This window comes from Hyperolius riggenbachi, chromosome 2, assembly GCF_040937935.1.
Source record: "Hyperolius riggenbachi isolate aHypRig1 chromosome 2, aHypRig1.pri, whole genome shotgun sequence".
NCBI lineage: Eukaryota > Metazoa > Chordata > Amphibia > Anura > Hyperoliidae > Hyperolius > Hyperolius riggenbachi.
The window spans coordinates 297,090,176-297,378,533 of NC_090647.1; the positions used below are offsets into that span (position 1 = coordinate 297,090,176).

General features: G+C 44.6%; 4 protein-coding genes and 1 pseudogene across 11 annotated transcripts; all 5 read left to right on the forward strand.

Annotated features, from left to right (window-relative positions):
• Positions 1-6,537: 6,537 nt before the first annotated feature.
• Positions 6,538-141,331, forward strand: CNR2 (cannabinoid receptor 2). Of its 2 annotated transcripts, XM_068265425.1 has the most exons (3): positions 6,538-6,586; positions 123,402-123,448; positions 138,628-141,331. In XM_068265425.1, the coding sequence occupies exon 3, from the start codon at positions 138,696-138,698 to the stop codon at positions 139,761-139,763; it is 1,068 nt and encodes a 355-aa protein (XP_068121526.1). In that variant the 5' UTR covers positions 6,538-6,586; positions 123,402-123,448; positions 138,628-138,695; the 3' UTR covers positions 139,764-141,331. The 2 variants fall into 2 exon arrangements, with proteins under 2 accessions (XP_068121526.1, XP_068121525.1); XM_068265424.1 differs by lacking the exons at positions 6,538-6,586; positions 123,402-123,448 and adding an exon at positions 132,021-132,134.
• A 16,865-nt stretch (positions 141,332-158,196) lies between these two features.
• Positions 158,197-175,443, forward strand: AKIRIN1 (akirin 1). Of its 2 annotated transcripts, XM_068269009.1 has the most exons (5): positions 158,200-158,547; positions 167,170-167,307; positions 170,705-170,836; positions 172,548-172,619; positions 173,697-175,443. In XM_068269009.1, the coding sequence occupies exons 1-5, from the start codon at positions 158,346-158,348 to the stop codon at positions 173,705-173,707; spliced, it is 555 nt and encodes a 184-aa protein (XP_068125110.1). In that variant the 5' UTR covers positions 158,200-158,345; the 3' UTR covers positions 173,708-175,443. The 2 variants fall into 2 exon arrangements, with proteins under 2 accessions (XP_068125109.1, XP_068125110.1); XM_068269008.1 differs by lacking the exon at positions 172,548-172,619 and having other exon boundaries at positions 158,197-158,547.
• An 11,206-nt stretch (positions 175,444-186,649) lies between these two features.
• RHBDL2 (rhomboid like 2) lies at positions 186,650-232,253 on the forward strand. 5 transcript variants are annotated; one of them, XM_068269012.1, is made up of 9 exons: positions 186,650-190,022; positions 203,550-203,651; positions 214,754-214,981; positions 217,060-217,208; positions 218,394-218,506; positions 223,104-223,204; positions 224,228-224,288; positions 225,085-225,146; positions 231,480-232,253. In XM_068269012.1, exons 3-9 carry the CDS (start codon positions 214,775-214,777, stop codon positions 231,657-231,659), a joined length of 873 nt encoding a protein of 290 aa, XP_068125113.1. In that variant the 5' UTR covers positions 186,650-190,022; positions 203,550-203,651; positions 214,754-214,774; the 3' UTR covers positions 231,660-232,253. The 5 variants fall into 5 exon arrangements, with proteins under 5 accessions (XP_068125113.1, XP_068125114.1, XP_068125115.1 ...); XM_068269013.1 differs by lacking the exon at positions 186,650-190,022 and adding an exon at positions 196,384-196,452; XM_068269011.1 differs by lacking the exons at positions 186,650-190,022; positions 203,550-203,651 and adding exons at positions 209,506-209,610; positions 225,434-225,601 and having other exon boundaries at positions 231,480-231,532.
• LOC137554803 (U2 spliceosomal RNA) lies at positions 213,844-213,924 on the forward strand (annotated as a pseudogene).
• Positions 232,254-263,931: 31,678 nt separating the features above from the next.
• On the forward strand, positions 263,932-271,471 carry GJA9 (gap junction protein alpha 9). Of its 2 annotated transcripts, none has more exons than XM_068265428.1 (3): positions 263,932-264,008; positions 266,054-266,107; positions 269,099-271,471. In XM_068265428.1, the coding sequence occupies exon 3, from the start codon at positions 269,120-269,122 to the stop codon at positions 270,695-270,697; it is 1,578 nt and encodes a 525-aa protein (XP_068121529.1). In that variant the 5' UTR covers positions 263,932-264,008; positions 266,054-266,107; positions 269,099-269,119; the 3' UTR covers positions 270,698-271,471. The 2 variants fall into 2 exon arrangements, with proteins under 2 accessions (XP_068121529.1, XP_068121527.1); XM_068265426.1 differs by having other exon boundaries at positions 266,054-266,096.
• The last annotated feature ends 16,887 nt before the right edge of the window (positions 271,472-288,358 follow it).

Here is a 288,358-nt window from a genome sequence, read left to right on the forward strand (position 1 = left end):
TTTGTTCCGGCTGCGCTGGGCTCGGGCGGCTGGGGGGACCCTCTTTCGCCGGCGGCGATCGGGCAGCACACGCGGCTGGCAAAGTGCCGGCTGCGTGTGCTGCTTTTTTCAAAACGAAAATCGGCCCAGCAGGGCCTGAGCGGCGACCTCCGGCGGCATACCCCGAGCTCAGCTCGGGATTACCGCCAATGAGGTTAACACTTCCTGGTTGACAAACAGATATCATTGTCACAGGAAAGATTACAGGTAAGATATTGCAGTTTTAGAGCAGGTGCAGAGTCGGGCAACAAAACTGATACGAGGGATGGAAGGTCTCATTTACTAAGAAAGGTTAGATAAACTGGGTTTATTTAGTCTAGAGAAAAGACGCCTTATGCTGGGCTTACACGGCGTCGGATCGACCCGTGTATGCCCAGCACTAGAGGGGATCTAATTAACATGTATAAATACATCAGAGGGCAATATAAAAGCTTGGCGGATGAGCTTTTTGTCCCTAGGCCTTCACAAAGGACTAGAGGACATGAGCTGCGCATGGAGGAAAAAAAGTTTTAGCCATTTAGGAAAGGGTTCTTTACAGTAAGAGTGATTAAGATGTGGAATGCATTGCCACAGGAAGTAGTTATGGCAAATTCTATGTACATATGCTGTCTCCTCAGAATAACTCATTCAGGTTTAAACTGCTGGCTAAAAAAGTAAGTCTACCACTTAGTGAAGAATGTAAAAATTCTGCCCATTTGACATTTTTCCACCCCGGTGTCATGTTACTCATTAGTATTACAAGGTCTCAGATGTGAATAGGGAGCAGATATGTTAAACTGGGTGTTATCACACTCACGGTCTCTACTGCTAGGTACACACAATACCATTTTCGGACAGATTTACCTGCCAGATCGATTATTTCCAACATGTCCAATCTGAAATTCGATCGATTTTACGATCGATTTCCATAGGAGTGAACAGAAATCGATCAGAAAATTGATCGCAATTCAGATCGGACATGTTGGAAATAATCGATCTGGCAGGCAAATCTGCCGGAAAATTGTATGGTGTGTACCTAGCATCATACTGGTCATTGGAAGTTCAGCTGAGGGCATCAGAATACCCTATGCAGAGAGGAACTAACAATAAGATAGTCAACTATTTAGAAGTTTCTGTGGCTCTTCCTGATCATCATTAGCAAGAACTGGTAACAACTGGCATTGAAGCGAAATCTAAATGACATTGCAATGTCTGCAATATCATGGCTAGCTAGAGAAAAGGGCAGGGGGTAAAGGAGAAAGTCAGTGTGAGAGCGAGATGCTAGCGCTATTTACTAATGAAATTGTGCATCTCATTTAAAAAGTCACTGTAGAATGGTTTCCTCCCGTGCAGCCAATCAGCTTTTCACTAGCCTGTTACTAGGGCATGTAATGGGGACACTGGTTGCTAGGACACTAGGAAAGACGTAGAAAATGTCAGATATTCAACATTTGTGATGTTTATGAGAGTGCTTCTTCACGCGTTCTCATAGACATGAACATGCATACTATACACATACCCCAGACTATTGGAAAAAAATAATGATTGTGCTATAAAGTTAAGGTATACATGAAACTATTGCTAGTGCTAGTCTAATGCATACCTTATCGGTAGGAATAAAGGTAGGAAGTAGGAATAAAATCACTTATGAGACCTTTTTTTATTGCTCAAGCACTCTTTTCTCTTGATTCAGTTGGTGTTTTTAGATACGGAAACATCAAACTTAGATTCAAATTAAAGGGGTATTGTCACCATAAAAATCTAATTTCAACAGCAACTGGTCTGAGTGTATTAAGTGATAAAGATGCTACTCCTGCATTCAAAACTTGCAAAACTTTTTCTGCTGTTATGATTTGGAGTTATCACATACTTTATGAGCACTGGCCCTAGTGCCAAACAGTGCCAAAGAGTTGAATGCTGGGAGTTCTTTTTATCTATAATATATTCCTCCTCTTCCATTTATTTCCCTGCCTAGCTTCTTATCTGAAACACCTCTGCTCACTTGTGTTTACAAGCAAGGCTGAGGTGACTCTGATTGGAGGATAAGACAGTGTAGTTCCTAGTATACATCTTAGTGGGAGTGTCTGAAGACTCTGGGAGGAGGGAAGCTAATGAATACACATTGAGCAAGAGAAGGGAGGGGGGAAAACAAGACTCAGGGCTGGTGCACACCGATCGGCTGTTTCATCGTTTCTGCAAACCGCTCTGAAAAACGGCAGTTCAGAGTGGTTTTGCAGGCGTTTTTGTTACAGAAACTGTTCAGTAACAGCTTTACTGTAACAATATCTGAAATCTACTACACCAAAAACGCTTCCCAAAACCGCAAAATGCTAGCTGAAACGCTACAGAAAAATAAGAAAAAGCGTTGCAAAATCTGCTAGCATTTTGTGGATCTGCTAGCGGGTTTTGGTGTGCACCAGGCCTCAGGGAGGATATGATGTCAGCATTAGCTTGGCAAGATGGCCACTGCCTAGAATAGGATTTTCTGCTTTTCCTTTATAAAATTCACAGGAATCAGTACATGGATAGCACAATACATCTGTTATGCAAATAGAAGTAGTATTTATCTACTTATATATGTGTTTTTTATTTCTAGGTTAGCATGGGTGTCGCTTGTTCTTTAACCTGATGGTTTTAAAGGGGACCTGAGCACCTGTACATGAAAATATATAAAATGAACCTCTTGCGCCTCCAACCACCGCAATTCATGCTAGGAGATGTAGTCTGTTGATGTGAGTACATCTCCTGTCTGGGAGAACCACTCACATTGACAGACTACATGAGATCGTGTTGCAGGCAGAAACTTCAAAATGCTGTGGTCCCTCCCTGGGAAAATGATGGTGAATCTCATACGGATGGGGGGCTAGAGGAGCAGTCCCCATAGGTAAGTAATCACTGTCACCCCAAACCCCTCCCCCCCTTAATTCCAAAAATGGTAAACTCCATTACAAACCTCCTTTATGGGGAAGTTCATTTAATAGATTTACATGTATAGGTGCTGAGTTGCCTTTTACCCACCCTGCTTAAATGTCAGGACTTTTTGCTCACCTTAGGATGGATACTTTTATTGATTAGGTTTCCATTTTTCTTTTTAAAGGGAACCTGAGGTGAGAATGATATGGAGGCTGCCATATTTATTTACTTGTAAACAATGCCAGTTGCCTGGCAGTCCTGTTGATCTTCTGGCATAGGTAGTGTCTGAGTCAGAGCCCTGTAACAAGCTTATGGCTAATCCAGTAAAACCAGAGTCAGAGTACCTGATCTGCATATGCTTGTTTAGGGTGTATGGCTAAAAGCAGGGGCGTAGCAATAGGGGGTGCAGAGGTAGCGACCGCATCGGGGCCCTTGGGCTAGAGGTGCCCTGAAGGGCCCTCTCTCAACTGCAGTATTAGCTCTCTATTGGTCCTGTGCTCATAAAAATCACTTCTAAAGATACTTTGAATAGTGGTAATCATTAACAAACTGCTCCCCATCCCCTTCTAGCACCTCTGACACTGTAGTTGCCATTGGCAGGTTTTGGTGCGCCGTATTAATTGTTCTGTATAGAGTGCTTGGGGGGCCCCATTGTAAAACTTGCATCAGGGCCCACAGCTCCTTAGCTATGCCACTGGCTAAAAGTATTAGAAACACAGGATCAGGAGGACTGCCAGGCAACTGGCATTGTTTAAAAGGAAAAATATGACAGCTTCCATATTACTCTTACCTTGGGTTCCCTTTAATAATTTTATAAAACGTAAAAAAAACCTCATAAAACAGGATGGCCTCCCTCCCAAACTTTTTTTGACCCTCTATTATCCATGCAGGCTGTTATTGTCCACAAAGGTTAAAGTGAACCATAGACGAAGCACCCTCATGTATTTTACCATATATATCAGTGGGAACATAACAGTAAACACCTACTCTGCTCTCTGCTTCATCCTTCACTGCTCAGCCTACTTGTTATCAGCCTTGATAAAATTCCTGACTGAGCATTCCGTCTGGCTTTGCTCAGGAATCATTATAGCTGAGTCATTATAGGAGAACCAGAAGGGGGCAGGCTTGGGCTTGAAAAGACATCAGAGAAGACAGACTCAGCTATAATGATTCCTGAGCAAAGCCAGACTGAATGCTCAGTCCGGGATTTTATCAGGGCTGATTAGAAGCAGGCAGAGCAGTGAAGAATGAAACAGAGAGCAGGGTAGGTGTTTTCTCTAATGTTCCCACTGATATATATGGTAAAATACATGAAGGTGCTTCGTCTCTGGTTAACTTTAAACAAGTGAGTGTGGGCTCTGTGGCCTGACCAATGTCAGCCCACATGGTGTTTGATAGGAGGGAGGGAGGTACTCTAGAATAATGTGGATAATCTACTACTGTCCCCTACTGTCCAACAATTGTAATCCTCATGGATCCTCATTACATAAGCAGGCTTATATTATGTTTGCCATTATATGCTTGTAATGTATACAGCTGGATCCACCCGCAAGGTATTCTTCTTGGCTTCCGTCTTATGCCACTACTGCCTTATACTCCAATGATTGATCACACATTTGACATGATACAGGCTGTAACTGAGAAGCTGTCTTTTATCCACATCCTACAGTATCTCTTGTGTAGCAACATCTACAAAAAGGCTTACTGACTTGTATCTATTTGCATAGGCACATTTTCAATCACTTGTTGAATCTAGTTATTTCTATGTAAAATGTTTTCAGCTATTCATTTTTATATACATGATTCCCACATACTGTATACAGAGCACTATAAATTCAATTTGTGTATTAAAACCTGAATATAAAAGAGCAAAGTGGTGAATAGGCTCCAGGCATTTACCAACAGCTTATTCATCTGTGGGAGTAAAATCTTCATTTTTAGGCCTGGAGCACTGACAAAGTGAACTGTATGGTGCAAGCCACCTCATGCAGAGAAGTACTTTAGGTCTCCGATCAGAACAGCTGATTGTCACAGGGTAGCTTTGTGAATATTGAAGTGACGTGAAATGCTGGACAAGGACTCCTCCTCAGTGAACAGATACAGCTATTACAGTCTCCTTAAAGTACCCCTGAACTGGTTTTTGATAAACATAATTTTAATACTGTTTTATTTTTGGTGCAGTGACATATGTCACAGCAACATACTCCCCCTCCAGCGCTCTCTGTGGCCCCTGCTCTACTCAGCCGTAGTATTCAACTGAGCAGAATGCCGATTATGGAGATCGTTTCCGACATAAATTACCACAAGCCTACACAAGTCGCTGCTCCCCTGCGCGCTGTGAGCTGTAACACATATCTGGAACTATAAGCAGCGAGTGGAGGTGGCAGAACTAATAATGGGCCGAGAGGAGGAAGAACTGCCACTTCCTTCCCGCCCATAATCAAAGGCTGAGCAAAGTGGGGGACATGGGGGGTGCTGGAGGGGGAGGATAGTGCTGTGAGATATGTCAAAACACCACAAATACAACTGTATTAAAATTATGTCGATCTAAAAAAACAGTTCAGGTATATTTTAAATAACTAGCAATGGACTAGACTACTGGGAGATGTAAAATGATGTATGCATCATTGTCAATCTCACATGCTTGCAATGACAAAGTTTGGGTACAAAGATCACATACTTAGCTAAGAAGAGAGAAGCCTCTGGATCCTAATGAGGCTATCCTCGCTAACATCCGCTCCCCAGTCACCAAAGATAACCTGCCGGGTAGAACTGTAAGTTCAGTCAAGTAATGATTAAGGCAGGGAACACGCTTGTGGTGGCATTTTTCCCAGCGATTCCTGGGTCTCTATTGCAGTGCGTTCCAGTTTGTGTTCACATTTTCCGCATATGATTGTTTGCGTTTGTTACATGATTTTTTTAATGCAGTGAAATACATTGTAATTGCAAATGTACGTGGCGGGCATGGAAAAGCAGGAAGCTGTGCGATTTAAAAAGCGTGAAAATACATGAACACAAAATGCGAATGAGTGCAACAACATGGGTTTCCCAAGTAGAGCCATTGACTTCATGATTTTAGCAAGTGTGTATCCTGCGTGTGTGGAAGGAATAGACCCCTCCCTCTTTTTAGGACTTCAGGCTATGTCCACAATAGGGCGCTGTGCTGCAAATCCTGCAAAAACAGGATCGCAAGGCAATGGAGGGGAAAAGTCACACCACATGTTTTATGTGCGATGTAATGCATACATTGAAGCAGGCAATACATACATTGTATGTTTCACTGCAACTGTAAACGCGTATGTTATGCGGTACTACACCGCATGCACCGCGTTGTGCCAATATATACCACCGCACTGCTAATTGCACCATTGTGAGCATTACAGTATATTTACATAACCTTAGCAATGAGATTAAATTGTCCAACACAATGCACCACCAAGTGTATAGTACAGACATCATGAAATACTGCTGTCCATGAACCATGTTTTCAGATCTAAAATACTTGTATTAACAACTCTCTAGTGTACAAAGATCTCTGCATTCAAAATCCCACCCAAGAGAGGTGTTGTGACAAAAATGGCAAACCTAATCAAGTGGAAGATGAAACCAAGATGGAAATTGATTAAGCTGGCACCCTCTGGTGGTATCAGACAAGGTGAGAGTTCAGCCCAGGTGTTATGAAGATGTCATATGATTACATTAGGATGATGTAGTTGTACTACTAGAGGAACACGTGTCATCAGTTGCAAGGATCTCTCATATCTTAACAGCTTGTAGCAATTTCACATGATGGTAAAGTAGACAGACAGCCTCCTATTGCTGAGTCATGAGCTGTCACCTTTAACCACAATTTCAGTCTATGTAATTGCAGAATGTGTCATAGGTGATATGCTAGAGAAATATTTTAAAGTAGTGTAATTTGGTATAGAACTGTATATATATATATATGTTTTAAATAAATTATATTGTGACCCCGAACCCCCAAACCTATGGAAACATGACCCTATGGATAAGAGCCTTTAGTGAGGTATAAATATATATTGTATGCCAACATCCAAAACAGAGTCTGTCTAGGGATAACATTTCAAGAAACTTATTGACAAAGCTAGAACAGAAAAGTTAACAATCTGCTGCAAGCACTACAAAATGTATCAACCATGTTAATAGATAAAAAAAACGGAATTTATGATCTTCCCACCCCGGCCATCCATGAACCTCCCAAATGCGCATGTCACTGTTAACCACACCACCATTCGCCCTACCTCTCAAGCCCGCTGTCTGGGTGTCACCCTTGACTCCGCACTCTCCATCACTCCCCATCACTCCCCACATCCAAAACCTCACAAAGTCCAGCATCTTCCACCTTCGTAACATCTGTAACATTCGTCCTTTCCTGACCTCTGCCACCACTAAACTCCTCATCCATGCCCTCATAATTTCCTGCCTTGACTACTGCAATGCCCTTCTGTCTGGTCTCCCTATGACCTGAACAGCCCCACTGCAGTCCATCATGAATGCGGCAGCCAGAATTATCCACTGCTCCTATTGCTCCACCACGGTGGATCTCTACCTTGAATCCCTCCACTGGCTTCCTATCCAGTCCAGAATCAGATTCAAGATACTGTGTCTGACCTACAAATCTGTCCACAAAACCTGTCCAACCTACATTTCCGATCTTACTCAGAGGTACACACCTAGCCGCTCACTCCGCTCTTCCAATGAACTTCGCCTAACCGCCCCCCGCATCACCCAGTCCCATGCACGCCTCCAGGACTTATCAAGAGCTGCTCCAACACTATGGAACTCCCTACCTCCACCCATTAGGGCAGCCCTCTCCTTCAACATCTTCAAAAAGGCCCTCAAAACTCACCTTTTCACTCTGGCCTACTACCCCTCACAAGTGCTCTAAACCCACAGCTGAACTCTGGTCCCCTACCTTTCGTGTCCTTACCTCTCCCTCTAGATTGTAAGCCTTTGGGCATGGTCCTCCTCCTTTTGTGTCCTACCTGATCATGCACCTTCATTACTGTGAACCCAATGCTATGCATCTGAGTGAACCTAAAGGCCCATACACACGTCAGATTTTTTAAAATGACCCGTCGTTTGGACGTCCCGTTGTTCGGATGTCAAATCGGGCGTGTGTACAGTCCGTCGTTCAGCTGATAAGACTGGTCTTGAGCGATCTGCCCGGCGGATCGCTCAAGTCCAGTCTTATCAGCTGAATGACGGACTGTACACACGCCCGATTTGACGTCCGGACGACTGAACGACAGGACGTCCAAACGAAGGGTCGTTTAAAAAAATCCGACGTGTGTATGGGCCTTAACTTGCCTAATCTCCATGCTTCCATCCAGTGACTGACTAAGCATTACATTGTACTCATACTGTGCTGCGTCATCTCGTTTTTCTTGTATTCAGGTATTGTCATTTTGCTGTATGTCACCCCTAAATATTGTCTGTAACCTAAACTAATGTCCAGCGCTGCGTAATATGTTGCCGCTTTATAAATACAATAAATAAAAAAAAAAAATCTGTGGTATAGAAGAACTCCAGAAGATTACCCAAGCTCCAGATAAGTGGCCAATTATAATGACACCATTTAGTAATAAATACAGGATGTAAATATCTAAACAAAACTACTACCTTCACAAGACATGTGACATGATGAGATAGACATGTGTATGTACAGTGCCTAGCAAATAACTACGCTGTGTTCCTTTTTTCCTTTCTCTGCCTGAAAGAGTTAGGCCCCGTTCACACTGAACGCATTTCCAGCCACGTTTCGGGAATGCGTGCAGGAGGCCGTCACGCACGACAGACAGTGCATAGAGTGCACTTTCTGATGTTCACACTGCATGGGTTCAGGACCAGTGTGGTCCGGGAACGCATGCTGCACGCATTTTTTACAGAAACGCATGGGTGACCCATTCACCTCAGTGAATGGGATCAGCCACACAACGCATACAAACGTGGATGGCGTGTATTCGTATTCGTTGCGTTCCGAACAGATAACAGTCCGCGTTTGTAATGTGAACAGGGCCTTAAACATCAGGTAGGTAAGTGGCAGTTCCTGAGTCAGGACTGGGTCAGACTACAGTGTGACCCTCACTGATAAGAAATTCCAACTATAAAACACTTTCCTAGCAGAAAATGGCTTCTGAGAGCAGGTAAGAGATAAAAGAGGTCAATAGTTAATAGATTTTAGCTCTGGCACACTTCAATGAATGTGTCATTGAGCAAAAACAATAAATCAGTAAAAACTTAAAAAGTAGATTTAAATATAAAATAAAACAGTGGAATATCTTAAAAAGTCATTTTTAGGAGAAGGAGGATAGATACAATTGTTTATTTCATTTATTTTTCATCTCAGGTGTCCTTTAAGAATCAACAGGATCAATGCTTCGGATTTATCGTTTCAAAAGCTTTCAGCTATTTTGGAAAAAAATATGTCAACAATTATACTCTAGTTAGTACTCTCCATCTATCATGGAGTAAGTGGCAATGAACACCAAGTAAGTAAGTAACTGCATGCAGCCAGGGCCGGGCCGAGGCATAGGCTGGAGAGGCTCCAGCCTCAGGGCGCAGTGTAGAAGGGGGCGCACAATTCATTCAGCTGTCATTCCTAATTGTGTTTGAAGCAGAAATAAATAAGAAAAGGGGGTACATAGCAGTGACTGCAAGCCAGATAACTAGATATTAAGGTGTTGGGGAGGTTGGGGGCCCTGGGGAACCTATTAGTCTAATAGCAATCAGTGTGTGATGGCTGGGGTGGGAGGGATGGAGGGGCGCACTTTGGTGTCTCAGCCTTGGGTGCTGGAGGACCTTGTCCCGGCTCTGCATGCAGCACTTTGTAATCACTCCACAATCGCATTAGTGTAAGTGCGACCACTGTCATAAAGTTCCCCTGATGCAGCCCTTTGCTGATCACCGTAAGTGATGCAGTGGGCCCCAGCCCTGCAGGAGTAATAGAGGGGCTATGGGGAACTGTCTGGATAAATGTACTGTATAAATATATCCATGAATAAAAAAGTTTAAACTTAGCTGACCGATAACAGGTAGTGATGGGTGTTCTTTAATGTTAGGCTTCATGTAAGGGAGACTGATTAGTAACGGGAAGGACAAGACAGTTTACTTAAGAAAGCTTCAATGTTAATGTTATGGATTAGAATTGAAAGGATTGTGTAATGGATAGGGGAAGGTTAAGGTAAGAATTTCATAGTTTTTTTTCACCCAAGATAGACTGTGCCAGCCAGGGACAGATTTCCAAACAGGCCACATAGGGAGTGGCTGCACATAATAGAGGGGTGGCTACATATGGAACATAAGGCTGCAAATGGAACAGGGAGACTGCAAGTGGGGTGTAACACTTGGAAATGGGGAGCTGCTAACCAGGGGAGCTGTACATGGATGTTATACATGGAAGAGGGGGCTGCACATGGAATGGGAAGTGGCTGCTGCACATGGAGGTGGAACCACAAAAATCTGCCAACACATCAGCATTCAAATAATGATTGTCTCATGCTTATTGCAAATCTGTATTTTAGTTCTAGGTTTGTAATCTCTTAACTAGTGTTTGACTACAGCTACACTAATATGCCCATTGCAAATGTGAACATGCCAATTACTTTGAGTTTTCAAGACAGCCGTGCCTTTAGAGCAAAACTTTACCATCTGTTCTTTCCCCTGCCATGCTTTTAATGGACGGATTTGTTTTGCAATTATGTGTGATTCCAGTAAAGACAAAGGAGCAGCTGCAATTCAGGTCAGGGAGAGAAATGTCCTAGTTCATGAACAGTAGAGTGTGTGTTTGGCTGCTGTAACCATCAGTGTAAGAGGACCTGTCACATGTATCCTGGGTGCTGCAGCCAAATCATGGACAGGGCTTCAGGAAAGCAGAAAGAACAGGGATCATGGTACATCAATGTAAAATGGTATTTATTTATTTATTTAAGTATTTATATAGCGCCGACATATTACGCAATGCTGTACAGAGTTTATTGTCTTGTCAATAACTGTCCCTCAGAGGGGCTCACAATCTAGTCCCTACCATAGTCCTATGTCTATGTATGTATCATGTAGTGTATGTATCATAGTCCGTAGGATATTCCCAGTCATTGCAAAATGTAGTGAAAATCAACAATTTATTTTGTCTTATGCTTTAATGGATTGGCTTTTTAAAAGGAGAACTCTGTTACAAAAAAAAAAATATTGGAATAATAGTAGTAATATCAATTGTAATATAATACTTTCCCTCACATTGTCATTTGGGATGGTCACTGGATCATGCTGTGTGCGCCTAGCAGACATCCAATGTCTGTACTTAGCTTTAGGCTCTCAGATCTCAAATATGCAATTCGTTTATACTATTATAGTGCGGAGAGAACAGCTTCAACAGGAATTTGTTGCTGAAACCCCAAAACCATTGGAATAAGGAGGAATCAATAGTGGCATTGCTAAGAAGGCTCTATTGTGAGTTTTACATTGGGCTCACTCAAGCACTAGTATATAAATAATTAATACAGACCACCAAAACTTGCCAAGGACAGCCACAGTGTCTAAAGGGGCCCATACACTCAGATGATTTTTGGCTGATCGAAATCGATCAACCAATCGATCGATCACAAATCGATTGCCCAATTTTGATCGATTTTAATCGATCTGACATGTTGGAAAAAATTTGGCTTATCTCATGAGATGGCTTATCATTTTGCATTGGACCTAATGGAAATCTGATGGCAACAAAATGCCATCAGATCGATTTTCAATAGATTTCATACTGAAACCTATTGGAAATCTGTTCCTAGTAAAAAAAATTTTTAAACACATCAGATAGATCAGAAAATCTACTGATGATCTATCTGCTGCTAATCTAACGAGTTTATGGCCACATTAAGGCTATTTTCACACAGGTGCATTGCATGATACATATGTAATTAATGCATTGAGTATTGCCTTTCAGCGCTGCGTTTTATAAATACAATAAATAAATAAATAAATAAAATGTAAATATTGAGAGGTATACCTGCATGTGGTGCCCCCTGCTGGTGACATAGTTTATGATTATGTGCAACCGAACCTCTCACCTGTTTTTAGCTGAATCTATGCAATTCCAGCTAGATTTGGTACTACAGACACGGGTGTATACCATTACACTTGATTGGCTGTCTGTAAAATATATAAAATGGCAGATTGCTGGCTGGGAGTGAGCATTTGCTTCTGGTGTGTTTTGCATTCAGCATTTAGATAGAGGCAGTGTGGGTGAATCCCCTGGTGGTGGGAGTACCGGGGCTCACCTGTGCTCCCCCTCTAGGTGTCACATGGGAATTTGTGGGTCCTGGTAGGTGGCAGAGCCCGGGGCCCCCTTCTGTCATGTGCACCAGTGTTTGTATTTTTAGATTTACAGTCCTGACCAGACATCTCAGCTGAGAGCAGGCTAGTGTTAAGCCTCGTACAAACCTTATATTGTTCTCATCCGGAACACCAGTTTCTAGTGAGAATCTAGTGTGTGTACAGCATCCATTGTCCCTCCCCAATGTGTTACTCAGCACGAGTTACAGAATGCTTGATCATCTCTTCCAAGTGCAGGCTGACACTATTGTTCTCCCTCCTTAACCCTCCCGCACTGTCATGCATGATGTGTTGTCCCTACGCCCCTCTCCAAAGTAACAGAATGTGTTGCTAGCCTGCAGACTAGCGACATGTCTGTAGAGAACTTGGCACCAAACTGTTTGAGTTCTGAATTGAACTGAAAGTGTGTAGTTAGCTTGAGTACTACTGTAGCTAAAAGTACCTTTTTTTTTTGTTAAACTCTGTGCATGTTCCATAAATGCCCTTTGTATTCTCTTTTATTATTGCAGACAAGCCTGTTGTTTATCTGCTACAGTGTGATATAATAAAAACAAACTCTAGATGTTTAACTCCTTGCAATCAATTACTCAGAGCACATATTGCTATCCTTTTACAAACTGTGGCAATCAGATGACTTTGTGCTGACGAGGTTATATTGCAGAATCATGGTTAGAAGTTTCATCATAACTTGTATTGTTTATCTGTCTGAGGGAGTATAAAAACCCCAGCTTAATAAAATTACAGTCTCCTGTAATTTCTATGGTTATCACTTTGTAATTGTATTGTGGGATATGCTCTGTATCCCAACAATCAAATGTAGATTGCTTCATTCAGTTCTGCAAACTGCATTACTCCTGAGGTTAAACAGACCTTTGTTTACTGAATAGATATAGGAGTGCCAGTGTATCCACTTGAGGATCGCTGTGTTAACCCCCCCTAGTGACCAGGCCATTTTTAGTTAAATAGGCCACTGCAGCTTTAAAGGAGTTGTCAGGGGAAATAAAGTAAAATGAATGGTACTTACCGGGGGCTTCCTCCAGTCCCAAGCTCCCAGGACCTCCATCGCCGCAGCTCTGCCCGCAGCCGTTTGCCGGAGCTCCGACCCGGTCCCCGGCGATGACAACAGAGCGCCTGCGCAGTCCGCTCCGGCCCACGTGGCGGTGATTGACAGCGCCGATCACGCAGGCGCAGTACAGATTCTGATGTCATCGCCAGGGACCGGGTCGGAGCTCCGGCAAACGGCTGCGGGCAGAGCTGCGGCGAGGGAGGTCCTGGGAGCTTGGGGCTGGAGGAAGCCCCCGGTAAGTACCATTCATTTTACTTTATTTCCTCTGACAACTCCTTTAAGGCCAAGTTGCAGGGCCGTACAACTCAGCACACAAGTGATCCCCCCTCCTTTTCTGCCCACCAACAGAGCTCTCTGTTGGTGGGGTCTGATCCCCACCCCAGTGTTTGTTTTTTTATAAATATTTATTGATTTTTTTTTAAATAAAATCTTGTTTTTATTAATTAAAACTTTACTACCCTCCCTCCCTCCCCTGGCCAGCCAATCAGCGCGATCGGCTGTGATAGGCTTCAGCCTATCACAGCGGATCGCTTCCCTGCGTCCCAGGGGGACAGCAGTGTCACACGCTGTCCCCAGTACAGCGCTGCTGCGGATCGCAGCGCTGTACAAAGTAATTAGATGGCGGTTTCGCCGTCTAAGTCTCCCGAGCTGCAATCGCCGATCGGAGACTGAAGGCGGGGCGGAGCTCTGCCCCCCCCCCCCCGAGCAGGAGATGCGCGCGCGATCTCCTGCTAGCCCCATAGACGGCCGTTTTCGCCAATGGGCGTGGAGTGGTCCTGGGGCTGCCGCACTGCTCACGCCAATGGGCGTGGAGTGGTCCTGGGGCTGCCGCACTGCTCACGCCAATGGATGTGGAGTGGTCCTGGGGCTGCCGAACTGCCCACGCCAATGGGTGTGGAGCAGTCGGCAACTGGGTATAATGCAATTTAGCAAATCTCTGTTCAGGGGCCCCCAGCAAAAATGTTGATTTCCCCCCCCCCCCAGTGTTCACACCGTTTCCCTTGCCTACTGCTGGGAACCCTCACAGCCTGGGGGACCACCTAGAAAGGGTCATAAAACAAGTGTGAACATTATAATCTTCACATTGATAACAAAAACACCTTATCTGATGGATGGAACGCCTTTATCGGAGGCGTAAAGTAGTAGCTGGGGCCGTCTTATGCTGGGTATACACGGGCCGATGCGCCCTTTTCAATCGAGCCGCTGATTGCTCGATTAATAATTTCCAACAGTTCCGATGACCCGCCGGTTTGATATCCCGCTCGATCCCCGCGGGCGGACAATACCGGGGAATCGAGTGGAAGATAAGGAGCGCCCGCTGGGACGAGCGGGAATCGATCCAGCTGCCCACGGGGACGAGCGGGGACGCAGCGAGAGTCGATCCGGCGGCTAATTGAGCCGCCGGGTTGAGTCGTGTATGCCTAGCATTACAGCTCTGGGCCCCCATGCAATCGCAGGGGCTGTTGCCCTCTAGTTACACCCCTGCCCCTGTTGACAGCCAGGTGATGGAGTGATTGGAATGTTCCAATTCACTTTATGTCATGTACTTGTACTGGATTTGCATTGGCATGATAATGCCATAGGCAAACCCACCCTCTCCATGGCAATTTTTGAAGAAGGCACTCCAGGGAAATTTTTCAGTAAACAATGAATACTTGAGAAATCTTTCATGAATTATATCAGATTAGCGAATCAGAGGCAGTGTTTGCTGTCATGTCCATGCACAGGACAGCCCGTGCAATGTAAAAAGAAAGAGCTTGTGAAAAATGCTGGACAGGTTTTCTCCTACACGATTTCATGGGTCTCCAAAGTCCTCCAGCCTGAAAATGCTTTAGCATCAGAAAAAAACAGTGGAAGCACCATACAAAGCAGCTGTTCTTTTACAGAACACATGTGTTGTGTAAAGGTTCTTTGGACCTTAAAGTGTACCAGAGCTGGATTAAACAAAATGTTTTATACATACCTGGGGCTTCCTCCAGCCCCATACACATGGATTGCTCCTACGCCTCCACTGCCCGCAGCTCCGATACGGGTCCCAGCACTTCTGTCAGTCTGAGTCAGTCTGACGCAAGTGAAATGCGCTGTTTGCGTATCTCTCCAGCAGCCGCTGGAGAGATACGTAGAGGGCACACTTCTCCAGCGTAGACTGGCCCCGAATGACGGAAGTGTGGGGACCCGGTATCGGAGCTGCAGAAGACTGAGGATGGCAGCGTGGGAGCGATCCATGCGTATGGCTCTGGAGGAAGCCCCAGGTATGTATAAAACATTTTGTTTAATCCAGCTCTAAGTCCCTTTAAGGGTGCATTGCAAATATCGCATGCCAGCATTTCCGCTACTACCGGTAGCAGTGTTCAGCATGTCGCACAATTAGCATGACCTCAGTGCATGGGTGACGCAATAGTTACGCCGATAACATGTATTGGGCAAGTACTGTAATGCACATTACCCATGAATTACAGGTTGCGCTAATTGCGCAAAGTGTGGTACTCTGCTGGGGGTAGTAACAGTAATATTGCCATGCACTGTCTGCACACAGCCATAATACATAGAATGAAATGGTAACTGACCAGTAGAATGGCACATTATGCCCATAAACATTTCTCTGTGATCACAATACAGCATCAAGTCTGGCTACTGTTTTCATGTGCCACCTAGTTACATTATGGCAAACTATGTATATCTGTGGGAGCTATAGCAAGCAGAACTGTAATGCAGGCCACTAAAATATATAAAGAACTATAATGTAAGTAGGAAAACTTGTTTTACAACTTTTACAAAAGTGTTCAACTACAACATATTTTAGGACCACACCTCCTCCTATTTTCTAACATTTATGCAGGGGTATTCAAAAATTATTTGGAAGGTTTTCACGGGTGAAAAGGTTGACAAAAGTATCTCTAATGTAATGCTCTAAGCCTCATCTACACGGTACAATTTTCCGTCAGATCGGATCTATTAGACGGATCTATTAGATAATTTCCAACCGGTCCAATCGGATTGCGTTAGATTTTGCAATAGATTTTGGGTACTTATCAAAGCAAAATCTATCACAAAATTGATCTGAAACAATTTGGACGTCTACACACGGTGCAATTTCTTATTAGATCTATCTAATAGATCCGTCTATCTGATGGAACCGTGTGGATGATGCTTTAGGCCCTATTTACAGTGGTCAGTTGGATTGCAGAATAATTCTGCATGTGTCAACTCACTGCCCATACAATTCTATGGGCCTCTTCACAGTACTGCACAGTAACTGATAGCGTTATTCTAACTCGACGCTGCATGCAGGCTTTGTATTAAAGTCTATGTCCACACTCCATTGCAGTTCACAGTCATTATAATGCATGTGTTATGCAACTGACCACTGTAAACCTAGCCACAAATGGAGCTGCTATGAATATACTGTATATCTCACATGAGAGCAGTTTATAGAATTTAATGTTTGGTTCTGTTCACAGTGCATTAGTCACATTGTAGAATAACTCTGCATATTAGCTCACTGCCCATTCAATTCTATGCGCCTGTTCACGGTACTGCATTGTAACTGATCGCGTTATTCTAACTCGCTGCATTCAGGCTTTTGAATTGACATCTATGACCAGTCTGCACTGCAGTTCACACTCATAACACATGCATTATGCAACACACTGCTATGAATTGAGCCTACGGAGCAAGCTGTTCTTCGCAAAGCCGTTCTTCGCATCTCTGCAGTGCGGCTGCGCTCATTCATGGAATGGAGCATTGCCGCAAGCAATCTTCAACAATCTGCAACAATAAAATCAAAGATTGTTTAGAGGGTCCCAGCAGTGGAACTGTAAAGAGGGTGCCAGATATCACAGCAGCACTTTCCCCCTGCATCTCCAGCCTGGCAGTAACAGAAAGCTCTGGACACAGTCAACCCGGAAGCCGCCCCCCCCCAGAATTTCATAACCCCACCACCACCACCACCAAACAACCAATTTCCTCCCAAACTAGACAGCCACATCCACCATGCAGACTCCACCCCCGTGAATACAGTAGTCCTGCAGAGAAGGGCAGCCGAAGTGGGGGAAAATGACGGCACCAGATGACTCGCATTCACCTACTGCGATCCAAGCAATAGAGGTCCCGTCATCTGGAGCCCATCTATCTCCTCTAGAGTGCCGCTGCTCTGTTACTACTACTATTACTACTTCCTGTCTGATCTGAGAATCAGGAAGTTCAGAGCAATCGGCGGGACCGTAGAGGAGACAGATGGGTTTCGGATGATGGGACCTCTATCGCTTGTATCACGGATAGGTGAGTGGGTGTTTGTCATCTGCTGCTATCATTCCTGCCGGCTGCAGCTGTGGTTCCCTGTGGGAAGGGAGGGAGGAGCGGGCAGCGGCAGAGCGCACAGTAGCAGGACAGGGACCCAGAAGAAGAGCCCGGCTCTCAAGACAGTCAGCAGCGGGTGGCGTCCTTTGACAGGATGGCAAGGGCTTGAATATGTGCTGATAGGGCCCCTTTGACTCTGAATGGGGGGCCCCAAGCGACTGCTTTTGTTACCTGGTCGGTAATCCGGCCCTGACACAAAGTAACGCACAGCAATGGAAAGTCTGTGCAACATTCACAGTGCACACGTTGTGTTAGTGTGTAACGTGTAGCATTAGTAGAATGTGCTGCATGCTGTACGTTTAGCAATGAATATGCTGCGTTACTTGTGTTGCACATGCTCAGTAATATTTTTTTTTCTTTTTAAAAATGTTCCGCATGCGCCGTTTTTGTTCCATAGTAAATACATTTTCTAACGTGCGACTTTAATGTCGCACTGTGAACGTGTATATGCTTAGCGTTACAGCTGCGTTGTGCGACCTTAACGTCGCATCAAACGCAATGTCCTACTGTGAAAGTAGCCTCAAGGAAACTTGAGACAAAAGGGGACAAAAAGTTTTATACATACCTTTGGCTTCCTCCAGCAGAGATGGCCCAAACCTCTGATTTTTGGTTCGCGAACCGCAAACGCGAACTTCCGCAAAAGTTTGGTTCGCGTTAACGTCCGCAAACCGCAATAGACTTCAATAGGGAGGCAAACTTTCACAACTAGAAACATTTATGCTGGCCACAAAAGTGATGGAAAAGATGTTTCAAGGGGTCTAACGTAAGTGTTTGCATGGATGAGTGGGATAGACGCCAAAAGTCCCGTGGAAAAATCTGGATTTGACGCAAAGCAGCGTTTTAAGGGCAGAAATCACATTGCATGCTCAATTGGAGGCCTAAAGTGCTTTAAAACATCTTGCATGTGTATACATCAATCAGGGAGTGTAATTAAAGTACTACTTCACACTGACACACCAAACTCACTGTGTAACGCACCGCAAACAGCTGTTTGTGCTGCGACAGCCGTGCAAGACTGATGCGCACCATGACAAGAGTGCAGGCGATAGCGGTTTTCCAGCCCATATGGTCGCCAGGCTGAGGTAGCTCAATGACAGAACAACAGTGACTGTCCAGCTGATCGAATTTGGTCTGTCCACAATGAAGCAACGACCTTATTATCTTTGGTGTGTCACCCCCCGAGGCACTCATATAGCCGTCGGTCATTGCTTCATTGTGATATGCAAGCCCCTTCACCGTGGCAAGGTAATGATCATAAAGGGGAATTGACACATGTATTTTGTTGTTGCAGCCGCAGTGCAGCCAGAAAAATTAGGCAGGCATGTACACGCACCAGAAAACTTATTATAGTGGCCGCTGCTAGCAGCGGCCTTAAAAAAATCAGGAATCCGCCTGGAGTCCTGGACCCTGTTGGTGGCGGCGGAGAAGGCAGTCAAGCGGCCTGCAGGCAGAGATAATGTGTGGGGAGCGACTTAGTCATGGGGCAGGCAGTCAGAGATGCTGTGTGCGGGGACTGACTTAGTCTTCGGGCGGGCATTAGCCCTCCGGGATCCATGCCTCATTCATTTTGATAAAGGTGAAGTACTGAACACTTTTTTGACTTAGGCGACTTCTCTGCTCAGTGACAATGCCTCCAGCTGCCCTGAAGGTCCTTTCTGACAGGACACTTGAGGCAGGGCAAGACAGAAGTTGTATGGCAAATTGTGACAGCTCTGGCCACAGGCAAGCCTGCGCACCCAGTAGTCCAAGGGTTCATCGCTGCTCACAGTGTCTACATCCACACTTAAGGCCAGGTAGTCGGCTACCTGCCTGTCGAGGCGTTGGTGTAGGGTGGATCCGAAAGCGCTAAGGTGAAGCGTTGGACTAAAGAATGTCCGCATGGCCGACATCACCATGAGATCGCTGGAGCGTCCTGTCCATGTCATGGGAGAAGGATTACTGGCAGTTGTACCTTTATTGCGTTGTGCTGTGACATCACCCTTAAATGCATTGAAAAGCATAGTTGCCAGCTTGTTCTGCAAGTGCTGCATCCTTTCTGCCTTCTGGTGATTTGGAAACATCTCCGCCACTTTGTGCCTATACCGAGGGTCTAGTAGCGTGGCCACCCAGTACAGCTCATTCCCCTTGAGTTTTTTTATACGGGGGTCCTTCAACAGGCTGGACAGCATGAAAGATGCCATCTGCACAAAGTTGGATTCAGACTCAGACATACTATCCATCTCCTCTTGCTCTTCCTCAGTTATGTCAGCTGAGTTCTCCTCCTCCCCCCAGCCACGAACAATACCACGGGAAAGTTGAGCAGCACAAGCCCCCTGCGACACCTGCTGCGGTTGTTCTTCCGCCTCCTCCTCCTCCTCCAAAACAACATATTCCTCATCATCTGACTCCTCTTCCCCAAACGACTCTTCCTCCTCCTCCTCCCCCCTCTGTGCTGCCGCAGGTGTTGAGGAATCATCTGCTTCTGCTGAGAATTGATCCCACAACTCTTCCTCCCGTTCCTGTTCATGCTCCTCCACAGCTTGATCCACCATTCTACGCACGGCACGCTCCAGGAAGAAGGCATATGGGATCAAGTCACTGATGGCGCCTTCACTGTGACTCATCAGGTTTGTCACCTCCTCAAACGGCCGCATGAGCCTGCAGGCATTTCGCATCAGTGTCCAGTACTTCGGCCAGAACATCCCCATCTCCCCAGACTGTGTCCTTTGACTGTAGTTGTAGAGATACCATTTGACGGCTTTCTCCTGTTGTAGGAGGAGGTCAAATCAGAGGGGTCGAATTCCAGTAAGTCGGGCTATCGCAAATTAAGCGTCTCACCGGCAAGTCGTTTCTCCGCTGAATATCGGCAAAGCGTGCCATGGCCGTGTAAGACCGCCTGAAATGCCCACACACCTTCCTGGACTGCTTTAGGATGTCCTGTAAGCCTGGGTACTTAGACACAAATCTCTGAATTATGAAATTGAGCACATGTACCATGCAGGGTACATATGTCAACTTTCCCAAGTTCAAAGCCAAAATGAGATTGCTGCCATTGTCACACACCACGTTGCCGATCTCCAGTTGGTGCGGGGTCAGCCACTGATCCACCTGCTTGTTAAGAGCAGCCAGGAGAGCTGCTCCAGTGTGACTCTCCGCTTTGAGGCAAGACATGTCTAAGATGGCGTGACACCGTCATACCTGGCATGCAGCATAGGCCATGGGGAGCTGGGACTGTGTAGCTGGAGAGGAGATTGCAGCACCAGTAGAGTTGAACTGCCACTCAGCCAAGGAGGACGACAGCGAAGAGGATGTAGCAGGAGGAGAGGAGGTTTCAACAGGCCTGCCTGCAAGCCGTGGAGGTGTCACAAGTTCCACTGCACAGCCATGTACTCCCTGCTTGCCATCGGTCACCAGGTTGACCCAATGGGCTGTGTATGTAATGTACCTGCCCTGACCGTGCTTGGCAGACCAGGCATCCATGGTCAGATGGACCCTTGACCCAATGCTGTGTGCCAGAGATGACACCACTTGCCTCACGGACACCTGGCTGCTGCTGTGGGCAGAGGAGCAGGAACCGCTTAAGGTGAGAAGCAGAGTGGAGGAGGGTGGCTGTGATTAAGAAGGTGCAAGGGAGAAAGCGGCTGAAGATGATGCACCTGAAGGAGGAAGAGGAGAAGGAGGGTGGCTTTTCTTTTGTGTGCTGCTTTTCCTCAGGTGGTCTTCCCATTGCAGTTTGTGCCTTTTCAGCATGTGCCTTCATAAGGCAGTTGTCCCTACGTGGGTGTTGGCCTTTCCACGGCTCAGTTTTTGGAGGCAGAGAGAACAGATGGCATTGCTCTGATCCACCATGTTGGCTGGCTGTCCATAGGTGGCGATACATGGCGTCGGACACTGCCACCAGCTGTTTCTGACGACGAGCTCCCCCTGCTTCTTTCAGCAACTCGTCTCCTCCAACTCCTCTCTGACTCCCACTGTGAACTGTCCTCCTGTTCATCTTGTTCTTGGGAGTTGATGGGACACACAGGTGCAGTGAAAGGTATGCAGTGACTGGTATTAGAATACAATGTGCAGCTGTCACACAGGTGCAGTTAACAGGTATGCACGGAGTGGTATATTACACAGCGTGCGGTCACACAGCTACTGTGAACAATTATGCAATGACTGGTATTACATATGTGCACCTGTCACACACACACACAGGTACCGGACAGGCACAGTGACACTGCGTGCGCTCACATAGGTAGGTGGGTGCACTGAAGTGAACAACAGGTAGGTATATGCAGTGATGGATAACGGAAAATTGTTACTCACCTACCGGTAATTTTCCTTTCCCGATGCTTATATGTCATCACACCTGGGTAGTCGCCCCGCCCCCTCTACCCCATAGGATCATACTACTATAAATCTTAGCTAAGCCGGCCCCCCCCCCCAGTCTATGTAAACCTCGATCATCGAAGCTCACATGAAGGGAGGGACCGGTGTGATGACATATAAGCATCGGGAAAGGAAAATTACCGGTAGGTAAGTAACAATTTTCCGTTTTCCCTATGCTTAATGTCATCACACCTGGGAACTAACTAGGTAGAAAGAAGGGTGGGACCACATTATGCTGAAACAAAGGAAACATTTTAATTAGTCACATCTTGTACATTCTCAAGAATAGCTTTGCCAAACAGTGAGGATTGGGCAGATAGATCCACTCTATAATGGCGCATAAACGTGTTTATGGATGACCAGTTTGCTGCTTGGCACACCTTCTCTGCTGGCACCTTGTTGAAAGCTGCCCATGAGGTAGCCATGCTGCGTGTAGAGTGTGCCACTAGTTGACTAGGGGGTTCTAAACCTAAGGTTCTATATGCAGTCTGTATGGCTTTAACGATCCATGAGGCTATGGTTCTGACTGTAGCGGGTTGCCCCTTCCTATATCCATTAGGTATGACCCATAGTCTTTCCGTCATTCTTATTTCTGCCGTTTTTTCCAGGTAAGTTTTAATTGCTAGGCCAACATCCAATGGATGTGTTGTTCCCGACTCATCCTCTGTGAAGGTTGGTAGTGTCCAGTCTTGGTTTAAGTGATAGGTGGAGGCTACCTTAGGGATGAATTGTTGTATGGGTCTCAGCACTACTCTATCAGGGTATAAGGTCAGGTAAGGTTCTTTACACCCTAACGCTTGTAATTCAGATACCCTGCGAGCAGAGGCGATCGCCACCAGGAATACAGTTCTCAGCGTGACATGCCAGAGTGACGCTTCCTGCATAGGATAGAAGGGTTGTTTTTTTAGTGCGTCTAACACCAAGGGTAAATCCCACTTGGGGAATAATGCCTTCTTTGGAGGTTTTACTCTCAATACTCCTCTTAGGAACTGTTTTAGAAGTGGCTGCGTAGCCCAGGGAATCCCGGTTGTCGCCGAGAGGGCTGACACATGTACTTTTAGGGTATGATACCCCAATCCCTTTGATAGTCCTCTCTGTAGGAATTCTAGATTCGGGCCTTGACGGTTCGAACTGAAGTTCCGTTGCGAAGTCCTTAAATTTATTCCACACTCTTCTATAAGTTGCGTTAGTGGTTGGTTTTCTGGAGCTGAGAATGGTCTTGATCACCTCTACCGAGTGACCTTGTCTTCTTAGCCTTTCCCCCTCAAAATCCAGGCGTTCAGATTCAGTTTCCTGGGGTTCGGATGTAGAGTCTCTCCCTGTGCTAGCATATCTCTCTTGTATGGGAGAGGTAGAGGAGACTGTAACTTCATCTCCCACAACAGTGGGAACCATGGACGGTTCGGCCAGAAGGGAATGACAGCGATAAGAGTCACCCTCTCTCTGACTAATCTCATTAACAGTCTGAAAATTGTCGGTGTTGGAGGAAAAACATAGGCAATCTGAAACTCCCACTTGGCCGATAAGGCATCCACTGCTACTGCTTGGCTGCAGTATGTCCGGGAGTAGAAGCGTGAGCACTTGGAATTCTGTGGTGTGGCCATCAGATCTAGCTGTGGTGTTCCCAGTCTGTGACAGATCCATCTGTATATTTCTGTATCCAGGCTCCACTCGTTGTTGTTTACAAATGTTCTGCTTAGCCGGTCCGCCAGTATGTTCTCCTTGCCCGGAATATAGACTGACTTCAAGTCCCACAGATTCTCCTCCGCAAACTGTAAGATGGGGGATGTTTCCTGGAGTAGAGCTATGCTCCTCGTTCCCCCCTGCTTCCTTAGGTATGCGACTGCTGTCTTGTTGTCTACTTGGACCAGCACTGAGTGTCCCCTGATCATGTCGATGAAGCTGATTAGAGCCTGGTATACTGCTCTCAGTTCTAATATGTTGCAATGAGTGTGAGTCTGTTGATCTGTCCATTGTCCCTGCGCTGTCACTGATCCACAGTGGGCTCCCCATCCTTTCTGGCTGGCATCCGTAGTAATTGTGATCATGCGTTGTGATTGTATTAGATGGTGTCTGGATAAATTGTCCACCTTGGTCCACCATAAAAGGCTGTTCATCATTAGAGGAGTAATGTTTATTGTTTGGTTCCAGGATTCCTTGTCCCACTGATTCATGAACCCCCATTGAAAGGCTCGGGTGTGCCACTGGGCCCAGCGTACCATCTGTATGGTGGAGGTTAATGTGCCCAAGATACTCAGACATTGTCTTGCTGATAATATCGTCACTGTTGACATACTGTGAATTTTCTGAATAATCATATCCCTCTTCTCCTGCGGAAGGCTGATTGAGTTCTGGGTAGTCTGGAATAGCGCACCCAAAAACACCATCGATTGTGTTGGGATAAGATGACTCTTCAGGATGTTCAGCTTCCACCCGTAACGGGTTAGAGTATGAGTCAAGATGTCCCGATGTTGGATAAGTGTGTGTTTGTCTGCTGATAGTAATAGAAGGTCGTCCAGGTAGTGAAATAGACGAAGACCCCTGAGACGAAGAGTCGCTACCAGAGCTAGTAGTACTTTCGAGAAAGTTCTGGGTGCTGTGGATATCCCGAATGGTAGGCACCTGAATTGATAGTGGGAATCTTCTATTGCAAATCTGAGGAATTTTTGGAACTTTGGATGTATGGCTATATGCAAGTATGCATCCTCCAGATCTACTGAAAGCATCCAGTCGTAAGGTCTTATTGATTGTTTGATTGACTGTAGTGTCTCCATCCGGAATCTCTTTAGTTTTATGTGACGGTTTAGAAATCTCAGATCCAATACCGGTCTCAATGATCCGTTCTTCTTTTGCACAAAGAATAATGGGGAATAAACCCCCTTCCCCCTTTCTTCTGGTGGAACCTGTATAATAGCGTTCTTTTGTAATAGGGTTTGCACATACTCCTCCAATATTTCTCTCTTCTGAGTGATCTTTGGAACTCTGGTGGGAACGAAATGCTTTCTGGGTGGTTTCCTTGTGAAGCTCCATCGATGACCGACCGTAATGGTTTTCTGAATCCATGGGTTTTGTATTGTTTCCACCCAGACTTGACCGAACTTCTGGAGTATTCCCCCCACTGGCCAACTCTGGGCGGAGTGCCCGTCAAAAAGTCTTCTGCTGACTCGACGGAGGGGTAGTCATCTTCTGCCTCGTCAACCTCTGCAGATTACTATGGCTGCTTTGCCAGTTCCTGCTAAATTCTTTCCCCGGTCGGTAAGACTTAGCCGCCCTGACTCTTGACTGCGGAAAACGATTAGGCTGCTGGGGATTAGGTCTCCTAGGTTTCCTATCTTGTGGGATAAGCCCGGATTTTCCACCTGTAACTCTCTGGATTGCAGAGTCCATTTCTTTACCAAAAAGGTTTATTCCGTCGTACGGGATCTTACACCACTCTTGTCTGGATGACTGATCCGCCGACCACGACTTAAGCCATAAGGCTCGCTTGGCGACCACTGAGAAGACCATTGCTCTAGCCCCACATCTTATTATGTCCACCGCTGCCTCTCCAACGAAATCGGCTGTCAGATTAAAGGTATCTAGAGCGGAGATTATGGCGTCTTTATCAGCACCTGCTCGGACTGCGTTTTCCACGTTCGTGGACCATGCCCGTATCGCTTTTGCTATGGACGTGAGTGCTACTGCCGGTCTTGTTGCATTGCCTATGATCATATAGATCTTCCTCAATTCCGAATCTATCCTCTTCTCCAATACATCCTTAAAAGTTGCTGCATTATCTCTCGGAAGGGTAACGTGTTTGGCTAGGCGGCTCACTGACGCGTCCACTACAGGCGGGTTGTCTAAAGACTTCGTATCCTTGGAATGCAGAGGGTATAATTTCATTATACGATTATTAAGTGGGGCCTTCTTTTCCAGTTTTTCCCATTCTTCCTTTATGACTTCCGCTATTTCCGTCATCATAGGGAAAGTCGTCACTTTTTTCTTTAGGTGAGTATAATATTCCCTGTGTTTCCTTGTGCTAGACGATGGTTCCTGCTCTTCGTCCGAACTCTCCCACTCGATAGCTTCGCGAACTGCCCGCACATAAGGTTGCACCAGTGCGAAATCAAATCCGGTCGCGGCGTCCTCCATAATCCCTGTAGGTTGTGTCTGATCCGAGACTGTATCCTTTGATGGTAATGTCGATATGTACTCCCTCATTGATTCCTGCACGGCAGTCTTTATCATTTCTGAGACGTCCATCGGTGTCTGCTCATTCTCTCTCGCTATGTCGGAGAAGCATCTTCTACAGACGTTTTTATCCGGCATGGCGTCCCTATGACATGCCCAACATCTCTTTATTTGCTCGAGGTAATGAGAGTGTGCTCTAGGGGATCTGCTTCTATCTCTTTGAGATGAAGATGATCTTGCCGTCTTATCTTTGGATTTTGACTTCTTCTTGTCCTTGTGCTTTCTACATATGGCAGAGAGAGAGAGAGAGAGAGAGAGAGACAGGATGGCGTTAGGTATCCTTAGGTAATTGGGTGTAAGAACCTACCTCTCTAGCCCCTACCTTGCACCCGCAGATTGGTCTGTAGAAGCTGTAGAGGGACCCGGAGTCACAGCTAAGGCAGCTGCAAGAAGGAAGGAAGATAGTAAGAACACTCTTCCTAAGTAGCCACCCCGCTATCCTACAACATTTCCCCTCAGCTAACCTGATGTGGCGTCAATGGGAGGATCAGTCGGCTCGGCGCTCGCCTCCATGCTGGTCAGAGTCTCCACACGCGCTGTGGACATGCGACCAGCGTGAGCCTCCGAGCCGACTGTTTTAAACAGCGCTCCGGCGCCGCCTCCGGAATCACTTCCGGAATCCGTACCGCATCACTTCCGGTCGGCGCTTTCCACCAATCAGAGCGCTCGACCTGGTGGCACGCATGATGCGGACGGACTTCCCGGTGACACGCACGCCAGAAGCCGCTCCGAGAAGAAGAGACAGAGAGAGGTGAGAAACGGATCCCTCCAGGAAAAGCGGCATCTTTAATGCTGCAAGGTAATTCTCTGGCAGGCGTCTCCCAGGTTATTTAAACCTATTAGGTACAGCGCCCCCGGCCCCCTCCAGACCATCAGATACAGGGGGAGTCCCAAACTAATTTATAGTTTTAATGGGACAGAAATCCAAAACACTGTAAAAACAGTGAGGTAGGGGCAAAAAAAAAAGAAAAAATTGCAGGCAAATCTTGCCCGTACGTCCTACCGGATCCCATGGAGCAAGGTGATCGAGGAAAAAAGACTGGGGGGGGGGGCCGGCTTAGCTAAGATTTATAGTAGTATGATCCTATGGGGTAGAGGGGGCGGGGCGACTACCCAGGTGTGATGACATTAAGCATAGGGAAATTACAATGTACACCTGTCACAGACACACACAGGTACTGGACAGGCAGAGTGACACTGCCTCCCCTCACGTAGGTAGGTGGGTGCACTGAAGTGAACAACAGGTAGGTATATGCAGTGATGGGTATTACAATGTGCACCTGTCACACACAGACAGGTTCCTGGACAGGCACAGTGACACTGCGTGCGCTCACGTAGGTAGGTGGGTGCACTGTGAACAACAGGTAGTTATATGCAGTGATGGGTATTACAAATCTGCACCTGGCACAGTAGTAATTATACCACCAAGGGGCCAATGGCCAGCTGCGATTGACTGACAGGGCTGTATATAATGCAAGTGGGCCACACACACACACACAAAAAAAAAAGATCACAAGAACAAGATTAGCTCTCAAAAGAGCTGTTGAGGGGTGCTTTTTTAGCAATAAGAATCAGCAAGGAGCAAGTTAAGAAGCCTACAAGAGCCTAACTAAGCTTTCCCTATAACTCTCTCTGCAGCAGCAGCAGCAGCTCTCCCTTCTCTAATTACTGCAGGCACACAAGTGAGTCCAATGCCTGACGCTGCCTACCTTTTATAAGGGGGGGGGGGGTCTCCAGGAGGAAGTGTAGCCTTATTGGCTACAATGTGCCTGCTGACTGATGTAGAGGGTCAAAGTTGACCCTAATGATGCACTATGGGGGCGAATCGAACTTCCGGAAAAAAGTTTGCGGCTCTCGGCGATCACGAACCCTGGAAGTTCGCCGGTTCCCGTTCGCCGGCGAACAGTTCAGGCCATCTCTATCCTCCAGCCCCTCCGCACAGATCACTCCCACACCAGCATCTAAAGCCTCCTAGATGGTCCGGTAGCAGTCCCGTTCTCTGTGGCCAGTCGGGTGTACTAAGTACGTTTAGCCTGGCCGTGCATGCCTGCCCCACCACGCTCTCGTCGCCGGGAGCATTCTATGCAGGCACAGTCCGCCCCCAGCCACAGGAGCGAGATGAGGGAGCGCGCTTGGCTGCACTGTGCCTGCGCCATCTGGCCGTGACTGGCTGTGGTGAAGCTGGCTGCTATCGGACCATCTAGGAGGATTTAGACGCGTAGGAACAATCTGCGCAGAGGGGCTGGAGGAAGCCCAAGGTATGTATAAAACTTTTTGGCTCCCCTCGTCTCAGGTACACTTTAACAAAACATGCTATAAATACAGTAGTGGAGAGGGAAGACAGAAATAATTGTAATAACTATTGTATTATATAATTGTATAAACTGTAGACGCTGAAAACATAGAGGTACTCCGTGCATCTACTCTGTGCATACATGACTAGTGAAGCAGAATGAAAGGACATGGACAAAGGTTGGTATGACGCCAGCCAGGCTTGGCTGAAAGGATGCATGACTCATGCTGAAAGCGGAGAATCCAGCAAAAGTACCGTTGGTGGAGGAAGGGTGCAGCAGAGGAAGAGTGTTCCTGGATTTCACTAAACTAACATGAAGCAGTGCAGTTGTCACACTGCCATTCAGGGACAGAGAGGTAGCTTTTCCCACCCACTGTACTACATCAAACTTCTCTTGACTTACATATTTCTTAAGTTATTCTTGAACTGACATTTCTTAGGTTTATTATTTAAAGGGACCCTGAGCAGATGCTAAAATAAAAATTTCCACTTACCTGGGGCTTCCTCCAGCCCACCGTAGGCCGTGAGGTCCCCCAGCGTCTTCCTGGCTCCCCTCCCGGGCCAGGCTAGTGGCTCTGTTATTGTGCGACTTCTGTCTGAAGTCGTCAAGGCTGCTTCCTGCTTGACTGATATCTGTCATCATGCCGGCCAGCGTGAGAGTCCTGCGCAATATTAGAAAACCACGCATGCGCAGGACTCTCACACATAGCCAGCATGATGACGCATAGCCGGCCAGCGGGAAGCAGCCTTGACGACTTCAGGCAGAATCATAAAATAACAGAGCCACCAGCTGGGACAGGAAGAGGAGCCAGGAGGACTCCGGGGGACGCGCCAGGTAAGTGGAAATTTTCATTTTAGCACCTGTTCAGGGTCCCTTTAAAGGGATACTGAGCATTATCTAGAATAAAAAAAATTCACTTACCTTGGGCCTCCACAGTAGGCTGCAAGGTCCCCCGGCGTCCTATTGGCTCCTGTCCGTGTTCCTTCCGGTGGCTCCCGTTACCGGCCACACCCGGGCCAGGTGTTGGGCGACCTGGATCTTCACGCTCGTCGTCATCACGGCAGTCGCTACGAGTCATCATGGCGGCCGGAGTGACAGGTCTGCGCATACGCGGTTTAGAGTTAAAAAAACGCACATGTGCAGACTTGTCACGCCGGCTGCCGTGATGACGACGAGCGTGAAGATCCAGGAAGAGTCGTCCGACACTCGGCCCGGGTATCGCCAGTAATAGGAGCCGCCGGAGGGACACGGACAGCAGCCAGGTGGATGCAAGGGGACCTCGCGGCCTACGGTGGGCTGCAGGAGGCCGAAGGTAAGTGGCATTTTTTATTCTAGGTACTGTTCAAAGTCCCTTTAACTGACATTTCTTTGTTTTATTATTGAATGGACATTTATTGAGGTATTTGCCGCACAAATGGAATATTTACCTCACTAGTCTGTAATTTTACTTTTCTATGTGGTAACAGCCCAAGTGAATTGATATTTGACTACATGTTCAGTAAAAACAGCTGTTTTCTGCATTACTGAATGCGGTAAGGTCCCGTTTCCACTGTACGCGGTGCGATGTGGCTGCATAGACGCATCACACTGCGGCTGTACTGTAACCAATGCACGGCAATGGAACAGTTTCCATTACATGTTGGTTGAGCGGAGCGGTGCAGAGCAATCCGAGAATTTGCAGCATGCTGCAGATTCTTGCATGGCCGCATCCTCCCACTGTCTCCTCCTATACACTTCCGCATCGGGGGATGCGGAAATGACGCGAATGGGAGTGGAAGTGATGCGTAGCTGCATTGCTCCAATTCACAAGTGGAAACGGGCCCTAACGCTTAGGCAGGGTACACATTTGTCTTTAAGTTTTCTGTGCACGTTTTTCTGCATACGTTTTCTACACACCAAGTGTGTTTCTATTCAGATAAATGCGCGCGTTTTTTCACAGCAGATAAAAACTGACAAAATGTGCAGAATCATGATGCAGAATGTCAGTTTTTTTTCTGCGCGTGAAGAACACATTAAATGTGAACTAGCCCATTGATTAACATGAGTTCTCTGTGCAGAAAACGCGTACAAAAAAAGTCAAGTGTGTTCCCTGCCTTAGGGCCTGAACCCACTGACACAGTTGTGTCTGCTTTTCAGTTACACATCAATGTTACAGATGCTGAAAAGCAGACAGAAGTGAACGCAACTGCTTTAGTGGGCTCAGGCCCTAAGTGAATTGAAGCCATTTTGTTGCTATTGGAGGGGGAAGGTCAGAGGGACAATGTGCTATACACAACAGAGCATGAGGGGTATCATAAAAAGAGTGGGAGCACAATTATGATCTGACCAATAACTTCGCATAAAAGAGTATAAATTGGTGCAAAAAGATCAATTTTATTATACAAAAAACTAATTATGTGATACCAGCCCGGATGCGATTGCAACAGATCAACCCCCCATATACAAACAATAAAACTCTAAAAACAATCAAGGAGTATAGGCTCACTAAATATATGACGTCATATACACAATTAGGCCATGGCAGCGCTTTTGCGGAGGGTCATGTCTCACAGACTCCTAAACTGTGCAAAGTACATAGAGAGGCGTATGGAAGGGACCTAAGTATCATGGAAAGTTCCAGTGCAGGTCCATGCAGCGAGATCAAATGACAATCAATTGGCTCACATAGAGGTGAAAATTGCTTGCGACTTTTCTCCTATTAATGGCATGTAGTAATATAAAGTCCCATTCGCAGACTTGAACATGTGCTTAATAATGTTCCTCAATCATGCAAAGCATATGGGGATAGTCAGCAAGCAAGCGGAATGCAGAGAATGATGAGCAGTCACCACTGAGCTGTGAGAGCAGGTACAGGCTGCACAAGCATTAAAGCGCTGTTCGTAGGCATGTGTCAATCACATTACCTGCCCCTGGATGTGTCCATGAACGCTTGGATCAACGCGCTGGTTATGTCCAGAGCAGGTTCCCATATAATGTTGCCATGCAATCCTCTGCTATGTAGGAGCCATAGAAATCCCTGCCGGTTTAGCAGCTGATTTCACTGGAAGTTGCGCTGTAGCAAGCTGTGAGCGGCGAGGAATCACAGTGTACGCCGGCCAGCCTATGTGACTCAGAAGCCGGGCCTCGCACGCTGTCCAGTGAGTATGACGTCAGAGCCTCTCAACTCCGCCCACCGACCGGTTTCGCGCATGCGCGCTTCATCAGGGTGTATCTTGGGCAAGATGGAAATGGTCTTTATGCGTCTATCACCCCAGCTCCACCCCCCTGGGGTTGGGCTGAGGAACATGGTTGCCGCCCCTACAACGGAGCACTGTCTCCAGCATATGCTTCTATCGTTGGACAGGTAAGAGAAAGGAGAAACAAAATACGGAAATAAGATACAATGCGGAGTCAAAAGGACAAGAGTCACCGCACTTGATACCGGCAGGGCAGGTTTTCAGGAGGATCGGGAAGGTGGAACCAAAAGCAGGACGGTATCCTGTCTGTTATGGGGCATGATCCCTTCCCATTTATACTACCATATTTGGGATATCATAGGGTTCTACTAAACGCGAGGAAGTACTTTTACTAGAAAGCAGGTCCCACTAGGGGGAGGATAGGAGGGAAGATGGGTCCTACAGAAAGCATTGTAATCCAAAATCCGCGTTATGGCCCAAAGGGGCCAAAGTACGCAGTTTGTAAATCCAACTACACTCCTTTTGTTTTAAAATCTTATCAAAATCCCCCCTTCTTTGTGAAATGTTGAGTTTATAGATTCCCTTGACCCTCGACCCCGCTAGTTCACCCCCATGGTAATCCTTATAATGTTGCGCTAATGGGGTCGTATATTCCGGATCTTTAGCATTACGTATGTGCTCACCTATCCTGGCCCGCAAGGGGCGCGTAGTTTTCCCAATATAATGGGTACCACAAGGACATGAGGGGTACACTAAGGAGCAGCGATGAGCAAAAAATTTGCATAACTGTAATTTCGCATTGTAATGTACAATTACAATGTGGAATCGTAATGCGAAATTTTGGGTAAAATCGTAATTAAATTTTGGTCCGCAACTGTAATCAGGAACCGTAATGTCGCAATTGCATGTAATTTTGTGCTGACTTTGTAGCAATAAACAGCAAAGCCCCCATACATTTTATCACCAAAATTGACACCTGAAGTGAGAGGGTTTTTAGGGTGACCGGGGTGCAGATCAGGAGGGGGGCACAGTGCAGGAGGGTAGAGCAGCGTGCATGCACAGCCATGGGGAGGGTGACTGTCACCTCAAGCCCCCCTTCAGCGCCCCCCCTCCAGAAATCAGTTAGTACAGGGAACACGGACTCATCTCTTACAGGTTCCATGGAATGGAGCTGTGAATGCCGCCGGTCTTCTCTGTCTCCAACGCCGCTCACTCTACCGCTAATCAGGAAGTTGAGTGAGTAGCGCTTGGGACAGAGAAGACCGGCGTCAGGCGGCGCTCCATTGCATGGAACCTGGAAGAGGTGAGTCCATGTTCCCTGCCTGCGCCCACTGTTCCTATTTCTGGGGAGGGGAGCACTGAAGGGGGACCTGAGGTGGGGAGTCGGGGCTCCCTCCCCGCAGCTGTGTGTGCCCGCTGTTTCCTGCTCCTGCGCTATTATCCTGGGGGCATCTATAACTAGCTACCTATACTGGGGGCACCTAAACCTGGCTATCTACAGTATTATGGGAACACCTATACCAGGCTACCTATACTGGGGCACCTATACCTTGGCTACCTATACTGGGCGCACCTATACCTTGGCTACCTATACTGGGCGCACCTATACCTTGGCTACCTATACTGGAGGTACATACTGGTGGCCACATATACTGGGTGTGTATATATTATATATATATATATATATATATATATATATATATATATATATATACATATACACGTACGTACGTACGTACGTACATACGTACATACATATATATATATATATATATATATATATATATATATATATATATATATATATATATATAATATATACTGGGGGGGATCTATACCTGGCTACCTGTACTGGGGGCACCTATACCTGGCTACCTGTACTGGGGGCACCTATACCAGGATACCTATACTGGGTGAACCTATACCAGGCTACCTATACACGGGGGCACGTATGCCAGGCTACCTATACTGGGAAAACCTATACCAGGCTACCTATACTGGGGGCACCTATACCAGGTTACCTATACTGGGGGCACCTATACCAGGTTACCTATACTGGGGGCACCTTTACCTTGCTACCTATACTGTACTTTTTATTTTATTTTATTTTTTTATATCCTACCTGGCCTGCCTTTCCAATTTCCATTTTGAGGGGAGGAGTAGGGGCATCCAAAGTTTCGCATAGGAGCCCAGTGATTTCTAGCTTTTTTTTTTCTTACAGGTTCTCTTTAAGTCAGGCGTCTGTATGAAGCTTAAAAGAATTAGAGGCAGAGGATCAGCAGAACTGCAAATTATATTTTTTAAAGGGAACCCGAAATGTGAGGGCTATGGAGGTTGCCATATTTATTTCCTTTGAAGTAATACCAGTTGCCTGGCAGTCCTCCTGATCCTGTGTCTCTAATACTTTTAGCCATATACCCTGAACAAGCATGCGGCAGATCAGGTACTCTGCTGACTCTGGTTTTACTAGATTAGCCATATGCTTGTTCCAGGCTTTTGATTCAGTACTTATGCCCTAGGATCAGCAGGGCTGCCAGGCAACTGGCATTGTTTACAAAAAAAATGGCAGCCTCCATATCCCTCTCAGGCCCAGTGCACACCAAAAACCTCTAGCAGATCCGCAAAACGCTAGGGGTTTTTGGAGCAGATTTCAGAGAGATTCTAGGCATGTTTAGAGACGTTTTCTAAATATGCCTAGCGTTTTCTGGAGTGTTTTTGTGTAGCAGATTACACATATATTGTTACAGTAAAGCTGTTACTGAACAACTAATGTAACAAAAACGCCTGGAAAACAGCTCTGATCTAGCGTTTTTCAGAGCGGTTTGCGTTTTTTCCTATACTTTACATTGAGGCAGAAACGCTTCTGCAAACCACCAAAGTGCTGCAGGACCCACGTTTGCTAAAAAACGCAAACCACTGGTGTGCACCATCCCATTGAAATACATTAGCCAAGCGTTTTCACAGGCGGAAGCAGTTTGCGGAACGCTTCAAAAACCACTCGGTGTGCACCAGGCCTCCCCTCCGTTTCCCTTTAAAATTAAATAAATTCAGTCTCCATATGCCTCTGGCTTCAGTTCTGTCTTGTTTTCCTGCTGGCACATGATGAATCTTGCATGCTGTTGCCCTCTACTGGTGACCTAATTTCTATTATCACTAATTCTTCATGTCAGGCTACATCATGTGACCAACTGTTTCCATAAGCTTTAGTCAAAGAGAAACTATGTTCAGCAGCTGACTGCATCACAGATGGGAAATTCCGGGAACATGCACAGTCCGGGAACTGCTCTATGTTTCCTGCAAAGCATTCCCAACTTCCTTCTGTGTACAGCCTGTAATAATAACTTTAATAGGACATAGTAGTTGAGCTGTGAACACATTTACCAGTTGAGCTGTGAACGAATTAAATACAGGAATATACAGATCTTTCTACAAAATCGATTAGATTTTCTTTCAGTATATAAATATAAAAGAATGCTCTTCTCTATCACGGTATCACCCATTCCCTTGGTTGCTTCGTGATCTTTGAACGTTATTTGTCCTACAGAAACAGACAGCTGCCTAGCAACAGCTGATGTACTAGGTACTAGACCAGCCTTTCTCAACCTTTCTACCATGGAGGAACCCTGCAAATAACTTTTGGATCTCAAGGAACCCCTGCAAACAATTTTTTGGTCTCGAGGAACTCCTGCATTTATTTTGCAGGAGGCATGGTCTTTAAAAGTATGTGTGACTGTTTTTCCCAATGCCTCCATGTGAGCACAACGGGTATTAGTCCCACCCTAATATCCCACAGGACATGTGTGTATAAAAGACTTTTAGCCCCTCCCACATTCGTCTTTTTTTCTTGTCCCTCACCTTCTCACAGGGACTGCCGCAGGTATTCCTGCAGGTGTGTTTTCTTTTACCCCTTACCGGCTGCATCATGTAGCCCACCCGCACAGATGCCTCCCCTGCTGAGATGCCACTTGTGAGCCTTAAAGAGGCTTCTATGTGGGGACCCTAATTCTGCTGGTTCTTGGGGGTCCGGAGGTTGGAGCGTGTCAGGCATAAAATGCTTATGGCTCTCTATAGGAAAGGATTTACCTCCACTTTATCGTGCACCATAAAGCGGTGTTGGCCGGGCATCCTTCCTCCCTGTATTTTCTCTCCCTTCCTGGACGCGTCTATGCGCTCCATTACGGCGGCTTACTGCGCTCCATGCTCAGGAAGCGGAAGTGACGTCTTCAGCATCTTCGCCTCTCATTGGCTAAGCGGGACTCTGCCGGCGGGGGGGGCGGGCCCTTAGGCGCAGCATTTAAAAAATATCCTCACTGGCGCCGGCGTCCGCTTTTCGCGTGGAGGAGCTGCACGGTCGGGACTCTGGGGTCAATTGGACACGCTTGTCTTCAATGGTGGTAAGTCCCCTCGACAGCCAGTTATCCCGGCGGGGTATGGGATAGAAGCGTATTATGGTACATTATGCGTATAAGCGCCTCCATATCTCTCTCTCCTCTATAGTCTCTTTCCAGCTTCAGCAACGATTCCTGCTGCCGCTATGGATGCTCGTGGGCCAATCATAGACCAGCGCTCATTTTCATGGTAAGGGGCTGTATGGTAAGTGTTATTTGAGATTTTTTTCTCTGTTTTTTTTGGGAGTGCTAATGAGAGTTTACCTCTCTTTTCATTACAGCCCTAGAGGCAGCCGTTACTGGAGGTACTCATACTCTCCCCCCAGAAAGCATTATAGAAGATGCTCACGGAGTAGATCACTTTCCCGCAGAAGGTCCAGATCAAAGTCTCCTCCTCCTCATCAGAAAGAAAAACGTTGCTGGGCCTGTGGCAAGCAAGTGGTGCCAGGGAAGCTCGTGTGCGCCAAGTGCTTTCAGGAACTGGGAAAGGAACCTGCATCGGAACCAGTGGATATCACTGAAGCTATTCAGGAGGCTGTACAAGATTCAATGAACTCTTATATTGCCAGTCTCCCGAATCACCCTGTGGGGCAGGATCAGCCTTCTACCTCAGCTATTAAACCAATGGAGACAGATTTAGACATTGGGTTGGATTTTGCCCTAGTAGAGCCTTTTATTAAGGCTGTATGTGAGGCAATAGACTGGGAGGATTCAGATGAGGAAAGTGAGGAGAAGAAAAAACCTAAAAAGAGTTATTACAAACACCTGGACAAGTCTAGGTTGTCTTTTCCAGTTATGAGTGAGATTCAGGCCATTATAGATGAGGAATGGCGAAAAATGGAGAAAAAGGCCCCATTAGCCAACAGACTGGCAAAACTTTACCCTCTACCACAAAAACAAACGGAACTACTGGACACAGCACCAATAGTCAATGCAGCAGTCGATGCAGCAGTCGCGAGACTAGCGAAGCACGTAACCCTCCCGATTGAAGACTCCATTTCATTTATAGACTCCCTTGACAGTAAACAGGATTTAGACCTAAGGAAGGTGTACACAAATTCAGGTGGAGCCTGCAGACCAGCCATAGCCCTTACCGCTGTGGGTAAAGCGATTCAGGCCTGGACAGCGAGCATTGAGCAGGGAATTCTTGAAGATATGGATAAGGAGATATTAATTAAAAAGCTCGAAGATCTTAAAGTCTCGGGAGAATTCGTCGGAGAAGCGGCTATCGATATAGTCAGGTCCACAGCTAGATCCATGCTGTACTCGGTTACGGCAAAGAGGGCCTTATGGTTCAAGTCCTGGGCGGCAGACCCGACCTCCTTCCAGTCATGGTGTAGAATCCCGTTCGACGGGAAGTCGCTCTTTGGTGACAAGTTAGACTCGGCCATTTCCCGGGTGACTGGCGGGAAGTCGGGTCTCCTTCCTCAGGATAAGAAAACTAAGAGAAGATACAACCCTTCGTTTTCCCAGGGGCAAGGATCTAGATACCGCAATGCCAGATCATACAGACCCGGAGGTGGCTACAGAAATAATTGGCAGGCAACTCCAACTACGAGCGGAAGGTTCACGAAACAGAAATCCTCTCAGCCTAAGCAGCAATCCAAAAAGTCTTTTTGACAATTCGAGTGTCCAGATGGGCGCAGTCGGCGCAAGGTTAAGGCAATACAGTCACATATGGAGAAAGCAGATAAAATTGCCTTGGATAAGACGAACCGTAACGACAGGCCATTTCTGGACATTCAAGAGTCCTCCGCCAGACAGTCATTTCAGGACAACAAGAATACCCTCGTCTCTGGAAAAATTGGATATCTTGGAGAAGTATCTGGAAGATTTAATCCAGAAACGAGCCATCATTCCAGTTCCCATGTTGGAAAGGTTTCAGGGCTTCTATTCAAAACTCTTTTTTGTGCTAAAAAAATCAGGCGATCTCCGTCCAGTCCTGGACCTGAAAAACCTGAACTCTTATATTCAGCTGGGACGTTTCAAAATGGAGTCACTAAACACAATTATAATGGCGGTGAGACCCGAAGACTTTATGTTATCAATCGACCTCGAGGATGCGTACCTCCATGTCCCCATCCAGAAGAATCTACAGAGATACCTGAGGTTTGCAGTGGGCAGTCGTCATTTCCAGTTTACCTGCTTGCCCTTCGGCATATGCACAGCGCCCAGGACATTTTCAAAGATCCTGCTGGAGGTAATAGCAATCGTAAGGCTCCAGAACATTCGGGTATTTGTGGAAGTCACTTACTTACCAATACACCAAAATTTCAAAAATAAGTCAGGAGATGCAAAGAAAAAACAACTTATGGCTTTATTCAAAAATAGCACATGTATACATGAGGGAAACCCAGATAAGCCTAGCAAAAGGGTCAAGGCAGTTTAAGGTTTCTGCTTCAACTTCCGCTGTGCACCAGTTCTTATACCCCAAATTACGTGGTCATGATGTAATTTACTCGTCCAATAATAATATATGTCTCTGAGGGTGTTCTTCTTCTTTCACTCCAAGAGGGCGGAGAATTCTCACAGCCTTGCACCTGGTCTTGACTACAGCACACAATCTCTCTGGCATCCTGCTCCCATAGTTACTTTCAAGGCCTTTACTTGCGTGACTCGAATCATCCCCCGATGGGAGGTTGCAGTATCAGGCACGCCATATCTGTTTAGAAATTCCTGAGAAGACAAAAACTCACACAGTACCAGGTCTTAGCTAAAGCATGTCTACAAAGAAAGAATCTGAGACTAACTTTAAAGGGTAACTCTATTCATCTGAATCATCTGTGTTACATTAGCCTTATTAAACATTGGTGTCACCTTATATCTATTAAGTGCATATAAATGAAACTTGGATTAACATACCCCCCTGTTGCACATATATATGTATAAGGTGGCAAGGGGTTCAACTACATAGACTTGAAACACTTCTTAAATAATGGAAGCTAGCAGTTGCTTTCATCGTAGCCTTGTAGCATTGCAAAAAATATATATGTTTATTTAACGCCTACTGCTTCTAGTGTACTACCTTATCAGATATCAAACAATCTACACAACTGAGAAGTCAATCTTTGGGAATTTGTGCTTCCCCATAAAGCTGTCCTCCTCCTCACTGTCATTGCATTCCTCATGTTGGAATGAAAACATGGCTGCATCAGTTTTCTGCTTTTTTTAACTGCCCAAGTATTTCCTGGCCAGGGGTATAACACAACAAGCCAAAAAACTGAACATGAGTATCACAATAAGTATCATGGTACCAACATTTTTTAGGAAACCCTTCCAGTTTCCAAACCAGTCATTGAACCATTTTGTAAAGGAATCTGATACACCAGAGTTTCTTTTTAACTCGTCTGATAGGTCAGTCAGTTTTCTCAAAGCTTCCGTCACCCGTCCATCAGGGCCAGTTTCACTGGGAATGTAGGTACAGCAGGCCCCGCCCAGTCCCAGAAATTTGCAAACTCCTCCTTTTTCGGCAAGCATCATGTCCAGACTCATTCTGTTTTGAAATGTCATTTTGGAGTTTGGGCCTAACTCATTAACTATGCCCTGCAGAGCATCACGCGTGAAATTCACAAATCTTTGCTGATTGTAATATATGTAGTTTATCCACTCCACGTTTTTGTTAATGGTGATCTGTGGAATCAAAGACTCAAACCCTGCCCACACCGGGTTTCTGGCCTTAAATTCATCTGGAACCCCTCTGGGGACACCTATTGCATCCAAAAAGACATGTGGGTCCAGGTTACCTTTAAGTTCTCTCTTAAAGATCTTGTGGGCTTCTTTTTCAAAATCCTGGTCACTCTCTCTAAACATATGTATGGGCATAATGAGTTTGGCCAGTGCACAGTGACCTTTCCACACTGGTGGCAATCTAGGGCGTAATTTAAGATCACCGCACAACCAGTAGATATCACCAAGGGAGTGTGTCTGATGAAATAGTAGGAAAGGGTCTGCTTGCTTCATTACAGCACAGTAACCAGGGGGAAATTCACCTACATCTACTCCACCTGAATTCGTACTGTTATGACAGGTATAGTTACCCTTGTACACAGTTGCTAAGTGGTCAATTTGATCAGGGGTACCTTCCTTCAATGGGTATCGGTCTATCCACATTTTACAGAGTGGATCTGTTGTGGCTGGGGTTTGACCCTTACTCCTATAGAGTGACAGAAAACATTTCTCACCCCCCTCTGGAAGGGGAAGTGGCACAGTGCCAAGGTGTGGCCTTGCTCCTGCACATACATAACAATCCGACATATTGTGTTGCTTGGCTGTGTACTTCATCCATTCAAGCCACATGTTAGTGTCTGAATATCCTGTCTCCATGGCAATGGTCTCCTCAAATGTAGGGTTAGCTAGGGCCTGTACCCATGGTTCCTGATCCTCATGCTCCATGACTTTAAACTCAGGGTTTTTGTACATGTCCCTGAGCGAAAACTTCCCCAGAGGCCCCCCTGTATACCCTGGGACATGCATGCCTATCACATACGTTCCTGCATCTCCAGGGCTCGGGTTTTCTATATTCAGGGTCAGGCGCTGGGAACTATCTATTAGTTTTCCAGGCATACAGGCTCCCCCAGCTGTTGTTAAGGTCATCCATGAGCGAAGGGGCACCCCATTTCTGTCAATCCGTGTCATGGCAGGATCAGGTCTGTATCCCCAGTCAGTACCTGTGTTCCAGGCAGCTGCTTTCCACGAACTACATTCATACCCCCAATGGTCATCAGTCACACAAATGAAAAATTGTCCTTTTTCATAAAGGCTGCAGTGCCAATTACAACGTTGCACAACCTGGCAGTAGTCAAAGGTGTAAGTGGCCACTTGTATTTGTGAAGAATTATACCAGAACACTAAGCTCTGGTGTTCTCTTGTTACAGCAACCTGTCCTCTTCGCATCAGTCCTATATTTATGGCATCCCGTTTAACCCTTGGTCGGTTGTGAGTTACATTATCAGGCTGAAGGAGGTGTTTGGAAATGCTCTAGGGCTTCTAACACTATCCACAATGTCCCAATGAAAAGCATAGAAATAATGACTCCCTTTCCACTTGGAGTCTTGAAGTATCCTGTATCCAAGATTCCCATTTCTTCATATATATATATATATATATATATATATATATATATATATATATTTTTTTTTTTTTTTTTTTTTTTCTTTTAAAAGAACTCTGGGAATTAAGCGGGCCCCAACTCTCCCTAATCTAGCTCCTCATTCATCCTGTTCAGGGCTTGTGCCCGCTTTGAATGGAGGAAAATCTCTAATATTCCCTCCACCCGCTGTGACGTTGTCTTGACTGGAGCTCAGGCAAATGTTCCTCACACTCCAGGGCCCAGGAGCCAACACCTCCCGTCACAGGATGCTGTCTATTCTGTCCCTGAACAGGGAATGGGTGCCCTTTTGCAGTGAGTTCAATGTAATCCAGTGCAATGGTATGAAAGGGGTAATGTGGTGTAGGTGTTTTACCAATAGGTGGCTTTAATCCCTTTCCTGTGTTGTGCTGGGCACATACAGTGCATTGTGAGACAAACTTTTTAAAAAAGATACTTATGCCCAGACAGTAAAAATGTTTGGTGGCTATGGCCATCATACCACCCGTTGAGACATGGGTGACCCCATGTAACACAAGAGCCAATAATCTGTGCAAAAGTCTGGGAAGGCATAAGGCATCATTGACACAGAGGAGGCCGCTATCATTAACTGTTGCATGTGCCCTTCCCCACTGAGCCTTTTCAGCTGCTGGTGCATTGTTCTGGAATTCCACTAAGAGATCAGTAGTGATCGCTGCAGAGGATGGAATGATGAGAGGGGAGGGGGCTGATGGCAGAGGGGGATCAGTGGCAGGGAGTGAAGGGGAGGCGGCAGCTGTGGTGGGCAGAAGGGATGGGATGGGATGGCTCAGAAGTTGGGAGAGGGCGAAGCGCCGCCAATTTCGCCTCAGCATCTGCAAGATTGTAGGAAACAATAAAACGGGAAACCGAGAGCCCAATATAGTGTAGTATGTCAGAATGGTATGATATAATGATAAAGTGAGAAAAATTATACTTACAAACATGGGTTACCGTCCAGGCAACCACTATAAAGGCAGGTGAGGAGATTAGGCCTGTCCTCACTCAGGGCTAAGAAGTCGCTCTCTGTAGGATAGAGAAATGGAGGTAGCACTCCCATCCACCAGGAGTGGACGCAATGTACAACACACGAATCTGCAAGATTGTTGCCACGGGTGACGTCAGAGTCATCACGCATGTGTGCCATGCATTTTACCACAGCTACCTGCGAGGGCAGCAGTTCACTATCAAGGAGCTGTTGCAATAAGTCTTTATGGCGGACTGGTTTCCCAGCCGCAGTTAACATGCCACGGTTCCGCCACTGTGCAGCGTAGGTATGACAAGCAGAGAACGCATACTGGCTGTCAGTGTAAACAGTGAGAACTTCACCCTCGTGCAACGCACAGGCTCGAGTGAGTGCATGAATCTCTGCAGCTTGTGCGGAGTAGGAGATTGGTAAAGGACCAGACTCCAAAACAGCATCCAGGGTAACAACAGCATATCCCACTCTGTTCACTCCTAAGGCATCTTTGGAGGCAGAGCCATCGACAAAGACGAGCGTACTTCCGGGTATTGGTTCGGACTTCAGGTCTTCTCTGGGCAGAAAGACCTTTTGTGACTCTGTGACACAATCATGCTGGGGCTCAACACCCTCTGCAGCGGGGGTCGGGAGTAAAGTTGCTGGGTTGAGTGTGGTACAGCGTTTCACTGTAAGGTGAGGCTGACCCAGCAAAGTGGCAGTGCAATACAAGTGACGGGCAGGAGTAAGTAACGTCATTTTATCCTGCAACAAAAGAGCATGCACTGCGTGGGGAACAAGAACCTCTAGTGGATGATAGAGGACCAGGGTGGCCGTTATGTCAACAGCCATCGCAGCAGCAATAACAGCTTGTACACAAGACGGCAAGGCACATGCAACCTGATCCAAAGGCTTAGAATAAAAACCTAGCGCCCTCTGTCTCCCCAAGTTTGTGTCATCACAGCTGTCATGCATTTATCTTTGCAATCAACATACAGTTTAAAAACCTTCGTGTAATCAGGGAAGGCTAAAACCAGGGGATCTTGCAGCGCAGACTTACACCTCTCAAATGCCATAGTCAAGTCATCTGTCCAGGTGACTTTGTCAGTCATTGCCATTGGGTCAGTGTGGATGGCATTGAACAAAGGCTTAACCAGTGCTGAGCAATGGATAATCCAGGCCCTGCAGTAGTTAAGGGTCCCAAGGAACGTCATCATGTCTTTCTTTGTCACAGGTTTTGGTATATCTTGGATAGCTCGTATCCGCGTATCCTCAATAGTACGTCCTGCACCTGAAAAGAGTTGTCCTAAACAGTGGGCTGACAGAACTGTTTTTTGTAAGGCCGGTACGCACCTTTAGCAACTACAATGACCTCCTCTGAATTTTGTATCAGGCCCACGTCAGTGTCAGATTGTGCCCACAGCTTGTCTGGGACACCGGACAACTCATGTCAGGACGCATCTGCAAAGTCAACATTGTCAGCTTCTTCAGGTCGTTTAGTCAGGTGTATCAGCATTCCCGTGGTCTGAAGGTGGCGTGGGCAGTAAATGCCCTCACCACTTCCTTCTTTCCACTTGTTCAATAGAATCCCGGCCGTGTCCCAACGTCCCCACTGCGGTTTGTACAGTGAAGCATGAGGGGCGGAGTTCGGGACAGCAAACAGCTCATCCTGCAGGATGCCGTCTGTCTCAACACTGTCCCAGCCTGGGATTGAAACCTCATACAGAACATAACCTTCTGCATTTTCCCATAGTCCGGTAATCTCTACACAGACTTTTCTCCTCATCGGGTACTTTTGCTCATAGTCCAAATCCCTGCATCCATTTGCTATGTAATGTGTGGTGACGTGTGCCACACATACTACCTCCTCAAATGTATCAGCCGGACCGGCATCCTGCTGCATCCAGTTCAGGAGTGAATTTGGCAGAATAATACCGTACCAATGCACGTCAGGTGCTTCTGCCATAGGAGCACGATGGATCTGCAGTGACTCTGGACCGGGAGAAATAGTCAACTTCAAATCACCAATCAAGTCTCTGCCACACAGATTAATTGGGCACCTTGCAGAGATTATGAAACTGCAAAACACAGCTCTGCCTGACTTTTCATCTAAAACCTGCAACGGTTTAGTGGTTGGGGACACTTCAAACCCACCACCGGCATTGCGTGTAACAACTGTACCCAACTTTTCCCATGGGATATTTAAACCAGTCCCAAGGACAGACCTACATGCACCAGTGTCAACCAAAAACTTGATTCTAACACTCGATACAGACAAAAGGATTTCAGGCTTTTTTGTGTCAGCATAATCAATCTCAATCACAATAGTGTCACGGCTCAACTCTTCCCTGCCTAGTCATGCAGACTGGGTTTGTTGCTTGGTTTGATTGGCCGTATTCTCTGGGCAGTCTCGTGCAATGTGATCCCGCTTTCCACAAATGAAACATTCCCCTCTTTCTCGTTTTTCAGCATAGTCACGCACAAATCTACGTGGACGGGGACGTGAGACATCTCCGCTGTATGCACCCTCCTCACCCGCGCCTTGGTCGCAGGTGGACAAGGAATAGGAGGCTGCCGCAGCAGGATGTCTCTTCTGTCCCCGCTTCTTTTTTTTTTTTTATCAGAATTTTCTCCGCATGCCTGGCATACTCCAAAAACTCCGTCACACTGCACGTACGCCATGTAATCAAATGTTTATGGATTGTCCACTGTAATTCTTCCTTTAAAGCCCTATCAATCTGTGCTTTGAGCTGTTGTTCCCATGGTGTAGTGCCATCAAGCACTGCAGGTTTCTGCAACCCACTGTATTTTTCAAAAGCATCCATGACCCGTGCTACCAGATCATCCACGCTTTCGTTTGCTTTCTGGGAAATCGTAGAAAGCTTGGTAAAATCTGGGGTGATCTTATAAAATGTTATCATTTGTTGGATCAATGCATCCCACCTGGTGGTTAAGGTTGTGCTATCCCAATCCAACTCCACTGGCGGGTCAGTCGCAAGTCGTCCAGGCCTCCATGCACTCCAATTACCCTCGACATTCACCCATCCAGTTCCACAGACTCTTCTCACAACTCTCTCACATTCAGTGGCAGTCAGCTTAAAACTCCGTCTCAACTTGTTTAACGCATTCAACCACATCCTGTCTCGGGCTTGGTATAGTCTTAATTGCATTCAACATGTTGTCCTCTGTCCAGGGTCTGTAAACATGTATGGTTTGCCCTGCTCCGTTTGGGAGCTCTATCATAGGCATTTGCATTGCGGGTTCAGGGTTGCACTTTTCAGTAGGCATTGAAATGGCCACCGCCGGCTGTCGCAATGTGGTTGAAGATGGATATGGTAACATGGCGGAACCCGGGAGCTGTGACATGGCTGCCATCGGGTGCATAAAGATGGCGCCTGGATTATAGGAAGGAAGTTGAGGGTGTGGAAGCGGTGGGTAAATGTTGGTATATTTCGGCGGGGTCTGAGATGGCTGTTCTTCACTATTTGCACTTACTCTCAGATCTCCCGTTGTCACAGCTAACTGATCAACCTCCTGTTTGATGCCCGAGGCTGAGGGTGCTCTGCCTCGGGTTCCTGAGGTTCTTCGCCCCCGTAACTGTCTATCAGACGTTGTCACCTCAGTTTGTCTATTAACAGGTTTGGACTTAGTGGGCTCACTGATGTTTCCTGTACTTGAGGAGCGGGCTGGATGTCCTGACTTATGGTCTGGACCCCGCTAAGGGGATTGGGATCTCTGCCTCAGCCTTTGTGCTTCTCCAGCCTCAGCTCCAGGCACATCTCCACTTTCACTTTCACTCTCGCTCTCAACATCCTGCGCAGTCACACTGTGACCATATTCACCCTCAAAATCACTCGCTTTCTTCCCAAAATAAAAGGAGCACAGTTCCCTCTTACGCTTGTCAGTTTCATCTCGCCATTCTCTCGCCAATTGCAAACCATATTTATTCTGCAAAATCAATTTCCCTTTACTTCTCTCCTCTATAGCCTTTATCAATGCCGTGCATTGTTTCGGGTGTAAGTGGCCCGGGAATTTGAACATCTCATGCCAGACCTCGCATTTCTCCGTCAAGCGGGGGTCTTTACGGTGCATGAGAAGTTCATCATCCGTTGCACGGAGAAGTTGAGCTTTAGTTGCATTCTGCCCCATCCTGCCTGACAACTCTACTTCGGGGTACCTGTGACCTGTCTCCTATGATATGACTGCTCAACCGCCGCTGCCCCCCAGTGGACCGATACTGTGCTGGGGCCGACTTGCTGAATAGTACGCTTCACTGAATGCCGCTGTAACTCGGGCACGCTTTGCGAGAATTACTACCCAGCCTAGCAAATCAGTGATGATAACCATGGCTATTATCCGGCTTGCACTTGAGCCCTGAATTCAACCCGGCTGTTGTAGCCCTGGATTCAATCCGGCTTGCACTTGAGCCCTGGATTACTTTTGCCCTGTGGCTATTGCGTGGTATCCGCTGTTTCTCCTCATCCGGGTCAATGAGGATCTATTCCACCTCGCAGATACCACGACTGACAATTTGTAAAATTGCCAGCTTTTTTACAGATCACAGGTATACCCTGGCTAACTCAATTGTCATACAGTACTCGAATAAAATCAAATATCTACTTACTTTTTTTGATGCAACTTGATAGCTCTCAGCATTGACAATCAATTTAATCCGCTCAATCCGTGGCCGGCCACACATTCACACACAAACACACCAAAAAAGGTAAAGCCTGCTGCTCTTCAAAGCATCTCCTGAAATCCTGGTTCTTGGATTCGAGCTCCGTCCCATCTGGGTATACCACTCCGAGAATTTGCCCCTTTTTACAGGGAATTTTCACCCTGGAGGACTTATTTTGTTGGGATGACTGGGATCATCACCCCCATATTTCAGAGATGTACCCCAGGCAAAACAGAATCGATCCCGCTTCGAAAGACCAAAATGTGGAAGTCACTTACTTACCAATACACTAAGATTTCAAAAATAAGTCAGGAGATGCAAAGAAAAAACAACTTATGGCTTTATTCAAAAATAGCACATGTATACATGAGGGAAACCCAGATAAGCCTAGCAAAAGGGTCAAGGCAGTTTAAGGTTTCTGCTTCAACTTCCGCTGTGCACCAGTTCTTATACCCCAAATTACGTGGTCATGATGTAATTTACTTGTCCAATAATAATATATGTCTCTGAGGGTCTTCTTCTTTCACTCCAAGAGGGTGGAGAATTCTCACAGCCTTGCACCTGGTCTTGACTACAGCACACAATCTCTCCGGCATCCTGCTCCCATAGTTACTTTCAAGGCCTTCACTTGCGTGACTCGAATCATCCCCCGATGGGAGGTTGCAGTATCAGGCACGCCATATCTGTTTAGAAATTCCTGAGAAGACAAAAACTCACACAGTACCAGGTCTTAGCTAAAGCATGTCTACAGAGAAAGAATCTGAGACTAACTTTAAAGGGTAACTCTATTCATCTGAATCATCTGTGTTACATTAGCCTTATTAAACATTGGTGTCACCTTATATCTATTACGGTAAGTGCATATATATGAAACTTGGATTAACATACAGCTATGACTTTAACATATTCCATAACCTGGACGATGTTTTTTACTGGCAGGGTCATTTCAGGACTGTATGATACACAGACAGATTCTAATGGACACTCTTTTAGATTTCGGATGGCTGATAAACTACAAAAAGAGCCACCTAACTCCATCTCAAGATCTAATCTATCTTGGGGCGAGATTTCAAACACGGAGGAATTCAGTGGGGTTACCAGAGGAGAAGATACCGGTGATAAAACAAAGAATTCTTCAATTACTACTGGCCTCACAGGTGCAGTCGAGATTTTGTCTAAGGGTGTTGGGGATGATGTCCTCCACAATACCACTAATCCCATGGGCCCATTGGAACTTTAAGAAGCCTCCAGAGAGGGTTTCTAGACCAGTGGGATGGAGTGAGTATGACTCAGACAATACTAGTGACACGTTGCATGAAAGAGGACCTGGGTTGGTGGCTAACGGATCACAACTTAACGAAGACGATGCCACTAAGAACAGAAAGACCAGTGATAGTGAACACAGATGCCAGTACCAGAGGCTGGGGAGCGGTCTGTGGCTCTCAAATAGCACAGGGGAAGTGGCCAGTATACATGGCCCACTGGCCAGCCAACAAATTGGAGCTGAGGGCAGCACTTTGTGCCCTATATCACTTCAGAGACATACTTCGAGGAACAAATGTGTTGCTAGAAATGGACAACAGGACAGCCGAGGCGTACGTGCGCAATCAGGGGGGCTCTCACAGCCAATCCCTTATGGAAGAAGCAGCCCTAATCTTCAAGTTAGCAATGACAGATCTGAAATCGATTTCAGCAACATACATTCCAGGGGAATTCAACGTAATTCCGGATTATCTAAGCAGAACGAGACTCTCAAACAACGAGTGGGAACTGGACAACACGGTCTTCGAAGCAATTTGCGTGCATTGGCAGAGACCAGAATTAGACCTAATGGCATCCAGGTCGAACAGGAAATGCTAGAGGTACTTCAGCCGTTACCCAGAGGGAGAGGCGGAAGCATACGATGCACTAGTGGCCCCATGGACGTTTCAGGTGGCCTATGTGTTCCCGCCAGTCCCTCTTATCATGAGACTGCTAAGGAGGCTAGCATCGGAGCCTGTGATACTCATAGCAGTTTTGCCATGGTGGCCAAGACGACCCTGGTTCCCTATGAGTGCTCAGATGGCGATGACTCAACCATTTCAGATCCCACTCAGCAGAACACTATTATCCCAGGGTCCAGTACTGCATCCGAATCCGGCCCGCCTGAACCTCAGGGCGTGGAAATTGAAAGGCGCAAGTTAGAAGAACTGGGATGTTCAGAGTCAGTTATCACAACCCTTCTAAAATCCAGGAAATCGACAAATAATTCAACTTATCATAGAATATGGAAAGTTTATATAGACTTCGCCTCAGAACAGCAGTTTGATCTGATGCATCCACCTATTTATCAGCTTTTAGCCTTTCTTCAGTCAGGACTAGATAAGGGTCTAGCCTACCATACGATCAAAGTGCAAATATCAGCAATATCAACACTAACAGATCATCGTTGGGCTCTAGAACCTCTGATTAAACGGTTCATGGCCGCCGTAATTAAATTACGCCCTCCATCCAGATCCATCTTTCCTAAGTGGGATCTTCCACTAGTGCTCGATTACTTGACGAGATCACCGTTTAAACATCTACAAGATTGTTCATTATGGCATAAGACTCTAAAATCAGTCTTTCTAGTGGCCATCACCTCGGCCAGATGATCTTCAGAGTTACAGGCCCTCAGCCATCTGGAACCATACTAAACCTTTTATCAGGATAGAGTACAGATCCGTTTGGTCCAAGGTTTTCTACCAGATCCGTTCGGTCCAAGGTGACATCTACTCTTCACATTAATCAGGAATGGTCCTTACCTACCTTCAACCAGGATCATAGCCCAGTCTCAGACTCCCTGGATGTAGCCAGGGCATTGAAATCCTATCTGGACGCTACCAAGGACTTCAGAAAGTCAGATAGACTATTTGTGGTTCCAGCCGGTTACCGTGAGGGTGAGGCAGCTTCAGCCAGAACCATAGCCTCATGGTTGGTACGTACAATACAGGGAGCATATAGGGCGGCAGGCACTTCTCCGCCCACTGACATACGGGCTCATTCAACCAGGGGTTTGGCAGCCTCTTGGGCAGCCAGTGCTAATGTTTCAGTCTCCAAGATATGCCAGGCAGCAAATTGGAGTAGTATTAATACGTTTGTAAGACATTATCAAGTTGATACTGCTAGAAATACCGCAGTGGACTTTGGAAGAGCTGTTTTATCTTCCTGTCCTCCTTCTGTTTCTTCTGTTTTTTGAAATTGCAATCCTAGCAGCTGTTGTGTTAATAAATTTGACTACTTTTACCTGCTCCATTTGCCCTCCTGTATTGGTTTTTTTCTAGTTACGTCCCGTTGTGCTGACATGGAGGCATTGGGAAAACGGAAAATTGAATACTTACCTACCGGTAATTTTCCTTTCCCGATGCATCCATGTCAGCACAAGGGACCCACTCATAATTCGGTGAGGTACTAGTTACAAGACGAATGTGGGAGGGGCTGAAAGTCTTTTATACACACATGTCCTGTGGGATATTAGGGTGTGACTAATACCCGTTGTGCTGACATGGATGCATCGGGAAAGGAAAATTACCGGTAGGTGAGTATTCGATTTTCCGTTATTTCACTACCCCCATTACACTGCCACTCATTATACTATCTCCTGATGCCCCAATTTAGTGCTTCTTGTTACAGTACTACCTATTATAGTGTGCTTAATTATACTTCCCCCACGATGGGGGAAAATGCCAAGGAACCCCTGTAGAGTACTCAAGGAACCCTGGGGTTCCAGGGAACCCTGGTTGAGAAAGCCTGTACTAGACTATGGCTTCCCAAATGCTTTGCTGGAAACCTGATCGTGTGAGTTCCTGCAAGAACCGATCTTTTTTTTTTTCAGTAGGCAGATGGCTTTTCCTATACACAAAGCACATAACACTTCTTTCAGTAAAACCCCCATTATCCGGCACCAACAGGTATTGGCTGATGCTGGATATGTGTAGCTGGTTGCCTGAGAGTTAATGTTAAAAATAGGCCTAGCTAAAAACAGCACTATACCCCATGCAGTATACTTATCATAAACTATGTATTAATGATGAAATACAGTAATTAAAAATAGATTCGGGCAAAGGACAGACAAAGGCTATCATTCATAAAGCATTTCCGCATGCGGAAATGCTTAAAACAGCTGACTTTACCGACCACTTAGCAAAGTCAGCATTCATAAAGGCTCTTTCCGCATGAAAAAATGACACTACCGAGCAGAGTGATAAATCACCGCCTTGTGCGGTGATTATCGGAACAAATGTAGCAAAATGTTAACCACTTGCCGACCGCACACTCATAACGTGCGTCGGCAAAGTGGCAGCTGCAGGACCAGCGACGCAGTACTGCGTCGCCAGCTGCAGCCTAATTAATCAGGAAGCAGCCGCTCGTACGAGCGGCTGCTTCCTGTCAAATCACGGCGGGGGGCTCCGTGAATAGCCTGCGGGCCGCCGATGGCGGCTCGCAGGCTAGATGTAAACACAAGCGGAAATAATCCGCTTTGTTTACATTTGTACGGCGCTGCTGCGCAGCAGCGCCGTAAGGCAGATCGGCGATCCCCGGCCAATCAGCGGCCGGGGATCGCCGCCATGTGACAGACCACATCCTGTCACTGGCTGCACAGGACGGATAGCGTCCTGTGCAGCCCGGAACACCAGGGGGAGGCAGCAGGTAGGAGAGGGAGGGGGAATTTCGCCGCGGAGGGGGGCTTTGAGGTGCCCCCCCCCGCCACCCACAGCAGGCAGGAGAGATCAGACCCCCCCAGCACATCATCCCCATAGGGGGGAAAAAAGGGGGGCAATCTGATCTCCCTGCCTGCACCCTGATCTGTGCTGGGGGCTGCAGAGCCCACCCAGCACAGATCAATCAAACCAGCGCTGGTCCTTAAGGGGGGGTAAAGGGTGGGTAATCAAGTGGTTAATTCATAAAGATCACCGCAAGCGGTGTGAGGTCGGGAAGTACCGCTCCCTCTGATGTGGCGATACCAATGTAAGTGAATGGAGACACACAGACCTCCCAGGCAGCTGCAGCAGAGCGGAACACGGAGAAATGTATCAACTCGGCAGCTTCCGTGTCTCCGCAAGCCTACCGCCAGCCTAGTTCGGGGAATCTCCGCACTGCTACCGCACATGGATACTTTTTTATGAATGCCCACCCAGAAGTCTAAAACACCGCCAGCGGTGTTTTCCCGCACTGATTCTCCATACCGACAGCACTTTCATGAATGATAGCCTTAGAGTTATCAGGCAAAGTGGAAGAAAATAAGCGGTACTTACCGTGGGCTTCCTCCAGCTCCAAGCTCCCAGCACATCCCTCGCCGCAGCTCTCCCTTCAGCCGTTCGCTGCAGGTCCGTCCAGAACTACTGCGCCTGCGCAATCCTGCTCCGGCCCACGTGGCGGTGATTGACAGCGCCGATCGCGCAGGCGCAGTACAGAGCGACCTGGAGGTCGCTCTGACGTCATCGCCGGGGACCGGGACGGACCTGCGGCGAACGGCTGAAGGGAGAGCTGCGGCGAGGGACGTACTGGGAGCTTGGAGCTGGAGGAAGCCCCCGGTAAGTACCGCTTATTTTCTTCCACTTTGCCTGATAACTCCTCTAAAGGGAAGGTCCGAGCACAATAAAAAGAGAAAAATCCACTTACCTGCTTCCTCCAGCCCTTACAGCCGTCCTGTGCCCTCGCCGCAGCTCCGGTTGCTACTGGTCCCCTATGGTACGGATACTGACCTCGCCAGGACAGCACCTGCTTGCGCTTCACCATGCGGCTCACTGACATCATCGGGACGGTACTGCGCAGGCTCAGAACTACTGTGCCTGCACAGTACAGTCTGGATGATGTCAGTGCGACTCTGAGAGTGGACTTCTTGTGCCGGAGTGGACCCCGGGCCACCGGCGGGGAGCGGAGCTGTGGCGAGGACACAGGACGGCTGGCAGAGGCTGGAGGAGGCCGCAAGTAAGTGTATTTTTTTTATTTTTACAGTGCTCGGTTGTGTCTTAATGTAACTGAGGTTTATTACTGTATAAGGAGATGTAAAAGTAGATTTATTCATTCTGCAAGGCCAGAATTTTTTTTTTCTGGTTGCTTGAGACATCTGGTTAACTGAGTTCTGGATAACAGGGGTTTTACTAAATATAGGTAGGAATATGGTGAAGGTGGGGTGCTTGTTATTATTAAAAGGACCACGCCAGCGAAAAATGTAAGTAGTTAACATCTGACAGAACCAACAGGTTTTGGACTACTCCATCTAGTTATGCAGGATTCTCAGGTTTTTCTTTGTTTCTAAAAGCATTTCTTGAATGCAAGTTACAAAGCCCAACTGCCAAAATACTGTGAGTAGGGAAGCTGGCTGGTATCTCACTATTTTGGCAGTTGAACTGCAGTTCAGGAACTGCTTTTAAAAACAAAGAAAGGCTATGCAAATTCCCCATTAGGAGATGGACTAGCCCAAAACCTGTCAAATTTTAACTGCTTACTTTTTTCACTGGAGTATTCCTTTAAAAGGGGAACTTCAGCCTAACCAAACATACTGTCATCAAGTTACATTAGTTATGTTAATTAGAATAGATAGGTAATATAATCTCTTACCCACCCTGTTTTAAAAGAACAGGCAAATGTTTGTGATTCATGGGGGCAGCCATCTTTTTGGTTGAAAGGAGGTGACAAGGAGCAGGAGACACAGTTCCAACTATCTTGTGTCCTGATTACCCCTCCCAGCTGCACATGCTAGGCTTCAAATGTCAAATTCAAAATGTAAAAAAAAAAAGAAAAAAAAAATTGCACCAAAACAGCAGAACGAGAACAAAAAAAAAAAAAAAAAAAAAAAAAAAATCAGAAATCCCATCATGCTTTGCACAGCATCAGGGGAAAAAAGCCCGGGCAGTTTTCTTCCTTGCAGCTAAAAATCAGGCTTGTATAAGAGAAACAAAGTTCTGATGCTGTGAAACTGTTGAAGAAACACAAAGCCTTTTCAGTGCTGCTCGATTTTTTAGTCCGGAGGTTCACTTTAACCCTCCTGGCGGTCTATTAAAAACCGCCAGGGGGCAGCGCAGCCGTTATTTTGTGATTTTTTTTTTAAAATCATGTAGCGAGCCTAGGGCGAGCCTGAGCTAAAGTCCTGTTCCTGGACTTTAGCTCAGCGTTCAACACGATCTGCCCAGACATCTTGCTCGCCAATCTGTTGCAGCTCGGAGTTGACCCCACTCTTCGTGCATGTATAAACAGCTTTCTGACTAACAGAACGCAACAGGTGAAGCTCGGCAACCACCTCTCCAGCGTTTGAACCACCAACGCGGGGGCTCCACAAGGCTGCATTCTGTCACCTCTACTGTTCTCCCTCTATACCAATAACTGCATCTCATTCGCTGACTCTGTGAAAGTCATCAAATTTGCAGACGACACCACCATCATCGGCCTTATTGGTAGCAACGGGGAGCAGGAGTACCGCAGCGAAGTCGAGAGAATATGCAACTGGTGCAAGGACAACAACCTAGTCCTCAACGCAGCAAAGACTGTTGAACTAGTGGTAGATTTCAGGAGGAACCCTACCCCCCTCCCACCTGCCCTCATCGGGGGTACAGAAGTTTCTAAGGTGACATCTGTTCAGTTCCTCAGCACAACTCTCACTAACAAGCTGAAGTGGGAACAAAACACCAACAAAATCCAGAAGAAATCTCAGCAGAGGCTGTTCTTCCTGCGCCAACTGAAGAGATTTGGCATGCCCAGGGAGCTGCTGACCAGCTTCTATACTTCCACCATAGAATCCATCCTCTGCTCCTCTGTCATTGTCTGGTATGCTGGCGCAACGGCCAGCAACAAACACAAACTTCAGAGGGTCATAACGGACGCGGAGAAGATCATCGGATCTCCTCTTCCACCTCTCGACCTCCTCCACTCTGTTAGGGTAAGGAAGAGAGCCACCATGATCTCCCGTGACCCCTCTCACCCAGGCAGCCACTACTTCAAGCTCCTCCCGTTGGGCCGTTGCTACAGGACCATACCATCCAGAACCACTAGGCAGAAGAACACCTTCTTCCCCCAAGCTGTCCGGTTACTGAACTCCAACCTCCCCCTGACGGGCTCGCATATCATCGCGCTCTAGCTGGGTCGATCAACCGGTCCCCACTGCTGCCTGCCTGGCCTATCCAGATAGACTTGGGGCTACTATCTGCATCCTTATTATTATATTTATTATTATTACCCCCACCATTATTATTATTACTATTATTATGGTGACTTTTACTGGGCTGTAGTTGCACAGCAGTGAAATGGACGATATGAACTGATTACTGCATCTTAAATTGTACTTGCTGTGCTTCTGTCTTATACTCTGTCTATGCCATGTGAACCACAACTAATTCCGATTACAGCTCCTGCTGTACTTGGCGAAATAAAGTGATTCTGATTCTGTTCACTTCAGTGCACCCACCTACCTACGTGAACGCACGCAGTGTCACTGTGACTTTCCGGTACCTGTGTGTGTGTGTGACAGGTGCACATTTGTAATACCAGTCATTGCATAATTGTTCACAGTAGCTGTGTGACTGCACGCTGTGTAATATACCACTCTGTGCATACCTGTTAACTGCACCTGTGTGACAGCTGCACATTGTATTGTAATACCAGTCACTGCATACCTTTCACTGCACCTGTGTGACTGCACATTGTATTAGTCAAGTCAGTGCATACCTTTCACTTCATCCTCCTCGATATGGACAAAACAGGTAGATGCAGAGGCAGGAGCAGACCCAGAGGCGAGCCACCCAGCAGGTCTGTTCGAGGTCGTGCTGACGTGATTTCGTGCGGCCCTGGCCCAAACTACAGTGCTCAGAAGAAGGCTTGTCCCATCAACTCCCAAGATTGTCAGGACGTGGTTGACTATTTAACACAGAACACCTCATCTTCCGCAACCACCAGCACTACTACTAGCACCACATCTGCTGCATTTGACACTTCGCAGGAGTTATTTGGTGGGGAAATCACTGATGCACAGCCATTCTTGTTACAACAAGATGAAGGCGCTAAGCAAGTTACACCACCTCATATGTCTGAGTTAGGCGACACTATGGACATAACGTGTGAGGAGGAGTAGGATGATGAAGTACCTGCTGTTGGTGCAGTTTACGAAGTGTCTGAGGCAAGCAAAGCTGGGGAGGATGATTATGATGATACGGATGCCACGTGGGTTCCCAATAGAGGAGATGAACAGGGGGACAGTTCACAGAGTCAGAGAGGAGTAGGAGGAGACGAGTTGATGAAAGAAGCAGGGGTAGCTCGTCGTCAGAAACAGCTGGTGGCAGTGTCCGGCGCCATGTATCGCCACCTATGGACAGCCAGCCAACATGGTGAATCAGAGCAATGCCATCTGTTCTCTCTGCCTCCAAAAACTGAGCCGTGGAAAGGCCAACACCCACGTAGGGACAACTGCCTTATGAAGGCACATGCTGAAAAGGCACAAACTGCAATGGGAAGAGCACCTGAGCAAAAGCAGCGCACAAAAGCAAAGCCACCCTCCTTCTCCTCTTCCTCCTTCAGATGCAACATCTTAAGCCGCTTTATCCCTTGCACCTTCACAGCCACCCTCCTCCACTCCGCCTCTCACCTTAAGCGGTTTCTGCTCCTCTGCCCACAGCAGCCAGGTGTCCGTGAAGGAAATCTTTAAGCGGAAGAAGCCAATTTCTGCCAGTCACCCCTTGCCCGGTGTCTGACAGCTGGCTTGGCGGAACTGTTAGTTCGCCAGCTGTTACCATACCAGCTGGTGGACTCTGAGGCCTTCCGTAAATTTGTGGCCATTGGGACACTGCAGTGGAAAATACCAGGCCACAGTTATTTCTCTAAAAAGGCGATACCCAAACTGTACCATGAAGTTGAGAGGCAAGTGGTGTCATCTCTGGCACACAGCGTTGGATCAAGGGTCCATCGGATGCCTGGTCTGCCAAGCATGGTCAGGGCTGGTACATTACCTCCTCAGCCCATTGGGCCTAGTGACCGCTGACAAGCAGGGAGTACATGGCTGTGCAGCTGACCTACTTGTGACACCTCCACGGCTTGCAGGCAGGCCTGCTGCCACCTCCTCTCCTCCTGCTACATCCTCTTCACTGTCATCCTCCTCCTCGGCTGAATGGCAGTTCAACTCTACTGGTGCTGTGATCTCCTCTCCAGCTACACATCCCCAGCTCCCCAGGGCCTATGCTGCATGCTAGGTACGATGGTGTCACACCATCTTAGACATGTCTTGCCTCAAAGCAGAGAGTCACACTGAAGCAGCTCTCCTGGCTGCTCTGAACAAACAGGTGGATCAGTGGCTGACCCCGCAACAACTGGAGATCGGCAACGTGGTGTGTGACAACGGCAGCAATCTCATTTCGGCTTTGAATTTGCGAAAGTTGACACATGTAATCTGCATGGCACATGTGCGCAATCTCGTATTACAGAGATTTGTGTCTAAGTACCTAGGCTTACAGGACGACCTAGACAAGACAAGAAAAATAAGACAAATAACATTTATATCGCACTTTTCTCCTGGTGGACTCAAAGCGCCAGAGCTGCAGCCACTAGGACGCGCTCTATAGGCAGTAGCAATGTTAGGGAGACTTTCCTAAGGTCTCCTACTGAATAGGTGCTGGCTTACTGAACAGGCAGAGCTGAGATTCCAACCCTGGTCTCCTGTGTCAGAGGCAGGGTCCTTAACCATTACACCATCCAGCCACTACTAAGCCACGATCTAAAGCAGTCCAGGAAGGTGTGTGGGCATTTCAGGCGGTCTTACACGGCCATGGCACGCTTTGCCAATATTCAGCGGAGAAACAACTTGCCGGTGAGACGCTTGATTTGCGATAGCCCGACTCGCTGGAATTCGACCCTGCTGATGTTCGACCACCTGCTACAACAGGAGAAAGCCGTCAAACAGTATCTCTACAACTACAGTCAAATGACACAGTCTGGGGAGAAGGGGATGTTCTGGCCGAAGTACTGGACACTGATGCGAAATGCCTGCAGGCTCATGCGGCCGTTTGAGGAGGTGACAAAGCTGGTGAGTCGCAGTGAAGGCGCCATCAGCGACTTGATCCCATATGCTTTCTTCCTGGAGCGGCACGTAGAGTACGTAGAGTGGTGGATCAAGCTGTGGAGGAGCGTGAAGAGGAACAGGAATGGGAGGAAGAGTTGTGGGATCAATTCTCAGCAGAAGTAGATGAATTCTCAACACCTGCGGCAGCACAGAGGGAGGAGGAGGAGGAAGAGTTGTTTGGGGAAGAGGACTCAGATGATGAGGAAGGTGTTGTTTTGGAGGAAGAGGATGAAGCGGAAGAACAACCGCAGCAGGTGTTGCAGGGGGCTTGTGCTGCTCAACTTTACCTTGGTATTGTTCGTGGCTGGTGGGAGGAGGAGAACTTAGCTGACATCACTGAGGAAGAGCAAGAGGAGATGCATAGTACGTCTGAATCCAACTTTGTGCAGATGGCGTCTTTCATGCTGTCCAGCCTGTTGAGGGACCCCCGTATAAAAAACTCAAGGGGACTGAGCTGTACTGGGTGGCCATGCTTTTAGACCCTCGGTATAGACACAAAGTGGCGGAGATGTTTCCAAATCACCAAAAGGCAGAAAGGATGCAGCACTTGCAGAACAAGCTGGCAACTATGCTTTACAATGCGTTTAAGGGTGACGTCACAGCACAACGCAATAAAGGTACCACTGCCAGTAATCCTTCTCCCATGTCCACGCAGGCATGGACAGGATGCTCCAGTGATCTCATGGTGATGTCGGACATGCGGACATTCTTTAGTCTAACGCCTCGCCTTAGCGCTTCCGGATCCACCCTCCACCAACGCCTCGACTGGCAGGTAGCCAACTACCTGACCTTAAGTGTGGATGTAGACACTGTAAGCAGCGATGAACCTTTGAACTACTGGGTGCGCAGGCTTGACCTGTGGCCAGAGCTGTCACAATTTGCCATACAACTTCTGTCTTGCCCTGCATCAAGCGACCTGTCAGAAAGGACTTTCAGCTGGAGGCATTGTCACTGAGAAGAGAAGTCGCCTAAGTCAAAAAAGTGTTCAGTACTTCACCTTTATCAAAATGAATGAGGCATGGATCCCAGAGGGCTAATGCCCACCTGAACACTAAGTCAGTCCCCGCACACAGCATCTCTGCCTGCACGTCGTGTGACTGCCTGCCCCAAGACTAAGTCGCTCCCGACACAGCATCTCTGCCTGCAGGCCGCTTGACTGCCTTCTCTGCCCCCACCAACAGAGTCCAGGACTCCAGGCGGATTCCTGATTTTTTTAAGGCCGCTGCTAGCAGCGGCCACTATAATAAGTTTTCTGGTGCGTGTACATGCCTGCCTATTTTTTCTGGCTGCACTGCGGCTGCAACAACAAAACAAAAGGCATGTACATGTGCCAATTCCCCTTCATGATCATTACTTTGCCGCGGTGAAGGGGCTTGCCTTATGTGTATCACAATGAAGCAATGACCGACGACTATATGAGTGTCTCGGGGGATAATAAGTTTGTTGCTTCATTGTGGACAGACCAAATTCAAACAGCTGGACAGTCACTGTTGTTCTGTCATTGAGCTACCTAAGCCTGGCGACCATATGGGCTTGAAAACCGCTATCACCTGCACTCTCGTCATGGTGCGCACCAGTCCAGCACGGCCGTCACAACACAAACAGCTGTTTGCGGTGCGTTACTCAGTGAGTTTGGTGTGTCAGTGTGAAGCAGTACTCTAATTACACTCCCTGATTGATGTATACACATGCAAGATGTTTTAAAGCACTTTAGGCCTCCAATTTAGCATGCAATGTGATTTCTGCCCTTAAAACGCTGCTTTGCGTCAAATCCAGATTTTTCCCCGGGACTTTTGGCGTCCATCCCACTCATCCATGCAAAAACTCAGATGTTAGACCCCTTGAAACATCTTTCCCATCACTTTTGTGGCCAGCATAAATGTTTCTAGTTTTCAAAGTTCGCCTCCCCATTGAAGTCTATTGCGGTTCGCAAAAGTTCTCGAACGCGGTTCGCGAACCGAAAATCGGAGGTTCGGGCCATCTCTGTGTATTTGTACTTGTATTGCTGGATGCCATGATTGCTCAGTGTCTTGAACTTATCATGTTCCTTAATATTTGCCTTGTACTATGTACAGCGCTGGAGAAGATAATGGTGTTTTATAAATAGAAAATAATATTTGGATGTATATTTATGGAAGAAATTATTCTAGAAACCTACTGTATCTTTGTGTGGCAACAGTTAGGCCTCTTTTCCACGGACTGTTGATTGGCAGTGAAAGGCCTCTCAAACTCTCACAACTGCTCACTGCTGCCTGGTAACTGCCTGCTGAGCACACAGTTCAACAGTCTGTGGAAAAGAGGCCTTATGCTACATACACACTTGAGATAAAAGTCTTTGGAAAAGGCAGGATCACACACCAATTTTACCCCCTTCCATGTAGTATGAGAGCCATACTCTACACAGTCTATTCTATTGAGTTGAACTCCTCATCAGATAAAAAAACTTTGCAAGATGCTGCACACAAAGATGCTGTACACATTCAAAAGATCAGTATCTTCAAAAGATCTGCTCCTGAAAAATGCATTCATAGTCTATATCTGCAGATCCTCATACACCCCTTGTTTAACAGACATTCATCTGCATATCTGACAATCATCTGCAGATCTGAAGATCCATCCTGGGTGATCTGATCTGCAGATGAATGTCTGTTAAACAAGGTGTGTATGAGGATACTCACTCTCACTACCTAAAGGGGGTGCCTGTCACTCACTACCTAAAGGGGGTCTACATATACTGGGGACACGGGCTGTTTGTCATTATGTGCATTTACTGGTGAAAAGCTGTCTCTTATTATGTGAATTTACCGGTGAAAAGCGGTCTCTTATGTGCATTTACTGGTGAAAAGCGGTCTCTTATTATGTGCATTTACTGGTGAAAAGCGGTCTCTTATTATGTGCATTTACTGGTGAAAAGCGGTCTTTTATTATGTGCATTTACTGGTAAAAAGCGGCCTCTTATTATGTGCATTTACTGGTGAAAAGCTGTCTCTTATCATGTGCATTTACTGGGGAAAAGCTGTCTGTCATTACGTGCATTTACTGGTGAAACGCTGTCTCTTATGTGCATTTAGTGGGGAAATTTTGTCAGTAAAAATAATCTTTTGTTAGTACATTTTTAGGTATTTGTCAGTAAAAAATAACGTGAAAGGTTGGCAACACTGGCAGGCTGCGCGGTGCAACGGTAAAAATACAGACAGCCCACCTCACGCTTGGGCTTGGCGGGTGACAGCCAATGACAACGAGCGAGAGTAGGGTGGCCGCAGGCAGCCATAAATACGCAGTGTGTTACTGCGTCGCACTCGCAGAGCCTCTCAGCCTGAGTCAGTCCAGAGACTAGCAGACTCACAGGCAGCCAAAGCCAGCCAGGAGCAAGCCCATGGAAGAGGGGTAGGAATGGGTTATCACATGCATGCGTAAAGAGGTGGAAGGTGTGGGTGTGATTAGGCAGGACATGGGTGTGGTTATGTGGTTGGGCGTGGTTAATTTAACCACTCCCATAGGCGCCAGAGAAAATCTTGCACCCAGGTGCCAAGCACCCCAGGCTCACCCCTGCTAACACTGCTACTGCCTATAGAGCGCGTCCTAATGGCTGCAGCTCTGGCGCTTTGAGTCCGCCAGGAGAAAAGCGCAATATAAATGTTCTGTGTTTTGTTTGTCTGGGTTTGTACACAGTCTATTCTATTGAGTTTAACTCCCCATCAGATAAAAATCTTTGCAGGATGCTCTACACAAAGATGCTGTACACATTCAACAGATCAGTATCTGCAAAAGAATTGTTTCTGCAAAAGATCCATTCCTGCAAGATGCATTCAGGCCCAGTGCACACCAAAAACCGCAAGCAGATCCGCAAAACGCTAACGGTTTTAGCTGCGTTTTTCTTCTTATTTTGAAGCGTTTTGCGGTTTTTGGTACAGCAGATTACAGATATTGTTACAGTAAAGCTGTTACTGAACAGCTTCTGTAACAAAAACGCCTGGCAAACCGCTCTGATGTAGCATTTTTCAGAGCGGTTTGCGTTTTTCCTATACTTTACAATGAGGCAGAAACGCCTCCGCAATCTAAAATCTGCAGCAGCCCGGGAGTATGAGTTTCTGCAAAACGCCTCCCGCTCTGGTGTGCACCACCCCATTGAAATACATTACCCTAGCGTTTCCACATCTGCAATCGGATCTGAAAACGCTGCCGAACCGCTCTGGTGTGCACTGTGCACTAGGCCTCATAGTCTATGATATCTGCAGATCCTCATACACACCTTGTTTAACAGACATTCATCTGCAGATCAGATCCACCAGGATGGATCCTCAGATCTGCAGATTGTCAGATATGCAGATGAATGTCTGTTAAACAAGGTGTGTATGAGGATCTGCAAATATCATAGACTATGAATGCAATTTGCAGGAACAGATCTTTTGCAGGAACAGATCTTTTGCAGATACTGATCTTTTGTGTCTGTACAGCATGTTTGTGTGCAGCATCTTGCAAAGATTTTTTCTGATGGGGAGTTCAGCTCCATAGAATAGACTGTGTAGAAATGCTCTCATACTACATGAAGGGTGGTAAGATTGGTCTGTGATCTTTCATTTTCCAAAGACTATAGTCTGATGTGTGTATGCACCTGTATTCTAGACTTAAAAAAAATGCCAATTAAATTCTGGCAACATCATAACAGCATTAAAAAAAATCGCTCTGTTCAAACCTCTATATACGGTTTTGAACCAACGATAAGGGGGCTTAGATGTTTTCCTTGCACTGAAATACATCCATGACAATATTTACTAGATAAGGGCTATAATTACTAGATAGTAAGGGCGCATGTGTGACGTCAGACGTCACATACTTGCCCATGTTACTAGACAACTATGTGGCGCAAGTGTATGGAGAATGGAGGAAGCCCGGAGACAGCAGAGGACAAGTGGCAGTTGCGGACAGGTAATGCATAGCTTGCACTGGGCATCGGGGGCCTCACATTAAACATTAGGGGATAGCGTCGGGTCAGCGAGGCGGCCGGAGGCAGTGTCACAAGGCAGATTCCTGATCAATATCAGCATGAAATTAATCGGGAATTGGCCTGCGATAAATGGGCAGCCAACAGATCTCTCTCTTATCAGATTCAATTGGAGACAGATTTGTCTTGTGGTCGAATGTGCCCATCAATGCTAGATGTATGGCTACCTTAAAGTGGATCCGAGATGAAAAGCTAAATATAACAAGTAACTTGTCTATATATCTTATCTAAAGTTTAGATAGTTTACACAGCAAATCTAACTGCAAACCGCTTCAACAGTAGATTCATTTTTTTTTCCTGATATACAATGGGAGCAGACATGTTTTCTGCTGGTCACTATTACACATTTACACATACAGGCAAGCTTATCTGAATCTAGGCGTGCTAATCTGCATATTCAGCCCTCAGCCTGTGAACTCCACTCCAATCTCTTCCATTACACAGGCAACTGATCTGTATCTGCACTGCAGCCCTCAGCTTGTGAAAACTATAGATAACACTTTTTCACCTGCCCAGACTGAAATCCCACAATCCCTTGCCAGCGCCAAGGCACTCTGGAGAAGCTGTGGGCGTGGCTTGTTTAGTTTATCGGAAATTAGGGTATTAAAATAAAACAAAAAAAGTATTTGGCTTAAGGAATGCCATATAAACTATATGTAAGGAACACAATTATGCAATGAGTAAAAATTCATCTCGGATCCACTTTAAGTCTGTACATAGGGCAAGGAGACAAAAGGATAAAGGAAGATTTTGACACCTATACAAAGGGGCCTGGGCCCACCCAATGGCCACAGAGTGATCCTCCAGCCCCCCAGTCCGGCCCTATCTGGGACATTTCTCCGACACTGTTGGCAACAGGACAGGACACTGGCTAGTACATTTGCCTACAGGATGGGATATTTTTGTAATTTACAGGAAACCTGGGACTGGGGACCATAATTCTGAGACTGTCCCAGGTAAACTGGTCACTGCAGTTATAGAGGAAAACAATGCATTTAGCTGAGATGATCTGGCATTCTATTGGCAACGAATAAGGGACACTGTACAGAAGCTAAATTCTTGTCAGAGACGGTCCCGACTGGCTGCCTCTGCCGAGAACCTTCTAGTGTGTGTACAGGACTGGAGGGTGGTTAAGATGTGGAATATCTTACTACAAGGACATAGCTATGGCAAATCCTATACTTGCATTAAAATGGGGCTTGGGTGTTTTCTTTGGATTCCTTTGTTTCCTCTTAGACTATTACGCACCTTGAAGTTGAAGTTATCTTTGATGGTCAACCACTTCTGGGTATGGTAACAACAGTCTTGAATTACCTCCATTTGAACACAACTGGTGAAGACCAAACGCTTTAGAGATGGTCATGTAAACTTTTTCAGCTTTATGGGCATTAGCGACTCTTTTTCTGAGGTCCCCAGACCCCTCCTTTGTTCCAGTCATAATACACATCAACAAAAGTATATTTGCTGGATCCTTGTTTTTCACACCTGATTGTCATCCCATTGATTAAAAACATCAGACTCTGATTTCACATTGCCTATCATTCATGAAAGTGTTGTCGGTAACAAAAGTTCGTGCGGGAAAACACCGCTGTCGGTATTTTACACTTCTGGGTGGTCATTCATAAAAATGTTGCCTGTTGCGGTACAAGTGCGGAGTTTTTCTGGAACAGGCTGTCGGTAGGCATGCGGAAACAGGAGAAACTGGCTGAGTCCCTCCGTGCGGTGTTCTCTCTGCTGCTGCTTGGGAGGTCTGTCCCATTCACTTACATGTATTCCGCATGCTTATCGCTACATCCAGGGGAGGGTAATCCCCGTCCGTATACCGCTTGCGTAACTTTTTATGAATTTACATTTCCACATAGAATCACCTCACAATGCGGTAATTTATCGCTCTGCTCGGGAAAGTCAGCTTATATCGCAAACACAGAACATTTATATCGCGCTTTTCTCCTGGCGGACTCAAAGCGCCAGAGCTGCAGCCACTAGGACGCGCTCTTTAGGCAGTAGCAGTGTTAGCAGGGGTGAGCCTGGGGTGCCTGGCACCTGGGTGCAAGATTTTCTCTGGCGCCTATGAGAGTGGTTAAATTAACCGCGCCCAACCACATAACCACACCCATGTCCTGCCTAATCTCCGTCCGCATACCGCTTGCGTAACTTTTTATGGATTTACATTTCCACATAGAATCACCTCACAATGCGGTAATTTATCGCTCTGCTCGGGAAAGTCAGCTTCTCATGCGGAAACATCCTTTATGAATACACATTGTGCTCAGTGGTCTGTAAAGTCGGCTGTTTTTAGCATTACCGCATGCGGGAACGCTTTATGAATGATAGCCATTGAGGGCTAGTTCACAGTGCTCAGTTGTGTTGCAGAATAATTCTGCATGTCAACTCACTGCCCATACAATTCTATGGGCCTGTTCACAGTAGTCTATTGTAATGAATTGCGTTTATTCTGAGTTCTTTTTTCCTTGGGCAGTTGAACTCTGTGCTCAGCAAGCAGTTACCAGGCAGCATCAAGGTGTTACCAGGCAGCAGCGAGCAGTTTCCAGGCAGCAGTGAACAGTTGTGAGAGTTTGAGAGGCATTTCACTGCCTATCAACAGTGCTTGGAAAAGAGGCCTTAGGACCTCCTTTCCACGGACTTTTGAGCTGTGTGCTCGGCAATCAGTTACCATGCAGCAGTGAGCAGTTACTAGGTAGTAGCAAGCAGTTTCCAGGCAGCAGTGAGCAGTTGTGAGAGTTTGAGAGGCATTTCACTGCCTATCAACAGTTCGTGGAAAGGAGGCCTTACTCTCTGCATGCAGGCTTTGTATTAGGGTAGGAACACACTAGGCAGAATGACATATGCGTTTTCCACTATGTGCTATGGAAAACGCATATGCGATTCTGCCTGGGGTGTTCCTTCTCTCAAAGTGTATGTCTAATCTCCATTGTAGTTCACACTCATTATAACACGCGCATTATGCAACTGACCACTATGATAATCCTAAGGATTCACTCAGGGCCCGTTCACACTTAAAACCGCAGAACGCCGGCGATTACCGCCGGCGTTCTGCGGGAGTGATTTTCCCGCGATCAGCGCGGAAAAATCACTGGACACTGCGATTTTGCGGGTTTGGAGTGATCGCGATTAGCATGCTATGCACGCTAATCACAATCGCAAATCGCGGAACGCTCGTCGCCGTCAAACCGCTGCATGCAGCGTGGTTGCGGTTATTGCTAACCGCAACCGCAGCAGTGAAAACACTGCCACTCGCTACATTGTGTAGCGGTTCTTGCAGAACCGCTAGCGGTTTGCCGTGCGATTCCCGCTGAGGTGTGAATGGGCCCTTAGGCCTCTTTTTCACAGGCAGTTGAACTGTCTGCTCGACAAGCAGTTGCCAGGCAGCAGTGAGCAGTTGTGAGAGTTTGAGAGGCATTTCACTGATTACCAACTGCCTAATGCTACATACACACTTGAAAGATAAATGAAAGATATCAGACCAATTGTACCCCCTTCCATGTAGTATGAGAGCCATACTCTACACAGTCTATTCTATTGAGCTGAACTCCCCATCAGATAAAAATCTTTGCAAGATGCTGCACACAAAGATGCCCGTACACATTCAAAAGATCAGTATCTGCAAAAGATCTGTTCCTGCCAAAGATCCATTCCTGCAAAATGCATACATTGGCTATCATTCATAAAAGCAGTGCGGTAAAAAAAATCTGTGCGGGAAAATACTGCATTCGGTAGTTTAGAATTCTGTGTGCTCATTCATAAAAATGTTTACAGTTGCGATACAAGTTCGGTATTTTCCCCTGACTAGGCTGGCGGTATGTTTGTGTATCATGAGAAGCTGCCTGAGTTGATACATTCGGCTCGATTCAGTAAACGGTGCTAACCCAGTTAGCACGCCTAAAGGCTTTGGGCATGCTAACTAGGGTGCTAAGTAATTAGCACATACAAACTACTTAGCACCATAGTTAGCACATGCAAACTACTTAGCACCATAGTTAGGACATGCAAACTACTACTCAGCACCATGCTAACTAGGGTGCTAAGCTCCATGGTTAGCTACCTCTGGTCTTGCTAATTATGATCTTGTAAAAGATAGAATATTTGGAAATTTAAATTCAATCTGAGCTCTATATATTATGTGACGATCATTATATTATTGTTAACAATACCTCTCATCTTCCACAGTGATAATTGATGCTGAAGCTACTGTTGGAAGAGTTAGATGGCGCACTGCTACACTGCATATTCTGTCATATGTTCCTTTTCTTTGTTGAATAAACACAGATTTTTTTTAAAAAAACTAGGGTGCTAAGTAGTTTACATGTGCTAACTACGGTGCTAAGTAGTTTGCATGTGCTAACTACTTAGCACGTGCAAAGCATGTTAGCACATGCAAAGTGGTTTTTCACTGGCGTGCTAACACTTAGCACCCTTTTCTGAATCAAGCCCATTTTCTCCTTCAGAGACAGCCCCAGCATCCCTTTACGCGTGCATTTTTTAAAAAAACAGCCTCTCCTTGCCCTGAATCTGTCTATTAGTCTTTCTAAACAATCTATTTAATTGCCACAACTTAGAGGAAGTTCAAAAAAATGTTACACGTGCAGGCTTTCTGATGTGAAATATATCTGAAAACAGGTACCCAAGGGGTTAATAAAACACAGCCTTTGTATTCCAATGCCTTTTTTTGCTCTGCTCTCACTGCAGCTGCTGTTAGCTGTTCTCCCCATGGTTATTGCTACTTCAAAGGGAGCAGTAATCTCCATGCTGACACCGCTTGCTCTAATCTTTATGAATTGACATATGGTGACATTTGTTAACATAATCACCGCACATGGCGGTAATTTATCGCTCTGCTCAGGAATGTCAGCTTTTCATGCGGAAACAGCCTTTATGAATAAACACTTTGCTAAGTGCTCGGTAAATTCAGCTGTTTTCAGCATTGCATGCGGGAATGCTTTATGAATGATAGCCATAGGCCACATACACACATCAGACCATAGTCTTTTGAAAATGAAAGATCACAGACCAATTTTACCCCCTTTCATGTAGTATGAGAGCCATACCTTCACAGTCTTTTCTATGGAGCTAAAGTCCCCATCAGAAAAAAATCTTTGCAAGGTGCTGCAAACAAAGATGCTGTACAGACACAAAAGATCAGTATCTGCAAAAGATCTGTTCCTGCCAAAGATCCGTTTCTGCAAATTGCATTCATAGTCTGTGAGATCTGCAGATCATCATACACACCTTGTTTAACAGACATTCATCTGCAGATCAGACAATCATCTGCAGATCTGAAAATCCATCCTGGTGGATCTGATCTGCAGATGAATGTCTGTTAAACAAGGTGTGTATGAAGATCTGCAGATATCATAGACTATGAATGCATTTTGCAGGAACGGATCTTTGGCAGGAACAGATCTTTTGCAGATACTGATCTTTTGAATGTCTACAGCATCTTTGTGTGTAGGTATGGCTCTCATACTACATGGAAGGGGGTAAAATAGTTCTGTGATCTTTCATTTTCAAAAGACTATGGCCTGATGTGTGTATGAGCCTTAAAGGGGAAAACACACATCAGACTATAGTCTTTGGAAAATGAAAGATCACAGACCAATCTTAGCACCCTTCATGTAGTATGAGAGCATTTCTACACAGTGTATTCTATGGAGCTGAACTCCCCATCAGAAAAAAATCTTTGCAAGATGCTGCACACAAACATGCTGTACAGACACAAAAGATCAGTATCTGCAAAAGATCTGTTCCTGCCAAAGATCCGTTCCTGCAAATTGCATTCATAGTCTATGATATTTGCAGATCTCATACACGCCTTGGGTACTTATCCGTTAGCCAGGCGCATCCGGCAGATGGCGACAAAACTTCATCAGAGTTACATCTTTCCCTACTATCCATGTTGGCCTGGAGGGGGAATAGTAATTAGTGCCATCTGCCGGATGCGCCCGGCTAACGGATAAGTACCCACGTCTTGTTTAACCTCGCTGGCGATCTATTAAAACCGCCACCTGGCAGCACAACACATTAATTTTTTTTTTTAAATCATGTAGCTAGCCTAGCGCTAGCTACATGATATTCCACAATTCAATATATGCAAGCAAAGTTCTCTTTTATCCTTCAATATTTTCCTTCAGAAAGCAGGTGATAAGCGTAGATATAACATCAGACCTTCATTTCACATAAAAATGCCTGACACGTGTTACACGGCCATAAGCCGCTTCCTCAGAGGCACACCACAAACAAACAACCAAAGTCTAGGACATAAAAGCACCAGCGCGATCTGAAGTACGTGAAGAGAAATGCCCTCAGCGCCGATCCCAGTGTAAATGGGCTACAAGGCCCCTCTGAAGCCACAGCCGACAATTTGTCAGGCAGTAGCACCTGCAATATTTACCTTTCCTGACTCCAGCACAGGCGCAGTAGTGGCTCTCGGCGCGGGATTAGGTTAAAATAGCTGATCCATGACCCAACTGGGATTGGTTAATTCCGCATGATCCCGAGTCGAGAGCCACTACTGCGCCTGTGCTGGAGTCGGGAAATGTAAATATTTACATGCCCGCCGTTCGGAGGGGCACAGCGAGACCACCGTGGGACAGAGGAGGACGGGGGAAGTCTCGATAGGAGCCAAAGGCTTCCCCCTCCCGAGGTAAGTACCCCCAGGGGCAATTTTTTATGTTACAGATTTTTTTTTAATCCATGCCATGTACTGATGAGGATCAAATAGTTCAAAACAGTCTGTATGCATGTTGGATTAGTGTGGCTCTGTAATATTAACAACAAGCTGACATATCATTGCATTCCAGCGGTTCTGGAGGTGTGTTTAGCTTTCAGGAACAGCAAAGGGGTGATCTGCATATTCAGCAGTGATGCACTATGGGGCACCTCAGATGCACACTCCAACCTAAATAATCGCAAATACCTACTGTTTTAAAGGACAACTGTAGCAAGAGGTATATAGAGGCTGCCATATTTATTCCCCCTTAAAGTGACTCATGAAGAAAACTGAAGTTTTTACTTACCCGGGGCTTCCTCCAGCCCCATAAGTATGGATATGTCCCTTGCCGGCCTTCCGCAGTCCTCCATAAATCCTCTGTTCAGCCACAGTCAACTCCCGGCAAGTGGCTCAATCGGATTCGGTCTGACTGAGTGACTTCAGCCGGGGCCTTCTGCTCTTGCGTAGAAGGTCCGCGCATGCACAGAAGGTCCGCCACTGATGTCACTGAGCCCCTTACTGGGGCTCACCGTGGCTGAATGCAGGGACGGATCTAGACCAAGTTGCCCCAAGTTGCGCCTGGGGCAAGGTCAGGTTTTGGCGCCTAAACTGCCATTCCCCATCCAAATTTTGCCGCCTTTTTAGGAATTCAACAAACTGCGCCTGGGGCAAGAGACCCGCTTGCCCCCCCCCCCCCCCTAGATCCGTCCCTGGCTGAATGGGACATCGTAGGAGGACAGCGAGGGACACAGCCATGCTTATGGGGCTGGAGGAAGCCCCGGGTAAGTAAAAAAAAAAAAACAGCAGCTTTCTTCATCTCCGGGTCACTTTAAGCAATATCAGTTGCCTGGTAGCCCTGCTGGTCTGTTTGGCTGCAGTAGTGTCTGAATAACGCCAAAAACAAGCATGCAGCTAATCTTGTCAGATCTGACAATAATGTCAGAAACACCTGATCTGCTCCATGCTTGTTCAAGGTCTATTGCTAAAAGTATTAGAGACAGAGGATCAGCAGGACAGCCAGGCAACTCGTATTGCACAAAAGGGAAAAAAACGTGGCAGCCTCCCTACAGTTGTCCTTTAAGTAGGCACATTTCTACTTTACATAGCATCTTAGCAAGAGGGCTTTTTGGTCCTTCCTTTTACACATACACTCCTAGGATTTCTTATTTACCATGAGTTTGCTGGGCAATCTGAAACATAAGAGATATGTTTTCAGTGAGTGTCAGTCCAGCTCCCTCTAGTGTTACATGGTGGTAACACTTACCCAAGTGAGTCCTATTCTCATGTGTCATAAGAACAGGCTGTAACTGTGAAGTCTTTATTTCTACCTGCTACATTCAAGACAGATAATTTATCAGACATCTGTTGCCACTTATTGTATTGGTTGTAGTCAGAGGCCATTAACACTACTGATCTGCACTGTATTGTGAGGCCCAGGTATATTCACTATTCTTCGTATATCTGGGGTAAACAAAGGCGCGTACATTTGTTCGTCTTTTGTTTTGGGCACGGGAAATTGCTGAGGTTAGTTTTTTGGCAATATTCAGTCATATGCCTTTTCTCTCTCCTATTCTAAAACTAATCTTCATTCTTCTAATGCCTAATACTAACCTCCCTCTCCGATCCTAACCTTTGACTCCTAATGCTGGGAATACACAATATGTTTTTGAGCCATTAAGATGGCTCGATTGATAATTTCCGACATGTCCGATGTCCTGATGGATCGATTCCGCGCTCGATTTTCATAGGGAACAATGGAAAAAGAGAAGGAAAAGAAAAATGGAAGATAAGAGAATCGGGCGCAAAATCGAGCGCAGAAAACGTACCATGTATTCCCAGCATAAAACTGACATCCGCCCCTCTCCACTCCTAATGTAATGCCTAGTACACACCATACTATTTTCTGTTCGATTTTTCTGTAATTCCCGGAATATATGGGACATTTACGCAGCTCGATTATGCGCCAGATCGATTCCCGCTCGTCCCCGCGGGCGATTCTCTTATCTTCTGCTCATTTTCCTTATCTTTTTCCATTGTCCCGCCCCCGGTGTCGAGCGCGGAATCGATCCGGCGGGTGATCGGACATGACGGAAATTATCAATTGAGCCATCTAATGGCTCGATCGAGCAGTACAAACCGTACCGTGTATTCCCAGCATAAGATTTTCTGTAATTAGATTATTTTCTATAAAGTACTGGTAGAGACTGGTCATTATCTCTGGTGCATTGTCTTCTGGTTATCTCCTGCTGAGTAGAACAATGCCTAATTGCCAGGCAGATAGATGGTTAGATAGATAATTTCCATCATGTTGGAAATTATCTATCTGGCAGGTAAATCTAATGCTGGGTACACACCATGCGTTTTCCCGCTCGATCCGCGGGTTGCATGGTGTGTACCCAGCATTAGATTTACCTTCCCCCTCTCCTGACACTAACCTCCACCCTCTCCACTCCTAACACTTTCCTCCCCCTCTCCTTACACTAACCTTCCCACTCACCGCTGCTGATGTATGAGTTAAGCTACAATGTACAATATCGAACGGAGCGCATCCCCCCGCCCCTTCCCCCTCCATACCGACTCAGGTGTCTTGTAGCTCAGAGCTACTATCATGAGCCAAGATCCAGGTCCCCAGTTCCCCAAACTTATATTCTGGTCAATGGGTATTCAAAACATGATGGGCACACCGTGCACCATGCCTGCTTCACAAAAAAAGCTACCTAATAGAGATATATCAGACAAACGTTAGGAAAGGAGGAAGTACAAGACTGCCTGGTGCATGATATATAGGAGTGCATACAGATTACCTAATACTGTTATCTGGAGGAGAAGGGGCACAAAAGCAACCTAATGCTGGGAATACACGTTTCGTTTTAGCCTTCGTTTTAGCATTCAATTCGTTCGGTAAACGAATCGAGTGTTGAAAACGTATGTGAAAATAGTCATAATCTCATTATAGTTTCGATTAATAGACCCCAAAAACGAACGACTAGTGATCGAACATGTTTGATATTATCTCTCTTTATCCATCTAATCGAGCCATTGGTAGGCTTGATGGCTGTTCAGATCGATTATATATTCGTTTATGCCGTCCGTCCCTGTACTACGTTTCGTTTCTTTGCAGCCTTCGATCATTGGAAAAACGAAACCATCAGAATCGGAAAAAAAAAACGAAACCGTGGGTGGTGATATTAACCGTACGGTCGATTATTTCGGGATCGAAAAGGACAAAAGGCACAATCGAAACGAAGGTTTAAACGAAGGCAAAAACGAAACGTGTATTCCCAGCATTACACTAATATGGAGGTGGGGGGCTGCATTGGATACCTAATACTAATATCTAGGGGGCACAAACGCTACTTAATACTGATATCTAAGGAGAAGGAGGGCCACAAAGACAAAAAAAATATTGATATCCGTGGATGACACAAAGTCCCATATCAGGGGGGAGGGGTGGTGGTGGGAGCTACCTAATTCTAGTAACTTGAGCTGGGGTGAGTTGACTGTGGGGGGATCCAAAGGATTGCTGGGGAGCCTGCTAGTTATTCCCCTGGTTAAATTAATTGAAGCAGAAAGGAAAGGTCCTCAGGCCACCATAATTATACCAATATACAAAAAGATTTATTGCAAAATATTTTATACAAAGCACAATCCCCTAGATGTAGCCCATAATTAAGTAACAATCACTCCCCAAATTTAAAAACCAAAGGACCATGCGGAGCAAAGGTTATGCATGAGTGATGCAGTGCCCGCAACTAAATCAGCATGTCAATCACTGGCCTAGGCCTATAAGACTATACACACCAACACAGTCGCCCGCGCATACATACACCTTTCATTCTGCCATCATATCTCAAAGATTGTCTTCGGGGGCCCCCCTCTTCCTCCCTTTGTCTAAGGATAGGATTATCCATATACAGGTTACAAGTTCCAGTGAAAACAGCCAACGGCTTCCGGATATCTTGTCACATGATTCCATTAAGCATGATATGATATAATATGATATGAGTATGGATGGGTCTCACCCATGGAGAAGTCCCCTCAGCGTGTCATGCAGTGCCGCTCACTCCTTAAAGACGTTTGAGCGATCCGGAGACCATGCGCATGGTGATGCCGGTATCCCCTCAGGCTGCCGGTATAGATGATTTCGCCTTGTGTTATTTTCAACACGCTGGACGCACTCAATGCGCTGGTCCTGTAAGCGGGGTTGATTGCGACCGCCAAGGTGACGTCACGCGTCATGCACGCAAACACTCAGCAGGCCAATGCTCCGCCCACCGACGCGTTTCACGCCCACATTGGGCGTTTCATCAGGGTGTGGCCTATGCGGCCATTACAATCCCTTAAAAGCACTTTCCATAGTCCCTCCTACACCGTAACCACGGCAACCAGCACGCTTCCACCTACGGATTTATACGGAGGCTGGATTGGGTCATAAATATAAATAAAAAAAGAAAACAATGTCTTTTATTCTGCGCATAGCTTTCAGATAGATTCGTGAGTTCTCTCAGATGAATATAATTACTACTATATATATATATATATATTTCTCAATAAATCATAATGTCCAGGTCATATTGTGGGATGGAAACGGGGGAACAATGCAACATTATCCCAAGCTTGTGAATGGCCGCTTCTTATCCAAATGCAAATTATGTCCCTATATTGAACGTACTAATGTTTTTTATAGCAGCAATGGAAGGAATGAATTTACTATCAGGTCTTTCATTAACTGTGATACGACCAGAGTAATATACTCAATTCAATGTCCATGTAAACTTACATATGTGGGGAAAACAAAAAGAAGCTTGAAAGAACGGGTTTTGGAACATTTTGGAAAAATAACAGGAGGCAAAGCTACAGGTACAATATATGAACATTATAGGGAATGTCATAATAGTTCTTTAAGGGGGACTTTGGTAAAAGGTTTGTATAGTCTAAAAATTTCCGGCAGGAGGGGGGACTTTGATGAGGTCCTTTATTGCAAGGAGGCAATGTGGATTTTTAAATTAGGTACAGTTACCCCTCTTGGCCTTAATGCTGAATTGGACCTTTCCCCCTTTTTGAGACACAATAGATATAGATAATCCCTAAGTTCAATATGTACCTTTATGAGCTGTATTTTGCTTGCAGCTATGTGGGTAATGCATGTAGTATGAATGGTACCGCAGCGCATGATTAGTGTCTTGCCATCTATTTTCCGTTATGACTTATGCATCTACATAACTACCTTGATGCTGCTAGATTCTACATGCTTGGATAAGAAGCGGCCATTCACAAGCTTGGGATAATGTTGCATTGTTCCCCCGTTTCCATCCCACAATATGACCTGGACATTATGATTTATTGAGAAATATATATATATATATATAGTAGTAATTATATTCATCTGAGAGAACTCACGAATCTATCTGAAAGCTATGCGCAGAATAAAAGACATTGTTTTCTTTTTTTATTTATATTTATGACCCAATCCAGCCTCCGTATAAATCCGTAGGTGGAAGCGTGCTGGTTGCCGTGGTTACGGTGTAGGAGGGACTATGGAAAGTGCTTTTAAGGGATCGTAATGGCCGCATAGGCCACACCCTGATGAAACGCCCAATGTGGGCGTGAAACGCGTCGGTGGGCGGAGCATTGGCCTGCTGAGTGTTTGCGTGCATGACGCGTGACGTCACCTTGGCGGTCGCAATCAATATATATATACCCAGGTATATATATTTACTTGTATGTTGTTTGTACCTTGTATGTTGTTTGTACCTTGTTTGCACCGATCGTCCTGTCCCCGCCGGCGGCTACTTCCGGTTCGGCGACAGCCGCCGACAGGCTGGGAACGCGGCTGTTTTTCCGCGTTCCCAGCCGCTGCTATCACCCTCTATGCTGCTATAGCGTATATATATACGCTATAGCAGCATAGAGGGTGATAGCAGCGGCTGGGAACGCGGAAAAACAGCCGCGTTCCCAGCCTGTCGGCGGCTGTCGCCGAACCGGAAGTAGCCGCCGGCGGGGACAGGACGATCGGAGCGGGGCTGCGAGGGCACCATCCAGCTTCGGGGTGCTGAGGGATGCCCCAGGTGAGTAAATGTCATTTTTTTTTTTGACTTAAGTTTTCCTTTAAGGCTCGGAGTGGCAGACCAAGAAAAATCTTGGATTAACAGAAGCGACAAATGGTGAGAACAGTCAGAGTCAACCCACAGACCAGCACCAAAACCCTACAACATCATCTTGCTGCAGATAGAGTCACTGTGCATCGTTCAACCATTCGGCACACTTTACACAAGGATATGCTGTATGCAGAGGAAGCCTTTTCTCCGCCCACAGCACAAACAAAGCCACTTGAGGTATGCTAAAGCACATTTGGACAAGCCAGCTACATTTTGGAATAAGGTGCTGTGGACTGGTGATGAAACTAAAATTGAGTTATTTAGACATAACAAGGGGTGTTATGCATAGAGGAAAAACAACACAGCATTTCTAGAAAAACACCTGCTACCTACAGTAAAATATGGTGGTGGTTCCATCATGCTGTGGTGGGACTGTGTGGCCAGTGCAGGGACTGGGTATCTTGTCAAAGTTGAGGGACGCATGGATTCCACTCAGTATCAGCAGATTCTGGAGACCAATGTCCAGGAATCAGTGACAAAGCTGAAGCTGCAGGGCTGGATCTTTGAACAAGACAACGACCCTAAACACTGCTCAAAATCCACTAAGGCATTCATACAGAGGAACAAGTACAATGTTCTGGAATGGACATCTCAGTCCTTAGACCTGAATATAATTTAAAATCTGTGGTGTGAATTAGAGAGAGCTGTCCATGCTCGGAAGCCATCAAATCTGAATGAACTAGAGATGTTTTGTAAAGAGGATGGTCCAAAATACCTTCAACCAGAATCTAGACTCTCATTGGAACCTACAGGAAGCGTTTAGAGCAGGGGTCCCCAACCACCGGGCTGCGCCCCACTGCCGGTCCGTGGGCAGTTGCCAGCTGGGCCGCGGCGGGTCTGGCCTCTCGCCCCCCTCACTCCGCGGCCGCCGCTCCTGTCACCTTTTGAGCTGGCGGCCGCTTCCTGTCACAGATTCCCCGTAGCCGCTCTGAGGAATGCAGCATCTCCTATTACAGCAGCGCTTCCTGCGCAGCTGCTGTAAGGAGGGAAGAAAGTGGGGCAGCGGCTTCCTGTAGCGGCGATCGCCGTTACCATGGAAACCGGCGCTGTCTCGCTTCCTTCCCTCCTTACAGCAGCTGCGCAGGAAGCGCTGCTGTAATAGGAGATGCTGCATTCCTCAGAGCGGCTACGGGGAATCTGTGACAGGAAGCGGCCGCCAGCTCATAACAGGTAACAGAAGCGGTGGCCGCGGGGGGAGGGGGGCTACACTGAGGCACTATACTAGCTATCCTGGGGCACTATACTAGCTGCACATGGGGCACTATGCTAGCTATACTGGGGCACACTGGGCACTATACTAGCTATACTGGGGCACACTGGGCACTATACTGGTGCACACTAGGCACTATACTAACTATCCTGGGGCACACTGGGCACTATACTAGCTATCCTGGGGCACACTGGGCACTATACTAGCTATCCTGGGGCACTATACTAGCTATCCTAGGGCACACTGGGCACTATACTAGCTATACTGGGGCACACTGGGCACTATACTGGTGCACACTAGGCACTATACTAGCTATCCTGGGGCACACTGGGCACTATACTAGCTATCCTGGGGCACTATACTAGCTATCCTGGGGCACACTGGGCACTATACTAGCTATACTGGGGCACTATACTAGCTGCACCGGGGTACCTAGACTCCCTATACTGGGGCAACTGTGCTTGCTGTGTCGCCGCGAAAACCACTCCCCCCCCCCCCCCCCCCCCCCCGGGCCCCAGAGAAAATTTTGGACGGTTACCGGTCCCCGGGCCGAAAAAGGTTGGGGACCCCTGGTTTAGAGGCTATAATTTCTGCTAAAGGAGGCTCTACTAAATATTGATTTCATTTCTTTTTTGTGGTGCCCAAATTTATACACCTGCCTAATTTTGTTTAAACAATGATTGCACACTTTCTGAAAATCCAATAAACTTAATTTCACTTCTCAAATATCACTGCGTGTGTCTCCTATATGATATATTTAACTGACAATGTTTATAATAACAACCAACGATTTATACAAGAAAATCATGACGATTAACAACGGTGCCCAAACTTTTGCATCCCACTGTATATTTTATGCTGTAAATAATCTTTTAGAGCAAAGAAGAAATGCTGGGTTTCAGTTAGAGATGGCCCAAACGGGGGTTCGCGATCGCAGAGAACCGCAAACTTTTCCGGAAGTTCGATTCGCCCCCAAAGTGGGTCAACTTTGACCGTCTACATCACAGTCAGCAGGCACATTGTAGCCAATCAGGTTACACTTCCTCCTGGAGCCCCCCCTTATAAAAGGCAGGCAGCGTCAGGCATTGGACTCACTCGTGTGCTTGCAGTAATTAGAGAAGGGAGAGGTTGCTGCAGAGACATTAGGGAAAGCTTAGTTAGGCTCTTGTAGGCTTGTTAGCTTGCTCCTTGCTGATTCTTATTGCTAAAATAGCACCCCACAACAGCTCTTTTGAGTGCTAATCTTGTTCTTGTGATCTATTTTTGTGTGTGTGTGTGTGGCCCACTTGCATTATATACAGCCCTGTCAGTCAGTGGCCTTTGGCCCCTTGGTGGTAATTCCTACTGTGCCACTGCCAGGCCCAGCACATTCAGTGAGTTACTACCTGTGCATGTGACAGGCAGCTGCACCTGTTCACGGTACCTGTGTGTGACAGCTGAACATTTGTAATTCCAATCACTGCATACCTGTTCACTGCACCTGTGTGTGACCACACGCTGTTTAGTATACCAGTCCGTGCATACCTGTTAACTACACCTGTGTGACAGCTGCACATTGAATTGTAATACCAGTCACTGCATACCTTTTACTGCACCTGTGTGACTGCACATTGTATTAGTCAAGTCAGTGCATACCTTTCACTTCATCACCCCCGATATGGACAAAACAACAGGCAGAGGCAGAGCCAGAGGCAGGCCACCCAGCAGGTCTGTTCAAGGTCATGCTGACGTGAATTTGTGTGGCCCTGGCCCAAAGTACAGTGCTCAGAAGAAGGTACGTCCCATCAACTCCCAAGATTGTCAGGACGTGGTTGACTATTTAACACAAAACACCTCATCTTCCGCAGCCACCAGCGCTACTCCAAGTACCACATCCGCTACATTTGACACTTCGCAGGAGTTATTTGGTGGGGAAATCACTGATTCACAGCCATTATTGTTACAACAAGATGAAGGCGCTAAGCAAATTACACTACCTTATATGTCTGAGTTAGGCGACACTATGGACGTAACGTGTGAGGAGGAGGATGATGAAGTACCTGCTGTTGGTGCAGTTTCGGAGGTGTTTGATACAACAAAGCTAGGGAGGATGATTATGATGATTATGAAGATACGGATGCCATGTGGGTTCCCAATAGAAGAGATGAACAGGGGGACAGTTCAGAGGGGGAGTCAGAGAGGAGAATGAGGAGACGAGTTGATGAAAGAAGCAGGGGGAGCATGTTGTCAGAAACAGCTGGTGGCAGTGTCCGGCGCCATGTATCGCCACCTATGGACAGCCAGCAGCTGACGTTGAAGGGCATCTTCAACGTCAGCTGCTGACGCCTCCATAGTGCCCACACCCCAGGGTGGCTCAGTGGTGTGGACATTTTTTTGTGTGTATGCCAAAGATCAGAGCAATGCCATCTGTACTATCTGCCACCACAAATTGAGCCGTGAATAGGCCAACACCCACGTAGGGACAACTGCCTTACGAAGGCACATGCAGAAAAGGCACAAACTGCAATGGGAAGAGCACCTGAGCAAAAGCAGCACACAAAAGAAAAGCCACCCTCCTTCTCCTCTTCCTCCTTCAGGTGCATCATCTTCTTCAGCCGCTTTCTCCCTTGCTCCTTCACAATCACAGCAAACCTCCTCCACTCCACCGCTCACCTTGAGCGGCTCCTGCTCCTCTGCCCACAGCAGTAGCCAGTTGTCCGTGAGGGAAATCTTTGAGCAGAAGAAGCCAATGTCTGCCAGTCACCCCCTTGCCCGGCCTCTGACAACTGGCTTGGCGGAACTGTTCTCCCGCCAGCTGTTACCATACCAGCTGGTGGACTCTGAGGCCTTCCGAAAATTTGTGGCCATTGGGACACCGCAGTGGAAGATACCATTTATTTCTCTAAAAAGGCGATACCCAAACTGTACCGGGAAGTAGAAAGTGGTGTCATCTTTGGCACACAGCGTTGCGTCAAGGGTCCATCTGACCACGGATGCCTGGTCTGCCAAGCACGGTCAGGGCAGGTACATTACTTACACAGCCCATTGGGTCAACCTGGTGACCAATGGCAAGCAGGGAGTATGTGGCTGTGCAGTGGACCAACTTGTGACACCTCCACGGCTTGCAGGCAGGCCTGCTGCCACCTCCTCTCCTTCTCCTCCTACTCCTCCTGCTACACCCTCTTCACTATCGTCCTCCTCCTCCTTGGCTGAGTGGAAGTGCAACTCTACTGGTGCTGCGATTTTTTTCTCCAGCTACACAGTCCCAGCTCACCAGGGCCTATGCTGCATGCCCGGTACGACGGTGTCACGCCATCTTAGACATGTCTTGCTTTAAAGCGGAGAGTCACACTGAAGCAGCTCTCCTGGCTGCTCTGAACAAACAGGTGGATCAGTGGCTGACCCCACACCAACTGGAGATTGGCAACGTGGTGTGTGGCAACGGCAGCAATCTCATTTCGGCTTTGAATTTGGGAAAGTTGACACATGTACCCTGCATGGCACATGTGCTCAATCTCGTAATCCAGAGATTTGTGTGTAAGTACCCAGGCTTACAGGACGTCCTGAAGCAGGCCAGGAAGTTGTGTGGGCACTTCAGGCGGTCTTACATGGCCGTGGCACGATATTCAGCGGCGAAACAACTTGCCGGTGAGGCGGTTGATTTGCGATAGCCCGACTCGCTGGAATTCGACCCTGCTGATGTTCGACCGCCTGCTACAACAGGAGAAAGCCGTCACCCAGTATCTCCACAACTACAGTAGAAGGACATGCTCTGGGGAGATGGGGATGTTCTGGCCGAAGTACTGGACACTCTTGCGAAATGCCTGCAGGCTCATGCGGCCGTTTGAGGAGGTGACAAACATGGTGAGTCACAGTGAAGGTGCCATCAGCAACTTGAACCCGTATGCCTTCTTCCTGGAGCGTGCCGTGCGTACAGTGGTGGATCAAGCTGTGGATGAGCGTGTTACAGGAGGAAGAGTTGTGGGAGCAATTCTCATCAGAACCAGATGTTTCCTCAACACCTGCGGCAGCACAGAGGGGGGAGGAGGAGGCGGAGGAGGAGGAAGAGTCGTGTAGGGAAGTGAAATCAGATGATGATGAGGAAGGTGTTTTTTTTTTTTTTTTTGAGGAGGAGGAGGCAGCAGAAGAACAACTGCAGCAGGCGTCGAAGGGGGCTTGTGCTGCTCAACACTCCCGTGGTATTGTTCGCGGCTGGGGGGAGGAGGAGAACTTACCTGACATCACTGAGGTAGAGCAAGAGGAGTTGGATAGTACGTCTGGATCCAACTTTGTGCAGATGGCATCTTTCATGCTGTCCAGCCTGTTGAGGGACCTCCGTATAAAAAAACTCAAGGGGAATGAGCTGTACTGGGTGGCCACGCTACTAGACCCTCGGTATAGGCACAAAGTGGCAGACATGTTACCAACTCACCAGAAGGCAGAAAGGATGCTGCACATGCAGACCAAGCTGGCAACTATGCTTTACAGTGCATTTAATGGTGATTTCACAGCACAACGGAATAAAGGTGCCACTGCCAGTAATCCTCCTACTCCCATGTCCACGCAGGCAAGGACAGGACGCTCTAGCGATCTCATGGTGATTTCGGACATGCGGACATTCTTTAGTCCAATGCCTCGCCTTAGCGCTTCCGGATCCACCCTCCACCAATGCCTCGACCAGCAGGTAGCCGACTACCTGGCCATAAGTGTGGACGTAGACACTGTGAGCAGCGATGAACCCTTGGACTACTGGGTGTGCAGGCTTGACCTGTGGCCATAGCTGTCACAATTTGTCATCCAACTTCTGTCTTGCCCTGCCTCAAGCGTCCTGTCAGAAAGGACCTTCAGTACAGCTGGAGGCATTGTCACTGGGAAGAGAAGTCGCCTAGGTCACAAAAGTGTTCAGTACCTCACCTTTATCAAAATGAATGAGGCATGGATCCCGGAGGGTTACTGCCTGCCCGAAGACTAAGTCAGTCCCCGCACACAGCATCTATGCCTGCATGCCGTGTGACTGGCTGCCTGCCTCAAGACTAAGTCGGTCCCCACACAGCATCTCTGCCTGCAGGCCGCTTGACTGCCACCACCAACAGGGTCCACCAGGACTCCAGGCGGATTCCTGCTAGCAGCTATAATAATTTTTCTGGTGCATGTACATGCCTGCCTAATTTTTCTGGCTGCACTGCGGCTGCAACAACAAAACAAAAGGCATGTACATGTGACAATTCCCCTTCGTGATCATTACCATGCCGCGGTGAAGGGGCTTGCATATCACAATGAAGCAATGACCGATGGCTATATGAGTGTGTTGGGGTTGGGGGGCACACCTGACCCAAGAAAATAGATAATAAGGTCGTTGCTTCATTGTGGACAGACCAAATTCGATCAGCTGGACACTCAGTCACCATTGTTCTGTCATTCAGCTACCTCAGCCCGACCATATGGGCTTGAAAACCGCTATCGCCTGCACTCTGGCCATGGTGCGCACCACACAAACAGCTGTTTGAGGTGCGTTACACAGTGAGTTTGGTGTGTTAGTGTGAAGCAGTACACTAATCACACTCCCTGACTGATGTATACACATGCAAGATGTTTTAAAGGACTTTAGGCCTCCAATTTAGCATGCAATGTGATTTCTGCTCTTAAAACGCTGCTGTGCATCAAATCCTGATTTTTCCCGGGGACGTTTGGCGTGTATCCCACTCCACCATGCCTCCCTCCGGGTGTTAGAGCCCTTGAAACATCTTTTCCATCACTTTTGTGGCCAGCATAAATGTTTCTAGTTTTCGAAGTTCGCCTCCCCATTGAAGTCTATTGCGGTTAGCGAAAGTTTCCATGTTCACGAACTTCCACGGAAGTTTGCAAACGCGGTTCGCAAACCGAAAATCGAAAGTGCGGGCCATCTCTAGTTTCAGTTCACTTTAAAAGTTCTCCACGTTTTCATTTAATTTGGAAGTTTTTTTTTCTAAGAACCTTGTCTGGTAATTTAATACAATTCTTTAGACCAGTGGTCCTCAAACTAATGCCTTAGCCTTAGCCCTTACCCCAGCAATGCCGCCGCTACTGCTAGAAAAGTCTGTGTGCGCTGAAGGGCCCATTTGGCCAGCTGATCTTTTCACATCCGGGGCTGGGGGGGGGGGGGGGTAGGGGGGCTGGGCGTCTGAGCTCTGTGTGTGTATACTCCACACAGGAGAGACTGAAATTTTTAGCGCTTTACCCCATATGTCTATATTTTCTGTTGATAATGGCTCCTTATTGTGAAATTCTACAATTGTTAATCTTCGTCTTTATTCAATTTCTCAATTACTGTATCAGTTCATGCATTTGATCCTTTCTCATGCTGGCCATACGCTTGTAGATGTGTTATAGATTACTTCCAGTATCACCAGCAGATACCTCACCTCCAGCATCACCAGCAAGTATTGCTTTCATCATTACCAGCAGCTACCCTGCTTCCAATGTTGGGTGCAGCTTCTCTGCTGCCAGCATCACATACTGTCACTCAATTTCTACCTTCCCTTCCAGTTCTTCCTCCAGCACCACATACAGTCTTGCCTTCAACATCAATCAAGTGTCAGTCACTAACCATAATTACTAGTCTACCTTTGTTCTTTGTCAACAGTCAACTTCCTAGTTTTTCATTTTGTTACAGGCAATACCCAAGAGTTACTGTCTCAATACATTCCTACCCAGTGGTTTCCCAGACTTCCTTCTTGAAAGCCATTTTGTTGCTCAGTTAGATAATGCTAAGTTTCGCCCTGCTGCCCAACCAAACTATGTCTATGCCAAGCTTCAGACTTTCAGCCAAACTCTGTTGAATTTCAGTCTACTGCTCATTCAGACTTATCATTTGGAGTTGGACTCTTTGTTGATACTCCAGTTGCAGTGTTACAGCACTCTGATCCTCTAGTGTCAGGGTTCCAGGCTTATGATCTTCTGGTATCTGGCAGTAGATACAGCTGAGCTTGTGCAGCTTAAAAGAGCCACACAATGGGAGAGAGAATGCATGAACAGTGCACCCATCCATTGGTTTGAATAAAGCCACATACACACGCTAGATGAAACCTACCCAAGCCAGCTCATAATGACTACCTCTGCTGAGAATCTAGTGTGTGTACAGCAGATCCCAATGCCTCAGCCAGCGATCAGCTGAGCGATGGCTGAGAGCATTGTTCTCCTCACTCATCCAGCTCCCACGTGGCATCACACCTGTGCCACTCCGCCCCATGCATAGCAACAGAACACACTGTTAGCATGCAGGCTAGCGACGCATCTATCCAGCTTTGGCCCTGCAATGTCATCTGAGGGATCAGGTCCCATTCTCCGCTGGGCGACATGCTTGTCTGAGTGTACAAGGTTTGATGGACAAGAATTTTGTAAGTAATGACTTTTAAGAAAAGTAAAAAAACAACAACTTTGTACTTGAACAGTTATGAGCTAATATCCTGTGAGTTAATAGCCTATTATGATTATCAGTTTCTTGTAGGGAGGCATGAGCTTTGCTGAGCTGCAAAGTAGGCCATAAGGAAGGTTCTATAAATTGGTGCAGCAGGTAATACAGTAAAATCCCTTTATAGTAAGCTCCAAGGGATCAGGAAAAGTAGTTTACTATATCAGAAGTTTACTTTATTAGAATTGGTCACACATTGCATATTTATACAGACAAATTTGCTGAGGACTGAGTTTACCATATCCAGAGGTTTACTATATCAGAGTTCACAATAACAAGATTCTACTGTATATGTTATTTAGAAAAATATGCATTTTATAAAACACACACGCACGCACACGCACACACACACACACTATCATTTTATTTGAAATATCTAGTAAGCTGTTTTATCTCACTTCATAAAAATGTGCTCCATTGGTTAAGGTATTACTTAGAGGACCACTATCGTGAAAATCGGCAAATTTAAAATACATGTAAATGCATACAAATAAGAAGTACCGTATTTTTCGGAATATAAGACGCTCCGGCATATAAGACGCACCTAGGTTTAGAGGGCAAAAATCAGGAAAAAAACTAAAAACTAAACCTATGTGCGTCTATACTGCAGGGGCGTCTTATGGACATTTATCCCCCCAAAAATTTTTCTAAGCTACTCTATCTACACTACACTGCCCAGTTACACTATACTATGCCCTATTTCCCCACCAGTTACACTACAATACACTATACAGCAATACACTACACTACACTTAAACTAAACTACACTGCACTGCACTGCACTAAACTACGATTAACTACACTAAACTACACTCCAATTAACTGCACTACACTAAAATACAGTCCAATTAACTACACTATAATACACTTTCATACATTACCTGATCCTGCAGCCGCGATCCTCCCACCGGCTGTCGGCGATCCTCTTCAGCATCCTCCTTTCATCCTGGGTCTCGCAGCGTGTTCCTCTTCAGTGGCAGCGGTAGGCAGGGACACCGTCCGCCTACCGCTGTGCAGAGCCGCCGGGGTCCGCTGGGCCATCTCCATAAACACTGCCGGGGTCCGCTGGGCATCTGCATAATCGCCGCTGGAGTCCACTGGGTCATCTGCATAATAGCCGCTGGAGTCCGCTGGGTCATCTGCAATAGCCGCTGAAGTTCGCTGAGTCGCCGCCTCCATAGACGCAGTTCTCTGCACTAGCCGCGCATGTGCGCCAGGGGTCATGCATGACCCCTGGCGCACGTGCGCGGCTAGTGCAGAGAACTGCGTGCATGGAGGCAGCGACCCAGTGAACTTCAGCGGCTATTACAGATGACCCAGCGGACCCCGGCAGTGTTTATGGAGATGGCCCAGCGGACCCCGGCGGCTCTGCACAGCGGTAGGCGGACGGTGTCCCTGCCTACCGTTGCCACTGAAGAGGAACACACTGCGTGACCCAGGATGAAAGGAGGATGCTGAAGAGGATCGCCGACAGCCGGGGGGAGGATCGCGGCTGCAGGATCAGGTAATGTATAGCGGCGGTTCAGCTTCCCTGCGCACTCTGCATTGATTTTTTGGTATCTTTAGAATATAAGACGCACCCACTTTTCTCCCCAAAATTTGGAGGAGAAAAAGTGCGTCTTATATTCCGAAAAATACGGTACGTTTATTGCAGAGTAAAATGAGCCATAAACTACTTTTCTCCTATGTTGCTGTCACTTACAGTAGGTAGTAGAATTGACAGAACCGACAGGTTTTTGACTAGCGCATCTCCTCATAGTGGATTCTCAGGGTTTTGTTTATTTTCAAAAGCACTTAGTGAATGGCATTTACACTGTCCAACTGCCAAAAAAGTTTGCAGCGAGCAGGGAAGCTGGCCACCATCATTCTAAAAATGTTTTTCAGGGAATGTCTATATAAAGAATAAGAGCCATGCTCAGAATCCCCCATAGAAAGATGGACTAGTCCAAAACCTGTTGGTTCTGTCAGATTTCTACTAACTATTGTATGTGACAGCAACATAGGGGAAAAGTAATGTATGGCTCATTTTACTCTGGAAGAAAAATGCTTATTTGTATATGTTTACAGGTATTTTAAATCTTACAATTTTTTCGCGATAGTGGTCCTTTAACTATCACTTACTCACTAACTTACCATTTTACTATTACTATTTATTATACAGTCCATTGGTTAATGTTCTTTTACTATCACTGTTGTCCTTTTTTTTTTTTTTTTTCTTTTTTCTTCAAACTCAGATGCATACCTGGTATGGGAAGTTTGTCAGCCAATGGCGTCTCAGCCTTCCACAGCTGTTGGCCAGCACTGGGTAATGCCATCATCATGGTTTGATAGGTGCATAAGTAATTTTTATTATAGCATCGTGTATTGACAACTACGCTCATATTTCTAACTTCTTCCCATACCCCTTACTCCCTTCTTCATTCTAACCACTCACTAACCACTCAAACAACCACCTGTAGGCTTCCATACTTCTTTTATCCCATTATCTTCCTCATCCAGCACTCATTACTTGCACACACTCAGTCTAGCATGAACCTCAACCCAACATGTGCCTATCATTACACCATCTACACCATGCCTATCTTACCCTCTAATCTACATGTGCCAGAAGCTTATGTTTTGTCCAGATATTTTTTTATAAGTAATTGCCACAAGTTGTTATAAGATCTTAACCCTTTCGAACAGACTAAGTCAGGTATATAGCTAGTTTTATCATTTACCCCATGCACTTCACCACCACATAACTGATTCATTCTGTTGATCCAGACATCAAAACTTGGCGGGGACGGGTCTTTCCATTTATCTGCTATGATTTTTTTTGCAACCTTAGAGCCAACTTCTTTGATTAAAGTACTGCCTTTACTACTTTCTAGGCTTAAGATGCCAAAAATAGCTTCACTGGCTGTCAGCTCGAAATTCTGTTGTGACCAAGGACCTCACACCCAAGCTTAGGAATACTGTGTCATTGCTGTGTTATACTTTAGACCAGTTCCAGGGTGTTGTGACCAAGGACCTCACACCCAAGCTTAGGAATACTGTGTCATTGCTGTGTTATACTTTAGAGCAGTTCCTGGGTGTTGAGACCACAGACCTCACACTCTAGACTAGGCTTCTGCTTTATCTGTTATGACCAATTGCTCTCTCGACCTCTCTCCTGCTTTCTGATTCGGTACCTATGCATATCTGCCTACCTGTTGCCAAACCCTGCCTGTACCTGGTTATCGAATCAGCCTTCTGTCTCTGTACCTTATCTGCTCGTGTGTTGCCGACCTGGCCTGGCCGACCCTTATGGCTGTCACTCATACCTTGAGTGTTCAGTCTGTCTGTACTACCTGTGACACTACCCCGCCAAGTGTCAGGTAGCTGCAGAGACCTCCTGTTCCTCAGAGAGGCCTCTCTGCAGTCCAGTCAGGGGCTCTATCCCTTAGGAGTCCTTTGGCTGCAGTATAGTCTGATTCCCAGTATTGCAGGGAATCACTGGCTCGCAGGTTATCTCTATCCCCTTTCTTAGGAGATAGTTCACACACAGCCAAGGGCCACCTGCTCCTCAGGTGGTCCATGCTCATTGTTATCTGCATCTCCCGCCCCACGGGAGACAGCCTACTGTTGCACCAAAACACTTACACTTTATCAGGTGTCCAGAGGTTAGTCATACTTGTATTATTGGTGATTCTGCCTTTACTGCGTCAACCGCTACCATTACTTCTTCAACTTTTCTTTTCTTACATATGTGGATTAGGTTAGTTGCAGCATAGATGTTATCTTGAGTTTGCTTATTCTTCATAAAACCAGCCTGTTGTTTGCCAAGAATTTTATCAGCCACTGAACCCAGCCTATTTGCTAAAATTTTAGCGTAGATTTTGACATCGCAGTTTAAAAGAGAAATTGGTCTAAAGTTTGCACACTCTAAGGGCTCTTTCACATTAGGGCAGATTTTGTGCGTTAACGCAAACGGCTAACGTTTGCGTTAACCAAGGTACGATGAAAGTCCATAGACTTTCATTTTACCTTTCACATCCAACGCTGCGTTTCGATGCGTTGCGGTTCCGACGCACCCGGGCGCAGTTTTTCGTCCAACGCACCCGCGAGCCGGCGTTTTCCGTCGGGTTTAATTACCAGCTACCGCCGCTGATTGCGTCGCACCGCAGATACCCGATGACACGCCGCAGGCAGACAACACGTGCAGGAGAAAGGCTCCTTCACGCGTTGTCTAATGTGAAAGAGCCCTAACAGAGATTTTCCTTCTTTTGAAATTAAAGTAATTATTGCTTGGTTTGTGATTTTGGAAAAGGTAGTGACTTCTTCCTCATTGTTAATCATTTTACAAAAAAGAGGAGCCAGGGCTAGTGCAAAGTGTTGATAGAATTCTGCGCAATATCCATCAGGTCCGGGGCTCTTTCCTTTTAAGTTTGATACTGTTTTAAGGAAGTCATTTTCAGTTATTAAAGCCCTCGAGCATTTCTTAGTTCGTTATATCTAAGGAGGGTAACTTTATTTTTTCCAAATAGACCTTTGTATTCAGGTCATTGGATTTCTCAGTTATATAGCCCTTCAAAGAATCACTGTTGTCCTTCTATTAAAGAAATGATGTGAGTTAAACATGAATTAAGCAAAGTGTGGGCAGCAATAAGTATACTACCTGTAAAGACATGTCACGTATCAGGAGGCGTTTAATGGCGATATGATGTATATTGGGTGACAGTAACCTGATATATTCCATCAGTGAAAAAAGGCACAAGTAGTTGTGCTGTGGCAGTATCCTATGAGGATGAGGGATGTTTAGGGGCAACTTCAACCTCCATCGCATGGCAAAATATGTCCAAAATGATGGAGAGACTAGATATAGTGTAGCATATTGCTGAGTCTGTAGGCATCTCTGTTAACAGTGTTGGGTCAGTCTAAGCTAATTGTTTAAAAAGTCAATGCTCAATGGGTACCAACATTGTAAGAGAGGGCCAAAAGGACCAATGGGCAAGAATTTGTTCATCAGTCACCAGCTCATTCAGTCACCTATCTCCTATAACAACCCAGACAGCTTCTCTTCTTACATCAATACAGTGGATGAAACATGGGTTTTACCAAGGACCAATAAAAAAGTAGAAACATGCTGATTCTACTCCTCCAGAAAACTTTTATGTGCTGCATCCAGGTTATGGTGACTTTGATGTAAGTGTGTTATCATGGTGGACTTCTCAGTGAAGGAAATTGGGCATGAAAAATAGATAACAAGTATTCTGTCTCCTCAAAATACCCAGTCATGATTTCCATCCGGCTGCCATCCCATTTGTTGGTACTCAAGAATTGATGGCTCTGCCCCATTCAACTAATCTTATCTCCAGGTGCTTCCACTTGTTTCCAAAAATTAAAATATAATAATAAAAAAAAACTGTGTGTCTGCATAGGAAAACATCTGACTCCGCAGTTATGTCAATTATTATTGGTGTAGAGACCAGAAGAAATATTTTTTTTCCTCAGAAAAAAAATATAATGTCCTTGGAGCACTGCTGAGAAGATTATGCAGGGGTCTCAAACTCGCGGCCCGCGGGCCATTTGCAGCCCTCGATACAATATTTTGTGGCCCCCGCTGGCAAAAGCAAAAGAGACACAGAAGCGAACTATTTTTGCTTATTTTACCTTATAGTTTGCTTCAGTGCTCCCAAGTAATCCGCCACGTCCCCGCCGCTAAACGAGGGCTGCAGAGCCCCCAAATCCCCCGGGCAAACATCCACGACTGCACTGAGGGGCAGAGCTTCCAGATGTAGCTCTGCCCCTCCTGACGTCAATCGCCGCACGGATTGCCGCCTCTCCCCGCCCCTCTCTGTGAAGAAAGAGTGAGTGGGGCGCCGTGATTGACATCAGGAGGGGCAGAGCTGAAGCTGAAAGCTCTGCCCCTTCCAGGTACTGTAGAAAAGAGAAATCGAGAGCCCAATATGGTGTAGTATGTCAGAGATACGAAGGGAAATGAATAAGTGAGATGGTTATACTCACAAACATGGGTTACCGCTCAGGCAACCAGGAAATGCCGGCGGATTGCCCCCCGGGCAATCTGGGGGCTCTGCAGCCCTCGTTTTGCGGCTGGGACACGTGAAATCCCTTATGCGGCCCAGCCTCATCCTGACTTTGCCTCCTGCAGCCCCCAGGTAAATTGAGTTTGAGACCCCTTTTAAAGCCTCACATTTTTCTGAATGTCCACTGTATAGGAACAACTCTCACCTTGACACTGAAGCGATTTTTTTTTCTTTTTATGATATAATGAATTGGTTGTGTTGTACAGATAATTACTAGAACATTGGTAGCAAAGAAAATCTAATATTTTTCTTTTCAGTTATACAGCTTTTTTATAACATTGCATCAATCTCTAATATTTGCAGTTTACACACTACTCAGCATTCTAAATGTTTTTACAGAACAGGCAGTGAACTTTTGACCTGTCCTGAACTGTTCCCTGCAAAAGAAAAAACAATACAGTTCAGATAACAACCTTCAGAAAACAGAGCTCTCTGCGACTTTGAAAGTCGTGGAGCTCAATGGAAATTTGTGTAGATAACTGGAGTTTCTTGACCACTTGCCGACCAGGGGATTTTTCTGTGATCGGTGCTGCGTGGGCTCTACAGCCCGCAGCACTGATCAAGAGTGCAGCAGGGCGATCAGACTACCCCCCTTTTTTCCCCACTAGGGGGATGTCCTGCTGGGGGGGTCTGATCGCCGCCGGCTGCATTTGCTTAGCGGGGGGGGGGGGGCTCTTCAAAGCCCCCCTCCGCAGCGTTCTCCGCCATCTTGCCCGCTCTCTCCCTCTCCCTCCCCCTGTGAGCTGCGCAGGACAGATTTCCGTCCTGCACATTGAAGGATAGGCTTCAGCCTATCATATGCCGTCGATCCCCGGCCAATCAGAGGCCGGGGATCGTCGATCTGCCTTACGGCGCTGCTGCGCAGCAGCGCCGTATGATGTAAACAGCGGGGATTTCTTCCCCGCCTGTTTACATTTTGCCAGCGAGCCGCGATCGGCGGCTCTCTGGCTGTTCACGGAGACACCCTCCGTGAACTGACATGGAAAGGCCGCTCGATCGAGCGGCCGTTTCCATGGTAACCCGCAGACGTCCAGTTTACGCCAATCGGGTTAAAGTGAACCTTAAGTAAAAAAAAAAATGAGTTTTACTCACCTGGGACTTCCTTCAAGCCCCCTGCAGCTGTCCGGTGCCCTCGCAGCCTCGCTCCAATACTCCTGTCCCCGCCAGCAGCTACTTCCGGTTTCGGCAACAGGCGCTGACTGGCTGAGAATGCGAGTGATTCTTCGCGTTCCTGGCCACAATAGCACCCTCTATACTGCTATTGTGGCAAGGAAGGCCTGGCCGAAACTGGAAGTAGCCACCGGCGGCATGGGCACCCACAGAACATTTTCCGGGGGGGGGGGGGGGCAAAAAGGGGGGAGAAGTGGCCACGAGCGCCAGGCAGAAAATTGTGGGTAAGGTGTGCGTTAGTTACGTTGTGCGGCGCCAGAAAATGGGTGTGGTCATGGACCAGAATGTGGGTGTGGTCACGGGTGGAGACAAATTTACATGAACTTAGCAATGGTGGAACATTAGATGAGGACAGTGGTGGCGAACCTTTTGGAGGCCGAGTGCCCAAACTGCAACCCAAAAGTCACTTATCTATCGCAAAGTGGCAACAACAATTTAAACTAAATACAAATGTTTTAACTCATACATGAACATGATGGAAAATCCAAGTTGAAAATAAACTGTAAAGATAAACAATTTCATCCATCCTACTCCTGAAAAATGTCTTCAATTTTTTAGAAACTCCCAGTTTTTTATTTTCTGTTTTAAAAAGCTAAAAAAAAGTAGGTTTAATGCTATTGCCTCATATGATGATGATTTAGCTTTTCCCATAGTCTCGCAGTTAGCAATCATGTGACCCCCAACAAGACAAATTCAGCAATCATGTGACCCCCAACATGACAAATGCAGCAATCATGAGGCCTCCAAAAAGACAAATTTAGCAATCATGAGGCCCCCAACAAGACAAATTTAGCAATCTTGAGGCCCCCAACAAGACAAATTCAGCAATCTTGAGGCCCCCAACAAGACAAATTCAGCAATCTTGAGGCCCCCAACAAGACAAATTCAGTAATCAAGAGGCCCCCAACAAGACAAATTCAGCAATCTTGAGGCCCCCAACAAATCATAAGGCCCCCAACAAGACAAATTCAGCAATCATGAGGCCCCCAACGAGACAAATTCAGCAGTCATGAGGCACATAAATAGACAACATTTCACATAAATAGGCAGAATGCCCCCTTAATATGGTAGACACCTCTTACTTGGCTTCTGAATTCTCCTCTACTGGCTGCTGTGCCCGGCTGGCCTGGCAATACTGTTTTTGGCTGGATGGGGGATGATGTGTGGGCTGAAAGGCCTGGCAGTGATGCTGTGGCCTGGCTGGTGGTGATGATGTGGCTGGCCTGACTGGTGGTGATGCTGTGGCCTTTTTGACAGTGATTCTGGGCTGGTTGGCTGGTGGTGATGCAGGGCTGGCTGGCCTGGATAGTTTAGGTAGTGACAGGTGGCCCCTAGTTTAGGTAGCGCCAGGAGCCTTCCAGTTTAGGTAGTGGCAGGGCCCCCCAGTTTAGGTAGTGACAGGAGCCCCTCAGTTCAGGTAGTGACAGGAGCCCCTCAGTTCAGGTAGTGACAGGTACCCCCCCAGTCAGGTCTATAGGTGCCCCAAGGATAGGTAGCCAGGTCTATAGGGTGTCCCTAGAATAGGTAGCCAGGTCTATAGGTGTCCCCAGTATAAGTAGCCAGGTCTAGGTGTCCACAGTTTAGATAGCCAGGTCTATAGGTGTCCCCAGTATAAGTAGCCAGGTCTATAGGTGTCCCCAGTATAAGTAGCCAGGTCTATATAGGTGTCCCCAGTATAAGTAGCCAGGTCTATATAGGTGTCCCCAGTATAAGTAGCCAGGTCTATAGGTGTCTCCAGTTTAGATAGCCTGGTCTATAGGTGTCCCCAGTATAGGTAGCCAGGTCTATGGGTGTCCCCAGGATAGTTAGCCAGATCTATAGGTGTCCCCAGGATAGTTAGCTAGGTCTATAGGTGTCCCCAGGATAGTTACCCAGGTCTATCGATGTGTGGAGTGGGAGTGGAGAGAAGAAGGAGCGATGGGCACAGCGGTGGGGAAGGGGGGACATCTCCCTCCCTTCCTTCACCTTGGGGCTCCCCCTCTCTCTCTCGCTCCCCACTCCAGAATTCAGTTGTGCGGGCGGCAGTGGCAGGACACTTACTCTATTCTTCCGGCACGAGTGACTCTCTCTCTCTCTCTCTCTGTGCCGCTGCCCTGGTCTGGACTAGACCAGTGTAGCGGCGCACAGAGTGAGAGAGCTCACTCGCGCCCGAGAATAGATAAAGTGTCCCGGTCCCGCCGCTACCCACATTACTGAATTCTGGAGGGGGGAGCGAGAGAGTGGGAGCCCCAAGGTGAGGGAAGGGGGGGAGATGTCCCCCCCTTCCCCGCTGCTGTGCCCATTGCTCCCTCTTCTCTCTCCGCTGGGACTTCCGGGTTCGGTTGCCTGAGGGGGCAGCAGCTGGCCAGGGGAGGGCAGATGCCCCATTTTGCCCTATGTAGGGATGCCCATGGCTGGCGGGGACAGGAGGATCAGAGCGAGGCTGCGAGGGCACCGGACAGCTGCAGGGGGCTGAGGGAAGCCCCAGGTGAGTAAAACTCATCTTTTTTTTACTTAAGGTTCACTTTAAAGTGAACTAAGCAGCTCCTGGCTTCAAATAGCTGCAAGGGCTGCCATTGTTCAGAAGCTCAACCCCTGCTGTTTTACAACTAGCATTGTCCAGACTATATGTGAAATTCTTCAACTGTAACTGATGTTTTCTGTTTGAAGTACAATGGGGGTTTGTTTATGGTCAGTTAAGTCTAATGAGGAGATTTCTTATCTGTGTTCCACAATCCCCTGCTCAGCGACTGCAGGTCCTTTGCGACAAAGTGGCTATTTTAACCCTTAGATGTAAAAAAAATGAGGTAGATTGAAAGTTTTTTTTAATAATAAACCACATTTTTAGAATGCATTTTTAATTTGCTATAGAGCTGCCATGGGTGTTAAAAATGATGCTCGGTTCACTTTAACTCTTCCTGTACTGGAAACAATATTAGACTTATGTCTCTGCTTCTAATGCTTTATTTCTTAGCTGTACTACACAACCAACTCATTATATCATAATTTTTTTTCCGCTTCAGTGTTTCTTTAAAGCTGAAGGATTAGCCATACTATGCCAGGGGAAAAAAACACATATATAAGTAGATAAATACTTGATCTACTTACATAACAAATGTATTGTACTGTCCAGTGTCCACGATTTGATTTCAGTGAATTTTATATAGTAAATGAAGAGAATTCTGTTCCTGGTGGGTCTTTTGCCCACAGTTTGAGGCTAAATCCTGATGTCATTTCTTTCCTCAACTTTTTTTATTTTCTCCTCCAATCCCTGAATCACCGCAGCCTTGCTTGTTGTAAACACACATGAGCATCATGGTTTTGCTAGGCAGCTAGGCAGGGAAATGAAGGGAAGAGGAGGAATATATTATCGATAAAAAGAACCCCCAGCATGCAACTGAATGGCAATGGCTATTAAAGGGCCAGTGCTCCTAAGGTATGTGATAACGCCAAACCATAACAGCAGAAAAAGGTTTGAAAGTTTTGAATGCAGAATTAGCATCTTTATCAGTTAATACACTCAGGCCAGTTGCTGTTAAAATTTGATTTTTATGGTGACAATCCCACTTTAATTATAAAGAATTTGCAGTGAGAGAACCCACAGCAAGTTCCTCTTTCTTGAGTAATGGAAGCTGCCCAAAAATAAAAATACAGAACACAAAGAGAAAACAGTGTATTTGTTAATGTTTCCGGATTATAACACAGCATGTTGATTAAAGTGTACCCGATAGGGCTCAAAATAAACAAATATATACATACAGTACCTGGTGCTTCCTCCAGCGACCTTCAGGCTCATCAGTCTCTTGCCATCCTAATCCACCTCCAAGATCTTCCGCAATTAGACCCGGTAATTCGGAAAACATGCCGACATGGGCGAATTGTGGAGGATCCAGGAGGCGGAGGAGGACAGCGAGGGGCTGATCAGCCTGAAGGGGGCTCTTTTGAGCCATTTCAGGTTTCCATTAACTTGGTGGGTTGATTTAGGCATGAGAAGCATATCACTTATAGCAGGTCTTCCCAACCCTGTCCTCAAGCACCACCAACAGTGCATGTTTTGTGGAAATCCAGAGGTCGCAGCTCTACTGAGACACTAATTACCTCACCTCTAAATGTTTGTGGTTTCCTGCAAAACATAGACTGTTGGTGGGTTTGTGGAGGAAAAAAAAGGGACGGGAGCCTGGTCTGGTGTATGATCGTTGGTTTCCAGGTAGGTACATAGGAAGAAAATAAATATACTCACAAGGCTGGGTTGCATAAGAGGCAACCACTCCAATCCGGATGTGGGGAAGTACCGTTATCACTCGGCCTTGTACGGGTTCAGTAAACATTGCAGCTCCTCAGAAAAACCACCTGCATTGGTGGTAACCGCTGGTCAAGTGGGGGGGGGGGGGGGTAAGGCAATGTAAAATAGGGTAGGAGGCGCTCAAAATTAGATTAGATAGCAAGGTTTGTGCCATTAAAGGTGTTCTGTAATAAACTCTATATATACAGATAATAGATTGATCCTAGCTTAGAAAGTAGTCCATCAATTTTTTGTAAAAAAGAACGTTTTACTGGGCGCTTAAAATGACAATGCGTTTCACGATGTGAACTGCTTCATCAGGTCGAATACTGTTGTTCACAACTGAAGCACTTCTCAATAGTTCACACTGCGAAACACGTCATTTTAAGTGCCCAATAAAACATTATTTTTTACGATAAATTTTACGATAAATTGATTGATTGAGGTGGGCGCCTCCTGCCCTATTTTATATTTCGACTCTTGATGGTACTGGAGGAAAGGGTTGGGAAGTCTTGACTTATAGCATGTAAAACATGCATCATCTGCAAGCTTTTAATGGAAAGGAAACTTTTTATCATATAACATAAACTGAGCTCTGATTCTTGAAAACAGCTTGCTTTCTATTTGCAATGTCGAAATTACAAAATTTGCATAATTCTGCATCAACTCGAAATTATTTGCATCCCACTGACAATCCCTAGTGTGCTGTTGCTTTATTTTTAAGAAGAATATTGACATTGACCAACTTTCCAAGCAGGAGAAGAGGGCCACTGTAAGGATTCCTCCTGTGGCATGTTCTGTCCATTGTGGTGGAGCCGCAAACGGACAGTTCTGGTTTGTCAGCCTGCATTCGGTTGTGCATTCGCAATGAATCACATTGTCATTTGCAATTGCAAGCTAGCTCAGGACTGAATGATTACCATTCAGCTGTGTGGAGATTTGCATGCTTGCATCCTTTGGCTGATGCCAGCATAAAAGTCTGCCTCCCCTTTTAGACCTCGCCCGTCATAGTTTCAGCTCTGTCTAAGCTGTTACTGGGTCCTTTGATACTGTGAATAATATTTCCTTGTGTAACGATATGTGTCAGCAAGTAACAGAATTCTGATTATTAGGTGATCTGCAGTATCACCTATAATACAGATATATACCTGATTATATGGTGATCTGCAGAATCACCAATAATACAAGTATACCAGACAGCTAATGTGATAGCAAAGTATAGTGCTTGGTGCAACAGTAGTACTGATAGGTTTAGCTATACCTCACCAGAGGAGCTGGTGGGCACTAACAGTACAGAGCCCCTCACCAGAGACAAGGGCCCTCTGGTGAGAGTAGAGTGGTCAGACTAATCGAGTTGGCAACAGATAGACAGATACAGTACAAAATCAGAAGGCAAAGGCAAGAAGGTTTTAACAGGCAGAGTCGGCAGCAAGATCTGATGGGCAGAAGTACAGAATCACTGAGCGGAAGAGTAGTCAGAAGGAACTAGAGTCATACACAGATAATATACAGTATTTCAATTATAATTATAGCTATCAACAATTCCTATCTCTGTGTAAAATCCCCGGTTTCCTCCCGGATCAAAGCACTATCTAAAGTCTGAGCGCTAACACAAAGTATTCACAACAGCAGACAAGTTGCGGGTGATTCGGCAAGGCTTAAGAAGTAGAGGAGACCCCTCCGGCACGCCCACTCCCATCAACCAACGAGGAGCGGCGAACGTCTCCTCTGACGTCAGCCGACCGGCCGGTCAGCTGACGCGCCTCCTCCCCGTATAAAGGTCCTTTCTGTGCGCGCGCGCACAACAATGCGACCCTATGTGCTGCTGACAAACCCGTCCTCAGCATGCTAGATGCCCGAGGCACGGATAGATCGCTAGGCAGGGAGATGGAGGCAGCTGCGGTGGTATCGCTGTTCACCGCAGCTGTCTCTTCCACGTTTGTTGCACCTTGTCTTGCTACTTTCTAGTTCAGTTATCTTGTGGAGCTACGATTATATATTTCCCACGGGGACATATATACATACTCCTTTCTAGTGCAGAGATTTTGTATTGTTTGTATTGCCTAGCTTAGTTCGCTGTATTGCTCCAGATCTAGCTAGTCTCCCTTGCATATGTTATATATTGGTTCATCGCCAATATATACATATTCTAGTCAGCGTTTGTTATTTTCCTTGTATTCGCGTTACGGTGATATATCATTGCTGCTGATATATACGTACTCGAACTGTTGATATCCTGTGTTTAGCTAGTCAGTGTTTAGCACGTTTCAGTAGGTTGCGCTTATCGTGATCACCCGTGCTTAGCTAGCATAGTTGTGTCGCTATTAGTTATGTTATGTTCTTTCCTGTAGTCTTGCCTGTGTGGATGCTTGCTGGGGACTTTTGTTAGCCTGCTTGCTCTGCTTCTGTGGATGTGACTGTGAGCTGCGGTTGCTACTAGCTACGCTCCAATCTATAGTCCTGACTTTTATCTGTCCGAATGCTTGCTTTCGCAAGAGCAGCGCAACATCGCACTGCGCTGCAATTGCATCTTATTTGTAGCGATATCGGAAGCCCAGAGCTGCAGTTGCTCTGGGCAGCCTGTGTAGCCTGTGTAGCCTCTTCCATTATCCAGCTCTTAGCCTTGTTGTGCTGGGTGGTCAGAAAGTATGACCCCCCCCAGCATTACAGCCACCTTTTATATCAAAAATACAAACAAAACTTCCTCCAGTCGCACACAGCATGGAAAAATTGTTAACAGAGGACACATATTCATATCTTATATTTGACTTGTCCTTTTGCTCTTTCTTATCCCTGTTCTTTTATTTGAGAATAATTAAGGCAATCATAATTTAGTGGTTGGCATAAAGTTTACAACAATTCAGCTTCATTCTGAGGATCGTCAACTAGCTTCAACCAGCCTCGAATCAGCTAAAATTGGCGCATGAGGTGCAGCAGTAAAAAGGGCTCCGCCATAGAGATGAATGTGCATTGCTGCAATTAGCTGCTATGACCGATAAAATGGGTGCCGAATAAAACTGCGGGCACCAGGGCTATGCAAAGTGCGGCTACAATATTTTTGTAGTAGCACCTTATCGGGCGGAACTCTTTTTACCGTTCATAGCCGTGAGTAATCGCTGCATTTTATTCATCTCGCTGCAGCCAGGGACACAAGCAGCTACAGCTGGGGACAGAAGCAAGTGCACCCGGCAGGGACACAAACAGCTGCAGTTTTGCTCTCTGACTCCCTGCGCTGCAGCTGCGGGCTATGCCGTCATCACTCAGGAATGCTTCCCTACCAGACACTGAAATTGCTTGGCGGCCAATCACCAGCAACACATTGCAGCAGCTTGGGTCTCGAGTATATTAAAAAAAGGAGAGCGAAAGCTGGGAGTACATGGCGTCTCGGCTCCGCTCAGTTCGGCACCGCTCAGTTCGGCACAGGGATAGACAGATGACGGCCCTCCCTGCTGCTAAATTCCGGGGATGGTCTGGCAGCCGCCGGGTCCCTGAATTACCGCTATGCGGGGTGCAGATCATAGCATTGCTGCCATGATGGGTCCAGCTTCGGCGCATGGCGCCCAGTGCCACGCACCAAAATAACCTGCTTCGAATGCTGGGAGCGGTGAGAGGGGTTGGGGGGGGGGGGCGGTGGTACTGATATAGTAGAATATCTGTATAATTACCGATATTCTACTATGGGGATAGTAGATTATTGGTAAAATTACCGATATTCTACTATCAACATAATTATGCACTCTTTTTAACAGACGTCTTTTTAAATGTACATGCCCAGCCTCTCTATGGGGCGCCAGTCCGCAATCTGGCCTCTCTCTGAGCCTGCCTCTGTAATGTGCCAGATTCCATAAAAGAGCCATGTAATGTTCAACCCGATGGTAAGCCAGCTCAGGACTGAATGATTACCATTCAGCTGTGTGGAGATTTGCATGCTTGCATCCATTGGCTGATGCCAGTATAAAAGTCTGCCTCCCCTTTTAGACCTCGCCCATCATAGTTTCAGCTCTGTCTAAGCTGTTACTGGGTCCTTGGCGTGTACATTTAAAAATGCCTCTGTAATGTGCCAGATTCCATAAAAGAGCCATTTACTGTTCAACCCGATTTGGTCAAGGTATTTTTTCAGGCGATATTCATACAGTAAATGGTCTACTGTCCATGTCCACCTTTAACAAAAGTCTGTGTAGAAGTACAGATGCTGGTCCTCCCACTGCATTATCCTCTATAATATTCTTCCTGTGTCGCTGCGTCCAGCTGTCCCTGTGTCCCTGTTATTTGCTACTGCGCATGTGCGCAGTACAGACAGCTGGACGGGACCATGGAGCGAGGTGGGAGAGCGAGGTGGGAGAGCGAGGTGGGCGGGCGTGTGCGACAAGTGCACGTCGGGTGCGGGCGCGCGCATGCACACTGGGGGTGGCTGTAGAAAAAAGGACCTAGAGCCTGTTTTTAAATGGGCTTGGGTCTACTAGTTATGCATAAGGACAAATCTTTCCCTTGTTCTTTATTTAATGCTGGGTGTACACCATGCAATTTCCCGTCTAATACAATGGGACTGAACCGATTATTTCCAACATTTGGGATTTTGGGAAGTTATTATTAGAAAATCAATCCCATTATTGATTGGGAGCAGTTTTGCTATGTACACACGATACAACTTCTTGTCAGAAAACGCGTCGATCTGACAAAAATTGCATCATGTGTACCCAGCTTAATGTTCTCTGTTCTTTAATGGGTACAATTGTTTTGAACCATAGGAATAACTCCTTGGAGAGCTGCTACTGATATTCTACACAGTCCAGCTCTGTTTTGCTTTAATACTTCTTTCAAAAAAATGCACCAGTATCTCCTGACCTATCCCTGTTTCATAGTGTACCTATTGTTTGTGTGCTGATTGTCAATGCCCTCACCATGCCCATTCTCAGACTTGGTTCCACCTGTGCCCATAGATTAAGGAAGAGACTGTTCTCCTCCTGTGTTAGTTGACTAGGACTGTTATTCGCTTCAATCTGAGTCACATGCTTTGTCTGGGAACTCTGGAATTTCATTTGACCCATGTGGAGAAAAAGTCAGTTGCTGTTCCTTCTAGTTTCCAGAGAACATCTGGCCCCAGTTGGAATAGCAGCACCCCGGATAAAAAAACATCTGTAAGCTGCTTTGGAAAAAGGGTAACTTATGGCTACAATGCTCTTTGGATTTGATCTTGGGACTTTGTTTCTGTCTTTGACAACAATCTGACAGCAGCCTGCTAGTCTTCCAGTGGTGAGTCCTTGTAATGTTTACAATTACATTGAACGAGAACCATACAGACCCCAATATACATGTCCTGCTTTAGAGAGATCATGGCATATTGGCTTGGCTAGACCTGTCCAGTCAGCTCCAGCAGACCTGTCCAGACCTGTCCAGTCAGCTCCAACAGTAACATATCCACTACTTCAAGGTCAGTGAAATAACAGCCATATGCATATACTTGCAGTGAGAAATGTTTGTAATAAAGGCAGGTTGTACTGTTACATTAGGTACACACCAGCAATAGCTATTGCATGACTGTTGTCAACGACCTACTATGGTCTGCGCAATACATTTTTGCCTGGTATTAGCAGAATATCTTCAGCAAGTCCAGACTATGTTTGCTGGGTCACTTAGGTTTCTCTGGTGTACTCCAAGTTTGGAAATCCTTGGTAAATCAGAACCCCAGTTTTTTTTCCAGTGGCAGAAAATGCTGTTTTAAGAAATCTGCCAAACATGTTTATAAACTATGGAAAATTGCAAAAACTAACTGGATATTTTTATTTAACATGTCTCGGAGTTCTCCTTTAAAATAGCACTCTCAGTCAAGCTGTATGTATAAAACATCTTGCGGCATGCAGAAACTGACAACACTGCTGTGCAGAGGTTGTCTGCATACAGATTCTAGATAGAATTGAAATAGGCCCATTGAAAATGCATTTCTATGTGAAATGCACACAAATTCAAATGTAGTGGAACCAGGCCTTAAAGAGAACCTGTACTGAGTAAAAATATTTAAAATAAACACATGAGGTAACTTCAAATGAACATTACATAGTTACCTCGCCATCAGTTCCTCTCAGAAGCTCACCATGTTCTTCTGACAATAATCCCTTCCAGTTCTGACAATATTTTGTCAGATCTGAAATATATCAGTTGCTGTCAGTAAAATTTTAGTTGCTGTCAGTTATAGCTGAGAGAAAAACTGATGTACCAGGTAATGTCCATGTTTCCCTATGGCTCAAGTGGGCGATGTTACAGTTTAACTGTGTGATGACCAGAAAGCTGTTATGGGTAATGACAAGACAAGACAAGACAAATAACATTTATATTGCGCTTTTCTCCTTGCGGACTCGAAAGCACCAGAGCAGAGCAGCAGCCACTAGGACGCGCTCTATTGGCAGTAGCAGTGTAAGGGAGACTTGCCAAAGGTCTCCTACTGAATTAGTGCTGGCTTACTGAACAGGCAGAGCCGAGATTCGAACCCTGGTCTCCTGTGTCAGAGGCAGAGCCCTTAACCATTACACCATCAGCCAACTGCCATTTTCAAAATGGAGGATGGAAAATTCCCTTGATCACAGTGAACAAACAGGACGCGGGAAAGGAGAAAGACACTGAGGAGTAGACTACATGGAAGGCAAGTATGACTTGTGTATGCTTATTTTGACTTTTAATTTTCAGTTCAGGTTTTCTTTAAGGCTGTATTCACAGTGGGACGTTGTGTTTCAATGCAACGTTAAAGCCGCAACGTGTCTGCGTTAAGAGGTAACGCACTGCAAGCAGTGAGTTACCACAACGCAACATTTTTTTTATGCGACTTTAACGTTGCACTATGACCGGCCCATAGGATTAGCATTGCAGTGCTACCATAACATCCCACTGTGAATGCGACCTAAAGGTGGGTACTACAAATTCCCAACTTGCAGTTTATCTACTGCCACACCGCGCTACAAATCGCAATTCCTATAAATGAATATGAATATAAAACCAGCCAGTAAATTAATAGCCAAGCATAAGCCACATCAGGAATTTATCCCCCTGGTGTCAACAACAGCTACTTCAAAACTGCGTAATACCAGTGGTAATTATGCACTCTTAACCACTTTACCCCCAGCGGTACGAATTTCCTTTTTTCCCTCCTAAAAAAACAGGGACGGAGAAATCCGTACCTTCCGCGCTACCGCCTCTGTCCGCGCACCCGCCGCTCGTGCGCGCGCACCCGCCGCTCGTGCGCGCGCACCCGCCGCTTGTGCACGCCGCCGCCCGCTCGCCCGGAGATCAATGAACGGGAAAATCCATTCCCGTTCGTTGATCTAGCCCCCGCAATGATCTGCTGCTTCTTTCAGAAACAGCGAGATCATTGTGCGTCTCCCAGCCTCCTACTGCTTCCTGTAAGCGTCCTTCCGGACGCTTACAGGTCGCATGTAAACAAACACTCTGTGGCCATCTTGTGGCCAAATAGTAAACTACACCCTAAAAGCATTTTACATATACAAACATTACATTTACACAATAAATTAACTCATTACCTCCCACACTCCCCAATTTTTTTTTTTTTTTTTTGTAATTAAAAAAAAAAAAAATACAATAAAAAAAAAAACATAAATAGTTACCTTAGGGACTGAACTTTTTAAATATTTATGTCAAGAGGGTATAACACTGTTACTTTATAAACTGCGGGCTTGTAATTAGGGATGGATGCAAAACTGAAAAAAATGCACCTTTATTTCCAAATAAAATATTGTCGCCAAACATTGTGATAGGGACATAATTTAAATGGTTTTATAACCGGGACAAATGGGTTAATACATTTCATGGGTTTTAATTACAGTAGCATGCTTTATTTAAAAACTATAATGGCCGAAAACTGAAAAATAATAATTTTTTCCCACATTTTTTCCTATTTTCCCATTAAAACACATTTAGAATAAAATAATTCTTGGCATAATGTCCCACCTAAAGAAAGCCTAATTGGTGGCAAAAAAAACAAGATATAGTTCATTTCATTGGGATAAGTAATAATAAAGTTATAGACGAATGAATGGAAGGAGCGCTGAAAGGTGAAAATTGCTCTGGTGGTCAGGGGGTAAAACCCCTCAGTGGTGAAGTGGTTAAGTGAACCAATTGTATTAGATGCTGAAGTCCTTACTTCACCAGTTCACCAGAAAAGAACACCTCTCATCAATCAGCCTGCGAGACTGAGCGGAGGAGTGCAATTTTGAATAAATGTTTTAAAGTTTTAAGCAATGTTGCGCAATGAGAGGTGTTCTTTTCATTTGAGGCCAACATTGGGAGACATTCTCAAAGGGACACACTGATTTGTGGTGGCTGCAACAAGAGTGGAGGTGAATCGATAGGTGAGGAAAGCCTGTGAATACCCCGCATGCGCAAAAGACCTCTGTCAGTGGTGGTCCATCTGACTCGGTGAGTTGCGCTCCATTAGGTGTTTGTGGTGGGAGTGACATGATTATGCAACTGGTCAAAATGTTGCATGGGTACTACAGTCCATCTGTGTTTGCAGTTGTTTAGCACACAAACAAGGCTGTACATGCCGGTCTTTGAAATGTCATCTTTCTTACTTGCACATTCTATTTTTGGAATTTACTGTTCTTCCACCTTATTCAGTTTGGCTGGACAACAAAAAACGAAATCGCTGCTCTGAACAACAGGCTGTATACAAGTTGAAATGGAAAGTATACTTAAGCATTTTCACAGAATATCTAAAATAGATCTCTGAGTCTGGCGTGACTGCTAAAGACAGCTGAATGTATTAGGCAATTTTTCCACAAAACCACCAGGCATTTGAAAAAGATTAGCACGATATTTAGGTTAAATGTGCTGAATGTATAATCACACATCTGTTCTGCATACGTCTTTGTGTATGTTCATGGTCACCATACATAGGCAGATCTTTTATTTAATATGAAGAAAACTTTAAATGTGTCCTTACTTCATGTGCTTGTAGAACCCTATTATTTCATGTGCTTGTAGAATCCTTTGTGGAATCCCTATTGCTTCATGTGCTTGTAGAACCCTACATGGAATCCCTACTACTTCATGTGCTTGTAGAACCCTATGTGGAATTCCTATTACTTCACGTGCTTGTAGAGCCCAATGTGGAATCATTATTACTTCATGTGCTCGTAGAACCCTATTACTTCATGTGCTTGTAGAACCCAATGCGGAAAACCTATTACTTCATGTGCTTGTAGAACCCAATGCGGAAAACCTATTACTTCATGTGCTTGTAGAACCCTACATGGAATCCCTATTACTTCATGTGCTTGTAGAACCCTACATGGAATCCCTATTACTTCATGTGCTTGTAGAACCCTATGTGGAATCCCTATTACTTCATGTGCTTGTAGAATCCTATGTGGAATCCCTATTACTTAATGTGCTTGTAGAACCCAATGCGGAAAACCTATTACTTCATGTGCTTGTAGAACCCTATGTGGAATCCCTATTACTTAATGTGCTTGTAGAACCCAATGCGGAAAACCTATTACTTCATGTGCTTGTAGAACCCTACATGGAATCCCTATTGCTTCATGTGCTTGTAGAACCCTACAAGGAATCCCTATTACTTCATGTGCTTGTAGAACCCTATGTGGAATCCCTATTACTTCATGTGCTTGTAGAGCCCTATGTGGAAACCCTATTACTTCATGTGCTTGTAGAATCCTATGTGGAATCCCTATTACTTCATGTGCTCGTAGAACCCTATTACTTCATGTGCTTGTAGAAACCTATGCGGAATCCCTATTACTTCATAGGCTTGTAGAACCCAATGTGGAAACCCTATTACTTCATGTCCTTGTACAACCGTATGTGAAAACCCTATTACTTCATGTGCTTGTAGAACCGTATGTGAAAACCCTATTACTTCATGTGCTTGTAGAACCCTACATGGAATCCCTATTACTTCATGTGCTTGTAGAACCCTATGTGGAATCCCTATTACTTCATGTGCTTGTAGAATCCTATGTGGAATCCCTATTACTTAATGTGCTTGTAGAACCCAATGCGGAATCCTTATTACTCCATGGGCTTGTAGAACCCTACGTGGAATCCCTATTACTTCATGAGCTTGTAGAACCCTACATGGAATCCCTATTGCTTCATGTGCTTGTAGAACCCTACATGGAATCCCTATTACTTCATGAGCTTTTAAAACCCTACGTGGAATCCCTATTACTTCATGAGCTTGTAGAACCCTACGTGGAATCCCTATTACTTCATGGGCTGTTGTTTCATAGTGTGAGCAATTGGAGCAAAATGTAAAGCAAGTGTAAATGAAACCTTCCTTCATTTGATCATTTACCTGCCATGTTCTGTATACCTACTGTACATAACATTGTTTACTACAGCACAGCATCATCTCACCTTGCTGGACAGAGCTAAAGGGTGTGCTATTTCTGTTATATAATAGCTGTCCTTTTACTTTTCCTTTATAGCTCATGATTTTATCCACATTTCCACTGCCAGTACAACCACCCCTCTTTACTAGGCCTTTTTCACATTTAATGGTGTGATACTTTCTCTGATCATAGTTCTTATGTAGTTTATCTGACATAAACAATTTTGGTATCATTTTTTAAGGACAGACAAATATTTAACTCTGAAGAAGCAGTAGGACCCAGCTTCAAAAAAGGTGTGATAGCTTGCTGAGGGCCTAGGTGATTGTGGCAGCACTAAGGCAAAGGCTTGGGAGGTGTAGTCCCTCACCTTATGAATTTGCCTCTTGAAGAAATTAAGCTTTATGCCATTTAACCACTTGAGGACTGCAGTGTTAAACCTCCCTAAAGACCAGGCCATTTTTTGCTTAATTGGCCACTGCAGCAGCTTTAAGGCCTAGCTGCAGGGCCACACAACTCATCACACAAGTGATTCCCCCACCCCCTTTTTTCTCCACCAACAGAGCTTCCTGTTGGTAGGGTCTGATCCCCCTTCATGTTTATTTTTTAGTTTAGTAAATACTTATGGTTTGGTTTTTTTTGTATTAAATTTCCCTATTTATTTATTTCTTTTTTTTACCTAACTCCCCCTCTCCCCCCAGCCAGCCAATCACGGCGATCAGCTGTCATAGGCTTCAGCCCATGAGAGCCAATCGCTCTCCTGTGTCCCAGGGGGGCAGCCGTGTGACATGGCTGTCCCCAGTACAGCTCTGCCATAGATCGCAGCGCTGTACTATAATAGATGGCGGTTTTGCCGTCTAACAGTCTCCGAGACTGAATGGCGGAGCAGAGCTTCATCATCCAAGTGGGGATGCCCTGCAAAACACTCCCCCAGGACTTTATTGGCGTTAGGTGGTCCTGTGGGAGCCACCGCATTCACACCCATAGGCGTGACGCGGCCTTAACCACTTGCCGACCGCGCACTCATAACGTAAACGCGCGTCGGCAAAGTGGTAGCTGCAGGACCAGCGACGCACATCTGCGTTGCCGGCTGCAGGCTAATTAATCAGGAAACAGCCGCTCGCGCGAGCGGCTGCTTCCTGTCAATTCACGGCGGGGGGCTCCGTGAATAGCCTGCGGGCTGCCGATTGCAGCTCGCAGGCTAAATGTAAACACAAGCAGAAATAATCTGCTTTGTTTACATTTTTACAACGCTGCTAACAGTAGCAGCGTTGTACTAGATCAGCGATCCCCGGGCAATCAGCGGCCGGGGATCGCTGTACATGGCAGGCAGGAGCCTGTTAGAGGCTGCACAGGACAGATCCGTTCCTGTGCAGCCTCTGATCTCCGGGACAGGGAGGGAGAAGATGGAGAGGGGGAATCCTGCGGTGGAGGGGGCTTTGAGGTGCCCCCCCCGCCACCCACACGCATGCAGGAGCGATCAGACCCCCCCAGCACATCACCTGTAGAGCCCACCCAGCACAGATCTCAGAAATCAGCGCTGCTCCTCAAGGGGGGTAAAGGCTGAGTCCTGAAGTGGTTAAAGTGGTTAAAGTAGGATTAGACTTCCAAAACTAACATTTCAGTAACTATTCTTAGTTACATAAAATAACATTTGAAAGCATTCCCTGAGATTGCAAATGTGTATTTGCACTGCAGAGAGCAGTAGAAGCTTGCTTATCTCTGGTTAATTGGCAAATGTAATCTCTGCAGCAAGAATTTCTATGCCTGTGTCTTCACTCTGATACCCCCTCCTTTTCTGCTGAAGTGACTCATCTGTTGCAAGGGCAATGTGTCTATTCAGCAGAGGGCGGAGGGCAGAGTGAAGACATATGCAGAGAGCTTCAGCTGGAAATAATTACATTGGCTGTTGACCAAAGATAAGCAAGCTTATTCTGCTCTCTGCAGTGAAAATAAACATTTATACACATGGGGGCTGCTTTCAAATGTTCTTTTATGTAATTAAGAGTAGTTAATGAAAATGTAGTGGTTTTGAGAGTAAAATGCCACTTTACATCCAACAGTAATAGCAGATCTGAAACAAAAAAAAAATTGAGCATCAACTCCAGCAACTCTCCCTAAGGCTCCCTGCACACTGCAAATCCGATTTGCGATTCCGATTTCGATTCCCACTTGCAATTCCGATTTTACCTGAATGCTATCAACAGAAAAACGCAAAAAAAACGCAGCATGCAGTAACGATTAAAAATCGGAATCGCATGTAAAAAACGATTAAAAATCAGAATCGCATGCAGTGTGCAGGGAGCCTAACACAGCCCACATCCTCTTATAGTTCGGTCCATCTCTTCTCACAGGTCTCAGGTAGAAAGTTTTAACACCTTCTACAGTAGGTTGGCTTACAGCTAATAGTCTTTGTTTGAGCTTGACAAACAAGGCTGCAGCACTGTCCATCTGAATTTAAAGCAATCCGCTTTAATAAAGAATCCCCCAGATATCTGCCCTCTCCCAGGGGAATGAGTATAGGGGTACACTAGTACACCTTTCCCATTCCCACAAATTGTCAAATATGACAAAAGATAAAGCCTTGACAATATATATATATATATATATATATATATATATATATATATATATATATATATATATATATATATATGTTTTTAAATGACACTTTAAAAAAAGTTTTCTGGATGTCACCTGTCACAATTTAAGTTTTAAGAGCTGTTCCAGTCATTGTAACTATTAAGGGTCTCTTGAGGGAGGAAAAGCCATCACTGCTGCAACTCTAAACTAATTTAGAGACCTGGTAAATGCTTCTGTGAAACTTCAGCTGGAGCTCCACATTACCGGTAATTCATTCATTTGTCCAATGGGAAAAGGCTGACTAAAGGCTTACCTTTAGTGCAGATCCATGTGTCCACGGATCTGCACTAAAGGTAAGCCTCAAGTGGGAGATTCAAAGATGCTTTTACCAGGGTTCCTATTTAGATCAGTACTGCAACTGTATATGGCAGTCTGAATGTGCATCAGGAAGACTTCAATCACAGGAGGACCTCAATCAAGATTTAATGAAGACCTCAGAGTAATACAACAGCTCCTAAGAATTGGGACAGCTCCTAAGACTTTTGTGGCAGGGAACATTAAAGCCTAACCAAAGCTAAAACTGAAGGTAAATTCTAATATTAGTCAGATTAATAAGGGACTGTAGTCTGTAGAAGCAACATGATGGACAAAATCCCTTTTTCATGGGCCAAATGTGGTTGGAAGCAAAGTACTACTTGTTTTCTGTCCCTGGTGAGTGTTTCAATCAGGTTTGATCATGTGACTCAAAAAGTAAGGAAAAAAAATAGAGGCCAAAATATATTTTGCAGCATAACAGAAAACATGCAACTTACGGGGATGGCAAATGGCAGTGACAGAGGGAGAGACAAAGATGAAGCCATGGAATAGTGTGCACAAACATACCGTAGTTGCTTTATCTGGGGGGATACGAACGGACTGGGGGGGGAAGATGCTCCATGGAAGCTAGCCACAAAAGAGTTGATACCCAACCTGCATGGTTGGTTAAGAAGTTAATTACTTGGGGTGTGGGAAGGAGGGAAGGTCTATGCTGTTTTTTTTTTAATAAAATAGAATATTTAAAAAAAATATTTTCTAAAATAAATTATTTACTTTAGGTTGCACTGAAGTTTTGTTAACATTTTCCTGACAAAATCCATGGTTAAAGAACTGCACTTTCCACTGTTTTGATAACAAACAATAAAGTTATCATATCATCAACTGGTGAATGATTGCTAACACCCTGAGCAACACAGGTGTTATGCAAGGTTCAGGTTTTCCTGCATCAGTGATTATTGCTGCTTACCACAGCATTGGTAAGTTTTATTAGTGATTCATAACCGTATCTGGCTATTGTTCTTTGTTCTGTATGAGCTTTAGCTCACAAGCCAGTTCTCCGTCTTTTTGTTTTTACCATCTATAAGTAGTACAAAATGCTGACTACCAAACAGGATGTGGTCACTACCAGTGCATACATGATAAGAGTGTTATAATTTATACTATGGACTGAAATGTAGATTAGGGTGTTACGTTAATACTTATATATTTTGCTATACAAAATTCAAAAATATATTTATAGACATTGGACTTTTTAAATATGTTTTAGTGTGTTGTTGGGCTCTTATAAGGGACCGACACAAATTCAATTAGTTTATAAATATCCAGGTCATGTAATAAGGAGAATTAGGTGCCATGCACTGTTTACACCACTGTCATCAGTGTATGGTGATGGTTTGGGTGCCACTGTTCAAGGGGAGATGGATAAGGAGAAGAACAATGCACGTGACTGCGACAATCCCTGGATCTCTCAATGATGTATTGGGGTATTTTACACACGCTTGATTCTGATTCTGCACAGACTTGTTCCCTTGGCTGAGAACCCTCTAGCGTGTATATGAGGCTTCATGCTTTACCCAAAGTACAAGTCAGTACGAGTAGGGACCAGATTATCCAGAACTCAACTAACCAGCAGTCTCAACCAACCAGCACGAATCACTGGCAGTACTCACAGTGGTGAAGGCCAACTTCTGAGTATGTTTGTGGGCACTGCGGGGTTTAAAGTGTACCTGAGATGAGAAGCGTCTCAGGTACCATACTTACCTGGGGCTTCCTTAAGCCCCCTTGAGGCCGCTCGTCCCTCGGCATCTCCCCAGATGGTTCTTGTCACCCAAAAGCCTGGCCGAGTTGTGCTTCGTCCCCCATCGCACTCCTGTGGCTAGGAGCATTCTGTGCTTGCGCAGTACTACTGCGGAAGCGCAGAACACTTCCAGGGACAGAAGAGTGATGGGGAGCATGCCTGGCCATGCATGCACAATGAAGCGTGACTCGGCCCGGCTTTCGGGGACTATTGTGGGTGACAGCAGCCATCAGGGGAGATGGCGAGGGATGAGCAGCCTCAAGGGGGCTTAAGGAAGCCCCAGGTAAGTATGGAACCTGAGACGCTTCTCGTCTCAGGTTCTCTTTAAGACTCTGTTCCAATTCTCTCCAAGGTAATGTTCTTTCAATTAAAGATCGGTGGCTGCAGAGTAGCTCTCTTGTTCCTCAGCGACTCCATATGACATCATTGAGGAGTGAGATTAGATGGGAACTCACGCTTGCACGAGCGTGAGCTCCCTTCATTGTAAACACAGGACTGAAACGATCAGCCTGCCAGCCTGCAATCGGGGCTGACAGGCTGTTTTCTAGATTTATAAGGCAACTTTTATTTATATAGTGCTGCACAGAGGATTGTCTTGTCACCAAACTGTCACTAGAAGGGGCTCACAATCTAATCCCTATTATAGGCATATGCCTATACAAGTGTAGTATAGTGTATGTATGTTTGTCTAGGGCCGATTTGACGGGGAGGGGGTGGGGTGGAATAAAAAAATATGTTCTTGTAACGATTGTGGAATCGTCTCCGTGGTCAGCGCACCAGACGTGCGCTGACGCGGTGGATTTCCTCCACAAGCGTATTATTGCGGACACCCAGGCTAGGTGCTATGCACCCGCAGAGGGCAATTCCCACCGGCAGATGGCGCTGTGGAGTGCAGGCGAACACAGCCGCTGCACAGCCACAGATGCCAAATGGGAATTGTACAGATCCGGGACAAGGTACAATCAGGCAGGGCTGGATAGCCCACAGGGAACAGAGCAAAAGGACAGAACCAATGTGTGCCCACCAAATTAGTCGCCACCCAGCGACGGCGAACACACAACGGCGGAAACGAAGTAGGAAACGCAATCGCAAGAATGGCGATTGCCAATAGCGACACAAGACTGAGCAGGACAGAGTACAAGGGTAGCAAAGGCACAGCAAATCATACAAAGAGAAAGATAAAGAAAATAACAAATGCTAGCTGAACGCGAACACCGCACTCATTCGCAACAGTGCACGCGTTCGTGCGCGGTCTCCGCGTGTTACGCACAACAGAGACAAGCACGCCTAACTAACCAAAGACAGACAAACACGAAACAGAGAACGCGAGCGCTTGCTTAACGGTTACCTCACCGACCCTACAGCAAGCGTTTCGAATCAGACAAGACAGACACACGAAAACAGGGACAAGCGAGAGATAGGATCCACAGCACTAGCGAAAAGTGGCTAGCGCGATCCCAGAAGACAGAACAGAAGGATCCCCAGCGCTAGCGAAAAGTAGCTAGCGCGATCCCAGAAGACAGAACAGAAGGATCCCCAGCGCTAGCGAAAAGTAGCTAGCGCGATCCCAGGAGACAGAACAGAAGGATCCCCAGCGCTAGCGAAAAGTGGCTAGCGCGATCCCAGGAGACAGAACAGAAGGATCCAAACACACGGCAGACAGAACAGATGAGGTAGGCAGAAACAACCGCTGTTCCAACCTACACTCCAGACTCAATCAGAAGGATCCACAGCCGCTAACGCTAGGGCTTGTGCGATCCAAACACAAGACAGACGGAACAGGCAAAACAGATAATACAACCTGACTGGACTAGAAGGGGAGCCTAAAGCAACCCCCAGGAATTAACTATACTAGATAGCAATGGCTGACACTCCAGCAGTGTCCATCAGGAACAGACCATGGAAGGGAAATGTCCAGCAAAGCATTCTGGGAGCAGAATGCTTTTATAGTGACAGTCATCAAAAGAAGGCAGGTAACGGATTTGCATGACTAATGTATGCAAATCTCTCAGCAACACAAGCTGCACAACTGACAAAAGGTCTTCTTTCCAGAGTCCTGCAGCAAGCAAACCTAAACAATGGTCAAAAGGCTGCCTGCCTGCGCAGGCAGCTGAGCGGATTCTCACAGTACCCCCCCTCCTAGGGTCGAATTCCAGACGACCCTCAAAACTGATATCTCCAAACCACTTTAACAGAAGACTCATGAAGGTCGGGCCAGCCCAACAAGGTCCAATTCCAGAGTCAGTCAACCCGAAACCGACCTCATCGGAAACAGAAGCCACCGAAACATGCCCGTCAGCACTACCAGTCTCAGCGTAACACCCATCAGGACTGTGGATACCAGAGGAGAAGCCATCGACACCCTCCAGACAATACCCACCACCTTCCAAGGAGCGTCCGAAAATACCAAACCTGCCACAATACCTGTTCGAAGTGTCCCTTACAACACAAAAGCCACCGTTGATCTTATCCAGGGTACCAAGCAAAATCTCTCCCGGAATCTCCCAGAACCTTTTGAAGCTCCACAGAGATCGCAAGAGGGTAGAACAATCACCAGGCTCACATGGAGAATTACCAAGAACCCCCATGGAACCAATGACAATTCCGGATTCAGAATTACGAGGACACCCATCAAGATCAAGACTTTCAGGGACCACTTCTGGGCATGCAAGCAGGCAGGCCATATCAGAGCATGTCTCCACCGAGGAAGCATCTGAGTACGCTGGTAACCGAGGCACACTTGGGCTTTCTGGGTCACAGAGCACACTGGGGTACACCAGCACAGGAGAAACCTCAGGACATGTCGGGGAACTGCCAACCTCAGAGTCCGGCACGTCAAGACCAAAACCAGTACCGGGCAAAGAATCATCATGAGTGGAGGTCACAGGCACTGGACTTTCAAAAGAAGACTCGGATACAAATTCAGAAATTTCTGTGACAATAAAATCAACATTGACTACACAGGCGTGAAGCTCCATCAGAGCTGAAAAGGTAGCCAGCAAGGCAGCAATGCCTACTGAAGTGGGCAACACCTCAGAAGGACTTGGGGGGCAGGAGACGTCTCCTACAAGTTCGGCACCCTTTGGGAGGAACTCGGAGATCTCCAGGAGGTCAGACAGGACCTCAGGAACATCCTTTTTCAAGTTTCCTAAGAAGGATTCTGAACTATCCATGTTACAGGGCAAGGCTTGAACATTATTTTGTGAACCGGGCAGATGTCCCAGGGAAGGTTCCACCATAAACTGAGACTGAATTTCATCATCAGGACAGGGATACACAGAAATATCTAGTGAAACTAACTCTGGCTTTCTGAGTTTCGTTTCACTGCAGGGAAATTCCTCCATAGCAGTCAAACCAGGCTGCAATTCCAAAATAGCAGAGAAACAGGTAACAATGGTTGCAATACCTAGACGAGCCTCTAGGGACACTGCAGGAGATTTTAAACAAGGTAATATTGACTCATCCAGATTACTAGGTGGAGAGTCAGTACTTACTTCAGAATCAGACTCGCAAATGTCAATGCGGGTGGACATAATGTCTTTATTCATGATACAGGGCAGGCTCAGAGACATCTTCTCTGGACAGAGCAAAGGTGCTTCAGTATCAGGTTCACAAAACCAAAGTGCTGTCTCACTCTTAGACTCGGCCAACGATGTCGAATCCGAGGAGACAGAACGCAAAATTTGCGAATCCACAATCGCTTTAGGTTGCGAAACCGAACACTCCAAAGACAGGGATTCTGAGGTCTCCAAGCTGCATTGCTCGATCTCAGAAACACCAGCTGACAATGTACCTTTACAAACGTCACCTGAATGACGTACACGTAATTCATTCAAAATCATTTTCCACATACAAATCAGCGGACTCACAAAGTCAAATTCACACCCCTCTTTTTCTCTTAAGGCGGAAGCATAACTTATACATGCTCTCAAGACAGATTCACTTCTGGCAATGTAGTACTCACAAAACGACTCTGAATCGTTCTCCAATTCATACGACAACGCTTCGAGCTGTTTTTTCTGGAACGGGGGCTCCCATTCACACCTGACTAGGTCTGAGCCTTCATACTGAACAATGTTAGGGGAAGTTGTGGCAACAACATGAGGAATCATATTAATTTTACTCTTGAAACTGCATAGTTTGGGAATTTTCCCCATAGCAAGATCATAGATGGAGGATCTTAAAGTAGTACTGAGAGAAGAAGATCTGTTTTTACATGACAAGGGATCACACAAATCATTGACAAAACTGACACACTCACGCCGATCACAATCGACAGGAACATCTGAGAAACCGGCATCAGATCGCACAGATTTAACCTCTAAACAAACGGGAGAAACTCCATCAGAATTCACGCAGGTGTCCACAGTCGAGGCACACCCATTCATTTCAGGTCGCACAGTGTCCAAACTCACTTGCTTTACCCCAGAAAGACAGGAATAATCATGTGACAATGTTGTCTCTTTATTGGAAATAATTGGTTGGTGTGTGTGCAATTCGTCCAAAATAGTCTGCCACACATAAATCACCAGATCCACATCACACTCATCGCATTCATCAGAATCGATCAAAAGGTACATAGAGTCGAGACAATCATTCAGGTCATCCGCGCTCTTTGCGATATAAAAATCGCAAAAGGCTTTCCAATCGAAATCAAATTCTTCCAACAAGGCCCCTATTTCCCATGAGGCAAATGGCGGTTCAAACAACCCAGTATCTAGGTAATCTCCATATGGGTTGGAGTCAGGAACGAGGACAGACTTTTTAACTGCTTTAATGTAGTGTGCGATCCTACCTATAATAGGATCCACATATGCCTTTGCCTCAGGCAATGACATCTGAACAAAATCGAAGGTTCCCTCTGCCCTGGGAATTTTGGTTTGGCTGGACATTCTGTAACGATTGTGGAATCGTCTCCGTGGTCAGCGCACCAGACGTGCGCTGACGCAGTGGATTTCCTCCACAAGCGTATTATTGCGGACACCCAGGCTAGGTGCTATGCACCCGCAGAGGGCAATTCCCACCGGCAGATGGCGCTGTGGAGTGCAGGCGAACACAGCCGCTGCACAGCCACAGATGCCAAATGGGAATTGTACAGATCCGGGACAAGGTACAATCAGGCAGGGCTGGATAGCCCACAGGGAACAGAGCAAAAGGACAGAACCAATGTGTGCCCACCAAATTAGTCGCCACCCAGCGACGGCGAACACACAACGGCGGAAACGAAGTAGGAAACGCAATCGCAAGAATGGCGATTGCCAATAGCGACACAAGACTGAGCAGGACAGAGTACAAGGGTAGCAAAGGCACAGCAAATCATACAAAGAGAAAGATAAAGAAAATAACAAATGCTAGCTGAACGCGAACACCGCACTCATTCGCAACAGTGCACGCGTTCGTGCGCGGTCTCCGCGTGTTACGCACAACAGAGACAAGCACGCCTAACTAACCAAAGACAGACAAACACGAAACAGAGAACGCGAGCGCTTGCTTAACGGTTACCTCACCGACCCTACAGCAAGCGTTTCGAATCAGACAAGACAGACACACGAAAACAGGGACAAGCGAGAGATAGGATCCACAGCACTAGCGAAAAGTGGCTAGCGCGATCCCAGAAGACAGAACAGAAGGATCCCCAGCGCTAGCGAAAAGTAGCTAGCGCGATCCCAGAAGACAGAACAGAAGGATCCCCAGCGCTAGCGAAAAGTAGCTAGCGCGATCCCAGGAGACAGAACAGAAGGATCCCCAGCGCTAGCGAAAAGTGGCTAGCGCGATCCCAGGAGACAGAACAGAAGGATCCAAACACACGGCAGACAGAACAGATGAGGTAGGCAGAAACAACCGCTGTTCCAACCTACACTCCAGACTCAATCAGAAGGATCCACAGCCGCTAACGCTAGGGCTTGTGCGATCCAAACACAAGACAGACGGAACAGGCAAAACAGATAATACAACCTGACTGGACTAGAAGGGGAGCCTAAAGCAACCCCCAGGAATTAACTATACTAGATAGCAATGGCTGACACTCCAGCAGTGTCCATCAGGAACAGACCATGGAAGGGAAATGTCCAGCAAAGCATTCTGGGAGCAGAATGCTTTTATAGTGACAGTCATCAAAAGAAGGCAGGTAACGGATTTGCATGACTAATGTATGCAAATCTCTCAGCAACACAAGCTGCACAACTGACAAAAGGTCTTCTTTCCAGAGTCCTGCAGCAAGCAAACCTAAACAATGGTCAAAAGGCTGCCTGCCTGCGCAGGCAGCTGAGCGGATTCTCACAGTTCTTTTGTATTAAAATCAGACTTTTTTTGATTAATGAGAAAAAACAACACAGCAGCAATCAAATGCCACCAAAAGAAAGAAAGCTCCTTTAGTGGGAAGAAAAGGAGGTAAAATTTATTTGGGTGCTAAGTTGTATGACCGAGCAATAAACCGTTAAACTTGTGAAATGCCGAATTGTAAAAAATGGTCTGGTCAGTAAGGAAGTATAAACCTCTGGTCCTCGGGTGGTTAACATTTTACACAGTGTTCATAGTATGTATATAGAGTGGTAAAGAGTACTATATTAGGCATATTTTTAGTACTGAGTCTCAAGCAACCAGAAAGCATACTTATACGGCATCACCTAATTCCCATTGGTGCCGTATAACCGAGGCTCTACTACAATAATAACAGAGATATAAAAGCACTATTCCTATTTTCTACTTCTGTGGATGCCTCTTTGTCTTGTGATTTAACCTTTATCTTTTTCTTAGTTATTCCATGAGAAGTTAGTACATACTGCAGTAAATGCATGTTTACAATCATCCAGCTACAGTTTGTGTAAGCACTGGTGTGAGTATGTTAAGCTTTGATGTGGTTCTGGAGGCTCAAAAGGCATTGGTGGGAACCAGAAAATTCTCATTTTCTCAGTGAAAATGTAAATATATAGAATGTGCCAACAACATGTTCACAGTATGATAAGGAAATGGACTGGCAAAATGTAAGCATACAACAGCGTACATTTATGAGGTTATCCACTGTTGGCTAAAGTAAATGTTCTCTACAATGAAAAAAAATTGCAGCTCAGAGCAGCAGTTTGAAGCTGCATTTTGCAATAAAAAATAAAGTTGAAAGATAAAAATCACAGCAAGATGCCTGTCTCTCACTATTAAACCACAAACAGAGATGTTTTTCATCATGTAGCGAGGTGATGCTCTGATTTCCATGGTATGCAGACTGTGAGCAGACTTCAAACGGAAACTTCTAACCCCCACATTGTAGTTTGTCTTAACCACTTTGCCGTCAGCAAAGTGGCAGCTGCAGGACCAGCGACGCAGTACTGCGTCGCCAGCTGCAGGCTGATTAATCAGGAAGCAGCCGCTCGCGCGAGCGGTTGCTTCCTGTCAATTCACGGCGGGGGGCTCCGTGAATAGCCTGCGGGCCGCCGATGGCGGCTCGCAGGCTAAATGTAAACACAAGCGGAAATAATCCGCTTTGTTTACATTGTACGGCGCTGCTGCGCAGCAGCGCCGTAAGGCAGATCGGCGATCCCCGGCCAATCAGCGGCCGGGGATCGCCGCCATGTGACAGGGGATGTCCTGTCACTGGCTGCACAGGACGGATAGCGTCCTGTGCAGCCCGGATCACCGGGGGGGGAGAGGTAGGAGAGGGAGGGGGTGAATGTCGCCACGGAGGGGGGCTTTGAGGTGCCCCCCCCCCGCAACTAGCCTACACGCAGGAGCGATCAGACCCCCCCTGCACATCATCCCCATAGGGGGGAAAAAAGGGGGGCTATCTGATCGCTCTGCGTGCACCCTGATCTGTGCTGGGGGCTGCAGAGCCCACCCAGCACAGATCACAACAAACAGCGCTGGTCCTTAAGGGGGGGTAAAGGGTGGGTCCTCAAGTGGTTAAAGAACTTAAGCCTCATCTACACGCGTAGATGAGGCTCCGATCCGGCAGCTCGATTAGCCGCCGGATCGCCTCTTCCGCGTCCCCGCTCGCCCGCGCGTGCGCCGGTTTCGATACCCGCTCGTCGTCGCGCCGCTTATCTTCCGCTTCATTCCCTGCCATTGCCCCCTCGCGGGGAACGAGCAGGGAATTGGCGGTAGCAAGATCCGACCTGTCGGATCTTATCAATCAAGCCGCATCCGCGGCTCGATTGATAAGCCACATCGCCGCCTCATCTATGCGTGTAGATGAGGCTTTATACTTAAAGAGATACTGCGACCAATAATTGAACTTTATCGCAATCAGTAGCTGATGCCCCCTTTTACATGAGAAATCTATTCCTTCTCACAAACAGACCATCAGGGGGCGCTGTATGACTGATATTGCGGTGAAACGCCTCCCACAAGAAACTCTGAGTACGTACTCCTGGCAGTTTCCTGTCTATGAACCTTAATGCATTGTGGGAAATAGCTGTTTACGGCCTCTTGCACACTGCAAGCGATTCCGATTCAGATTCCGCTTTTTAATCAGTTTTTACATCCGATTCAGATTCCGATTTGCAGTGTGCAGGGAGCAAACTGCAAATCGGAATCTGAATCGGATGAAAAAACTGATTAAAAAGCGGAATCTGAATCGGAATCACTTGCAGTGTGCAAGAGGCCTACAGCTGTTTCCAACTGCCAAAAAAAGCATGCAGCAGCTACATCACCAGCCAACAGTAAAAATGTCACCATGTAATAAATGTCAGAATGTAAATCAGGGATTTAAAAGATTTTTACAATGGGCAAACACTGACTAAATCATTTATAACATAATTATTGTAAAAATGAAGCACTTTTTTATTACATTATTTTCACTGGAGTTCCTCTTTAAATTGGACCTGAACTTAGGACTTCCTCTCTGTTCTAAAAGATACGCAACAAGATAATAACCTTTAAACAAACAAACATTTCTTTGGTACAGCTGATACAAATCCTAAAATAAATTTGCACTGTTTCTACTTCCTGATTCATGGAAGCAGATATACTGTATTGTTAACAGCCTGTGCTTTCAAATGGGCCTATCTGCCATCTCTGCCATGGCAGTCATGTGACACAGGGGGGAGATCAAATTACAACTTGTGATTAGACAAAAAAGAGGGGGAATTAAACAGGCTAAACTCTATAAATATACATAGGGTGCATTTTTCTATGTTTTCCTTTTGTCCCGTGCAAGAGTTCAAGTCCACTTTAAAGTACATCTTGCTCCTGAAAACATTTTTACAAATAATACAACAGACTGAATACAAGTCCAGATTACCTTTAGTTTTGGTTGGTTCACATTAAGGCCCCTTTTACACTTGCATGGAAAACCTGCGTTCCGTTATCCTGTTTTACCGCAGGGTAATGCAATGACAATGTAAGGCAATATGGTCTAGCACACAACTTGTTGTGCCAGAAGTGCTCGATCCACCACCGAGCCGACACAGGGGCAACAGCATGCTACCGCCAGACTTACGCAGCGGCGGAAGTAATGTAAGTCAATGAGTGATGCATACATTTTAAAAAGGTTGGAGGCAGCATTGCGGTGCACTGCGCGGAACAACGGCATACGACGGGGATCCTCAGAAATCCAAGTGACGTACTTCCTGTCCAGCAGGGAGTACGTCACATGGCGAGGGGCAGCGAGGACACGGCGCCATGCATATGACACTGTCGGTGCACTCTGCCGCAGGGTCATGTGTTTGAGACTTTGTACAGTGCGGTGCGATGCAGCAGAGGCAGGACATCGTACCGCAAAGGCACACCACAAGTGTAAACGTGTGTTTCGAACTGCAAGTGTATTATTTATTTATTTAAGTATTTATATAGTGCTGACATATTACGCAGCGCTGTACAGAGTATATTGTCTTGTCACTTGTCATGCCTTTTCCCATAGGGAAGACATCAACATTTCCACTAATGTGTTTGTTTGCATTTCAAATTCAAATGACAGTGGGCCTCAGTGAAATCAATACACAAATGCATAGAAAAACAAACAGCAAAAACACATGCATTTTTCAGTGCATTTTTTTTTTTGGTCTGTAAAAACTTATAGTTTATGCAGGAGTGAATGGCTAAATAAGATGAATGGGCACTTACTGTTTACATTAAAGAGAATCTGTATTGTTAAAATCGCTCAAAAGTAAACATACCAGTGCGTTAGGGGACATCTCCTATTACCCTCTGTCACAATTTCGCCGCTCCTCGCCGCATTCAAAGTGGTTAAAAACAGTTTTAAAAAGTTTGTTTATAAACAAACAAAATGGCCACCAAAACAGGAAGTAGGTTGATGTACAGTATGTCCACACAGAAAAATACATCCATACACAAGCAGGCTGTATACACCCTTCCTTTTGAATCTCAAGAGATCATTTGTGTGTTTCTTTCTCCCTGCAGTTCTCATGCACTGAAGTTTCAGGCTGCTCTTTTCTTCCTGCAAACAGCTTTGCACTTGTTTGTAATTCCTCAGTATGTGAAAGCCCAGCCAGCTCAGAGGACGATTTATCCAGCTTGTAAAAGATAAGAGAGAAGAGAGAAGCTGCCCTAATCTAAATAATACACAGGCAGTGTGCATAGAGGGGCCTGGAAGGGGGAGCTCATAGCAGAACCACAACACTGAAGAACTTGGCAGCCTTCCAGACACAGGCCGACAAGTCTGACAGGGGAAAGATACATTGATTTATTACAGAGACTGTGATAGAAAGTGCTGCAGTTAGCCAAAACACATTAGAATAGCTTTTGGAACTTGTAGGATGATAAAAAACAGGATGCAATTTTTGTTACGGAGTCTCTTTAAATCAGCAGAAGACAGGTGCATGCTTTCCTTGTATAAACAAAGAAGTGATAAGGAGCTGCTTCTGTGTTAACTCTTTCAGATGATAGGTTCATGGGAAGCAGGAAATTTGGGCGCATGAGGCAGGTGGACAAAAAGGGCGCCGCCATAGACTCCCATATTAAATATCATTTAATAGGCGCCGAACAGGAAAAAAGGGCGCCTGTGCTAATTTATGTTTTCAAACTGCATACGTGATTATTAATGTTTCCCAACTTTGCCGGTGACCAGTAACGTTTACACATAAAATAATACATATTTATAGTTTTGAGTTAAATTGTAATGTAATATTTAAATAATCACTTTTCATAAGTCATTATTTTCAGCATATAAAGCCATCAACAAATAAATCGTAATATACTTTTTTATTTTTTATTAACACTCTGTAAAACATTAATGTCCACCAAATAAACTGCGCAACAACAAAATCATAATATATCGTTTTTCACACTTAATACTTATAAAACACTATAATCCATCTGATAAACCGAGCAATAGCTAAATCTGACGAATAATGGTTACAAACATACTAAACATATCTATCGTATTTAACTAAAACGTTATTGAAAATGTGATCACTTACTTTTTGTCAAACATTATTATCCACATAATCAAGCGATCAGTAAGTACATTGTAATATATTTTTTACAGTCACTATATGTAAAACATTATTATTCACACAATAAAGCAATCACTAAGGGGGGATTTAGGGTTGGGCACCACCAGGGGGGGATTTAGGGTTAGGCACCACCACGGTGGTCTTAGGGTTAGGCACCACCAGGGGGAGTCTTAGGGTAAGGCACCACCAGGGGAGTCTTAGGGGTAGGCACCATCAGGGGAGATTTAGGGTTAGGCACCACCAGGGGGGTCTTAGGGTTAGGCACCACCAGGGGAGATTTAGGGTTAGGCACCACCAAGGTCCAAGGCACCACCAAGGTCCAAGGGTTAGGGATAGGTAGAGGGAGGGTTCTGTGTGAGAATAGGGTTAGGTTTAGTTGTAGTAAAATGTTAGTAATATTTAGTAATGTTTTAGTACAGTTATTACGAACGTAATTACATTTTTTTTATGATTTTTATTTTTTGAAATATGTGAATTAAGTTTTAATCTGTACTTCTTAAAGGTTTATCAATTTTATAATAAAAATTGTTACAAAATATCGTTTCAAAAAATGTATAGTAGTATAAAATGTAAAGATATGTTTTTGGATCTTGATCTGGTTAAATCATAAAAAACAAAAAAAACTAAAATAAAACAGTACTTAAACATCGTTTATGTAAAATCCGTTTAAAAATCATAATAATTATAATCATCATTGTGAATATACAAACGTTATTGTAATTTTCTTTCTGTAATTACAGGGAATAGCGTTTTACCAATACAACATTTCATAGACATTATTTAATGATTTGAATATGTAAAACATTATTGTAAACAAAATATTAAAATGTTTTATAAACGATATTTCAGATTAACGTTTACACCAGGCGCCCTTTGTTCCCGACGCCCTTTTTGCATGTACGCGGTTCATGTACCTACACACAGCAGACTAAAAACTTTGTGGATTTTCCCTGTTCTCTGCACATAGGTGACATCACCAGCAAGATGCCAGTTCCCATGCAGGAAACAATATAGGTAGGAGAAATTATCTATGGGAAAGAAGTATGAGTGGTAACAATGTGGAAAATTAAGATAGGGTAAGGTCGGAGGCGCCCGTGACAAGTAACTACTGTATTGTACAATTAGATAAATAATGGCTAACAGCCAAGCTGGTAGTAATACATAAAGGATGGTCCTACCTTAAATGAAGCAGTCCATCCACTAAAAGGTATAAAGAAAGTTTAGCTTTATTGGGCACTTTAAATGTGACAACGCGTTTCGCGGAACAACCGCTTCCTCAGGTCGAGTGATGTGCCCTAAGAGACATATATACACACACAAAGCACTTAGGATAGTATACAATCTTACCTATATCAATAAAAACATATGTATATAAAGTAAAAAGGAAAAAAGAACATGATATCTGTATATTTACAATTATGTATCGCTGGTCGATCAGACAATTGTATTAGATAAAACTGGTGTAGCCCTATCAATGTAATCTAAATCAAAAAATTCATTTAACAATCCTAAAAGGACATGTATATGTAAGTAGCGAAACCATACATATGGAGTTATCCACACGGATACCCCAATTAACCAAATAGCGGTGATTCTTTTAGAAAGGTGTAATACTGCTTCATGGCATTGATAAATTAGGAAATAGAACATTTTTTATAAAAAGTCCAGGTTGCACTAATAAGTAACGACCAATAGTGTTTAGGTTAATAGAATGCATAGGTAAATGCTAGGGCTTACCTCCAGGTAGAAGGGTAACTATCTCGGGCGCCTGTGTATAACGGCGCTCGTGTCCTAGGGATTTAAATAGATACAGGTTACTTCCTGGTAGCTGTTGGGAAGGTTGCGTAGCGTAGCCGCGTGGCGTATGGCGTACAACGTCATCGCGTTACAGTGGCGCGTGACGTCATTGAATGGGTAGCGGCCACTCGCTCCGAGCGGGGAGCGAGCAGGGGCGTGATCAGGAAGTATCTCCCCGTTGCCCAGCAACGGAAAGACAGGCTGGGAAATGGGTCTCCACCCCCCAGTTCTGGAGGTCCGAGTTACTCCAACAGTATCCTCCATTTTATTGGAGCCGCAGGGAGCGTCCATCTATTTCAAAAGATATATGCTCAGTCAATTAACATTTCCCTAGAAAGTTCTCAACACGTGACCTGACTAACATAGCCTTGTACATACAGAAATAAAATTAAGATACAGTAGTACATATTAATAGATACAGAATATATATATATATATATACATACCGTATACATATATATAAAAAAAAAATATATATATATAGAAAAAGTATATAAAAAATATAAAAGCATAAAAAGAGATTTAAGAATACATATATATGCGCGCGTATATACACATACATACAAGACATATATACATGCATATACGCCACACCACATATACACACATAGGGCTAAAAAGTCACAAGAGGCCAAAACCTCCATAGTGCTATATTCTTAAAAGCAACCTAGTACATTTAATTTAGTGGTGCCACAAGGGGTCATAGATTATTTCAGAACGGTGCACCGAAACCTGTGGAGAACAGTAGAGGGGTGGTTATATAAACTGTTTATCCTAATTCTTAACACTAGATTTCTATTATGTATGTGTTATGTATGGATAGGGGGGCCTATCGGAGGTCCTATGTAAAAGTAGCCGATCTATTTATTATGATCATATCAGAACAATAGTATGCCACTAACAAAAAATGTTTTAGAGATTATGTTCAAGGCAGATGTTTAGCCCCTCCGGTTGCAGGGTGCCTAATTTAAAGATCCAGTACATCTCCCTACTTCTAAGTTTCCCAGCTCTGTTGTGGATTGTTTCTGGGATTTGTTCAATTGGACAGATGGTAGTGTCTTCCTGGTTGCAATTATGTAAGATTTTGTAATGTCTCGAGAGGCCGTGTTTTAGGTAGCCCCTCAAAATATTCCTCCTGTGCTGTCCCCATCGTGTGCGGAGCTGTTGGGTAGTACGTCCCACATATTGTAGTCCGCATGGACATGTTATTAGATATATAACAAAATTACTCGAGCAGTCCATATTTTGATGTATCGGGTGAATTATTCGCGTTGTTCTAGAACAGAAGTTTGTAGCCTGTTGGCAGATTTTTTCACAGCATAGGCATCTTGGTTGCCTACACTGGCTAACCACACTCCGTTTTTGACTAACTGTCTGTACTTCTTCTGTGTTCTGTTTTTTGGTGTTAGTAATCCGACTGGGAGCCAGTATATTTTTTAGTGTTTTGGCCCTACGGTAGATTACTCTTGGCTTTTTTCTGAGGTCGGCTTTGAGTAGGGGGTCCATTTGTAGAAGTGGCCATGCTTTTTCTAGTACCTCTTTAATCACTTGATGTTGGCTAGAGAACCTTGTGATAAAGCTTATTTCGTTTTTTCCTTCTTTAGTACTGGTATTTTTCCCTGTATGTACCAGGGAGTTTCTATCGGTGCATCTGGCCTTCCTCTTTGCTTCATTAATCAGTTTCCTAGGATAATGTCTGGCGGCGAATTTGTTGGTGAGGACCTTGGCTTGTTTGTCGAAGGTTTTGGTGTCACTACAATTCTTCCGAATCCTAAGAAACTGTCCATATGGAATATTCTTCTTCCAGGGTTTATGATGACTGCTTTTGTAATGAATATATGAATTAGCATCAACGGACTTAAAGAAATTCTTTGATTTAATTGTTGATCCGTCATGATACAGCGTTAGATCTAGGTATTCAATTTGACTACTATTGTAATTAGAGGTAAAAGCAAGGCCCCAGTCATTGCTATTCAGATATTTACAGAAACTTTTTATTGAGTCTTCATCTCCATCCCAGATGAAGATAAGATCATCGATGAATCTTCTGTACATTATTATATTGGAGGTGAAGGGGTTGTTGTGGCCCAATAGACGTTCCTCAAATAGTCCCATCGTGAGGTTAGCTCAGAAAAAAGCCAAGAGTAATCTACCGTAGGGCCAAAACACTAAAAAATATACTGGCTCCCAGTTGGATTACTAACACCAAAAAACAGAACACAGAAGAAGTACAGACAGTTAGTCAAAAACGGAGTGTGGTTAGCCAGTGTAGGCAACCAAGATGCCTATGCTGTGTGAAAAAATCTGCCAACAGGCTACAAACTTCTGTTCTAGAACAACGCGAATAATTCACCCGATACATCAAAATATGGACTGCTCGAGTAATTTTGTTATATATCTAATAACATGTCCATGCGGACTACAATATGTGGGACGTACTACCCAACAGCTCCGCACACGATGGGGACAGCACAGGAGGAATATTTTGAGGGGCTACCTAAAACACGGCCTCTCGAGACATTACAAAATCTTACATAATTGCAACCAGGAAGACACTACCATCTGTCCAATTGAACAAATCCCAGAAACAATCCACAACAGAGCTGGGAAACTTAGAAGTAGGGAGATGTACTGGATCTTTAAATTAGGCACCCTGCAACCGGAGGGGCTAAACATCTGCCTTGAACATAATCTCTAAAACATTTTTTGTTAGTGGCATACTATTGTTCTGATATGATCATAATAAATAGATCGGCTACTTTTACATAGGACCTCCGATAGGCCCCCCTATCCATACATAACACATACATAATAGAAATCTAGTGTTAAGAATTAGGATAAACAGTTTATATAACCACCCCTCTACTGTTCTCCACAGGTTTCGGTGCACCGTTCTGAAATAATCTATGACCCCTTGTGGCACCACTAAATTAAATGTACTAGGTTGCTTTTAAGAATATAGCACTATGGAGGTTTTGGCCTCTTGTGACTTTTTAGCCCTATGTGTGTATATGTGGTGTGGCGTATATGCATGTATATATGTCTTGTATGTATGTATGTGTATATACGCGCGCATATATATGTATTCTTAAATCTCTTTTTATGCTTTTATATTTTTTATATACTTTTTCTATATATATATATATATTTTTTTTTATATATATGTATACGGTATGTATATATATATATATATATATATATATATATATATATATATATATATATATATATATATATATATATTCTGTATCTATTAATATGTACTACTGTATCTTAATTTTATTTCTGTATGTACAAGGCTATGTTAGTCAGGTCACGTGTTGAGAACTTTCTAGGGAAATGTTAATTGACTGAGCATATATCTTTTGAAATAGATGGACGCTCCCTGCGGCTCCAATAAAATGGAGGATACTGTTGGAGTAACTCGGACCTCCAGAACTGGGGGGTGGAGACCCGTTTCCCAGCCTGTCTTTCCGTTGCTGGGCAACGGGGAGATACTTCCTGATCACGCCCCTGCTCGCTCCCCGCTCGGAGCGAGTGGCCGCTACCCATTCAATGACGTCACGCGCCACTGTAACGCGATGACGTTGTACGCCATACGCCACGCGGCTACGCTACGCAACCTTCCCAACAGCTACCAGGAAGTAACCTGTATCTATTTAAATCCCTAGGACACGAGCGCCGTTATACACAGGCGCCCGAGATAGTTACCCTTCTACCTGGAGGTAAGCCCTAGCATTTACATATGCATTCTATTAACCTAAACACTATTGGTCGTTACTTATTAGTGCAACCTGGACTTTTTATAAAAAATGTTCTATTTCCTAATTTATCAATGCCATGAAGCAGTATTACACCTTTCTAAAAGAATCACCGCTATTTGGTTAATTGGGGTATCCGTGTGGATAACTCCATATGTATGGTTTCGCTACTTACATATACATGTCCTTTTAGGATTGTTAAATGAATTTTTTGATTTAGATTACATTGATAGGGCTACACCAGTTTTATCTAATACAATTGTCTGATCGACCAGCGATACATAATTGTAAATATACAGATATCATGTTCTTTTTTCCTTTTTACTTTATATACATATGTTTTTATTGATATAGGTAAGATTGTATACTATCCTAAGTGCTTTGTGTGTGTATATATGTCTCTTAGGGCACATCACTCGACCTGAGGAAGCGGTTGTTCCGCGAAACGCGTTGTCACATTTAAAGTGCCCAATAAAGCTAAACTTTCTTTATACCTTTTAGTGGATGGACTGCTTCATTTAAGGTAGGACCATCGATCCTTTATGTATTACTACCAGCTTGGCTGTTAGCCATTATTTATCTAATTGTACAATACAGTAGTTACTTGTCACGGGCACCTCCGACCTTACCCTATCTGACATTATACCCCTACCCGGGGTTACCACTTTGGCAAGTGGACTTTTTGAAGGAGCAGCGACCTTCCAAGGACAAGGCCGAGCAGGGACGGTACTTCCCTGCATGCACATCAAGTGGTTGCCTGTTTCGCAACCCAATTTTGTGAGTATAACTGTACAAGAATTTTATTGATAAAACCATCTAAAACTCACAATATTGCACTAGATCGGGCTCCTGGTTCTTCCTCCCGCCCCTTTTTCTACCTTATCACAGTTGCACCAATGTGGACAATTAAGGCTTACTCCACAAAATGCAGATTGTTACATTTACTGTATTTATGCCTTTAGTAACAGTTTCCTGTAAGTGTGGCTAAAACAAGGTAATGAAAATTAGTAAACTAATAAAATTGCATTATTGGTTTCAATCAAGCTGACAAGATTCCTCAAGCGAAATGGAAAAAGATTTCAAGCAACTCCAGAGGGACCCTGATGTCTGTAAGGTTTAAAGTAGAACTGTCAGGCATAACATTAAAAAAAAAATATTTTTATCTGGTAAACAAGTAATAAGGATGCTAACCAGGCAAGCCAAAAGTTAAAATCACTATTACTTTTCTTGTTGATAAATGATCATTCCCCAGTTTACCTGATTCTTATTTGGTACACACAAAATTTGGTACGCAAAAAGGAAGTAGCAGGGTATGCTGGGTTGTCCCTTTTTTTGCGTCTCTATTTCCCCTGCAGCCTGATTAACTGAAGCCTCTTTCCCTCCTGTTTTCCTCTCCCACACCTCTCTTCCTCTCTGATCGGCCAATATTTCTCATGCTGAGACAATGCACTTTCTATAGTGAAGGGCAGGTAAATCAGGCAGAGGAAATTAAGGGAGGAAATGACATCAGGATTGGCTTCAAAATAGCCACAGTTAATATGGGAAATGCTAAGAAGGATTTTCTCTTTTTTTTTACTGTAGAACAGTGCTGTCCAACTTCACGGGCATGGAGGGCCATTTTTTTTTCATACCCCATGGTGAAGGGCCGAAGGTTCTTGCTAGAGCCGCAGACCCCCCCAGGGAAAAAAATGCAATTAAAGGACAATTGGCAGCACTTTCCACAAAATGCAATTTAGGTTTTGGTGAAGTTGCCGAGCTGAAAAATGGGTGTGGCCATGGACCAGAATGTGGGTGTGGCCACGGGTGGAGACAAATTTACATATACTTAGCAATGTGGGACATTAGATTAGGACAGTGGTGGCGAACCTTTTGGAGGTCGAGTGCCCAAACTGCAACCCAAAAGTCACTTCAATTTAATTTAAACTACATATAAACGTTTTAACTCATACATGAACATTATGGAAAATTCAAGTTGAAAATAAACTCTGAAGATAAACAATTTCATCCATCCTACTCCTGAAAAATGTATTTTTTTTAGAACCTCCCAGTTTTATTTTCCGTTTTAAAAAGCTAAAAAAGTAGGTTATTAATTATTATGCTATTGTCTCATGATGAGGATTCAGCTTTTCCATAGTCTCGCAGTTTGCAATCATGTGTCCCCCAACAAGACAAATTCAGCAATCATGAGGCCCCCAACAAATCATGAGGCCCCCAACAAGACACATTCAGCAATCATGAGGCCCCCAACAAGACAAACTTAGCAATCATGAGGCCCCCAACAAATCATGAGGCTCCCAACAAGACACATTCAGCAATCTTGAGGCCCCCAACAGGACAAATTCAGCAATCGTGATGCCCCCAACAAATCATGAGGCCCCCAACAAGACAAATTCAGCAGTCATGAGGCACATAAATAGACAGCATTTCACATAAATAGGCAGTTTTCCCCCTTAATATGGTAGACACCTCTCACCTGGCTTCTGTATTCTCCTCTACTGGCTGCTGTGCCTGGCTGGCAATAGTGTTTTTGGCCAGATTGGTGATGTGTGGGCTGAAAGGCCTTGCGGTGCTGCTGTGGCCGGGCTGGCGGTGATGCTGTGGTGTGGCCGGATGAGGTAGTGACAGGTGCCCCCCCCCACCCAGTTAGATAGTGACAGGTGCGTAACCCCCCCCCCATAAGATATTGACAGGTGCCCTCCCCAGTTAGATAGTGACAGGTGTCCCCCTAGTTAGATAGTGACAGGTGTCCCAGCAGTTAGATAGTGACAGGTGTCCCCCCAGTTAGATAGTGACAGGTGTCCCCGCTGCCGCTGCTTCACAGCTCAGACCTCACAGATCGCGGCGACTGAAGCAAGCAGAGCGCGCGCATGTCACCTGCGCGGCAGAACGTCACATGCGGAAGTGACTAATGATGTCACTTCCGCATGTGACGTACTCCGTGCGGGTACCATGCGCACTCTGTTTGCCTCAGTCGCCGTGATCTGTGTGGTCTGAGCTGTGAGGCAGCGGGGACACAGGAGAGGCCACACAAGAGGGAGCAGGCATGGCGCCCATAGCGCAAGCCATGCCTGCATCTCGGGGAGACGAGCGGCCCGCAACAGGAGGCCTGGCGGGCCGGATGCGGCCCGTGGGCCGCCAGTTGAACAGCGCTGCTGTAGAAAAATCACTAAAATCAAAACGTGGACAGTGCAATACATATGTACGGTAAGTAGAGCAAGTATTTATCTACTTATATATGTGTTTTTTTCTGAGATAGTATGGCTGACAGCTCCTCTTTAAAGAGACTTCAACTTGTAATGACCAAACAAACAGAAAAAGGAGGCAGCACACAGAGGACTTTGATATAAAGCCAAGTGTGTTGCAGTACAGACGATTACACTACATGTTTTGGGCATCTGGCTTTCATTAGATCCTTTTTCTTTGTTTATTTCGACATTTTCCTGATCAAGTGTGGTGTGCTTGATCTGAGGGTGGCACCACCTGTAATCCTCTGTTGAGTGGAGTTGAATTGAGGCAGTTTGCTTGGAGCTATACTGGAATTTCAATTTGCAATGAGTTCCACTGTCAGACCACACACCAAAAAATGATGTAACCAGTGTTTATTCAAAGCAAGGGAAAAAGTGGCATAAATAGGACAAAGGCAGACTGAAACAAAACAATGCAGCCACTTCATAAATAACCCACAAGGACAACATAACAAATAAACAAGCAAGCAAGCAAGTATGTTAATGTGAAAATAGATAACTAATAAAAAAAAAGTTGTGTGCACCTGGGCCAGGGCCACTTATCCAATATCCAGTCACCAGAATGCAGAAGCTTTCCTACTGTATTTTGGCAAGTCACGCATTCTTTATAAGCATGTTCCATAGTCCTCATGTTTTCTGCACAGTTAGTACAGAACCGCCAGTTTTCTAGCTAGCACTTTGTCAATCTAGTATGAAGCAAAGGAAATACAAGCTTCCTGTTGGGTCAACCACTGGCTGGCATAACGCAAGACTTCTACCTACGGAGTCTACACTTCACTTGTTCTTCAAAGAGGGATAAACAACAAGTCTGAGATGTCTTAAATGCTGTCAGTAGGATGAGCTCTGTGAAGACAACAGTGAGCACTGAACTTTTCAATATCCACTCAGGAGAAAGAGGTACGTCCAGAAAAATCAACGGGCTTAAAAGATATAGCTCAAAAGACACACTGCCACTATTTGCCTGTTAATTGCCCCAGTTCCTTCAAAGGGAATTTCTGTCTTGATGTTAGTTACTGTTGTTTTGAGCTATGTACTGGCAGAGGTTGTATAGGTTTGTCATGGAATACCCAGTCTGTGGTGGGGTTGATCTAATGGTTTAGGCATGCTATCCAGGCATTTTCTGTTACATCATTTTACACTCCAAATTTTGCAAAATATGTGTTACTTAAAGGGATCCTGAAGGGAAAAAAGGTCCCAATTTGGGTACTGACCTTTGGAGAGGGAAACCTCTGGAGGATCAGATCCATTGCCCTCCTCCTCGCCGTTCCAGTGCTGCCCATTGAAAATGGTTTGTCAACTGAGCTTGTCTGCACTGCGCAGGCTTCTCGCACAAGCACCTTTTTCCACCAAGCCCGAGTGGTGGTTCAGTCCTACTGCGCAGGAACGACCAGCCTGCGCAGTGCGGGTGAGCTCCATGGAACTTCAGGGGTCCTAGCACTGGAACAGAGGCATGGTGAGTGACAGGGAAGCCTCTGTAGGATCCCTAGGCTTCCCTCTCCCGAGATAAGTATCCACATTTTCCCATAAGAATGTTCCAGATTAACTTTAAAAGTCAAGCTATTTCTGTGTAAAATGTATATGAGACAATACTGAGCAATAATGTAAAGACCAAATCAGTTGCTTTGTTTTATTTTTTAATCATACGTGCAACTCCGCACTACAATATATTTCAGAAGTCTAGTAAAGTCACAGGCATTGGCTTGTTCATTAAAATGAAATATATTTAATGTTTTGAGCTGAATGGTGAATTGACTTCCACAAATTTCAAGTACAGAATGATTGCTTATCAGAAGGCACATTTTTTCTTCGTAACAGGAACTGATGTTCTGCTGTCTGAGGAAGTGAACAGTGCATGGAAAAGCACACATCTTGCTAATTGAAGTTTGTTTACATTTAAACAAAACAGCATTGGACGGGGTTTATTTGATTGTGGATGGAGGTGACCTAGGGGTGATGATGAGCAAGCAGCAGCCCACTACAATATGGGAATATCATAAATGCATCATTTATTTTAAAAAATAGAATGTAATCTATATAATGCGAAGTGATTAATTATGGATGTGTCTGGCTATTACTTTGTATAAGGGGGATTATGATGTGATTGGTGGTGACATAACCGGATGTGTTGTTATGTCCTTGTTTGTTTATACTGACGTTTTTACTTTTCTCAGCAAATTATTGTGACTATGAATGGTTATAAGAGTCCACAGAGGCAGGTGCTACCCGTAAAAAATAGCTCTTTATAAGAAAATAATTAAAATTACATTCCAGTCAGTTACAAACAGCCCTGGCGACAGCCCTCTGTTTCTAGCCTATGTGCCCTTTTTCAAGTTGTTTAGCCATATGGCCAAATGGCTTGAAAAAGAGCACACAGGCTAGAAACAGCGGGTCATATGGGCAATGGTTTAACCATTTGGCAGTAGTACTGCACAGAACACTCCTGGCCACGGTAATGCAACGGGGGCGCACGTGGCTTCCAGCCCGCTAGGAAAATGTGCGACTCTGACAGTGTTCTGGGCTTTCCAGAGGGGGACCGGGTGGCTCGGGGAGACTTCAAGGGAGCAATCGGCCTCAAGGGGGCCAGACGAAGCCCCAGGTAAGTATAATTTCTGAAACTTGATTCATCTTAGGTGTCCTTTAAGCAAACAATGGTTAATTTGCAAACAATGGTTAATTTTCATATATTCAGCAGTGATGCACTGCCACTGGGAGACATCTCAAGCTCACTCCAACCTGAATTATTGCAAATTCTTTCTGTTTTAAGAAAGCAAACTCTTGTTTTCTTTAAGCAAAAATAAAGAGATAAATGATGCCACCCACCCTTCCCTAGAGGTGCCAGCCAGTCCCCTATCTAACCATATCATCTGTTTTTTTTTAGCAGGGAAAGAAGCCAGAAAGCATGTGCTCTACCCCTACCAATTCAACCATAGCATAGAGCTTTCACATATGTAGATTGTCTGGCTTTTATGCGTAATGCAGGGGCTCTTCCCTAGATCTTGTCTTCCAAGGCACAATTGGGACATAGGAGGCAAAGGGGAAGTATGGAAGTGCTTATGTGCTGTCTGGCTACACACAGGGATCACTTTTAGGCCCCTCACTTATTTGCACAAAGGGTTAAAGGGAAAAATATTTACAGAGACTCTGTAACAAAATTGTCAGCCTTATTTCTTCTATCCTATAAGTTCCTATACCTGTTCTAATGTGCTCTGGCTTACTGCAGCCTTTCCTAGTTGCACAGTGGCTGTGTTATCTCTGTTATATAATTTAATCTTCTTTCCTCTGTCGGCTCTGTCGGGCTCAGGCACTCAGGCTGGAATGTGCTAATCTGCTTGTGATAGGATATAAGCTATACACACCCTCTCCAGGCCCCCTGCAGTCTCTGTATGAGTCACAGCCTATCACAAGCTTTTAGCAGCCATGTCTTTTGTTTGTAAACACTGCCTAAAACTGGCAATTACAAGCCAGGACTGCAGCAGGGAGTGGCAGAAACAGCACAGAGGGGCCCAGGAGAACATATTGAATAGAATGGTATGCTTTTTATTCTAAGAATTTTAGAGTACAGATTCTCTTTAAAACCAGTTTAATGAAAAACGTACGCACTTTTAAAAACATTTTATGTGCACTACCATAAATCCAACACTCTATCAGGAGAGGAAATTTCGAAAAATAGATGAGGATATGTACCTTGATTTACACACATTTTACAGAGGGAACATAAGTATTATTTTGTTTTACATTTATTCTAAAAGCGGGTGTTTGTAATTTTTTTTCTTTTTTTTAATATTCTATGTAGTCTTTAGAACATTTCAGCCATTTGTGTGAATGATGCCAAACCTTGTTTGTAAGGCTTACAAATTACTCTATTTTCACCACCTCTTCCTTATTATTTCTTCCTCTTCATCACAGTTTGTTTGCTCCATCTCTTCTCTTTCTTTCACTCAGTTCCTTCCTTCTCTAGTTATCTCCTCTCCTCATATTTCCTCCATTATTTTCCCCTGTCTTTTTGGGATTTTATCCTTTTCCTTTTCTCTTCTCATACTCTATTTTCTTTCTTGTCTTCCACCCCACTTTCTCCCCTCTTTCTGTTTCCTCCTTCTACCCCATACATACATTGGCCCACTGTGTAAAAATAGTCAGTAAGACACAGAGGGCTATCATTTTTATTGTGAAGCTTCAGGGTTATTCATGTCTTCATCACAAATATAATCCCCCCCCCCCCCCCCCCCCCCCCCCACTGCTTTTTGTCTTCTATCTTGCTTGCACAGTCTGGAGGAGGTCTGTCCTCTTCAAGCCTCTGAAAACTCATACGCACATTAGATGGAATAAGGGGTACTTATGTAATTTCTCTAAATGCAAGACAATCAGATCACCCTATAAAACCTTGCTTATATGATGAGGCACCCTATTAGACATTGAGATTTGCCCAAGGAGCCTCTGTGCCCACCACAGTACCTCTGTGCACATAAGAGGAGGAAGAACATTTACAAGAGCAAAGTCTGTAGATGACCTCTTCAATCACAATATAAACTGTTGCTTCAATTATCAGATGCTCACCCAGGCATCGAGATTTGTCAATGAGCCTCTGTGCCCACTACTGTATTTCTGAGCAGATCAGAGGAAGCATATAAGTCACAATAGCAAAGTCAGCAGATTACTTTTGCAGTGCAACACAGATCAAAGTAATGTAAAAGTTACTTATTAGGACTAGATAGATTTCTGTACTGTCAGCTAAGTTTCCTACCACAAGCCCCACAGATCAGAAAGATAGGATAGACTGGTAAGTAAAACCTTAGCTTGCAGCTGCTGGTGTCAGATATAAATCCTCCTGGTTTGACAGTCTACAAGTAATTACTGGCTGCTTCAATGATCTAGAACTCACCACCAATCTATACAGTAACCATAAAAAACTGCTCTGGCCATGGTAAATACATAATCAACGTTAAACAGTTTATTTAGACTAAAGCTGAATACTCACCTGAAGATAGATCGGGGAACCTCACAGCGATACCACACGATGAAGAGCGTTCCCCGATCCATCTTCCGACCCGTGGGGACACACGTCATGTGACGGCACTAGATGGGCGTGAACGAGAGTTAAATTATCGCGATACTTTGCACGGAAGTCGTCGGGGATCTTAAAGATCTGATCCGTCGTGACCGCTGAACGTCACTAAACGTTGTTCATGCATTGCACGCATTTACCCACGTCATGAGATCGCAGAAACGATCGCCAGTTGGAAGAATATAGGATAGGATTGCATAGATCAAAGATGAGATAGAGATAAAAGAGAATGTAGGGAGATCCCTCTCCCCAGATTATTTGGATGGGAATCCAATGAGCTTCTGACACTGCTCCATATTTAAGCTCAATATTTGGCACTTAATCAAGTGACCATTCAGCAATTTAAATTACACAGTAAGTTAAAAAATAATAATAAAAAACAGTTTCTTATCAACAGTACAAACTATCTCTAATATCACAGGAACAAAATGTTCTGGAATAGAGTACATCAGGAGCACACAGTAATTACTGTACCTGGTCCATGTCATTTGCACTAGACAAGAGAACCTGCCTTAGTGTATGATATTTTACTGATTCAGTATTCATCAAGCATATGATTATAATACGTCTTTAGAAATATTAAATTATATGAAACACCTACAGTGTTCCTTGTACTATGAGACAATGCAATCATAAGACTATTATTTTCTGTGCAGCTATTTTCTCTTTATGACACAGCAGTAAAACAAGACAAACTTGCCAGTCAAACCAGTAGAGTGAGATCCAAATAAATACAGTTATAATTAACCACTTCCCAACTGAGGGGTTTCACCCCTTGACCACCAGAGCAATTTTCACCTTTCAGCGCACCTTCCATTCATTCGTCTATAACTTTATTATTACTTATCGCAATGAAATGAACTATATCTTGTTTTTTTCGCCACCAATTAGGCTTTCTTTAGGTGGGACATTATGCCAAGAATTATTTTATTGTAAATGTGTTTTAATGGGAAGATAGGAAAAAATGTGGGAAAAAAATTATTATTTTTCAGTTTTCGGCCTTTATAGTTTTTAAATAATGCATGCTACTGTAATTAAAACCCATGAAATGTATTTGCCCATTTGTCCCGGTTATAAAACCGTTTAAATTATGTCCCTATCACAATGTTTGGCGCCAATATTTTAATTGGAAATAAAGGTGCATTTTTTTCAGTTTTGCGTCCATCCCTATTTACAAGCCCATAGTTTATAAAGTAACAGTGTTATACCCTCTTGACATAAATATTTTAAAAATTCAGTCCCTAAGGTAACTATTTATGTATTTTTTTTAATTGTAATTTTTTTCTTCTTTTTTTAATTACAAAAAAAAATAAAATTGGGGAGTGTGGGAGGTAAGGCGTTAATTTTTTTGTGTAAAACTAATTTATTTGTATGTGAAAAATGCTTTAGGGTGTAGTTTTACTATTTGGCCACAAGATGGCAACAGTAACTTTTTGTTTAATGCGACCTGCAAGCGGAATGAATTTTCCCGTTCATTGATCTCCGGGCGAGCGGCCGGCGGCGTGTTTACAAGCGGGAGTGCGCGCTAGAGTGAGCGGGAGCGCGGAAAGTACGGATTTCTCCGTCCCTGGTGGTGAAAGGATGGAAAAAGGGATGGAGAAATCTGTACACGTGGGGGTAAAGTGGTTAATAATATTTGTACTAACTTAAAAAAATATATAAAAATGTATTTTTGTACTAAGGCTGATAAGTAAATTAAAGCAAACCTTAACTCTAGAAAAAAAAATGAGTTTCACTTTCTTGGGGCATCTACCAGCCCCCTGCAGCCATCTTGTGCCCTCGCAGTCACTCATGGCTCCTCCGGTACCCCGCCACCAGCTAGTTTCGTTTTTGCCGCGTACCTTTGCACACATTCCCACTGGTGCAGGAAGCTATTGCGGACATTAACAAGTACATTTTTACGCGTTACTGGTGCAACACGTACATTTTCATGCATTGCACCAGTAACGCATAAAAACGTACTCGTTAATGTCAGCGACAGCTCCCTGCACCAGCGGGAATGCGTGCAAAAGGTACGCATGGCGGCCCCCCACCCTGAGTCGGAAAAAACGAATCTAGATGGCTCCGGAGGAGCCATAAGTGACTGCGAGGGCACTGGATGGCTCCAGGGAGCTGGTAGAAGCCCCAGGTAAGTGAAACTCATTTTTTTTCTAGAGTTAAGGTTCCCTTTAAGCAAGAATATCAAAAACAAAGATCAAAAACATAATTGTACATTTCCTTTAACAATTGTCAGTCATTCAATACTATTTAGATAGTTTGCCGAAATGTATTGTGTATTTACATCTGTGTGTATCTATGATTATTTACTCATGCATTTTTTTCTTCTAGTGGTGAATACATACATCAATGGTAAAAATCAACTGAGTCATTGAAGAAGGAACCATCAACATCCAAAGATGAGCAAGTGTAACATTAATGCCAGTAAAATCTCTACAGAATGTGTCACTGAAGTGCTTGACATCCAGTGCTACCTGATCCTAGACAGTAGTGCACAGATCTTCATTGCAGTACTCTGCATTATAACTGGAGTGCTCTGCATCCTGGAGAATTCTTTGGTCCTCACCCTGATCTTCACTTCCGTTCATCTCAGAAAAAAACCCTCCTTCCTATTTATTGCCAGTTTAGCTTTGGCAGATTTACTAGCTAGCTGCATTTTTTCCTACAGTTTTGTTGACTTTCATGTCTTCCACGGTGCAGGTTCTCCCTCTGTTTTCTTATTCAAACTTGGAGGCGTCACATTATCCTTCACTTCTTCACTTGGGAGTTTACTTCTGACTGCATTTGACAGGTACATTTGTATTCACAAGCCAGCTAAATATAAAGCTATAGTAACCAAAAAGAGAGCACTCCAGGCCCTGACTGTAATGTGGATAGGGACTACAATCATCTCGTATTTACCACTCATGGGTTTAAACTGTTGTCAACTTGCTTCACCCTGCTCAGAACTTTTCCCTTTGATTGACAACAAATACCTTGCAAGCTGGATTTCCATAGTAGTGATTCTTCTCTGTGCAATAATCTTTTTCTATGCGCATATCCTATGGAAGGCCCATGGGCACACAGTTTACATGAAGGCATACAACTTACAGCCATGTCATAGACGAAGAATTAGAATGGACATTAAGCTGGCCAAAACCTTAGCCCTAGTGTTGACTGTGCTGGTAGTATGTTGGACTCCCGCTCTCATGCTCATGATACACAGCTTGCTGTTTTCACTGGACAATAAAATGAAAGCGGTTTTTGCATTTGTCAGTACTCTTTGCTTGTTTAACTCCATGGTCAATCCTGTAATCTACGCTCGAAGAAGTAGACAGCTCCGTCGAAGACTATTCAAAATTCTACAAAACTTTCAATGCCTGCAGAGATTCTTTAAGAAGCCAGAAGTGGCTGAAGAGGCTCAAAATAACTTGGGAGTGGAGACCACGTGTGATGAAACAGCTTATGAAACTGACTTGAGTTTATAACAGTTATTGGACTTGTACACCTTTAACAACTTTATTATATATTCAGACGTTGCTGACACTTTTTCTTTTGCACATTACCTACAACAGCAAAGAATTTATGCCACTAACTGTCTTATATCGTAGTAGGGAATCTAATGCTATTACAGTCTAGGGCAGGGGTGTCAAAATCAATCACGTGAGGGGCCAAAATCTAAAAGATAGTCTAATAGCCCATACTCATGGGCTACAATTGTCGCCGCAACCACATGGCGCGCGCGTGTTGCGGCGACAGGTCGTCCCGTGAGTATGAGGCGCAACACGGGCCCGCACCCCAACCGTCGCTGTCACCAGGCGATTGGCGCGGTCAATCGCCTGGCGACAGTTGCCGCGCAACTTCCCCGCAACTGTCACTAGTCCACGTGTGTATGCGGACTAGCGACAGCAACCAGCAGGGAATACCCTGAGCTTCCGGCACGGGGAGGAACATCAGCGACAGCTTCCGTCGCATCAGTTGCCAGGTCCCTCCACCGTGTGTATGTGGAGGGACCTGGCGACGAGCTGTCGCCTATCTGTCGCGCACACGCTCCCGTGTGCTAGCGACAGCAACAATTTGTAGCCTGTGAGTATGGGCCATAAGTTGTGGCCAAATTGTTTATTAAGATTTAACATTTATTGAACAGTCTCAAACTAAATGGCATAACTATAGTGAAGGTTGGGGAATATGGAGCCTGCTCCTCCCCCTTTGCAGAGCAGTACAGTGGAGCAGTTCAATCTTTAACTGCTCCAGTGCTGAATCGGGTCAGCCACATGCTCTATGGTGAATACCTCTTGCTTCCAGTGCATGTCATGTGATCAGGAGCTGGAGGTATGCAAGCATAGAGCAACAGCCAGGGAAAACAGACTCCACACACGCTGGAGCAGGTAAATGTTTCACTGCTGCGCTACTCTGCCATGTGGGGAAAGAGTGTATGGGGGAAAGGTGTGTAGGTGTCACGCAGAAGGTTTGAATCCAAGAAGGGTGTCCCATGCTAATTTCTTGGCAAAAAACACTGTCACGATGTGCTAATTTGGATGGAAAGGCAGAATGCGGTTGTTCTTTTACATTTGAAGCAAACAAGTGCTTCATAAAATGGCAAAGAGGGATGGATTGGCCCCGCGGGCCTTGAATTTGACACCTGTAGTCTAGGGACTGTAGCTAACCTACCTGTTTGATTTTGTTATAGGAGGAAACTAAAACATACAAACACGCATGCAGGAAGTGTCCCTGCTGGATTCCCAGCTTGGTCATTTATACCTGCACTCATACTTTATGCTCACCAACTGTGCCACACATCCATAATTGGTACTATCATAGGAGTTTGCTTAATTATCATGGTCGGTACTGAAACATTAAAAACACACATGACGTGGGTTTTTCTTCTAACAGGATACTTTTATAGTTAAGGTTTTTACCAATAACACAGCTCCCAATATACATAAGGACATGAAAGAACAGAATATACTCATCAATTAACAAACAAACCAGCAATATGTCAATACTGAGTGAAACTGATATTATGCATATATATTGTATTTTATATTATAAACTTTGTAACTGTTCATTTCCCATGTAAGTTCAGAGACTCGTCCTGTTTATCAAATACCAAAATTCTGTCAAAATTAGTTGACTATGGTGCTTATTTGCTGTTGGTTTAATAACTTGTGTTTCTACTTACATTTTTTTAAAGTTCCACTGCATTTTCCTGTTAATGACACCACCTGTATAACACATGTTAATACATGAACAGTGTATTCGCTAACACATGTCATCACAGGCAGACTCACCCATATACCTAAAGGTGCCCATACACTCGTCAGATTGGCAGCAGATAGATAAGAAATGCATCTGATGATCTATCTGATGCGTTTTTAGAACATTTTTTATCAGGATAGAATTCCAATAGATTTCAGTTTGAAATCTATTGAAATTCGATCTGATGGCATTTTTTTGCCATCAGATTTACATTAAGGCCAATGCAAACTGATAAGCAATATCATCAGATCGACCTAAATTTTCCACCCTGCCAGTTCGATGGAAATCCATCGAAATCGATCGAAATCGGCCATCGATCGGTCGATTAGCCAACCGATTTGCAAACGATCAATCGATCGGGATCGATCGGTCTGCCAGAAAATCGGCTGAGTGTATGGGCCCCTTAATGCAGAGCAGCAGAGGAAACTGAGCATTAAACTTTACCTGCTCCTGGCAGTATGACAGATCTTCATCAATCCTTTTCTGTGCAGATCATCACCACGCCATGAAGCCAGTCACCGCTGTGCAGCTTAGGTCCCTGTCACAAGACTTACAGAGACTGAAGCTGCAAGGCGATTGGCTGCATGGCACAGCATTGAGCTGCATCTAATGGGAGCAGCTAATGTATAATGTACTGCTTCTGCACTTAGAACTCAGTGCATGCAGCTTATTTTGGACAAAAATCACACAAAGTGAGTTTACATCAACAAAGTAAACAGCCTAAAATTAGCAAACAATTGACAGTGCTCCTAGGCTGCAAATGAAATGAAACAGAGGTGTGCAGACGCCCCCTCGGCTAAAATACACACCTTGAATACAAATCAGATGCAAATTATGCACTAATCGCTAATCTAAAAATTTTAATGCAAACTGAAGCACATGGATGCAGCTAGCCATACGTATACTTACGTTTATTTTGTACAGCAGGAGAGATTGGCAGCGCTTCCAGACAGAGGCTGCACCCGAGTAAACAGCCTGTGTGGCAAGGCTGAATTTGCATTTATTAAATCAAAGTCATAGATTGCATGCGTGGACCACCTCGCACATGCCCAATCCGGAAGCACTCATCCACAATAAGTGGCGTAGCCAGAAGATGAAGAGTATGGCCTGGTCCACACTAGGTCCGAAAACGTATCCATGGCTCCGTTTTTAACCACTTCAGGTCCACAGGTTTAACCCCCCCCCCCCCCCCTAAAGACCAGGCTATTGTGGGTCAAATGGGCCACTGCAGCTTTAAGGCCAAGCTGCAGGGCCCACAACACAGCACACCAGTGATTTCCCCCCCCCCTTTTTTCTCCCCACCAACAGAGCTTCCTGTTGGTGGGGTCTGATCCCCCCCACAGTGCTTATTTTTTTTTTTTTTTTTACAAATACTTATGTGATTTATTTTTAAATAATTTTCTCTATTTAAAAAAAAATTCCTAAACCCTCGGCCTCCGCTCCGCCTACCAAACAGGAGATGCGCACGCAGCTTATGTGCGATCGCCTGTAAGCTGCAGCCCCAGGACTTAACCCGGATGGGCGTTAGGCAGTCCTGGGGCTGCCGCCGTGGTCAGGCCCATCGGCGCGACGCGGTTGTTAGGTAGTTAAAACCTGATCAAAACCGGAGCCACGGATAGCAATGTTAAAAATAGCAGCTGTCTTCACCCAAATAAAAAACGGATCCGTCTGTGTTTGCGGGGACCGGTTTTTAAAACCTGTATGGAAGGTCCGGATCTGCTGCATTTTCACGCAACGGATCTGGATCCTGATACAAAGAGGCAGGCATTAGGCAAAACTGATCCCCCTCTACACAGGATCCGTTTGTGTGTCACAGCATGTGGGGAGAGAGGGGGCCGCCATGCTGGAGGGGTATAGCAGGCAGGACGGGGGACGTCCCCCCCCTCCCTCACCTGGGCCCCTGTCCCGCTACCCCTCCAGCTACATGCCGCAAAACTTGTTACAATGTATGATAGGAGGGAGCGTGAGCTTACCTACTCCTGTTTCCCCAGCTTCGGTTCATGATCCGGTTCTTTTTGATGGATCTATTTGTATGAATCGATTCATTGAAAAGAGCTGAACTTCCCATCACTAGTTTCACTGCATGCAATGCTGCCCTCCAAAGTATAGAGGGCGGCATTGGAGGCAGTGAGGCGTAGTGATCGGAAGTTTGGCTCTTTTTAATGAATCGATTCATTAAAAAGAACCAGATCATGAACCGACTGGGAGAAATAGGAGTAGGTAAGCTCCCGCTCGCTCCCATTATACATTGTAACAAGTTTTGGAAAATAGCTGGAGGGGTAGCAGGGACGGGGACCTAGGTGAGGGAGGAGGGGGGACGTCCCCCCTTCCCGCTGACACCCCCTTCCTGCCTGCTATACCCATCCAGCATGGTGGCTGCCTCTCCCCCCACAGCTGGGCATACGTTTCCACGGACTTGAAACGTATGGAAAAACGGGAGAAAGAAAAAAAAAGTTTAGATAAACGGATCCGTTTTAAACCTGGAACCTGAAGTTGCAGGAATATGGAGGCTGCCATATTCATTCCCTTATAAACAATCACAGTTGCCTGGCTTTCAGGTTGAGCTTTAGTTGTTTTTGAGTCGCACACCTGCAACAAGCATGCAGCCAGTGGAGTCCCACTACAGCCAAAGCATCTTATCTGTATGCTCATTGTGGGCCAGTGATGTCAAGTATTAGGGCTCTTTTCCACTAGGAAAGGCGATCACAAACACGTTTCTTCCTAATTTCCACTTCTTCAATTGAGACACTATACTTAGTATAGGAATGCAATAGCATCCAAAAGGCAGACTGATGATTCATCTGTACCCTGCATTTTGCAATCTATTAGCGATCAGATTGAAAAAGCAGCATAGTGGAAAACAGCCCTTAGGTACACTCTACACAATTTTCTCACAGATTTACTGCTAGATCAACTATTTCCAACAGGTCCGATCTGTATTCCGATCGATTTTCCATAGAGGTGAACAGAAAATCGATCAGAAATCAAATCGGAAATCAGATCGGACCTGTTGGAAATAGTCGATCTGGCAGTAAATCTGACAGAAAATTGTATAGTGTGTACCTAGCATTTGAGGCAGAAGATCAGCACAGAAGCCAGGCAACAGGCATAAATTACGCATGCTATATCCTCTCTCCCAGAACTTCTGCTTGAGCTGTCAGGTTTGATCATTAGGCAGAAGTGTCTCCTACACAGGAGTTAGGCACCTGCAAGAAGATGAGAAAAGGACCTTTATGAAAAGATACCCTAAATGGCACTATTAGCACAGCCTCTGCACTGTAAGCGTAATGACTGACCACAGCTTCTCTGTGTTGATGACACAGAAAGCAGAAACTTTCAACAGGCTGCAGCAAATAGTTGCAAAAGATTATACAATGCAGTGATGGGTGCAAACATACTGACGTCAAAAACTACTCTTTTTTTTTCCATGAGAAAACTAAAATACAGACAGTCCCCAAGTTACAAATGACTCGAGTTACAATCTTTTATACACATAAACAAAATTGTTTCCATGTACAGAATATACATTACTTTGTTTTTAATCACCGTACTTATTTTTGTTGCTACATGCTACAACTATTTGTTGTATAAACTGTTGTAAGTAGTTTAAAAACAAGTAAAAACTTGTTGAAAACAACCAAAAAACATAGTGTTGTCCAAATCTAGATTTGTTGGGAAGTACATAATTTATCCATATTTCCCTATGACTCAACATTCAAGCAAATTCGACTTAAAAACTCCATATAACCTGTTTGTATCACCTATATATCTTATGGGGATTTTTGTAAAACAATTTGGGAAGATCCCCAACTCCATGTTTGAGTACAGCACTGATCAGTTTAAGGAATGGTATGCATGCAGTAAAATAAAATAACTGTACAAGACCATCGCACTTCATGGCAACTATATAGCACATTTCACTATATTGTACAGCTCCAAGACTGCCTGAGTTGTGTGAGGATCTGTGGATTCTGGTAGTAAAGCTTGCCATCAGATAGCAATCTGCGGGTCCCCTTGTAGCACAGGTGCTGCTACCTCTATAGAACAATGCTGGATATGGAGACAGAAAGGAGAAAAAGCGCACACTGTGATACTAGTAGGTGAGGGCTCTAGTCCCTATAGGAAAGGTCTCACCTGGTTGTCCAGGCTGGAGAAACCTATTCCTATAGGGCCTAGAGCCCTCATCTACCAGTATCACAGTGTGCACTTTTTCTCCTTTCTGAGTTGTGTAAGGGGTTCCTGAATGTGTTATTATAGGGATGTGTCCAAAACAAGCAGAGATTTTCCATTTCTCCTTATTAAAGCAGCAGGGTCAGCAATTCTGTGCCAGGAAAAAAATACATATATAAGTAGATGACTAATTGTTCTACTTACATAACAGATGTATTGTACTGTCCGCATTTTGATTTTATATAGTATATTAAGAGAATTTTGTTTCTGGCATTTGCCATCTTGATTCCCTCTGACTGAAGCCAATCATGATGTCATTTCCTCCCTTACTTTTTCTCTCTCCTAGAATCTGCACTTTCATAGCTAGCTTGCTTTGTAAACATGTGAGCACAGCAAGATCAGATTTCAGCAGCTTCACACTGAACTGCCCTCAGCCAATCAGTGAGGAGCAGGGATGTGGGAGGGGTGATGACAAGCTTCCTTCTTGTCGGCAATGTACCAAATAGCGCCAGTCTGATTGAGATAAGATTTATTAAAGCAGAAAGATTTCTGATCAGATTGGAGTGCTTGCAATGCAGGGTGAGGTTCCAGGCTACATAGTGAACACAGTACAGTGGGTAAATGTAATTTGATTTTGTGTCTGACAATCCCTCTTTAACTACTTCCGTACCAGCAGTCTCTGCCCCCTTAAGGACCAGAGACTGCTGGCACGGTAAAACCGCGTTTACCGACGAATCGCCGCAGTCATCTGTTTCCCCCACTGTTCTATCCCCGCCGCAGGTCGCTCTCTCTGCTGGCATTATGATGGCAAAGAGCTGGTCAGGAGCTGCTTTCATTGGCTCCTGATGCTGTCAATTAATGTAAGCCAATGAGATTGGCTTACAGTGATAGGGTCAGAAGCCAAAGAAATTCAGCTCCTGACCGGCTCACACAGCTTTACCGTCATAGATGGCAGAGCAAGTGATCTGCAGCGGGGAGACATAGGCGTGATCTGCGGGAGTGGCGGAACTACGCGGCGACGAGTGTTGAAATCTACGTCCTGTCAGATCCACGCAGCCAAATGCAGGCTGTAGATTTCAACTGCGTCGCTCCGCAACCAGTTAAGAGCTAATAATATCAACAAATGTGTATTATTGACATTACTGCAGAATTTGTGATACAAGATACTGTTTACATCATATGCATTTAAAGGGATACTTAAGTCAAACGAAAAAAATGACTTTTACTCACCTGGGGCATCCCTCAGCCCCCCGAAGCTGTATGGTGCCCTCGCACCCCCGCTCCGATCGTCCTGTCCCCGCCGGCGGCTACTTCCGGGTTCGGCGACAGCCGCGGAACGCGGCTGATTTTCCACGTTCCCAGCCGCTATATCACCCTCTATGCTGCTATAGCGTATATATATACGCTATAGCAGCATAGAGCGGTGATATAGCGGCTGGGAACGCGGAAAGTCAGCCGCGTTCCCAGCCTGTCGGCGGCTGTCGCCGAACCCGGAAGTAGCCGCTGGCGGGGACAGGACGATCGGAGCGGGGCTGCGAGGGCACCATCCAGCTTCGGGGGGCTGAGGGATGCCCCAGGTGAGTAAAAGTCATTTTTTTCGTTTGACTTAAGTATTCCTTTAATTATTTGCTGCCAGTTACTGTCCATTTCAGTGTATTTGCATATCTGCTTTCTGTAATGCTGTAGAACAATACATTTTAGCTATGTTTAGTCCTTACTAAACAGGAAAATAACAACAAATTTACTGTATATTAATAAAACAAATATCTGGCAAGGTCATTAAGGAGATCTTGCCGCTATGGAAAATGGCCTGTAAATGACTGTAGAAACAAAATCTCCTGTAGGTCTGTTTCACATAAGAAAAAACGCAACCACTAATCAATTTTGTTTGCAATTGTCATTCAGGGAACAAGAATCATATCGTGATCGCTCCAAAAATGCAGCATGAAGTGTTTTTGAGATCACAATGCTAGTGTGAATATTTCCATAGGGAGAGAAGCCCCTCATTGTCAAACAGCCCTTAGCGAGACAGCATCAACAAGCCAGTGGCGTAGCTAAGGAGCTGTGGGCCCCGATGCAAGTTTTACATGGGGCCCCCCAAGCACTCTATACATAACAATTGTTACGGCACACCAAAACCTGCCAAGGACAACCACAGTGTCAGAAATGCAAGAAGGGGATGGGGAACAGCTTGTTAATAATTACCAATATTCAAAGTATTTATAGAAGTGATTATTATGAGCACAGGACCAATAAAGAGGTAATAATGTAGTTGAGGAAAGGCCCTTCGGGGCCCCTCTGGCCCAAGGGCCCTGATGCAGTCGCTACCTCTGCACCCCCTATTGCTACGCCCCTGCAACAAGCTAATTCTACACTCCACTCCACTCAAAATAACCTTTTTTTAATCAGGCTATTTATAACACCAATATGCATATCAACAACTATTTTTCATTCGTTAAGTTCCATGTTACTAGACTAGTCTCTGCAGAAAAATCATCTTGCAGATTCCAAAAATATTAAGTCAAATAATCTCATAACTCATACATCACTTGCTATTGTGGCCCAATCGACCTTTCCGATTCGATAATTCGATCAAATCGGAAGAGAATCAGTGCTGCAACATGGCCGCCCTATTGATTTCTGTCTAAAATTGGTCGAAAGGATCATTTGGGAATGGCGTAAAAATATGGTCGCGAGGTCTTGACTAGGCGTGCGGTGGTTCGATATTGCAACAACTGAGGAACACCCGGGTGGTGTCCCCCAAAGTGTAAACTACCCCCACCCCATGTCCAGTGTCTTAAAGCCTCAACTCCCCACCGGCGTGCCTCCAGGCCTCCTCCAGTGTTTCACCGTCACCACAAGTGACTGTACCACCGACGCATGTGTGACGTCACATGTGCATAGTTGCGTGGTATGGTGATGGTTGCCCCCAGAGGAGGCCAGGAGTCACAACAGTGGAGAGGTGAGACTAAAACACTGAGCACGGGGGACATTTTACACTTGGGATGCCCAGCTGGCGGTAGCGCAAGGGCAATTTTCCACAGATTTCATGCTGAAATTTATTGGAAATCGCTGGGCAGTGTGTCCAGGCAAGAGATCCCTCTCTGATCAGATTCGATCAGATCTAATGGTTTATATGGCCATACACCGAGTGACCCATACATTATTTGATTTGTCTAATAGATACACCAGAAGTACACATCAGAAGCAGGACCTCGCCCTGCTGCTCTTCCAGAATCCAGGACTCCCTGCTCCAAAACCTCCAATGCACTACAGTTCACAGCATTAATCCAAGCTGGACTCTTGATGTCAGCAGCATTCTGGTCTGCAGTCTCCTTCGCCCTCTGCTGGTGCTGGAAAAAAGAACAAGCAGAGAAAATAGTGCAGATCGCCAGATAATTTCTCTTTTCATGAAAGGATTTGTCTCATCCACAATAAACCTGACTTGAGTTTTGTCACACCTGCCTTTTTTGTGTTGATATAATAAGTGAAGTGCTTCTAAAGGTGTCCATTAACAATACAATTGATCTTTTCCCCACAGTAATCGATCAGAAACAATCGGTTGTGCCTGTTACCACCCTATTTCCAGATAGCCAATTCAATCAAGTTAATAAAATTGATCTGTTTTTCAGACCAATCCCATCGATCATCTGAACGGATTGGTTAGCAGGAATTTGTAAGTTAATTGGAACGCTTGATTTGTTTGTTTCTGATTGATAACCGTGGTGATCGGAAATAATCGGTTGGCTGCAGAATTGTATTGTTAATAGACACCTTTAGGCTTGGTGTACACTGAATGTGCCCCGCCATCATCTCAGCTATTTTTTGAGTGGAATGGCAATGCATCTTCTGTGCGCAATAAATGCATGCAGCAGTGCATTGTGCGCTGCAATTGATGTGTTGCCTTTAAATTGAATGACAAAACATCTGGGAGACACTGGCACAGCACATATGTTGTCACTGTTCATGGAACACTTTTTCAGACATGTCCATTGCACTAGGAATGCCCTAATAGCATTGCTTTTATGAAATATCCAAATTCTGTTCAGCATCCCTAATAATCGTGCATGTAGTGAGTTTGCATACCGTCACTGCAATGGACAGAACAGATACAAGACATGTCTGAATGGACAGTATGCTTAACACATGATTTGTCAACATGTCCGTTCCCTGAGATGGACCATTTTGGCTTTAACCAAGCCTTAAAGGGAACCTAAGGCAGTAAAAAAAAAAAGAGTTTCACTTACCTGGGGCTTCCACCAGCTCTTGCACCCACGCTGTCCTTGAACGATCCTCCGGTCCCCCGCAGCTGCTAAGTTTCGTTTTCCAACGACTGGCCACTTGATGGAAACTGCGGCTGCGTGGCCCTGGCCGCGTGCTTCCTTGATCATGCTCCTGCTGCCGGGAGTGTCCTGCACACGTGGAAATCTCGTACTTCGCATGCACAGGATGCTCCCAGTGGTGGAAGCGTGATTGAGGACGTGTATGGCCAGGGCCATGCAGGTGTAGTTACCATCAACTGAAACTTAGGTGCTGTTGGGGATAAGAGGATCGTTCCAGGACGGCCGCGGGCACAGGGCGACTGCAGGAGGCTGGTAGAAGCCCCAGGTAAGTGAAACGTTTTTTTTTTAATTTTACTTTAGGTTCCCTTTAAAGGATACCTTAATCCTGAATGGATTTTGTAACTGATGTACTGTGTGTGTATGAGGAGGTGTGTATTCAGCGCTGCGTAATATGTTGGTGCTTTATAAATACAATAAATAAATAAATAGGTTTAGCGCAGTGGTTACAGATGACGGGCCACATGAGGTGCGGTAAGCCTATGTGCACTTCCCCATACACACACAGGGCATCAATTACAGAATCCATTTAGGACAAGGGTATTCTTCAAGTCTTTACATTTGTCACCATGCTTGAACTAGTTGCAAATCCATTATTGTACAGCTGTATGTTTTAGTTTTTATTTTAAATTGTTGGTTGCATTATATTTGAAAATTGTATTCTTTCTACTGGTAGCTTGTGATGTGGGATATGTATATCAATACTTAGATTGAGAACAAGCTTTCCTGGTGACCAGACTGTCGCTTCCCCAGGATACTAATAAGGGGAAACCACCAAGCATACTGACATCCCATTGTTACCCTCACTAGTTAAGCATCATACACACGCTTGATTAATTGGCCAATACTGTCAATTTTAAGAGTTCATGCAAATTGGCCTGACTTTTAGCTAGCATCATCATATATCAGGGAGGCTCCCTGAACACTGCAAATCCAATTTGTGATTACGATTTTTCCTGGATGCTATCAAAAGAAAAATGCTGAAAAAACGCAGTACGCAGTACCGATTAAAAATCGGAATCGCATGTGAAAATCTAATAGAAATCTAAATCAGAATCGCATGTAGTGTGCAAAAGGCCGGACTCTGATAAATGTTTTAAGGAGGAGTTGGCGTGCATCTTTATGTATCTTTGTTTCATTATTATAGTTAAATAAGAATGTAATTTAAAGCTAGCTAGGATTCAGCTGCCTCTGTCTCAAACTTTGTATCCATATCAAGAGCCTCACACCAGTAGCTGTAATAACATGGATGGATTTGAAATGCAGATAAATTGCCCTCAAGTGCCTGCCACATCGCACTAAAAACTGTAAAAACAGTGGTGCACCTAGGGGGAAGTAGCAGGGTGGGACACTCAGGGTTCACCAGGGCAGGTGGGTGACACCCCGCCACTGTTCCTCTGCTCCGGCACACTGTGCTGTCCAGGCTGAGATGCAGAGTATTTCACATGCAGGAGACTTGCTTTGCTATCTCACCTGGATGCCAGAGTCCAGGGATGTCCAACCTCCTGTCACCGCTCAGCTCTCCCCCTAGTGCCAGCATCGCTTCCTGCACTTGTATAATCCTGCAATGCAGGAAGAGATGCCGGATGCTAGGAGTGCTGAGCGGTGACACATTGGTGGACTACGGCATGCAGGTGACATAACAGAGCACGTCTTCGGAAACAACAAGGAGAGAACAAAGCTACAAGAGGCCTCATCAGATCCATGAAAAAATTGCAATGCTTTATTTGGACACAAAAATCCCCCCAGCACCCAAATCTAAAAGCAATTAAAATCAAATGGAGTTCCTTGGAGCCCCCCAGACCCCCTCACTTACCACACTCCATACACTCAAACAACTCTCCAATGCACACGATCACACTGCATAACCTAGTGCAAATGAGATCTCATTTCCAGCTGTCTAAACAAATATTGGCCACGTCTTAAATAAGATTACTTCACAAAAATTCAAAGCACTAAATAGCCAGCAAAAATCTGTATATGTGAGTGCACTCAAAAATAATGTCTGCTGATATATTCCATCTGGTCACATAGTCCAATATGGGCTTAATTGCTTGCAAGTCAGAGCTCACAGATCACAGTTCATACATTTGCAGCACCAGTGCTGAGATTAGATCAGCGAAGCATTTTCCATCAAACCAAAACAAGTATATGCAGTTCATCAGCTCAGCATACGAGTAGGCTCAAAGTGTCACAACGTTGTAGCATTAAAGTTCTTCACTTTTGGCATGCAGAAGTTACCTTCAATATGCGCATAGCCGCAGGTCCCCCACGCTCGGCGGCCCACGCTAAGGCAGCATCGAGGCTCCTCGTGCTTTGCTACTTACACGTCTTGCAGTGGTGTCTGTAGTTAGAGAGTATGTGTTGAGTTTAGAGATGCACGCGATCTACCCGTTCATAGCGGCAAGTTATCTGCGTTATAGCATGGCAGCGGGGATCCAGCGTGTAGACGGCTTGGAGTGAGGGCTGAGGCCGGCCTCCCGAAACTCTTCCCACTTACATGTTTCGCCCAATGGGCTTCCTCAGAGTGACGTCAGGGGAGTGGTGAAGTATTTCTCAGGCTCTTTATACATGACAGACAACCATGTGACTTGATCTGTGCGGCCATCTTTTTTCCTGGAATCAGGTATTCATTTTGCCCACTTATTGCTTCTCAAAGCATCATAGCAGCCCCAAATTTTCCTATACTACCGATTTTGGACTGGAGCTCATAGCATCACTAATGTCTCTTCCCACATCACCAAGGCAACATTGCAAATCATCCGAACTGAAAAACGCAAGCAAAATCGCAAGCGCATGCATTTTTAAAGTGCCTGTAGTTTTAAAAACGCATGCGCTTTTGCCTGCGTTTTTTGTGCGTTTGCGTTTTTCTTGTAATTGCTGATTGGCTAAAGAATCCTTTGTTTTTTTTCTAGTTTACATTTCAACAGGAATCAGGAGATTGCAGAGTCTTCTGGGATACTGACTTCTGAAAAACGCAGGCAAAAACGCAAGCGCATGCGTTTTTAATGCGTTTTTCATGAGCTGCGCTTAAAAAAGCGCAGCAGGCACTGCGATTGCGTTTTTCTAAAAACGCATCGCACCAGTGTGTACAAGTCATCACGATTTTCATTCTTTTTCAAAAGACCTTGCGTTTTTAAAAACGCATGCGTTTTTAAAAACGCAACGCAAGCGCAGCAGTGTGTACAGGCCCTTAAAGAGCATCAGTATCTACGTGATGCTCTCTCTGCTGCCCCCAGTGTTCCTATGTCTCCTAGTCACCACACTGACTACTCACAGACAGTCCAAGCAGCACAGCACTCAATCTTATTTTTACTTTAAGGGGGAACTCTACATAAATGTTAGATCTAGTTTAAATAGACATAGAAATCGATTTCTGAGTTCAAGCCAAATGGCACTAATGTGCCTAGCTTATAAATCCACATCGTTTCTACACGACATAATTCTCTCTCTATATTTACCTTTCTACATCCTGTTTTCATAGAAAACAGCACTTTTACTTTACTTCCATTAAACCTCCCACAATGATATTGTTGATAATGCTGTCTTAGAGGGCCCTTACAATTCTCATTCTTGTTACCAACATTAGAAATGTGCTCTAGAATACGTTTTTTAAACATGCGGGTGGTCATGCCAATGTAACAGAGCACGTCTTCCACATGCGCAATACTGAGTATCCCCTATAGTTTTGACCTGAAAATCAGAAGCGACCATAGGAGAGAAGAGAACGGTGTGGCTATAGCGCACACTTCAAATGCAGGAAATGATCAATGACAGTTCGCCACTCATGTTTTCTCCTTGGATCGCCTCTTATCTGCAGGTCTGCATGCTGGGGATGGGAGGCAGCGTAGTACGGGGAAATGTACAAAAAAATGTCCCTGGATGCAGCTCCGTCATGGACCCCAGAGGTCACGGGGCCACTGTGCGGCTGCCTGGACGTATGTCTGCCTCTGTCCTTTCCACAAAGTGTGCATGAGATCGCCAGATACTGTATAACCCTGGTGTGCAAAGCGCTAGTGTGAAGTAGAAGGAAGTAAATAAGACTGCAAAAGCATTTCATATGTCTTTTGCATGAACCAATCATTTGCTAGTGTAGAGCATCATTAGAACCATCCATTGTTCAAACCTTCCTGCCAAACGTATGCAGCAAATTGATTCACTTCAAAAGATTCATATCTGACATGTGCGCGCAACTTCATATGGACCTGAGAGAATGTTTGAAACGTAAAGTGGAACTGAATTAACATAAAAAAAAGTTTCACTTACCTGGGGCTTGTGCCAGCCCCCTGCAGCCGACCTGTGCCCACGCCGTCCTGGACCGATCCTCTGTTTCCCTGCCGAGGCTCACTTTTCATCATGCAGTGGAAGCTAACTTCTAAGTTGACCTCCGCTGCACCCCAGGGCGCAGTACAAGAAAATCTCTACTGCGTGAACGAGGATGTGTATGGCCAGGGCCGTGCAGGCGCATTGCACTCCAACTGCGTGAAGTGAAAGTGAGCCGCGCTGCTGGACCGGAGCATTGGTGAGTGGCTGCGTGGGCACTGGTCTGCTGCAGGGGGCTGGCAGAAGCCCCAGGTAAGCAAAACTTTATTTTTGTTAGTTTATTTCAGTTCCGCTTTAAATTGTATAGTTATAATACTATAGTCTGCTACAACTACATATTTTGTAGATGGAAAACATTTTTTTGTCATCCATAATGCTAGGTATGATGATGATGTTATGCATTCAGTCGACTCTTGGCGACTCTATGAGTTAGCTCTCTCCATGCTGTCTGATTTTGTACCATTTCTGCTAGTTGCTTTAAAGAGGGTCTGAAGTCTCTTAAAATTCATATTTTTATTTAACAATCCCCTTCTACCCTATCACCCAATCTAAAACGCTGCTATCCTGCAGCAGATCGCTGTATCTAAACCCCCCAAATTCCCGGGGCAATGTTGGGGGAGCGCTTCCTAGTAGAGGCAGAGCTTTGGGCTGTAGCTCTGCCTATACCCCCAATTGGCACTGATCGCCGCCTCTCCCCGCCCCTCTCAGTCTTCTTTTACTGAGAGGGGCGGGGGAGAGGCGGCGATCAACGCTGAGTGACATGCATGGAGGCAGAGCTACAGCTCAAAGCTCTGCCTCCCCGGGCAGCGAAATCCACGTCCAGGAAAGTCATGGATTTTTCCCCCACTGTTTAGGGGGGGTTAAACACAGCGTTTTGCCGCGGGATCACGGCGTTTTAGATGGGGTGATAGTGTAGAAGGGGATTGTAAAATAAAAAGATACATTTTAAGAGGCTTCAGAGTCTCTTTAAGCTCGATTATGTGCCAGCTTTGATGGTGTCAAGCCAACGCGTTCTCTGGCGGCTAGGTACACACAATGCAATTTTTACACAATGTATACACAATGCAATTTTCCAGAAGATCGATGGGTCAAAATGATAATTTCTAACATGTCCGATCTGCTCCCGATCGACAATGCAATTGATTTTCAAACACTACTGCATAAAATCAATCCTACTGATTGGGAACAGATTTGACATGTCGGCAATTATCGACAGAAAATTCCATGCATAAACATACCAAGCTATAGCACATTTCAAGGAGTTCATCTACCAGCACTACATAACTTGTCCATTGCTTTTTAGTAAGATAATTTTTGTTGTCTTTGAGCCCCTAATGCTAGGTACACACCATTCAATTTCCCGGCAGATCGACGGGTCAAAGCGATTATTTCGGACATGTCTGGTCTGCACCAGATTAATAAAGGGATCAATTTTCTGATCACTACTACACAAAATCGATCCAGTTATCGACCGGGAGCTGATCAATAACGGGAAAAATAATCTTTTGACAAGTCGATCTGCTAATTTAATGGTGTGTACCTAGCATTATACACTCATACCTAGTCTTATGGTGGCCATACATGGTACAATAAAAAGGTTCGATTATCCCGTTTATTCGATCTAAATGATCGAATCAAATGAAAGTTGAAAATATTTTTTTTTTCGATCAAGAAATCTGAACGATTATCCCATTTTCATAGTCCCCAACCGTCCCGTTTTTGTCGGGACTGGCACGATTTGGGAGGGCTCTCCCGCTATCCCGCTATGACCCCCCAGTGTCCCGGCTGGCTGGGGGGTCAGACGCAGGGGCGGACTGTTTGCGCAGGAAGGGAGGCAGCCAGTGAAAGGGAGCTGGTGGCATAGCGGCGGAGAAGGGGGGAAGTCTCCCCCCCCTTCCCTCACCTTGGTGCTCCCTTTCCTGGCTCTCCCTTCCGGATTAATGTGTCCCCTCTGATGGCGCAGCGGCTGACAGCGGGCGGGGAGGACTTACCGCTGTTACGCAGCCGCCGGAGAGAGCTGTGATCGGTGCGCCGCAAGTCTGGTCTACTCAAGACCAGACTAGCGGTGCACAGATCACAGCTCCCTCTGCCGGCTGGAAGGACATTGGTAAGTCCTCTCCGCCCGCTATCACTCTGCCGCTGAGCCATCGGAGGGGACACATTGATCCGGAAGGGAGAGCCAGGAAAGGGAGCACCAAGGTGAGTTAAGGGGGGGGGGAGACTTCCCCCCCTTCTCCGCCGCTTTGCCACCAGCTCCCTTTCACTGGCTGCCTCCCTTCCTGGGGGCACCTATACACCTGGCTATACTGGGGACACCAATACACCTGGCTACATATACTGGGGGCACCTATACACCTGGCTGCATATACTGGGGGCACCTATACACCTGGCTACAATACTGGGGGCACCTATACACCTGGCTGCATATACTGGGGGCACCTATACACCTGGCTGCATATACTGGGGGCACCTATACACCTGGCTACATATACTGGGGGCACCTATACACCTGGCTACATATACTGGGGACACCTATACAGCTGGCTACATATACTGGGGACACCTATACAGCTGGCTACATATACTGGGGGCACCTATACACCTGGCTGCATATACTGGGGGCACCTATACACCTGGCTGCATATACTGGGGAGACCTATACATCTGGCTGCATATACTGGGGAGACCTATACACCTGGCTGCATATACTGGGGAGACCTATACACCTGGCTACATATACTGGGGGAACCTATACACCTGGCTGCATATACTGGGGACACCTATACAGCTGGCTACATATACTGGGGACACCTATACAGCTGGCTACATATACTGGGGGCACCTATACACCTGGCTGCATATACTGGGGGCACCTATACACCTGGCTGCATATACTGGGGAGACCTATACATCTGGCTGCATATACTGGGGAGACCTATACACCTAGCTACATATACTGGGGAGACCTATACATCTGGCTGCATATACTGGGGAGACCTATACACCTAGCTATATATACTGGGGAGACCTATACATCTGGCTGCATATACTGGGGAGACCTATACACCTGGCTGCATATACTGGGGAGACCTATACACCTAGCTATATATATACTGGGGAGACCTATACATCTGGCTGCATATACTGGGGAGACCTATACACCTGGCTACATCTACTGTGGAGATACTTTAAATTGATATATTACTAATTTTAAATTGTTAATATGAAGGAAAATGAACCAGGATAGAAAGGACCAGTGTGGTTTGAATTATTAAACCACATATTTTTCTTAGGAAATCTTTATGGTATGCGTGACTAGGGGTGTGACGGGGGCGTGATAAGGGGTGTGACAGGGGCGTGGCTTAAGTGTCCCTCTTTCTCATCTCAAAATGTTGGGAGGTATGCATTTTTCCGAGAAAAATCTGATCGGACATGCTGGAAAAATCTTTATATTCGATTTAACAGAATAATCGAATTATCTAATCGAAAAAAAATTTAAAAATTGTACCATGTATAGCCACCTAGCGTTTTTGGGTCACTATGGGAATTCTGGGTACTCTATAACCGATCTATCCCCCTGAAAAGCCACTGTGACCTCTGCCACAAGCATTATTTGTATTGGGACATGCCACTGTCGCAAAAATCGGGGAAATAGCAGACGGCACACGGCATTCTTCACCTCCTTATGAAATTACACTACAATCCCGCCCGTGGTACGGGTTCTTTATCCATCTGGCGTCATTGCATTAATTTCCCGTGCCGTAAAGACAGAGAAACGCAACTCCCCCTATCGACGTACGCACAGTGGTGCTGCCCATGCCGTGACGTCACAATCGCGGCAGTTGGCCGGTTGCCGTGGAGGAGTCGCCATTGCTGTGGTGGGAAGTTATCGGAAAGGAGAGCGGAAGGGTAGTGATCTGCGTGTCGTCCAGCCCCGGCCACCTCCCTCTCTCCCGGCTAGCAGCGATCAGCAGCACCATGGCTTGCGGAGCCACGTTAAAGCGCTCGATGGAATTTGAGGCCCTGATGAGCCCGCAGTCTCCGAAGCGCCGCCGCTGTACCCCACTGCCGGGCGCCCAGTCCGCTCCATCCCCCCAGAGGTGCGGCCTGAGGCCCGATAGTCCGCTGGGCCAGACGTCTGCCGTGCCCCAACTGGGCGGAGACCGCCGGCTCACCCCGGGTACGTATCAGTACGGCCTCTTTGTGTGCAGCTCCCCAGGGTGTCGGGCCTGGAAGCGAGCGCTCTGTAGCATCCAGCACTGGCCATCTATTGCCTCCTGTGTATTGTAGCTTGTGTCGGCAGAAAGATATTGGCCTGGCCAAGCCTGACTTCAGAGGAGCTGGCCCTGTAATGCCCCTAGCACACCCTGCAGCAGGCTGCCACACATCTGACACCCTTCATTGTCCTCTTTAAATATAGTTGGGAGTGTGGTCTTTTTTAAGAAAAAGGAAAAGACAAAAAACCCTTTCGTCCTTTTAAGGGTTATCCACTCCACCCTTTCGCAAGACTTTGTACAGTTTTGATATTTTTGTACCTGAAGATCCTGCATGAATTTTTTTACTCTATGGTCCTTTTTATAATGTACAAACCCTTCATTGTCCTTCTCAGTCCTAATATTTCATGGATTCTGTTTTCTTACATTTCTACTCTCTTCAAGTTGCCCCCAAATCATTGTTGTAGTGTAGTCGATTATTGATTTTATTTCCATTAGGAGATATCAGGGCCTCTCTAGCTGCCTATTGTTTACTAAATCTTTTCCATTGGTAGCAGCCAATACACCATAGACTGTGGCTGCTGCCAGTCGCTCTCCGCTTTTTGGGGTTTAAAGCTTTGGATAAAGCTAAGATGTCTGTTCCCTGAATTGATACAAGCAATTTTGGGTGACAATCTAGCAATAATTACTATTTTAGACTTGCTGTTGTCAAATGGCATATTCTGCTCTATAAATGGAGGGGGATAAGCAGGGAAAAACTATTCAATTTGTGCAGAGATTTTTCAACTCAAGGGATTGGCCTGCGTTATAGAACATCTGTTCTCATGGTAGATCTAAAACAATCTTCTCTGTGTAGTGACGATCTACCATGTATGTGTACATAGCTTTGCACTGTAATTACCGTGCAGTTGGGTGAGGTTTACTGTGTTTTTGCGATCTCCAATGGGGGGTTAAATTAGATTGCAAGAAAACCACGTAGCACTGTGTTTTACTATGCAATTATTGGCACTAGTCTAATTAAGGGCTGGTTCAGACGGACGTTTGCAGAGCCTTTACTGCCAGCGTTCGGGGCTTGGCGTTAAACGCTCCCATTCAAGTGAATGGGAGCGTTTGTACCAAGCTTTTACGCGCGTTTGCACAAACGCGGCGTTCGGGTCCCGATTTTCACTGGCGTTCAAAGTGCCCCTGGAAGCTACATGTTGCTTCCAGGGGCGGTTAACCGCGACGGGTAATGTCCCCCTAGGGGAAGAAAAAACGCGACCGCATCCGAACGCAATGCGAACGCTGCTGAAAGCCTGAACGCATCACGAACGCAACGCCAACGAACGCGACGCCTCCAAACGTCCGTCTGAACCAGCCCTAAGGGCACACACGGCCACTTCCTGTGCCCAACAATCCAGATCGCGACTAGATTGTTGGGTGCAGGAAGTGCTTGGCTTTCTTCGGAAATAGCCAAGTCGATTTAGTGCTACTGCCACTCCTTGGGGGGGCCCAGCAATGGAAGGAGGCTGCACAAGAGGACAGGCAAAGCTCTACAGGATTCAGAGGCTTTCTGAGGGGAGTACCCCATAGGGGCCTTTTTCTTTCTCACAGGTTTACTTTAAAAGTGAATGATTGCTGCCATTACAAATAATTTCCACTAACGAAGGAATGCTTGCTATATAAGGTTGTCTTGTAAACTGATTAACTGGGGAGCTGTACTGTGATAAAACCAATTTTCAATTATAATACCAAATCACAGAGCTCTTCATAAACAAACTACAACTTTATTGCACGTCAATTTGGTCAGTATAACTTTTTTGATCACCTATAAAGTAAACCAGAGACCTGCAAATGTGATGATTTTTTTCTTACCCGGGGCTTCCTCCAGCCCCATAAGCACAGATGCGTCCCTCGCTGTCCACCATTTAGAGACATTCTTCGCCGGTAACTGGATCGGTCGTGTTAGTTGGGGTCTACTGCGCATGCGCAGGAGGGCCACTCATGTGCAGAAAACTCAGACTGGACCTGACTGAGCCAGTTACCAGGGATGATGGAGGACGGCGAGGGACGCATCTGTGTTTATGGGGCTGGAGGTAAGTAAAAAATCTTAATATTTGCAGGTCTCTGGTACACTTTAACCTCCCTGGCGGTAAGCCTAAACTCAGTTCGGGCTATGCTGCGCAGGAGGATTTCTCAGGCCCTGCTGGGCCGATTTGCATAATTTTTTTTTTTTTTTGGTACACGCAGCTAGCACTTTGCTAGCTGCATGTACAAACCGATCGCCGCAGCGCTGCCACCCCAGACCCCTTGTGCAGCCTGTCCTATCAGCGGCAGGCAGCGCTGAGGGGTGGATCGGGACTCCCGATGACGTCTATGACTATAGTCGCCATGGTGACGGGGGAAACCAAACAGGAAATCCCGTTCTGAACGGTATTTCCTGTTTGCGTTGATCACCGGAGGCGATCGGAGGGGGTGGGGGGATGCTGCTGCACAGCGTCTATCACGTAGCCCTAGGCTAGCTACATGATTAAAAAAAAAAATTAAAGTGCCGCGCTAATAGACCGCCAGGGAGGTTAAAGAGACCCTGAAGTCGTGTTTTTTTTTTTTTTTTTTTTCTTCTTGTTTTTGTCACAAAAACCTCTGAAGCATGAATGCCCCAGTTAAATCGCCCATCCCCGTGGCAGCTGGGTGATTTATTACACTGAAATAGCCCTGCAAAGCTCCGAGGGTCACAGGGCTTCACTTCCTTGAAGAGGCTGAGCTTTAGGCTGTAGCTCTGCCTCCTTTGCAGTCAATCTCTGCGGATAGTCGCCTTTTCCCGCCCCTCTGTCTTCTTTCCCTGAGAGGAGAGGAGGTGGAGATCTGCTGAGATTGATTGTGGAGAGGCAGAGCTACAGCCTAAGGGCCTGTTCATACTATGCGCGTTCCTAGCCGTTTTCAGGGAACGTGTCCGCGTACCAAAAACCAGGGCTGTGGAGTCGGTCCGAAAATCCACCGACTCCGACTCCTCCGTTTAGGATTCCACCGACTCTGACTCCTCTAATTTGCATATTACAATTTTGTTGATTAAAAGTATGTAACATGAAATTCGTCTCTTAACTGCCAACGCTTAGGAATTTTAGAAGACAACTGAAGTGAGAAGGATATGTAGACTACTATATTTATTCCCTTTAGACTAAAACTAGTCCTTGGTAAGAGTGCTTGTAAAACGTACAAACCGGAACAAAGAACATCTATCAGGCCCTAGGCAATGTAAGTGTGGGTACATGTAAGAATGATGTGCAGGTACTCTGCAGGGGAATGAGGAGATTCTTCCTCTTACACATTCTTCATGCACAATCTGAACAAGGTTTATGGGTGACAGACAACACCTCTGTGTTCAATGTGCACAGCATTCTCAGTGGATTCCCTGCAGCTCTGTGGGGAGTACATATGTAGAGTATAGTACTACTGTGTAACAAAGTAAACCTGAGACAGATTAAATTAAAGTTTTATACATACCTGGGGCTTCCTCAAGCCGCCTTCAGGATAATCAGTCCCTCGTTGTTCTCCTCCACCACCTGGATCTTCTGCTATGAGTCCAGGTACTTGAGCCAGTCGGGCGTAGTGCGCATGCACACACTCCGCCGCCAGGAGCATACTACACCTGTGCAGCACTATTGCGCAGGTGCAGAATGTTCCTGGCTGTGGGAGCGGCAGCGCTGACTGGCTGAATTACCAGGACTCATAGCAGAAGATCCAGGTGGGGGAGGACAGCGAGGGACTGATTAGCCTGAAGGAAGCCCCAGGTATGTATAAAACTTTACTTTTCATCCGTCTCAGGTACCCTTTAATTTGTAGTCACCAAACCAAATTTTAACAACATATCAAATTATTTGATTTCATCAGCAAAGGGAGTGCATACATTTGCATAAATCAGCATCAGTGCAGAATTATTTCCATCTCATTGACCATCTCTATTAGTGACACAGCTACACATCAGGCTTTATTCTTACAGCATAGAAGTTATTTAGTATATATGAGATTCCTGTGTACACATCATATATACAGTCACAATCAGATCTGTATATCTGACCTTAAAAATACGGGGACTGCTTTATTGAAGCAGCACAAGTAACTAATTTTGATTGGTTTATTTCATTTTTGTGGACTAAGCACAGCTATTACTGTATATATGCTGTAAATATACATTATTTTTAATGACTATTATCTGAGAAATAGAACATTTTATCATATTTTTTATTTTAATTACAGTTACAAATTCATTAGGAGTCGGAGTCGGTGCATTTTTTCCCGACTCCGACTCCAGGCACCCAAAATTGCCCGACTCCGACTCCACAGCCCTGCCAAAAACGCATAGAAACTGCTCCTAATGCTTTTGAATTGGCTAGTTCACATGTATGTGTATAAGACGCATACGTTTCATATCCGCATTGCTGCATGCAGTTCTGTGCGTCATGCATAGAAACGGACGCAATGAAAGTCTATGGACGCGTATCAAAAACGCGTACTATTGCGTTTTTAGCGTACGTTTCCCTCTGCGGTTCCCATAATTCTTTTTTTTCCCCTGGGTCACGTGTGTGTGCAAAACGCAATAGAAAACGCATTAGAACGCAAGAAAAACACATGCGTTTTTGAACTTGCGTTTCTTTGATTTTATACGCATTCTTCATACGCTGACAGTCTGAACAGGCCTTAAAGCTCTGCCTCTCCAGAGCAGCATAATCTACGACCTGTAAAGTCATAGAACTTTGCAGGTCAATTACTCTGTAATAAATCACCCAGCTGCCGTAGGGATGCGTGATTGGGGCATTCATGCTTAAAGGAATACTTAAAGGGACACTTAAGTCAAACAAAAAAAATGAGTTTTACTCACCTAGGGCTTCCAATAGCCCCCTGCAGCTGTCCGGTGCCCTCGCCGTCTCCCTCCGATCCTCCTGGCCCCGCCAGCAGCCACTTCCTGTCTCGGTGACAGGAGCTGTGTCTGGGAACGATTCTTCTCGTTCCCAGACACATTAGCTATATGATATATGCTATAGCAGCATAGATGGCGCTATTGTGGCCAGGAACGCGAAGAATCACTCGCGTCCCCAGCCTGTCAGCTCCTGTCACCGAAACAGGAAGTGGCTGCCGGCGGGGCCAGGAGGATCGGAGGGAGATGGCGAGGGCACCGGACAGCTGCAGCAGGCTATTGGAAGCCCTAGGTGAGTAAAACTCATTTTTTTTGTTTGACTTAAAGTGAATGTTTACCAGATTCAAAAATAAAAAGTCAGATACTCACCTAAGGAGAGGGAAGGCTCGGTCCTAATGAGCGTTCCCCCTCCTCTCCCGGTGCCCGGTCCCGCGCAGGATCCCCCGTGGCAGTATTCGACCAGTTCGGTCAAATACTGCCACTTCCGCATGCCTTCGGGAGCTTTTGGAAGTCTTCGGGAGCACTCGGGCTCCCGATGACGTGGCCGCTCCATACTACGCATGCGCGAGCGCCCTCTATGACGCACTCGCGCGTACGTAGTATGGAGCGGCCCGTCTTCGGAAGCCCGAGTGCTCCCGAAGTCCCTGCGGCGGCGGACGCGAACGGGAGAGCCAGCGCAGCACCGAGGGCACCGGGAGAGGAGAGGGAAGGCTCATTAGGACCGAGCCTTCCCTCTCCTTAGGTGAGTATCTGACTTCTTCTTTTTGAATCCGGTACCCATTGGCTTTAAGTATCCCTTTAAGTGAAAAAAAAAAAAAAGATCTTTACTCACCCGGGGCATCCCTCAGCCCCCTGAAGCTGTATGGTGCCCTCGCAGCTCCGATTGTCCTGTCCCTGCCGGCGGCTACTTCCGGGTTCGGCGACAGCCGCCGACAGGCTGGGAACGCGGCTGATTCTCCGCGTTCCCAGCTGCTAGATCACCCTCTATGCTGCTATAGTATATATATCTCTCTATCAGCATAGAGGGTGATCTAGCGGCTGGGAATGCGGAGAATCGGCCGCGTTCCCAGCCTGTCGGCGACTGTCGCCGAACCCGGAAGTAGCCGCCGTCGGGGACCGGACGATCGGAGCGGTACTGCGAGGGCACCATACAGCTTCAGGGGGCTGAGGGATGCCCCGGGTGAGTAAAGATCATTTTTTTTTTTCCACTTAAGTATTCCTTTAATAGAATTTATTTGACAAAACAAGAAAAAAAAGACTTCATGACACACAGCAGTGTCCAAACGTCCCTTGCAAGTACACACAGCCAGCTGTGTATCACTCATAACACACAACCCGCATACATACCAGTTTAGATTGGCCAGTTAATAGCACCAGTGTCTAATTTGTCCACTACCAAGTGATAGCACAGGATGTCTTCTAGCCAAACACGCTATTTTAGCTGACTTGTCGCCTGTTCTTAAGCCGCATCTACACGCGCTGATGCGGCTTTATTGATGAGATCCGACAGGACGGATCTCCCCACCGCAGATTCAGTGCTCGTTCCCCGCGAGGGGAAAATGACAGGGAATCGAGCGGAAGATAAGCGGGGACGAGTGGGGAATCGAATCCGGCGCGCGAGCGGGGACGCGGAGGATGCGATCCGGCGGCTGATCGAGCCGCCGGATCTGAGCCTCATCTACTCGTGTAGATGAGGCTTAAGGGTTAAAGGCAGACTTGCACTTATACCGCTCGCTGTAGATGGCCACTCCTACCATCTGATAAAGCCCTGATTGGAGGGCGATACTAGTCATGGAGGCCGGCATGTGACGTCACCCTGCAAGGCTTGTACAGCAACCTGAAGCGTCAGCCTTGAGCATGCTGCGCGTGGTTGACCTGATGACTGGAAATTTGAGTTTCGAGGTCCGTAAGTGGAGCAGTGCACTTCCAAGTGGACAGTCTTGTGGTCGCAGTCGAAGACATCGGACCCTGCCTTTGATGGTGCTGAGAACCTGCACGGTGTTCTCTTATCGCAACTATTCATGCAGCAGCTACTGGCTGAAACAGCTTGAACTTTATACCAAATTCATGCCAAATAGTGATCACTTGGCTTAGCATATCACCATTCTTTTGCAACACACTACTACAAGAATGCATAGTATGGATACAGAGGCGCCAAAAGGGTAAAAATATCTAAAAAGTTTAAAACCTGAGGAGGCAGTGGTGGTCTTACCTCCTCCAAGCAGACACAAATATTGCCAATGTGTTTGTCAAATAGAACAAGTTTATTTACATACTTCGGGGGACAATGCAATGAGTTTCGCAGGCTTGATCCTGCTTCATCAGGCAATTATGGAGTAATGGCATATGTGGTCAGTAGAAGAGCCAGGCACTTCTGACAGACTTTTTAGATACTTTTATCCTTTTGGAGCCTCTGTATCCATACTACGCTATATCCAGTCCACCCCTGGTGGAGGCAATGGTTTAATCTAGTTCAGCCAGTCAAGTGATTGTTTGTTCCACTCTTAAAGGAATCCTGAAGTAATGAGGAGGCATTCTTCATTCTCTTATAAACAATGCCAGTTGCTGGGCTCTAGACTTTAGTTGTTTTTGAGACACACACCTGTAGCAAGCATGTAGCCAATGGGGACTTGAGTCAAAATCTGATGTGCATGCTTATTTTGGGCCAGTGACTTATAGTATTCTGGGCACACATGATGCAGTTTTCTGACAGATTTACTGTCAAATCAGGTATTTCCAACATTTCCGAAGTGAAGTGAGCGGAAAATCGATCGCAAATCAGGGCGGACATGTGTGACAATCTATCTGATAGTAAATCTGTCAAATTGCATCGTGTGTACCGGGCATTATGGTGACCACTAATGATTCAATCTTTTTCATCCAATTTTACCATTTCTATGAATTTACCATTCAATATAGTCACTCAATTTACCCTTATACTACATATATTTGGTAAAACTGGATGAAAAAGATTGGATCATTAGTGGCCACCTTAAAAGACAGAGAACTTGGGCAACTGGCATTGTTTTATTAGAGAATGAAGATGACCATTCCATATTCCTCTCACTTTAGGTTCCCTTGTAGCTTTGTACACTTTCTACATGGTTCTTTGCTGAAGCCGCTGGTTGGGGCTGCCTTCGCTGAAAATCTAGCGTGCGTACGGTCGCATCGGCAAGTGAGCCAGACTGCTGGATTGTCTCGGCTGCGCCCATTGTTTTGCTACCTGCTCCATTGTGTCACACTCTTTCCTCCTCTCCCTTCTATAGCAACAGAACTTGCCTCTAGGCTAGCAATGCATCTGTAAAGTACTGGGTCCTGGACTGTTCCCCAAGGGATTAAGTCCTGATGCCTGCAGGTGACAGTAATCGTGCATGTAAACGTACCTTTACCAGTGTGGTGGTTATCCAATTTCGGCTTCCTTTGTTGCTTTCTTTGCAACCCAATATCGCTCCTTGTCGCCATTTTTTTGGAGTTGGGAGAGGGCTGGGGGCCAGTTAACTGTTCTGTTTTAGGAAATGCCGGGTGAAAACCGAACAAGCTCTGTTAAAAAAAAAAAAAATAAATAAAAAAAATTGGTGGGGGCAGGGTATTTGATCCTGGGATTCTTGAGTTGCCACACAAGACTGGCTGCATACCTACCTTGCCGTCATCTGACTGCTACTTATCTACAGTTTTGTTTGCCTTTGTCGTTCAGAACAAATCTTTCAGAATCTGAGACAGGAATATACACGCTACCACAGACGACGGCTGGAAGGAGCTTTCAGCCATAGCGAAGCTGGACACGCTGGCGAGGTTCAATCCAGTTCATCTCTCACAGCTCCATCATCACCAGGTAATAAAACCATAGAGGTAAAAACATTAAAGGCCCGCTTTCACTATCTTCAGACATAATTTAATATCCTGTTTTTTTCTGTATCCATGTATACAGCGTGAAAGTTACTTACTGATCAAAAGCAAAGCGTACGTTCAGCTGAACATAATTTGTAATTGGGGAGCATGAGCAAGGACTAGTGCCTGGTACACCCAATGCAATTCCCAGGTAGATTGATGGGTTGAATCGATAATTTCCAGCATGTCCGATCTGCTCCTGATCGAGAATGGGCTAGATTTTTCAGATTAGTACAGCACAAAATCGATCCCGTTGCCAATCAGGAACAGATTGGGAAATTGAGTTGTGTGTACCAGGCATAAAACCTCTGTAGGGATTTAATTTTTGTGTATCGGTTTTGAATCTTCCCCTCTGTTCTGAGCTATCCAGTGTTTGTGTTTTTACAGAAGTCAGATCAATCTTTTTGGTGTTAGTGGAGGCAAACCGCAAACCCCCCCCCCCCCCCCCCCCCCCCAAAAAAAAAACCCTCAGTAAGGCACATGCTGATTAGTACACTGCCTTGTATAGATCACCAACCCCTGTTACTATTTTCTGAGGTGTGATGCTTCCTTTGGCAGATACTCATCACTGTCTCTGGTCTTGGACTGCATATGTTCTTGGTTCTGGCAGTCCATGCTCCCATCTAGTTGTGCTAGGTAACGCGCTCATGTGCACACTGCCTAATGTTTATGAATGGGAGCTATGACCAGCACAACTAGCTAGCAGTGATGAAGGCCTAGTAGAAAGATGGTGACTGAGGCTGCGACCTCCAGAACTCCAAGAAAATACTAGTAGTGAGATAACAACCACATCAGCTGATGGGTCCACATGTGTACAGCAGCCCCTGACCGCCGTCCTGCAAGCAATCTGCCAGATGGATCATCTTGGCTGTTACCTTTAACACTGCATGATGATACGTCTGTGCTACTCCGCTGGCCCTCCACTTCCCCCATTGCCACAGAATGCATTGTCAGCTGTACATCTCTGCATCCTTGGCCCAGCGATGTTTCCCTAGGGATCTGGTCTGGCACAGTACTACAGGTAAATGATTATCAGGTAGCTATAGTTTGCCTGGTCTACCATTAATGTACAGTATATACGTTGTACTTTCCTAGCCATATTAATCAACTCAAAAAATGTGTCTCTAATAAGACAGGGAAAAATACCAGAGCTGACAGCTCAAAAACCTCACATGACCATGTTCCAGCCTGTGCATTGTTACAGGCCCCTTTTTTTTTTTTTTTTTTTTTTACTTTTTCTGAGGTATGTTATGCAGCTGTAAGAGTAACTCCAGGCTTCTACACCCACCCCCATATGCACATTCTAACCCCTTCTCCGTTTAGGGCTACTGAAAGTACACCTGAACTGAGGGATATGGTTGCTGCCATATTTATTTTTCTCTTAAACAATATCAGTTGCCTGGCAGTCCTGCTGATCTCTTTGGCAGCAGTAGTGTCTGAATTACAGATGCATGCAGCTAATCCAGTCAGACTTCAGTCAGAAGTATCTGATCTGCATACTTGTTCAGGGTCTATGGCTAAAAGTATTAGTGGATCAGCAGGACAGCCAGGCAATTTGCATTGTTTAAAAAGGAAATACATGTCAGCCCCCATATCCGTCTCAGTTCAGGTGTGTTTTACACCTTAGAAAATAAAGCTTAAAGACTACTTAAAGTGAAAATCCTAATTCCATTATTCTAACCCCACTGCACTATCCTAACAGCAAGGCAAAGGGGAGGGGTTATGCTGGTTCCTGCTGTATCTGCTGGGCACAGGACTACACTTCCCATTACCAATAGCAATGACACGGGACGCTGATTTAGCTGACAGCACTGAATCACCATGGCTCATGTCAGTTTATAGTTCTTTGTTATGCGGTGACAACTGAAGGAGTAAACTCACAATAACTTACTTTGTGCCATGCCAAAACAGGGAGTGCAGCCAGATTTACTTTGTCAGCAACATTTGCAGGTAACTACAAGAAATTAGACTAGCGATTTTACAGTTACACAAATCATCATCACTTTGTCTTTCCTAAATTTTGCCTGGAGTTCCTCTTCTTTTTTTTTTTTTTTTTCTTTTTTTTTTTTTTTTCTTTTTTTTTTAAAGTGAAGTATAAGAATGTGATACTCCTGTGACTGACTGGAGGAGTGATTTGGATCAGTCTGTGATTGCTTGATGTGGGGGATGGTGCAGCTCCACTGTAAGTGGTCTGGGGTAACTGTGAAGACAGGAGGGAGAGAGAGAGAGCGCACTGGGGGGTTGCAGTGAGATATAGTAGAGGTCTCACCTGCTCTGGTGGCTGATGTTCCCGTATGGGTTAATCAGCATGCAGGCATGTGTCCCACTTAAGCCTTGTTTCCAGATGCTCCCTGTATCAGCCACACATGAGCTGGCTGGATGCCTATGCCTGCTAGGTGTGCAGCAGGACAGAAGGCTTGGATTATGCTGCACCAGGGACCCATGTGTGTGGGAGCCAGCTAGTGCAGTGGCTGAAGGTTAAGTATGAGAGTGCAGTGCATTCAATGCAAAAACACGGAGAAGTCTGTGAATGTAAAATAAAAAAGGTTTATTTCAATTGCAACATGTTTTAGCGGCCCTGGGCCCCTGAAACATGTTGCAATTGAAATAAACCTTTTTTTTTTGCAGTTGAAATACAGGTAGTCCCCGACTTATGAACGACCCACCGATACGAACGGCATGGATTCTCTGTTTCCATGGGAACAAGCCAAAAAAATAAGTTTCAAATTGGACTTGTAGTTTTTGAGAACCTATTTTTAAAAAATGGCTTTTAACCTTGTATAAGCAGACACAGAGGGCAGAGGTGACACAGAGGGAGGTATAGGGGACAGAGCACGTTGTTCCAACTTAAAGGGAACTTTAACTGTGGGGGGGGGGGGAATCACTTACCTGGGGGCTTTCCCAAGCCTCCTGCAGCCGTCCTGTGCCCGCATCGGTCTCTCCGCAGCTAAGTTTCGTTTTCGGCCGACTGCTTGCGTCATGCAGACGCGCTTTACGGCTCTTTACGACGGGGAATGCGGAAGAAGAGGACGCTTTGCCCGAGGACGACTGGCAGTCGGCCGAAAACAAAACTTAGCCGCGGAGGGAGACCGGAGGGCACCGAAGGACCGGCGCGGGCACAGGACAGCTGCAGGAGGCTTAAAATCTAGCCTAAAATCTCATGGCATTTTGTTAGCTGAACCTTTAAGTATGCATTAATACAGGCTTGCTTCAGTCTAAAAACATGCAAGGTACTTATAGGTACAAACATAATACATTCTCTGTAACGCTTACCTAGTTGCTCATCTCAGGCTGACTGAAGCATCTCGCACTAAAATGTTTCCAACTTTATTTCTGTACAGGTTCAGTGGTAAAGAAAGATCAGCCAACATTCAGCTTAATACAAGTAGGAATTCTATGTGAGCGTCTTTTGAAAGACCATGAAGACAAGATTAGGGAAGAATATGAGCAAATCCTAAATACGAAATTAGAAGGTTGGTGTGTCTTCTATTATTGCTTGCAATTTTTCCTTTCTGGAAACTAAACAGGAAATTCACAATTTATGCCAGGGGTATGTTCCAGGATTGGCAATTCAGATAAATCAAATTTTGCATTAACAAAGGGTTCCCACCTAAATCATAGTAATAGTAGTAATGTATATACAGTACTTATTTTCTTTACATGTATTGGTTTTATAAATTAAAAAAAAATTGCATAAAACATTAGAATAAAGTTCATTGTCTACATGTGGTAGAGTACACTCTTATCAAGGTGTTTCAATTCCAAACTCTGCTGCATCATTGGTATGTTTACGTAATACAAACTTGCAGAGAATATACTGGAGCATTGGTTGAATACAAACCTAATTTCCAATCTATTTACTAGGCCAATTACTGCTGAATGGAAAAAGACCTGTGATTAATAAAACAATAACCTAAGCATTTAGGCTAGAATGTATTTTTTCTATGAACATAATGGATCCTGTGGATTCTTTGTCTAGAGTCTTCAAGCAACTACTACTGGAGTAAGCATACAGTAGGATTTATTGTCATTGCTGTAAGCGAAAGATCCTAGCATCAGTGGTGTTTCCAGTTCTGTAGGGCATTATACAATGTTTGTATGCTTTGTTATAGCTGTAGATTACACATGACTGGTGATTTTAAGTTGGTTGAGGAGACTAGTGTCAGCCTTATGCATATTTTCATTTGCATCTTATTGGAGTGCAAGATGGAACCTTGCTTGCAAGTACTGGGGGTTCACTATCTAAGTCAGGTTTCTGTTTTAGAAACCTGCATGTCTGTGAAAATCTTATTTATGTTCCATGTGCCGGTGAATGAGAATGGCTTGAAGAGGAACCATAACCAAGGATTGAACTTCGTCCCAATCAGTAGCTGATACCCTCTCTTTCCCACGAGAAACCTTTACCTTTTCTCAAACTGATCATCAGGGGGCTCTGTATGGCTGATATTGTGGTGAAACCCCTCCCACAGTGTGATGTCAGCACCCGGAAACTGACATCACACTGTGGGAGCCTTGTCTCATTGTGGGAAATAACAGCTGTTTCCAACTTCCAAAAACGCAGCATCTTTGTCCACTGACATCAACTGCCAGCAGTAAAAATGTCACCATGTGATAAATATCAAAATGTAAATCGGGGAGAGGAAAGATTTTACAATGGGCAAACACTGACTTCGGGCTGGTGCACACCAGAGTGGTTCCTCATCATTTTTAAAAACTCTAGCAGCTTGAGCAATGTATTGCAATGGGATGGCGCACACCAGAGCAGTTCGTTTTTTCCACAAACGTAAAATTGGGGGGGCGGCTGCAGCAGCAGCATTTTTTAGATTATTTTTTTTTTAGATTTCTGAGGCTATTCTGCCTCAATGTGAAGTATAGGAAAGTGGATAACCGCTCACTGCAGTTCCTTTTGAAAATGTTTACACATGCTAGATGAAACCTGGTCAGGGCGACCAACAATTACTGCCTCTGCTGAAAATTCAGAGTGTGTACTCTGGCTGTGTTTCCCTGTCCAAATCTGCATGCAGGGAAATCGTGCCTGGTGGAAACGAGCCCTTATTGCTCTCCTTCATGCTACAGTTTGTATTAATGCTTCATCCTATGTTCTGGGCTGTAAAGTGCATATCAAAATTGGAATTGTTTAAAAGTACTACAGTTATTTTCTCACTCGTATTTTTCTTTACCTAGAACAATATGAATCCTTTGTGAAATTTACACATGACCAGATTATGCGACGGTACGGGACAAGGCCTGCAAGCTGTAGGTTCTAATTTATTTATTATCTTGCATGTCTTAGGTTTTTGTTTTAATATTCTTACTAAAACTATTATGACTTGCAGCCATGAAGTATAAATTGCACGTTGATTGCTGGGGTCTATCTGTTACAATTTAAGTTTGTTCTTACTGAGCACAGGTGCACAAACAGGATTTAGATTTTCAATAGCACGGTTCTGAAGCAGTTAAAAGCATGGTAGGTTTACATTAGGGATTTCCAATTCGATCATTCCGAACTGATGCTGTATTATGCAAACCTTTCACACATAGACCAATCGCATCCAGACAAACTGTAATTCATCCACTTTTAGGTTGTATGCCTTTGCATACAAAATTTGCATAATCCTGCGTAAACTTGAAGTTATTTGCATCTCATTGACCATCCCTAGTTTTTAACAGAGAAATGTATAGGAATAATAGAATTTTTGTGTACACGACTTTTTGTCTGTCGCTGAGGAAGTCTCTAAGGAAAGGCTGTCTGGTCATTGCATATCTGTCTGTATCCTTTCCTCTCCCTTACTACTTTCCTTTCATTTTTGCCTACCTTCCCCCCCCCCCCCCTTCCTTTCCATTCTTTTGTTTGTTTCTTGTTCTTTTCTTTCCTTGCTTTTTTATTTCCTTTCATTTCTCTCCTTCCTTTTCTCTTTCCTTTCAATGATAGCATTGGCAACTTTTATTTATTTTTTTATTTTAGTGGAGGAAATTTTACATTTTTTTTTTTTTTTCCATTTCATAGTAAATACATATGGTAGATATTCCTCACCCCCACATCCCCCAATAATGGGTGTTAAAAGGGAAGGGGCCATGACATCCTACGAATGAAACCTGTATAGTGGATTCATACTTGTTGATTACTGGGTCAGTCAGCTCACGAGAACGAGAGCTGTGTGACTGGTGCTGACACCTAAGCCATACCACACCACAGCAGGGATTTCTCATTGCACTAGAGCTGCTGTTGGGCTGTTCTTTCATAAAGATCTGCAAAGAAAATTTGTATTAATTGCAGATGCTGACTTTTTTTTTATACTGTATAACCACAGCATTAATTTTCTACTTTTACAGATGTATCTTGAATCATTCATTTGCCACCTGGGTACCAGTTTTGACATCAAGTATATGGCTGCTCTGCATTCTTACCACCTGTGAGGTGCCACGTTACTAATCAGTTTTTTCCTTCGCATCATGTCATCCAGAGGATTCTAACGTCATTGCTGGCCGCCTTCGCGCTTTTCCTTTTTTTTTTTTTTTAAATAAAGCTTATCTTGTCCTCTACAAGAACATTTTGTTTTCACAGTGCTCCTCTCAAGAAGACTGACTGACTTTATTTTACCAGGTTACGTTTTTTTGATATTATAGCTCAAGATGTCTCTATCAGTTCACTTCTGCCCAAGGCTGTGAGTGTAAGGACAGCTTCATGGAGTATTTTTTTTTCCTCCTTTACCTCTGGACATCGTCAAGGATCATTTTTTTTGCCTTTGATGCACTACAATTAAAGTTGTGGATTTTTCTTCCTCCCCCCTGCATTTGGAGGAACCCCAAGAAAAGGATTTACAAAGGACCATACAGGCTATAACTGTGGTGTATTTAGTGAATAGTGATTGTAACCATGTATACATAACTGCACCCTTCTGAGACTAATTCTGAAGCGTAAGCTTCAATTTGATTTCTTTTTCCCTGTTTGCTAGAGAAAGCATTGTTTAATTGAGTTAGTACAAAAATATCTGCTAGAAGTTTGGAAAGTGTATGTTTTAGCATGAAAATAATATCCGGACAGATTTATTTATGAGAACTGGAGTAATGACTCTTCACGGTGCAGATGGGAAGTTATACTGAATGTGAACACCCCCCTCCCAACCCACATGACTTTCCATCAATAAATATAGAAAATAATAAAATATCAGCTGCCATAATATAGAACCCAACTATAGGGTGATAGCTGAGACAAATGCCTATTTCTGGCAAAATGTTACAAAAATGACCTGTGGGAAGAAAGCATTATATACTTCACTCCCCAGCTTGTCTACTTCTCGGTTTGAGATCTTCCTTCTGTTTCAGGGCTGCTGTTGCCTTCAAACGAGTGATGGTCTTCAGGGCTGGTTTTCCAGCCTCTTTTAGGCATTGTAGTGGGGTAGCTATCAGGTCAGCTCTCATTACAGTGGCCATCTTGAAAATAAGATCTTCATTGGTGGCACAGCAAGCTCTGGGAAGAAGAGGGGTAACAAGTGGATTACAGGAATATTCCTTGAGTAGATAAGTACTATGGTTTGTCCTCAAGACAATTTCATGGAGTCCATGGCTGGAGTTTTTACTCAACCTTTTACCTGTATATGATATCCGAGAGTACCTCTGCAGGGCCTCGCCAGTTGCAGCACTTCCTGAGTATGTTGGATTTTCCCTCATTGCATTACTCTTTACCTACTCAACCACTTGTAGGCCCAAGTGTGGTCATGTGGAGTACAGCACAAACATAACCCAAAGCCCACAGATTTTGGGCTATATAGGGATTGATCTACAGAGGAGGCATGGGATTGTATCAGGTAAATATTAGTCACGGTCAACTTCTATAGATAGCTCTTTGCTTTTGGGTAAAGTTCACATCTGCATTTAAAAGAAACTGATTAGTTGCTAGAACTGCAGCCCGTTTCCAGTTCTTGTACATCTTTGAGTTTTTGTCAGACTGTACATGCAATGCCTAATTCTGCTGGGTGGAGAGGATTTGAACGAAGTTACACATAGCCTTTATATAATATTGTGCCTCTAATGTCATTTTGAAATGGTTGAAATAAAAATACCTGGGGTGAGAGATGAATGTTGCTTTATGGAGTAGTATTGTCTGTTAAAGAGACAAGTCGTGTATAAGGCGTGGGTTTAAAGCAGTATTAAGAACATGGTCAGCTATGTATTGCCTGATATGATCAACATATTCCTGTTCATTTGTAGATGTGGTTAACCAAAAATGGCTAAACCGGGGGTAGTAAGTCTACGGGCCTGATTTACTAAAGCCTTGGTGTGATCCCCTGCAATCTCTGGCAATCTAAAATAAAATTTAAAAAATTCTGTTTGTTTTTGCCAGATTGGGAATGCAGTTGCCAACGGGTCCTATGTTATCAGTAGGATCCATTACGATAAGCAGAACCCAAAGTCCCTACATTCATGACTTTTTTCTAGACCAGCGGATGCGTTTCCCATGGAAGCCTATGGTGGAACACATCACCGTCCGACTCCAAATGGACCCCTGGAGTAGATACTGCATTGTTTGCTCTGGCCGGCAGTAGGAAATCAGTGTCTCAGTGTGCGTATTCTCAGCCACACATGTCAAACTTGCAAAGCATGCAGCAGCCAAGGTATTTTTCATGTGAAGCATCAACAGCAAATGGCAGCCAGCACTGCTTCCTAGCCATGCGTTTTGTATTGGAGGTCTTTCTCTACACATTACTGTAGACTTAATTTTAATAGTCCTATCTAATTTTTCTTTTCAAGTTATAATTGTTATACAGTTTTAGTGTCTCCTTTCACTTTCTGAAAATCTTTTCACTTTCTGAGCAGTACTTAAAATATTTTATTTATTTCTTACAGTGCATTTGTGTGAATGTGAAGCATGTGAATAGGCTAAATAAAGTAAAACTAATGATTTAATATGGTTTTGCTTGTATGTCTTCTTGCAAAGCCGTGAAACTGAAACAGGTCTAGAAACGCCAAGTGTGCACAAGTACTCGTGCTCAGACTCTAGTTTTCTAGGCCTTTTTATATAAAAAAAATCTAATGGTGTTCATAGTGGTGCAGTGCAGTTCTTAATAATGCACATTAATTACTGTGGAATTGTGCATTAGTGTGCTTTAGTTTTTTTTCATTCCTGTGGAAAGAGGTAGATGTTCAGTGGTAGTTAAATATAACAGGATGAGGTTTATGTGTAAAAGAAAAAACAATCCTCTAGTTAAATAAAGCTTACTTAAAACAAAAAAAATGTATAGAACAAATATTTAGGCCACAGCTACAAGCTGAGGATGCCTGCACATTGCTGTGGTAATTGTAGGTTCTGCAGTCACTTGGCAAGACTGTGAAGGATCGCATTTGACCTTGCTGCAGTTTAGTAAATCAGGCTCTATAGGACAGATTTGCCAAAGCAAAGGGTACCTGTTTTGGAAGTGGAGCAGTTGTTCAGAAGAATCAGAATCATTGACATCTGCTCTACTATTGCACCATTTTCACTCAAATTTCCTTGTACTGCCATTTGATACATTTGTCCAGAAATGTCCTTTTAAACAGGTAATTCAGTATCTGTATGAGCATATTTGGGTATCATGTGCGGTAGATACCACTTGTCTGTGATGTGTTGTACTGCGGTATGCATTTTGTGTTCTACACAGTGCTGCCCTATTGAATGGGTCAGCAATACCCTTGATTGTAATGTGAGTGTCTGCAGAAAATTTTCCAAGGGGGGGGGGGGTCAAAAAGGGGGAGGAAGAATATTTGCTCGCCGAAAAATGGGGTTATGTTGTGCTGAAAAATGGGTGTGGTCATGGACTAGAATGTTGGTGTGGAGACAAGTTTACATGAACTTAGCAATGGTGGGACATTAGATTAGGACAGTGGTGGAGAACCTTTTGGAGGTTCGAGTGCCCACACTGCAACCCAGAAGTCACTTATCTATCGCAAAGTGCCAACAGCAATTTAAACTAAATACAAACGTTTTAACTCATACATGAACATCAAGGAAAATCCAAGTTGAAAATAAACTGTGAAGATAAACCATTTCATCCATCCTACTCCTGAAAAAAATGTATTCATTTTTTTAAGAACCTCCCAGTTTCATTTTCTGTTTTAAAAAGCTGAAAAAGTCGGTTTAATGCTATTGTCTCATATGATGATTCAGCTTTTTCCATAGTCTCGCAATTAGTAATCATGTGACCCTCCACAAGACAAACTCGGCAATCATGAGGTTCCCACAAGACAAACTCGGCAATCGTGAGGCCCCCAACAAATCATGAGGCCCCCATCAAGACAAATTCAGACAGCATTTCACATAAATAGGCAGAATGCCCCCTTAATATGGTAGACCACTCTCACCTGGCTTCTGAATTCTCCTCTGACTGCTGTGCCTGGCTGGCCTGGCAATACTGTTTTTGGCTGGATTGGGGATGATGTGTGGGATGAAAAGCCTGGCAGTGATGCTGTGGCCGGGCTGGCGTTGATGCTGTGGCTGGGCTGGTGGTGATGCTGTGACCTTTTTGACAGTGATTTTGGGCTGGTTGGCTGGTGGTGATGCTAGGCTGGCTGGCCTAGATAGTTTAGGTAGTGACAGGTGCCCCCTAGTTCAGGTAGCGCCAGGAGCCTTCCAGTTTAGGTAGCGCCAGGAGCCTTCCAGTTTAGGTAGCGCCAGGAGCCTTCCAGTTTAGGTAGCGCCAGGAGCCTTCCAGTTTAGGTAGCGCCAGGAGCCTTCCAGTTTAGGTAGCGACAGGAGCCTCCCAGTTTAGATAGTGACAGTGCCCCCCAGTTCAGGTAGTGACAGGGCCCCCCAGTTCAGGTAGTGACAGGTGCCTCAGTTCAGGTAGTGACAGTGCCCCCAGTTCAGGTAGTGACAGGAACTCCCAGTTTAGGTAGACAGTGCCCCCCAGTTCAGGTAGCGACAAAATGCCCCCAGTTAAGGTAGTGACAGGACCCCCCAAATAAGGTAGTGACAGGACCCCCCAGTTCAGGTAGTGACAGTACCCCCCCCCCCCCCCCCCGTTAAGGTAGTGACAGTGCCCCCAGTGTGGAGAGAGAAAAGGGAGTGTGTGGCAGCGGTGGAGAAGGGCGAAGTCCCCCCCCCCCCCCTCCCTCACATTTGGGGCTCCCTCTCTCTTTCGCTCCTCCCTTTAAGAAGGAAGTGATGCTGGACACTTTCGCTATTAGCAGGTGCGAGTGACTCTGTATCTGTGCGCCGCTGCTCTGGTCTAGTCCAGACCAGTGCAGCGGCTCAGAGAGAGATAGTCACTCGCGCGCTTGCTAATAGCGTAAGTGTGCTGCCGCCCGCACCACTTCATTCTAATAGGGGGAGTGAGAAAGAGGGAGCCCCAAAGGTGAGGGAAGGGGGGGGAGACTCCCTTCCCCCCGCTGTCCACACACTCCCTTTTCTCTCTCCGTTGCCACCCCAGTGTGGTACTTCTGGGTTCGGGTGGCTAGGAGGGGGCAGCAGCTGGCCAGGGGAGTGTGCATGCAGCATTTTGCCAGACGTGCGGACGCCCATGCCCACACGTGGGACTTCACACTGTTTAATTTCCTTTTTAGATGTATTTCTGTGTTGCTTTCTATGTTAAAGTAAACATGAGATGGCAAAAGCAAAAGATTTTGTACTTACCTGGGGCTTCCTCCAGCCCCATGAGCACCGATGCGTCACTTGCCGTCCTCCCATGTGCCTCCATTCATGTGGTATTGGTCTCGGTAATCTGGCTCAGTCGTGCCATTCGGCTCTTCTGCGCATGTGTGGCCACCTCCATGCATGTGCAGACTAGCATGACTGAGCCTGGCCATCATGGGTACAATTTTTAAGAGTTTATGAATCTCTACAGCAAAACAGCAAGTTGGAAGGTGCCACAGGACCAATGGACCCAGTTCTTGGTGATGCTGCATGAGGGCTTCTGTGCGGAGGTGTTATTGATAAGCCACACTGTTCATTTTTCTGAGGCAAAGCTCAATCAGTTTAGCTTTGATTTGGAAGGCAGTCATTCATTTACTCCCCCCTCAACATATGTATGAATATCTTCCATAAGGGAAGAAACAAAGCTGTAAGGGGCTAGGGGTTGCTGGCAAGTCCTACAAGATGCCAGTAGTTAGGTAGGAGCAACTCTTAAATCAAGGTTACAGAAGAAAGTTGGCAAATGAAAAATAACACTAAACTTTTCCTTTAGAAAGTGAATCTTTGTCATTGACACTAAATGGGTAGGGGTCTAAAATGGGCAGGTGTCTGGGGTCTTAATAAAGGGGACTCCCAGATAAACCATAAGGTGCCCCTTGTCTGGACAAGGTTTTGTGGAAGAGGGTGAGGCTTTGCTGCCCTTTTTCAGAACCCTCATATCGTGTATTATGCAGGCTGGTATAAGTCAGCATAGCGGAGCCACTGTGGCTATACCAGCCTGCATAGGGGACAAGGGGTGATAAAAGCCTTGGAAAGGTGGAGGCTTTTTTGTTTATTCTGACTTTATTAGTATAAGGGATCTTGGTCTCTGTTGAGGGGTGGTGTTTAGGGCATAATGTCTCCAGTGCCCAGGGCTGGTCCTGAAATTTGTGCTGCCGATATCTCCTCCCACTCCACCTCTGTTCCATTAACCTCCTTAGCGGTAACCCCGTGTCCAAGGTAAGCCGCCGTAGGGTACCACTCAGGCCCTGCTGGGCTGATTTACATAATTTTTTTTTTTTTTGCTACACGCAGCTAGCACTTTGCTAGCTGCGTGTGCATAACGATCGCCGCCGATCCGCGCTATCCGCCGCGCCGTCCCCCCCCCCCCCCCCCCCCCCGACCCCTTTCGCTGCCTGGCCAATCAGCGCTGAGGGGTGGATCGGAATACCCGCTGACGTCGGTGACGTCATCGCGATCGTCGCCATGGCGACGGGGAAGCCCATACTGGGAATCCCGTTCAGAACAGGATTCGCTGCAGGGTAAAGGCGGCGATCGGAGAGGTGGGAGGGATAACGAAGGGAGAGGGGAAGCATGTAGCTAGCGCTAGGCTAGCTACATGCTTTAAAAAAAAAAGTACTGCGCTGCCCCCTGGCGGATTTATTGTACCGCCAGGGAGGTTAAGACGAGTACAATTACCTGGTCTATCGCAGGGTTGTCTTTTTTTTCTGCACTGTGCCTCTCCTAAAACCGTGCAGCAGCATCTCTCACATGAAATGCATTTGAGCTTACTGAGACTGTGCCTCTTCTAATACTGTGTGGCAGCATCTCTCACATGACATGCACTTGGAGCCTATTGAGAGACTGCACAGTGCCTCCTCCTATAACCATGCAGCAGCAGCATCTCTCACATGAAATGCATTTGAGCTTACTGAGACTGTGCCTTTTCTAATACTGTGTGGCAGCATCTCTCACATGACATGCACTTGGAGCCTATTGAGAGACTGCACAGTGCCTCCTCCTATAACCATGCAGCAGCAGCATCTCTCACATGAAATGCATTTGAGCTTACTGAGACTGTGCCTTTTCTAATACTGTGTGGCAGCATCTCTCACATGATATGCATTTGGAGCCTATTAAGAGAATGCACTGTGCATCTCCTCCTATAACCATGCAGCAGCAGCATTTCTCACATGACAAGCATTTGGAGCCTGTGGAGAGACTGCACCGTGCCTCTACTATAACCATGCAGCAGCAGCAGCATCTAACATGATATGCATTTGGAGCCTGTGGGGAGACTGCACTGTGCCTCTCCTCCTCCTATAACCATGCAGCAGCAGCATCTCTCACACGATATGCATTTGGAGCCTGTGGAGAGACTGCACCGTGCCTCTACTATAACCATGCAGCAGCTTCTCTCACATGATATGCATTTGGAGGCTGTGGAGAGACTGTCACATGGCAGTAGGAGGAAGCAGAGGACCCAGCTATAGACCAGGCAATTGTGCTGTTGCAGTGGCTAATCTGCATATTAATGTCAGCGGTGCTGCCTCCTTGTTGTTGCCTGAATCCAATGATTTATGGTAGTGCCAGCCTTGCCTGTGCTTATAGGCTCTTGAGATGTAAATCTAGCCATGAGCAAGAATGCACTTCCTTTGAGTTTGTAACCTCAGTACTCTGTGATGCATACATGCAAAACGGAATAATTTTTAGGCTGTTTCAGTCTGCAATTTAATAAGCTAAGCTGCTACTCAAATTAAGCAAACCACCTAAACTGTGCAGCAAACAGTGATGACACTGCACACTTCCCACAGAATAAGATAGGTGTATCACCATACAGTTCTGTTTGAGCCTCCAGCAGGCTAAATTGTGATCAGGGAGCTCGAGACTAATTGACAGGGGGAGGGAGCCACAAGAAATAAATGTGAACATTTGTTATGGTGGGGCTAATTCATTTTATGACTATTCCATATAAAAGGATATGCAAACATCATATGACTAAAGACTGTCAGCCAGAAAAGTCATCAGTTACCCTCTTTCTACTAAAACCACCCTAATTGTAGCTTGATTTAAAAAACTGCAAAAGCATTCTGAGCTTTGGAGACATCTAGTGGTTACATTCAATTTTACAACAGATCGCCTACTAACAGTAGACAATTATAAAAAGGACAGGCGGTTAAAAAATGCAGTTATTTTTGAAATAATGTCCCTTTTAAGATCGTCACATTTAAAAAAGTGATCATCAGCTGAAACGTGTTAAAATTAAGTAATTTTATTTAATGGCACTTTTGTATCGGGGTTCTCCACTTCACATTTCGAATGAATGGGCTTCTGCTTGCTACTTCAGAGGTATTGCTAGTGGTAGTTCTCTGCTTCCCAGTGCCTTAACACCTGGTAGATTTGCTATTATAAAAGTGGTGATCAGGCTTTGAAAAGTGCAGACAAACAAATGGAGAGATAATTCTCTATTTGTCACTGTTTTTTGTATTAACACAAAGGCTGCCCATCTGCAGAATAATGGGCCTGATTCACCAAGTTTGAATGGAGCTGGAGAATCTAAAGCTAGCTATATACTATGCAAATATTGATCAGAATATCACCTCTAGCTTTGCAATACATTCATCCATAGACCGTGAACAAGCATGTAGATCAGGTACTCTGACAAAATGTAAACTTGTTTCGGGGGTGTGGGGCAGACACTATTATAGCCAAATAGATTAGCTGGACTGTCAGGCAACTGGTATTGTTTAAGTCAAACACTGTGAGATATATATGGGTGGGTATGGTCCAAATCAAACAAAAACTGCTCAGACTATTTTTAAGAAAATATCTACAAAAACTTTTATTAATTGGTATTGTTTAAGGCCTCTTTCACAGTGTGACGTTAAAGTCGGACGTTAGAAAATGTTTTAATGCAGACTAATGCTGGGCATACACGGCATACTATCTTACAGATAGTGCGCCGGATGCCGGCGTGTCACCGCTCGTCCCCGCTGGTGCTGCTAATGAGCCGCTCGTTTCTTGCCATTGTTCTCCCCGCCGGTATCGAGCGCAGTATCGATCCGGCGGGGTATCGGAGAGGTTGAATATTATCCATCGAGCTAAACACCGTGTATGCACAGCAATACTAAGTCTGTGCGACATTCACAGTGCACACATTGTGTTTGTAACTTGTAGCGTTATTAGAAAGTGCTGCATGCTGTGCGTTATCAGCTGTGTTGGACTGTTTGCACATGCTCAGTAATGACTTGTAAACATACTTTTCATTGCCTGTATGCTCTACTGTATGCAACGATAATGGGGCATTAAGTTGCGTTGCGACTTTTTTGGGGCATTACGTTGTAATTTGCGTTGCGACTTTAACGTCACATCAAACCGTAACATCCTACTGTGAAAGAGGCCTAAAAGAAAATAAAAATGGCAGCCTCCATATTCCTCCCACTATAAATTTCTTTATATTCTATACTGCCCCTCAACTCCTCTCCCATAGAGTGAATTGAAGGTGGGGGTTTGGATAGCAGGCTCTCCAGAGTCTCCAAAAATGAACCTTCGAGTCCATTCTCGCCAGATCTGAGCTGCATATGGTCATATCTGGGAGAACTGATGGAGAAGCTGATAGATTTGCTGTGATCACATCTTGCTTTAGCACATTATCAGGACTAGCAAATCAAGAGACTTCTATATCTATCATCTGACCAAACTGATAACATGTTTCTCCTATACATGACCATCACTCATGACCACCACTGATAACAGGGAAATTATTATAGGATTATTATAAACATTCCATTTAGTTAATTTTATCTTATAAGATGAATGAGAGGGGAAATGAGGCTAAAGTTTAAGTTTGCTTAACCCACTTCAGGACTCAGCCTTAACCCCCCCTTAAGGACCAGCGCTGATTTTGCTGATCTGTGCTGGGTGGGCTCTACAGCCCCCAGCACAGATCAAATATCAGGCAGAGCGACCAGATCGCCCCCTTTTTTCCCCACTAGGGGGATGATGTGCTGGGGGGTCTGATCGCTCCTGCCTGCGTTTGGCTGCCGGGGGGGGGGGGGACCTCAAAGCCCCCTCCACCACAGGATTCCCCCTCTCCTCCCTCCTTCCCCGGAGATCGGAGGCTGCACAGGAACGGATCTGTCCTGTGCAGCCTCTAACAGGCTCCTGCCTCTCATGTGACAGCGATCCCCGGCCGCTGATTGGCCGGGGATCGCTGATCTAGTACAACGCTGCTACTGTTAGCAGCGTTGTACAAATGTAAACAAAGCGGATTATTTCCGCTTGTGTTTACATTTAGCCTGCGAGCCGCGATCGGCAGCCCGCAGGCTATTCACGGAGCCCCCCGCCGTGAATTGACAGGAAGCAGCCGCTCACGTGAGCGGCTGTTTCCTGATTAATTAGCCTGCAGCTGGTGACGCAGATGTGCGTCGCTGGTCCTGCAGCTGCCACTTTGCCGACGCGCGGTATGAGTGCGCGGTCGGCAAGTGGTTAAAAAAAAAGACTACACATTATCACACATTTATTCTTCATATTCTCCAGCAGCAAACCTAAATGACTAATAATGTTTACAATTAAGAGATCCTACAGTAGCTAAGAAAATAGCCATTCTAGAGTACTACCTTTTAGATGGAATCTAAGCAGGTTTATCCCAGAAACAATAACAATAATATTTTTATAGCGCTTTTCTCCCTGGGGACTCAAAGCGCTGTGACCCTGCATTATGCAGTCTCAAAGGCTAGGGAAAAGAGGTAAGTTTTTAGCCTTTTTTAAAAGCTGCCCAGAGAAGGAGCCTCTCGTACTGATTGTGGAAGTGAGTTCCATAGAAAGACTTGTTACTTCCATCATCTGTTGAGATATTAATATCTCTGTTGCCTAGCATATTTCACAGTCTTCCTTGCTGTGTAGTAGAGGGGATAAGAAATGTTAATAACAATAAACTGTCAGTATGGATGGGAATTTAAGAAATGTGGATGTATTGCCACAATATTGGATGTGTACACAAAGACCCTCTTTCTTTCCCCTGTATGCACACATAGATATGGTTATTCATATTCTTCTAGTGCCTGTCGATTGTGAAATGAAACACTCCTAAAAACTTTAGTAGGAAATCTCAAGAGAGCGAGAAAAACAGGGGATTCAGAGGCCTAAGTATAGTAAAAGTTTGGTTGGCGCAGAATATTTTGATGTGGTCTACTCACCAGACAAAGTTGCTTTCGTCAACCATAGATCAGGTGTATGGGGACTACTGTCTTTCACTCAGTTCTTTGATCTTGTGGTCCTAGTGGTTGATCTCCTAACTGTAATGGGTGTTACATTACTAGTAAACAAGACTCTTATATAAAGGGTATCATTCATAAAGCATTTCCGCATGCGGAAATGCTTAAAACAGCTGACTTTACCGAACACTCAGCAAGTTCTGCATTCATAAAGGCTCTTTCCGCATAAAAAGCTGACACTACCGAGCAGAGCGATAAATCACCGCCTTGTGTAGTGATTATCGTAAAAAATGTAACAAAATGTTAATTCATATAGATCACCGCAAGTGGTATGAGGTTGGGAAATACCGCTCCCTTGGATGTGGCGATAACAATGTAAGTGAATGGAGACACAGACCTCCCAGGCAGCTGCAGTACAGCGGAACACTGAGAAATGTATCAACTTGGCAGCTTCCTGTGCTTCCGCAAGCCTACCGCCAGCCTAGTTCGGGGAATCTCCGCACTGCTACCGCAACTGGATACATTTTTATGAATGAGCAGCCAGAAGTCTAAAATTCCCCCAGCAGTGTTTTCCCGCATAGATTTACTTTACCGACAACAGTTTTATGAATGATAGCCAATGTAGAGGGTAAGATGACACCCAGGTGGGATTAAAATAAAGCATTAAAAGAGATGTAAATAAAAACACCTCCTGTAAAGAGCAGCCAATAAATGTTATAAAAACTTTATTGGCCTAATCTTGGCAATAGCAGCCAATTAATTATTTTAATAAAAATGCTTTTATGTGTACAGCCTGAAGCCTTGCCCTTGCAGACTTAAAGATAAATTCCGACCAAGAATTGAACTTTATCCCAATCAGTAGCTGATACCCCCTTTTACATGAGAAATCTATTCTTTTTCACAATACGACCATCAGAGGGCGATGTATGACTGATATTAAGGTGAAACCCCTCCCACAAGAAACTCAGGACCATGGGACTCCTGGCAGTTTCCTGTCTGTGAACCTTGTTGCATTGTGGGAAATAGCTGTTTACAGCTGTTTCCAACTGCCAAAAAGCATGCAGCAGCTACATCACCTGCGTACAGTAAAATGTCACCATGTAATAAATATCAGAATGTAAATCAGGGATTTAAAAGATTTTACAATGGGCAAACACTCAGTAAATCATTTATTCGTAATTATTGTAAAAATTAAGCACTTTTTTTTATTACATTATTTTCACTGGAGTTCCTCTTTACGTCTCAAATAGCAGGCAGCTCGTGAAACACTTCAGACCAGGTTCACTGGACGATTTATGTTCTTCTTGTCTCAACTTCAAAAGACTTAAAGCGGACCCAAACCAAACATTCTTTTAATTCACAATATTTAGTTGCACCACTCTGACACGTACAAAGATAAATAAACACTCCTTCAATCCTATGAGCATTCCAGTGCATGCTTTTCACCCTTCTCTTTTCATGACTAAGGTTATACAGGTGGCAGCCATTAGCAATTCCTCCATTGCCGGACACCATCTACTCCACCCGTTTGCCGGTTTCTGTCCCGGCAATATGAAAGGAAGGGGGGGGGGGGGTTCCTCCAATAAATGTAAAATATTTTATATTTGTCATCATGCAGCTGAAAAAAGGCTGCTATTTATTAATATAATTTAGAAAATAGATTTTATTTCTGAAATCTTGTATTTTTAATTTGGGTCCACTTTTAAGAAAAAAAATGCCATGGCGGCTTTGTTGAGGGGGAAGGGGTATGAAGTTTCTGACATTTATGAGTTACTGACGAGAGGGTGAGTTTAGCTCTACCACCCACTGATCTGTGCAGCAGTCATAGAGAGCATTACATTGCAGACATGCTCCTTCTTCACCTATGGTTCACTTTAAAGTGGACCTGAATGCTTGCACAGGAAAGAAGGAAAACCGAGAGAAATGCACCCTGAATGTATTTGGAGAGTTTAGCCTGTTTAATTCCCCTCATTTGTGTGCAACCACAGGTTGTAATTTGATCCACCCCTGTGTCACATGGCTGCCACGGCAGAGATGGCAGATAAGCCCATTTGAAAGTCCAGGCTGTAAACAATATGTCTGCTTCCATGAATCAGGAGGTTGAAACTGTGCAAATGTATTTTAGGATTTGTATCAGCTGTAACAAAAACATGTTTTTTGTTTGAAGGTTACTATGCTGCTGTGTCTCTTTTAGAGCACAGATGAGTTCTAAATTCAGGTCCGCTTTCAGATCATCGGTGGTTCTTAGATAGGATGAGAAATGTATACTGCATCTTTTTGGACATATTAATTTTTTGGATACCCCATGACATTAACTGCTGGAGGCAGAAGTATTGCTAGAACTTGTGAGTTGTATTGAAACTTTGAAGAGAGTGCTTCTTCCTATTCTTTATTTTCCCTTGAGGGTACTCTGTGAATATTCTTTATGAAATAATGAGCTCACCAGGCTAAGCATTAAATAATCTTTATGAAATAACTAGTGACCAAAGCCCATTTAAAAACGGGCTCAAGGTCTGTCACCGCCGCGCGCACACAAAAAACACATGCGCATGCATCCGCCCGCCGCGTGTGCGCACGCCGGCTTGGCTGGCCCCCCCGGCTGGCCTGTCCTGCTTCCTGTCCCAATGGCTGTCAGTGCAGGACATGCGCAGCATATTTCACAGTATTCCTTGCTGTGTAGTAGAGAGGATAAGAAATGTTAATAACCATAACCTGTCAGTATGGATGGGAACGTAAGAAATTCGGATGTATTGCCACAATATTGGATGTGTACACAAAGACCCTCTTTCTTTCCCCGTTTTGCACACATAGATATGGTTATTCATATTCTTCTAGTGCCTGTGGATTGTGAAATTAAACGCTCCTAACAACTTCAGTAGGAAATCATTTCTTTGGATACCCCATGACAACATTAACTGCTGGAGGCAGAAGTATTGCTAGAACTTGTGAGCTGTATTGAAACTTTGAAGAGAGTGTTCCTTCTTATTCTTTATTTTCCCTTGAGGGTACTCTGTGAATAATCTTTATGAAATAATGAGCTCACTAGTGACCTAAGCCCATTTAAAAACGGTGCCGCGTGAGTGTGTGCGAGCGCGCACACGCCCGCTCGGCCGGCCCCCCTGCTGGCCTGTCCTGTTTCCTGTCCCAATGGCTGTCAGTGCAGGACATGCGCAGTAGTGCAAAAGCACTGACACAGGGACAGGATGCAGGGACACTTGTATATTATTAGGTAGGATGAGCTTCCCAGGCTAAGCGTTAAATTGCTTGAACCTAGTTTAGTCATATTAAATGGAAATGCAAAATGTAATTTTGATTTCTTAAAACAGGAGGGATTTGCGATTTTTCAGCTGTAAGTGAGCAACTGTGGTTTCCCCATGATGCATCAATCCTGAATATGCCAATCATCTCTTTATGCCCTTGAACTGGTGTATAGTGAGCCTGTATCTTGTAAATTTTACAGAGCCAAAAGAATCTAACATACATAAAGCCTGTTTTGGACTTTTTGGTCCTCATAAGTACATGGCATGGAAAAATATGGCACTATGGGATAGGGCTTGGACCAGTACTAAGGAATACCCAGACAGCTCATGCTGACCTAGAACTACCTGGGAGGTTAATGTCTGTATGATATACCTCTTTCCATGGACAAAATACAACTGATTACAGTTAGGTCCATAAATATGTGGACGGAGACAATGTTTTCTACTTTTGGTTCTGTACATTACCACAATGAATGTTAAATGAAACAACTCAGATGCAGTTGAAGTGCAGACTTTAAAGGAATCATCAGGCAAAAAATAAAAAATCAGCGTTACTCACCTGGGGCTTTCTCCGAGCTGCAGCCGACTGTCCCTTGCTAACCGCTGCGCTCTCCTCCACCGTCTTGGGTTTCCCGCATGGTGCAGAGGATGATCTCGAAGTCGTCCTTACTGCGTCTGCGTGAAGCGCCGCTGTCAATCATGGCCACGTTGGCAGGCGCAGAACTACTGTTTCCCGCTTGCATCATGGGAAGCTTACTACACAGGCGCAGTACGAAGTTTTCTTGTAAGCAGTAAGCTTCCGATGACGCACGTGGGAGCGAGCAGGCTTGCGGCCGTGCTAGCACAGTTGATGGCATGCCGCTCTAGACCGGGGCCGGCGGCGGAGAACGGCGGATCGGAGAAGGACGGCGTGGGACATTACTGCTACGTTTTTGATAGAAGTCACAGGTAAGTGTCTGTTTTTATCTTTAACTCCCTCCCCCCCCAAGGAACCCCTTTAATAAACTCCTCGATTGCTTTGGCTGGATGTTTTGGGTCTTTGTCCATCAGTATCATTAAACGCTGCCCAATTAATTTGACTGGATATGGCTATATTTGAGCCAACAGTATGGTCCATGGGAAATTAACTTTTTCTCCTTAGTTTTCTCCTAGGTGATATTTACAAAATTGTCAATAAAATGCCCTTTAAGCCACCAGCAAGCAAGAAAATACTCAAAATAATTTTCAGTTGCAAAGTGCTGAAAAGTTCATCTGTCCAAAGAATGTTTTTTTTTTCCAGAACTGTGCTTGCTTTTTTTAGATGTTCAAAGCCCAATTTAGCCTTTCTATTTTTAAAGCTTATAAGTGGCTTGCACCTTGCAGTGCACCCTCTGTATTTACTTTCATGTAGTCTTCTCTTTATGGTAGACTTGGATATTGAAACGCCTACCACCTAGAGTGTGTTGTTCACTTGGTTAGCTGTTGTGAAGGGGTTTCTCTTCATCATGGAAATGATTCTGTGATCATTCACCACTGTTGTCTTCCATGGGTATCCAGGTCTTTTTGCATTGCTGAGTTCACCAGTGTTTTGCTTTCTTTCTTAGGATGTTCAAAACTGTAGATTTTACCACACCAAATTGTAGCAATTTCTCGAATGTTTTTTTTTCTGTTTTTGCTGATTAACCAATTTCTATGTCTCTGCAAAATCCCTCTACATCTCTCAGGGACGTAGATCCTCGTCTCTTGCCACTGCGCACTCCTGCTCGCTACCGCGCTCGTTTGCACCACCTTAGAGGGGAGATCAATAAATGGGAACGCAGTTCAAGTGAATACATAAAAGGTGAGAAAAACATAGTTTAAAAAAGCCTACTGCTATCTTTCCCTGAAGCCTCATTATCTCCTTCATCAATCATGAAGGGTATGCGAGATCAGAGACATCTCATTTGTCAATGGAAAGTACCTAGTAAGTGGTGGGTTTACCCCGCCCCCATCCCCCCCCCCCTTCCAACCACCACCACCACACACCTTTATACAATACAATACAATAACATTTCTATAGTGCTTTTCTCCCATAGGACTCAAAGCGCTTTGTCCTACTGTTGGAGACAATTGGCTTTTCTTTACCCTCTACCTCTATGACCAAAAGTGAGTAGAGTGGTAATAAAATGAGGTTCTGAACCCCATCTCCCCCAGCCCCACTCTTGCAAGATACATCTCAGTGTTTAAAGCCTTCTGGTTTAGAATGCTTAAAAACCCGCTGATGCATTGTTTGAAGGGCATTGGAAGTTGGAAACAGCTACAGCACTGCTGTATATTAGAACTGTAATTGTGATCAGGAAACAATTTGTTTTGTTTAGCGTATTTATATTTATGACTTATTAAATTACAATTAAGCAGATAAGAGGCCTGGTTGATTTGAGGTGTGGTGCTTTCATGTGGAAGACTTTGAACAGACAACATGTGGTCAAAGGAGTTTTCCATACAGGTGAAATAAGCCCTCCTTAACCTCCTCACCTCCAAGGGTTTTTCCCCTTAAAGTGTACCAGAGATGAGTAAACGTAAAAGTTTTATACATACCTGGGGCCTCCTTCAGCCCCATCCGCACGGATCGCTCTCACGCAGCCATCCTCAGTCTTCTCCCTCTTCGGTCCCGGATCCTGCAACTTCAGCCAGTCGATACAAGCGCAGTGTGCTCCCTCCGTCTCTCTCCGGTGGAGAATAGTACTGTACAGAATGCTGAAGTTACGGGACCTGATAACCCCAAGTATGTATAACACTTTTAAGTTTACTTGTCTCTGGTTTCCTTTAAAAACCAGAGCAAGTTTCACATTTCATTGCTGCGTCCATTCATCTGCCAATAACTTTATTGGTACTTATCACACTGAAATGATATATAGCTTGTTTTTTTCGCCACCAATTAGGTTTTCTTTGGGTTGTACTGTTTGCTAAGAATTATTTTATCCTAACTGGATTTTAATTGAAATAATATGAAAAAAATGGAAAAAAAATCATTATTACTCAGGTTTTGGCCATTAAAGTTTTAAAATAAAGCATTCTACTGTGGTGAAAAACCCTAACATTGTATTTGTCCTGGTTATTGAAACATTTAAAATCTTTCCCTAGTACATTGTATGTAAAGGCACATTTTTCAATTTTACATCCATCACTAATTAGAAGCCCATAATTAAAAAAAAAATAACAGTAATATACCCCCTTGACATACATATTATAAAAGTTCAGTCTCAAAGGTAATTATGTATTTTTTTAATTGTCATTTTTTTTAAGGCAAAAGTTTTATTTGGGTATTTATAGGAGAGTGTGGGAGGTAAGGAGTTCATTTTTAGTTATGTGTAGGTCTTTTTATTGAAATAAATGTATGTAGTTGTAATTTTACTATTCGTCCACAACATTTTCTTCCTGCCCTGTACAAAGGTGTTTCTCAGACATCATAATTTACAAGTAAACCAAACACATAATGACAGTCATTGGCCGTGTGCCAGGCTCTCAGCTCAGCTCAGCATCCAGCTCCAACAGAGACACTATAAATTCAATGCTTGGTGAAATTTGCCTTCTTAAAACAGAAGGAAATTTGCAATAATTCAGCTATAAGTGAACATTGGTGGTTACCCACAATACTCCACTACTGAATAGTGGAGCATTGTGGGTAACTACCAATGTTCACTTATAGCTGAATTATTGCAAATTTCCTTCTGTTTTAAGAAGGCAAATTTCACCTAGCATTGCTTATTAGTAGGAGGGCTTTTTGGTCTCTTTAATCCCCCTATACATTCCTAGTGGTTTGGGTCACCCTGAGCTGCTTGGTTACTCTACTATAAATTCAGTCACAGGCAATGCCACTGTCTTTGCAAGCCAGCAAAGTGCAGATTGTGTGCCCTCATGCCCCCTCCCCACATCCAAGTCATTGCTTTGCCACATGAGACCAGCTTCCACTGACTTGAAACAAGTATGCAGCTAATCTAGTAAACATTTTTGTCAGATACATTCTCTGCATGCAAACTTTGTATTAAAGTCTAGGTCCAGTCTCCATTGCAGTTCACATTCATTCACCACTGTGAATCAAGCTTTAGAGGCAGTGGATCAGCAGGACAGCCAGGCAATGTGCATTGCTTAAAAGGAAAAAATTATGTCAGCCTCCATATGTCTCACCTCAAATTCCCTTTAAAGCCATGGCATTCTATGCAGATCCCAGACATTATGTATGAAAAGACTTAGAAGCCTGTGAAGCTGTCATTCTTAGCCTTGTGGCGTGCATGCTGGTTCTGAGACCGTGGCGTCACTCTAGCAAACCCGCATAGTTTGGTTTCGCTCCACTATCTTCCTGAAAGTCATCCTCCATTTCAGGAATCTCACTCTGGTATTTTTCTTCATTATACTTGAAATCATTCGCTGACATCAGACTGAGACATCTTCTATTAATCATCTGTTGGAAACTTCCCTATGTTAATAATGTGAGCTTTGTATGAATCGAGACTCTGTTGGAGTGACCAAGGCAGCAAACCTATGCAAACAAGGTCGTTTTCAAAAGTGTGTTAGATGTGTGAAAGGGCAGTCTGAGTCACATTTTCCTGGTGGAGTTGTCTGTGTAGGTTGGATCTGGTTTTTCTTCTATGTTATGGTAAGACTACACCTTTTACTTAGTTCATATTTAGATTTTACAGCTTCCCATGCAAAGCAAAATGTTATTTATGAGAGTAAAAGTAGCATACTAGCTAGTGCATATAAACTAAATCTTACTTGACCAAATATACTTGTAAGTTAATTAGTGATGACTTAAATTGAATCTGAAGTGAGAGGGATATGGAGGCTGCCATACTGATTACCTTTTAGAAAATACCAGTTGCCTGGAAGTCCTGCTGACCCTCTGTTTCTAATATTGTTAGCCATACACCCTGAACAAGCATGCAGATCAGCTGTTTCTGACAAAAATCTGACAAAATTAGCTGCATGCTTGTTTCAGGTGTGGTATTCAGACACTACAGTAGCCAAAGAGATCAGAAGGACACCAGTCAACTGGTATTGTTTAAAAGGAAACAAATGTGGCAGCCTACATATCGCTCTCACTTCAGGTTCCCTTTAGGCCCCTTTTACACACGGCCACTTTGTTTGCATTATACTTTCTGCATGCAGGGTAATGCAACAGCAAAGAAAGTGTAAGGGGCTTAGTGCACTAACTGCATCGCGTTGCGCCGGAATTGTCCAATTTGCCACCAACCCACCACAAAGTTAAGCAGTGTCCAAATGTATGTAAGTCAATAGGCAATGTAGAAACCTTAAACATCGCACCGCAATACCCTGGCCAGGTGTAAAACCAGCCTCAATACACTAAAGGTGCCCATTCACTATCAGACATTCCAGGCAGATTCGATCACTGCTGCCTGATCTTAATTTCAATCAATTTCCAGCAGAAATCGACTGACATAACTAATCGGACAGGACTCTTTATAGTGGTCGATCAGGGCAGGAGTGTGGCAGTATCTATGCAATGCACACACAAAATTGCCTCTGAATTGGCCTCACCCACAAGAATCAAACTCAGTCCTGTAGGGGACACTGTGAGGCCCTAGTGCCATAAAGACGTGTCACTAAGCAACAGTCAAGTGATGTGTTCTGTGTCTGTAAAGAAGGGAGGAAGGACAACAATACCGGGAATGGTCGAGTGTCTTTTTTAGGCAGGGTATGGAGGGGAACAATGGACTCAAATCTCAATTCTTGCTTAAAGGGAACCTGAAGCAAGTAAAATTATTTAAAATAAACACATGATGTACCTGCAAATGAAAATTGCATACTTACCTGACCGTCAGTTCCTCTCAGAAGCTCACCATTTTCTTCTTACAGTGATCCCTTCCAGTTCTGACAATATTTAGTCAGAACTGAAATTTACCAGTTGATGTCAGTTATATATCAGCAGCTAAAAAACAGGAGCACCAGTAGTTTAAAGAAGAGCCTCAAAAAGATCCAAAAATACAAAATCTTTATTATAGACCAAATCTCGATTTTCAACACACATATATAAAATCAATTAAAATTAGGGCCCCCGGAGCTCCTCATCCACCCCTCACACCTCATACCGCATCACACATACAATCCACACATTAATCCTGGTAAATGGATATTGCAGCAGCTGAAGCAAAGCAGGTTAGTATCAATAAATGATTTTCTACATGACTGTCCCTTTAAGAGCTAATGCATTGCCCATATATGTTACTTTGGGAGTCCCGTTTTTCAGAGAGATAACTCAAAAAGTGCTGAGTCCACACCGGTGCTGAGTGCACTCAGAATAATGATGATTGCAAAGTTCCTCTACAGGGATCAACTTGTTGCTTAATCACAACTTATGGGTATCAGCACGTCCTCTCTATTCCCTTAGCACATTAATGGCAGTTCACATAGATAGAATACAGTCCCCGCAGCTTACTTGTGTATCCTGATGCATCAATCGATTCGGAACAACTTACACCCGACACGACTCGCAGGTCCCCAACACTCTGCAGTCCACGGTGATTAGGCGCTGTTTTTATCCGAATCGCTGCTCTCAGTCGCACTGCTATCCCTTCAGCGAGTGGTGCGGTCTTGAGCGGCAGTAGTGAGCGCTATCAACCTGCCTGTTGCTTCTACGCGCCAGCGTCCCGGCGGGGATCAAACGCTCATATGTTTCCAGTGGTGGGTGAGGCCGGCCTCCAGGGACTCCTCCCACTTACATGTTTCACCAATAGGCTTGGCTTCCTGAGAGTGACGTCAGGGGGAGTGACTAGGCATGTCAACGGCTTCTTTATACTAGTAGAAACAGTCATGTGACCTCCTCCAAGCAGCCATCTTTTACTCTGGAACTGTCATTTCTTGCCAGCAGTTCCTACCATAGCATAGCAGACTGGGAGTACTACTCAAATCAGTACACCGCTAGTATATCCCGGAACCTAGAGACCAGAACATAGAGGCAGGCTGCAGGTCCAAAAAAGGAAAGGCTATAAGATGTATGCACACCAGTAGAACATCCTTGCGAACATGAATATTTAGATGAATGGGCAGAGCAGCAGATTTTTGCTGGTCACACATATGTATGAATAGCATTTTCTTAGCACATATTTAATAAATTTTGTTTACTCATACAGTTATTACTCAGCATTCTGTATCTCCCATCACTTTCATCCATTCCAACATACACATATCACAATTTTCTGTTAACCTTAAGGGGGGCTCTGCCATGATTGCAAAATCAGTTCAAAAACACCGAGAAATCCATCTCAGAATTTAGACCTGATGGAGACAATGTTCCTAGTTTATAGATCCACATTGTTTCAACCTGACACAATTCATTCTCTATATCAGTCTTTCTTGTCCCTATCTTTCTGGATACAAGAACCTTAGCTTAAAGCTGCCTCCATGGTACTGCTGATAATGGTCTCTAAGTGGACCTTTACAGTTCTCATTTTTATTGCCGACATTTGATATATGTTCCAAGATCTGAGTCTTAAAGTCCCGTGTAGTCATTCCAATGTAGTGTAGACCACAGAGGCAAGTAACCATGTGCACTACCCCTGTGGTCTCACAATTCATAAACGCACCAATGTCATATTCCTTCTCATGTTTTGTGTCCCAGAATGTTTTTGTTCTATGTACAAAGGGGCAGGCCTTGCACCTCCCACAGCGGTACGTACCCTTCGGAGGTGGAACAGATGAAAGCCAGTTTCTCCTTTCCTCCTGTACTCTTTTACTGCAAAATTCCGAACTGACCAGATGGTCCTTCAGATTACGTGCCCTTTTTGCCGTTATTGTGGGATATGGACCCACTATTTCAGCTATATCGGGTGATGCTAGCAAAATTGGCAAGAGTTTTGTTAGGCAATCTCTTAAAGAATTCCAATGGGATCCATATTGTGTCACTATGCCTTCCCTTCTTACAGCATTCGATCCATCCCCTTTACCCTCCAGGAGGAGTGATTCACGGTCAGTGATTTTTCGCTCTCTGAAGACATCTCCTCAGGGTCCTATGAGGATATCCTCGCTCCCTGAGGCGCCCATACAGTTCACGGGACTCAACATTGAAATCCTCCTCATTGGTACAGTTCCTCCTTAAACGGAGGAACTGACCATAGGGGATGTTCCTCACCAGGTGGCCAGGATGATGGCTGGAGGCGTGGAGGATGGTATTGCCAGCTGTTGGCTTCCTATATGTAGTGCTCACCAAGGCTCCATCCCTGACCACAATTCTCAGGTCCATTAACGGCAATTCCACGGCATCACTTGCATAGGTAAGTTTAATATTTTTATCATTAACATTCAAAGTGTCAATAAAGACTTCTAGCTCGGCTTTCCCACCTCTCCACACCACCAGCACATCATCAATAAATCTTATCCAGAGGGCGACATGGCGCCGGAACATATCCATAGTATACACATCCTTTCTCTCCCAGTAACCAAGATGAAGACAGGCATACGCCGGCGCACGTGCCACCCCCATCGATGTCCCGGCCACCTGGTGATAGAATCTGCCCTCAAAAAGAAAGACATTTTCAGTGAGCACTAATTCTAAGATATCAAGCAAGAATAGATTGTGTTCAGGTAAATTCGGATAGGATTCTCCTAGGAAAAAGGAGACTGCTTTTAGGCCTGCCTGGTGTGGGATTGATGTATATAAAGACTCAACGTCAATCTCCACAAGCAAGGCCCCTGGGGGGACATGGACACCCGAGATGACCCTCAGGGCATCCCTTGTATCTTGTACGTAGGACGGTAAGCTCTGAACTAAACCCCTTCGTTTTTTGTCCACAAACTGTCCAATTCTTTCCGTCGGACCTCCCATTCCTGACATAATCGGACGACCCGGAGGTCGTTCCCTATTTTTATGTAACTTCGGAATGAGATAGAAAGTGGGTCTCACATATTCCATAACCTTTAAATATTCATACTCAGACCTTAATATAAGGCCATCAGACAGCGCTTCTTCCAACTTTTGGTTAATTTTATTGACCAAGGGGGGAAAGGGGTCCCCAATGAGGTGGCGGTATGTGGCCCCATCATTCAGATGACGGTGTGCCTCCTCCAAATAGTCCTCTTCTCTCCAGAGGACCACATTTCCCCCCTTGTCACTAGGCTTGATGACTACCCCTCTGAGATCTTTTAGTTCCTTCAGCGCACACCATTCCTCCTTGGACAGGTTGTGTTCACCTCTGGGGCCTAGCTCTAGGGCTCCTATCTCTTTGGCAAACGTTTCCAAAAATACTGATAGATATTTATTTGAGCTAATGGGTGGCATAAATCTTGATTTTCTCTTTAGGCCTGTTGGCGGTATAGAGTTATCATTTAGGGATGGATCATCCCCCTCCATATCATCACATGATATTTCTTCATTACCCTCATCCCATAGTAGCTCCAGGGCCATAAGGGCTTCCCTCTCATCCAAGTTCAGGCAATGATATATTTCCTCCACATCTCTAGGTTCAATTTGGAAATTTTGTTTATCGTTAAACATTAATTTTAACATAGTTCTTCTTAGAAATAGTATAACATCCTTATACACAGTGAATTCATCCCCCTTTTGAATTGGGGCAAAAGATAAACCTTTGGATAACAACGAGATGTGGCGTGATTCAAGCCTGAAGTCAGTGAGGTTCACCACATTAACTCCTATCTGTCCTTGTTTGCCTTGTTCTGACTGCGTCCCGTCCTCGGTTCCTCTCTCTGTTCTCTGTCTTTCAGTTCCTTTCCCTTCCAATCCTTCCCTTTTATTCCTTTTCCTGAACATTTTCCTTTGTCCTGATCGTCGCTTTCCTGTTCTTCCCCACTGTTTTCGTCTAAAAAATTGACCTGCCTTGAACTTACCTCATCTCCCATCACCTCAGAGTCCTCCTCCTTATATATATATATATATATATATCAGCAGCTGTCAGTTACAACTGAATGTGCAAGGTAATGTCCATGTTTCCCTATGGCTCAAGTGGGTGATATTACAGTTTAACAGTGTGCTGACCAGGAAGCTATTATGGGGTAATGTCCATCTTTAAAATGGAGGACGGAGAATTCCACTGATCACAGTGGACAAATAGGACACAGGAGAGGAGAAAGAGATTGATGAGTAGACTACACAGAAGGTAAGTATGACCTGTGTATGTTTATTTTGACATTTTATTTTCAGTTCAGGTTCTCTTTAAGGGCCCTTTTACACTTAATCAGTTGCTCTCAGTTATAACTGAAAGAAAACTGATTTTCAAAGTAATGCCCATGTTTTCCTATGGCACCTTTCACACTTAAAGAGTGAAAATAATGTAATAAATAAAGTGCTTCATTTTTACAATAATTATGTATAAATGATTTAGTCAGTGTTTGCCCATTGTAAAATATTTTAAATCCCTGATTTATATTCTGACATTTATTACATGGTGACATTTTTACTGCTGGCAAGTGATGTAGCTGCTGCTTGCTGTTTTGGCAGTTGGAAACAGCTGTAAACAGCTATTTCCCACAATGCAACAAGGTTCACAGACAAGAAACTGCCAGAAGTACCTCGGTACTCATAGCTTCTTGTGGGAGGGGTTTCACCACAATATCAGTCATACAGCGCCCCCTGATGGTCTGTTTGTGAAAAGGAATAGATTTCTCATGTAAAAGGGGGTATCAGCTACTGATTGGGATCAAGTTCAATTCTTGGTTGGAGTTTCTCTTTAACGCGTTTTCACTGAAATGTTTTTCACATTGCACTGCTATGGAAAAAACGTGCACCAACTCGTACTAACGCGCACTAACGCGTACCAACTGATTAAGTGTAAATGGGCCCTAAATATCTGGTATGCCGGGTCATGCAGATCTTGGTGAACACATATGCACACACTTTATTCTTGGATGAGACAGCCCCAGCTGTTCACCTTGGCCAAGAACAGTCTAGCATCTGTACAAGGCTTTAGGCTAACTGTAAGGGTTCAGGTTAGCGAGAGAGTTAGTAAAATGAATAAGGTTGGTAATCTGTGTACACACCCTAGGTATTTGTTACCTGAAGACATATTACAATTGTGACAGATGAAAATCTAGTACTGTCTCTGCAGAAGGTAGCACAAATCTAGTACTATATAAGTACAATGGGCCTGATACCCCAACTAGTGGTAAGATTGTGCAGACAGTGTGCGTCGCTGATGGGTTAAGGGCCATGATCCCCCAAAATTAGTAAGGATAAAATTTCCATGCTCTCTCTGTGCCTGGCAATCTTACTGCTAGCATCAGGCCCAGTATCGCTGGCCTTCCCTTCATCGAGCCACTGTATGGAATTCCCCTCCCCTGACTGCTATTGTAGTGGCTCTCAAGTCTGTATGTAGCTTAGGCTATTGCCCAGGCTTTGCATTCATTTATAAAAAAAATTAGTACTAAACTCTCAGGTCATATTATTAGCTACACATTTCCAGCACTGAACATTTTGAAGGATGGATCAAATAAATAACAATCCCTCAAATGGTCAATTGTACGATTAAACAAATCTAGAACTGTTAATGGTGCCCGACTGGCACTGACAGATTGTTCTGTTACTGTGATCGTTTTGTCAATCCAAATTTTGGATCATCTCTTTTAGTAGGATCGAATTGCTTATCATTTTCTCCTCTGAAATTATCATTTCTGATTGATCGCTACGATTGTTCGGGAAATTGGGTTGCGCTTTGTCATTCTCATTCAAGGAAACGAGAATCACATTGCATTTGCTGCCAAAATGCTGCATGCACTTTATGCAAATCGCAAGACCTGCAGTGAGAATGGTTCCATAGGGACACATTTGTCACAGAGGTTTACTGATCACTGGCAATCCGCAAAAGCACTGAAACACTCCCCAAAAGCGCTCCATTGTCATCTAGCCCTTACTGCACATAATCCGAGCAACTGCTCTTAGCATAGACTGAATGCTGCAGTCAGACTGCTGCGTGTGATCCCAGGCTTACATGGGCTCATAGTATAGGGTTACACGTACCAGACTGGAGATAAAGGACACCGGCCCATATGCAATTAACTTTTTCTCATGAGTTTTCTCCTAGCTGATATTTTCACACCTGTCATGAAATTCTTTTTTAACCATCAGCAGCACTGATAGCACTTTTTCACCAACTTTTGGGTACATTTCCAGTTGAAAAATGCTTAAAACTTATTTTAAAGAGAAGATGAAAATGATCTTCTAGGAGATAACTCAGGAGAAATAGTGAATTGCATATGGGCCTCGGTCTCAAATAGAAATGTTATAAATCATATAAGCACAGTATGTGTGCACCAGCTATACTCCAGGGAACAAGTTGATGATCTCAACATTGTTTAAACTTTTATAATTAATAAAAAGCATTCCTTAATGTATTTATAATTATGTATTTATAATTAACAAAAAGCATCAAACAATGTTTAAAAAGCATTTATACACTATGGAGTACTTCTAAGCAATGTGAATGCTGCATCAAGTGGTACTTGAGATGATGTTACTCACAACAGGGGGTACTTGGCCAACACAGTCGTTAATAATGGAGTACATTCTGTAATAATGTGGAGAAATACTGGTGTATAGCATGCTGCTCATGAAAATTAGCAGAGAGTTTCTTTCTTCTGATTTATGAATTCATTAACCACTTGATGACCCACCCTTTACCCCCCCTTAAGGACCAGCGTGGTTATTAGTGATCTGTGCTGGGTGGGCTCTACAGCCCCCAGCACAGATCAGGGTGCAGGCAGAGAGATCAGATTGCCCCCCTTTTTTCCCCCCTATGGGGATGATGTGCAGGGGGGGTCTGATCTCTTCTGCCTGCGTGTGGCTGGCGGGGGGGGCACCTCAAAGCCCCCCTCCGTGGCGAAATTCCCCCCTCCCTCTCCTACCTGTCCCCTCCCCGGTGATCCGGGCTGCACAGGACGGTATCCGTCCTGTGCAGCCAGTGACAGGACGTCCCCTGTCACATGGCGGCGATCCTTGGCCGGGGATCGCCGATCTGCCTTACGGCGCTGCTGCGCAGCAGCGCCGTACAAATGTAAACAAAGCGGATTATTTCCGCTTGTGTTTACATTTAGCCAGCGAGCCGCCATCGGCGGCCCGCAGGCTATTCACGGAGCCCCCCGCCGGGATTTGACAGGAAGCAGCCACTCGCGCGAGCGGCTGCTTCCTGATTAATCAGCCTGCAGCTGGCGACGCAGTACTGCGTCGCTGGTCCTGCAGCTGCCACTTTGCCGACGCACGGTATAAGCGTGCGGTCGGCAAGTGGTTAAAGGATAAGCGAGGCAAGCAATTCAATCTATTATTACTTACCTGGGGCATCTTTCAGCCTCTAGAAGTCATTTGGGTCGCTCGCCGCAGCTCCTGTCTTCACCAGTGTCCCACTGGCAGCCTCTTGAGGATGGGTCGCTGTCTTCTGTGCATATGGCATCTTCTGCACAGGCTCGCTTCCCTCCCGGTGATGTTGGTGTGTTCCCACGCAGGGCGGGCGCCCGTCCGATCCATTGGGGGTCAGCGATCCTTTAGTGGCTGCCAGCAGTACACCAGAGAAGACCAGAGCTGCGGCAAGTAACCCAAATGACTTCTAGGGGCTGGAAGAAGCCCCAGGTAAGTAAAGATAGATTTAATTGCTCGCCTCACTTATCATTTAAAAACTCTCTGTAGAAGCCTCCCTGCACAGATCAAGCTTATAGAACTGATATCTTAATCTGCCTGCAGACTCCAAATGACAGTCACCCTGTAGTTTACAGCTGGGCAATAAATGAAATGCCTTTATAGGCATTCTCAGAGCTCTGGACCTGACTGTGCTTGTGAATAAAGCAACTGACTGGTACAAAATCTACCCCGATCACTTGTATTCCTTGAGATGGTCTTACTCCAGGAATATGTGCATGCTCTGCCCACCTCCCTCCCCCACAGCAATGGAGGTCTTTTCTCAATGAGCATGAGTGTCAGCGGCTGCTGTACCCTAAAGGCAATCAGAGAGTGCCTGTATCTCCGACCCCTCTGCTATGTCTGCACCAAGCTTTACTTCTCAGCTCCTGCAAAATATACATATTCAATCAACTTTTTGTAAGTTTTCTCCTAGGAGATCATTTCTCATTTTCTCTTTAAGATAACTTTTTTGCACTTTGCACTTGAAAAAGTAGGCGAGAAACTACTATCAAAATTAATTTGAGTATCTTTTTGCTAGCTGATGGCTTAAAAGACGTTTTATTAACAAGGTGTAAAAATATCAAGTTGGAGAAAAAGTTAACTACTTCGGTAACACTAAAACGCCGCATACCGACGAATCGTCGCAAAAATCCGTCGCTCCCGCCGGTCATGCCGCTCTGTCCCTGCCGCAGGCTGCTCTCTCTGCCGTCTCTATCGCCGGTCAGGAGCCGCTGTCATTGGCTCCTGACCCTGTCACTCAATGTAAGCCAATGGGATAGGCTTACAGTAATGACAGGGCCAGGAGCCAATGAAAACAGCTCCTACCCGGCTCGCAGTGCTCTGCCGTCCTAGAGGTGGCAGGGCAGCACATTGCAGTGGGTAGAAAGCGGCGAGAGTGCCGGGAACAGGCGGGGACACGCGGTGAATGGGAAGTAGAGCTTACGTCCGGTCAGAACCGCAGCGCCACCCGCTTGACGTAGATTTAAAGTGCGTCGGTCCAAAATTGGTTAAGAGAATAAGGGCCAAGGATTCTGTAAAATAGCACAAGTGAAATGCTGGGACACGCATCCAATTTTGATTGGCAAATGATTGGGAATCCAGGATTGTAGAATACCTGTAAAATTACTTTATTCTACTATCAGTATTTTCTCACATCTTTTTTTCCAGGCGCCCCTATTACATGTAGGTACTATTACTGCGTGTGCGAAAACCTTAGTGAATACTCCCCAAAAAGGACAATGTTTTCAAGAGAGCACTCATCCTATGCATTTACGGTCATTTGTTGGCAATTGTGCAAACGTCACGGCCGATTAAAATTTTTGGGATGCTGCATGTAGTGTCCCCTGGCAATTGCCTTCACTGGGTGCCCTCCATGGAGCTCAAAGCACAATGCGACAAAGGAACAACAAAAAACGATGCCAGTCGCTGCTCAGTTGCAGAAAGGCATTTATCATTGGCTAAACGTGCTGCCTGCAAGATCAGCCCTAAGGCTTCATATTCTAATGAAACAGCGCAAGTGTTACGGTAGAATTAATCTTTCTTGTCATAGACATAATACAACTAAGAAAGATTCTAAGTACAGCTGGATTGTGTTACAACATGTTACATCCATATGTTGCTACCAGGATAAACTCCTCCTTCTGCATTAAATAATAATAGAGTTGTATATCCACCTTTCATCCCTTTTGAGTATGCAAATAGCCCTGAGACTTGAGGCTACCTAACCAGCTCTGCATTTTTCCCCACATTCAGTGTGGCTTGGAGGAGGTGGAGTAAAAAGCTGGGAGGAAGTTTACAGTAACACACCCAGCCCACACTGAGGAACAGTATACAGGATAAGACGTGTGCACACAAGTAAGTAAGGATTTTCTGCTCTTTGTTAATAAAGCGACTGTCTAATTTATTAGTGCTAACATATTAATCTTTGCCAGGAAATTACTGTCAGTCATGGAGGATGCGATGCACTGTGAGCAATTCAGGATAAGCTCTTTCCTCATTTTAACACATCTTCTCTGGCTTAGACACAAGGCTCAGCTCTTAAGTGTTTAGCATCATTTTCATTTCAATAACTTAACATCTACAAAGACTACATATTTTTTTTTAGAAAACTGCATTAATACTATGATTGTTTCTATTTGTAATCTCAGTAACTTTTGCTGGTGTAACTGCAGTAATATTATGTATGAGGTTCTTTCTCTTTTCAAAGACTTCCTTTCATTGGAGTTAAAATATAAATACAGGCAGTCCACCTACTTGCAAATGGCTTGTATTACGTTACAGACGTACAAAGTTGTCTTCATGTACAAAATATACAATACTGCTTTTTTTTATTACTTATTGTTGTTGTTACATGTTACAATATATAAACTGATGTAAATAGTTTAAAACACATTAAAAGCGCACCGAAAACATCCCCCAAAAAGTTTAGTTTATGCTATACATCTAAATCCAGAGTTGTCCGAAAGTAATTCATTTATCCACGTTTCCCGAGGTATAGCGCATGACTTGACTTACAAACAAATTCATCTTAGAAACAATCTTCCGAAACTGAACCTATTTGTAAGTAGGAGACCGTCTGTATATATTGTATATACACTGTCATGTTGCCTTGTTGCCTGTCCTTAGAGTGGCATACAAACTATGTATGACGATTAAAATGAACTATAATAACGATGATGCCATTAATTAAGCTGACCAATGTCCACATATTATACATGTTGTTACTGACTGAATTCAAGCTTTATTAGATGTAATCTAGCAGTGTAGGAGTTATCTACTGACTAGGAACATGCATCTAAAACAGGCATGGGCAAACTTGGCCCTCCAGCTGTTAAGGAACTACAAGAACCACAATGCATTGCAGGAGTCTGACAGCCACAGTCATGAATCATAAAGGCAAATGCATTGTGGGACTTGTAGTTCCGTAACAGCTGGAGGGCCGAGTTTGCCCATGCCTGATCTAAAACATACAAATCATCTAATTAGCGGAGACTTCAGAAGGCTGGATGCTCTTGGCCAAAGTAAAGGTTGTTTTTTGTTTTTTTTGTAATTGTATCTATTTTTATTGATACACTATTGTCCTTTGCTGAATTAAACTATTACCAATTGACTGACTGCTTTTTCAAAATCGTAGTTTTAAATGTTGTAGAAAGGGGTTATAAGCGTTTGTTTTTCTTTTTTTTATTGATGTCTTTGTCTTCAGTAGAGAGCTCACCTCCTGTTCCTAAAATCTTCATATAATACTTTTCCTTTGATATGAAACAAGAGACAAGGAACAGCAATACAAAGTAGTTGGGAATTCTAATTTTTTTATCCACCCAACAAAAACACATCTGTTATTTTTTTGGAGGTATTTTCCACTCCCTGCCAGACAGGAAGTGATGTACATTCTCATGGGTAAGGATAGGGCCACTATAAAATCCAACAGACATTTTAATTATGGCCAAAGTATGAGGTTGCTGAATACAGTATATCTGCATACCAACATATTTTCATGTGGTCAGAATGTATTTAAGATAAAATTAGAGCCCGGAATGACTAATTCTTCTAACTTCAGTTTGTTGTGTCTCTGTGCTGCTATCGTCACAATACGTTTCAGACGAGCTCCATCCAAAACTCAGCCGTGCATCTGCTGCCTATAACATTCATTCCCAGTCACACCTCTGAAGCGGAAGGAAATAAACGGTATAGGCGTGGGAAGCATAGCAAAACAAGGCCTGTCAAATGCAGAAGTGTGAATGAAGTAGGTGGTTGGAAGGGATCTGTGAACAGCAGGAGCACTTCCTGAATCCCACTTTTTACAAGCTATGTAAATTAACTGAATTTGCATTAGTGGCTGCTTATGTACCCATCCATGCTATTTACCGGTACTTCTAAAAATAACTCCTCCTTGAGTTATTTTCGTGATATCCCAGTTATGGCTTCTACAGCCCCACCCCAGGACCTCCTCCTCAAAGTTATGCTCTAGCCTCTGAACCAAAGCATAACCCAAAGCATGGCTATTTAATGGTGGGTGGCAAAGACAGCCTCCAATTTCCTGTAAGTAGGAAGTATAGGGGACCTGCTGGGGCTCATGAAGAAGTTATTTTAATAATAGTACTAATAGCGCTAGGCTTTGTGAAACAAGGACTTTCATACTGCATCTTCACTGCTCATGCAGTCTGTGAGAAGGCACATGTCATATCTACATCTACTAGCTTCTCTTTTCCACTAGTTATGCTGGAAGTTGATTCCAAACCACCAGAGTATAAATAGAACTACAAATTACACATTCAAACCATTAAACTCTGAAGGGAGGAGAATACAGAGGTTTAATGCATACCAGCCTTTCATGCAAGCTAGGCTCAGAACTTCAATTATTTCAAAAGTATTCCTTACATGTGTCCTTTGTGCAGGGGTGTTTACGGGAGGGCTTAGATCCATCTTTGCAAGTTCTATGGAAACAGACGGTGGATATAAAATAGTTATTCATTTCTGTATTCCTGTACAGAACCCGGACTTTGCGCATAATGGGATCATTTCACTAAGACCTGATTACTAGACATTTTTCTGAATTCACTAATAGTTCAGTAGAGATGGCCCGAACTTTTCGCCGGTGAACAGTTCCCGGCGAACATCAGCTGTTCGCGGCTGGTAGCGAACAGATAGGGCGGTTCGATCCGCCCTCTATACCTCATAATTGGGTTATACTTTCATCCCCTACATCACAGTCAGCAGACAGATGGCAGCCAATCAGGCTGCACTCACCCACGGCCCCCCGCTCCCCCTATAAAAAGCAGCAGCACCGGCCATGTTCTCAGTCAGCTGCTGCTGTAGTGAGTGGAAGGGAGAGACATTGTGCAGTGAAAGGGACAGTTAGCTAGGCACTTTTGTTTATTGCTGATTGCTGAGGACACCCCAAATCAAAAGCCCTTTTGAGGGCTTATATTGTTCTTTTTTTGTGTGTGTGTGAGAGAGAGAGACACACTGGTCACACTGCATACAGGCCCGGCCACAGTCATTGCTGGGCTGTGTAGTTCTACTATACGCTTCTATCTATATTGCAAGCAAGCCAGCACACTGTCTATTATAAGCTGTGCTTAGCTTGCTACTGTATCGGTTATTGATATCTGTTTGTGTGAGTTACACTTACATTGTATACAGGCCACAATGAGTTGCTGGGCTTTGTAGTTCTACTATACTCTTCTATCTATATTGCAAGCAAGCCAGCACACTGTCTATCATAAGCTGTGCTTAGCTTGCTACTGTATCTGGTGGTGCGTTAAACAGTGAGTTTGGTCTGTCAGTGTAAAGCAGTACACTACTTAAACTGCCTGATCCATGTATGCACACGCAAGATGTTTTAAAGCACTTTATGCCTCCAATTTAGCAATGCAATGTGATTTCTGCCCTTTAGGGAATGTAACCCTACTCTGCTTCAAATACGTAATTTTCCGAGGGACTTTTGGCATGTATCCCACTCCGACATGCCCTCCTCCAGGTGTTAGACCCCTTGAAACAACTTTTCCATCACTTTTGTGCCCATTGAAGTCTATGGCGGTTCGCCTAGTTCGCGCAAACTTGAACTTTTGCGAAAGTTCAAGTTCGCAATTCGCGACCCCAAAATCTGAAGTTAGAGCCATTTCTATAGTTCAGTAATTTACCAAAAAATATGGCGTCAATTCACTAAGACCTGTTAGGTAATAAGTGGAAATCTAAACAGCTGTGGAGTAGGTCTCGATAGCAATCTGTGTTCTGCTATGGTGCTAAGGCCAGAGTTGTGATGATTCTTCTCCCACAAGTGGTCTGTGCTGTGACAGCTTACTAGAGTATAAAACGCATTCCTTTAGTCTGCATGGCTTATCTAGCCCTCTGATTTCCTGTATCAGTCTTTTCCCTCAACATCTAAAAGGATACGGGGAAACTTTTATAAATATGCCCTGCTTCTGCATTGAGGTTTTTTTTTTTTTTTACTTTCTGCTGGTTTGAGTAGTAAGTAGGACAGCTGCTATTGGCTGGCTCCTTTGCCTGTTCATTTTACTGAATGCTCATTTTTAGTTACCAACAGCTCCAGGCTGGTCTTGAAAAAACAAACATCTCACTTGTTTTTTCAAATGCTCTAATTTTTGTAAACTGACGTTTATTGAAGTATTTACCGAAGTCAGTAATTTACCTTACTGGTTGGTAATTTTACTTTTTCATGATAAAGTCTTAGTGAATTTACATTTAATAAACTGTTCATTAAAATCATAATAAACTGTTCATTAAAATCAGCTGTTTTCTGCATTACCAAATGTGGGACTGCTTAGTAAATTGAGGCATTGAGTCTCATTTCCTTTTTCTGGGGCAGAGTGCACTTTAAAATACTGTAGAAAGTGTTTGCAGTCTAAAGCTAAATACTTACTACCTGATGCAGGAAGATGGATTCAGTGACACCCCTCCTAATGACGAGCGTTCCACAATCCATCTTCTGGCTGGCGGGTATGCGCGATGTCATGTGACGTTACACAACGGGCGCAAACGGGAAGTCAAGCAATCGCGGTACGGTGTGGAGCTGTCGGGGACCTTAAAGGGGAACTTCAGCCTAAACAAACATACTGTCATTAAGTTACATTAGTTATCTTAATTAGAATTAGTTAATTAGAATAGATTGGTAATATAATCTCTTACTCGCCCTGTTTTAAAAGAACAGGCAAATGTTTGTGATTCATGGGGGCTGCCATCTTTGTCATGGGGGCAGCCATCTTTTTGGTTGAAAGGAGGTGACAGGGAGCAGGAGACACAGTTCCAACTGTCCTGTGTCCTGATCACCCCTCCCAGCTGCACACCCTAGGCTTCAAATGTCAAATTCAAAATGTAAGAAAAAAAAATTTGCACCAAAACAGCAGAACGAGAGCAACAACATCAGAAATCCCATCATGCACAGTATCAGGGGAAAAATGCCCGGGCAGTTTTCTTCTGTGCATCTAAAAATGAGGCTTGTATAAGAGAAACAAAGTTCTGATGCCGTGAAACTGTTAAAGAAACACCAGGCCTTTTCAGTGCTGCTGAGTCGATTTTTAGTCTTGAGGTTGACTTTAAAGATCTGCTGTGACGGTCGTTCTTGTCACGCTTCACGACGTGGGTACAGGTGCGTGATCACGGAAACGTTCGGTTGCCACTCAAAAAATCGCCAGTCATCAGAAAAATTGTTGGGAAATATTGAGTAGTGGGTACGGCCTTAACACTTTCATTTGTCCTCAAAGCAACATCCTCCGGACAGTGAGTAGAGTCATGCAAATTCTTTTGGTTCTTATAAACGAGATGTTCATCCAGTATCTCTGGTTTGTAGACTCTGTAAAATTAAATGCTATAGATGAACCATATATAAAATTAACAGCTATAGTTATGAATGTACATCTGTTTTCTGAGGGAATTAACGGTTTTCATGGCTCTGCCCACTGTTGGATGTTGCTCTTGTGTGGAAGTAATTACTTACAAATGTCACTTGTTTTAAAATGCCTGTGTAATGGATCCATGCATGTGAATCCACTGTTATATCCTGAATCAGAAGTGTTTATTAAAAGCACTGATGCAGTTTCATACATTGAAAATATTTTCTTTGCCTATTCAGCCATATAAAAATATAACCAGTAGCTGTCTCATGCCTGCTTGCTGGCTTCTGTGTTTTTACTCCTCACCTGCTGCTTTCTGATGACTTGTGCTGTCTTCTTTTCTCCAGCCAGACAACATAGGTCATGAAAAAGCATGTGGTGGGGAGAGATTTGTGAAAGTTGGCATGTCTATTAGATCCAGAGTTTTCATATGTATGGATACGATGGACATTTTTTTTAAGGTAAGAAACAGAAACAGCAGCTGTGTTTTTCTTAAAACATCTCTGTTTCATGACATAACAATGGATTTATTTGTATGCATCCACTAAAGGGTCACTTTAAAGTGTACCTGAGGCGGAATAAAAGAAAAGAAAATTGATACTTACCTGAGAAGCCTCTGGACCCTGCAGGGCTTCCCACGTACTTCTAGCCCCATGTTTTGCTGTGAGTGGACCCCTGGAACATTTCTGACGAGCACTTATCGGAAATATGATGGTGACCACACTCCTCCTCATGCACTAGTGCGACCCTACTGCACCTGCATGTATGACCGTATCTAGGCAGTACGCTGGAGCTATTCGTGCACGAGAGGTGCTGTCCTAATGTGCAGATGTGCTGTACTTGTGCGGGTGCCGCACAGCCACGATCACACATGAAGAGGAGTGCAGATGTGATCTTTAAAGGGAACCTAAATGGAGAAGAATATGGATTTTTTTTTTTAATGAATGAATTTTTTTTTAAATAATGCCAGTTGTCTGACTCTCCTGCTGATCCTGTGTCTCTAATACCTTTAGCCACAGCCCCTCAACAAGCATACAGATCAGGTGCTGTGACTGAAGTCAGACTGGATTAGCTGCATGCTTGTTTCAGGTATGTGATTTAGCCACTGCTGCAGACACAGGGATCAGCAGGACTGCCAGGCAAGGCAACTGGTATTGTTTAAAAGGAAACATCCATATCCCTCTCAGTTTAGGTTCCCTTTAAGAGCAGCAGTGAGGAGGGCATGGAAAGCCTCTGGAAAATCCATATGCTACCTAGGTAAGTATCTGTGACTAATCTTGATTGTACAATCTTACCAAATGTATGTAGTAGAAGAGTTAACTGAAAATTGTGCAAAAGGTGGATCAGCGCAACACCAGGCCACCTCCGAATGGCCTCCAATCAGAGGTGCGCTGAGCCCCCCCAGAAACTACAAATGCACCTTGAACCCAAACAGAAGCTCTGCATATACACCAAAAGCATGGCTGTTAAGTGGAAGCAGCTGACCAAAAACGAAATAATTTAGTACATAGCAAGGAAATGAACAGCGCTACTTAAAAACAGGCAAGTGCCTACCTGCAAAAGAGTGCAAGCCCCACTTGTGGAGTCGAATACACACCGAGCATACACATGACCTGTCTACCACTGGAGGAGGATGTTAGTTTCCTGTAACAGCTTGCATGCAACCTATTAAGTACTCGTCCCTCCCACTGCGAAGAAGTCGATCCTCCATGGGAGGGGCCTAACACTAGCTAAATCCTAACCTATGTATATGCATAGCCTGGGTGCGGCTAATCAAATAAAATCGAAAATTGCGCAAAAGGTGGATCAGCGAAACACCAGGCCGCCTTCGAATGAAGGGTTAACTGACTGAATATACTTAGAATGCATTCTCTGAAGTCCCTAAAATTGCATAGAAGTGGTAAGATTGTACAATCAAGACTGTATCATTAGGGTGCACATTTAGAAATAAATGTTTAGAGAATCTGCTGCCTCCCCATTTCATTACCAATAACACTTTTATTTCTTTTTGCGGCCCAAATGGAAACATTTCTGCCCACCTAATGTTGAAGAGAACCCGAGGTGGGTTCTAAGAATCCAATTAGCATACAGAAGCTGGGTCTGCACATAATGGCCAGCCTCTGTAGCTATACTGTTTCCCTCTAGCCCCCCCCCCCCCCCCTGCGCTCTGCTGTTCCCCATAAATGAAACGTCATGCTGGCGACAGGCAGCGTGTCACAGCCGGCTGTTTACATCTGAAGTGTCAGACACTGCTGCTCCCCCGCTTCCGATATCATCGTTCCCCGCCTGCATCCCTTCCCTCCAATCACCAGGGAGAGAATAGACGCAGGCGGGGAGCGGCGCTATGGAGGAGGTGGGGGAGCGGCAGAGACTGACACTTCAGATGTAAACAGCCGGCTGGCGACACGCTGCATGTCGCCAGCATGGTGATTGATTTATGGGGGGCCAGCAGAGCGCAGGGGGGGCCTGGGGGGCAGCTGTATAGCAACAGAGGCTGGGCAGACCCAGCCTCTGTATGCTAACTGGATTCTTAGAACCCACCTCGGGTTCTCTTTAAAGCTGATCCCTCTTCCGCGTGTGTACGCGGAGGAACCTGGCGACGAGCTGTCGCTGGCCTGTCGCGCACACGCTCACGTGTGCTGGCGAAAGGCCACTTATGTAGCCCGTGAGTACGGGACATTAGATATAGTTGGACGGTATCCAGTGGGAAGGAAGCTGGAGAGAACCACAGTTTAGAAGTAAAGGCCTCTATTAACTAGAGATGATCAAAGAGACGCTAATAATTCATGCATTCCTATTTACACTGCTTATCATTGCCCTTCAACCCTTTTAGCGCTTCATCTTAGTGCACATTGGGTCTGATCCAATTCAAGTTTTTTTTCCAGGTGATATTTTCACATCTTAATAAAATGCCTTTGAAGCCACCAGCCAGCAAGAAAATACTCACAATTTTGACAGTACTTTTTCACTTACTTTTTGGTACTTTTTTTTTAGTTATGTTTATTTCAAACACAATATTAAAATTATCACTTAGGACAAAATTATTTCTGTATGAGGTGCCAAAAGAGTAAAACCAACTAAAAAGGTAAAAAATTGCTTGGAAGGTAGCGGTGGACTCACCTTCATAAAGAGAAACTCAGACCAAGAATTGAACTTTATCCCAATCAGTAGCTGATACCCCCTTTTACATGAGAAATCTATTCCTTTTCACAAACAGACCATCAGGAGGCGCTGTATGACTGATAGTGTGGTGAAACTCCTCCGACAAGAAACTCTGAGTACCGTGGTACTCCTGGCTGTTTCCAGTCTGTGAACCTTGTTGCATTGTGGGAAATAGCTGTTTACAGCTGTTTCCAACTGCCAAAAAAGCATTCAGCAGCTACATCACCTTCCAGCAGTAAAAATGTCACCATGTAATAAATGTCAGAATGTAAATCAGGGATTTAAAAGATTTTACAATGGGCAAACACTGACTAAATCATTTATGCATAATTATTGTAAAAATGAAACACTTTTTTTATTAGATTATTTTCACTGGAGTTCCTCTTTAAAGCAGAGACATAAACTGTCAATTTTAAAAGGACATACATTTATTAGATGTGGATGCTGCATATGGAGGCAGCACATAAACAAGTGGGATAAATATGGAATTTTAGTGATGATTTCAATGGAAAATAAAAGTTTGCTTTCCTAAAACAGAAAGAATTTGCGAAAATTCAGGTTGGAGTGAGCTTGAGATGTCTCCCAGAGCAACACTGCTGAATATATGCAAATTAACCATTGTACCCTTAGAAACTAAACACCTCCAGAACCGCTGGAATGCAATGATGTGTCAGCTTGTTAATTTGTACAGAGCCATAATAATCCAACATGCATACAGACTGTTTCGGATTGTTTGATCCTCATCAGTGCATGGCATGGATTAATTTGGCTCTATGGGGTAGGGCTTGTGAATCCGAGAGGCACAGACTAACCAGCAAGCTCATGGTGACCCAGAACTCATTGGAGTGTGTAAGGGACTACAATGGTCCTAAAAGCCCCCTTACTAAGATGTTAAGATAAACAAAAGTTTGCTTTCCTAAAACAGAAAGAATTTGCGATAATTCTTTCTGTTTTAGGAAAGCAAACTTTTGTTTTTCTTAACATCTTAGTAAGGGGGCTTTTAGGACCATTGTAGTCCCTTACACACTCCAATGAGTACTGGGTCACCATTAGCTTGCTGGTTAGTCTGTGCCTCTCGGATTCACAAGCCCTACTCTATAGAGCCAAATTAATCCATGCCATGCACTGATGAGGATCAAACAATCCGAAACAGTCTGTATGCATGTTGGATTATTATGGCTCTGTACAAATTAACAAGCTGACACATCATTGCATTCCAGCGGTTCTGGAGGTGTGTTTAGCTTCTAAGGGTACAATGGTTAATTTGCATATATTCAGCAGTGTTGCTCTGGGAGACATCTCAAGCTCACTCCAACCTGAATTATCGCAAATTCTTTCTGTTTTAGGAAAGCAAACTTTTGTTTTTCTTAACATCTTAGTAAGGGGGCTTTTAGGACCATTGTAGTCCCTTACACACTCCAATGAGTTCTGGGTCACCATGAGCTAGCTGGTTAGTCTGTGCCTCTTCAATGGAAAATGAATCTAGGAAAGGAATATGGTGTTCTTGGTATATGCCTCAGTTGTATTGTACCATCGCTTCTCGGCCTTTTGGCTAAGATCAAGTGTAGTATCTGTTCTTGAGGTTTTTGGGAGACGTGTTACTAGGAACCCCGGCCTGGTCACCCGGGGGAAGGAACCTTGAACGAGTTGAGTAGGGGGGATGGGAACCTCTGGTCCTCTAGTAAAGGTGTCCGTCCTGGTTCATAATTCTCAGGGGCTGATTGAATGGATCTATACAATGGTCGAGGCTGAATAGCTGAGGGCTTTGCTTAGGCGTATTGCCCCTGGAAGTGGCGCTCCAGGTGCACCTGAAAAAACCTGAGATGTGGCAGATCTCAGGCGGAAGTAGGGTGCTTTGGTCTGTACTGCCCATATGCAGAGCTGACTAACGCAGCTCCCCGGCCTTTTGGCTAGGGAGAGTGCGGAATTTTTATCACTCCGGCCGCAAGGTCGGGGCCAGCTTGCTGGCACCGGGGACTTCGGTTCCCAGGGGACTTCGGTTCCCACCCGGCTCCCCCTCGGGGGAGCCACCCGGACCATGTGGGATGCCACATGGCCAGGCCCTTTGGGTAACCACTGGGCACAGTCGGGGTCCTCCTCGGAGGACCCCAGGATCCTCCAACCCCTCGGGTGTTGGAGGATGCCACCCCCTGAGCCGATGGCAAAGGGGGAAGGTTCCCTTCGGGGAACAACCGGAAGGGCCCTGCTGTATTGTGGGGCCCGTGGCTACTCGTGCACGTTTTGTGGGGGTGCTTTAGGGCACTCACGCTTTTTCCGTGCACGGGGCTAATAGCCTTGCTAACCGGGACTCCTGTTGCTTGCAACAGGAGCCAAGACAAGCTAAAAATAAAAAAAAAATAAAAAAAAAATTACTGATTAAGTGTGACACTTGCTTTAGATGTAAGGATAATATATCAGATGTTTAATTCCCTTTATCATTAGACAAGACCCATTACCAATACCATGACTAATGCAGAACTTGAAAGGATGGGAGGATGGGAGGATGAGACTGTGGAACCTCCTGAAGACCCTCCACCCAAAAGTCGATTGGAAAAATTTCACACAACCATCTCCAACTGGATGCTCCCTTCAGACCTCAGAGACAAATACCTAGAGAGAGCAAACTGCCTGCCACCTCCCATTTTCATCATCTCCATTAGTATTGCTGAGGTACGCTGGTTAGCTGGTAACTAAGGTAATTATACGGATGGGTGGCCCACTTCCTGTGCAGTTGTCAGAATGCAACAAACACGATTGCTGACTCCCAGCTAAAGCAATTTCCTACCTTTATATGGTCAGCAGACGCCAATCAGGTGTACTGTCATACACCCTTTGCCTGCTCTACCAAATCTAGCAGGAATTGCATAAATTGTGTAGCATTTAGGTGAGAGGATTTGGTTGGACGCAATCGTCGATTGCATCTGTTACAGGCACATCTCCCACACAGTCCCCTCCCTAACCACTCACCTGTCAACCGCATCCTGGAAGCTGCAAAAAAGAAATTTAAAATCACAAACATTGGTCCGCACGACAGCCGGGGGCCCTAGTCTCTCTCTCACTGGCTGGGGCCCCCAAACCACCATGCGATACCTAGAGGGAATGCTTGCAAGCCCTGGACCTCTCACTCCAGGGAATTCACCCCTGTGAAGCATTCAGTTTAGAGGCAGTGGGGGTGAATTCCCTGGGGGGTGAGAGGTCCAGAGCTCGCCCGCGCTTCCCTCTAGGTATCGCATGGTGGCTTGGGGGCCCCAGCCAGTGAGAGAGACTTGGGCCCCCGGCTGTCGTGCGGACAAGTGTTTGTGCATTTGTCAGAATGCCAGGATAGTGTAATCAGTATGGAGTCCTTTTCTAACCCGATATGCCTCATAGCATAAACACTACCCTCATACACTACATAGCAAATCTCTGATTGACAGGCATTCTGTTGTTTGACAAGGTATCTGTACATTGGTCAATTGGTGTTAAATCAGGTATATGATCAATATCATCCAGATATTAGTTGTATACCTGATCTACTACTTTGCACCACCTCATACTTTCAATATTTAGCACTTTTGCATAGATCTGGCATTTTCATTTCTGCTGAAATCTTGTTTAAGTTCAAGGCACCTTATCTCTTCACAGAATTCATACAAAAGTGTTTTCAGTGTGGCTAGTCTGAAATGCAATAACCTAGTATTTTTAGAAATGATTTTCATTGTATGTTAAAATCCAGATCCCCTAACTTATTGTATGAATGTAGTTGATACTAGTGAGGGGAGCCTGGGAATTCCCCATAGGAGCTACTGGCCATTGTTAGTGGTGGTTCATCAAATCTAGTGAGTCGCTATCCAAGTGGGGTTGGTGACCGAGAGTGACATCAGTTGTTTCAGGTAGCGCTGGTCAAGAATTTTCTGCATATCTGAAAGGGATTTGAATCATCCTGTGCAACCATGTGTCCATCATCAAATTAGTTGTTGATTACAGTAGATCAGAAAGGCTTTTTTTATATGAACAGTGAAAATGTGCATCATTTTTCAAACAACTATATCTGAATCTACTGATTATTTTGACATGCAGTTTTCACTATAACGTCTAAATGAGCATTTATTGGTTTCTGCTTACTTTATGTTGCCCAGATTTGTAGGTTTAATATAAAATGAGAATTGTTTTTCGATATGAAGGCTTGGTGGGTTGTCCCGGAGCTCCCAGGATACTGGAAAAGACAGAGGGTAAAAGACCAGGAGCTAATAGCGCAAATTGTCAAAGACACCTATAAAGATGGCGTTTAGTTGTTATACTCATGTTTTATAGTTGCAACAGTTGTCAACCACTTTCAATGCGTACAGAAGATTCCCACTTCCACTAGAGTTGTGGTTGCTCTCCAGATGATTAGGTTCCTCTATGTTGGGAGTACTTATAGACAAACTCTTAAACAGGGGGATAAAAAAAATACAACCTTAGGGCTAAGGTGTAAATTATAGCAACTAATGGGAGGAGGCGTCCAGAATAAAAAAATGCATTAAAATTGAGCGTGATAAGCTAACCTACCTCTCTACCGAGAATGAGCCAGTCGCACAACGGCTACTGGAAAAGATTTTTATTGCATAATGGCCACGCGTTTTGCAAGTTGGCCCTGCTTCCTCAGGTCAGTAGCAAGTTGTGCTGGGTTGCATAGATGAGACAGGGACAAGCGCCTGAAGGCCTGTTTTGGATCTGAAGAACCCTTTTAACATTACAGTATGTTTTTTGCTGTTATCTTTCCTCAGCTAGCAGTGTTTATATACTATGCAGTCTGGAAACCACAGAAACAATGGATCACACTGGATGTTGGAATCCGAGACAGCCCCTTCACCTACGATCCAAAAAAGCGGGAGGAAGCTTGGCGGTTTATATCATATATGTTGGTTCATGCTGGGTAAGCAATGAAGACAGCCAAATGCTTTCTATCTTCATGTCTACAGTGAAATGCATCAATATTCATTCATGGAATAAACATGCTATTAAAGTTAGGAATAGGCTTGCTTAGACAGTACTGAAATGTTGCATTTGACCTTACAAGACCATATCTACACAAGCTAACTTTAAGGCAAGGGAAAAAAGTAAAGAAACAACCTATGGGTGAACAGCATAATGATGATTGCAGGAAATCTCAAGCAAATTTATCAAAACCTGTGCAAGGAAAATTGGAGCAAATCAGCTGCAAAAGTGAAGCAATTGCTTTGAGCAACCAATCAGAATCTTTGATTTGGACATCTGCTTCACTTTTGCTCCACTTTTTCTTCTGTCTTCATCTCCTGTCCTCAACTGTCATGTGGTAAAATAGATGCAGAAGCTACTGCAGAGATCTATAAGCTGCCGTGATCACCTGAGGTATGCTGCAAGCAGGAGCTATTCAGTCAGCTGAGCTGCAACCTGGAACAGTACAGTCCCTTGAGCTGCGAGCTGCAACCTGGAACAGTCCAGTCCCTTGAGCTGCAAGCTGGAACTGTCCAATCCCATGACTTGCAAGCTGGAACTGTCCAATCCCTTGACCTGCAATCTAGAACTGTCCAATCCATTAAGCTGCCAGCTGGAACTGTCAAACCCATGACCTGCAAGCTGGAACTGTCAATCCATCAAGCTGCACGTTGGAATGGAACAGTTCCTTGAGCTGCAAGCTAGAACTGCCCAATCCCTGGACTTGCATTCTAGAACTGTCCAATCCATTAAGCTGCAAGCTGGAACAGTCCAATCCATTAAGCTGCAAGCTGAAACAGTTCAACTACTTTAGCTGCAAGCTGGAAGTCACCTCAGAGGTAGCAGGTTTCCACGTGTTTACTTTCAATGACGCTGAACTGCCCAACGTTCATGCAGTTCAGCCATCGCGTCAGCAATAGTACATGGTAGATGCAGAAGCTGAAAAAGTTTCCTGTCCAAGTTTCATTTGAGATTTAAAAAATGAACTATTTTCTGTATATAGGTTTTGTAAATGATTACATCTAGGTTCCAATAATGATTTTGTTTTTACACTGAAATGTAACCAACGTGCACTAGTCATAAAAGCTGGAGTGTGGCCATATGTTGTGAGTTTTAATGCATTGTGTTCATATCCTATCCACAGTGTTCAGCACATCATTGGCAATCTAACCCTTCAACTTCTCCTTGGAATCCCATTGGAGCTGGTTCACAAAGGACACCGTGTTGGACTAGTTTATCTTGCAGGAGTGATTGGAGGTCAGTACCACTGAGGACAGTAACTCTGCAAGTTTTTAAACTAGTGTAGGTCCTATAGTACTGTGTATGTACTGTGGCTGTTAAGGTGCTGGGGAACTGCACCTGAGTGCAGAGTCTAAGTGACCACGGGTCTTCACCCACGACCCCTTGAGGGGGAAGCAGGACCACACCCCCTTGAGGGGGATGTGGGAACTTAGCTGCCTAGTGCCCATCAGGTTGCGCTCAAAATAATCCCACAGTGTTTTGGAGAACAGAATGACACTGGTGCGTGGAGAAGGTAGGAGCAGAGAGTCAAGCCGGAGTTCAGTAACTAGCCAAGGATCAGGACAGGCGCCAGACTGGAGATATCGAGGTCACAATGGATGTCGGATTGTACCACATCTATTTTGACTGATGCACTGCACCTCTTTCCCAGTCCGTTGTGGGGTCTACTGCTACTCCCAAGTGGAAACATGTTATTTATCAAATGAATAGAAATGGAATATGCTGTCTGGAAACCAATGCAGCTGGGTTTGTTTGCAATGGACTCACATAAATGAACACAAATAAAGTGAACTGGGCAGTGTGAATAGAGCCAGCAGTGGGTGCTGCAAGGTGGGGTAGTAGACAGCATTCTCGCCTTGCAGCACTGGTTCTCCGGGCTGAATCTGGGCACTATCTGTATGAGGTTAGTATGTTTTCCCTGGGTTTGCATGGTTTTCTTTGAGCACTCCAGTTTTTCTCTACATCTCCCAAAACATACAGATAAGTTAACTGGTTTCCCCCAAATTGACCCTAGACTGATAGACAAATGACTTTCTAGAGATTAGATTGTGACTCTTTCTGTAGGGCACTTAGTGACAAGACTTTATACTGTGTTTTTATTTAATAAAAATAAAATAAAGAAGAAATCTAGAATGTGTAAAATAAATATTCTACTATTGCTGGGCAAGGCACTTCACTTAATATGCTAATTAGCACCAAACAGGAAGCAAATATTGTGGCAAGCAAATCAAAGCTGATTCACTTACTGTAAGTTCTTGCATTATTTTCACTGTACTTTGACCTTTCTAAATGAACCTTAAAGCTCATATTTAAGGGAAAAAAATAGTTTTGGACATTTGTGTGTGTGTGCTTTTTGTTTGTAGCGCACTCGCAGGTGTAGCTGTGTTAGATGGGTCCTGCTCTTATCCAACTCTGGAGACACCCACAACCTCCAGTGATACACGTAAACCTGCAGTATAATGTTAAGCAATTTTATTGGATCCGAAGACCCAGTAATAAAGATACAATTAACCTTCTAGCAATATGTTCTAACAGAGAGGTCATAGCATCTGAACTCACAGTTATGGAAATAATGAAATACCAACTGTTGCTTGCAAAGGAATGCAATAGAGAATGTCACCTCCAAAGTCTCTGGAAAAGGTTTGGCCCCAAAAAAACACCAGTAAATCCAGAGATGTCAGATCCCACAAATCACGGTAAATCATTAAGTGCACTTTAAATGACAAATGTAAAAACGGTCTGTTATAAACAAACTCAGATAAACATTTAAGTTAATTTCCCTAAACACTGGCCAATGTTAGTCTAATCAGCTGGCCGGCAGTTGGAGCTCATATATAAAACAGTATTTGTAATCCACAAAGGTGTAGGGGAAAGCTTCACTTAGGAGAGCAGCAGCAGGAAGATTACACACGCTGGATTATTAGATAATGATTAATCATCCTCTTCAGATAGGCCTTGACACCTCAGAACAGATTGTTAGGCCAATATACAGTTCAGTCTCTAGTCCCCACTACAAACTGCGTCAGACCCTGGCAGGCCTGATTATGTGAAAGTTACAATCCACAGAAAATCACTCACTGAAAGCTGGCCTTGTGAATAGTTCCTTCAGATGAGGCAGGAAAAAACAGTCAGTGGTCTTTAAACACTCCTCTTCAGAAAGTATGAAGTCCCAGGACACTGTGGAGAAAGTATTTCACCTCACAGACAGCTTAGTTCTGTGTGTGTGTAACACTGTGTAATCTCTCAGATCTCTCTCCTGCGTCCTCTAGTTCTCTCCTTCAGGCCTCCACACAGTTCTCTCTTTTATTTATTTATTTATTGTATTTATAACACACTCTCTTTTGCAGGCTTACTGCAGTTTCTAGCACATTCCCTGTTCTCTGAGCTAAGACTTTCTCTCATTGGCTGCAAAATCTCCAAAGTATAAAAGCTGCTCTCCGATTGGTGAGAGGAATTCTCCACCTAGATGTAGGAGGGAAAATTGCAAACACAGCAAACTATGCAAACTATTTAGCAATTAACTGTTTCAGAGCTGATTTCATAGAACCACAAATCCCAGCAATATGATGACGCAGAAAATATACTTTGTACAGGTACTGAATAGCCATGTTAGCATGATGGCTACACTCTCCCTCCACTGAAAATACTTGGGACCTCAACAGTAAATTAACAACAAAATACCATTTTAACAGCAGACCATTGACTCAACAGCTGTTTTATAACATGGTTTCTCAATTGTAGACATCAATCGAGGTTTGGTGTCACCAACTGAGTGGAAGGTGGAGAGAACATGGGTGTAGATTCTACGGTGAGCAGTTATCCACAGACTCTTGAGTACTATTCCCCAAAGTATGATATGTGAGTCTTTGTGGGGGCTTAACCGGTCTCTGAGGCCTTGGTTCAAAGATACTGGCTGAAGAACTTTGTTCTGGGGGTTGATCACTTGTCACACAATCACTGTCCAAGTTTTCAGCCGTTAGATTTCTTCTTGAACAACCTTGTTTCTCCAACCCGGTACACGTGCCATCAAAATTACTGGAGGAGAAACAATTCCTCCTCTTCATCAACATCTTTTTAACTCTGGCTACCCATTTAAGAGACATCAGGCCACCTCCCACAGACACAGTTTTTTTTAAATTACTATACCATGTATTCTTTTTTTGAGAATTTCCCTCCCTTCCTCTCCAGACAGAAAGAGAGGAAATCTCAATTTCAAAAGGGGGCGGTGTGGATGCTTTGCGGTATGAATGTGAAGATGGCATGCATGTGATGGGCCCTCAACTACCTGAGGTCATTGCAGAGTATTAGAGCAGTGGAACACACTCACTGCTCACCGTGTCTGCCTGGTGTGCTTCCTACCTCCACTTCTGATGAATAGATTTCACTTTGAAATCCATTAATAACCTATAGAACCACCACAACTGCTGATGATGGGCCCCCAAGATCTCCCCCCAGCCTCTGCCATTGCAGAGTATTAGCGCAGCAGAGTGCGCTCACTGCTTACCTTTTCTGGCGGGCCGCTCCCTCCTGGGTCCTTGCATCATCTCCTGGTGACCTGGCAGGGTACATGACTACATATATGGCACCGAGTCAAGTGGTACAGGCATCAGGAGATCAAAGAAGGACACAGAAGGGAGCGCACTGGCTAGACAACTGAGCAACGAGTACTGCGCTAATACTTTGTAATGGCCCTGGGGAGGGTCCGTACCGGGAACAGTGGTAGCGGCGGTCCTATAGGCTCTTAAAAGTGACATTTATAAAAAATCACTGTGCAGTGTATGTCAGTGATGGATCTCTCTCTGATCAGATGTCAATCAGAGAGACATCTATCTATGGGGCAGGTCCGGAGAAAGTCTGCCTGTGTATGGCAGGCTTAAAGAGAAACTCCGACCAAGAATTGAACTTGATCCCAATCAGTAGCTGATACCCCCTTTTACATGAGAAATCTATTCCTTTTCACAAACGGACCATCAGGGGGCGCTGTATGGCTGATATTGTGGTGAAACCCCTTCCACAAAAACATTCTGAGTATGTACTCTTGGCAGTTTCCTGTCTGTGAACCCTGTGGCATTGTGGGAAATAGCTGTTTACAGCTGTTTCCAACTGCCAAAACAGCAAGCAGCAGCTACATCACTTGCCAGCAGTAAAAATGTCACCATGTGATAAATGTCAGAATATAAATCAGGGATTTATTTTTACTGAAGTTCCTCTTTAAAGAGAACCCGAGGTGTGTTTAAAGAATGTTATCTGCATACAGAGGCTGGATCTGCCTATACAGCCCAGCCTCTGTTGCTATCCCAAACCCCACTAAGGTCCCCCTGCACTCTGCAATCCCTCATAAATCACAGCTGTGCTGTGAGGCTGTGTTTACATCTGTAGTGTCAGTCTCAGCTGCTCCCCCGCCTCCTGCATAGCTCCGGTCCCTGCCCCCGTCCCTTCTCTCCAATCAGCAGGGAGGGAAGGGATGCAGGCGGGGACTGGAGTTCTGCAGGAGGCGGGGAGAGCAGCAGACTGACACTATAGAGATAAACACAGCCAGCTCTGACAAGCTGTTTGTCAGCAGCGTGGCTGTGATTTATGAGGGATTGCAGAGTGCAGGGGGACCTTAGGGGGGTTTGGGATAGCAACAGAGGCTGGGCTGTATAGGCAGATCCAGCCTCTGTATGCAGATAATATTCTTCAAACACACCTCGGGTTCTCTTTAAGTAACATAGTAGTTAGACATGTGCCTGCTGTACATTTCCACAGTCATATAATGTCTATTTATAATACATTTTCAGTGGTTACAGTATCTATGTAAGCTTCGATAACTTGTTTGTGTTTTGTTTGCCAGGGTCTCTCGCCAGCTCGATCTTTGATCCATATGTAACATTAGTCGGTGCTTCTGGAGGTGTCTATGCCTTAATTGGGGGTTATTTCATGAATGTCATAGTGGTGAGTGATTTCACATTTTTAATTAAGAATATTTTAATATAGAGTCCACAGTATGATATTTTAAGCACAGGCTGCTCTTTGAAATTAGTATGTACATCACAGTTACTGTTCTCACACTAAAACATTTTTTTTTAAGTATAAAGCGCTATAAGTAAACTGTATGTAAAGCATCTAGACAAATACAGAGATCTAGATTACCGGCCTCGCAGTTACCCCATAGCTAATATGCCACTGGTGTCAAAGAGAAGGGTGCTGGGCTGAAGGTAGTCCTTTTGTATAAATTCCAGCGTGTCCACCGCTCACATCTGCTCTGCTTTTGGGTGGAAGATATTATTTTGTGTACATTCTTGGGGCTTACTACTTTGCCTTTATAAACCATCTTTTTTCCTGGCTTTGTTTCAATGTTATAAAACAGAAAACCGAGATCCCAATATAGTGCAGTATGTATTGGAAAAGAGGAGAATATAAGAATCGTAAGTATTTATACTTACAAACCCGGGTTACCGCTAAGGCAACCACTGTAGAGGCAGGTGAGGAGTTTAGGCCTGTTCCCACTCAGGACTAAGATGTCGCTCTCTGTGGATAGGAGAAAAAGAGGGTGTATCACCCCTGCACCAGGGGTGGACTTCTTAAATTGTAGAGATGTACAGAGGTGCCAAAAGGATAAAATTCACTAAAATTGTTAAAGTTCGGGAGGCGGTGGTGGACCAGCCAACCCAAAACACACGATGCTGTTGATTAAGGTAATAACAAATTTATTCACATACTCCTAGAAACAACTGGCAAAGTGTTTCGCAGGCATAACCCTGCTTCTTCAGGCAATAAACAACAGGAGTATCACACAGCCAGGGGTCCAATATAAGCTTAACACCTCTGTGTTACAGAGGTGCTAAGCGTGGAACCCATGAGGGGAAGAGTTGCAGAGTCAGGATAATGACTGATTTAATATTTGTCTGACCATTGGTTAACTATCTGTGAAGTATTTGTACATGTTTTTAAATCTTTTTTTATTTTTTTTTACAGAATTTCAAAGATATGGTACCAGTATTTGGAATATTTAGGATTCTGGTAATTGTTATAATAGGTAAGAATCATACAGTACACTAAAAACAACATATGGCCTGTGTGTGCGGGTAATGAAATCCGTGCGGGAAAACTCTGCGCACGGTACTTCACACTTCTTGGTGGTCATTCATAAAATTATGTCAGTTGTGATAACAGAGCGGAGATCTCCCGCTCTAGGCTGGCGTTAGGCTGGCGGAAGGCATGTGGAAACGTAGGAAGCTGCCGGAGTCCCTCCGTGCGCTGCTCTCTGTGCTGCTGCTTGGGAGGTCTGTCCCATTCACTTGCACGTGTTCCGCATGGTTATCCCGAGGTAGCGGTAATCCCCGGCCGCATACCGCTTGCGGTAATTTTTATGAATGGGCATTTTGATACTTTTGTTAACATAATCACCAGACAAGGCGCTGATTTATCGCTCTGCTCACGAATGTCGGCTTTTCATGCGGAAAAAGCCTTTATGAATACACATTTTGCTTAGTTGTCGGTAAAGTCATCTGTTTTCAGCATTTCCGCATGCGGGAATGCTTTATGAATCGAGGCCATAGGCCTTTTATGTCAGCATTTTACTGGCTAATTTTTGCCTAGGGCTCACATGATTTGTCATTATTAGAATAATGATGCAGTTCAGTTTCGTCCACATGATAATAGTCACTGAACTGGGCACGAAGTTAAAGGACCAAGCACCTATGCACCTTAGCCTTTAATTTAGTTCAGCATTTCACTGCCATCTTCAGCATGATATCATTTCTGGTAATAATTGTGTTTTTTAGTAATTTAATTACTGGAATGTATCACAAATTTATTTTTTTGTCTTTTAGTTGGAACAGATGTAGGTTTCGCTCTTTTCAGAAGATACGTTTCAAAAGTTGCTGATATACAGGTTGGTGACGTTACATTTTTTTTTGTACTGTAATGTGCAGTATGCTTTAAACTTGTGAACAGATTTAATTACTCGATCATCCCCCTGTACTCAGAGCCCGGACAAAGTCACCCAGGACTCATTGCTGAGACACTAAAATGCACCCCTCCATTCCTCCCACTCCAGCCGTCACACACTGATTGCTATTACACAAAGAGGTGCCCCCTTCCCCCCACACCTTAATCTCTAGTTCTCTGGCTTGCAGTCGCTGCCATGTATCCCCTTTTCTAATTTATCTCTGCTTCAAGCACAATAGGGGGATGATAGCTGAGTGCGTTATGCGCCTCCTCCTACGCTGCGCCCTGAGGCTGGAGCCTCTCTCGCCTCTGCCTCGGCCCAGCCCTGCCTGTACTTACAATCTCAGTTTGAAGGAAACCCGAGGTAGAAATAACCCGAGGTAGAAATAAACTGATGAGGTAAACAATTATATCTATCCTCCTACTTCCAAATGTATTTATCTTTTAGAATCCCACAGGTTTATTTTCTGTGTATCATCTAAAAAAAAGTATGCTTAATGTTGTATTGTCTCATATGACTGATATATTCTTTCAGTGCCCCAGAAGTACCCTTTAACCACTTTGTCCTCCTTGACGTATAAAAACGTCAAGGAGGACAGGCGCGCTCCCGCGCGCTCCCGCGGCCGATCGCGCGCGTGCACGCGCACTCCCGGCCGCGGAGTCGGTAGCCACGGAATCAATTTATCGGGCTATGGAGCCCGATCATTGATTCCTCTCCCCCGCTGAAAAAGCGACAGCTTCTCTCGGAAGCTTCGCTCTTTCTGAAGCTGTGTCTCTCTAAGCGTACATTGTACGCTTAGAGTGACGTCATGTAAAAAAAATCGAGATTGCCATCTTGTGGCCAAAAAGTAAAACTACAAGAAAATCCTCAAAAACATTACAATACACCAATATTTCCCCAAATTAAACACTTTTATATCCCACCCTCCCAAAAATGCCCACATAAAATGTTTAATAAAAAAAACCAAAAAAAAACATTACTATAAAAAAAAAAAAAACATAAATATTTACCTAAGGGTCTAAACTTTTTAAATATCTATGTAAAGATGAAATATTTCTCTCTATTTTTTTTTTATAAGCTTGTAAATAGTGATGTATGCAAAACGGAAAAAATGCTCTTTTATTTCCAAATAAAATATTGTCGCGATACATTGTGATAGGGACATAATTTAAATGGTGAAATAACCGTGACAAATGGGCAATAACAATACGTGGGTTTTAATTATGGAGGCATGTATTATTTTAAAACTATAATGGCCGAAAACTGACAAATAATGAATTTTTTCATTTTTTTTCTTATTCTTCCTGTTAAAATGCATTTACAGTAAAGTGGCTCTTAGCAAAATGTACCCCCCAAAGAAAGCCGAATTGGTGGCGGAAAAAACAAGATATAGATCAGTTCATTGTGATAAGTAGTGATAAAGTTATAGGCTAATGAATGGGAGGTGAACATTGCTCGGATGCATAAGCTGAAAACGACTGAGATGTTAAGTGGTTAAAATAACAATTTGAGTATGATTTCTTGCTTACAGTAAATTCTGAAGAATTTATTTTGACTGCTTACAATTCATAATGTAAGCCTTGTACACATGTTAGATGGTTCTCAGCCGTGGCAGCTGATCAGGTCAAGTAAAGTAATGCATATACGCTAACAATCAGGGGCGCCTCTGGCCATTTTGTCACTCCAGGCGAGGAAACCTGTGGTGCCCCCCCCACTAAAATAATCGCAATGCTGCAGCATTTCACCAGAAAAGAATCGTATTACAGTAGTGGTTCAGTGCAATACTATGAGCCGCCGATCTACCGCCTCTATACCACTGTGTCCAATTGAAAAATGTACTGTTTGATCGTAATTTTGATACATTTTTGCCACGGATTGATCGAAAGTATAATCGATAGTGAAATAATCTGTTGATAAAAATGAATGCATGTATTGACAGCTATATGCTAGGGTTACTAATAACAAAAATGGGGTGATTAAATTGTGAGGGTAGGATGGGGGTGCAAAGTAGAGAATGACAAGGAACATTTGTATTGTGTTTTTCTCCTGGCGGACTCAAATTGCTTGAGCTGCAGCCACTAAGACTCAATCAGTAGGCAGTAGCAGTGTTAGGGAGTCTAACCCATGGACTCCTTACTGAATAGGTGCTGGCTTACTGAGCAGGAATAGCTGAGATTTGCACCCAGGTCGCCAGTGCCATTACACTATCCAGGGAGAGTGAGGGGAGAAAAACACTTTTAATTAGCTTTCCTGTATGACAAGAAGGCAGCAGCACTAGGGTAAGGAGGGAAATGAAGGTTAATAGAGAGGAGGAGTGGAGAGATATTGAGATGGAGCAGAGAGCTTAGGTAGTATAGCAGTCCCATATCACACAAAGGCTACTTGCCTGTAATGTGACTCCTGCCCCTGCCAATCTCTTACACAAGGTTACAGCAACCCTCTTGGAGTCTAGGGACAGTCGAAAACTTTTCAACTTGTGTAATTCCTTATCAAGCTGTCCAAGCTGTCCACATGCAGTTTTTACAATGGCGAGAGAGCAGACAGAGTTTTTTTTCTATGGATTTTGCATAAGGCAAGCCTTCTCAGCCAGCCTAGTGCTTCACATTGCTTTATACAAGAAAAACCTAAATGCACCAGGCACTGTACCAGCAGCCTGGAGGAAAATCTCCCCCTTTGCCCCCGGCCATTCCGTTCTGGAATGCCTTGTACCTGCTTCCCAGAAAGACACCATACTCCTCTTCTGATGTGTTTTCTTTTCATGGTCATAAGGAGGGGCTGGACAGGAGTGAACAGACACACTCTAGATCCCAAGATAACAACTAATTAGGGAATGTCATACAAAGTGTTGTAGAGAAAAGTTTTGTAGACTTCTTATGAGAGGCTGAGCAGCAGATGCTTTCATTAAAACTTTTTCTCTTCATACCCTCAGTTTTCAGTTTCGAAGGACAGAAAAAATAAACTTTTTTTTCCCCCTGGAAGCCGTCCCCAGATAAGTCTTCGCTCCAGGCAATTGCTTTACCAGCTGATGCCTAGAGGCGCCTCTGCTAACAATGCTCGTGTTACCTAGGCAACGCAGGTCGCACTAATTGCACAACATACACTACATAAATGGTGTGAGTAAAGGTTGAATTGTCATTTGCTCCTTGAGCATGGACACTTTACTGGTCTTTAATGAATATGGTCCACAGTTACTATCCCCTTGCTAATATTCAGAAGAAAGGCATATAGCATGGTCTGTGGGAGAAATAAATGCAACAAAGCCCTAGTTCTATCAGAAGCAGAAAGAAGCAATAATATCCATGGCATGGTTACAGTCAGCAAACAATGGCCAACTGTGGCCATTTCTTATTATTTAAAACTGAAAAAAAAAAGCTTTGGTTGGACTTGTGCGGTAGTTATCTTCATATTCAGCACAATTCTGTTCAATGAAAGGTGCTGTAGAGGCTTCCCACATCCCCAGGCAGTGAGTTGTTGCAGGCCAAGAGTCTGAAGAAAAGGAGTGTTCCAGCTTACTTAGCCACAATTGGAATTTGATTGCCAGTAGCCATACAGCATGAAATTGTCTCTTAACCAATTAACGGCAAACTGACTTATTAAAACATCCTGTTTGAGCCTGTTAACGGCAACAGGACGTTTTAATAAGACGCTCGCTCCCGCTGCCGCTCCGCACGTGTCCGCCCCGCTTCCGCCACACACTTCCTAAACAGGAGAGTGTTCACTAGTGCCATCTAGTGGCCAAAAAGTAAAATTACACATATAGGCACATACATACACATACACTTATACACAATATTAATAAAATTAATAACTTACACTTCCAACCATCCCCCTCCCCCCCCCCCCCCCAAAAAAAAAACGCTTGTAAAAAAAATCAGTTTGAAGAAAAATACATAAATAGTTTCTTTAGGGCCTCAGCTTTTATATTTTATGAGGGAAAATTACTTTTACTTTACTACATAGGGGCTTGTACATATGGACCAGACAAAAAAAACAAAAACCGAAACCTATATTTCCAAATAATATATTGTCGCCATACATTGTGATAGGGACATAATTTAAACGGTTTAATAATCGGGACAACTGGGCAAACAAAATGTGTCAGTTTTAACCACAGGAGAACGTTTAATTTTCAAACTATAATGGCCGAAAACTGAGAAATAATGAATTTTTTCCATGAGTTTCTTATTTTTCCCGTTCTTACGCATTTAGAATAAAAAAATTCTTAGCAAAATGTACTACCCACAGAAAGCCTAATTGGTGGTGAAAAAAAACGAGGTATAGATCATTTTGTTGTGATAAGTAGTAATAATGTTATTAGGGAATTAAAGGGTGGAGCACTGACAGGTGAAAATTGCACTGGTCTGTTAGGGTAAAAACCACTTGGGGGTGAACTGGTTAAAGCAACCTAGGTAGCAGAAACAAAGCTTCTTATGAAAAACAACATAATCAGAGATTACCTACAGTGAAAAATAACAAAAAAATAACATTTGTAAAGCGCTTTTCTCTCATAAGAATCAAAGTGAATAGATTTGTCTTACATCGCAGGCCACATGCGGCCCACAGAGCCTTTTTGGTGGCCCATAAACATTTATTTTAAAATGTATTAGTTGAGGTCTATAGGCTGTAACTATGCACGGGTGTTTAGGATTTCCAAAGGGTAGGGGCAGTATGACAGAATATCCTGACTCTAAATGTTTTGAGGTGGATACTGGGGGAGAGCAGGTTATCAGAACCTGTTATTCTAAGGTCCTGATAGGTGAGATGCGTTTGCAACAAATCCTTCAGGTATAATTTTCAAGAGGATTTTTAATTTTATGGGTAGCCACTGGAGTGCACAAAGAATCTGTGTTTTGTGGCAATGGCAGGATTGGCTTGTTAACAGCCTTGAAGTGGCACTTTGGAAAACCTGTATAGGGCACTGCAATAGTACAGCATGGAGGTATTATTATTATTATTTTTATTTATATAGCGCCAATTCTTCAGTAGCGCTGTACAATGTGCAAAAACATACAATAATGCGGAGCATAGATACATGAGCAGTTCAACATACTATACAAGGAGGACAACTAGTGATACAGATACATACAATTGATGTGTAGTTTGGAAAACATTAATACTGATGATTAGTTGATAAAATGCACCAAAAAAAAGGAAACACAAGGGAGAGGTCCCTGCCCTTGCGAGCTTACAATCTAGAGGGTAGTGGGGTGGAGGTATGATGCATAGCTAAGTTGTCAATAGTTTAAAATATTGAAATAGATCAAAAACAGCAAAGTGTAAAGGTTCCCATACAAGGTACAATTTTTCAATTTTTTTCGATTAGATAATTTAGTTTGATTATTCCGTTAGATCAAATATAATGATTTTTTTTCCAACATGCCTGATCGGATTTTTATAGAAAAAAACATGAGATAATCATTTGTTTTTCTTGATCGTTTTGGTAAAAAAAAACAGGAAAATCAAATGTTTTTATTTTACCGTGTATAGGTACCGTAAGTGAGAGTAAAGTGAACTGAGCTGTCCTATTGGTTAGTAAAGACATGCATCACTTAGGGCCTGTACACACTGAAAAACGCAGGCAAAAACGCAAGCGCATGCGTTTTTAAAGTGCCTGTAGTTTTAAAAACGCATGCGCTTTTGCCTGCGTTTTTTGTGCGTTTGCGTTTTTCTTGTAATTGCTGATTGGCTAAAGAATCCTTTGTTTTTTTTCTAGTTTACATTTCAACAGGAATCAGGAGATTGCCAAGTCTTCTGGGATACTGACTTCTGAAAAACGCAGGCAAAAACGCAAGCGCATGCGTTTTTAATGCGTTTTTCATGCGCTGCGCTTAAAAAAGCGCAACAGGCACTGCGTTTGCGTTTTTTTAAAAACGCATCGCACCAGTGTGTACAAGTCATCACGATTTTCATTCTTTTTCAAAAGACCTTGCGTTTTTAAAAACGCATGCGTTTTTAAAGACGCAACGCAAGCGCAGCAGTGTGTACAGGCCCTAAATAGACCAGCAAGGAGGCTTGAGATGACAGTTTAGAGGAGCTACCTCATGACACCCAGGTCAACAGACTAACACTCTTAGCAACAATAATAAAATGCAATACTGCAACATAACCAATAATTATGTACTTTATTATCATGCACAGTTTCATGTTTGCTTCAAAGTAAGCAACTAGACATTATGTTTTGAATGACTTTTGAATATTTTGTAACTTTTCTGTAGTTCACATTAGACCTAGCTGTGACTTTAACAGTTGTTCCATGTCTCTGATTTCCAATTCTAGGTGTCATTTGTGGCTCACTTTGCTGGAGGACTTGCTGGAATGTCCATCGGTTACATTGTTTTCAGCTGCTTTGACAAAAACGTTGTGAAAGACCCCAGGTTCTGGGCCTGCATAGCTGCCTACAGTGCTTTTTTGGCTTTTGCAGTACTGTACAACATATTTTTATCACCAGTGTCCTAAATCACATACCTGTAGAAGAACAATTTTAACTTGCAAAGTGTCATCAGTGATGACGTGCCAAATTTGAAGTTCTGGAAGACTGGAATAACCTGGAATATCCATGAAATCCTAGCAGGGATGGAGAGGTCTGAGAATGCCTGATGTCACCAGATTATTTATGTTACTATGGGACAAATAAACTCTAGTGGTCATCATTCCAAATACATTACTCAATAGATCAAACAAGCACCTTGATATCTATATGGTCATAGATCTAATTCAACTGTGGACAACATGGATTCCAAAAAGGTTCATACTGTTACTAGCATCTGCTGGCTCTCCACTCTTTTTTAATGACCTTTGGGACCACTAAACTGACAGTTTGCTGTATTCATTATCTGCCTGGTCATCCTGGAGGAACAGTGAACTTGGGACCTTTCAATTGGTGGCTTGTTATGTTACAATGTGTTCATTTTCTATGAATATAAAAGTGCTGTATTTTTATATTTTTTAAAGGATTTTAAAATAATTATGATAGCATTGCATGGACGTTACTTGGTGCTAAAATGTGTTAGTATAGTTACTTTACGTCAACTATACAAAATAAAAGTTCCGTACTGTTCATCATATTCTTTACAGTAATGGTATCAAACCTGAGTGCACGAGTGAACATTTTTCTTTTTTGTTATCGGTACTCTTGTTGTCTACTACCGTATGCTTACAGAAGGTGTTGGATCATTCGTACTCTGCATTTTCACAGGGAAAGTTTCCCTTTCAACACCATTAGATAGTAAGATCCATTTTATGTTTCCTTTGACAGTGTGCTGTGGGATTTTGATGGTAGTTAGATCACAGGTAAATGTTTATTTGAGAATGGGGAGACAAGTGCTATTTTATTGGTAACATTGCGGTTATTGACATTATGGAAAAGCAAAAAAGACTGATGTTACCTAGCAACAGTAGGCAGCATCCGAAGCATGTAGCAGTCCTATTACACAGATATGAGAAAGGAGTTATTTCTGCCAAGTCATGTGCTCTGCCTTTTACATTACAGTAGTGATTTCTTATTACTGCGGTGGGGCGAGTAGCTAGAACAAAGCTATTGGCTGAATTGATACACTTGGTGGATCGCTGGACAGGTGGAAGTCTGGGGCTGCTGTGTACCAGATCATGAGCAAAGGTAGTCGTTATTGGCCACCTCAGCCGACTTTAATCTGGCGTGTGTATGGAACTTTAGAGTTCTTTTAAACATCTGCTGTTTTACACAGTCCCTTTCTCTTTCATTCTTCAGTACCAATAAAGTGAGCAATCACACAGCAATATGGAATGTAACAAAAGAGGTCATGTGTTAATGGAAGAACATGCACCACAGTGTGTGAGTTCCTGCTAGCTCTCCTCCTGCTACGTTTTGGAACAGCCCTTTTAGGTCAAACTAGTATAGGACTATAAAGTCAATGCAATGCAATTGACGACAGTGCTATTGAACGCAGAGACATCAAATGCTGTTGATCTTATGATACAATCCCAGCATTCCAGCAGTACTTGACGACCATTTATTTTAAGCAGCTTGTTTAAAATATTGTGCTCTATGTGTACTTAGTATCTGGTAACAACTAACCTTCATTTAGATTAATTGACAAGGACAAAATAGACAATTCATGTGTTCTTTTTTAATTTTTTTATAAAGCCTGAAAAATGCCTGTCTAGGCATTTTACATGTATGCAGTATCTTATACTTTAAATCTTAGCTACTTTTCACATTGGCAGTGTTGTCTCTACACATCAAGAATATAGCTATCCTTCTGCAGCACATGACAAAATATAATTGTTTTTTATATTCCATCTTTAAGATACGGTTTTAGTTGAAGTGATCCCTCCACTTGCCAAAGCTCTTGGACTTCCATTTGCTGCCGCTCTGAACATCAGCTGGCTCTCAGAGCAAGCCTTTCTTTGGGGCTTGGCTGGCCGGATTCTGTCATTTTGCATTCTGGCCAGCCAAAGTCCAAAAAAGAGCCCAGAAAGGTCTTCCTGTATTGACTGTATCAGCTGTCTACTTCTTACATTGGCTGGCCTAATCCACCTCGCTTTCATTCAAACCTCATCACCTCACCACATAGCAGGGCCAGTCCTGAAGGGCATACATGCACTCACACCACTGCAAGTTAGAGAATACCTTTAAATGAAAGCTGTAGTGAGAAGAATATGGAGACTGCCATATTTATTTCCTAATAAGCAATACCAGTTACCTGGAAGTCCTGCTGGTCTATTATGGTGGGAATACAAGATGCGTTTCTGCCGCATGATTCTGCGCTCGATCAATTTTGCTGCTTGATTCTCCACTCAATTCTCTTATCTTCCTCTCGTTTTTTTCTTATCTTTTTCCATTCACTTCTATCAGTAATCATGCGGCAAAACGATCGAACGGGAGATCGGACATGTCGGAAACTATCTATCGAACCATCTATCGGCGTGTATTCCCAGCATTAGGCTGCAGCAGTGTCTAATTAACACCAGAAACAAGCATGCAGCTAATCTTGTCAGATCTGACAATAATGTCAGAAACACCTGATCTGCATATGCTCTTTCAGGGTCTATGGCTAAAAGTATTAGAGGCAGAGGATCAGCAGGATTGCCAGGAAATTGGTATTGCTTATAGGGAAATAAATATGGCAGCCTCCATATCTCTCTAGCTTCAGTTGTCCTTTAATATTTACTCTTACTCAGACAAAATCGTATAATTCACTTGGTGTGGCGTGATGACAAGAACTGATGATGCCTGTATTCCACAGTACTTTGCTGCAGGCAGCCTTTGAATTATGTAGCAAGATGTCACTGAAGGGGCAAGCTGTGAAGGTATTACCATGCTTATCAAAATAAAATATAATATTTTGATAACTTCTATAAATTGCTCCGCCTGCAACCAGCTGAAATCTCTTCAGAAACACCAGGCTGTTAAAAAGATCAGTGAGTAGAAGAAAGTGTCAGGAAGCAAATGGAACATAGAGGGGTGCTCCTAGGAAAATGTTCCAGATGTGAATAGCCCCAAACAAATGAATGTTTCACCGTAAAGAATGAAAATAAAGTGGCATAAGAAATACGCAAATTAGCTCTTGACAGAGGGGAAAGTACTGTAGGTTGTTGTCAGACTTGTTAGTTAGGGGGAGCATTGTTGGGGTGGCGGCATGGAGGCCATGCTTTTTCTATGACTCCGACATACACATCCAATCCGGTGGGATGTAAACACTGGGGGATGGGGGGGGGGGGGGCAGCAACGTACCTTATTTTTTTAGAACTGGTTTCTGCAAATATTGATCCAGAAGTATGACTGGAACAAATAAAAAATCTCTTCTAAATAAGTCTATTTCATTATCTTACTCCAATTCCAAAATAAATATAATTGTAATCATTTACTTTTTTGAGGTTTCCAAATCATTCTTGCCTCTAGGATTGGAGAAGCAAATAACCCCAAAGATTATTACCGTTTTATGGCCACATCACACCATTAGTCACTTTGATACCAGCCAGGCACCTACGATCAGCTTGTGCTAATAAGATTCATTCACTTATTTTTTTAAACACAGTTTTTGCACTGGTGAACATTTAGGCCGTTAATGTATTCAATTCACTTTTTCTCCTAAGTTTTCTCCTAAGAGATAATTTTTCATCTTTTGTTTAAAATAACTTTTCAGAATTCTGCAAATGAAAATGTACCAAAAAGTAGGTTAAAAAGTTCACTCAAAATTATTCTGATTTATTTCTTGCTTGCTAGTGACTTAAAAGGCATTTTATTGATAAGGTGTAAAAATATCCCCTAGGAGAAAATTTAGGCCTAAGGCCCACATGAGTTTTCTCCTTGGGGATATTTTTTATCTTCTCTCTAAAATACTTTTGCAACACTTAACAACTGAAAAAGTATGAAAACGTAGGTGAAAAAGTACTATCAAAATTATTTTGAGTATGTTCTTGCTTGCTGGGGGTTGAAAAGGCACAAGGTGTTAAATTGGCATATGGCCCCATGTGTCTTTGGAGAACATGAGTGTAAAAATCGCATACAAACGCATGAAGTGTCCAGAAAGCCATTCACCATAACATGTGCCCGAAACAGCATAAATCAGGTGGAAATGTAGTCTTACTGTCTACAGTTATTTCAGTAAAGCAATAATTAAAGGGAAGGTTCAGGGACTGTTAAAAAAAAAAAAAAAAAATCCGCATCCACTTACCTGGTGCTTCCTCCAGCCCGTGGCAGGCAGGAGGTGCCCTCGGCGCCGCTCCGCAGGCTGCCGGTGGTCTCCGGTGGCCGACCCGACCTGGCCAGGCCGGCGGCCAGGTCAGGCTCCTTCCGCGTTCCAAAATGCGCCTCACGGCGGCGCGCTGACGTCATCGGACGTCCTCTGGGCTTTACTGCGCAGGCTCAGAACTACTAAGCCTGCGCAGTAAAGCCCGGAGGACGTCCGATGACGTCAGCGCGCCGGCGTGAGGCGCATTTTGGAACGCGGAAGGAGCCCGACCTTGCCGCCGGCCTGGCCAGGTCGGGTCGGCCACCGGCAGCCTGCGGAGCGGCGCCAAGGGCACCTCCTGCCTGCCACGGGCTGGAGGAAGCCCCAGGTAAGTGGATGCGGATTTTTATTTTTTTTTAACAGTCCCTGAACCTTCCCTTTAAAATGTGTGTGCTTGGAGGTCATATACTTATAATTACTTACAATTTTGAATGCACTGTCATGAGTCGGACTGGAAAAAGGGCTCATTTTAATTTTCTAGATACATGTAAAGAGTAGCTAAAGAACAAGCTGTCTCGTCTATTCTTTTCCCATTCATTTGTTTCTGCAGGACCCACAATCAAACACATACTTCTAGCAAAAATATAAAACACCTCAAATGGCTATTTGTTTTAAGTTTGGAGGTTTAATGCTGCCTGCTACTTGCTTGATTAAACTGGGCCAGAGTTTTCAGTTAACTATGAAATCGGACATGACCGATTGATTGACTTTCTGTTCTGCCTGCCAGACTGAGCTGCTATTGATTGTACTTGGTCTTATGCAGAGTAAATGCTGAGCGTTCAGAATAACTACAGACTTCATAACTCGCTGAATCTAGCAACATGATCACTGTGTACTGTGTGAAGCATGTAATTCCTAATAGATCGCATCTGTTACACTAAATAAAATATAGCTAAACATTTCTACTAGGAACAAAATACCTGCCATACTGTTAGATACATTTGGAAGAGTGAAAAAGGTGCACACTCTATGGAATCTAGGGAAGCCAAAGAAGCTACTGTGCAGCAGGCATTCATAACAGAATAGGGAAGAATTTTCCCATGATCTCTAGAGAAAAACAGGCCACTAAAGAAGCAGTGAGTTGGCAATCAGGCTTCTGGGGCATCTGTAATGGTAACTGCCAATTTCACATACAAGTGATGGTGTTAACCAAAATGACATTATTGGCAATACAAATTTTAATAACCTTAAAGCGGATATGCAACCTGTAATTGACAATTCGGCAGTCCTGTTATTATTACATGCGCAGTCTTTTCCCCGGTTGCAGTTTTTTTCACTGAAGCCACCCTCGAAGACCCCGAATTACCCGACTTCAAGTGTGTGGCATTTTTCTTCAGGAGGGGCGGGGCCACTTGACAGAAGTTAGGTGACTTTGGGTCCTCAAGGACAGCTTAAAGTAATACCACTGGCAAGACTGGGATTGTATTGTACCTGTTTTTGATCACTCACAGCACTGGGCCTGAACTCTAAGTGCACTTTGACAACTGAAATAACCCGGAGAACACTAACCACATTATGACCACTGATAGGACTTGTACTGCAATGTGACTGCCCTTTGACCACTCATTGGAAAGGGACAAAACTGATACTAATGAATGCATTAGGTGCTGCTCCAGAACTACAGACTATCCTAGGACTGTATAGTCACCTCTGACTGGACTGCCGGTTGTTTTGTGACCACTAACTGGACTGGAGCCTCCCTGTAAAAAACAACCGGCCGTAGATATCCCCCAAATGAGTAATGATGTTTTACTCCTTCATCTTTCTTTTTTCATGGGCATATTTTCTCATGTTGGCATTTCACATCCATGCCATCCAGCTGATTGCTAGTTACAGTGCTTAGTGTAAGACTCTTTAGGAATTGACTCATCTGACTCAAAGCAGGACCTTTTCTGGCCATTTTGGTACCCTGGCAATGCACCCTTTGTCACCCCCTTTCCTTTCCACATTGCAGTATTATAATGGAATTGCCTGTCTTACTTGTTGTAAGCTTTAATAGAACTTTTGGCTTAGCACTTTGTAATATCTTGTTCATTTTGTAAGCTGCATTGAAAGGTATAAGTGGAAATTCTAATCACAAAAATTGTTTATTTCAAAAACTTCTATAAACAAAGCTGTACCGGTAACTAATGGATATGGAGTTCATATATTAAACAACAAGAACCAATTGCTATTCCGTATAGAGAAATGTTAATATATTGTTGCCAAAGTGAGTTATGGTATTAAAGATTGAAACATATAACTTCATAAAATGTTCTTCACAGACAAATAAAATTATACCACAAAACAAATCCTTCAAATACATTTTATAGGTATGTGCAGGCTCAAAAAATATTCCATTGCTGTAAAGTCTGGGTAAACAATGAAAAATTAATTACTGTAATTAGCACATTGACGTTACCTGTTTTCCAACTGCAAATCACAGATGCCTATTTAAGTGCTAAATTACTAATATATTCCATGTAACTAACAATTCCACATCAGAATTAAATAAACAACAGTTTGTGTGGCAAGGTTCAGGTGTGCCCTTTGCAGCAAACTGTACCCTAGGTATTTGAGGAGCTTGGCCTGCATCAGAGGAGAAGGAGAACTGGAGAAGAAAGGGAAACATTGACAGAAGCCCCTTGACCTTTGGATAGTTTTAGAGTATATGTCTAACTTTCCCATTCATTCATCATAATCTATACAGTGTGAAAATCTCAGGGAGGTAGGAAGCTAAAAAAATCCTAATTACTAAAATGTTCTTTTTCAACATATGAGCATTCTGGAAGCAAACCTGCCAAGAGAAAAGCTTTGATGCTGCATAGGCTTCCCAGATACCCTGCGAGCCCACCACTGCTGGCTTGGAACCTCTCCATGCTCAAGTATGGTCCATCCATGCCCATGCATGGAGGATAAAGTCTGAGCATGCACAGCATGGTCGCACTCATACATGTATGGGAGGGTGGCCACAAAAGCATATTCGACAAGCACTTGTTTAATATGCTTAGAGGGACCCAGCACTGGAACGGAGGGCCAATGGGCCATAGGACAATCGGGAAAGCCTCGGGACTGTCCATATGTAAGTAAAGACATGAGATAGCTGGTATTAGAAGTATAAGCTTATAAGAAAGCTGTCAGAAACAAGGGCAACAGGAAGTGATCATGTGATGAAAAATTACATAGCCAAACTTTACCTCCTGTGATAACTACATGACAAAACACCCACTAGAATCAGAGCTTTTGGCTGGTGAAATAAAGGTTAATTAAATCCCAGCTTCTGGTCATTGATTCCACCTGTCACAATAAAACTGTTGATGACTTTTTCAAGAAATTGAATTCTGCCATCTTATTGTGCAGCAAAACAATTCCAAAACTATTGGAACAATTCAAGAACTATCATGTTGGCAATATTCAGCTAAAGCTGACAGCTGACAGATCCTATTTTATTAATAGGATCTGTTCCCACTGTCAGTCCGGAATGAATGGAAACCAAAAAATACAACCTGAACGATTTCTCCAGATAAGGATTTGTTTCCCATAGAAAGTCTACGGTGCACTGCAAACGCTTCTGCTATGGGCTCAAACAGTGCATGAAATACTATCAGAGCTCAAGCTTTATATAGCAGTTAAATGAATCAAATCAATCAAACTACAGGTTCCAAGATGTGTACTTATACAATACAATAACATTTCTATAGCGCTTTTCTCCAATAGGACTCAAAGCAAACACAAAAGGAACACACTTGCACTGTGTGTGGCTCTGATATAACTTTTGCTATACTTTTAATGTGCATTATATTTAGGTTTCTAATTAGTGTTATTGGTACATCATGTTTACACTAAACACTTTGTTAGCCTGAAATGCAAAGGAAAATGTCAATAATTGCAGGCTGCATAGAATGTATCTGTATAATTAGCTTGGTGGGTGCTCTATGTATTTGGCAGCAGCTGTCAATATTCCAGTGTTCCTCATTTACTGTAATGATGGGAGAATGATTTGATGCTATTTTTAGACCCAGCCATGGTATAGAGCTAAAAAGCAGACACAATGGCTTGGTGAGTACATATATGTAGGTCAATACATATAGATTAGAATGCATGAACTGCGTAATTGACATTTCAGTGCCACCAGCTTTTTTTGTGACCAGTGGGTGCTGTGCCATTATAACATCTCTAAAATGGAGACACCAGTAAGAAGAACTGGTAAAACAGTCTGAATCCCAAATACAATTTCTTCATCCTAATTACCCCAATCAAATAGAACACATACCTTGTATACTCGAATATAAACTGTGAAAAAACGCGGAAAAGCCGCCGCATGGACGCAGGATGAGGCGGCTGTTTCCGCGGCTGGCATAGCAGAACGCGGAGAAACCGCCGCGTCGGACGCAGCGGTTTGTACGCATAGGCCTGCTTCTCTCAGTGGGGCGGGATGCGGAGGAAACGCCGCACCTTCAGACAGCGTGCAGCGGATTCCGCATCCCATGCAGCGACAACATTTCAACACATGACTGGTGTGGCTGGGACTGATAGTCCACACTGGTTTAGGAGGACGCGTGCGCACGCAGAGAGGCAGGGCCTTTATGGCAGTCAGAAGAGGGTCAGCTGACCAGGCCGGTCAGCTGACAATTGCAGCAAATTCCATTGGTCCAGCACTTAAGGGAGGTGCCGGAGAGCACTGGTGTATATATACTGGGTGCTGGTCATTCTTTGGTTGTCTGGCATTGCGATCACAACGTGGTAGCACTCAGGCCTTGTTTGTATCTGTGTTCTAGCATAGTTTCCAAAGGTATTGACATCAAGGCGTTCACACCTTAGCGTTAGGAATACTACCTGTATTATTTGTTATGACCTTTTGCCTGCCTGACTATTCTCCTGAACTCTGATCCTGTACCTTGCTATTTCTGATATCCTGTTGCCGACCTCTGCTCGTTCCTGAACTCTGTATTTGCCTCCTGACTCTGTACCTCGCTATTCTGATTCCCGTTGCTGAACTCTGCCTGTCTATTGGATTACGTTACCGTCTTCTGAATCTGTACCTTATCTGTCTGTGTGTTAACGACCTGGCTTGTCCGACCTCGAGAACTGGCCTTACTGTTAGAGGCAGTTCCCAGACCTGTTAGTGACACCCTCTCACTGGTGTCAATCACGTTCTGTCCTTCCTACTCTCTGCTTAGCTCCTCCCCCGGGAGAGTCTAGGCCAACGGAAGGATCATACTTCTGTGCAGTACTCCGTACTGCTCCTGTACCTCCTCCTGAGGTGCAGCACTCAGAGTACTACTGTTTCACCAAACACTCTCATATCTCAGGTGTCCAGAGGTTAGTAGATATATCTGATTATCGGTGATACTGCAGATCATCAATAATCAGGTATATTCTGTATTCTCGGTGATACTGCAGTTCACCGGTAATCAGACCCTCTCTGTTACACCGATCGTTACAGAACGCCAGACCAAAACAATATGGACGCACTCACTGACCGTCTGGGCGCACTTGCCACTTCGGTGGATAACATCAACCAAGTGCTGGGTACTCACCAAGCGTTAATTGATGCCCTATCAGGGTCTGTACAAACCCTCCAGACGTCAGTGAATGAGGTGCGATCCCCTCATAGCGTTGACATACGTATGCCCGTACCCGAAAGATTTTCTGGCCACAGATCTGACTTTCGAAATTTTAGGAGTAGAGTGTTGTCGTATTTTGAGTTGAGACCCCGATCTTCGGGGACCGAGACCCAAAGGGTCACATTTATTAAAACTTCGTTATCTGGCGACTCTCAGACATGGGCGTACAGTTTGCCCACCGGAGACCTAGCCCTTACTTCCGTAGAGGAATTTTTTAAAGCTATGGCAGTAATTTACGACGATCCGGACCTTGCCTCAACTTCTGAGCGGAAGCTCAAGCTTTTGCGTCAAGGCAAAGGTCCGGTCAAAGATTATGCAGCTGAATTTAGGAGGTAGGCAGTTACAGCCAGGTGGGACACTTATGCCCTGTTAGATTGTTTTTTGTCAGGGCTGTCCGATGAGGTCTCTGACCTAATGCTAAGCCAGCCCGAGCCCAGAACAGTCGATGAGGCCATCTCAGCGGCCATTCAAATCGACCGTAGGTTGCGCTATCAAAGACAGACCAGGGGTAGTCACCGTGTCCGAGTAGTGTCTTACGCCACAACACCAGAGACCCCGCCTCCTTCTGTCTCACCTCCTCCCGTCTCGCCTCCACCCGAGCCAATGCAGATTGGTCGGTCGAAGCTGTCCCAGGTGGAGCGAAGACGAAGGATCACTGAACAGCTATGTCTGTATTGCGCTGAAGGGGGGCATAGAGTACAAAACTGTCCGAATAAGCCGGGAAACGCTACCGCCTAGGAGTTGTAGGGGGTATCACCCTAGGCGCCCGACTCTTACCCCTAGAAGATAAATGGTTGCTTCTTCCTTGTACAGTTACATGGGAAGATAGAACCGAGGTCACTGAAGCCTTTGTTGATTCAGGCTCTGCGGCGAATTTTATGGATTTTGAGTTTGCTAAGAGATTGGGTATTTCCCTCACCCCGGTAAAACCACCCATCCAAGTTACGGCTGTGGATGATTCCCCCCTGCAAAGGAATCATCCGTTATCCCAGATACCAGAGGTGGGAGTCACTATAGGGGTGCTGCACAGAGAAAGATTGCAGTTCTTTGTGCTACACATGACAACCTCCACAGTTATCCTTGGCATGCCCTGGTTGCACCTCCACTCCCCACAGATCGATTGGGCCACCGGTCAGTTAACTAGCTGGTCAGATCATTGTGTTCAGCGGTGTTTAGGGAAGGTGACGTTAGGCCAAACCAGGGTTCAGTTGGAGGGTGTACCCGAGCAATATTCTGAATATTCTGATGTTTTCTGTCCCAAAGCCGCAGATAAATTACCTCCCCATCGCCCGTTCGATTGCCCCATCGATCTCCGATCTGGTTGTATGCCTCCCCGGGGTCATCTTTATAATTTGTCTGGGCCAGAGAAAGTGGCCATGCAGGAATACATCCGTGAAAACCTAGCCAAGTGGTTCATTCGCCCGTCCCGGTCGCCCGCTGGCGCAGGTTTCTTTTTTGTTAAGAAAAAAGACGGTGGCCTGCGTCCTTGCATAGATTACCGGGGTTTGAATAAAATCACAGTGAAGAATCGCTATCCTTTGCCCTTGATAGACGACTTATTCACGCAGGTTACTAACGCTCAGATTTTTTCACAATTGGATTTACGGGGTGCATAAAACCTGGTGAGGATTAGAGAGGGCGATGAATGGAAGACGGCCTTTAACACGCCCGACGGGCATTATGAGGACTTAGTGATGCCCTTCGGGCTGTGTAATGCCCCGGCCGTCTTCCAAGAACTGATTAATGAGGTATTCAGAGAGGTGTTGGGCAAATTCGTCCTGGTCTACCTGGATGACATCCTTATTTTTTCCAACAACCTCTCCGAGCACAGATCCCATGTCAAGTTGGTGTTGAATAAATTAAGGCAAAACATGCTTTATGCGAAACTGGAAAAATGCACCTTTGAGGTCACATCTGTCGCCTTCCTGGGATATATAATTTCCACCTCGGGCCTGTCTATGGACCCTGCCAAGGTCTCTGCTGTTCTGGAATGGCCACAGCCAGTGGGGTTGAAGTCTTTGCAGCGTTTTTTAGGCTTTGCGAATTACTATAGAAGGTTCATAAAGGGGTACTCCACTGTCATTGCACCCCTCACCAGTCTCACAAAAAAAGGGGCAGATACCACCCACTGGTCTCCAGAAGCCCTACGGGCATTCTCCACTTTAAAGGATCGGTTCTGCTCTGCACCCATCCTAAGACATGTAGACACTTCCTATCCCTTCATCGTCGAGGTGGACGCCTCGGAGGTTGGGGTGGGGGCTGTGCTGTCTCAACGGTCAGGGTTGCAGGGAAGGTTACACCCGTGTGCTTATTTCTCTCGAAGGTTCTCCCCAGCAGAGAAAAACTATGATATAGGCAACAGGGAGCTCCTAGCCATTAAACTGGCCTTTGAAGAATGGCATCATTGGTTAGAAGGAGCAGAACATACGATCACGGTTTACACTGATCATAAAAATCTGGAATACATCGAGGGGGCTAAAAGGCTAAGTCCTCGTCAGGCTCGATGGTCACTGTTTTTCTCAAGGTTCAGATTTATTATTACGTACACGCCGGGTAGCAAGAATATTAAGGCAGATGCCCTCTCCAGGTGCTTTGAACCAGAGACAGCACAGCCCTCCGTTCCTGGGTCCATTGTCCCACAGAAATTGGTGCTAGCTACAACTGAAACTTGGGAGGACTGGAAAGAGACTTTGAGTCCCTTCCAACAGGACATCCCGGAAGGGAAACCGGATGGGGTTATGTTTATTCCACTACCATTTCGTCTCCAGATCTTGGAAATGTTCCATTCACACAAGAATGCGGGACACCCTGGGGCGTCTAGAACGCAAGAACTTGTGGCCAGGTGTGCTTGGTGGCCGTCTCTGGCAGTAGATTGCAAAGAATTTGTTAAGGAGTGTGCGGTATGTGCAAAAAGCAAACCCTCCCAGGTGGCACCTGTAGGTACGTTGCAGCCTTTACCCACCCCGAGTGAGCCGTGGACCCACTTGTCCATGGATTTTGTGGGTGAGCTTCCCAGGTCTGAGGGCATGTCGGTCATTTGGGTGGTAGTCGACCGCTTCAGTAAGATGGCTCATTTTGTGCCCTGGAAAGGACTCCCCTCGGCCCAGGAACTGGCCGATTTGTTCATCATCCACGTTCTCCGGCTGCACGGCTTTCCGGAAAACATAGTGTCAGATCGGGGAGTCCAATTCATTTCTAGATTCTGGAGGGCATTTTGCCACCAAATGGGCATGAAGCTGTCATTTTCGTCGGGCTACCACCCACAGACCAATGGTCAGACTGAGAGAGTCAATCAGTCATTGGAGCAGTTTTTGAGGTGCTACGTTGCAGAGGCGCAGAATGACTGGGTCAAATTTCTGCCCTTCGCAGAATTTGCACAAAATAATTTGAAAAGTTCTTCCTCTGGATTTTCTCCGTTTCAGGTAGTGACAGGGAGATTGCCCAAATTCTCCCCATTACCGGTGGCCTCCACTCCGTTTCCAGCTCTGGAGGCCTGGCTAAAGTCTTTTAAAGACATTTGGTGGACCGTGAGAAATAATTTGGAAAAGGCGTTTCAGAGTCAAAAGGGTCAAGCTGACAAGAGATGTTCTTTAGAATGGAGATTCCAACCAGGAGACTTGGTGTGGGTGTCCACACGTCACTTGACTCTGAAACAGCCCTCAGACAAGTTGAGCCCCAGGTTTGTCGGTCCATTTCCGGTGGCTAGAAAGATCAACAATGTTACTTATGCCATTGATCTTCCTGCCAGCATGCGTGGTGTAAGATCTTTCCATGTGTCACTACTCAAGCCAGCAGTCCACGTGGGTCCCACTCCTCCTCCTCCTGTGATGATAGATGACCAACCTGAGTACGAGGTAGAGAAGATTTTAGACTCACGCCTAGTTCAGAACTCAGTACAATATCTAGTTCATTGGAAAGGGTATGGTATTGAGGAGAGATCATGGGTACCTGAATGTCGCATGCATGCTGACAAACTGAAAAGTGAATTACACGCTTTACATCCTGAGAAGCCTGGAAGGAGCTGTCCTGAATCCACTCCTCAGGGGGGGGGGGGTACTGTGAAGAAACGCGGAAAAGCTGCCGCATGGACGCAGGATGAGGCGGCTGTTTCCGCGGCTGGCATAGCAGAACGCGGAGAAACCGCCGCGTCGGACGCAGCGGTTTGTACGCATAGGCCTGCTTCTCTCAGTGGGGCGGGATGCGGAGGAAACGCCGCACGCTAAGACAGCGTGGCGGCGGATTCCGCATCCCATGCAGCGACAACATTTCAACACATGACTGGTGTGGCTGGGACTGATAGTCCACATTGGTTTAGGAGGACGCGTGCGCGCGCAGAGAGGCAGGGCCTTTATGGCAGTCAGAAGAGGGTCAGCTGACCAGGCCGGTCAGCTGACAATTGCAGCAAATTCCATTGGTCCAGCACTTAAGGGAGGTGCCGGTGAGCACTGGTGTATATATACTGGGTGCTGGTCATTCTCTGGTTGTCTGGCGTTGCGATCACAACGTGGTAGCACTCAGGCCTTGTTTGTATCTGTGTTCTAGCATAGTTTCCAAAAGTGTTGACATCAAGGCGTTCACACCTTAGCGTTAGGAATACTACCTGTATTATTTGTTATGACCTTTTGCCTGCCTGACTATTCTCCTGAACTCTGATCCTGTACCTTGCTATTTCTGATATCCTGTTGCTGACCTCTGCTCGTTCCTGAACTCTGTATTTGCCTCCTGACTCTGTACCTCGCTATTCTGATTCCCGTTGCTGAACTCTGCCTGTCTATTGGATTACGTTACCGTCTTCTGAATCTGTACCTTATCTGTCTGTGTGTTAACGACCTGGCTTGTCCGACCTCGAGAACTGGCATTACTGTTAGAGGCAGTTCCCAGACCTGTTAGTGACGCCCTCTCACTGGTGTCAATCACGTTCTGTCCTTCCTACTCTCTGCTTAGCTCCTCCCCCGGGAGAGTCTAGGCCAACGGAAGGATCATACTTCTGTGCAGTACTCCGTACTGCTCCTGTACCTCCTCCTGAGGTGCAGTACTCAGAGTACTACTGTTTCACCAAACACTCTCATATCTCAGGTGTCCAGAGGTTAGTAGATATATCTGATTATCGGTGATACTGCAGATCATCAATAATCAGGTATACTCTGTATTCTCGGTGATACTGCAGTTCACTGGTAATCAGACCCTCTCTGTTACACCGATCGTTAAGTAAACCAAGGTACTAGGTTTACCTTCAGAAACCATAAAAATTGTCTGGCTTGAGTATAACCCTGAAGTAGAAACCCAGGCCGCTACTTTTAATATCCCCATATTGCTTCTTTGGTGGTCTAGTGGTCCCCCCTCCCCATGTAGCATCCCCTGGAGTCTAGTGGTTCCCCCTTCCCTTTCCCATACATTACATGATGTCTAGTGGCCCCCTCCTCCCTCAATTATACAACATACCTGAGGTCTAATGGTCCTCCCTGCTTACTGCGTAACTGGGTACATATGCAATTAACTTTTTCTTCTGACGTGATGATTTCGCAACTTGTCAGTTAAATACCCTTTAAACCACGAGCAAGCAAGAAAATACTCAACATAATTTTTAGCACTTTTTTCACCTACTTTTTGTGCTTTTTTTTTTTAATTGTAAAATGCTGAAAAAATATTTTAAAGGGAAGAAAAAAAATTATCTCCTGGAGAAAACTCAGGAGAAAAAGTTAATTGCATATTGGCCCTGGTATCTAGTGGTCCCCCCTCACTTCCCCAGCATGTCCGGCCCTGGATCAGGTAAGATGCTTTTTTACTGCCTCCACTGCAAGTACTCTGCAAGGGAAGCTGGGTTGTGGACCAATGCATATGCACTGCTCTGGGCTGAGTGCCTCCACTATCATGCTGCCATATCCATGTGTGTTCTGTGCAAGCACAGTTACAGTCTTGATGAACTGTGCATACGAAGATCACTCACAGCCATGGGAACGCAATTGGGTGGTGCGTGTAGCCTGGAACATGCATCACATCTCAGTACAGCTGTGGCTTTCGGTTTTTCGTCACTGGGTAATCCTATATTGTGTCAAACAGTGACTAGCATGGGGTTATAAATGCTGCTGTTCAGCTGTATTAAATTGCTTATGAAATGACTTCATGGCTGACCCAAAAGGTGCACAGCCATCTTTCTTTATGAGGCCTAATAGAGTTGTTTGTGTGTAGCAGAATTTGAGAAGCAGAATGTGTTCAGTTTGATCAGATTTGGAATGCTCTAATTTGCTAGTCCCGATCATTATTTGCTACTGTTTCCTTTGTAGGCTAGAATAGCAAGTGAGCACAGCAAAGAGCCTTACCAATCTCTCACCTGAGCATTCTAATTTCTCACCTAACAACAATGACCTAATGCTTCTCTGAGTCTTGCTACACAAGCAACACTATTGACAGTCTACAGCAGTCTTTCTCAACTGGGGTTCCCTGGAACCCCAGGGCTTCTTGAGGACTTTGCAAGGGTTCCTTGGCATTTTTGCCATCAAAGTGAACTGCCTCAGTTGGAAGGTGGAGAAAGTTTCAAAATTATGCCCTAAGCTTCTCAATGTGCTCTTTACCCATTTTCTGCCCATCCTGAAGTCTAGCTGCCCTACTTTTTCTTCACTGGTGCAATGGCCACAGAACTGTTATGACACATTACATCGGTGATAAATACAATGTGGCTTATGGGATGCTAGAACAAAGGATGTGCTTACAGAAGATGAAGAAGAAAGAGAAAACCCTAACACTGGGCAACTAAAATGGTAAGTGTGATAATGGGGGACATGAAATGGGTGTTGTAATGATCCGCTCAGCTGCCTGCCCAGGCGGGCAGCTTTTTGACCACTGTTCAGGTCTGCATTCTGCAGGTCTCTGGAAGAGAGACCTTTTGTCAGTTTTGCAGCTTGCTGCTGCTAGGGAATTTGCATACGTTGGTCATGCAAATTTCCTAGCCACATCCTCTGGAGGTTTGTACTATAAATACCATGTGATATCACAGACCTGGGCTGGTCATAAGGGTTAGTCCTGTGAAACACTCCTGGAGTGTCAGCCTTGCTCATTGTTTAAAGATTAGCTTAAAGTAATTCCTGGGACTGCACTAGGCAGGTTCCCTAGTGCAGTTTTGCATATCTGTTTTGTTTGTCTGTTGCGATTGTCCTGTCCCAGCGGTGGTCGACAGGAAGTCGTTCTGATCTTTGTTCTTGGAGTATAGCTGGAGCAGCAGTTGCTACCAGCTATCTCATCTGATCTGTCTTGCCTGGATCGCACTCGCCTTGCGCTAGTGCTGTGGATCGTATCTCTCACTTATTCCTGTTTTCGTGTATCTGTCTTGTCTGCTACGAATGCTTGCTGGAGGCTCGGTGAGGTAACCGTTAAGCAAGTGCTCGCGTCCTCTGTTTCAGGTTTGTCTGTCGGGTGTGTTCATCGTCGCAGGGTGGCGACTAGATTGGTGGACACACATACCCTCTGTCACTTTGATCTCTTCCTTTCAGGGCTATCTTGCCCTGCGTTTCTTCCATTCGTGCAATTCCTGTCTTGCATCTGTGGCAGGGCAGAGGAGCTGTTCCTCTGCACTCCACAGCTCCACCTGCCAACAGGAATTTCCCTCTACAGGTGCATTGCACCTTTTGCTGGGTTCCCTCAAATTATACGCTTGTGGAGGATTTCCGTAGTGTCAGCGCACGTCTTGTGCGCTGATCACGGAGAGAATTCCACAACCGTTACAGTATGACCAGCCAAACCGAAATTCCCAGTGTAGAGGGAATTTCCGATTTGTACGATTTGGTCAAATATGGGTCCTGTGTCTTTAAGAGGTTTAAGATACTGGACTCTGAAACCAGAGATGAGTTCATATCAGAATGTTCCAGATTCTTGGCAAATCCTGAATTTCAGGCCACCAATATTTCCACTTGGAGTGGTCAGATTGCTTACAATCTTTTCCAAGGGGATCTGTTCGTGTGGGCTGATGAGTATGCCAGACACAAGAATCTGAGACATAACCCTCGCAGATTTCTGACTCATGTGTTTTCTCGTAAGCTTGGAACTTGCATGCCAAGTTATTTTTATGAGTTTTTTCCTGCAGTGCATGATGCTGATCAGATTAGGTTATGCAACATTTCTGTGTCATTGCCATATGTTAATGAATTGGTGCTTGCAGGCCAATCTGCTGATTCGGCTTGTCAGCCAAAAGATTCGTTGCCCAGAGCAACCACAAATAAAGAGGTTATTTCTGTCAAGTCTGAAATGTGCAAAACCATTCAGTATGATAATCAGTTCAATGTTTCTCTTGCCACTTTAGCTTCTAAGCAGATGCTAGAGAACTGCCTGGATATGTTTCTTGCATTTAAACAGACATGCAAAGTGGCTAAAAAGGGAAAAATTAAAAATCGCAAGCATCTGAATAAAACACTCCCTAATGATGTTTACAATGATGTTGCTCAGTCCCCGGGTTTTTTGCCCCAACCCAAAGCTTATGTGGATCCTATTATAGGTAGGATCGCACACTATATTAAAGCAGTTAAAAAATCTGTTCTTGTTCCGGATTTTCACCCATATGGAGATTATCTAGATACTGGCTTGTTTGAACCTCCATTTGCCTCATGGGACATTGGGGCCTTGATGGAGGAATTTGATTTTGATTGGAAAGCCTTTTGCGATTTTTACATCGCAAAAAGCGAAGATGTCTTGAATGATTGTCTCGATTCTATGTACCTTTTGATTGATTCCGATGAATGTGACGAGGGTGATGTGGATCTGGTGATTTATGTATGGCAGACGATTTTGGACGAGTTGCACACACACCAATCAATTGATTCCAATAAAGAGACATCGTTATCGGATGATTTTCCCTGCCTTTCTGGGGTAAAGCATGTGAGTCTTGGCATTGTGCAATCTGAAATGAATGGGTGTACCACTGTGGTTGATTCCTGTGCGAATCCTGAAAGATTCTCTCCTGACTGTGTGCAGTTTGAATCTATACGATCTAATGCCTGTTTCTCTGATGTTCCTGCAGATTGTGATCAGCATGAATGTGCCAGTTTTCTCAAGGATGTGTGGGACCCCTTGTCATTCAGAGACAGATCTTTAAGATCTTCCATCTGTGATCCTGCTATGGGGAAAATTCCTAAATTATGCACCATCAAAAGTAAAATTAATATGTCTAATAAAGTTTTTCCTGATGTTGTCGCTATTTCTACTGCAAATGCGTCTTTGTCTCATCCTGCTCACACCTGTAAGGGCCCGTTGCCTGGTGACAGTTGCTCCAGTGTTTCTGTCCTGAACGCCTTACAGTCTGCCCCGCAGATCGCGGAGGTTTGCGCTATGGAAGCGTCAGTTTCACAACCTAAAGGGATTTTTGATTTGCAAGTTTTGCGTTCTGACTCCTCGGATTTGACATGGTTAGCCGAATCTAAGAGAGAGACAGCGCTTCGGTTTTGCGAATCTGATGCTGAAGCTTCTTTGCTTTGCCCAGAGAAGCTTTCTCTGAATCTGCCCTGTACCATGAATGAAAACATGATCTCCACTCGCACTGACATTTGTTAGTCCCTTTCTTGTTCTGAGGAAAATGCTGATTCTGCACCCTGTTCTCTGGATGAGTTAATATGGCCTTGTTTAGAGTCTCCTGCAGTGTCCCTAGAGGCTCGTCTAGGTATTGCTACTATACTCACCTGTTTTTCTGCAGTTTTGGAGTTGCAAGCTAGTTTGACTGCTACGCAGAATTCTGGGTGCAGTGAGATTAAAGTTAGGGAGTCAGTGTGTGTTCCCGTAAATATTCCTGTACATTCCGCTCATGATGATGAAATTCAGTCTCAGTTTATGGTGGAGCCTTCCCTGGGACATCTGCCCTGTCCACAAAATAAAGTTCCAGTTTTGCCCTGTAACATGGATAGTTCAGAATCCTTCTTAGAAAACTTGGAAAATGATGTTCCTGAGGTCTTGTCTGATGTCCTGGAGACCTCCGAGTTCCTCCCAAAGGGTGCAGAACTTGTAGGAGATGTCTCCTGCCCCCTAAGTCCTTCTGAGGTGTTGCCCACTTCAGTAGGCATTGCTGTTGTGCTGACTACCTTTGCAGCTCTGGTGGAGCTTCACTCATATGTAGTCAATGATGATATTATTGTCACAGAGATTTCTAGGTTTGAGTCCAAGCCTTCTTTTGAAAGTCCAGTGCTTGAGACCACTGCTCATGATGATTCTCTGCCCGGTTCTGGTTTTGGTCTTGTCGTAACGGAACGTAAATATAAGGAAAAAGGAGGGTCGGGGAGCATATGTCACAAATAACAAAATCAAAAAATAAGTGAAAATTTACAAAAATGTATTAATGTTATAATTAAACATATTAAAAAAACACCAATGTAACCTGCCAAGAAGCCACGTTCGGCCACCAATCACACATCAAACACACCACTGCCTGAGACCACCTAGTATGGTCAGGGATCCCAAATAAAAAATAGGCCTAGACAAGTATGTAGTAAAAAAATGGGGGTAATAGGAAAATGATGGTTGAAGCAAGCCGGTACAAATAACAGAAACAGCGTGAGTCAATGCATCCAGCAGAGGCTAAAAAGCCAATATCGCATCTGCAAAGCAACAGTTCAGATGAAACAGCACAGCCAGCATGGACAGATGGAATGCAAGTAGCAACAAGCACAGATCAAAAGGAATGGCATAAAGCATGAGCCATACTATACCCAATCCTGGTACAGCGATGCGGAGTCCAGTTAGCTCCTGAAGGTTGTCTGGTCGCTCAGCCCCATGTGTAGAAGCCCAAGGCTGGGGGAGCAATTAAGAATCCAGTAGAGGAGTAGGGTCCAATATGCTGGTATAGCAGGCTGTGATGGCTGTAATGATCAAGCAGAGTCCCATATGGCAAAGTCCCATGTGTGCAGGAAGCTAGTAGCCTTTCCAGGTGGAGGTCAGAAAAGTGCCTCAGGCCAGCAGAGGGTGGATGCGGAGGGTGGGCGGGTGGAAAAGCAAGGCAGTCATGTGCTAACACCACGCCGGCAGCCCTGACATGTTTCGCCGGGTCTACCGGCTTTTTCGAAGGGAGGCGTGGCTAGAGACGTGTGCCGCCAGAGGCTCCTTATAGGGCCGCGTCATCAGCCGCGCGCACGCACGCGTAATTACGTACGCGTCAACCAACGCGCACGCATACACATGCGCACTAACGCGGCGACGGACACGCAGCTCAGCCTCGCCCCCACCAGAGCCCAATAGGCAGGCCAGACAAATTAGGTCGGCCTGATGCGTAGGATGGCAAAAATACGTGAAAGGGCAAGGCGGGGGCGAGGGGAAAGGGGGCCATATGGCGGCACACGAGGACAAAAGAGTTTTTTCATTATATGTGTAAACAACCAAACATATATGAAAATAAAATAGTGCAAAATCATGCAAACACAACAGACACAAGCAAACCAAAAGAAATGTATATATAACATAGCTCAGAGTCAGCAAATATTATCATGCTACCATCAGCGACTACAGAAGTTGGATCATGGGGGACTGTGAAAACACAGTGCCAAGATCTAAACCGTGCGAGAAATCAACGCACTCAAAGAGCAAAAAGGTGAGCAACAACATATGCCAGCTATAAGCGGCGAATGTCACAGGGAAAAACACATGGAGGCAACAGTTCGGAGCATGTACAAGCCCGCAAACACAGGGGGCAGTGGAGGAGCAGAGCAGCGGAGGGGGGCAGGGAAAGGGACAGCAGGACAGGTAGGAAAAAGTGATGAGCATCAATTAGGAAGAAAGGCCGCAAAACCGACCGTTTCATTAAGGCCAGGATATTCAGTGGCCTCTAACTCGTAGATCCACCTGGATTCTTTCTGTAACAGTAAGCGATCGAAGTTACCCCCTCTGATCGTAGTATGTATACGGTCGAGACCGACAAAACGTATACCTGAGGGCCTACCACCGTGCTCAGATCTAAAGTGCCTCGCAACGGGTGTGGTGGATGCAATGCTTTTAATATTGGCGATGTGTTCGCCAATTCTAGACTTCAATTCACGTCCGGTCTTACCTATATAGAATGCGCCACAGGGACACAATAGGAGGTAGACCACAAATTTGGTATTACAATTCACAAAATGTTGTAAACGCCAGTGATGACCGTTGGGGAGGACAACCTCCCTCCCAATAAATAAAAAGCGGCAAACAGTGCATCCACCACAGCCGTATGTCCCGGTTAACAGTACAATGGGGGCGCGTGATCTCAGTGCCCCGAAAATGGCTCCTGACGATCAGGTCGCGGAGAGACGGCGCGCGCCTACACGTGATCTTGGGTTCCGGTGTCACCAATGGTTCAATTTTGGGGTCATTGGTAAGAATATACCAATGGCGTTGTAAAACGCATGTGATTTCTTTAAACTGCGCAGAATAGCGCACGCAAAGGCGTGCACATTCCACCACGTCTCTCCGAGACCCACCAGAGGCCAATAGGGCACTTCGATCAGCCATCCGAGCCCGTTGGTACGCCTGTCGTAAAGTGCGATCGGGGTATCCCCGATCCCTAAAGCGTGATCTTAAGGTCACAGCCTCCTCCTCAAAGTTCTCAAGAGAGGAACAATTCCTCCTAACGCGGAGGTATTGCCCTACAGGGATGCCCCTGACAGTATGTCCGGGATGGAAACTATCGGCCCTGAGAAGGGCATTTGTAGCAGTCTCCTTCCTGTACAAGCCCGTGGACAAACAGCCGTGATCATCAATGATGATCCAAATATCCAAAAACGAGATCCTTCTACGATCAAACGTCATCGTGAAACGTAAATTCCTTGTGTTTTTATTAAAGATATCGACGAATTGTCTAAGTTCGCAGGAGGTCCCCGTCCAGACGATAAAGATGTCATCGATGTACCTGTGCCACATCAAAACGTGGCACAGGTACATCGAGAGACCATCATCCGAAAAGGTGACACGTTCCCACTCCCCCAGGTACAGGTTGGCGTAAGAGGGGGCACAGGTGGTCCCCATAGCCGCCCCCTGCACCTGGAGGTAGTGCGACCCGTCGAAAACAAAAATATTATTCAAAAGTAAAAATCTCAGTAAATCCAATAGAAAGATATTGTGGGCCGTTTGTCTAATGTCGAGCTCGCACAGGAAGGTCTTAACAGCAGCAATGCCAAGGTCGTGTGGAATGCTAGAGTACAGCGCCTCCACGTCCAGAGCAACAAGGTATGCACCAGGGGGAACGAACACCCCCTCCAAAATCCTCAACAGGTGCATGGTATCCCTGACATAAGAGGGCAAAGCCTGCACATGAGGCTGAAGATGCCGGTCAATGTACACGCTCGCCCGCTCAGTCAGGGAACCACGGCCGGAAACGATGGGACGGCCAGGAGGATTAGTCCTGGACTTGTGAATCTTTGGTAAAGCATAGAAAGTGGGTGTTATGGGGTGTGTAACTTTCAAAAACTGTACAATATCCTCCCCTATAACACTCCGCCTAAGGGCGTCATCAATGATGGTAAAAAGTTGCTTTTGGCACCTTGCGACCCTGGACGCGGAGACGCGCACATAACACTCCTGCCGAGTTAGTATATCAAGGCACATATCCCTGTAGGCCTGCACATCCATCACAACAACGTTGCCCCCCTTATCAGAGGGCTTGATCTCCCACCTGGTCTGCCGCCCCAGCTCCCCCAGCGCTGCCAGCTCCTCGGCAGAGAGGTTATGGGAGCGAGAGATTCTCCCAGAGAGACGTTTAATATCACGTTCAACCACAGAGATGAACGTCCTTAGACTAGGGCTGACGGAGAAGGGCAGGAATCGGTGCGACCTATTCCTAAGCTCAAGCTCATTTAAAGTGGGTTGGTATGTCACAGGTAATGTATCAGGTATAGAGCTAAAAGAGCCTTCGCCCAAAAATTGGGGGTCCTCATCAGTCTGTAAATCGATCAAATCGGCCAGTGCCCGCCGGTCCCGACCCGACAACTCAATTCTAGGCGGAGACGATATGGCATCTCTCGTAGAACCATCATGGAGCAATTTCATAAGGATCTTGCGTCCAAAGATGTGTATATCTGTTATAACTTCGAAAATGTCAGAATCATATGTCGGGCAGAACCCCAGGCCTCTGGCCAAGAGTGAACGCACAGACTCAGAGAGTATTTCGCCTGTAAGATTGATGACCTGTAACTCAATACCACCCCCATCAGGAGCATCAACAACCCGACCGTCCCCCTCCGTCAGCCCACTCACCCCAAAAAAGGTGAAGACGAGGGCCCAGAAGAAGGGCAGTCTCCCTCGTCCTCCGCCTGGGTGAGGTCCGAGCCCTCGCCACATATCCCACCGGTAGCTCCTCCAGGTGGGTGTTTATTCTGTTTGGGGCGTTGGCCCCTTTTAGTATTGTTCTGTCTAAGATTGTACTTTTTGGGACTTCTACGAGGAGGAGGAACCGTATCTCCTGCTGGAGCAGAGCTTCCACTCGCAACTGAGGAATCAGATTCAACGGGGGCCGGTTGCACAGGAGGCAACCGGACAGGGATAGGTTTGCCACCCTTTGGTTTAAATGGCTTCGATGGGCGGTAGCCCCACCTATAAGCAGAACCTGTCTTGTAAGCCACGCGATCTCTCAATAGTTTCTGATCGCGTTGGATCACAAGGTCCTTATTGAATTTTTTAATGTGAGCTTCAAGCTCTTGGTTACGCTTTTTGTATAGGGGATCAGTTTTAAAAGGTTCAATTGATAAGGTTGTCTTAACTATCTCGGCTTCTGTGCTGGTAAGGTCAGTTCCGTCCAATTCGTTCATTAGACCCAGACAGACCCTCGCACAACTCTCAAAGTTAGTTTCCCAACGTTTTTTAAAATCCTCAGAAATATTTTTTCTATGAGGAAAAACTTGAAAGCGGAGCCACATGGGACTATAATGTTCCTCTAAATAAATTTTGTTATATTTCACATTCCACCAAAGACGGGATTTTTTCTCGTACAATCTGGTAAGTCTACGAAAAGCCCCATTAATTTGCTGCTCAGAATCTCTCGCCCCCCGTGTCTGCGAGCAATCACTCTCGACCTGCGAGACCAGGTCATCCCACTGCAGCATCGCCGAACAGCCAGACTCAGAGCAAAGACAGCAATAGTCAAGGTAAATCTAATTAATCATGCATGCAACATGTCCACCAGGGCTGATTGCCCTACTTAACCTATCTCAAAAAGGTATTATTTCCTTAGCGGAGGACATGCGGCCGCACGAGAAAAAAACAAAAGTAATATTAAGTGACATTGCCCCCCAAATGAAATATAACGTAAATATAAGGAAAAAGGAGGGTCGGGGAGCATATGTCACAAATAACAAAATCAAAAAATAAGTGAAAATTTACAAAAATTTATTAATGTTATAATTAAACATTTTAAAAAAACACCAATGTAACCTGCCAAGAAGCCACGTTCGGCGTAACGGACTCTGCGTAACGGACTCTGAGGTTGGCAGTTCCTCGACGTGTCCTGAGGTTCCCCTTGGGCTAGTGTACCCCGATGTGTTCTGTGACCCAGAAAGCCCAAGTGTGTCTCGGTTGCCAGCCTGCTCAGATGCTTCCTCGGTGGAAACCTGTTCTGATGTTGCCTGCCTGCCTGCATGCCCAGAGGTGGTCCCTGAAGGCCCTGGTCTTGATGCTTGTCCTGGTAATTCTGAATCCGGAATTGTCATTGGTTCCATAGGGGTTCTTGATAGTTCTCCGTGTGAGCCTGGTGATCGTTCTGCCCTCCTGGGATCTCTGCGGAGCTTCAAAGTGTTCTGGGAGATCCTGGGAGAAATACTTGGTACCTTGGATGAGATCAGCAGTGGGTGCTTTGTGGAAAGGGACACTTCGAATGGGTATTGTGGCAGGTTTGGTATTTTTGGACGGTCCCTGGAAGGTGGTGGGCATGGCTCGGTGGGTGTCGATGGCTTCTTCTCTGGCATTCACAGTCCTGATGGGTGTTACACTGAAACTTGTGGTACTGATGGGCATGTTTCGGTGGCTTCTCCTTCCAACGAGGTCAGTTTCGGGTGGGCTGACTCTGGAATTGGGCCTTGTCGGGCTGTCTCGACCTTCATGAGTCTTCAGTTAGAGTCTTTTGCAAATATCAGTTTAGAGGCTCGCCTGGAATCCGACCCTAGAGGAGGGGGTACTGTAATGATCCGATCAGCTGCCTGCGCAGGCGGGCAGCTTTTTGACCACTGTTCAGGTCTGCATTCTGCAGGTCTCTGGAAGAGAGACCTTTTGTCAGTTTTGCAGCTTGCTGCTGCTAGGGAATTTGCATACGTTGGTCATGCAAATTTCCTAGCCACATCCTCTGGAGGTTTGTACTATAAATACCATGTGATATCACAGACCTGGGCTGGTCATAAGGGTTAGTCCTGTGAAACACTCCTGGAGTGTCAGCCTTGCTCATTGTTTAAAGATTAGCTTAAAGTAATTCCTGGGACTGCACTAGGCAGGTTCCCTAGTGCAGTTTTGCATATCTGTTTTGTTTGTCTGTTGCGATTGTCCTGTCCCAGCGGTGGTCGACAGGAAGTCGTTCTGATCTTTGTTCTTGGAGTATAGCTGGAGCAGCAGTTGCTACCAGCTATCTCATCTGATCTGTCTTGCCTGGATCGCACTCGCCTTGCGCTAGTGCTGTGGATCGTATCTCTCACTTATTCCTGTTTTCGTGTATCTGTCTTGTCTGCTACGAACGCTTTCTGGAGGCTCGGTGAGGTAACCGTTAAGCAAGTGCTCGCGTCCTCTGTTTCAGGTTTGTCTGTCGGTGGTTAGTTAGGCATGCTTGTCTCTGTTGTGCTTAACACGCGGAGACCGCGCATAAACGCGTGCACTGTTGCGAATGAGTGCGGTGTTCGCGTTTAGTTAGCGTTTGTTATTTTCCTTACCTTCTCATTGTATGATTTGCTGTGCCTTTGCTACTCTCATGCTCAACCTTGCCGTAGCCTTGTGTCACCTCTGGCAATCGCCTCTCCCGCGATTGCGTTCCTACTTCATATCTGCTGTTGTGTATGCATTGTCACGGGTTGGCGACTAGTTTGGTGCACACACATACAATCTGTCCCTTTGCTCAATCTCATTTGCAATCGCTTCTCAGGCGATTGCGTTCTTACTCGGTTTCCTTTGTTGTGTGTCCGCCGTCGCAGGGTGGCGGCTAGATTGGTGGACATACATACATTCCTCATCTGTGCTTATTCAGTCTTGTGTCGCTGTTAGCAATCGCCATCTCTGGCAATTGCCTTCTCACCTGTCCTTCATGGTTGTGTGTTCATCATCGCAGGGTGGCGACTAGATTGGTGGACACACATACCCTCTGTCACTTTGATCTCTTCCTTTCAGGGCTATCTTGCCCTGCGTTTCTTCCCTTCGTGCAATTCCTGTCTTGCGTCTGTGGCAGGGCAGAGGAGCTGTTCCTCTGCACTCCACAGCTCCACCTGCCGACAGGAATTTCCCTCTACAGGTGCATTGCACCTTTTGCTGGGTTCCCTCAAATTATACGCTTGTGGAGGATTTCCGCAGTGTCAGCGCACAAGACCACGGAGAGAATTCCACAACCGTTACAGGTGTCTTGTAAAGAAGAAACATGGAACAGGGACTATTACAGTGATAAAGTGTTTAGCCTCACCCACTTTCAATGACAAATCCTACTATAGAATAAATTCCCTTTCCCTCCATTAATGCTGGGGTTCCCTGAGATCCGAAAATTATTTCAGGGTAAATAGGTTGAGAAAGGCTGGTAAAAAGAAACCATGGTCATAGTCCCTAACCATGTAGGCATAGCCCCCAACCGTCCTGTTTTCGTCGGGATTCTCCCGATTTTGGGGGGCTCTCCCGCTAGCCCGGTATGAGCCCCCAAGTCCCGGGTGGCTGTCAGTGTTGACAGCCACCCATAACAGGAGGGGAGCAGTGCAGTGGAGGGAGAGCTGTGAGCAGCGGTGGAGAAGGGGCGCCATCTCCCCCCTTCCCTCACCTTAGGGTGCTCTCCCTCCCTCGCTCTCCCCTCGGAAACTAAGTGCAGTGGCATTTGGCAGCGAGCGGGACTTACCTTCTGTGTCGCTCCAAACGCCGGAAGTTCTGGTGCCACAGCCGCTGCTCTGGTCTGGATCAGACCAGAGTAGTGGCAAATCATCCCGCGTGGCTGCGCCTACGACGAGACCAGACGGAGACACGGAAGGTAAGTTCTGCCCGCTGCCAGCCACCGCACTTAGTTCCGGAGGAGAGAGCGAGGGAGGGAGAGCACCCTAAGGTGTGGGAAGGGGGGGGACATGGCCCCCCTTCTCCGCTGCTGTGCCCACCGCTCTCCCTCCACTGCGCTGCTCTCCTCCTGCTGGGGGGACACCTGGCTACCTATTCTGGGGACATATACCCCTGGCTACATATACTGGGACATATACCCCTGCCTACATATACTGGGACATATACTCCTGCCTACATATACTGGGACATATACCCCTGCCTACATATACTGGGACATATACCCCTGGCTACATATACTGGGGACATATACCCCTGGCTACATTTACTGGGACATATACCCCTGGCTACATATACTGGGACATATACTCCCTGACTACATATACTGGGAACATATACCCCCTGACTACATATACTGGGACATATACCCCCTGACTACATATATACTGGGACATATACCCCCTGACTACATATACTGGGACATATACTGGGACATATACACCTGGCTACATATACTGGGATATATACCCCCTGACTACATATACTGGGCACATATACCCCTGACTACATATACTGGGGACATATACCTCTGGCTACATATACTGGGCACATATATCTCTGGCTACATACACTGGGCACATATACCCCTGCCTACATATACTGGGGACATATACCTCTGGCTACATATACTGGGAACATATACCCCCTGACTACATATACTGGAAACATATACCCCCTGACTACATATACTGGGACATATACTCCCTGACTACATATACTGGGACATATACCCCCTGACTTCATATACTCGGACATATACCCCCTGGCTACATATACTGGGCACATATATCCCTGGCTACATATACTGGGCACATATATCCCTGAATACATATACTGGGCACATATATACCTGGATACATATACTGGGGACACTGGCTGTTTGTCATTATGTGCATTTACTGGTGAAAAGCTGTCTTTTATGATGTGGATTTACTGGTGAAAAGCTGTCTCTTATTATGTGCATTTACTGGTGAAAAGCTGTCTCTTATGTGCATTTACTGGTGAAAAGCTGTCTCTTATGTGCATTTATTGGTGAAAAGCTGTCTCTTATTATGTGCATTTACTGGTGAAAAGCTGTCTCTTATTATGTGCATTTACTGGTGAAAAGCTGTCTCTTATTATGTGCATTTACTGGTGAAAAGCTGTCTCTTATTATGTGCATTTACTGGTGAAAAGCTGTCTCTTATTATGTGCATTTACTGGTGAAAAGCTGTCTCTTATTATGTGCATTTACTGGTGAAAAGCTGTCTCCTATTATGTGCATTTACTGGTGAAAAGCTGTCTCTTATTATGTGCATTTACTGGTGAAAAGCTGTCTGTTATGTGCATTTACTGGTGAAAAGCTGTCTCTTATTATGTGCATTTACTGGTGAAAAGCTGTCTCTTATTATGTGCATTTACTGGTGAAAAGCTGTCTCTTATTATGTGCATTTACTGGTAAACAGCTAACTCTTATTATGTGCATTTACTGGTGAAAAGCTGTCTCTTATTATGTGCATTTACTGGTGAAAAGCTGTCTCTTATTATGTGCATTTACTGGTGAAAAGCTGTCTCTTATTATGTGCATTTACTGGTGAAAAGCTGTCTCTTATTATGTGCATTTACTGGTGAAAAGCTGTCTCTTATTATGTGCATTTACTGGTGAAAAGCTGTCTCTTATTATGTGCATTTACTGGGGAAACGCTGTCTCTCATTATGTGCATTTACTGGTGAAAGGCTGTCTGTCATTACCTGCATTTACTGGTGAAACGCTGTCTCTCATTACATGCATTTACTGGTGAAACGCTGTCTGTCTTTATTGCATTTACTTCATATTTTTTTTATGTAACTACATTAGCTGGTAAAACTACATGAGGGATATACAGTGGGTTGCAAAAGTATTCGGACCCTTGAAGTTTTCCACATTTTGTCATATTACTGCCACAAACATGAATCAATTTTATTGAAAGACCAACACAAGACATGAAAGACCAACACAAAATGGTGTACACATGAGAAGTGGAACGAAAATCATACATGATTCCAAACATTTTTTACAATTAAATAACTGCAAAGTGGTGTGTGCATAATTATTCGGCCCCCTTTGATCTGAGTGCAGTCAGTTGCCTATAGACATTGCCTGATGAGTGCTAATGACTAAATAGAGTGCACCTGTGTGTAATCTAATGTCAGTACAAATACAGCTGCTCTGTGAGGGCCTCAGAGGTTGTCTAAGAGAATATTGGGAGCAACAACACCATGAAGTCCAAAGTACACACAAGACAGGTCAGGGATCAAGTTATTGAGAAATTTAAAGCAGGCTTAGGCTACAAAAAGATTTCCAAAGCCTTGAACATCCCACGGAGCACTGTTCAAGCGATCATTCAGAAATGGAAGGAGTATGGCACAACTGTAAACCTACCAAGACAAGGCCATCCACCTAAACTCACAGGCCGAACAAGGAGAGCGCTGATCAGAAATGCAGTCAAGAGGCCCATGGTGACTCTGGACGAGCTGCAGAGATCTACAGCTCAGGTGGGAGACTCTGTCCATAGGACAACTATTAGTCATGCACTGTACAAAGTTGGCCTTTATGGAAGAGTGGCAAGAAGAAAGGCATTGTTAACAGAAAGCATAAGAAGTCCCGTTTGCAGTTTGCCACAAGCCATGTGGGGGACACAGCAACCATGTGGAAGAAGGTGCTCTGGTCAGATGAGACCAAAATGGAACTTTTTGGCCAAAATGCAAAACGCTATGTGTGGCGGAAAACTAACACTGCACATCACTCTGAACACACCATCCCCGCTGTCAAATTTGGTGGTGGCAGCATCAAGCTCGGGGGGTGCATCTCTTCAGCAGGGACAGGGAAGATGGTCAGAGTTGATGGGAAGATGGATGGAGCCAAATACAGGGCAAACTTGGAAGAAAACCTCTTGGAGACTGCAAAATACTTGAGACTGGGGCGGAGGTTCACCTTCCAGCAGGACAACGACCCTAAACATAAAGCCAGGGCAACAATGGAATCGTTTAAAACAAAACATATCTATGTGTTAGAATGGCCCAGTCAAAGTCCAGATCTAAATCCAATCGAGAATCTGTGGCAAGATCTGAAAACTGGTGTTCACAAACGCTGTCCATCTAATCTGACTGAGCTGGAGCTGTTTTGCAAAGAAGAATGGGCAAGGATTTCAGTCTCGAGATGTGCAAAGCTGGTAGAGACATACCCTAAAAGACTGGCAGCTGTAATTGCAGCAAAAGGTGGTTCTACAAAGTATTGACTCAGGGGGCCGAATAATTACGCACACCCCACTTTATTTATTTATTTATTTGTAAAAAATGTTTGGAATCATGTATGACTTTTGTTCCACTTCTCACGTGTACACCACTTTGTATTGGTCTTTCACGTGGAATTCCAATGAAATTGATGCATGTTTGTGGCAGTAATGTGACAAAATGTGGAAAACGTCAAGGGGGTCGAATACTTTTGCAACCCACTGTATGTATATATGTATATACATATATACAACCTTTTAGCCTATCACATTGTTACTAGGCGTGGGTGAGGTTGAAGATAATGGCAGCCCTGCTGATCCTCTGCCTCTAATTTTTTTAGCTATAGACCGTGAACAAGCATGCAGCAGATCAGGTGTTTCTGACAATGTTTGTCAGATCTGTCAAGATTAGCTGCATGCTTGTTCCTGGTGTGATTCAGACACTACTGCAGCCAAATAGATCAGCAGGGCTGCCGGGCAACTGTTATTTTTTAAAAGGAAATAAACATGACAGCCTTCATATACCTCTCACTTCAGTTGTCCTTCAAAATAATTTAAAAAATAAATGTGGACATGCAAATTAAGTGTGTGCGTTGAGTAAACTGTGAGACATTTATATAGCATGCACAGAAAATATTAATTACAAGCTGCTTCCCACAGCCCATTGTAAACTATTCTGCTACACAATGACCATATGCAAAAATAATCTGTTCTTCCAAACACAAATTAAGACTAATCCAACAATGGTTTCCACTTGTAAACAGAGATAAAAATAGCAAGGGATCCAAGTAGACTGATTCCCCTACATCAGGAACATTTCTATGGCATGTCTGTGGAACTGAGTGGGTTAGCTGAGCCATTTACATGTAGCCGGAAGCAATGTCATGTTGCACACACATTGATTTTTATACGCTGAGCATAAGTTGAACACAGAGCGCTGTCTTGCTTTCCCCAACACAATGATAGCTTCACAGCACATTAGCAGGACTGCTCTATGGAGTCCTACCTGAGTCATGGTGAAACAAGCAGGTATGTCTACAAATCTTATATGTTTATTATGATTCTGACCAGTGGAACAATCCATTTATGCATGTGCAGATTTGTCATTATTATATTGTGTATGAATGTAAATGCAGGTGTTACACTACAACTATTTGCTTTGCACTAGCTGTTTCTTTGCAGAACGATGTAACCAGAACACTTGTACAATTTCATTGTGTTCACTTCAATTTTCTAATGTATAGACGCTCTACAAAGTAGGTGAATATAACAAAAGTATAAAGAAAATGTACTTTATATAGAAAAAGAAAAGAAAATCGTAACACATTTGGCAGCTAGATTATATGCATTTCTGCAAAGCAATGTGGCCACTTTTAAAACTGCAGGTTCTTTGGTGGGCTAAACAAGGTACAATACAATCACAAAACGGAAAGCTATCCAGAATAGAAATGGTGTGTTGATTATGGTTGTTTTCTAGATAAAATCAAGAAAAACACTGATTGGGAGCATAAAAAAATATATTGATTGTTTTTGAGACAGAATGAACAGTCAATGTTGTATTGCTGAGATGATTGTCTCCTTCATTACAATAGTTTCTGAATTGATCATTTAAGATCTTTCAACAATCTGTTAAAAACAGTATTAGATGATACTGCATCCCGAAAGGACTGTGGCCAAGTCCTCTATGTCCAGTTAAATAACCTGATGCTGCTGAACCAAATCACCAACAATTCTGGGGGTCAGAACCAAAGCTATTTATGAGTGCATACTAGTGTAGATGTTTCAACTACTCACACATATCTCTACCTAAGTTATCCACCCATAAAGCCTTTCTATGAGCAAGAAGCTTCTTTCCATATAATTTATATAAAAATATAAAATCCATTTTTTTTGGGGGGGGGGGGGATGCAATCTCCTAATCTTCGATACATTCATATAATTTCTGCATACATAAATATGCCCTTACTAAGTTCATGTACTGACACAGTGTACCACAATTAGCTGTGTAATAGCCATATAGGTAATCTGTCACTCGGTGTTATTATTAACAAGGGTCCTTGATACCTTAACTAAAATTGTATTACAAATGGGAAGACCAGAATAGTGAGTACTTACATGGTGCTCGTAAATAGTAAATGAAATAATAGCAGTGCTAGCATTGTCTTCTTGATCTTGTTAACATTTCCATACCTATCTACAAACCAAAATGTTTCTAAACATAGATGTAACGATACAAAGTATACATAAATGCTCAGAAATATATACCTAGCTATGCTACTGTCATATGCAAATATTATAATGTCACTCTTTTACAGAGATATCAATTATATCAACCATAAATACCCATATAAATATATAGGTAGAGATAAAGTATATAGAGGATACAATGTTATTACCTATGCTTAATCTACATTTGCTGTTCAATCTATATACTGCAAGGACTAATGGCAAACATTTCAGCTTGCTTACTTTGTTTTATGGGCATATAACACACAGTCATTTCAAATTTGTTTTAACTGGAACTGACAGATCAGTGCAGGTAATCGTTCCTGCAGCAAGGTGAGAGTTTTTCAACACACTTATGACAAAAGTATTCCAAACAGTGTATGGTTGCCAAGGTTGCCAAAAAGAGCAATTTGAGTTTACTGACAGTTTTTTTCTTGTAATTCCCCAAATGACTTGTACAGCACTAATTCATGTTTATAGCAATTTTAGCACAAGCCTGGAACGTACCTCTAGTCTAATAAGTCTGTGTTTATCTAATGTAGCTTGAAAATGCCTTAAAATTAATAATAATAAAGTATTATAGACAGATCAATTGAACAAATCCATGATATTTTGAGAACATACCTTCAACCACTTCAGTTAATTATATGATATGTACACATCCTGTTAATTGTGCGTTATGCATGAATTGCCGTGTAGCTTACAACCATCGCTAGCTGATCAGCAAGTGCTGTGCCAAGGATCAGGACCAACCATTGCTGCAGTCTAATACACTGTGAACTGGCCAAAGTTGAACACAATAGCATGTAATGTGTTCTATATAAAATAATATGTATTATATTTTTCAGATATATTAATATCATCCGTGATAGTGGTGGCCAATAACGTGAGGTAAGCTACAAGTAAGTTCTGATAAATTAAAAAAAACAAAACAGTGATTGTACAATGACTTTATGACATTACTTTTTTTTGGATAAATTTAAAGCAAATCTGAAGGGGATTTAAAAAACAAAACAAAAACAGATGCTCACCTATGGAGAGGGAGGAACCCTAATTCCAGCGCTATCACCCATGTGAAAATCAGCTGCCATGAGAGATTTTGAAGGGCTTTGGGAGCCCAAGAGCTCCCAGAGACAGGCGGCTCCGTACTCGGGTCTAGATTTCTAGAAAAGTCACAAAGGCCTGTGCCTTAGGCGGTTGAAGGCCAAGGGCACCTGGACATGAAAGAGGGGTTACTACATATGGAAGAGGAGGCTTAAAATGGGGAGCAATACATGAAAAAGGAAACTGATGACCACGGTAGCTGTTGATGAAAGAAAGGGTCTACAGTACATGGATGATACACATGGAAGAGAGGGCTGCACATGTAATGGGAGGGGTGCAGCTGCACAAGAAAGGGGAGATGCAGCATACTTGGCCTAGGGGCACAAAAAGTATAAATCTGGCCTTGGGTACAGATAACCAGTGTAGGCTCTAAGAATAGATATTTATGTCAGCCAGCAGTGGAAGAAGGTAACATAACCTTTTCATGAGGTTGATTATTAATACTTGATAGTTGATTAATGATACTTAACCACCTTAGCGGTATGGACGAGCTCAGCTCGTCCATCACCGCCGGTGGCTGCCGCTCAGGCCCTGCTGGGCCGATTTGCTCGCTGTAAAAAGCAGCACACGCAGCCGGCACTTTGCCAGCCGCGTGTGCTGCCTGATCGCCGCTGCAGCGCGGCGATCCGCCGCGTGCAGTGGCGAAAGAGGGTCCCCCCAGCCGCCCGAGCCCTGCGCAGCCGGAACAAACAGTTCCGGCCAGCGCTGAGGGCTGGATCGGAGGCGGCTGACGTCAAGGACGAAACAAGGAAGGCCGCTCATTGCGGCCTTCCTTGTTACTGCGGATCGCCGGAGGCGATCAGAAATATGGATTAGGAGCGCCCTCTAGTGGGCTTTCATGCAGCCAACTTTCAGTTGGCTGCATGAAATCGTTTTTTTTTTATTAAAAAAAAACCCTCCCGCAGCTGCCCTGGCGATCTTAATAGAACGCCAGGGTGGTTAATAGATACTCAGACATTCTTACTTACTTACATTATTTTTGTTTATCTTTAAAGGGACACTTAAGTCTCTGAGAAAAAAATGAGTTTTACTCACCTGGGGCTTCCAGCAGCTTCACGTTCCCAGCCACAATAGCGCCCTCTATGCTGTTATATGTTATAGCAGCATACAGGGCGCTTTTGTAGCCGGAACCGCGAAGAATCACTCGTGTTCCCGGCCTGTCGGCACCTGTTGCTGAAACCGGAAGTGGCTGCTGGCGGGGCCAGGAGCATCTGATGGAGTCGGCATGGACACGATACAGCTGCTGGAAGCCCCAGATGAGTAAAACTAATTTTTTTCAGAGACTTAAGTGTCCCTTTAAAGCAAATCTGAAGTGGATTCAATTTCTCTCATGCTCCCATCGTTCCAGGACTGTCACCCCCGTTAAAAGTATTCGACACAATGGTCAAAATACTGCTCTGTGAGGCTTTGAAAGGCTTCGGAAGCCCATGTGTGCCTGAAGACAGGCCGCCCCGTACTACACATGCTAGAGCGCACTGGTGCATGCACAGAACAGATAAGGCCTGGATTCATACTTTTTGTGCACCTAAGCCAAGTATGCTGTGACCACCCTTTCTTGTGCCACTGCGCCCCTCCCATTCCATGTGCAGCCCCTTTTTCAATCTGCTACAGTGCCTTTTCAGAGTAGCAAACAAAATAGTCAAAAACAAGGTTATGTCCAACATAGACTTGGGCCAATTTGTAATGACTAAATGACTTGTTAGAGCAGCTTCAAAATGGCTTGTGGAGTGTTCCCAGTATGCAGTGGTTACTACATAAGTGTCAAAGGAAGTAAAACTAGTAACCCAGCGATAGGGTCCTTCTGAAGACCTGTGGAGTACAAGCCTTGATAGGTCAAATTTAATTTGGTGCTGCAATAATTTTAGACAGATGGACTTAACATATGGGAATGTAATTTCACAGTGCGAAATAAGGTTTAGTCATCAACATCCAAGTTCACCAAGTCAGGACATCTGGCTTCAGCAATTTTAGGGAACAGTGAAGCAAGGAGTTTTTCTGTTTACAAAATTTGCCAAAAAAACACATTTATTTGTTATAATTGACATGTCCGTGTGGAAGTACAGCATTACTTTTCAACGTCCAAGCATAACTAAAATATCAAAAATATCATACATTCTCTGCTGAGTTAATGTACAACATATAAGAAAAGGCACTGGCAAATCAGTAAAGTCCTTTTGATCACTCATGAAGACATCTGGTAGATTGTCGGTCTGCATCATGAAAAATCATAGTCTTATAATAATTTACAGGGCTGTCTTTTTTTTTACACATCAATGTTTCCATTCAGCCAGTTATTGATCTGATGCCCGAGAAAGGATCCTTTTGGATGCAAAATGAGTGATGACACTGTTACTTACAAACAAGTGACCCATCCATTCTAGATGTTGAGGAATAAATGAATGAATCACTTTCTGTAAAGTAAACTGGGATATGTGAGGATGCAGGCCAGTGTTGTACCATATTTCTGGTTGAACATGAATGACAGATATCTTTTTCAACCTAACTATGTAAACTTTAGAAGTACAGTTATGCAAATACCTTCTATCTTGCTCCCAGTTAGTAGTCTATAATTAATGTGTTAATTTGCTAAGTAATAATAATTAATTTCCATGACATGCATGAATTTCTACTAGAATGTTTTTTTCGCATAAACTATCCAGAAATTAGGATGAAAAAAACAGATACATACTATCTTGTCATAGTGACCAGTTTCACAATGCTTACACTATATATATGCATAAACCATAAACGAAAGACACAACAAAGTAACAATTTCTCTGTTTTCACAGTGTTGAGATGGTTGACTAAAAATGGGAGACTGGAATTTCCTTGGGGTCATCCTGGAGGAAGTCCATGTACACTCTACAATAGTTGGAAAGATCTGGCTTACTATTTTGTTTATATTTCGAATGCTGGTCTTAGGGGTGGCAGCTGAAGAAGTTTGGAACGATGAACAATCTCAGTTTGTTTGCAACACAGACCAACCTGGATGCAAAAATGTGTGTTATGATCAAGCCTTTCCTATATCTTTGATCAGATACTGGGTACTTCAGGTTATCTTTGTTTCTTCACCGTCACTGGTATATATGGGTCATGCAATATACAGACTAAGAGCTCTTGAGAAGGAAAGGCACAGAAAGAAAGCACAATTGAAAGGGGAGCTTGAAGGTGTAGAATATGACTTGACTGAGGATCGTAGGCGATTGGAGAGAGAACTCAGACAACTTGAACAAAGAAAACTCAATAAGGCTCCTCTTCGTGGGTCTTTGCTTTGTACCTATGTTATACATATTTTTACTAGATCTGCTGTTGAAGTTGGTTTTATGGTTGGTCAGCATTTACTGTATGGTCTTCAGTTGAAACCACTCTACAAATGTGAAAGAGACCCTTGCCCAAATGTGGTTGACTGCTTTGTATCAAGACCTACAGAAAAGTCAGTATTCATGATATTTATGCAGAGCATTGCAGGAGTCTCTCTGTTTCTTAATATCCTAGAAATAGGACATCTTGGTGTAAAAAAGATCAGAAAAGCATGTATGGTAAGATATAAATACAACGATGAATTTGATGATTTTTATGCAGCTAAACCTAAGAAACACTCCACAGCAACTCATATGGGAATTGGGGTATCTTCCACTCCACAAAAGACATTTCCATCAGCCCCTAGTAATTACACATTGTTGATGGATAAACAAGACGATCCAGTTGTATATCCAATACTTAATCCTCCTTGTGGATTTCACCCAATAGTAGATATGAACACAGAGAACAATAATACATGCACTCCTGATGAACAAGAAACCAAATCTGCTAATGAAATCAATTCTGCAAACACCGCAGACAGCCAGTTTCACAACAGCAGTTCTAATAACAATGAAAAGATCACCAAAACCTACATTGCTGAAAATAAGACTCCCAGAAGCCATGCACAAAGAAGAACTGGATGCATAAGAAGTATTCGCGCTAGTGCTGAAAGTGCACCAAATATGCAGATGGAAAAAATGGCTGAAGTATCTTCGGAGGATACAGTGGATTCCTATGTACACAATAGTATTTACTCTGCAGCCAGTAATGCTGTACGGAAAACCCGGAGAATTAGTGCCCCGTGGCACATTTCTAGGATGAATGAAAGAAGTGGGTTTGTTCAGGAATCTATATGCGGTAATAGAGGGCGGTACAGCCTCAGTGCTAATAGAACACGGACCCTTTCCAAGTCAGACTTGAAGAGAAGCAGTCGGCCAGCTACACCAGAAGCTCTGGAGGAGAAAAGTTTAGAGCATAAGCAGAATAAGGAGTGTGATGGACCAGTGGCCTTTTCTCCATCTCGACGAATGTCAGTGGCAAGTAATGCCAGTAGTCGGCGAGTGACTTCAGATCTTCAGATTTAAAAGTTGTCCACTTCACCTACACATTCCACTAACAAAGTGAAATATTATATACTGCAATTAGCTTACAAGACACTTTAAGAACTTGGTTTGTAAGAATGTTGTAAAAAATCATAAAGATTCATGTGCATTCCTCCATAGGTGAACTACTGGGAATGTTTGCACAGGGTGGAACAAGTGATTAAGTGTTCGAGTGATAATCATTGCTAATATTTTTGTAAGTGTATGCCATTTAGGAATATTGATGCCAATACTGAGGTCCTGTTCCTCTTCAGGGTGACTCAGATACTTGTCCATAGAGGGTTCCTGTCTGCCTCTCTGCCTTCTGACCCCATGGTTGTACTTTCTGCAAGTAGAAAACAGGAATCTCGGATCCTAGAGACTAATTGGTAACCATCCACAGTATTAATTCCTCTTGAACCAGGAAAAAACTCCATAGAAAAGCCTTTGAAAGCCTGCAGGCTTTTTGTGGAATTATACTTCCTGTATTTTTAATGGGCTTCTCATGTCCTTTTTTAGGATGGTGTTTGATAGACTTCACTTAAACAGCATTGCTATCACATGTTGGACTACTGATTACTGATGAGTAATTTTTATACTATCTACATGAATGAAGTGAAAGCTAGCATATGAAGATACTGTACTTATTTTAGACAATTCTCTCCATAAAGTTAAAGGCAGTAAAATGAATGGAAGTGTGCATTTTGTGGCTTATAAATAAACTGGTGGAAAATCTCCAATGCTAAAAATGTAATAAAATTGACTTTTAATATAGAACCTAGGCTCTCAACGTTTGGTACATTACCCCTGGGTGTAGCTAGGTTCTATTAAAGCAAATCTGTAGTGAAAATGAAAAAAGTCAGATACTTACCTATGGAAAGGGAAGGCTCTGGATCCTAAAGAGCCTTCCCATTCCTCCCTTGGTAACCCGGTTCCTGCGATGTCACCCCCATTTGAGTTTTCCAACTCCATGGGCCCTCATAAGGCATCGGGAGCACTCATGTCCAAGTGCTCCCAAAGATGGGTGGCTCGCGCATGTGCAGTACAAAGCCACGTGTTTTGGGGACTTAAGTGCTTCCTAACCTGAGGGCTCATGGAGGTGTATTGGACCAGTTGGTCGAATAGCTCCAACTGGGGGTGACAGCGCTGGAACGACTGGACCAAGGGAGGAACGGTAAAGCTCTTTAGGATCCAGAACCTTCCCTCTCCATAGGTAAGTATCTGACTTTTTTTTTTCATTTCAGTTTTACTTAAAAAATCTATGTTGAGGGTAAAATGGTGTTATTTACAAAAGAGGATAATCCCCATTTTTCATAAAGGGGGACATAGTGTAGCAATGTTAAAAATTTTTTTGAAAAGAAGATAGCTATTCAGTATGTAGTAGTACAGTAGGTATGTCAACACACATTTACCACGTAGTAGCACTGAGGATTGATTTGGCTTTATTAGTCAAGCAGAGATCAGCTCACACTGTGGCTTGTCTGAATATCAGTGAAGGCAGAGATTGCATCTTATACTGTGCATACTAACGTTGACAAGAATGATTTTATCCTAAAAAAAGGCGGTGAAATAAACAATGCAAATTCAAAATATAGACATTGAGACAATAAACCACAAGAGGGTTGTAAACTTGTACTTATTCCCCTTGCAGACCTGCACACTACATAGCAGTGGGTTACCCTTCCACGCCGTTTCACTGCTGCAAGGGCCATGCAGTCTATGGAGATTTGCCCACTGCACGCGATGTGAGGCGGTGCACCGGAAGTATCCCAATCGCTGCAATACCATCGCAAAGGCTGCAGTGTGTCACTGCATGATCCGTGCCTACAGCACAGATTATGCAGTAAAACAAGTCAATGAGTGACACAGGCGCTGTGCATGCTGGGAGCGCGGTGTGACAACTGGTGCATGCGCAGAGTGACTGGAATCCCAGTGATGTACTTCCTGTACAGCAGGGAGTATGTCACTAGCTGGGGGGAGGGGCAATGCATATGACCCTATCCCTGCACCGTGGCACAGGGTCATATCAAGGCTGATTTCTGTGGAGCAATGTGGTGCTTGCATCGCACCACTAATATTAGGTGTGCAATCTGCCTCAAGTTGGTGGATAGTTGTAGGGCTCTTCTCTAGCATCTCATCTTGATCCACTGTCTGCTCTGCGTTGTTAGAACTCTTTTATCTTGCTTGAAGCCAGCATTCTCTTTGTTCTAATATGTATTGACTGAATAGACTGTGATTCCAGTGTCCATCTTCTCTGAGCTCTTAGGCTCCTTTCACACTTGCTGTGCTGTGTTGCATAAAAGTGGTGCATACCATCACAGAAGCAATGATAGTCCTATGGGGCTATCACATTGATTGCAATGCAGCAGGTCCTGATGCAGTAACACACTTACATTATCAGTAACATATTCTCATTGTACTGTATGCCTCACTTTACGATCACACTGCAACGGCAATGTGCGGTGCAACATTTTGAGACTGGTGCGGTGCGATTGTAGAATAATCGCACCACAATGGAATATAACAAGTGTGGAAGGGGCCTGATACTCAGCTGATAAGATGAAAGGAGCCTTTTATGAACATTACTCATTACTAGGCACCCCACCAAGCTAAGGGGCATCCCTAGGGATGGCCAACAAGGTGCAAATAATTCTGAGTTGATGCAGGGTTATGTAAATGTTGTATGCAAATGAAAGAAGCTTGAAAATAGACCAATCAAATCCCACCGAGGTGTATTGTTGGGCGAACACCTAGATGTTCGGGTTCGCGAACGTTCGCCGAACATCGCCGCGATGTTCGGGTGTTCGACCCGAACTCCGAACATAATGGAAGTCAATGGGGACCCGAACTTTCGTGCTTTGTAAAGCTTCCTTACATGCTACATACCCCAAATTTGCAGGGTATGTGCACCTTGGGAGTGGGTACAAGAGGAAAAAAAAATTAGCAAAAAGAGCTTATAGTTTTTGAGAAAATCGATTTTAAAGTTTCAAAGGGAAAACTGTCTTTTAAATGCGGGAAATGTCTGTTTTCTTTGCACAGGTAACATGCTTTTTGACGGCATGCAGTCATAAATGTAATACATATAAGAGGTTCCAGGAAAAGGGACCGGTAACGCTAACCCAGCAGCAGCACACGTGATGGAACAGGAGGAGGGTGGCGCAGGAGGAGAAGGCCACGCTTTGAGACACAACAACCCAGGCCTTGCATGAGGACAAGAAGCGTGCGGATAGCAATTTGCATTTTGTCGCCATGCAGTCATAAATGTAATACAGATGAGAGGTTCAATAAACAGGGACCGGAAACGCTAACCCATCACAGATGTTCATTGTTCATGTTACTTGGTTGGGGTCCGGGAGTGTTGCGTAGTCGTTTCCAATCCAGGATTGATTCATTTTAATTTGAGTCAGACGGTCTGCATTTTCTGTGGAGAGGCGGATACGCCGATCTGTGACGATGCCTCCGGCAGCACTAAAACAGCGTTCCGACATAACGCTGGCTGCCGGGCAAGCCAGCACCTCTATTGCGTACATTGCCAGTTTGTGCCAGGTGTCTAGCTTCGATACCCAATAGTTGAAGGGTGCAGATGGATTGTTCAACACAGCTATGCCATCTGACATGTAGTCCTCGACCATCTTCTCCAGACGATCGGTGTTGGAGGTGGATCTGCACGCTTGCTGTTCTGTGTGCTGCTGCATGGGTGTCAGAAAATTTTCCCACTCCAAGGACACTGCCGATACCATTCCCTTTTGGGCACTAGCTGCGGCTTGTGTTGTTTGCTGCCCTCCTGGTCGTCCTGGGTTTGCGGAAGTCAGTCTGTCGGCGTACAACTGGCTAGAGGAGGGGGAGGATGTCAATCTCCTCTTTAAAGTCTCCACAAGGGCCTGCTGGTATTCTTCCATTTTGACCTGTCGGACTCTTTCTTCAAGCAGTTTTGGAATATTGTGTTTGTACCGTGGATCCAGAAGGGTATAAACCCAGTAATTGGTGTTGTCCAGAATGCGCACAATGCCTGGGTCGCGTTCAATGCAGTCCTAGGCCGAAAAGGTCATAGCCTAGGGTCACAAAAACCTGTTTATTTGGGCTATTTCAATGGTAGTGATGGTGACGTACATAAATCTCAGCCATGGCCGTTAGCAACGTCTGAATTTCACGAAATGTCTCATGCAGGTAGAAGACATATTGTTAGACTTGGATTCCAAAGATGGGGTCCCTACATCTCTGCAAACCAGAGTTACAGGGGTCCAAAATTGGTAACATCCCCCATAGACTTTCATTGCCTCCCTATTTCACTTTCCAAAATCTCACATCTTTTCAAAGGGCAATGGCTCAGCAGTACCAAATTTTCTAGCATTGTAGGGACCCTTAGGGGGAACATGACTGGTGAGTTTCGGGCCCCTAGGCCAAAGAGGTCATAGCCTAGGGTCACAAAAACCTGTTTATTTGGGCTATTTCAATGGTAGTGATGGTGACGTACATAAATCTCAGCTATGGCCGTTAGCAACGTCTGAATTTCACGAAATGTCTCATGCAGGTAGAAGACATATTGTTAGACTTGGATTCCAAAGATGGGGTCCCTACATCTCTGCAAACTAGAGTTACAGAGGTCCAAAATTGGACCCCTGTAAAATCCCCCATAGACTTTCATTGCCTCCCTACTTCACTTTCCAAAATCTCACATCTTGTCAAAGGGCAATGGCTCAGCAGTACCAAATTTTCTAGCATTGTAGGGGATTTTACCAATTTTGGACCCCTGTAACTCTGGTTTGCAGAGATGTAGGGACCCCATCTTTGGAATCCAAGTCTAACAATATGTCTTCTACCTGCATGAGACATTTCGTGAAATTCAGACGTTGCTAACGGCCATAGCTGAGATTTATGTACGTCACCATCACTACCATTGAAATAGCCCAAATAAACAGGTTTTTGTGACCCTAGGCTATGACCTCTTTGGCCTAGGGGCCCGGAACTCACCAGTCATGTTCCCCCTAAAGGTCCCTACAATGCTAGAAAATTTGGTACTGCTGAGCCATTGCCCTTTGAAAAGATGTGAGATTTTGGAAAGTGAAATAGGGAGGCAATGAAAGTCTATGGGGGATTTTACCAATTTTGGACCCCTGTAACTCTGGTTTGCAGAGATGTAGGGACCCCATCTTTGGAATCCAAGTCTAACAATATGTCTTCTACCTGCATGAGACATTTCGTGAAATTCAGACGTTGCTAACGGCCATAGCTGAGATTTATGTACGTCACCATCACTACCATTGAAATAGCCCAAATAAACAGGTTTTTGTGACCCTAGGCTATGACCTCTTTGGCCTAGGGGCCCGAAACTCACCAGTCATGTTCCCCCTAAGGGTCCCTACAATGCTAGAAAATTTGGTACTGCTGAGCCATTGCCCTTTGAAAAGATGTGAGATTTTGGAAAGTGAAATAGGGAGGCAATGAAAGTCTATGGGGGATTTTACCAATTTTGGACCCCTGTAACTCTGGTTTGCAGAGATGTAGGGACCCCATCTTTGGAATCCAAGTCTAACAATATGTCTTCTACTTGCATGAGACATTTCGTGAAATTCAGACGTTGCTAACGGCCATAGCTGAGATTTATGTACGTCACCATCACTACCATTGAAATAGCCCAAATAAACAGGTTTTTGTGACCCTAGGCTATGACCTCTTTGGCCTAGGGGCCCGAAACTCACCAGTCATGTTCCCCCTAAGGGTCCCTACAATGCTAGAAAATTTGGTACTGCTGAGCCATTGCCCTTTGAAAAGATGTGAGATTTTGGAAAGTGAAATAGGGAGGCAATGAAAGTCTATGGGGGATTTTACCAATTTTGGACCCCTGTAACTCTGGTTTGCAGAGATGTAGGGACCCCATCTTTGGAATCCAAGTCTAACAATATGTCTTCTACCTGCATGAGACATTTCGTGAAATTCAGACGTTGCTAACGGCCATAGCTGAGATTTATGTACGTCACCATCACTACCATTGAAATAGCCCAAATAAACAGGGTTTTGTGACCCTAGGCTATGACCTCTTTGGCCTAGGGGCCCGAAACTCACCAGTCATGTTCCCCCTAAGGGTCCCTACAATGCTAGAAAATTTGGTACTGCTGAGCCATTGCCCTTTGAAAAGATGTGAGATTTTGGAAAGTGAAATAGGGAGGCAATGAAAGTTTATGGGGGATTTTACCAATTTTGGACCCCTGTAACTCTAGTTTGCAGAGATGTAGGGACCCCATCTTTGGAATCCAAGTCTAACAATATGTCTTCTACCTGCATGAGACATTTCGTGAAATTCAGACGTTGCTAACGGCCATGGCTGAGATTTATGTACGTCACCATCACTACCATTGAAATAACCCAAATAAACAGGTTTTTGTGACCCTAGGCTATGACCTCTTTGGCCTAGGGGCCCGAAACTCACCAGTCATGTTCCCCCTTAAGGGTCCCTACAATGCTAGAAAATTTGCCACTGCTGATCAATTGCCCTTTGAAAAGATGTGAGATTTTGGAACTGTAAATAGGAGGCCCAATGAAAGCCTATGGGGGATTTTACCAATTTTGGACCCCTGTAACTCTGGTTTGCAGAGATGTAGGGACCCCATCTCTGGAATCCAAGTCTAACAATATGTCTTCTACCTGCATGAGACATTTCGTGAAATTCAGACGTTGCTAACGGCCATGGCTGAGATTTATGTACGTCACCATCACTACCATTGAAATAGCCCAAATAAACAGGTTTTTGTGACCCTAGGCTATGACCTCTTCGGCCTAGGACTGCATTGAACGCGACCCACGCATTGTGCGCATTCTGAACAACACCAATTACTGGGTTTATACCCTTCTGGATCCACGGTACAAACACAATGTTCCAAAACTGCTTGAAGAAAGAGTCCGACAGGTCAAAATGGAAGAATACCAGCAGGCCCTTGTGGAGACTTTAAAGAGGAGATTGACATCCTCCCCCTCCTCTAGCCAGTTGTTCGCCGACAGACTGACTTCCGCAAACCCAGGACGACCAGGAGGGCAGCAAACAACACAAGCCGCAGCTAGTGCCCAAAAGGGAATGGTATCGGCAGTGTCCTTGGAGTGGGAAAATTTTCTGACACCCATGCAGCAGCACACAGAACAGCAAGTGTGCAGATCCACCTCCAACACCGATCGCCTGGAGAAGATGGTCAAGGACTACATGTCAGATGGCATAGCTGTGTTGAACAATCCATCTGCACCCTTCAACTATTGGGTATCGAAGCTAGACACCTGGCACAAACTGGCAATGTACGCAATAGAGGTGCTGGCTTGCCCGGCAGCCAGCGTTATGTCGGAACGCTGTTTCAGTGCTGCCGGAGGCATCGTCACAGATCGGCGTATCCGCCTCTCCACAGAAAATGCAGACCGTCTGACTCAAATTAAAATGAATCAATCCTGGATTGGAAACGACTACGCAACACTCCCGGACCCCAACCAAGTAACATGAACAATGAACATCTGTGATGGGTTAGCGTTTCCGGTCCCTGTTTATTGAACCTCTCATCTGTATTACATTTATGACTGCATGGCGACAAAACGCAAATTGCTATCCGCACGCTTCTTGTCCTCATGCAAGGCCTGGGTTGTTGTGTCTCAAAGCGTGGCCTTCTCCTCCTGCGCCACCCTCCTCCTGTTCCATCACGTGTGCTGCTGCTGGGTTAGCGTTACCGGTCCCTTTTCCTGGAACCTCTTATATGTATTACATTTATGACTGCATGCCGACAAAAAGCATGTTACCTGTGCAAAGAAAACAGACATTTCCCGCATTTAAAAGACAGTTTTCCCTTTGAAACTTTAAAATCGATTTTCTCAAAAACTATAAGCTCTTTTTGCTAATTTTTTTTTCTTCTTGTACCCACTCCCAAGGTGCATATACCCTGTAAATTTGGGGTATGTAGCATATAAGGAGGCTTTACAAAGCACGAAAGTTCGGGTCCCCATTGACTTCCATTATGTTCGGAGTTCGGCTCGAACACCCGAACATCGCGGCCATGTTCGGCCCGAACCCGAAAATCTAGATGTTCGCCCAACACTACACGTGACCCGTTCGGCCAATCACAGCGCTAGCCGAACGTTCGGGGAACGTTCGGCCATGCGCTCTTAGTTCGGCCATATGGCCGAACAGTTTGGCCGAACACCATTAGGTGTTCGGCCGAACCCGAACATCACCCGAACAGGGTGATGTTCTGCAGAACCCGAACAGTGGCGAACACTGTTCGCCCAACACTACCGAGGTGGTCCATTTGAGAGCTGCATACATTTTCTTACAGAATTTGCATAATCCTTTATCAACTCAGAATTATTTGGATCTCATTGACCATCATCATTCAGAGAACTTCCGTGCCCACCAACAATGGGCATGTACTGTACTTTGTGTACAATACAGGCTTTATCCCATCCCTGGTAGACAACCTCCCCGACCCCACCCACACACACTTGAAATGGAGACTAACATAACTTATATAGTTTGGAGTGGAACCAACACACATGTATACTTTAAACTGTTGTAACAGAGTTTGAAGGCTTGGATGGCTGCATTATTATAATGAGTGGAACTTCTGGCTAATTACTCCTGCCCTCATGTGGGATAAATCTCATGTTAAATAACAAATCCAGTGTGTAATTTATACAGTGGAAATAGCAATTTTACTGAACTTTAGTTCCTAAGGCCTGGGGCCCACTATGAGTCCACGCCCAATTGCATAAAGCCTTCAATCCACGCCATGCACTCAAGAGTAGCAAAGTCTGAAACAGGCTGTATGGATTGATGTGGCTCTGTAAAATGTATAAGCTATACACTCACTATACACCAGTGGTTCTGGATGTGTGCCTGGCTTTCAGGGGGATAAAAAGATGATTTGCATATTTGGGTGCGATGCATCACAGTTGCTCGCTTGAGGCCTGTAACCCACCACAAAACGCTATCGCTAATCACAATCGCTAGCGTTTTTAACCACTTAATGACAATCTATCATATTAAAACGTCATGTTTTACCCTGTTAATGGCAACATGGCGTTTTAATACGTTGCACGTTCCTGCCGCCGCTTCGCACGTGTGCGCGCTGCTCCCGCTGCCGTTTCCATCGGGATTCCGTGTTGAGTGATTGGGGAAGAGGACCGAGTGGTCCTCTACCCAATCGCAATGCCTGGAGTGAATGGACGTGACCACGAACAGCGGCCGCGTCCATTCATAAAACAGGAAGCCGTCACAGTGTAATAAAATGTAAAAAGAAAAAAGAAGTGATCACTTCCTATAACGGGAGAGTGTTCACTAGCACCATCTTGTGGCCAAAAAGCATATTACACATACAGGGACATACACACATACACAATAATAAAAAAATAATAACTTACACTTCCAAAGCTAAAAAAAAATAAATAAAAATAAATACTTGTAAGAAAAAAAAATCAGCTTAAAAAAAAATACAGAAATAGTTGCCTTAGGGACTCAGCTTTTTTAATCTATATTTTATGAGGGAAAATTACTTTTACTTTACTACATAGGGGCTTGTAATTATGGACTGGACAACAAAAAATCAAAACAGAAAAATAACACCTATATTTCAAAATAATAAATTGTCACCATACATTGTGATAGGGACATCATTTAAACGGGTTTAACAATCAGGACAACTGGGCAAATAAAATGTGTTGGCTTTATCCACAGGAGAACATTTAATTTCAAAACTATAATGGCTGAAAACTGTAATGATAGGTGTCAGCAACCAGAGAGAATCTGATTATTGGTGATCTGCAGTATCACCAAGAATACAGACCTATACCTGATTATGGATGATCTGCAGAATCACCAATAATACAGATATAGTACTAACCTCTAGACACCTGAAGCATGTAAGTGTTTGGTGTAACAGTAGGAATTGGGTAGCAGGTGGTCCAATTAGTAGAGAAAGACTCTACTGCAGTCAAGGGCTCCAGGAGGGAGAGTCCCCGACTGGTTTTGCAGCAGGGCCCCCCTCTGAGGAGCGGGGGACCCCTGCAGGAGGACTGAGCACCCAAAGGTTGGGTGACAGCCAGAAGGGTCGGGCAGGCCGGGTCTGCAACACACAGGCAGATAAAATACAGAGACAGGAGACAGATTCAGTAACCAGGGACAGGCAGGGTTGGCAACAGTAGATCAGTTGTGCGAAGGTACCGAATCAGAAAACAGAAGAGAAGTCAGGAGAGATATAATTCATAAACAGATATCCAATAATGCCTAGTCTTGAGTGTGAGGTCCGTGGTCTCACACCCTGGAACTGGTCTAAGGAATAACACAGATGACATACAATATTCCTAGTCTGGGGTGTGAGGTCCGTGGTCTCTACACCCTGGAACTATGCTAGAGAACAACACAGATAATAATACAGTGAACTGGCTAAGTGTGGATTCCCAGGTCCTCCTGGTTCCACCACACTGAAGGATCTGACTAAGGTCTGAGTGCTAACACATAGGTATTCGCAACGCCAGACAACCAGCAACTGAACAGCAAGAGATATATATAGTAAAGCGCTTCACAGCGCCGCCCAGCTCCCATCAACCAATCACCTGCTGAGCTGGGATCAGCTGACCCTTCTCCTATTGGCATAAAGAGCCTGTCTTGCGGCTCTCCATCTATGTGCACTACTAGGTCCAGACAAACCAGAAGCATGTTGTTGCAGGGAAACCGCTGCTCTGTGCGTGGATTCCACCGCCTCACTGCCAGAACGCGTGGCGGTTCCTCCGCAATCCGTTACGAAAACTGAGAAATAATGAATTTTTTTTACATTATTTTGGTATTTTTCCCATTAAAACACATTTAGAAGAAAAAAATTCTTAGCAAAATATACTACCCACAGAAAGCCTAATTGGTGGCGAAAAAAACGAGGTATAGATAATTTTCATGTGATAAGTAGTAATAAAGTTATTAGGGAATAAAAGGGAGGAGCACTGACTGGTGAAAATTGCTCTGGTCCGTCAGGGTAAAAACCCTTGGGGGTGAACTGGTTAATGAGCGTTTTGTAAGCGATTTCATGAGCGCTTTCAAGCGATTTTGGTAGCAATTTTAAAAAGTGTCAGCGTTTTGCCAGCGATTAGCATTTTTAATTCTGATTGGTCCTTTCAATTAATTTTAATTTTTTTACAGTGTGCAGTAATTTAAACACGTTAACAAAATTGCTGTGTGTAGGTTTTGACGAGCAATTACGCCAGCGTTTATATACTTTACATTGCAGAAACGCTAACCTTTAAAAATGCTGCATGTCCTGCATTTGCAATTTTGGTAATCGCAATCACTCCAGTGGAATTTGGCCCATCCATTAACATTAACTGAGAGTTTAGGGAAATCGCTAGCGTTTTGAATCGCTCCCTAAATCGCTCTAGTGGGTTCCAGCTGTATAATCGCAAATAACTTGTCACGTTTATATTCAGCATTTTTTTTAGTAAAGGGATCTCCTGTCTCTTTTAGCCCTTTATACGGTCCTGTTGGTTCTAGATCACCATGAGTTGTCTGGGAACTCGTTTCATTGTACGCTCATAGTCCTAACATGTGTTGCTGTGATGCAAATTTTGTAAAAGTCTGTATACAAATTGGTACTGAACCAGTCAAAATTGGTAGCAACTGCATTTGACTTAACCAGTTTCAAGCTGCATACACATTACTACACAGTTTGCTTCTACTCCTACTCCTACTGCTTCTACTACTACTGAAAATTAAAATTTCCTTGATTATCTAATACTGGGAATACACGGCTCGATTCTGAGCTGATTGGATGGTTAGATAGATAATTTCCGACATGTTCGATCACAGTTCGATTATTTTGCCGCTCGATTTGTCATTGAAGTGAATGTAAAAAAGATAAGCAACGAGCAGAAGATCGAGCGGGCAAAACGATTGGGCGCAGAATTGAGCGGCAGAATCGCCCCGTGCCGTGTATTCCCAGCATTACATTTGAGAAACAGTAGACATAACATTGTACATTTCTTTATGCTAATTAAACAAACAAGATTTGCAGATAGCTGCACTAAGAGCTGGTAGTAAAGTTGCACGCTATGTTGTCTTATCACTAGGAGGGCCAATATATTCAGTTGAAAATCTGACTTTAGACCAGGGCTGGGCAAAGAACAACCCATGACCATTACACACAACACCACAAATCACTCACCCAATCACTTGTTGTAGCGGCAATCTCTATGGCATATGCCTCCATTATGTACCAGTGTGTCACATGACACCCACTGTCGCCAAGGGGACCGCCGATGGAACGAGTGATTGGGTGAGTTAAAACCAATTGCCGTCTGTCTGGAGGGAGTAAGCGTGGGAAAGTTGTAGTGAGCTGCATTGTAGAGGCGTGTGGTCTGATCCTGCAAAAGTTTGCCCACCCCTGCTACAGACCCAACTACAGAACAGACCTGACTCCAGCTTGCTGTTTGGTCTGGTGAAGGCATGGCTATATCTCCATAAAAGAATTGAGGCCATTGTGGTTACTCTGCATGGTATACAAACTTGCCATTAGTTTGTGCTACAGCAATTTGCTTCAGACTACAGATTGGCAGCAGCGTACTGCAGTCAGTAGATGCAGTCCGGGGGCCTAACCACCAAAAACAGGCCTTGGGTATTACCACGTTAGTATGGGGTAGTCCCTTTCTGGCTCAGATTCAAACCGAAAGTGACTGTTTGGGAAATATGGAAGTACACGGAAGCGTATTATAAAAAATATGCTTCTGCGCATACGCGCCACACCTTCCTTGTTAAAATCCCTGCGTCGCCATAGACTGACATGATTTCTGGTCGCATGTCGCCACAGAGGTCGCACGGTAACGTCGGTATGAGCTCATGGTAGATTGTTTCGGGGTACCGCATGCTGTATGAAAGCACCCATAGGCTTTCATTAGCATAGCAGTGAGATGCGGTAAAATGACCCACCACACCAGTGTGAAAGGGCCCTCAGGGTCAGTTTAAACTTGTTTCCCATTGGCAGGTAGCCATTCATATGTTGGTTTAATTACGTCTCAGCGATGTGATTTAGCTGCCTGTGTGCATATGCACAAAATATGGGCTGAAATCCAATGGAGTATGATTTTTTCCTCTCAAATATTCACATATGCAGGAAGAAAAGCAAAGGTGAAGAAACTTTTGACAATTGACTACCTTGAGGCAGGGAACACACTTGCAGGGCCGTTTTCCCCTGCGTTTCCCAGGTTTCCGTCGGGTTTTGCATTTGCATCTAACGCGTGCATTTTTCCGTGTGCATTTCCACATTTGCATGGCATGTACTGCCATGCAACGTGCGGGAAAAAGCAGAAAATTGTGCAAACGCAAAAAAAAGCGCACAAACGGACGCAGCACACTCGTTTCCCGCACTAGGCTATTGACTTCAACAGCCTTTACAATTGTACAATTTTGCCATTTGCAGCAAAACGCGCAAAAACGCATGTAGTGTGTTCCTTGCCTAAAGTGCACTGTAGGAAGGTCCTGGTAATCTAAGCGAAAAATAAAGAGAGACCAAGAAACCCAATGGTGCATTATCATTAGATGACTGGGTAACTGTAAGTATACAGTATGTAACAAAAATGGGTTGCAGATTAATGCAACCACCTTATAAGCCTGCAGGAAAATCCATCCCCATCCCCGCTCAGTTTTCTAGATCCCACCGCATGTTCGCTCTCCTGTGGGTCTTTATAGTTTACAGAAACTGCAAAGCTACTAGCTCCAAAGGAAGTCTGACTGAATAGTGGGATGGAGGTGCCTGATGTATGTATTAGTAGTGCAAGCTGAGTTTAGGCGCCTCTGATGGTGCCTACACTCTACTAGCAATGCTAATGAAGCACTGTATATTGACATGAGGAAGCGGGCCAGTACCCGTGAAACACATAGTCTAATTATGTTATGAATAATATGCTTCCAGTTGAACGGGTGTTCTTATCTTAAGCTATTACCTCTTTTTCTGTATTGGATGTTATGTACTCAATACATTGGGCGCCTCCATCACACTATTTAAGACACTGAGCACCCAGGAAAGATTTTTTTCATTTTTTTTACAATGGACCTCCCACTAAGTTTTGTAATGCAGTGTGCCATTGGGGGCGGAGGGGGGTGGGGGGGGGGGTTGGTGGGAGCACCTTAACTTATGTAGGAGGGGCATCTCCTCTAGCCCAACGTCTGTGTGTAGTGCACCATGGTCACAACAAGAGATGTACTCACATCTATGGAATACATCTTCTGACATGCATTGAGGCGACCGGTAGCGTGCCACGAAGGTAGCTCTGAGCTGCTGGTTGCCTGGGTGCTCAATGCCCTTTAAAGAGTTTTTGGAGTGACTTGTGACATGATTAGGTATGTATGTGCAGTCCAAAACCTACATATAACTAGACTGCGTTCCTTTTTTTTTCTAACTGTAACGCTACAGTATTCATATACTTATCAAGTATGAGAGCTTACCTACCCCATCTGTTCATAGTATTCAATATTGGCCATTATACTACTCGAAAGTAGGAAAAATTGACCACACATTGGATATGTGTGCACACCATAATAACTCTCTGTAACTAATAATTAAGATTGTAACTGTGCAACATTAAAAGACTGTGTCATTCAGGGGTTCCTGTAAAGTCCTATTGAGGAGTAGAACTATAGATACAGTACAAATGTTTATCCCATCAGTTTATTTTCACTTCAGGTTTGCTTTAAATCAAAAGTCAACAACTTAGCATATTACACATTCAAAACCGTATCAATGTTAAAAATCTTCTCTTTTAAAATGAAATGCCTATAATATTGTTTATAAGTCTATATGCTATGTTCCTACTACGCTGATATAAATAGATCCTGCAGGGGATCACAGTATATAAATCCACTACTATATCCTTAACCCCCTCCTTGAATGTAACCCTAACCCACAGCCATAACATTATCTTCTTCCTCACACCTAACTCTAATCACCACCTTTCAAGCAAATCTCAAATGAAAAACTTGGGAATGGGAGTAGTTCAGAGGATTGCACGAGGAGTGCTGAAGTTAGCTTCACCAGGGGATGGCCCAGCAATGATGGGACGGACCAAGGATCAGGAACGCTATGGTATCTACATAGGTGTGTATGAAAACCCAAGTGAATTTTTCACTTCAGTTTCTCTTTAATGTTAGCACCATTCTGATGTCTAACTGTAACCTCCTCCATTAATGTTAATCCTTTTCTAAACCTATCCTTAACCTTATGACATTACTAACTACACTTAAAGTTCCCTTAACTATTTCCTAACCTTCCTAATCTATGCCTAACCCTAATCGATACTTACCAGCCATCATCTTCAGTAATGGATTTTTTTTTCATTGACCAAAACTTTGACATATTGGCAATACATATTAACACATTTGAAGTATTACATTTTTGGGAAGAAGATACTGTATCGAAAAGAACAGAATACAACATAAAAGTAGCAATAAAAGGGTACCTGAGGATAATCAGATCGAACCAAACCTGGCGGTGTGTGGGTGTATCTTTAAGTTAGGATTGGATATAGTAATGGATGTTTAATAGGTTAATGCTTGGCACTAAAATGAATCCCCAAAAAACCACCAAGTGTGCAAGAAGACATTTTGCGAAAAATAAACCCAGGAGGAAGAAGACAGCATTGAGTTATATGGTTGTAGCTCCTAGTGATTTGCCATTGCCAAAAACATTGCCACTGAAATAAGCTGATCTCCTCTACCAAAACCAAAAAGCTGTTATAGGAGATTTAACACACTGATTTATCTGGGTCATTTTGCACCAATTGTGCATCAATACGATATAATGTATAAAAGCCCTAAGTCCTGGGTTGTGTTCTCTGATTTATATTGTGTAGAAAACATGCTAAAAGTTTAATGTATTTTTGCATTATTCATTTATTTTTTACGTCTTTCTACATTACTGTAACCTGTATTTCTGCATCACCGTCTTCCTGTGCCAAAATCTGATGCTGTTTGGTTATAACAGCAGTCTGTATTTTGTGCAGACTTCTCTCCCTACCTCCATCATAACCCACATGAGCTAGTCAAGTTGAAGCTGAGATGGGTCCATAGCTAGTGTTTTACTGTAAGCACATAAAGTAGCTACGGTAATTATCTTACCCCTGCCAACCTCTCTATGCTTCTGCTGAAAGATTATCTCTTCGGGCTTGATTCACAAAGCGGCGATAAGCCTTAGCGCCGCTGTGAATAGCCACTTAGTGCCCCATAAGTAGCTTTGCAGGCACTAATAGCCCGCAAGCTACTTCACGCGCAGGACCCCACACAGTGCGCGCAGTGCAGCTGCGTTAAGGGCTCTTTTCCACTATGAAATGCGTTTCAATTTCCACCATGCAATTGCGATTGAGCTACTATACTCATTATAGTATAGCTAAATCGCATACAAAACGCGGCAGGACGACGATTGCGATTTGATCAAAATTGCATCGCAATCGGATCGCACTAATGGAAATTGCTGCTGCAGTTTCCATTAGTTTAATGTACCTGGCGATTTGCGATCAGAATCAAATCGCAAATTGCAGGGTAGTGGAAAAAGGCCCTTAGTGCACGATGCAACGATAACGGCGCACCCGCTGCCCTTTAACCGGCGCACCTGGTGCAACGAAAACAGCGCATCGGGTGGCCGCCGCTTTGGTGCCACCCGATGCGCCATTATTGTCGTACTGGGTGCGCCGGTTAAAGGGCAGCAGGTGCGACGTTATCGTCGCATTGCGCACTAACCATAGGCTGCCACGCTGTGTAGGGTTATATGGGCGCAAACCTTAGCGCTGTGGTTTGCGCCCACTATCTATTTGGGCTCACTGACCAGCTTAGCTCAGGTTAGTGAATGAAGCCCTTTGTGGCTAGCACTGCAATGTTGTTTCCATCTCTGCATGGTATGGATATCCAAATGTACTTTCACAGTGCATTTCTGTATAAAGTGTGTGATAATGTCTTTTGTAATATGGGAACAATATAAGTGTGTTCTGGTAAAGCTGTGTATACAAATTCTGCATCATACCTGTTGTGTATGGGAGGAATGTTAGTTCAGTAACAGGTTGTGTGTAGGTATTCAATTCTACTGAAGTCGCAAAAAAAAAAAAAAAAAAACACAAATTAATAATAATGAACATGACTGTAAAGCAAAGCATGTGTCTAAAAATGTCCTAACAGGTGACAGTAAATTTATATATCTTTAGAAACAAACACATGCCAAATAGCAAGTGGAAATCTCATCTGCAACTACAGTACAGAGGACTGAAGCATTCCAAATAATCTCACACCAGTGGAATTTATGATTTGTTTTTCTTGCAGCTATCCTCGTAGTTTAGAAAATAATTTATGTGACTACAAATAAGCAGCTTTCAATATTTGTTAAATGATAAACTTTTCACATCAGCGGTGCGACGGAACTATGAATACAGGACTTTATTATCAGAGGCAGATTTTGTAAAACATAGCAACAACAATAAAACAACAAAAAGACTTGTTTAATACAATGAAGAATATTCTCATATTCTCATGATATTTTTCTCGATGGCATGAAATACTTGTGTTTGTAGAAGGGAACTGCCGTTAAGCCTATGCATTCAGTATTGTGGGGTTTGAAAGAAAATAAAAGAAATGTAATATTTTGCAACCTGCTTTCTTTCATTAATTGAAGTCTCACA

Coding starts and splice junctions, on each gene's coding strand:
- CNR2 (XM_068265425.1), top strand. CDS start 138,696: ATGAGCAAGTGTAACATTAATGCCAGTAAAATCTCTACAGAATGTGTC.
- GJA9 (XM_068265428.1), top strand. CDS start 269,120: ATGGGAGACTGGAATTTCCTTGGGGTCATCCTGGAGGAAGTCCATGTA.
- RHBDL2 (XM_068269010.1), top strand. CDS start 209,554: ATGTCTATTAGATCCAGAGTTTTCATATGTATGGATACGATGGACATT. Junction 217,209..218,393: donor TATATGTTGGTTCATGCTGG/GTAAGCAATGAA, acceptor TCCTATCCACAG/TGTTCAGCACATCATTGGCA. Junction 224,289..225,084: donor TCTGGTAATTGTTATAATAG/GTAAGAATCATA, acceptor TTTGTCTTTTAG/TTGGAACAGATGTAGGTTTC.
- AKIRIN1 (XM_068269009.1), top strand. CDS start 158,346: ATGGCTTGCGGAGCCACGTTAAAGCGCTCGATGGAATTTGAGGCCCTG. Junction 167,308..170,704: donor CACAGCTCCATCATCACCAG/GTAATAAAACCA, acceptor ATTTCTGTACAG/GTTCAGTGGTAAAGAAAGAT. Junction 170,837..172,547: donor CCTAAATACGAAATTAGAAG/GTTGGTGTGTCT, acceptor TTCTTTACCTAG/AACAATATGAATCCTTTGTG.